Source organism: Leopardus geoffroyi, chromosome D3 (genome assembly GCF_018350155.1).
Source record: "Leopardus geoffroyi isolate Oge1 chromosome D3, O.geoffroyi_Oge1_pat1.0, whole genome shotgun sequence".
Classification (NCBI taxonomy): domain Eukaryota; kingdom Metazoa; phylum Chordata; class Mammalia; order Carnivora; family Felidae; genus Leopardus; species Leopardus geoffroyi.
The window spans coordinates 38,401,990-38,690,347 of NC_059339.1; the positions used below are offsets into that span (position 1 = coordinate 38,401,990).

A 288,358-nucleotide genomic window follows, 5' to 3' on the forward strand; every position below is an offset into this window, starting at 1 on the left:
CTGAAGTCGGACGCCCAACCGACTGCGCCACCCAGGCACCCCCGTGGCTCTGATTTTAAAGAAAAAAAGTAGAAATCAGGTTAATACTCGGTCTAGTTATCAGCATTGGCTTAAGGTGATACAGATGTTAACAGCCAACTTTAAATCAGTCTTATGTTGCATTTTGAAAACTTCTTGCCTTGTAAAATTTGGCAAAGAATTCACTTTTCAGATAATTAACTTCCACTTATTGCTGACTTTGCATGCTTTGCCTCAGATCAGAAAATAACCTAAACAGTTTCTGCATCCAGAGTGTTCTTTTCACGGGTGGGCATGCCTCAAGCAAAGGAATAAAGAAACCTCAAGCCCTAAATCTTTACAATGAGTTTATGATCTGCGGTTATGTGGAAGGTTTATTGATCAGTCACTGTTGTTTGATATTTTGCTGCAAAGGGCAGAGCTTACTCTGGAACTTTCTGCTCTTGGCAACTTGGTTAAAATTTTATTACAATTAAGAGATACTTAAAAAAGAAAAAAAGAAAGAAAGAAAAATCATTCTGGGGCTAGTTCATGCCATGCCAACCCTAACAAATTCTGGAGCACTGAGGAGTCACTGAGAGGCGATAGTTTTAAGTATTGGCACATGACTTCACTTAGGGGAAAACTGTTTAGTAGAAGTATAGGAGTATCTACTAGAAGAAGAAAGAAAAAGACAGGCTTCACATCAACAGCACTTTTAAACTTCTGTCATTATGCTACATAAATAGCTCAATAAGGAGATGGATGGTGGCAAGTCATTCATACGGCCCTTTATAGTTTTTAAAGCCCTTCCACCAAATTATTTCCTTTAGCCCTATGTAGTTGATGAGGAAATACAAGGAAATTGAGATTCAGAGAGATTAATCCTGAGATCACACTGCTAGTAAAGAAACAGCACTGGGAGAGGAACTTGGAACGCGTTTCAAGAAATCATAACTTTGTTTGACTTTTTGCTTAACATTTCAAAGTTTGAGGAGCAGAACAGCAGCATCAGGAAGAAAAGATTTATGTTGCAAAGATAGGTCTCCAGGTCGTGCATCAGTAGACACGGGATGCCAGCGATGGGTTTTGCCAGCCATTGTGTTAGCAATGATGGCTCCTTCGAGAAAACATGGAAAGGTCTTCCTTTCAAAAGAAGCTTAATGCATAAACCAGATAGCTATTTTTGCAGAGTCCAAAAATTCATTTTGAGGGCTTCACACTAATGAGATAAATTTAAGAGAAATAACGCTTCCTTCCAACTTTCTCATTATTCCATTAAGGATGCGCCGAAAACTGTTAAAAGTTCGAATGCCTAAAACGTCTATTAGAGCTACATATTTCATTCAACTCACTGAGTTTTATAGAAACATCTACCTAGAAATTTGGGGAGATTTATGGAAAATGAAAATAATTATTTCTGCAATTCCAAATCTAAACCACTATGTCTTATGTGTTGTCTCCAAGCTCAGTCATTAAATAATTGTAGGATTGGCCCCAGTGAAACTTGCTTTCTAAACAGTTCTTGAATGTGCACTGAGCCTTCTAAAACATGCAGAATAAGGTACATTAAAAATTTGATGACCAATCAATGCTGAAAGTTTGTCCGATGTGTATGAGTTTCCATTTCATTTTACATAAATGTTTTCTAAGGACTTTTGGCTTACAAAGGACTAAGCTGGACACAGGGCTTCAATAATACAAGAAGGGGATTTATTTCCCTTGTGAGCCGAATTGCCACCTAAAAAAAGAAGGTGCTAAATTTGAACTATTGTGAATTCTTTTTTTTTAAGTTTTTTTTTTTTTTTTACATTTATGCATTATTTGAGAGACAGAGCACAAGTGGGGAAGGAGCAGAGACAGAAGGAGACACAGAATCCGAAGCAGGCTCCAGGCTCTGAGCTGTCAGCACACAGACCGACGCGGGGCTCGAACCCACGAACTGTGAGAACATGACCTGGGCCTAAGTTGGACGCTTAACCGACTGAGCCACCCAGGCGCCCCTGAACTATTGTGAATTCTTTTAATTAGTCCTTTTTGCTCCAAGAGGCTTCTGTTTCACAAAAGGGAAGTGTCTAAAATTCTTTTAATAGACCACACGATTTTAAAGAATAGGTTTGGAAATATTTGTAGAACTTTGAATTGTAAGGCCTGGTGATAGGTCATCTAGTCATTTGGTCAACAAACATTCAGTTCAAACCTGACAACACTTTTCTCCAGATTGCCTACTTTACCTTATATTCATCAAACACAGTCTTTTTTTTTCTGTCTTTATGTTTTTTTTTTTTTTCAACGTTTATTTATTTTTGGGACAGAGAGAGACAGAGCATGAACGGGGGAGGGGCAGAGAGAGAGGGAAAGACAGAATCGGAAACAGGCTCCAGGCTCTGAGCCATCAGCCCAGAGCCCGACGCGGGGCTCGAACTCACGGACTGCGAGATCGTGACCTGGCTGAAGTTGGACGCTTAACTGACTGCACCACCCAGGCGCCCCTGTCTTTATGTTTTTGATAACCTCTTACTACACTCTGCCTTTAGTGTCTATGAGACCTTTTAAGTTAAACTACTTGGCTTCAATCTTTTCAGTGGCATTGGCAACCCTTAGCATGTGGGTGTATCTATAGTTAGTCGTAAATGTATTTATGTGCTTTTGTAATTTCATCCATTCATTTAACAAATATTTATTGAGGGTTTATCGCATACCACCTTCTGATATAGGCACTGGGGACGTAGCAGTAAACAAAAGAGGCTAAAATCCCCCTTTCCCTGGAGCTTACAGTCAAGGCAGCTGGAAGGGGCAGACTGTATATAAATAAACACAACATCTACTATGTAGGGTTGTACCACATGCTATAGAGAAAAATCAAGCAGTGAGAGAGGGGATGTGGGTGGGAAGAAGGAAGAGCAATTTTAAATATGGTACCCAAAGAAGTCTTCATGGAGGTAGACACATTTGAGCAAAGACCTAGAGGTGGTGGGAGTTACAGGGATACTCAAAGAGTGTCTCCGGTACAGGGAGGAAGATGCCTGGAGTGTTCCAGGAGCAGCATGGAAGCCAGTGTGCCTAGAGTTGGGTGCGGAAGGTGGAGAGCAGCAGGAGATGGGAGACACTGTGGCCAAAGAGGCAGCTCTGTTAGGATTGGGGCTTTGTATTTCTACAAGGTAGAAGCAGACGAGCAAGGCAGCAAAATATGACTTATATTTTTTAAAGTTCTTATTTAGGCTGCTGGGCTGGCTGATGGTAGTCTTTAGGAGAGCAAGGACCAACACAGGGGACACATTAGGAAGGTATTACGATAATCAAGACAAGAGATAACGTTGACCTGAACCAGGGTCGCAATGGCAGAGGTGGTGTAAAAAAGTTGGATTTTGGACCTAGCTAAAGGTAGAACAAATAGAATTTATGACAGATTAGATAGAGGATGTGAGAGAAAGGGTGTTATTAAGGCTGACTTCGAGGTTTTGACCCGAACACCTGCAAGGACAGAAATTGTACTGGTGAGGTATGGTCAGGGGTTGACAGCAGCAGCAGGGACCCAGGAGACTGGAAAAAGAAGAGGCTGGGGAGGGAGGGGGAGCCAGGAGCCCAGGAGGCAGCAAGTGCAATGGGCAGCAGCTAGGGCAGGGGGCCGGAGGCGACTGATGCGGTCAGAAGATAAGGGAGCTGGAGCAAATCAGTCAATACACTGAGGGTAATGGGAGTCAGGTTTCCTTCTATCAGAGAAGAGATTTATAAATATAGAAAAGTCAGAGGCTATAAAGAATCCTGATACGTAGGATTAGAATTGGAGGCATTGGCATGAACACCCGATATAGATGTAGATACAGGTATAGACACAGATACAGAGAGAGAGAAATGTTTACATGGATATGCATTTATAGGTGGATACATAGAGAAAGAGATACATAGATATACACATAGAAATAGACATACATGTGTGTGTTTGTGCTTGTGTGTGCACATGTATTATTTATCTTCTTGTTCTATCCACTGAGAGAGCTTAGAGGTTATGACAGGCTGGTAGTGGTGAGCATGTTGGGTGCCCAGATCTTGTTTCTAAATGTCATCCTCCATTAAAAGGAACCAGAGCTTCTTGGAGAGCTGACTGATTGCAGGGCTGGGGCAGGGAAAGTACAAAATGAGCTGGAACATTTTGATATGCCAGAACGTAAGAAGATGCCCAAGAATAATGGGGACAGAGGGACCTAAGAGGCAGCTTGAAGAGACACCCTCCGGCCAAATCTGGGACCATTTGAGCATCCAAATAAATAATGAAAGTAGCAGAATAAAGCTCACTGAATAAAATAGGAATGAACGAGGCTACACTGACATAAATCAATACATTCAGGGAAGGGCAAGATTTTTTACAGAAGAATGCCAATTCATAAATGCGGATGCAATGATGCACACGGAAGACTGTCTTTTGAAAATCATCATCGTGGTGGTTGATTCAGGTGAGCGTCATCAATGTCTCTCATAAGATTCGTTGAGTACAGATTCAATGAGGAACAGAATATTGGTGTAACCTCAGAGTATATTCTTACAAATACCAAGGGGATTGATTACCAATGGGGAAATGGTGACATCATACAGGAGAATTCCAGTACCTAACAATGCAGGTGACCAAGGTGAACATCACAATGGTGGGACGGTTCAAAATCTTGTGCCTTTTAATGGAAATGTATGGTGAACACAGAGTCCTTTCTTTGATATTCCCAACAAGAATGCACGACCTGGTTTGGATATGAAGAAACATCAGATGGATCCAGACTGAAATCTATGAAATCTAGAGGAGGAAATTCATCTGGTTTTTTAAAGCTGTCAAGGAAGAGCAAGAAAGACTTGGAAAGACTAAAAAACTGTAGCAGATTAAAGGAGAACAAAGAGACATGTCAGCGAAATGTAGTGTGTGATCTTGGATTGGATTCTGAACCAGAAATGGAAAAGAAACGTTGTGGGGAAAGTTGGTGAAATTTGAGTGGGTTCCATGGATTGGTTGTACACGTGGTGCTTACGTGGGAGAGAATCCTGGCTTGGGAGAGATATATACACTGGAGTATTTAAGGACGATGGGAATCATGTCTACACTTGTTCCTAAATGGTTCAGAGGGAGAATACAGATCATGAGTCGCTATCTGTCTGTCTGTCTAGAGAAAGTGCAAGAGAGATCGAATGCAATATGATAATAATCGGGAAAGCCAGGAGAGAAGGACAAAGGAGTTCTCTGTGCTATTTTTCCATGTTTTTGTTAAGTTCGGGGTTATTTCAAAATAAATCGTTAAAAAGTGATTTCATTGGTCACGGAGCCTAATCCTATCCTACAGAAAGGAAAAAGTGAATGATGACACTCTGAGCCCCCAAAGTTCTGAACCAACAGTACCCTCTAAAGATTTATGGGTTTTACTCAACAGGCAACTCAGTAGTATCCAGAGTTAATTGCTCATTCAAAACATGTATCTGGGGGCGCCTGGGTGGCGCAGTCGGTTAAGCGTCCGACTTCAGCCAGGTCACGATCTCGCGGTCCGTGAGTTCGAGCCCCGCATCAGGCTCTGGGCTGATGGCTCAGAGCCTGGAGCCTGTTTCCGATTCTGTGTCTCCCTCTCTCTCTGCCCCTCCCCCGTTCATGCTCTGTCTCTCTCTGTCCCAAAAATAAATAAACGTTGAAAAAAAAAAATTTAAAAAAAAAAAACAAAAAAAAAACATGTATCTAGAAGTGCAGGCTGCACCACCAGCAGCACTTGGAAAAAAGGGTGTGTTTTGTTTGTTGGAAGGACTGGGCTGGAGAGCTACATTCTCCTGTTAAAGAGGTCAGAGGCAATTTGGAAGGTTAGATGGCGAAACATTGTGAAACCACAGCATTGTGTGGAGAGCCTGAAGGGGCAGGGCATGGTTAGCCCCGGCAAAAGGAGTCACATGGGGGCACTGTTATTTGTCTTAAGCAATCTGGAGGGCTTCCTTGTGAAATGGGTGGCAGACATGTGTATGACAACCATGGATAAAAACAGAACCAACCAGAGGAAAAACACGTAGCGCCACTCACCTCGTCTTCAAGTAAGGAAGGCGAAAGGGGTTCGGGTGTTAGTGAGGTTTCTTATCGCAGGGAATGCACGGGCAGCAGGAGCGCTTGATAGAAATGTTCCATCAGAAACAAATAGCAAAAGTGTTAGGGGATCATGGAGCTCCTTTTGAGCACTGCTTACCATAAGAGCTACTCCTTAGTGAATGCTTACTACATGCAAAACGTCACAGTGCCAAGTGGTACCGGTGCATTCCCTCAGTTCACCCTTAACGACAGCTCTATCGGGAAGGCGCCCTTCTGCCCTGTTCACAGATGAGGAAAATAAAGCTCACATGCAAATCAAGCATGTCACACACCGAAGTGTTGGAACCAAGATTCAGCCCTCTGTCTGCTGAAACCATAAGCCGCTCCGGGATTCTCAGCCTCTACGTCCCAGCAATTCTCTTTTGTCTCCTCCCTCAGAATCTTGAGTCATTGGTACGTCCAATGGACCAGAGTCCCTGGATTTCTGTCACTGTCAAAAGACTCTGCAATGTTCACTTTTTTTTCCAGGTAATTTATTTTTTGAGAGAGAGAGAGAGAGAGTGCACATGAACAGGGGAGGGGCAGAGGGAGAGAGAGAGAGACAGAGAGACAGAGAGACAGAGAGAGAGAATCTTAAGCAGGCTCCACACTTGCTTAGCTTGGGGCTCAATACCGCGACCCTGAAGTCGTGACCTGAGCCAAAATCAAGAGTCAGATGCTCAACCGACTGAGCCACCCAGGTGCCCCCGGTAACTTTCTCTTTCAAGTCTTTCTCACTCCTCTTCCTACATGATGTTTTCTCACTTGAGTCCCAGCTCCTTCTATTAGGAAAATGTACCTTTTCCAGTTGTTCATGCCTCACCTGACTGTCAGCACATCAGATACGTATCTGGGTTAAGGACAATTACTACCCCCATCTCCACCCCTACCCCCAATTTTTATCAGGTAATCCCCCTGTTATTGAGGCAACTTACACTCAAATCTGAACAAGCCACACCTTCAGTCTACTCATTGTTTCACCCAGTCCAGGTCAAAGTGCAATTCATTAAGCAAGCACTTTATCTGGAGTATTGAAATACCTCTGTGAATGTTTTGCCTCTGAACCATGCTACCTGGTTGGGGGGGGGGGGGGGGCGTAGTTTGCTACTAGTCCCCAAAGTGGACCCAAGGTGTTAGGATCTGGACAGGGGCTATAAAGCAGCTTTCCAAGTTGCTTAGCAACAGTTGACAGATTATGGCTTCTTGACTGGTTCCAACCGTCCCAAACACGCCCTATGAAGAGCCACGTCTGTCTTCCTTTTCCTCCTGCCTCACCCTGCTGAGGATTCTACAAGGCGCCGTTAGACAAGAGTGTGCACGTGCATGCTTTATCGCAGGTAACAGTGCCACCCCCTGCACTCACAAAACATAGATGTTTCCCCAATGGGCTATAAAATGTGCTATTTGGGAAGTTAATTTTGAAATGTTGTTCAACTAATAGGTACTTGGCAATGTACCTCTTTCACATAGATACTCCAGGAGTGCGACGTTTCTGGTTGATGGCATGGCTTTCCAGAGAAGTACTTTTCATATTTTTATAGTTTTTCTCCTCTGTAAGACTTTACCAAGTGAGCTTCCCAGAAAGCATGATTTCAGGTCCTACTGAAGAGGCAGAATGGAGCGCACTTGGATGAGAGGAAGAAGAAAGAACAGTAACGTTCCTTTCGTTTACTTAAAAGGCCCAAGAGTTGTGCAAAAACACAGGCTTCCCATGTGCTCCGGCGTGAGTTTTCGTGGCCTGGACTGGAGGCCCCAGGATCAAGCAAGCTGGCACACAGGCACGCTGGCTCTTCAGGACTGCTGCCTCCATAGGCCACAGGAGGGATAGGTGGCTTTCTGGATGCTGGAACCCGAGGTTCCTCCAGGGCAGTCGCGCAAATTGGGTGAGAAAAGACAGGATCCCAGGACTTAAGTCCACATTTTGGCTACTTCGAGTGAACTTTAAGCAAACACAACGCCCAAACCGCTTTCTAGCTCACATCGCAGCACACAGATTGCGTGCGCTGTGACGTTAACTCTTTTCAGAGATTGCATACCAGCAAAAACAAAAAACAAACAAACAAAAAACCCCCACAAGTATCCAGGTCCCTCTAACGCACACGGAGGGCATTTCTCATATCCTCTCTCTTTCCTCCAGTCCCCAACCTACAGGAAATTGGGTGTGTGCGTGTTCATGTGCGTGACGGATTCTTCCCCTGCTTGCAAAGCCTAAACCTAAGCTTCCAGTCCTCGCTGCTTCTAAAGCCCAGGGAGGCCTGGAAGGAGACCCGCTCTCAGCGAACCGGCCGCACGGAGGCGGGGAGCGGGGCGGGGCCGAGCGCCGGGACCGCCCAGGCGCGGGGCACAGCCAACCAACGCACGGGGAGGGCCGGCCGGCGCGGGCTGAGCGGCGCGGGCTGTCACAGGCGCCCGACGCGCGCTGCAGGTGGCAAGTTGGAGGTGCCGCCGCCACCGCTGCAGGAGCAGCCTGGGTCTGGCGGCCCCTTCCAGCCTCCGACAGCCCTTTCCCGCCGCCGAGCCCGACACTGGACCCGGGAGAATCCGGAGGAAGAAGCCTCTGCGCAGGGACCTGTAAGCAGCCCTACCTCTCTTTTGCCCTTGCGCTACTTTTTTTCTTCGAGGAAGGTTGTGCCTGGGGGCTGCGAACAGGCTCCAGGAGAGGCTGGAGAGGAAGGCTTCGGGTGACTCAGGTGAGCGCCTCTTCTTTCCGGTGCCCCATCCCTGTTCGCAGCCGGGCGCTGGCCGGGACATCGGCTCGCCCAGTGGGCAGGGGACGGGGCGCGGGCGCCTGCCCTTGGCTCGAGGTCGATGAGGGAGAAAGCGAGGAAGGGGCGAGGCTGGTCCGGCCGGGGCTGTCTGCCCGGGCCCGCCCAGAATCGGCAGGGACTCTCGGGCGGGCACCCCAAGGCGGGTGGACAGGCAGAGAGATGCTCTGAGATGGCCAGAGGGCTTGCACCCTGGTTCAAGCTGGCGGGGATCGCCCCCGTGCGCGCCGTTCGGGAGCCGCAGCGGAGCCGGGCGCGGCGCCTTTGCGAAGCCCTGGAGAGAGCGCGTTGGGCCGGGCGAGCGCAGGAATCTTCAATCCCCGCGAGCCAGAGGCGCTGGAGGACGTCATCCCTCTCGGCCCCGGCAACTCCTCCTCCGCCCCTTTCGCCTCCACCCCTCCGCCCCGGCGGTTCAGCCTATTCGGAGATTCCGTGCCTTTGCCAACGCGCGAAGTGGCTGCTGCTGTCACTACCCTCCCTGCCCTCGCTGGAATTGGAACGCCCCGGGGTCCGGCTCTCCGGCCTTGGCCGCCTAGTTGTGCTCCAGAGACGAGTGGGGCTGGCCAGTTCTCCGCGCGGAGGGCGGAGGTGAGCGCGGACTCGCTTTCCAGTGCTCCCGCTAGCCATCCCGCCCCCTCCCCCCCCCCCCCCCCCACTCCCCTGCAGCTTGAAGGGCTAGCTCAGGGAGCAGAATCTCAGAAGCAAGACCTTTCTTGCTCTGGGAAATTGGGGAGTGCTGGTGGTGAAGGTGGAGGGGAGCTCCTAGGATGGTGCAAGCTTGGAGGAGAGCCGAGAGCCTCTGCCTCCATCTGGGCGTTTCAGCCCCTGCCTTAAAGTGGCCGGGGGCTCCGACCTCCGCGTCCCGGCTCGCGGGGTGAGGGTGCTGGTGGCAGTGTGTGTGTGTGTGTGTGTGTGTGTGTGTGTGTGTGTGTGCGCGCGCGCGCCAGGGTGAGCGTGTGCGATCCTCCGCGAGGCAGAGGCACAGGAGCCCGCTCCCCCTGCTCAGAGGAGCCGAGCCGCAGGGCCCTTCAGCCCCTCACCGCAAGTGGCGCGCAACTGCATCCCAGCAACTCAGCGCTGCTGCCTCCTTTCCTCCCGCTCCAGTTCCCAGGCCCCTCCACCTGGGTGCGTCCCAGGGTGGAAATCATCTGGCCAGAGGTTGCGGGTAGAGAGGATCGAGGCGTCCTCCCAGGCCAATGAAGCGGTTTCTCAAAACCCAGGGGAGCGCCCCGCGCAGGGCATTTCATTTTCCCGCGGCGGGGCTGTAAGGACCTCGCGTGGAGGCTGGTGGAGGCTGGCAGAGGCAGGCGCGCGCTCGAGGGAGGGCGTCGTGTCACTTGGGAAGCCGAAGTTGGGGCCGCTGAGCAGCCGAACGCCCCTGGGCGCATCTTGCTCCGAGGCCAGGGAGCTAGGCCCGCGCGGGCAGGCTGGAGGCGTGCTGCTCCGGAGGTGGGGTGGCCGGGGACCCGCTGCCGGAGGGCGCCACTGGGTCGCGTTGCCGGGGAGAAGGGGGCGGGGGGTGGGCGGGTCTGGGCAGGCCGGCGAGGGCTCGTCGGGGCTGCGGCAGTGTCGGCGGCACCGGAGTTGCGCTGAAAGTTGAGGACGGGGGTCTTCACTGTGTGGTTAACAGCCCTCGCGGCCACTGCGGATTCAGGAGCAGCAGCCGCGCGGCGTGTTGGGCCTCCCCTTTGGCCCGCGGGCCACGGCTTTCGCTTTTCTTTCTGTCTCTGAGCCGGGAAAGCCTGGGTGCAGGTGGCGAAATCCTGTCGGGAACGGGAGGCGGCGTCCAATAAACGCGGAAAGGGGAAACGCCGGGATCCGTCGCTTAGTGCAGTCTCTGTAGGGCGGCGGTGAGCGCCGAAATCCCGGGGCAAGGCAAGGCCGACCCAGTCGAGAGGTCTCCGGAGGGGCCCCAGCGTTAGCGCCCCCTTCACCCCCACCCCCAGGCTCGGCGACAACTCCTGTGTAATTCCTTCCGAAGTGCATTGGATTAAGACTAGGCCGATAGAGAGAGCTGGAATCCACGAAATGAATGAAAGTAGAAATGACTGTTAAGTCCCAAATCTGATTCCGGTTTAAACCTAAATTCCATTTGATTAGAAACAGACTCTAATCTGGTACAGCAGGGTCTACGTGGAGGCCCCTATATTGCATTTCTCCGAATGACAGTTACTAAGGGGCCCAGCAAGGTTTGCTCTTCCCACGTTGCAATTGTGTTGCCTTTGGAGGTGGGAGTGGATGTGGGGTGAGGGTGAAGGTGTACACATCTCTACCCTTAATTTATAGCCAGGAGGGGTTCGAGTTCAGGTTGGTTTTGAAATGACCTTGCAGGCCTCCTTCCTCCCCTTCCTTTTTCTGCCATAGGCATTTCCCAGCTGGATCATTCACAGTAGAGACTTGAGTCACCTCAGGGGTTAAAGATCCTCTCTCCTAACGTTAGTTTCCGAAGAGGACTTTTAAACAGGCTTCTGTTAAAGGGTAGTAACCCAAAGAAAACATTCTCTGTGCTGAGGAGCAGAGGCACAAAATAAAATTATATAACTAGATTGTGACCTCTCAATCCCAATAATGGAGATAACCCTTCACTAGAATGTAAATGATTGAAGGCAGGGCTCCGTGTTCCTTATCCTTTTATCCCTAGGGTCTGAGATATATAGTAGGTGCGGTGTTCAATTAACATTGATACACCCGCGCTTGTGATTAAAAACTTTAGCCTGAAGACATTTAATAATTTCTATGATCCATCATTATTACAATCAGAATATTAAACTAATTGTAATAGTCACTTTGAGGACTAGTATGTATTGTTTAGTTGTATATATTTGTAAACTTTAAACTTATTTTTACATATACTGTTAAATTTGGGGTTGGTGCCACCACTTTAAATAAGAATGCCCTGGGTGCCTGGATGGCCTAGTCAGTTAAGCATCTTGATTTTGGCTCAGGTCATGATCTCATGATTCATGGGTTCCGGCCCCGAATTGGGCTCTGTGCTAACAGGGTGGAGCCTGCTTGGAATTCTCTCTCTCCCTCTCTCTCTTCCCCTTCCTCACTCGTGCACTCTCTCTCTCTGTCTCTCTCTCTCTCTCTGTCTCTCTCTCTCTCTCTCTCTCTCACACACACACACACACACACACACGAATGCCCTTAAGATATTAGGGATTTTATAAATGACAGAATGACAGCGGCATGGCTGAAGTCCCTCTATAATAGTCTGGTTGAATACTTCTAGAAACGGGGATCTCACTACTTTCACAAGTATTCTATTTTAGATATATTCATTATTCAAAGGCTAGGATGACAAAGGTAAGCATGACACGGCGTCTGCCTACATATTCTAGTTGGTGAGCTAAAAAGGAGTCATAATTTTGTTGCTATTGTATAGGCAGGTGAGAAAGGTAATAGGTCTTAGCAAAGTGAGCCCCAGCTTAGCGCAGCAACAGGAAAGGAAACTTCACTCAGGAGGGGTCTTGTGGTTTGGATTTGAAGAAGTTCACCCCTAGGACCATATGTAAACAGACTAAAAAGAAGTTCCCTGAAGGTCAGCCTGCCTAGTTATTGATTCTTTCCTGCTCTCTCTTTTGACCTGTAACACTCCACGTCCTCTCTCCTCTGTGCCCACCATTTTATTCAAGAAGTCTCCATGTCTGTTTCTTCTCTACTCGAGGCCGGGGCGGTTGACTGTGAACGGTTCATTAAAAAGACCCAGGGAGCCGAATGAGTCACAGTCCACTCCGAGCAGCCACTTCCTCCTCTAGAAGGAGAATAATAATTTTCACCTGCCACCCTGTGAGAATCCCTTTATGACTTCAGAGTTATCCGAGGTACAGGGAAGGAAAGTATGAGACCTAGCACAGAGAACATAGAATTTTCTGATTCAGAGCAAGTTAACCAAGAATCACGAGACACACAACTGATTAGAAAATATAACTTTCAGTGTAGAGCTGGGGGCTAGAGATTTGAAAGCCACTTTAGCATGACCTCTGCAGTACAGATGGAGAAATACAGAGAGCTGTTAGAAAGTTTAGGCTTTGTCATTTCGCCAGGGCGAAAAAGAAATCAAAGGTAGCTACCAAGTTGCTGGGGAGAAGGAAATTATTTATATTTGGTTGAGTAGCATGTGAAACTTTCGATTGGGAGCAGCTGATGCCGTAATGACATGTCCCATTAAAAAAAAAAAAAGCAGCTCTGAGGGATGTCTAGCATGTGTTCTGAAGTTCATGTGTTCTGGGACGGGGTCCCTGGCTGGCTCAGCTGGTGGAGTGTCTGACTCTTGATCTCAGGTCATGAGTTCAAGTCCCACGTTAGGTACAGAGATTACTTTAATAAAATCTTCAAAGAAAAAATAAGATCTTAAGAAAAAGAAAGAAAGAATGGGCAGCAAACGTTGAGGAGCTGTGGGTTACATAGCCCAAAGTTTATCCAGGGGGTCGTACCCTGGTGGGAATGTGGACAGAGCTCAAGGCACAGGAGCCCAAAGTATGGTATCTTGGAATCCTCTATAATGAGCAAGTTTGAGCAGCTAACTAGGTTAAGAACAGTGATGGGATGGGGAGTGGCTCGATATAATTGGGGCTGATCAGGAGAGAGCAGGAAAATAGATATTAGTGGGCAAAGGAGTGCGTGCTAGTCCTTACATTGGGAGCCCTGAAATAAAAGGAGGAAGAGGCAATCATTTCTTAGTGTGGACGTGGAACATGCAAACAAAGATGTGAATCAGAACTCGGCTCCCTTACTGCTGACTCCAGCACATGATGTAAAGTCTCTGAGCTGCAGCGTCCCCACCAGTAAAATGGAGTTAGGAATGCAACCTGGGGAGGGATCCGGAACGGGTAAAACCCATGGCACCCATCTTGCATTATAGGTCAGCTGCCCTGGCAACCAGCTTCTGGTTTTCTAGAAGCAGGAGTGGAGGTTGGCTGGGCGGGGTATTTGCAGATTTTAAGTCTTCAGCCTCCATTAGAAACCTATGCATTTCTTGCATTTCCATCTGCCACGTGGATATCTTTACCCAGCTGTTCCATGGTCACCTCAATCTGAATATGTCTAAAACTCATTCGTCAGTTTTATGCTTTCCTTCTTTATCCCGGGGCAACGGTGAATCACCAGGGGGGAACTAATTTATGGTTTCCTCTTCTCACATGGCTCCCCCACAGACACACACCTCAGAAATGTCAGTGGCCATGTTGTGGTAGCTCCTGGACTTCTAGCCCTTCAGATTTGCCACCTGTTCTGCCCCAGGCCCTTGTCACTTCCTGCTTGGATTTTTGTGCTAATAAGCTTAGCCCTGTCTCCTCCCTCCTCCCCTAACTTCTGCTTGCACTTCAATCCTTTCACAGTAGCATTTTAACTACATCACTCCCCAGCTCCAAACCTCAAGTCCCTCCTGTTTTCCTAAAATCCTTAGATCTGTATTCAGAACACTGAGTTCTGTCTCCTAGCTCTCCAACGTTATATCCCACTGGTCCCAACAGGAGACCTCGCACCTGTCACCGTTTCTGATGCATCTTTTTAGCTCTGTGTGTGTGTGTGTGTGTGTGTGTGTGTGTGTGTGTGTGTGTGTGTTTTATCACCCAATTCCTTCAACCGAAATGGAAATGCGTCTCCTCACCCTAGATCTTGAAATCCTACCGGTTTTTCAAGGCTCAGCCCAAACAGTACCGTCCTCGGGAAGTTTTTCTCGGTCGCGCTCGGAAGGTCCCTCTCCCTTATCTTTTCTTCTGTAGCTCTTTGCTTTTTCTTCTCACATGGCACATCCCTTGTATTCATTCTCCAGTGTGCTCCTGTTGATTGAGAGCTTATTCATCTCTGAATTCACCACCAAGGGGTGCCCAGAGTGGGGGCTCAAGGACTTTTCATTGTGTGAACAATCATACGGAACCTGAGAAGGGGCGACACAGGAGAAAGATGTTCTAAACCCAAGGCAAGGCAGTATGAGGAGGAAGCAGCCAATGCTTGATCAGGTCTTTATAGGCAAGGTGGAGAAGAGACGGTCACCTGGAACCTTCACAAACCACCCTTTACCTCATTTGTGTTTAATTAAACAAATAGTTTAAGCTTTGGTAGCTGGGAGGATCCATATAATTTTTAATATTCTTCATAGTAGAGAGGCGAAACAGCAGACTTGAATGTGGAGAGCCAAGCCGGTAGTAACCGGGCTGAAAGAAAAATGAGGCACGCTTGCTTGGCAAGATGCCTATGAACTGCTGGAGCATCTGGAAATATGTGAGAGAGTTCTTGGTTTGGGGCTTATGGCTTCATCGGCTCTAGAATCTCTTTTACAGAGCCTTTTGTCTGATTCCTAGCACGGCTCCCTGATTCACAAGATAGCATCATGGCGCGTTAATTAGCATGGGTAGTCGTTCCAATGTTTCTGATCCAGAAGAACGAAAAGACAGCCCTGCCTCTGGTGCATACGACATGTTTGAGGACAGGTGGAGAAACAAATTATCGTAAAAGGCTTGCCAGCTTCCATATTCCGGGAATGGAAATGCTTCCAAACAGTCTTAAATATACCACCTTCACACTTGAGAGTATAAACCCATCCTCATCAAATAGTTAGAAAGTGCCCATTGCTCATGAAATGAGTCAGTAGAACAAAACAGGTCATGATCAGGTACTGAGGTTTTGAATAGTTGGGAATTACACACCTTGTTGTAATGTTAGAATTATATACTCAGATCTCTTCTGGAATATGAGAAAGTGGATGATCTGTGTTATGTAGATTTTGACACATCGTGTTCATAAAGCTTACAGACATATGTTTCAAACTGGAAAATACGTTGGTCAGCCACTATATGAAAACATTTGGCCCATACATGTGATTTCTATCAGGACACTCTTCCAAACTCCCTTCCTCTGACAGCTTGTTCAGCCTTTCTCTGCTGCAGCTTTCTCACTGGTAAGTGGAAGTATTGGAGGATTAGTATCTCTACATTCCACGGGGGAGGAAAAAGAACTTAATAATGTGATAAAGTGAGATATAGTATTTTAATTACTAGCCCGATAGTTTTTTAAAAATCGGCAAATCTCCCCATCTCTGTCACCTCTTCCATATAAAAGCAGATCGTGGAAACTTCACAAGAACAAGTTCAAATGCAAGCAAATATTTAACCAGAGACTCATATTCACCTTTACCTGGAGAACTTATTTTTTTCCCCAATAGCCACAAAGCTCTGCAGAGCTGAATCATCAAACCAGGAGTCCCTGTGGCCAAAGACCATTTGGATAAGCTAGTGGTCTCATTTAAAACAGATTAAGATACAGGGTGCTGGGTGGCTCAGTCGGTTAAGGGTCCAACTTTGGCTCAGGTCACCATCTCACAGTTAGTGTGTTCGAGCCCTGAGTCGGGCTCTGTGCTGACAGCTCAGAGCTTGGAGCCTGCTTGGGATTGTGTGTCTCCCTCTCTCTCTGTTCCTCCCCTGATCGCGCGCTCTCTCTCTCTCCCTCTCTCTCTCAAAAATAAATAGAGATTTTAAAAAGTGTTTAAACAGATTAAGATACATTTGCATTCCACCTGAAATCCTTGTCTCTTTGAATGCTGGGTGCCCTTTTTCATTTGCATGATAAATAAGAAAATACCAACACAATGTGAGAATGTTTAAAGAGATGTAGGGGTGGCTGGGTGGTTTAGTTGGTTAAGCTTTTGACTCTTGGTTTCCACTCAGGTGACGATCTCATGGTTTGTGAGATCGAGCCCTGCAAGTGGCTCTGCCCTGACAGTTCAGAGCTTGGTGAGGTTTCTCTCTCTCTCTGCCCCAACCTCCCCCGCCAAATAAATAAACAGACGTTAAAAAAATTAAAAAGACGTAGCTACAAACCCTAAAAAATAGAATAAACATGGTGATCTGATACACAATGAGCAAATAGCCTGATATTATATTCAGAACCCATCCCAATGTGTAAGGAGTCGAAGTGAAGTAACTTTTTGAGTAAAGAGGAAGATGTTCATATGTGGGTGGATGCTGGCGTGGGGGCAAAGAAAAGATGCCACCTTTTGCCTCTTTCTTTCTCTGTATCTCAGTGTTTTGCTTCCATGCCAATTTCACAAATTCCCTTTTATCATGGTCTTAACTATGACTTTTAGCATAGATCCTTAAGAATTGTTTAAATATGGTCGATTTTGGACAATGTTCTCCCTTCCTTCACCTACCTTTACACTTCTGTGAGCTAAGCTTCTGTCCCCCAGACACACACACACACCTCAGTGTCTGTGTCGTTTTAGTCTGGATTCTCTTGGAAACAGACCTTGAGATAAAGATTTGGGTGCAGGAGTGAGACAGTCAAGCTGCCGTAATTATCCAACTGCTCCAGTACAAGTGGGTTCTAGCAGAGTGTCTGGGGACGGACAAATCACCTAAGTTTTCTGAGTCTTTCTTTCTTCTTCTGCGGAACTGGTTCAGTAATGCTCCCCTAGCAGAATTGTTATAAGAAATGGAAATAACAGTTATAAAATGTCTGGCACATGGTAAGTGCTCCAACAAATACACCCATTCGTTTGTGTCATATGATGCACATTTTGTAACAGTTAATTCAAATGTGACAATGTATATTTAACCAATCAACTTTTACTCTCAATATTTGTGTTTCAAGCTTTTGGTCCTGACGATGTTTGTTTATTTTTTAGTCATTTAAAAAAAAAAATAACCTTTAGGGGCGCCTGGGTGACTCAGCCAGTTAAGCCTCCGACTTCAGCTCAGGTCATGATCTCACAGTTCGTGGGTTCGAGCCCCATGTCGGGCTCTGGGCTGACCACTCAGAGCCTGGAGCCTGCTTCGGATTCTGTGTCTCCCTCTCTCTCTGCCCCTCACGCTCTGCCTCTCTCTGTCTCTCGAAAAATGTATACACATTAAAAAATAACCTTTAATCCTGAGTATATTTAGATGTAATCTCTTTGCCACTTTTCAAGTTGTTTTTTTTTTTTTTAAATAGTAACCAAAGCAAAACGCAATTAGGAAGATAAACCTGATAATCCTACTGCAAAATGTTTCTGCATTTCAAAATCAAATAGAAATTACTATTTTTAGTCTACCCCCTCTGTATCTGCATCATGCGTGTTGGAAAAATGATGAGCATCAGGGACATTTATCTCTGCCTACACTAAAATAATATGTGGCAGATTTATTTAGGCTCCTTGATCTTGAAGGGATCTACACTGATGGTTTAATTACCAAGATAACTAGGTAAAACTGCTGTACCTCATTTTTTTTTCAAATGGACAGAGCTGATCTGTTTTTTTGTTTTGTTTGTTTGTTTTGAAAGAGCTCTCTAATTGATAGTGGATGTAAGAGTAACCCATGTTTCCAAGGCCAAACAGCTTAATAAACTGTGGCACAACTGTACCTCTTGGCCTTTGTCACCACCTTGCAACAGTGGTAATTCTAACCATAGTCCCCTTTCTCCCGACTGGCCTTTAGGAAGCCCGGAGGATCCCCTGCTTGCAAAACCAAGCCTTCTCTGTGCTGGGTGCCCCCCACCATTTTTATTTGTTCTTATTCTGGCCACCGTGCTGACATTTCACCTCAAAGATCCCCAAGGCACCACGGATGCTCCTAAACTCGCTGTGGCCCGAACCTAACACGGAGCCACCAGGACTGCCAGCCTGTGATGCGTTCCTCGGCCTGCCTCAAGTCTGGACCGGGTGCAGGTCGTGGGTCGCTGCTCAGGGCACCGTTACCCCTGTGGCCCCATGAGGTCCAGTAGTCACCCCTTGCCTTGGCGACACCGCCACATAGCAATGCCATTCAGTGGACTCTGTGATTGCACAGACGCGGCTCTTACCCCTGGGACTCAGGCGCAAGCGTCTGGGTTCTAGAATGGAGGACGGAGCAAGACATAGTCTGTATCGCACTCCGAGTCTGTTACAACTTCTGTGTTTTCATGTACAATGCTTGGTACATGGTAAATCTGAGCGAGTATACCCAACTTGTAAGCTTATGAAATTGTGGAATTTATTTGATAGGCACTGGGGAAGCAAGGCAGGATTTTATGCCAAAGCGTGATATGAGGGGGTTAGATATAGAAAGATTACCACGACTGTGAGTGGGGAAGCCTAATGGCACAAGAGGACGGGAAGTTAGAGGGGCAGCTGGGAAGGTTTTGCATTTCCCGTCGCATCCACACTGGCCTCGGGCCGAGATTTGCCCCTTGGTTATTTTCTCCCTTGACCTGGGTCCTCTCTCAGGAGGCTCTTTGCTTTTTCTCTTATGGTTAGATATTGGAAACACAGAAGATCTTATTTTTTTTTTTTTTTAATTTTTTTTCAACGTTTATTTATTTTGGGGACAGAGAGAGACAGAGCATGAACGGGGGAGGGGCAGAGAGAGAGGGAGACACAGAATCGGAAACAGGCTCCAGGCTCTGAGCCATCAGCCCAGAGCCCGACGCGGGGCTCGAACTCACGGACCGCGAGATCGTGACCTGGCTGAAGTCGGACGCTTAACCGACTGCGCCACCCAGGCGCCCCAAGATCTTATTTTTTAAAAGGCGGGATGACTTAGATACTTTTCTGCCACAAAATTTATGAATTCCGGGGAATATTATCATGTTGCAACATCATCTGCATTGTATTTACAAGGGATGAGTAATTTGTGCTATTCTTAGCCGTTTGAAAAGCATATGAAAGATGAAAATTAATTAGGTAATGCACCAATGAGTAATGCTGTACACGTGACCCGGTTGTCAGACCTTTTCCCTGAGTAAAAAAGTATCATGATGTTTTGTTTTATGTCCTGTACTTTTCGCACACGAATATACTCTTGCGTTTCAGCGTACTTCATGTCCTATTTTGTCTTAAGTGTAGCTTTGCTCTCCCTACGATACGGTTAGGAGATAACTAAATGTGTTTCAGGAAAAATAAGCATTGGTGTAATTTTCCAGATTGTGGGTTCATCGTCACTTAATTTCCCTGGATGACAGTTTACTCATCTTTATGATGGAGTTACAGCTGCTTCAGCTTTCAAATCTACGATCCTAAAGCATCATGATAGATTAAAAACCTTTTGTTTTTTAAACCTGATAACACAGCAGAAGCACCGTGACAGTTTTTACGGGTCAGTGTTACTGAGACAGTTTGACACGAGGAAATGGAAATAGCACTTTGCTATATAAAAGTCCTAAAGAATTCTTTAACAAGAATGGTATTATTATTATCAGCCCAAGTAATCTCACTTTAAGTCTCTGGATAATTGGTAATGTTAGCCTGATGACAGTTAATCTACTGTTTTTCTGAACCAGCTCAGCATTTCCCCTGCTTGACCATGTTACCCGGAATCTCATTTTAGTTCCCTCTTCTTCTAACTCTCCTCACAAATTTGGGTGATTTTAAAGATATTCTGGGTAGGTTTTTGTCTCCGCTATGCCGGAGAATCCCAGGGCTGGGAACACGAGGCCAAGGAGTGTGAGGTGGGCTGGAGGGAAGCTGTAATTTGGGGAGTCAAGAGTGGGCTGCGGGAAGCATCGATGGCCAAGGAATGAGAACAGGATCACTCCCTCCTTCCGGTTTTCTCCTCTGAACATTAGTTAGCCTCTGCCATTTGCTTGGCCACATTTTTCAGATAACTGGCTGTCAGCAGACGGAGCATGTGCAGAAAAGATAGAGCTCCCTGGGGGAGCCGCTCCAGGGGCGGGGGATCAACTCCAGGCATAGGAGGGGCTGGGCAGGTGGTTTTTAACTAAAGGAGTGAGCGAATGAATGAATAAATAAATTACTCTGAGTACAATCTTTCCAAAGCCTAGCAAGATGCTTTCTCCGTGTAGTTTCCATTGAAATCTACTGATAGGATAAACACAAGCTAACGTGTAGCCCATCTTTCAAAATGCTTTCTCCTGACTCCGTGGAAAGGCAGTGTCGGTTACATCTGACTAGCTGTTAGTCTAGTGGAAGATGAAAGTCCACCAGGCAGGGCTGGAAAGTAGCAAGTGGCCTTTACTGTGAGCTGCTCATATGATACTCTCTGGAACAGCTGGGCTGAACCCCCAGTGACTTTCCATGGGAATGCAGTTAACTTCCTACTTGGAAATGAGTTGATTTGAGAGAAAGTGCCTGACCCATCAAGTTATTCCTCCGACCGGAAGTATAATTTCAGCAAGATTGCAGAAAAAGAGTTGAGAATTGGAAAACACATGTCAGAGGGAAAAAGCATCATTTCCTCACGTTACACCTCACGGTGCTGGACGTGGAGGAGAGTGAATGCTGCGTATCAAATTGTGCTGTGTTCACAGAAAATTAACCCGAGTCAACCCCTGAACATCATCCTAGCACTTCCCACCACCCCCCCACCCAAATCCAAACTCTTTTAATAGCCAAGAGCCAGATTTTGTGACATAGGAGGTGTTCAATAAATGCAAATCGCTACAGTGCCTCAGCATTGTGAACTAGGATGAAAATTAAAGCGCAGCGGTTCATGGATTTTCGGAAACAGTTGAGGTGTCAGAGTTAATCAGAGTAATATTTTAAAGACCTCTATTAAACCTTTCCCTGTAACTTCAGCAAGCATTGGCTATCCCCTTGACGCCAAATAGAGTGCGGCGAGCATGTGCATTCTACCAGGGCTGAAAACACTGAGTTCTGTTCCAAATGCATTTCTTTTTTGATGGTTGGATGGTTTTGTTGTTGTAGAGACAGGCGGAATTGCGCCTGTGTGGGGTTGCTGGCTTGAGATTTATGGTGTAGTTCTTACCCACTTTTTATTGACTCATCTCTGTTCACAAATAGACCTACTGAATTCAGGAATTTGTTTTTAGGCATTGACCTACTAAAGTATCAGTTTGCACATGATGTGAAAGCCAGCATTAAAGATGTGAGCAGGACAAGGTCAATGACCTCTGGATGTTTTGAAGCCTTTTATTGTCAATTGCCTTCATGTGAGGGTTTCAGGAGTGTCTTGTGCCCTTTAGACACAGGTTGAGTAATGCTGCTGACATAGTCTTCCTCTTTTTTGAGCCAGTGGCTTCTTTTCAATTTCTTACATTTCCCCCATAAGGAATGCCTGCCTATCTCCTACTTGGGGAGGTTTGGGTACTCCTTTTCTGAGTGATTTTTCAAAGCGGAAGACAAGCAGTGATCAAAGTGTAGTTTAATGGATGTTGTGCGTTTTGTTTTTAAGAGCACAGAAATGCTTCTTTTCTTTAGCCTCTGGCTTCTTTGGCCCTCGGGGTGAAGAGATTGGAGTGATAAAAGGCAGAGACCTACTTTCTGAATATAGGCATTCCCCATTTTACAGATGAGTCATTTTTCCAAAAGTGTATTTGTCAGTAGTTGTTCAGAATTTTTGAGTTCTTTACCCCGAGAGAAAATGTTAAAAGTTATGGTTAGGTTTCCAGGCTAGCCCAGACGACCACATTCAATCTATATTATAAAAAAATTTTGAAGTTCAAGCCCTGCGCTGGGCTGTGTGCTGACAGCTCAGAGCCTGGAGCCTGCTTCCGATTCTGTGTCTCCCTCTCTCTCTGCCCCTCCCCTGCTCGTGCCCTGCCCCTCTCTGTCTCTTGAAAAATAAAAACGTTAAAAAAAATTTCTTTTGGAAATATTAGCATCAGTTGTGAGAGTTTGGGTCAGGAAGCCACATGGAGAACCTCAGGTGAAAATCTTTGGCTGAGTATGAAGTGTTTTGTGATTCCCTTCCCGAACCCCTTATTTATATCCTAGTGCTCATCTCTCTGGGCTCTAGTGTCCACATCCTGAGTCACACTCTTTAGGCTCTTCTTTCCAAAATGTATTTCTTGCTTCAAATGTAGTACCTTCTCTCTTTCTCAAACGAAACTATCATTTTCTTAGTTCTGCTGAGCTAATAGGAAAGCAATCTGATTGAATTAATCATTTTGTGCAAACGATTGATAATACCATAACCTTTCCATGGTGTTTGCATTAAAAAGCAGAAAGTCGGGGCACCCGGGTGGCTCAGTGGGTTAAGTGTACGACATTGATTTCAGCTCAGGTCGTGATCTCATGGTTCATGAGTGTGAGCCCCACGTGGGGCTCTGCTGGCAAAGATGTGAGGATTCTCTCTCTTCCTCTCTCTCTGTCCCCCCGCCCCCTGACTCATGCTTTCTTTCTCTCTCTCAAAATAAGTAAATATACTTTAAAAAAAAAAAAAGCAAAAGTCTTGTAACTCAAATCAAATACAGGTTGTTGTATTTATTCCAGTTTGGTATTCATTTATCATTTTTAGAAGTATTTTTTAAAACTGATGCAGGCCATGGGGATAAACAAGAATAAAATATGATATTTATCATCTCATAGGGAGATGAGTATTTATATACCACCAAGCATGGTATAAAGTATAATAGTGATGAGTTTCAAAAGACAATTTTATGAAAATATCAAATCTTATACATTGCGGGGAGTGGGTAATCTGACGCAACAATATGGGAAAACAATTATGCATTATGTTGTAAAGATATATACACTGCCAATGTAGTATTTCTGCATATCATCTTATTAATTTAATATTGAATGAATAAGATATTGACTATCTCAAGAAACCATTGAAAAATTGTCACACGTACACAGTATAAAATGTTTCAAAATATCCATATTAGCAAGAAATTGGAAACGACACAAATGTCTATGCACAGGAGACTAGATAAGTAAATTATGGCATAGTCACAAAATGAGATATTATACGGCCACAAAAGCGAATGAACTACAGTTGTCAACCAACCACGTGGAAGAATCTTTAACACAGTTGATGAAAAAAAAAAGTTGCAGAAGGTTGAATGATATAATACCATTTTTCTAAGGCTCAAGTTTTCCATGGAAAACTGAACAGCATCCTTTAGGAAAACCTATGTGGGGGGGTGGGGGTGGGCAGGAGGATTGAATTGTAGATGCAATGATATTGATAATATTCTTCTTATTAAGATAGGTGCTAGGCTCACAGATGTGCATTTTATTATTATGCCTCATAGCTTACACTAGGTATGAAATTATTGCACAATAAAACATTTTATGCGCATTTTTAAGTGGCCGCCCCAGTTATGGGGAAACACCAAAGAGGAGTGGTTAATTCTGACAGGGAGAGCAGGAAGGTTTCCCAGGAGAGGTGATGTTCACCTTGGACTTGAAGGGAAAGTAAGGCTTTGGGGGTCAGGCAAACGTTGAGCGGTGGAAAGTGATGAGAGAGAGGGAGGAGGAGACACATACACAGAGGACTTGAGGCAGAGCCGCATCGGCGGGCTGCATGGGAGCTGTAGGTATAAAAACTGATGTGAGGAGAGGATGGGGTGAGCAAAGGGATCTGTCATAGTATTTCTATGCAAGGCAACCAAGTGACCACGATGCCTATAACCCTCCTCAAAGACCTATGAGCTTACCCATGCCTGGAAGGAAGAAAGAAGCCACATATAGATCAGAGGATAGGGCAGGGTAGTGTGGGGAAGGCAAGAAACCCAGGTAAAGAAAACCAGAGGGACCCCCTCAAAGGAACGGGTGAGACGCTGGAGGAGAACTGGAGGTCACAGAACCAGGACATCCCAGGCAGAAATGGATTTTGTCCCATGGAGGAAGGGATTCCGTAGCACAGAAAAGGGGTTGCCTTGGCAAAAATGGAGTAAGGAGAAGCCTTCAGAAGAGGAGGGTAAATGAAATCTCAGAAAGATTCTAGACAAACGTTAATGTTAAAGGAGTTATAGGATCTACACCTATTCAGTTACCACATCCAGTGTCAGATATCCACGGATGCAGGATTGTATTTTTAATATATTCATTACCAGCATCTGTCTTCACCATATATACACATTTGCTCTCTTTCTATTTTTTTGTCTGTTAAAAAACATCTATGTGTATACATATGCATCATAGCTATCTGGGATGCCAGCTGAAAAAGTAAGAAAAAGGGGAAAGAGCCAGAGAAAAAGAGCTGCCCTTTGCTGAGCGCCTACTATGTGCCGAGCATTCTGCTCTAAGAGCTGGTGGTGTCTTTATTCCTGGCCTTTGCCACACCTCTGCAGTGTGTGATGTTAAGAGAGAGCAAAATCAAGGCTTACGCAGGCCGAGTGACTCACCCAAACCAAAGTCGATTCAAAAAAGACAGACTGTGTCTGTGAAATCATAGGTTCCCTCCTTCTTTACAACCCCTCCAAAAAAAGAAAAAAAAAATGAAAACAAAAAAAGAGGCGCCTTTAAATATTTTTTGTAACTAGATACCCTGCAAAGTTTAATCCCATGCATGTTGTGCTTAGATGGCTAGCAACTTTAAAGATCTGCCCCCCGGTCTTGGTGCTTTACTGCCCCACTCTTCAAAAAAAAAAAAAAAAGTTTATTTATTTCTTTTGAGAGAGAGAAAGCATGGGTGGGGGAGGGGCAGAGAGAGAGAGAGAGAGAGAGAGAGAGAAAATCCCAAGCATGCCTGCACCGTCAGTGCCCAGAGCTTCATGCCAGGTTCGAACTCACAAACCATGAGATCATGACCTGAGCCAAAGTCAGACGCTCAACCCACTGAGCCACTCCCAAAGTCAGAGCTCAACCCACTGAGCCACTCCCAAAGTCAGATGCTCAACCCACTGAGCCACTCAGGCACCCTTCTATTGCCCTAGTCTTGATGGAGGTTCCAACGCCTTATCAGTTGCTCCCTTTAAGGTACAGGCTGTCTCCTTAGTCATGCTGTTCTAACAGACGTCCCTGGGGAATGTACTTTGATAAAATTTTTTGCTGTAACAAGCCTTGTCTCCTGGCTACGTTCCATAGTCCCTCTTCACACACATTCCCTTGCCTTGACATGGCTTAGATCTGTCTTTTCTCACTGACTTCACTAATATACAATTATTTTCTTGTTATTGAAAATCATAATCATGCTTTTAGTTGCTATTTATTCCTGGAAACTGCATGTTAAGATAATTATTTTTATCCTGCCGACACTCAAGTTACAACTCATAAATTTTATAGTCATGGCGCATGGCTAATAACTCCATAGCTTCCTGCCTGTAGCTTCTCAGTGAAGAGAGAAGTGAGGTTATTTCCTAAGAGTGGAGGGAATGCAGAAGGGACTTGACATGGATACAGTTCACAACCGCTTCGGAGGGGAGAGGGGTAAAAGAGCCCAGGAGGCTGAGCAGAGATGGTTGCAAGTCGAACAAGAGGGCCTCCCCATGTTAGGAAGGGCCATTTCCTTCCACCCCAGGGCACATGGCCAGAATGGAAGTTCTGCCCCAGAGTCTGGCTCCACTGGAATGTGGGCTACCTACTGATTATTGGGAGATAAAAGTAAGCTCATCTATAAACATTTCCCACCTCCAGATTAACCATACAGTTGGTTTTAAGTGGTGAGCATGGTGAAGACACTGCTTCGGACCGTGTAGGGGAAGTTATTCCTTTAGAAAGCAGCCCCAGGCCGCCTGGGTGGCTCAGTGGGTTAAGCATCTGACTCTTGATTTCGGCTCAGGTCATGATCTCACTGTTAATGGGTTCAAGCCCTCCGTCGGGCTCCACACCAATAGCGTGGAGTCGGCTTGGGAACCCCTCTCTCTGCCCCTCCCCTGCTTGTACTCTCTCTCTCTCTGTCTCTCAAAATAAATAAATTAACTTAAAGAAAAAAGACGTTAGAAAGCAACCTGGAGATTGATTATAGGGTGATGGAACTTTCTTTAAAAAAATTTTTTGTTAACGTTTATTTACTTTTGAGAGAAAGAGAGAGAGAGAGACAGAGCACGAGTCAGAAAGGAGCAGAGAGAGAGGGAGCCACAGAATTGGAAGCGGGCTCCAGGCTCCGAGCTATCAGCACAGAGCCCGATGTGGGGCCAGAACTCACGGGCAGTGAGATCATGACCTGAGCCAAAGTCGGACGCCCAACCTACCGAGCCACCCAAGTGCCCCTAGGGTGATGTAGCTTTCTGATGGAGCTTTATGAATTCATTTTTTATAGCGAACCGTTATACGGTGGAAAAGTAAATTGAACCATGAGTAATTCTGTACAACTATCACATACAGAGAAAGGGACATTAATTGCCACCTCCTACATGTATGGAATAGCCTGACTTTGCTCTGACGTGAAGAACAGAATCCGTCACGTGGCCACTGGAGTATGTTCCTGCTTCTTGATCTGCTCCTGTATCCTTCTTCAGCCCGCCTTATATTATTCGCCCTCCTGCTGTCTGCTCTAGACACAGCGGTTCTCAAATATTTCCATCTCAGGACCTCTGTACATCCTTTAAAGTAATTGACAAATGCAATGAACTTCTATTTATACGTGTTGTATCTATAGGCATGTATTGCATTAGAAATGAAAACTGAGGGGCACCTGGCTGGCTCAGTCGGAGGAGAATGCCACTCTTGATCTTAGGGTTGCGAGTTTGAGCCCCATGTGAGGTGCAGAGATTACTGAACATGAATGAATGAATGAATGGACTTTAAAAATAATAAAGTGTGTAAGAAACGACAACGAAGACATTTTTAAATACTTTTAATTCACTTAAAAATAACAATAAAAGTCCATTCCATGTTAACATAAATATTTTCATGACAGTGAACTATATTTTCCAAAACAAAAATAATTTAGGGTTAAGAGTGCCACGGCAATCTCTTTAATGTCTGGCTTAAGAGAAGAGAATGGATTCTTATGTTTGTTCCGGTATGAGAAACTGAGGGTGTGATATACATCATGTAGCTTCTGGAAACTTCCACTGTTCACTCCTGAGAGATTGAGAGTGAAAAGACCAATAATATCTTGGTATGAGTAGGAAAAAGGTTTTGATCTCATCAGCCTCCTAAAAAAGTCTTAGGGGGGCGCCTGGGTGGCGCAGTCGGTTAAGCGTCCGACTTCAGCCAGGTCACGATCTCGCGGTCCGTGAGTTCGAGCCCCGCGTCGGCCTCTGGGCTGATGGCTCAGAGCCTGGAGCCTGCTTCCGATTCTGTGTCTCTCTCTCTCTCTCTGCCCCTCCCCCGTTCATGCTCTGTCTCGCTCTGTCCCAAAAATAAAATAAACGTTGAAAAAAAAAAATTAAAAAAAAAAAAAAAAAAAAAGTCTTAGGGAACTCCCAGGGATCCTGGACTATAAGAACCATGACTCTAGACTCATGGGCCTTCGTTTGGTTGGAAATAAGTCAATAGGGTGACTGCCAGATAATGGAAAATAAGGTTGAAAAGTTAAGTTGAGACTGAAGCCTATGCTGTCTTATGTGGACATTCCTTGCCTTCTGGGAAAGAACTGAGCTTTCCTGCCAAGAGGCAGACCACAAGTAGGGACATCCCAAAGCCTCCCCGCCCCCCACTCCCACCACTGCCAAATTTCCACAGATTTGCATTTCCCAAAGGTCTTTTTCAATCATCATTTTGTTTGATCTGTACCATAACTATGAGAAAATCATCACAACTGTGATTTCCACTCAAGGAGAAAGGTGTTTAGTGGCTTTCTCAAGATCATCCAGTTCCTTCAAAGACCGTACCGTACTTCGACTCCCTAAGGACTTCCCTATGCAAGTTGTCTTCCCTCATTGCAAGGTCAACCCATGTTCACGGGAGGGCCGGTGACAGAAATCATGGGCAGAAAGTGATGCAAAGCAGATATTTAAGCTTACTTCTGTTGTAGTGACTCGGGGATGCACCATTATATTCTCTTTTCTGATTCTTTAGCAAACAAAAATGGTTAATGTATGCAAGAGGATCCGTTAGACCCTTTTGGTCGGTACTATTAAAGTGCGCATGTCTACAACGAGAAGAAAATTCACCATTCATTACCAGGACCAGTGAGAGGAGATTAAACAAACACTACCCATGAGCCAATTACTAAACTTTTAAAATATATTAAGAATGCTAGGAAGACCTTGCATGGACTCTTTTCAAAGTATCTTAGACTTGCATAGGAAGGGAGGGGGCTACGTGCTGACGGGCTGGCTCATCTCTGTTCTTCGCAGGCCTATCTGTCATGATTTCTGCTATAACTCTGAGAAGACCACAGCCCTTTACGTGACAACTGTCATCCTATCATCTGCTGAGAGGAAGACCAAATTTCTTGAATTCATGCTAGGCCGCCTTTGTTCTATTACAGATTACAGTCTTTTTAACACTCTACACTGAGTGTTGACTTACACGCTTGTCTTCCTTCTTTCCTTTGGAGACTGGATCTAGAAAGAGCGGCCAAGTAGTTCCAAAGTACCATTCTAACACTGGCTTTTTTGTTTTGAATTGTAGTAAATTACATATCACCTAAAATTTACCCTCTTAACCTTTAAAATTTTTTTTTTAATGTTTATTTTTGGGAGATAGTATGAGCAGGCGGTGGGGGGGGGGGGGGCGGCGGGGCAGAGAAAGAGGGAGACCCAGAATCTGAAGCAGGCTCTAGGCCCTGAGCTCTCAGCACAGAGCCCTATGTGGTGAGGCTTGAACATCACGGACCGCGAGATCATGACCTGAGCTGATGTTGGCCGCTTAACCGACCAAACTACCCAGGTGCTCCTGCCATCTTAACCATTTTTAAGTGTGCAATTCAGTAGTATTACACACATTCACATTGGCATACAACCAACCTGCAAAACACTCTTTGTCTTCTCATTAAACAACAACCCTCAACTTCTCCATCACCCCCCGCCCCCCGTGCCTGGTACTTTCTTTCTGTCTCTACGAACTTCCCTCCTCTAAGTACCTCGTGTAAGTGGAATCATGCAATATTTGTCTTCTTATGTCTGGCCTGTTTTATTTAGCATGATGTCCTCAAGGGTCCTCCAGGTTGTGACACGTGTTGGAATTTCCTTCTTTAAAGGTTCTGTCACATGCGGTATATCGCGTCTTGTGTATCCGTTCGTGGTTGCTTCCACTCTTTGGCTATTGCGTACAGTATTTCTGTGAATGTGGGTGTACAAATAACGCTCTGAGTCCTTGCTTTCAATTCTTTTGAGTTAACAGTAGCTGGTGATGGAATGGATTAGTAGTGTAAGGCCCCAGCATACCCCAGGATCACAGAATTCCTCTAGCATGACCTTGGCCCAGCCTGGTTTTCCAAAGTGACTGCTCATGTGGAGAGCCTGTGCCACATGAGCTGTTTTCAATGAAGACTCAGCATCGGGGGGCTCCATCTACTTGAAAATACATTTTATGTGATTTAATACCGTAAAATTTCTTCCCTAATAAAACAACCATCATGGCTTGTAGGGTTGAAAAACAATGCGTACTAGAAGTTTTTATGCCACGTACAAATTTTTTCTGCGCCTTTATAAAAGGAAATAAATAACTTACTTCCTTGGTCCTTTCTTTGCAAAATTCAAATTCTATTCTCTGACTCTGACCTGTAGCACATCTGAAACGGGTTATAATTGATATTCCTTGAGAATACAGAATTAGAATGATTTTAGTCAAGGGCTTGTTGGGATGTGTAAATAATTTTACTGGGTTTTCTGATGGTGATTTTGAGTCTGCCGAGTCTTTGCCTTGCAGCCATCCTCCCCTCCCCATCCTAGTTCAGGCTTGCTTTCATTATTTTTATGTCCCTGTATGTTCATACGGCTCTTTTCATAGTCTCCTTCTGGAAACATCTATTACATATTCAAAAGTGGCTTGCATGTGTTTTCTCTTATTTGCAACTGCTAAATGAAAATGTTAATGAGAGATCCCTTTGGCTCTCTCATGAATTATCTACCTTGTTTTTCTACAGCAACTTTCCCCTTAATCCGCAGTATCTTGGCAGTGGGCAGTTTTCAGGAAAGGAGAGAACTCTAATTATCATGCTTAGTATGGGGGTAAGTTGCCGCCAGCTTTTGAATTATTCCTAATTTTTCTTCTCTTTTCTGCCCACCCTTCCTGTCTCGCTGCCTCTCGGAACGTGGAACGTGGATCTGCCCATCGTCTGGAAAAATGTCCTCTCTGCGCAACGGGACGTCGATTATGTGGGTGAGTCCCTGAAATTAATGTTTAAGTTCTTGGTTTTTCCCTTTGTGTGTGGAAGAAGAAAACTGCCGAATGAGATTGTTTGATGGGAAAATACCGTCAGCATCTCAGTGCCCATGTACGTGCGCCCCATGTGCCTTCAGTTCGACTTAATCTGCCTGCAGTAAAGATGGAAAAATCTTGATGTGTCTTATTAGGAGTACCCAAATTCAAATGAAACAAGGATGAATCATATTCAGTGACAAAAGTTGGTATTTAAAATTTTGCTCTTGGTATTCTGTTTGGGGAGGTTAATACAATCTTGAATAATAGTTTTTTCAACGTTTATTTTTGGGACAGAGAGAGACAGAGCATGAACGGGGGAGGGGCAGAGAGAGAGGGAGACACAGAATCAGAAACAGGCTCCAGGCGCTGAGCCATCAGCCCAGAGCCCGACGCGGGGCTCGAACTCACGGACTGCGAGATCGTGACCTGGCTGAAGTCGGACGCTTAACCGACTGCACCACCCAGGCGCCCCGAATAATAGTTTTTTATAACAAAGCAATTCAAAAATATCTCATATAGTTTGAAATGGACTTTTCTAAGGCTCTTGTTCAGTCGTCTCCGTTAATCACACACCTCAAATATTCATTGGTACCAATTATGGCAAATACAAATGTATTTATTTTTGTGGTGCTGGCATCGTTTCCGATATAAATGCATTGGAAAACAACACAGTGGAAATTTTCATTGTCGATGTATTTACGTTAAATGAGTCATGAATCTTGACGTGAAAACTTCCCACTTCAGTCGGTCCTTAAGTAGATGGACAAAGTCAAAGTCGCAAAACTGTTAAATATCAAACTCTAATTTCGTTGTTCCGAAGCTGGGTGATAAGGGTATATAACAGGCACTCGGCCATTCTGCACGCAGGACCATGACTGGGGGAGAGGGTGTAAGTCTGTTGGTGGAGTTCTTGCTATGGAATGGAGACTAGAAAGCAGTCAGATTTTAAATACAAAAAATAAACTTTTAAGTACATTTTTTTTTCTAGTTTTGAAGCATGTGGGAAGCGGGATTCCGAGAAAAGTCTTTGGTTAGCAAGATATTAGAGAAGTGGCTGGTCTCATAGCTCCTATACCTTTCTTAAAGTGCTCGGCATGGCTGATTCCTGGGGAAAAAAAGAAATCAGTTGAGGTATACCTCTGTAGGAAAATCATTGTCTTGCTTATCAATTCCACTTTAATCCTGAGTCTCCCACTAAGCAAATTTCAAACTGCCATGTCACTGTCTTAGCCAGTTGAAGTAACAGGATTTCACTTGCTGGGAGCGAACACGTTTGTTGTTGCAATCTGTTATTTCTGAAATTTCTAAAATTATATTGAGTGTGAGCATGAAATTTGGCATCAAGGTTTGTAAGATTTTCTATTCTGGTGTAAGCAATTTGTGAATCTTTCTCTTAGATGATTTGGTTGTCCATAAATAGCCTTAGGAATATGTGTCATTTGAGTTTAATCTGTGAGCTGTGAGTAGTTAATTTGACACAATTAGCACCTAATCAGCTGTTTTGCCTGTTGGGTTATGTTATGACTCTTTGCTCCGTATTAAAATTTCCTTCTGGCATTCACATTGCTTGTTTTCCTCTCTGTATCTCTCCAGGTCTTTTCATCTCCCTCCTTCTCAGAAACAATAACCAGCTAGACAATCATCCTTAAAATCTCATTTTCTCTTCCAGTAATGATCAGTAGCCAGAACCATGAGCTAAATCTTGTGAATTCTTTTGTCTGAGACCTTGAATGCCTTCTGAAGATAATGCTTTATTTGTGAGAGGCTCAGAAAATCTTCAGAAATCTCTGATCCTAAAAGTAGCAAGGTGTAAGCAAGGCTGTTTTCCTATTATTTTTCAACTGCCTCTGTAACCATCCTTGCGTGTTCTCCCCACCAGCATCTCCCTCTCCTCTTCCTAAGGCCCCCTTCTACCGAGGGACTCTTTTGTTTTTGTTTTTGTTTTTGTTTTTCTTCAATATATGAAATTTATTGTCAAATTGGTTTCCATACAACACCCAGTGCTCATCCCAAAAGGTGCCCTCCTCAATACCCATCACCCACCCTCCCCTCCCTCCCACCCCCCATCAACCCTCGGTTTGTTCTCAGTTTTTAAGAGTCTCTTATGCTTTGGCTCTCTCCCACTCTAACCTCTTTGTTTTTTTTTTTTTTCCTTCCCCTCTGCCATGGGTTTCTGTTAAGTTTCTCAGGATCCACATACGAGTGAACACATATGGTATCTGTCTTTCTCCGAGGGACTCTTTTGAATTGGGGGTCGTTTGGGGTTTTTAATCGGTTTTTGGTGTACTTACTGGGAGATAGGCTAACTCTGCAGCCTAAAGAATTATTGGTTTGGCCAATTAGGGACCATTTTCTTCAACGTTTATTTATTTTTTTGGGGGAACAGAGAGAGACAGAGCATGAACGGGGGAGGGGCAGAGAGAGAGGGAGACACAGAATCGGAAACAGGCTCCAGGCTCCGAGCCATCAGCCCAGAGCCCGACGCGGGGCTCGAACTCCCGGACCGCGAGATCGTGACCTGGCTGAAGTCGGACGCTCAACCGACTGCACCACCCAGGCGCCCCAGGGACCATTTTCTAAAACAAAACAAAACAAAAACAAAAACAAAACACACACACAAAGAAACAGGTGGTAGATTTGCACCCTGACCGTGATGTGCACGATCACCTGTCATTACCACCTTCACATTCAGCGGCGCATCCTCGCTTCCTCTCCCCCAGGCGCTGGGTTATGGATTTTACGTGAATCCCGTTTCATTTCATAGCAACTTTATGATACAGGAACACTCTATCACCTAATTCTATGGGTTGCGCAAGCTGAGGTACTACTTAACCTGCCCAGTGCCACCAGGGTCATTGATTCATAAAGTGTTTTCCCTAGACGTGTTATCTTTTAACCAGTTTAATATACTGTTTGATTCTTCTGTGCCCCCAAAGATGGAATTTTGGTGCATCTCAGGCAATAATATGTCATGTACAACTAAATGTGTCTTTCATCTGGCAGTTCTATAAAGCTCGTTCATGAGTCAAAAGTGACAATCCTGTGGTGGCAGGGCCTTGGGGCAAGAGCGATTATAGTAAAAAGACATCTTAGGGTGATTTGCCCTGTGTAAGTGATTTCTGTTTCTAGAAAATTTGATGTTTTTCCATCTAACAGTATGATCGTATTTTAATAGAACTAAGTAGTTTTGGTGGAAAATCAGAGGCTAACTTTTTTCCAGATGCACATAAACCTCGTACCTACAAATTCCATTTGGATTTCCAATTCTTGTTTTTGAGGGTGATCGAACTCCTTAATCTAACTATGACTACATCTCGGATAGCTGATTTTCTGTTTTATCAGGCGGGGTAATAAGGCCTTCTCAAAATCAGAGAGACATGAAAAGCAAAAAGTTATCTTGGTCAGCTAGCTTACCTTGCTTGAATCTTTCAAGGTACTCCATTGACAGTGTGGGAGTTAATGGAGCCAAACTATGGAAGTGTTTGGCCGGAATGCTCATACTTCTGTTGCTGAAGGTGTGCTAAAGGTGTGCATCCGCTATGTTGCTTGAGTTTTACAACAGCTTGCTCAGCCCTTCTTTTCACCTTTATTCTATCTTCCATCTGGCTTCAGAGAGACCTACCCAAACTATAAATCTAATCGTGTTTCACCTTTGCTTTAACCACCCCAGTGGTTCCATATTGCTTCTTGTGGTGCTTCTCCATAGGATTACAGGGCCTGCTGGCTGTTGGTCACTTGTGCGGGTGACACAGGTAAGGTGTTACTCATAAATCAAGTATTAACGTTTAAAAGGCGTATATGTTCTAAAGCATTGTTTTAACGCTTATTTATTTTGAGAGAGAAAGAGAGACAGAGTGCATGCGACTGCACAAGCAGGGTAGGGATGGGGTGGGGGCCGGGGGGAGAATCCTAAGCAGGTTCTGTGTGGTCTGTGTGGAGCCCCAACACAGGCCTCAATCCCACCAACCACAAGATGATGACCTGAACCAAAATCAAGAGTCTGACACTCAACTGACTGAGCCTCCCGGATGCCCCTAAAAGGTGTATATTTTTTTTTAAAGGAAAATAGACTGGATTCAAGTTTACCTCTATGGAAAGATTGTTTACACTTGCTATTATTCTGTATTATTTTTTCGTGGGAGAGAGAGAGAGAGAGAGAGAGAGAGAGAGAGAGAGAGAGGATGCCATGGCTGGCCAGGTACTAGGGGTTGTATAAAATCATCAGCCTTGCTTATCGGTCCCATCACTCAATTGTACCCAGTGTCCAGGTAATCATTCTGTTTATCAAGAGTTTCAGTAGCACCTGTAAGTTGTGATTTTGTAGTTATGGACTTTGTCTATGTAATTTTGCTCATAGATGATTTGTAGGTAAGAAGGAAGGCAAGGGCAGATGACCAAAGCTCCAACAATTGCGTTGGATGTAATGATGTTGTGAACATTCTCACCCCAAGAAACAATGGTTTATGATTGCCAAATAAGCAGCACAATGATGATAAATGTAAAACTTGCAATGGGATGTCATATAAATAAAACGTTCATTTGTTTCAATAATAATAAATAACATTTATTCTCCAATAGCCCATATTTATTTACCTTTTTAATATTAGCCATATAATGGAGGTCTGAAAAAAAAGTCTTTTTTGCAAAATGAAGCAAGATATTTTGACACATTTTATGCGTTGAACGTTTTTCTTATAAAATGACAGATTTTGTGTATAACAGATAATGTTGTCACTTATGCGTTGACACCCGTGTTATTGGCACTGTGCTTAGTCACCCAAAGTGTCTCTTTGCTTTAGTAGAGGGCAAGAGTTGGAAAAATCTAGAAGTACAGGTTGCATGGAAATGTCTTCCGTCTTGTGTTTCGGTCTGAAAAGGGGAAGTCACAACAAAAGTTCATTAGGATTACTGGCAAGGTTTTCCCTGATCTGATTACGGCTGCATTTTGCCATTTCACTCGTGAGCCCCCCCTGGTCTCCCACTGCTATGCCTTTAGTATCCCAGAACCCTCATATGTCTGTGAGTTTTCTCGTATCTTCTTTCTGACTCCAACTCCTTGCCTCACCTTTCTCTAGCACATCTTGCTTCTTTTGTACACACAGCTCTTACAGGAAGTCTATCTTGATAACTTCCTCCCCGCTTCTCTGGGATGTAAGAACCCTTTGACCTCGTATAGCAGCCTGCATGTGCCTCTGTCACACCTTTGCGCGTTGGGCGGGAGTGAGGGACTTACCTGCATATCTCCCCCCATGTTTTCTACAATGAGAAAGAACTGGACTGCATTCTCTTAATATTTCTTTATGCCCAACACCTAAAATTTGGTAGGCTGTCACAGGTTGAGTCTCCTGAGAAGTAGGCTATGAAATGGCCATTGGTTGGCCAGTGCGTTTCTTAGGAAGTACTCCTGGGATCAACACCAGGCAAGAAAGCAGGACGGGGCTGAGGGAGAAGTGGAGTTTGCTTATGTTCCCCACAAAGGCATTACCCACCCCCCATGGGAGCTCTGGAGTTAGGGTGACCTTCGAGTTGTTTCTAGCTAGAGCAAGAGTGCCCTGGCATTTTTACTCGCGCATAGACTGGACATTTGGGGTATTGGCTGCTCTTGACAGGAGGTGTGACTGGAGCAAGGCAATTGTCTTCAGTCGAGACGGCCCACAAAGAGGACTGACAGCTGAGGGCTGCCCTCTGGCAGCACTTCCAGCGGCTGGAGGATTATAAATTCTTCCTTCCTGTCAGGGGATCTGGACCATACGTTATACCATAAGGTCCACCATAATGCAAAAAAAAAAAAGCAAAAAAAAAAAAAAAAAAAAAAAAAAGTCCTAATATCAGGTCCTAATAATAGGACTCTGTACCTATTTTTGTGATATTAACTGAAGAACAGAATACCTATGAATTAGAGGAACCGGGAGAGAGAAGGAAATGAAACAGTGGACAACTCCTATCAGCTCTATTGATAGAAATGGTTTTAATCACATGGATTTCTTTCTGGATGGTAGTTAATAACAATGTATCATCATTGGTTCATTAATTATAATAATACTGTAATAATAAGAGATGGTATGAAGGTTGGAAACTGATCTGGTCTACTTGTGGAATCCTGTACCATCTTGGCAATTTACGAAACATCTGGAGCTATTTCAAAATAAAAATCTATGAAGGGGCGCCTGGGTGGCGCAGTCGGTTAAGCGTCCGACTTCAGCCAGGTCACCATCTCGCGGTCTGTGAGTTCGAGCCCCGCGTCGGGCTCTGGGCTGATGGCTCAGAGCCTGGAGCCTGTTTCCGATTCTGTGTCTCCCTCTCTCTCTGCCCCTCCCCCGTTCATGCTCTGTCTCTCTCTGTCCCAAAAATAAAAATAAACGTTGAAAAAAAAAATTAAAAAAAAATAAAAATAAAACTCTATGAAACCCCACTTTATATTTTTAATACGTGTTATTTTTAAATTATTTTAAAATTATTTTAATACAAATTATTTTTAAAAAATTTTAATGTTTTTATTTATTTTTGAGACAGAGAGAGACAGAGCATAAGCAGGGGAGGGGCACAGAGGGCGGGAGACACAGAATCCGAAGCAGGCTCCAGGCTCTGAGCTGCCAGCACAGAGCCCGACGCGGAGCTCGAACTTACGGACTGTGAGTTCATGACCTGAGCCGAAGTCGGACACTCAACTGACTGAGCCACCCAGGCGCCCCTATACAAATTATTTTTAAATTGTAGTATTATTTTTAAATACTAGATATTACTGTTAATTTCCCCACCACCTAGTTCTATTTCTGTTTTAAAGCTAGGATTTATGACCCGGAGAGGTAAATAACTCAGGATAATACATAAGTTCCAATAACACCTACTCTACATATCTCATATAAAATTAATGCACGTGCATATTTATTTATTACATATTATGTTTTTTGAGAGTATTTTTTAGTTGTTATCACTTTATTGATCTGGCTATGACCTGGGTTCATTCTCTAAAAAGTTTGTCACCATAGATGTAGGTCAAGATTAAGACTAGTGGGTCTATTATTTCACCCCATGGGTAAACATATTCAGAAGGTTGGTTTGTAAAAAATAGTAGTAATAATAATAATAATAATAATAATGATAATGATAAAAAGATGAGTAATTCAAAACAATGGATTTCTTTCTGAATAAGGAGATACGATTTTCAAAGACCCCTTACGCTTTAAGCCTTCCAACTGTAAAAGCAGCAAATGCATTGTTTGTGACAATTCCAAGTATTTAAACATCTGCTACTCTTTCCGTAAACATTTATTGACTGCCCCAAAGGCACACAGCACTGTAGTAGTTGGCGTGGGACCAGAATAAAAGAAGTCAGATATCAAGGAGATTTCAGACCATCGGTGGATGAGGACATTGAGACAAATTGATCAGAATACAGAGTAGAAGGAAACTTTGGAACGCGATGTCATATGAGCTAAACCTTGAAACCTCCGGAGACCTGAGTCTGATTCTTCCAGGAAATGTTAGCTTTTACTTTTCTGCCCGAAATAATATCTCATTCAACTTTTATCGCTCCCCGACTGCTGACCTCTATGTAGTGGAAGGAGGAACACTCTTACCAGAACCTACGGTGGCCACCGAAATGACTCATGGCTGTTGCTTCTCCATTTCACTCCCAGACTCCAAATAAAAAGACCCTCATGCCTCTCAGGTTTGGTTCCTGGAGGGGAACAAGGTCCCCAAACATGGAGCTGTATTTCAATTCCAAGATCGGGCCTGCAGTCTCACAGGTCTGCCTTCTGACATTATCTTGTAATCACTTCCCCAAGTCCACTGTGGCCCTTGTCCCCTGGGTGACTGGGAGCCCTGTACAGGTCGGAGATGTGTCTCAGCTCATTTCCACTGTATCTGGAAGAAAGGGCCTTTGTTCACTCTCGTTTCCCTTAAGGAGGCCTCCTTCCTTTTCGTGGCTTCTGTGCATATGCAGTTCCTTTGTTTTCTCTACCTTATCTTTAATTGCCAGGATGATGAAGGTGCTGATGAATAAGACATTATATGTCTCTCTCCCATAGGTTTACTAAAAAGGGGAAAAAAGGAGAAGCGTACGGAATTCCAATAGCAAAGTTCTAAATAATGCTTATGAGGCAGTGTCGATGATAAGGAAGTGGTTAAACATTACTTTGCTCAGAAAGAAATTGTTCTCAGGACCAATACCGAGTGTCAGCAAAATGAAAAACAATTGATTCATCAATTTCTTCCCTCCTTGGCATATAGAGAATGAGATTATTAGCTAGACAAAGTTATTCCTACATCTATTTTAGTCTGTAGCTTTCTTAATCATCCATTTTCCCTGTCAGTCCTGAAGTCCTATTTTTAAAAATTTTAAAACATCACTTACCCATTCTGTTCTGCTAACTCTTCTGAAGAGATTATTCTGGAGCTAAAGAGGGGAGGGCAGAAGGACTGTAAATCTGTCAGGTCCGTACTGAACCTTCCCGCTAGTTTTGACATCACCTCTCTTGCATCATGCCGGGAGTAGATATGAGGTATCTGGCTCCCCTTTATCTTTTAGAGAACAATTTGAATACAAGCTTTACTCTGGAAGTCTCCATTACCGTATTATTGATGCTGGCTACAAGGCTGGCAGGAAGGACGGAGAGACAGTGCAGTGTTGGGGGGAAAACACGTAGGTGTGTGTTTTCTAGTCTCCAGGATAGGTGCCAGCCCCCACCACACTACCTCCCACCCACCTTCCTCCCCATTTGAAAAACGAAGTGGAAAACTCCATTATATTGTAGCAGAAGGACAAACTGCTTTGCCCTCAACATGAGAACTTGGAATGAAAATCTATTTAGTGACTAATTTTCCGTGGAGACCTCTGTCATTTTTAAAGGTATTGAATAAAGCTCTCTTTCAAATATAGTTTGTTCCAGGGGCGCCTGGGTGGCTCAGTCTGTTAAGCGTCCAACTTGAGCTCAGGTGACGATCTCACGGTTTGTGAGTTCGAGCCCCGCGTGGGGCTCTGCGCTGACAGCTCAGAGCCTGGAGCCCATCTCCCCCTCTCTCTGACTCTCCTCCACTCACGTTCTGTGTCTCTTTCCTTCAAAAATAAATAAACATTAAAAAATAAAAATGAAATAAACATAGTTTGTCCAATTCATCTCATCTTTATTTTAGCCAAATGGCTTGGGAACCCAAAGCTCACTTTCTTTTCTTTATTAAAAAAAAAGCACCCCTGTCATCAAAGAAGATGATCCACTCCTAAGTGCTGTTCTCTGTTCCTACTAGTTTTGTTTCTATAAATCATTTCCGGTAGCAGAACAATAATTTGAATTTAGTAAAAAGCTCCCAAAGGGGGAAAAATCAGCTTGCCAATGGGAAATATGAGGCAAACATCAAAGAATACTTGTTTTTTGTAAGTGTTCTGGTTAAACAGGTATAAATCCCACTATGTTAGGACTGGATTCTTGCCATAACGTTAACTGCCTCCGTGTCTATCTGACCCTGATTCAACCAGTTTCTTGGACTTTCTGGAGAAGAATTTATGTGCGGTCAATGATTTGTACTTGTTCAAAGGTTACTCTGCCACATAATTCAGCTGTCAGCAGAACTATGTCTTGCCTGCTCCAAGATTTTGTATAAATCTGAAGAGAAAAAAAAAGAGTCCACAAAATTTATTGTCCAGGAAACTGACAGCTCCCCGTTGGCTATGTCAGCACAAGGGTTTGGGAATTGGGCAAGGGTTCTCCTTGCTGCTGATCTCAACTTTGCATTTCAAGCACGTTGGGTTGGAAGGCCAGCCCTGAGACAGCACAGAGGGAGCCAACCTAGCAACGGTGGACGGAGATAGCTGTAGGGAGATAGTGATGCTTTTATCCTGCAGCAATGAGCGATCACTAAGTTTGGCCGGTTATCTCACAAGGCTTATCTCCTCCAGCGAGAGTCCACTGTGAGGCCCCAGAGTCCTGTTAGAGACTATTTTTAACTGCAAGTCCTAGGAACCCATAATTAAACATTGGTTGGTTCAGTTCAGAAGCCCCTCCCTCCGCAGACACCCTGAGATATCTGATTAGGGCTTTCTGGATTTCTGCATCATGGAACGCTGGAAGTATTTTGGATGTTCAGCCTTTTGCTTCGGGTCTGGCGTTTTCAAGTCTCTTGTTTGCTTTTAATGACAATGTATCTCCAATTGGAATGTCGTGAAACGTCTGAGTACCATGCTGGCTCTAGACACAGGAGAACATTAACCTTGTTAAAAATATCTTTACGAGCATCCAGAAAAGATTTGATGCCCCCATACCCTGGATAGATACCTCCCTTCCAAATGAAATTTAATGGTTTCATTGAATTCAGAATCTTATGGCTGTTGACTCTGTGGCAGCTGCTTTGCAATTATTAACTAGTGCCTCTCTGTAGCAAATGTTAGCGGTCCTATCAGTGTCAAGGTCTTAATTATTAGAAAGCAAAATTCTTTTCTGGTGGTGCTGTAAGTTTTGAGGATACGTTTAATTTTTTTTTTAATTTTTTAAGTTTTATGTAAGTAATCTCTATATCCAACATGGGGCTCAAACTCATGACCCAGAGTCACATGTTCTTCCGACTGAGTCGACCAGGCACCCCAAATTTTGAGGAAACATTTTAAAAATGAAAGAATAAAAGTGCTTTTTTGGTTTGGCTTCAGTTGTTAATTTTTTTCTTTCCTTTTTAAAAAAAAATCACTCGAAATCTTGGACAAGGGGCTCCACCTAGTGTAAGTTCAAGGATAAAAAAATAAAACAAAAAAAAAAAAAATGAAAAACCAGTATAGACATAAAGAAAGGGCAAAACTTCCTCCTTTTAAAAAGAATAGAGCCCTTTATGATAAGTATGCAAAACACAAGAGTGATATATTTCATAAAAAGCTTTTGGGGTTCAGATGCTTCCTGTAACTTAGCGAGATAGAAACATTCTTTCTCATTGCCTCATTTTCTGCAAATTCTTACTTTTATACTTATTTTTAAAAGGCAAAATTACATTATATATGTGTGTAAATGCAGTTTTAAATTATAAACATTTGCTTGGCCTACGGTAAATGGATTCAGATTCAACTGTCTTGTGTTGTAACAAAACAAGAATCTTAAATGAAAGTTTGGGATGTCTTCACGGTCAGTAAACTCAAGAGTTACTGCCCGAAATCGCATTTTTTTGGTTGTTTTCTTGTCTTTTTGTTTTGCTAAACAGGAGCTTGAATTTTAGGTTGACATTTTTATTTAATACTTTTCAGAACATCATCTAGTTACATTTTTTTTTAAAATGTTTATATTGCTTCCAACGTGAAGGTTCGGATTTTCCACTCAGCAACCACTAAGTGGAGTTGTACTACTGTTGATAATGTAATCTTTTTATAACATTGAAAATAGCACCATAGTGTGGTATTCAGTGTCTTTTTTTTTTTTTCTCATAGAGGGGTATTTCCAGTTTTTATATCTATTGCCAGTGAGTTCCAAGAACAGAAAGTATATGTATCCCTAAAGGAGTAAACCCTAGACTGAAGGGACACATACAGGAAAATGACCAAACTTAATGATGACATCAATAGCCAAGAAATGGAGAGGGTTGAGAAATTCACCTGAGAAAAATGTCCTCTCAAGCGTTTGGACTTTTGGATACGCAGTCTTTGCCCTGGAACTGACCCATCATTTTCTAACTGGAGTAGTATTTCTTGTATGCCTACTGGATGACAGATGTTGTATGCATATGATACATTTACTCCTCCTAACACCCTGTGAATTCAGGACTGAGATAAGGAAACTGAGGCTCAGGGGCGCCTGGGTGGCCTAGTCGGTGGAGCATCCGACTTCTTCGGCTCAGGTCATGATCTCGCGGTTTGTGAGTTCAAGCCCCGCGTCGGGCTCTGTGCTGACAGCTCGGAGCCTGGAGCCTGCTTCTTGTTCTGTGTCTCCTTTGCCCCTCCCCTGCTCGTGCTCTGCCTCTCTCTCTCTCTCAAAAATAAATAAACATAAAAAAAAAAAAAAAAGGAAACTGAGGCTTAGAGAAATCCAATAGCTGCTCAAAAGTGTGTCTGGATTTGAACTAAATCTGTCTCTCCATCGTATGTGCTTTTTCCTCTGCACCATATTTCTCACGGACACAAGACTCACAAAGTCCTTCGTGATACCAACTCTTTATGTTTCCAATTAATCACTATCTTTTTAAGTTTATTTGTTTATTTCCGAGAGAAAGAGTGCAAAAGGGGGAGGGTGAGAGAGAGACAGAGAGACAGAGAGAGAGACAGAGAATCCCAAGTAGGCTCCACACTGCCCACGCAGAGCTGGATATGGGTTCGAACTCACGATCCATGACATCGTGACCTGAGCCGAAAGCAAGAGGCCGACGTTTAACTGAGCCACCCAGGCGCCGCCGATTAATCATTATTTGTGTTCAAGACTCCATCTGTGCTGGACTCCAAGGGAGTTAATACTATTCATGTCCTCGAGAAGCGTTCAGTTTAACCGAAGAGACTGAGTACGGGTGTGTTTCCGAGGATTACGTAGTCGCTTGTACATTTAGCTAAGTGCCAGATGTATGGTATTAATAATGGGTGCAATAAGAGTTCTGATTTCTAAAAGCAGGGGTGTTTCTTTTCCACCTACCCATCCCCAGCAATGAGAACTTTTCTTCTGGAATGGAGGTGATACAATGAATGAAAGTTGTATTACCTGAGAACAGTGTTCTCAAACTTTTTGAAATCGGTACCCCTTTGTGCTCTTAAAAATCATTGAGGATCTGCAAAAAGCTTTTGTTTAGATAAGCTATACTGTTGGTAGTTACTATTTTAGAAATCAAAACCAGTAACATGTAAACATGTGTGTTAATCCATTTAAAAATAACATTAGTAGAGGTGCCTGGGTGGCTCAGTCAGTTGGGCGTCTGACTTGGGGTCAGGTCATGATCTCGCGGTTTGTGGGTTCGAGCCCCGCGTCGGGCTCTGTGCTGACAGCTCAGAGCCTGGAGCCTGTTTCACATCCTGTGCCTCCCTCTCAGTCTGGCCCTCCCCTGTTCATGCTATGTCTCTCTCTCTCAAAAATGAATAAACATTAAAAAAAAATTTTAATACCAACATTAGTCAACACATTATATATTAACATAAGGGACGTATTTTTTTATGAAAAAAAAAAACCCATATTTTCCAAAAGAAAAAAAATTTAGTGAGAAGCATACCATTGCTTTACATTTTTTTTTCAAACCTCCTTAATGTCTGATGGAATTGAAGACATTCTCATCTGTGTCTGCTTTCAGTTTGTGGCCATATGTTGTTTTGGTTGGAATATAGTCAGAAAATCCAGCTCTACGCCAAAATATTGTTGGAAACAGAGGGAGCATTTCAGTAGCCTTTCCAGATAATTCTTTGACCTTGCTGACCCATGAAAGGGGGTTGAGGAATCTCAAGGGGTTCCTGGACCTCACTGTGAGAACTGCTGGACGAAGTCGTCTGAGACCTAGTTTCAGATCTCAGCCCTTTCATATCCCACGTGTGAAGCCCTGGGGAGAACTGTCGCAAAAATTAGAAAGAATGCACGTACAGGATCTGGCGCACAGAAGTCCCTCAAAGAAACGTTTACGATGCCGATGTGATATCGGTGGTAAAGTGCTGCTGTTCTGCTGGTCTGGGGTGGTGTTCAGGCCAAGTCAGAAAATGAAGCCCCATATCCAGTTTGGGGGTGTCTATGAGCAAAACCATGGACAAGTGACAGGGAAGGACTCATCTCCTTCCTAGGTATATGGCTTTAGTCTGTCCGATCTTCAAATGAGGCTGATAGGTAGCAGCTGCACGGCCTTCCTCTATTTTGACTACACTACACTAGAGAGCCAATTATGATGGTGATTGTTGGAAGAAATGTAATGGGGTTTCTATGGGGTTCGGTATTATGTATTTCTATTTAATATGAAATGTGTCGTTTAATGCATAATTAATAACGGCAATGTTTCATTAAAGAAACGGTAGAAACTGATGTCCACGGTATTGAAAAGAGTAAAAAAACACACACAAATTCTGGGATGTCTTTATAAATGCTTTTAAGTCGTTTAATGCAATGTGATGTTGGATGAAGCCCATGTCATCTATGACATACGTTGCGCTCACTTTTCCCATAACACTTTGGAAACCATTCGGTCACTCTGACATGTGAGGTGAAAGGGCTGTCGTCAGGATGAAGTAGGAAAATGGCGGCCATTTCTAAGGGAGGGTCCTGAACCAAGTCATATTACAGGGGGATGGATTTTTGTGTTCCGAGTCAGAAAGGGGGTTCTGAGACAAGTCCAGAATATAGGTCAGAGATCTGAGAAGCAGGGAAGACCAACACGTGAAAACCCGATGGGGCTTGGGGAGGGTCTGATGCCATTGGAGGGAAGGTCAGAAACAAATATGAGCCTGAAGCTAGAGACCGGAACAGTCTGGGATGGGGCAAGGCAAGAGTATGAAAAGTTTTGGTTGAAACCAAATCTTGTAGAGTGTGCTTTTACCTAGGGTCTTGCTTAGTTGTGGAGCTAGCTGGGAGAGAGATTTCAAAATGCTGGAAAATATACTCTGTAAAGAGAACTTTTAAAAACTTACCAAAATATTTATGAAAGAATATGATATTATTAGGACACCACGGACATGGCCCCCTGACAGGAATCTTGTTATTGCATTGTCGGAAGGATGACATAATGTTTTTGCTTCAAAAGAACATTTTAGGCACAACAATAAAACGGCCATAAGAGATTCATCATTTAGATGAAAAAGGTCCTCTTTCTCAACTCTTGTCTTGGGATGAACAGAATGAGAGATTCCTTTCTCTTCATATCCTCAGTGGTTTCGGGTAAAACGTATTGCTAAGTAGTTTGAATGTCTCTAACTGAGATACATTTTTGAGTCTGTTGTGGTCACCTACAAGGTTCGGAGACTCAAATGTGACTCCCTTTTGAGGACCCTGCTGATCATAGAGTGTGGTTAGAACCCAGGGCTCTGACTTAGCTATGTTGCTTTGGGTAGGCCACACCTAGCTGCTGAAGGTCTCAGTCTACTCACTTAACACATGAGGAAATAATATTAGAGCGGTGATTCTCAAAGTGTGGTCCGTGGATCAGCACCATCAACGTCACCTAGAATTGCTTCGGAATATGTTCCTAGGCCCCATCCCGGACCTACTGAAGCCTAAGCTGTAGGAGCGGGACCTGGCAGTCGGGGTCCTGACATGCTGTCCTCATGATTCTGTGCATTCCGCAGTCTGAGAGCCACTGGACGAGGTGATCTCTGATCACCCTCTCGTTCAAATGCTACCATATTCTAAGAGTCCTGTGGCTCAGTCTCCCCTTCAGGCACGTTGTTGTCTGGAGCAATCAGAATGGAGAATCGTTCTTTTCTCAATACCCAGAGGAGGGAGGCTGACTTAGGTGGCTCATTTCATTGTTCAATCATTGCAGGAAGCTCTCATACCTTATTGTTTATACAAAAACATATTCAGGGCAGTGATGTTTTTCAAATTGAGTTTTGGATTACAGTTACCTTGAAGACTGAAAAAGAGCTGTAAAGATTCTCAAAGCTCTGTGTGGTAGTGGGTCGGGGGGACATACTTTATATATAATTTCAAGAGGTTCATTGATTCTGTAATGGTCCTTATGGGCTTGGTTAAGAAGAAGTAAGAAATTTGTTGGTAAATTGTTAAAGTGAGCACATTTCCAGGGGAGTCTAAAGCATCCTAAACATTTTCTCCAGTTTCCATTTGTTCAGACACTCAGTGTTGGGGCAAGTGCTGTTTTAGGCTCCTACTTCCTATGAGCGTTCACACAGTTATCTGCGAAAGTGGACCAAACAAGTACCAAATGAGCCAGAGGATTGCTTCTGCCAGAAAATATTTTGGGGAACATTCTCAAAAGAGATGGCACCTGAGTTGGTCTTTGGGGATGAGCTAGAGGAGCATTTGAAGCTAAGAGGATGGTTGTGAGGAAAGGCCAGAGATGAAGAACTGTTCCGGAGGCCCAAGTGATGGAGGAGCTCCCCATGAGGAAGCTGTGTCTCCCTTCCAGAGCCACATAGAAGTCTTTAAAAGAAGGGGCGCCCAGGTGGCTCAGTGGGTTGAGCATCTGACTCTTGATTTGGCTCACGTCTTGATCCTGGGGTCATGGGATCGAGCCCAGCATCAGGCTCCACGCTCAGTGTGGAACCTGCTTAAGATTCTCTCTCTCCTCCTCCGCCTCCTCCTCCTCCTCCTCCTCTCCCCCACTTGTACTCTCTCTCTCTTAAAATAAAATAAATCTTAAAAAAAAGAATTTTGAAGGAGGTGAAGTGGGTCCCTTTCTTCCCACACATACAGAGTTCTCAGGTGTATGCTCTAACTCCAAGGATTCTCTTGGAAACAAAAAATTTCTTCCAACTAAGGGTATTGGATCTTAAACAATTAGGTCGTTCTTACAGAGAAGGTTATAATCTTATGCCCACAAGATGTTTCCTAGTGTTCAAGCTATTCCTTTTCTTCAACTGTAAAGAAGCCAAAAATGGGTCATTTTGGAGAGCTAGTAATGAGGCTGCTTGCTCTCAATGTGCCTAGCGTGAATTGATTAATTCCATACACTTAATAGGCGATCGTAAGACATTGCCTGTTAGTGTTTTAACAAGATTTTAATTAATTCTTATAGAAGAGATAATTTTCTACTTATTTGCTAGACCTTTCCAATTATAATTACAATAGTTCTGTCTTCACCTCATGTAGCCCAACATTTGGTCTTGGTTGTTTAATTTCAGAAGAAAGAAGGCGGTCTAAAGGCATTTTCTGATTCAGTAGAATCTTTTTTTTTTTTTTTTTTTTTTGGTATTTAGGATGTCACTACTGATAGAGGCTGCTTCTGTTCACCAGGAGGGGAATCAGCAATTCACAGGCTGGCTTTCGAGGCTACCTCCTGGCAAGTTGGGTAAAGGAAAATGAAGCTACTGCCTAGTCTGAAGGTGAAAGATACAGAGTCCGCGGTCAGCATTTAGGATGTCATCATTAAAAGTTAAATAGCCCGTGTTAAAGTCATCTGTGAACTGAACTTTTACGAAAAACACAAATTATATCGTTTTGTACGTTTTGTGACAGTGTAAGGCCCCGAGACAAAGCCTTTTCCTCTCTGCTTGATAGTGATACTAGATCAGACAGAATGCACGCGGACGGTCCAACACCCTCACTCTGGGCGCATCGCAAGTAAGCGAAAGGTCTCCCCTGGTGAAGAATTAGCACCGACTGGGAAAAGTAGGCACCAGATGTGGAGGGTGTAGTGGGGGTCAATGATGCATTGGAGCCATATCTATACAACGCTGAAACGTCGAACGGTATTGCTCCCCAACCCCCTCCACGAAGTCCGTACCGCTGGAGAATGGGCCCAGGTGTTGGTGTTTGAACGCTCCCAGGTGATTCTCAAGTGCAGTTAGCATCGAGGCGCCCTGGCCTTCATGACACCTGCGTGGTCGTGACATTTGGCAGTGATGTGATTGAGGAGAAGATGCCAACGGGTACAGCTAGAAAAATATACATACACTGTATCTTCCCAGAGACGTGACTTTTCAGGCCCCCCGAGTTCCCCGTGGCGATTTACAGCTGTGGTTGATGAAGCCTGTGTGGAACGAGGGTCTCCCGGGGACAGGTAGCATCGCTGGCCACTCTGAGCTCTTGCCTCCCCATCCCTCCGGCGCCCCCCCTTCTGCCTCTGTTCTGAGGAACCTGGTTACCTGTTTGCCACTTACAGGGTGCAAAGTAGCCTTTGTGACACCCACCCCCGGACATCCCGGAGTATATAGTGCAAGATTGAGGGAAGGACTTCTGGAGGCATCCAGCCAGGACCCCCAACCGGCTAAGGACCATTTCCACAAAGGCCAGTTAGTGGTTGGGGCGCCTGGGTGGCGCAGTCGGTTGAGCCTCCGACTTCAGCCAGGTCACGATCTCGCGGTCCGTGAGTTCGAGCCCCGCGTCAGGCTCTGGGCTGATGGCTCAGAGCCTGGAGCCTGTTTCCGATTCTGTGTCTCCCTCTCTCTCTCTGCCCCTCCCCCGTTCATGCTCTGTCTCTCTCTGTCCCAAAAATAAATAAACGTTGAAAAAAAAAGGCCAGTTAGTGGTTAATCTAACTTCTATGCTAAGGATCGGGACCATTTTTCTAATTAGTTTTGCTGCGGCATGACTTTTGAGGTAATAGTTGATGAGCTCCTCATTTCCTATTTTTCCGAAGATGAGAGACACTAAGAAAGTTCACCGTTGTCTAAAGCATTTGTGTTTAAGTCTAGAGCGTGCTTAGCTCGGTATTCTTCCATAGGAAAGAAATCTGGAGTGCCCTCCCGACGGCAGGTGGCCTGGTGGTGACTTGGCAATTATTTCATTTTTCTGGGAACGGTGTGGCTGTAAAGGATTACATCACACATCAATTTTGTGATGTTCTCCCTTTCCTGTAAACCATATATTGAAATACTTGGAGAGCTTTTGCTTGATTTCCCTCTTCTTTCCCTCCTGACGTTTCTTTTTTTTTTTTTTTTTTTTTTTTTTACCCTATACTCAGGGGTCAGAATAAAGGTGACATTCCCACACATGTTCTATGAAAGAACGACGCACCCAAAATTTTGGCAGTCATTGCCATGCCATTGGAAATTTTATTTTCCTAATATTTTCCTGCCTTCCCTCCCTCCCAGAAAATGATATTTTCCCTTCCTAAGTCTGAAAAGTAAGGCATCAGAGTGTATAGATTCCATGAATATTTATGAAACGGTAAAGGAGAGAGAAAATGATGGATGGACAGTGTTTTCATGTTTGATTTTTTGTTTACTGATTCCAGGCTTGGGATTCTGTGTGTGTGTGTGTGTGTGTGTGTGTGTCTTTAAAGCTTTATTTATTTATTTATTTATTTATTTATTTATTTATTTTAAATTGTCATACAACCAATTTGAATTTTGGTTTGTATCCGTTTCGTATGTTTAGACTCATGTAACCAACACCACAATCAGGAGATGGAACGCTCCACCACCATAAAAAAACTCCCTTGTGCTGCCCCTTGGAAATCACTTTCTTCCCCCGCACATCACCCTGACAACCTCTGATCTTTTCCCCATCACTGTATTTTTTGTGTTTTCTAGAATGTCATATAAATGGAGTCATTTACATGACATCATACGTAACCATGCGGGAGTGGCTTCTTTCACTCAGCCTAATGCCTTTGAAATCCATGCAAGTAGTTGCCTGCATTCATTATTTGTTCCCATTTATTGCTGAGTGAGTATTATTTCGTTGTATGGATACACCTTATACAATTTCATTATACGGACAAACCACACTGTGTTTATCCATTTTCCCCTTAAAGGACATTTAAATTGTTTCTAGCTTTTGGTGATTATGAATAGAGCTGCTATAAACGTTTGTGTACAACTTTGTGTGTGTGTGTGAACCTAAATTTTTCATCCCTGAGGGCAAACACCCAGGAGTATAAGATTGCTGGGCCATTTGGTAAGAACTTCATAAGGAACTGTCCGACTTCCCAGAGTGGCTCTGCCATTTTGCATCCCCACCAGCAATGCATGAGGCTGTCCGGTGCTCCGCATCCTTGTCAGCCTTGGTATGGTGGGTACTTTGGATTTAGCCATTCTAATAGACATGGGGTGGCCCAGCTGTGGATTTTATGGGGGAGGGGAGGAGCGGGCCCTTGGTACTCCCTGAGCTCTGCATCACTCTGCAGAATCAGAAATGCATTGGTCTTGGGGAATTGCTCTGCTGGTCACTCCATCAGGGATGCCCGCCCTGGTCTCCTCCTGGCCAAGCTTTGTAAGCCCAGGAAGAATGGGAAAGGAAAAGGGAGGGACAGTGGGAGAGGCAACTTCAAAGGAACGGAGCAGTTGGTGTTAGCCCTCTTCCTTCTCTGTTCTTTGGTGCCTTCTTTCTGCCATGTCCCCACCCCCTTTCCCCCCGCCGTGGAAAATAAATGGCTGTTGCAAGTTGCTCCTTTTAATTCAAATTGATGCCTACCCTGAGGAAGACAAAACGCATTTTACTTCAGTGAACAGCGACGGAAGAAAAAAAATTCTAGCAAAAATAAGTTGAAATAATCAAAGGATCTCTGTGTTTTCGTCTTGCTCACGGTGCCACCAGCTGTGAATCTGATTAATGTCCTTGAAGCATCAGAGAGTGACTGTCCTGGCAGGAATCCTCATTTAGAACAGCAGCAGCCCCTCAAAAGCCCCCAAACCAAACAAAGTGTGTATAGAATTGAGGAGAGATATACCTATTTGGGGAAACTTTTTTTTCCCCAAAGCATTGGAAGAAAACATCGGCAAAATTTAGGACTTGGGAAGTCGGAAATTAAAACACAGAGAAACTGGGGAATATACAAACTATAGAAAGGTTTTTGTGCTTGTTGTTCAAATACATTTCCTTTTTATAACGACTTTGGATGAGACTATGCAGAGCTAAGGAATCATCTAAACATAATTAAATGTGCCTAATGGAGCTCCGTGTCTTTGTATCTTTTACGGCCACATGATCCAAAACGATATATTACATTACTTGCTATATAGCTATATTTTATACCGTCAAGTCATGATCACCTTGAATAAGAGATAAAATAACAATATTATTATAAACCAAACACCATCCTTACTAACCTTTTACAAGAGACTCAAGTATGTTTACAGTAAGTTTTTTTATGGGTGGGGTAGGCTGGGAGGGTTTGACAGGGAAGGAAGTCTGATGTGGATTGCTGAAGATTTTAATGGTTTCCCAGAATCATTAGCATTTATAAGAGTACACTGTGTAATGAGTTGACATCATAAAGTCAGCTTTGAATTCTCCTCAATGGATATAGGGATATATTCTTTTTATGTCTTTACCTATAGTAAATCCCTAGTATCACCTGTCTACTCATTTAATTATTTATGGGAACACAGTGTGCCTACATCCCTCTAAGTGCAATATAAGACAAGTATTTAAATACCCATCTCTCAGGGTGCCTGGGTGGCTCAGTTGGTTGGGCGGCCGACTTCGGCTCAGGTCATGATCTCGCAGTCCGTGAGTTCGAGCCCCGCGTCAGGCTCTGTGCTGACCGCTCAGAGCCTGGAGCCTGTTTTGGATTCTGTGTCTCCCTCTCCCTGACCCTCCCCCATTCATGCTCTGTCTCTCTCTGTCTCAAAAATAAATAAACGTTTAAAAAAAAGATTTGAATACCCATCTCTCAAATTAAATACACTTTCTCGTCTACAAAGAAACTTTTTATTGAACAAAGAACCCATAAACACTTGGGTGCCTAGAAGCACATCTTGTAATGACTTTCCTACCCTTCATTTTCTTCAAAAAATAAAGTCATCAGATTTGTTGATGAATTCCACTTTGCAAGTTTCAAGATTTTATTTAGCTATCCATTCTTTTCCAACCCATCACAAAGCCTATGGAAATAGGAACCTATTGCTTTAATTCTAGTGCAGAGATAATACTTTGCTGTAGGAAGCTGAGTATCAGTAACAGCCTCCTGACATTTGCTCACCCCTGAAACCTGTGTGACCTTGGCCAATGTGCTTAACTTGGAAATGTTCATGACACATGAACGTGAGACGAGTGCTTAAATCTCAGGGATGTGAGAAAGTAGTAGGCATTTAACAAATACTTATAGAAAAAGTGAGTGGTTGGGGCGCCTGGGTGGTGCAGTCGGTTAAGCGTCCGACTTCAGCCAGGTCACGATCTCACGGTCCGTGAGTTCGAGCCCCGCGTCGGGCTCTGGGCTGATGGCTCAGAGCCTGGAGCCTGTTTCCGATTCTGTGTCTCCCTCTCTCTCTGCCCCTCCCCCGTTCATGCTCTGTCTCTCTCTGTCCCAAAAATAAATAAACGTTGAAAAAAAAAAAAAAAAAAGAATAAGTGAGTGGTTCTATCTTACTTCAACTGTTTTGACTCAAGATTGCTTTACAGATAATGTGTATAGTTACAGAGTATGTGTGTAGTTTGTGTATTTCAAGTGTATCATTATTTGATCATAGCAACATATCATTCTTAACTTACTTATAACTGGGAAAAGGCCATTCCCACACTATTGAAGTCTTGTTAAAAACATACATACAATTCCCACATACAACTTTGTGTCCTTTTGAGGTGCCTCTGAGGGTACTGATTCTAAAGTTGGAGTTATTAGGTCCCAGGCCGTGGTCAGTGTTTGACCCTTGTTGACTGTGGTTGTTTTCCAAGTTCATTGCACTCGTTTGCAGGAATCTGTATGAATCCTTGTAACTCCTGCCAACGTTAGATTTATTATTTTCATTTGTGTTTCTTAGTTCTGTAGGTATGAGATGGTACTTTATATTTATTTAAACATGTGTTCCGTTCATTCTCTGTAAAGCTGAATATTGTTTCAACGTGTGTTATGTTAGTGCTCCTTTGTGCGAACTGCATTTTACTCTTGTCAGGTTGAGGATGGGAATTGCCTTATGGTATTTCTTAGAGGCAGGTATTTCTAACAGGCTTGCATTCATAATATGGGAGGAATTACTGTGAGAATTGTAGCTATTTTTATTTTCATCTTTGTTGGCTGCTTTTACATCATATGGAAATTTCTATGGATGGCATGTGAGGAAACAGACGCAGAAAGGGAAAAAAGGAAGACTGTGGCTGTCTGGGTCTGCTTCACCAGTGACCCTTCTCCAGGAGGATAGTCTTTTTCCAATTATAAGGCCCACAGTCACGTAATTAATTTCTACCCTTCCCTGCTTCTTCCTGATTATCGCTGTTTCCTCAAAGTTGCATGAAATTATTCTCCTTGCTAATTAATTTCTGACAGGGATAGTGACTTATGTGGGTTAAATTTCATTTCTAAGATACATATCGAAACCGATTTTAATGAACTTTTAAGTGTTCTAAGCCAAAATGTATAATTCATTCATATTTACTTGAGGATATTTTGATGAGTTAAGGTCTTACTTCTGCTCCTCGTGCAGGTAAAGGACAAAATAATTGTGAGGGTTCTGAACAGATGAAGAAATGATGGCCAAAACGACCTGTGACACCAAAAGTTCGAATATCGGCTCTGTTTTTCCAACACCTGCCTATAAATGTGTCCTGTTGTCAGGCTTCATGGAGCACATTGAACACACTGAATAGCCAGGCTGCCAAATAATTATCTTTGGAAATAAGTTAAATTACCATACACAGAACCCTGTTTATCTTAAAGAGTGCCATGGCACCACACGCAGAAAAACATAATGCAATAAAATTCACTGATATTTTTAAAATATTTAGACTACTTGCCTATACCATATGATCCCTCAGTCTTTTAGCTTCTCTGTCTAGTGTGGCTTGGCCAAATAAATGAATCTTTTTTTTAAAAAGGGCATATGCTAAAATACAGAATGTTGCTCTAACTGAATTATTGAGTGGAAGGAACAAATTTTGGTGTCCGTTAGCTTGATTTGTGGGCATATCAGCCAGGAGCATCACAGGGAAGCAGGAGGCACAGCCAGCTGTGAGCTTTAGAGACTGTTAAGCAAGGAATTTTACAGAAACCAACAAGGGACGTTGAGTCACCAGGACCAGAATAGTGGGAAGCCATTACCACCCCTCGGCTGAAATGGTAAGGAGAGGAAAGTGTGAACAGAGCCCACTGGGAGCTGAAATTGTAAGAGGGAGACCATCTAACGAGAATTGTACTGGGGACAGACTCAGCCACTGGCAGCCACTGAAATAGAGAGGAAGCCTGGGGAAAATACCCCCATCTCTCTTTCCTCTGCTGCTTCCCTCCCGATGGCAAAAGCCAACCCAAGTAAGAGGGTCAGGCGGCCTGAATGATGCGGTTCATAGGGGTAGACCCTCCTGACCAGCTCCCTGGTACCGAGCAGAGCAAAAACCAAATGGAAAATGGATCTGGGTCCTTAACAGAGAAGAGCTAGCATGGTAGAATTTTGAGGTTCCCTTCGAGGAAATCTATGGATAAACACAGTCAGAAGAGAGTGTACAGCAGAATCATTTTTAATTTAAATAAATCTATGTTTGCAATCCCTTGTTTCAAGGATCTTGGTTCGAGATCTTTCTGTGTGGTTTGAGTAGCGGGGACAAGCAGTAGAGATACTTCCACCACAACTAACTGGCAGAGTCTACTCTCCGTAAATGACAGTTGCAGACTCCAATCAGGAGAAATTACCAGCGCCGGAAAAGAATAAAAGCTAAAATGTAACCGCTGCATCTAGCATATCTATTTATTTTCCTCGTTCCAATTGCCGTTCGTGAGTCTTCTTTCTTGAAAAGTCACACACAATTCCTGAAGGCATGAAAGGATCATTCTATTAATTTGGGGAAATCTCACCCTTCCCCACACAAGGCAACCATTGACTGGTACAGTAAGTCACACGGGCCTGGAGTCCAATTTTCTGAGTCATCGTCTCATGCTGGACTTAGTGTTGCATTCATTTTTTTTTTTTTTTTTTCATTCAAGTCAGCCTTGTCTTTGAAGCTGTATACCTTTTGTGTGGATTTGCTACAGATTTTCGCTTGACAGATTTTGAAGCAAATTGAAAGACTTTGGTATTTCGGGGGTGTCTCACCATTGATGCTTGCGGGATATTTTCAGATATTTGTCGATTTGGGTGGTGACATTTTCCTCTTTATGTTAGGAAGAAGCCTAAAAGATTACTCGGGGAAGGCAGCTAACATTTATTGAACATCTATTACGTGCCACAATCTTTCTACTTTTTGTTCCTCATTTTATTTCACCAAGAGGTTTGGAATAATGTTTTATTAACAGGCAACAATCTTTACAGTGGCTATTAATTCCACTTAACAGATGGGGAAAAGAAGATCAAGAGAGCTGAAGTAATTTCGTAAAACTATGAAGTGAACCAAATATTTAAGTTAGACTTTGATGTCTCCCTGGTGAAAATTAGCTTATCTGCTAGTCTTAAATTCAATACCACTGACAACAAAATATGCCTTACACCACATATTCAATGCCTTCCGATCACGCCTGTATCAAATGCAGTGACATTGTCCTGTGGCAGAGCCACTAGAGGAACTTTGGGTTTGCCACACGTAGGCCCTAGCTGATCCTTAGTGACTGAATCTAGGTAATAAAGGCCCCAGAGCTTCACCACTTTCTGTCGTACTGTCATTTCCGGTTGCCTTATGGAGAGAAAGCCTATGTAGGAAAGGTCAGAAACATGTTAGGTAAGCATTTAAGAATTATGGTCTAGGACCCCATACTTTAAAATGGTTCATCTGAAATTTTCAAAGGCATTTATCGCTAACAACAAAGAACACAGCTCTTTGAATTCTCAGTTGCTGTATGATCACCCCACCAATTTTTTTTTTTTCAACGTTTATTTATTTTTGGGACAGAGAGAGACAGAGCATGAACGGGGGAGGGGCAGAGAGAGAGGGAGACACAGAATCGGAAACAGGCTCCAGGCTCTGAGCCATCAGCCCAGAGCCTGACGCGGGGCTCGAACTCACGGACGGCGAGATCGTGACCTGGCTGAAGTCGGACGCTTAACCGACTGCACCACCCAGGCGCCCCAATCACCCCACCAATTTAAATGTTTGTTTGTTTATTTCGAGAGACAGGGAGAGAGCAGAGCCCTGCGCGGGGCTTGATCTCACAACCCTGCGATCATGACCTGAGATGAAATCAAGAGACAGTGGCTTAACCGACTGGACCACCCGGGCACCCCTACCCCACCCATTGAATAACAGCTTTTCAGGGGAGAAAACACGATCACATCGAATATATGAATCAGTTTCACATCCTGATTTCAGAAATGTTGAAACGTTCAGAGAAAAGCACAGTTAGAAATGAAGGAAATAAGGAGTTACTTGGGACATAATTTTCTTAAAGTAAACTTTTTCTCCTATGGTCGGCTGTATCCAGATGATATTCTGAAAGGAGGAAGGAAAATGCGTGTTGATTCTGAATTGTGCTATTCTGGATGACCCATTTAGATAGAGATTCGGGAAAATGGGTCAGGACGGAGCAGTGCCCCTCCCCTCTAGGTGGCTCCCGAGTTAGTAGACTCAGGACAAAACTGTAACTCTGCCAAGAGTCTCAAAACTTCTCCAGGCTTCACTGATTCAGTGGGCAGTCGAAAGCCTGTCTGGTGAGGCTGGTGGAAGCCGGGCAGAGCTAATGTGTGCCGGCTGCCTTGCTCAGCATCAGGGGCGTGGTCGGAACTGTTGCTATGTGTTTGCTACAATGCTTCTGTCGTCTGTTGGTGTCAGCCATCCTGCCTGGAGTGAAACAATAAACTAAAACACAGCAGAAAGTATTACTCCCCTGAGCCTTCTCTCTGGCTGAATCTCAGGAATTAAGAAGCCTTTCAGGTTCTCCCTTCTCTATTCACCAGCTTATGCCTGGAGTATGTCAGGTGCGGCTCATTGTCATGGTGTTCTTCGTTACCTTATGGTGTCTGCACCTTCCTCTCTGCTGCTCTCTCTCCCAGCCAGGGTGTCTGCAGGGGCTCCCCATTCCTGGGAGATGCCAGCAACTTCCCCAGCGAAGTCTTCACTGGCCCTGCTGAAATCCCAGCGTCAGTGCTGCTCAAGCTCATGTCCCTCGGAGATCCCTGGGAAATGCTTTTAGTTTGCACTTACACTTTCTTAACAGCTCCTGCAATGCCACGGGACATTTAAGTTTTTATGAGGTTAAAATATTTAAAGTGAAAATCTCCATCCAGGGCCTACTTCCCGCTCAGTTGCAGACTATGTGTGTCCAATTGATAAGTTGCTTACCTGTCTGGCACTCAGTTTCCTCTTTCCCAAAATGAGGGCTGGAAGAGCTCGTGTCTTTGGTCCTTTTCAGCACTAATACTCTGTTAGAACCGTGTTGGCCATTGTGAAAAAAAAAAAATACCAAGCTGCACTTGTTGTGTTTAGAAAATGTTAGTTTTAGAGTATATTCAAGCAAATACTGTTTAGCATCTAAAAAGTAAGCATCTGTTTAGCGTTGGGAGAAATTAAGTGGTGGGTTCCAGATGTGTTTCAGTTCTCTGTGGAAATATGTGCTTAAATCATAGCTCTCACAGCTGCCTGGAGGCAGCTGCCAAGACTTCCGTCCTCCCCACCTGTTTCCCTCTACCTGCCTTCTACTCTTTGTGGGATGAAGATCTGTAAAGTTCTGGCTCCGTTGACTTCTCTGTCTCTTCTGTGTTTGACACTTTTTGTAGCCTGGTTTCCTATTACAGCCTCCCACTGCCTCCCCTCTCTGATGTCTGAGCAAATTGTAATGACTCTGGAGCCCCACTGCCTTGGGATTCAATTTGAGAGCCAACCCGGTGGCCCTTGGATTTGAAATCCCTGGGGGGAGAGGGGGGGTCGGCGGGGGGAGGGGTTTCCACGGAGACACCAGAAAGCAAATTTTTCTAGTTTGATATAAAACCCAGCATTCTGAATCTTTATTCTCCTTTTCTTTTCCTTTTCTCCCTTTTGCGTGAAAGGTACAGGTGAAGCCGCAGTGTCTTTGTCTTTTCAAAAGTTAAATTTTTGTGCTTGGAAGACCTGAGTGGAGTTTGATGGAAGGTGGAGGAACTCAGTCAGGGAACGTGGGTGTAAAGTGGGGGAGAGGGAGCCTTGTTCGCTTTTCCCCTGGTAACAAGCATCCCCGGGTCTCACATATATGAGAGGTTCAGAGTTTGTAGAGGGTGGGTTTCTTTTTTTATTTCTATATCCCACTTTCAACTCCTATACCCATTTCACTTACTCACATCAATAGAAAACACCGAAAGTTGGGACCCATTTCCCGTTTCATAATTCTCCAGGGTCCCTAGCCTCTTAAAATGCAATTTGTGCTTGTCACTGAACTTAAAATCACTGGAGAACTTCATATCTAGACACTAGACAACCCCAGAATTCAGATATCCGAAACCAAACAAGGGAAACTGGATTCTTTGTAAGTAATAATAGCGAGTGTTATTTTTTTATGATGACAGTTGCTATCATTTGTTAAGCACTGGTAACTTTCCAGACTCCGTCCTCTGAGATGTCAATCTAAGTAAAACTAGATTTTATGTTCCATTGGGTTGTATCACACCAGGAAGGCTTGATGGGTTTTCCCCAATTTTGAGGCACGGATTACAAATATTGATTAGTTCCCCCCCACTTGGTTTTCGCTGAGGTCAGTCATAGATATGGGCCTTTCCCTCCGGAGGAGCAGAGTGAGGTCTGACCCGAGACTCCTGTGCCCACTAACATGGAGGGAGAGACCATGCTGGGAAGCATATGCTGAAAATGTGAACGACGGCTCCCCCTAGGAGCCCCTGGATGACAGTCACGAGACCAGGTGCCCCAAGGGAAATACATCTATGTTGAGTCAAGTCGCTTCTCACGTGGATGACTGTGTGTGATACGTGCTGGAGGGAGGAGGAACAGGGAGTCTTTAACATCAGTTCATCTCGCGAGCAGTGCAAGGAAGGCTAGGCAACATTGTGTGTGTGCACACATACGTGTGCATGAGTGTGTGTCTACACATACGTGTGCATGAGTGTGTATATATTATGTGTGCACATACATATATGCGTCTGTACCTGTGTGTTGGAGTACGTATGTCTGTATAGAGCATGTATGTGTGCGTGACTGTGTGTCTATACTTACGTGTAAGGAATGTGTCTATACGTGTATGTTACATGTGTGTATACACGTATCTATGTACATGTGGGTCTATCCATATGAGTATGTATGTGTATTAAGCATACTTATTCATGTACGAGTGTTTGTGTCTATATATATGTGGCGTCTATACAGATACATATGTGTGTATACCTTAGCTGTTAGGAGCTGAGGCGACTGAACCATCAGAGCTGAGTTCATTAGTCTTGCATCATAGTTGCATGACCTTGGGGACATTTCTTATTTTTTTTTAGTTGAGATATAATGGCTGTATATATATATATATGAGGGAGTTTCTTAACCTCTTTTTCTTTCAATCACTTCATCTTTATATTGGGAATAATAATTCATGCCTCGTAGACCATAGTGAGGGTCATAATAAACAATGTTGGCCAAACTGTGGCTTATAAGCAACAGAAAGGATTAGTCGCTATAATCATCACCTTTGCCGTCATCCCCAATCCTCATATCCCGAGGAAACTGAGGCTGGGCAAATGAAGCATTTCCCTCCGGTGACCCTGGCAGTACCGAGTAGGTCCGGGATTCCAGCCGAGGAGAGTCTGTATATTGCCCAGAAGTATCTGGAAGATTGATAATATCTTTCCTGCCTTTCTATCCTGTCTGTTTCTATCCTGATCAGTTCTTGTTATGATCCATAGACAAGGTTATTCCATCACTGTGGGCGAATGGGAGGAACTCACTCTATTTTTGTGCCTTTGGTTGAGAAAGAAAGAGTGGCCCCTTGGGTCGCCTGGGTGGCTCTCTCTCTGCCCCTCCCCTGCTCACCCTCTGTCTGTCTCTCTCTCTCTCAAAAATAAACATTAAAAAAAAAATTAAGGAGTGGCCCCTTCCTGGTGGCAGCACAGGCTCTGGAGTCTGACAGACCTGAATTTGAGCCTTTCATAGATTCGCTGTATGATCTGGGCCTAGTGTTTGTTTATTTGTTGTTGTTTTTCTTGGTTCTTCGGGTGCTTTGGGAAGTCAGATATACAAAGCTGGACTACGAATAATCCTTAGCTAATGAGACATTCTCATCAGTGTTCCTTCTTTATTTATTTGGTTATTAGTCAGACACTTTAAATAATGCAATAAGTCCCCATGTGACCACCTCCCAAACAAAATCTAGGATTTTGGTAATCACTTGGGTCTTCCCTCATTTCATCCTGTCTCCACCTACATTGACCTCATCCTGAGTCTCATGTTTGTTGTTGCTTTATCTTCCTTTATATGCTATCTTATTCCACTCATTAGCATTCTGAAAAGGAAACTTTCGATGATAATTATTTTTCCTAAAAGGACCTAATGTTGCATGTACTCCTTTGAGACTTTTTATTGAGAAGATTCATCTCTGCTGTGATATGCTGCACTACATTTGTTCTGTTCTATCTAACATTCTAATGTGTAAAATATACTTTATGCATATCCTCTCTTGTCGATGGGCACGTGGGTATTTTTTAGGATTTTACTGTTGCAGAAAGAGCTGTTTTGGCATTATTGAGCGTAACTCTTCATGTACATGTGCAAGAATCTCTCTTGGGGTAGGAGCAGAACTACTGGCTCATAGGGCGTTCGAGTGCTCACTATTAGGAGATGGTTCCCAATTGTTCTCCAATTTTTAACTCTTTAACTGTCACCGGAATGTGGATTCACCGTCTTTCAACGCTTAGAGTTGTTTGATTTTTCATTTTTCCTAGTTGAATGGGCATGAAATGGTCATGTCCGTGGGGTTTTAATTTGCATTGCTCTGACCACTAATGATGCCGAACACCAGTTCTCACTCACGCGCTGTCCGGCCATGGAATGCGTCTTCATGTCTTTCGATCTGTTCTCCGTGAGGTCGCTTGTGGTTTTCTTATGGGTTTTTAGGAGATGTCAGGCAAATTACTTGATCGTTTTGGGGACATTCCTGAATCTGTAAAAGTGGGGATGATAATACAGCGTTCACGGGGTCAGTGTGTTAATGTGTTTCTGTAAATATGGCACATGACGTGATAGATGATCCAAAACTGTTAGTTCTCATTCCCTTCTCGGTCTCCCTTGCTCTGAAGCTTCCGTTTGGCTTTGTCAGACTTTGTCCGGTTTGCTCAGTGGAGAATCTTTGCTTATTGGTGTGGCCAGCGTGGTCCTGCTCATGCTGTACTCGAGGGAATAAAGCAGGTTAGATGAACTCAGAAAGTGGAAGGGAAGTGGTTCAGTGGGGCCCTTGGCAAAATGAAGGGGAACACGTCAGGATAATCATCACGTTCCTCTCAACAGCTCTGTCTGTAGGTGTGTGAAGTGTGTATTAGTAGGGCAATTGGGAAAACGAAGGATTTTAAAAATACCCACGTGCATCCCTGAACTGAAAACTCTCACCAAGCAAAAGATCCTATGACGGTGCTTGGGAGCCAGTGGTCAAGGAGTCCTATGCCGCTTTCTGCCTGCCTGCTGCTGGGAGCTGCTTCCATAGCACTTTCGAGACTGCTGCACAGTCATGCGGAGAAGCCACGCTGGGAACCGGGGAAAATACCGGGAGAGGAATCTGAAGGGCAGCGTAAAATGCCGTGCAGTTACTGCTTCCTGTCCCCAGCTCGTCTTTCTGAGTGTTGAATTCAAGGAGAGTGCCTGGCTGTGATAGTAAAACAATTGCTTTTACCCCCGCCCTGGATCTTGGCGTGCCTCACGGAGAATATTCCTGGAGGCACAGAAGCCCGAATGTCAGCGCCCCTGTAACTTCGGAATTTGCTGCAATGCCATCTTTCATCTGTCTCTATCTGTGTTCAAAGTCCCTCCTAGGATTTGGAGGTAAAGTTTTTGTATTCCTAACATGAAGTAGACTTAGGAGAAGTGACCGCTTTTAGTGGTTATAGCTCTGAATTTGATAAATATTTAAGCAATACCACGTGTAAATTCAACCAGGGAGATGTGGAAATTATTCTTTGTGCAGGAGGCTTCTTAAAATGTTTGCTCATTCAATGCTATGCTAATGGTTCTTTGGGTTTTGTTTTGTTTTTTTTTTTTCTTTTCCGGCTTGAATGCTCTGCTTTTCAGTGTTTAGTAGGAAAATCTGGAATTGAGAACAGGTGGACGTTAGCTACAATGTCATCTCACCTTTCCCTGTGTCCTTGGTACACGCCAGTCTGACCGATTCATCTGAAACGCTTTGCTTTTTAAGGCCTCACACTTAAGAGTTTGGGAACACCATTTAGCTTGATGGCAACTTCAATTTAGGAAGTGGTTAAGGGAAAAGTTTGAATGCTCTCCAAAGACAAGAATGCCCTGTACTTATGCTTAGCCTTTGCAGTTCACAAATGATCACGTCTTTTCCTTTGTGCCAAAAATTACACAGAAGAATAATGAAATAGAATTTAAATTTCTTGGGGCGCCTGGGTGGCTCAGTCGGTTGAGCGTCCGACTCCGGCTCAGGTCACGATCTCGCGGTCCGTGGGTTCGAGCCCCGTGTCGGGCTCTGTGCTGACAGCTCAGAGCCTGGAGCCTGTTTCGGATTCTGCGTCTCCCTCTCTCTCTGACCCTCCCCTGTTCATGCTCTCTCTCTGTCTCAAAAATAAATAAATGTTAAAAAAAATTTAAAAAAAAGAATTTAAATTTCTTCTGTAAGTAATTATAAAAACAACTTCAATAAAACATGAACAGGGAGCAGGGAGGATACGTTGGAAGAATGGAACCACTCATTTGACTAACCTGGGAACCTATTTCAGGCTTGAGTTCTTTTTCAAGTTTGTTTGTTTTTTTTTTTTCGTGTTTTTATTTTTGAGATAGACAGAGACAGAGACAGAGACAGAGCATGAGTGGGGGAAGGGCAGAGAGAGAGGGAGACACAGAATCTGAAGCACGCCTCAGGCTCTGAGCTGTCAGCGCAGAGCCTGATGCGGAGCTTGAACTCATGAACTAGGAGACCATGACCTGAGCCGAAGTCAGACACTTAACCGACTGAGCCGCCCAGGCGCCCCGGGATTTGAGATTCTTTTGTATGGCCCCCTCCATGGCTTCTGTAAGCCGTTTGTTGATCACTGGGAAATGAATTTCAATAATTGGTATTAGAAGTGAGTAATGAGCAAGGGGTATATGCAAACATACCAGTTAATGCGGAGAGATTTTTCAGTGGGCTCTTGTTGAAGCCTTCTGATCTGGATGGTTTTCACAAAGGGAGTCCTTAATGTTTACGAAAGAGCTGTTTCTTATCTGTCGACTGCCTCAGCCTGAGGGACACGGGCCCTGGCTGAACAAAAATCCGCCCCTTTCCTGCCAGCTACTGGCTTGCTAATTTCTCTTAATTCTTTTCTTTTCTGATAGTAACAATCAAAAACAATACCATTACCCAGGAGATTATGGCCTGATATTTTGAATATCATTCCTATTTTTGTAGTATGTTATGTTTTCCTTTAAAGGTCTAATTCTGAATTGTTTCTCACATTTTTGCCAGCGCATCCAGAAATTTTTGCAGAACTGCACAAAAACGGCTTTGCATAGTGGAAGGTACAGAGAAAACAGGCCTGCCTTCGCAGTGCAGTTTTGTTTTACAATACACTCTGATCGAATGTACCTTTAGCTGCAAATCAATAAGAAATCATTTATACAGAGAGCCAAAATCTTGCACCTGGATATTATATGTATCTGTAGTTTTATTCATATTGTATGTGTAAGGATATGAAGACCTAGAGAGGTTGTGAATTACTCCCAATTGAATAGGAAATAGTAGGACAAACCAAGGGAACTTAGAACGGAAACCAGGTACCTTCACACCTGAGAACTTGCCTTACACACTTCCATCTCTCCTGCGCCGATGATGGTCTACCTGAAGCACAGGGTCCACCTTGGAATCCGGCGGAAGCTTCTGGAGAAGTCACGGCAGGTTCTGAAGGGCTCAGAAGAGGCTAGACGTGATGGAGCAGGCCATACGAGTTGTGTCGCGAGTCCTAGGTGCGGTGGTTTGCTAAGAGGACGCGCAGGATTCAACCTACAACGGTACTCACAGCGAAGGTTTCTTGCACTGAATTGATACAAGGCCAAATCAGCAAAGGGAAAAGGCACAGGGGGCAAAGGCCAATGTAGGACACAACTCATATGGCTACGGAGGGAACTGCAAACTTCCAAGAGTCCTTTCCCAGGACAGTCACCTAGGATGTGCTTCCTTCCTCCGGCAACAAACTGTGACAACACATAGAAAATACTGTCCACCCAGGAAGCTTATTATAGACTCAGTGCCCAGGATTTTTCCTGGGGGCTGGTCACATAGATAGCCTCTGCCTCGCACCTATCAAAATTCCAGACTTCCAGAGAAAAGCATGTGTTTGGCATAAACCGCATTGTTTTGTACTACCAGTTTGGGCACAGTGAGCCACCCTGATTAGTTGGGGAGTAAGTTTCCAGACTCCAGACGAGGGTCAACCTTGCAAGGAGGCCTTTCTAAGGACAACATCTCAGGCTTGCTATGGTAACTCTGTTGCACAGGGTCTAGGGTGGTTTACTGAACAGCTACAGTAACCTTGAAAACAATTATTTCAAAGATTTTATCAGATCCCATCAGAGAGAGTTGACAGGAAGAATAAGCAGATTGGAGGTAAGTAATGAAGGAATAAGAAGATATTTTCAAGTCTGGGAGATGAAATACATGGAAAGGTGTGTGTGTGTGTGTGTGTGTGTGTGTGTGTGTGTGCACGTGTGCACACGTATGCATTTCCCCTGGCAGAAGACGATTATTTAGGAGTGGCTGGATGGGAGAGGGAAACAGTCTACATTCTGGATATATTAACTTTGAGATGACAGAAGAATCAAATTAGAATTTTTTTTTTTTTTACCACAAATGAAATACATTCAAGATATTGGTAGATTACTTAAAAAAAAAAAAAAAACTGATTCTAATATGAAGTTGATGTCCATGGTACATTCCCGTGTCATGTTTACAGACACATCCCATCATTAAAGAATTTGGGACTCCTGGGTAGCTCAGTTGGTTAAACATCCGACTTTGACTCAGGTCATGATCTCATGGTTCGTGGGTTCAAGCCCTGCATCAGGCTTTGTGCTGGCAGCTCAGAGCCTGGAGCCTGCTTCAGATTCTGTACCTCCCTCTGTCTCTGCCCCTACCCTGCTTGTGCTCTGTCTCTTTGTCTCTCTCTCAAAGATAAATAAACATTAAAAAAAAAAGAATTGGTAATAAGAGGGAATGTTGACCTTGTATTACCTGTGAGGAACACACTGTTAACAGACGTAATTTTAACATGAAAATACTATTTTTAAAAAAAAATTTTTTTAACGTTTATTTATTTTTTTGAGACAGAGAGAGACAGAGCATGAACAGGGGAGGGTCAGAGGGAGGGAGACACAGAATCTGAAACAGGCTCCAGGCTCTGAGCTGTCAGCACAGAGCCCGACGCGGGGCTCAAACTCACGGACCGCGAGATCATGACCTGAGCCGAAGTCGGCCACTTAACTGACTGAGCCACCCAGGCGCCCCAACATGAAAATACTATTAATGTTATTAAAAGTATGTATGTTAGGCATTTTTTTCTAAGGACCTGAATTAGCTTCCACTTACTACTCATTGAAATTAAGTAATTCTTTCCCTGAGCTGTCTAACCTGACCTTGATATAAAACAAAACAAAACAAAAAACCACACAAGTAGCTAATTTTTCCTTATTTGTTTATGAGGACTATGTGAATCATAAGAATTATAATAAGAATTCCCTAGAGGGTTGTGGTTTTTTTTTTTTTCCTCTTGGAGAAAGGTCCTGATGGGTGTAGATTTAGCACAAGAACATAGGAACTGACACCCTGAAGGGTAATGTGAAATACTGTGGAACCTGCTAGTTTGCACCAAACTGGTGAAACAGTGTGTGTGTGTGTGTGTGTGTGTGTGTGTGTGTGTGTGTGCAGGCTTCTGAACATTCTAACATAAAATCTCTTTCTCGCTGATTCACCATACAATCTGGGCAAGTTTCAGCCCCGTAGGAGTATCCACGCCGTACCCCATAGTGCCTTCCGAGACTCCCATCGTTATATTTCCTTCCTCTAGTTCTTCAATTAAATATTCAAATCCTGTTTTTTTGCTCTTGATCAGAACTGGCACAGTTTTCTTTAGCCACGACAACTCCTCTACATACCTCTTATGTGTGTGTGTTTTAAATGAAGCTTGTCTCTTATTTGTGGGGGTGGACAAGCTCGTAACAGGTTTGGGGTAATTTTTAAAATTGCATATGCGTGTGGGACAAATCAGGATGTGATGGTTGTACAGCAATAGGAACATAACCGCTTCATAAATATGTATTGTGGAGATGACATTCTTATGTTATACAAATTGGATGCATCAGGACTTTAAATGTCACCTTTGGATTTAATGCACCAAGTTCCTGACTGGCATTTTCTTGACTTTCCTTGGAAGGGACCCTGTAGCCACAGAAACTTCTTTTCGGTTCCTTGCTGCCAAAGAGGGAGGTTTCTCTCCCTCCCTCTTCTGTGCCCTCCCAGCTCCCACCTGCTCCTGTTCCCCTGAACTCACGCCTTCTCTCTGGATGTCAGGACTCACGGCCACAACAAGCCGGGGATGGCATGAGAGAAACCCGTCATTCTGCTTGGAGTCACAAAATGGGAGACCAAAGACATAGTAAGAGGACTGTCTTCTCTCTCTTCCATTGACTACCTTATTTGTGGTTAGTTTTTAAAAGTCATACACTGCATTGCTCTAAAGGACACTTGAGGTAGGCATCCCCGTCATTAAAATAGGATAAATGAGGGGCGCCTGGGTGGCTCAGTCGGGTAAGCGTCCACCTCTTGATTTCTGCCCAGGTCATGATCTCATGGTTCGTGAATTCGAGCCCTGTGTTGGGCTCTGCACTGATATCATGGAGTCTGCTTGGGATTCTTTCTCTCTCTCCCTCTCTCCCTGCCCCTCCCCTGCCCCTCTCTCTCACAAAATAACCAAATAACTATTTTTTTAAAAAAATAGAATAAACGGTTGGAGAAGTCAGGGTTAAAAGACAATATAAGAGAGAAAAGTAAAGGCAGGGCAAGATGTGTGTGACCGATGCCTGCCTCCGTGCCTGTTGCAGTGGAGACAGGTGGGTTGCAGATTCGATTCTCAGGTCGTGAGCGGTGAAAGTGAAGAGGGAAACATGGTCAGTTACAGATCTGAAACATCTGTAAGATACAACCCAAGTTTTTCTAATGCTAAAACGTAAGCGGACCTTCTTCCGTGGGTACTCTCACAGGGTGACGGAAAGGACAAGGACTTCACCAACACCCTTTTAACAGAGATAGGGAGGCTCCCATGGCTATGACAATGATGCCACAAGCAGGGATAGAAATCTTCCTCCAGAAATAATTCTGGATCCACTTCAGTCCAACATGGATTGTGATTCTGATTCAGGTTGTCTCACCTTTATAGCAGTAATTTGGAAAAAATTAAAAATGCAGGCTAGGAGTCATGGAACAACCACATTGCCTAGAAAGGAAATGTCATTAAAGCATATGTTAGGCCCACTGGAAAAGAAATCTTAAAATGCATCATGCTGAAATGTAATCAACTATCCGAGAGCTACGAATCCTTAGGGGCCTAGCATTTGCTACACAACGGACTGAAAAAAAATACACCCCAGAGATGATGCTTAAATTTTGATCACATTCTTTCTCATTTCAGAATAGACGCACGAACCTATAGAACATTTTGCATTCCATTCTCTAAAGAACAATTTTTTTGAGAGAGAGAGAGAACAAGCAGGGGAGAGGAGCAGGGGGAGAAAGAGAGAGAATCTTAAGCAGGCTCCGCACTCAGTGCAGAGCCTGATGTGGGGCTCAATCTCATGACCCTGGGATCATGTCCTGAGCCGATCGGATACTCAGAGCCATCGAGGCGCTCCCAAAGAGTATTTTTTACTAGGCAGGCTAATGGGGTTGAAAATGGCATATTATTTAACATTAACTAGTGGTTCAAACTGAGTAAATGTAGAGCCTATTTATATTTCTCTCTTTTTAAATTTTTTTAACGTTTATTTATTTTTTGAGTGAGAGAGAGAGACAGAGAGAGACAGAGCATTAGCAGGGAAGGGGCAGAGAGAGAGGGAGACATAGAATCCGAAGCAGGGTCCAGGCTCCAAGCTGTCAGTACAGAGCCTGACACGAGGCTTGAACTCATGAACTGCAAGATCACTACCTGCGCCAAAGTCGGACGCTTAACCGACTAAGCCACCCAGGCACCCCGAGCCAATGTATATTTCTGATACCTCTTGGAATGCTTCCGAACGTGTCCGCAACCACTTTGCGCACAGTACACGACTTCAGAAAGCCAGAAGTTTTTCACTTTAACCTTTGAAGTGTGCTAGGGTCATACAGAAGCCCATTACAGAGCAGTGTGCATATTAAAATTCTGCCTGGGACTGGACTTATATTCAGAAAGAAAAGTCTCTAAAAGACTTGGCATTTGATAAGAAACAAAATGCAGACTCCTCAATACAATGAAACCTATTGAATTTCAAGGGTTACAAAGCTAGATGGAAAAGGCTGATAAGGCTCGCTTTCCATAATGACTTTAGCCTGCTCTTTAACCTCTGACATCTTTTGCCACATCACTGTTGCCAGGCAACGGCACAGCAATAAAACCTGTGTGAGTAAAGAAAGTTCCCGACATAAGAATGAAGTTGTATTCTAGAAGCCGGTAAGCCACTTATTTAGAATTTTAAATACATTGTTTTCATGTTGAACATATCATACATGGTGGTTGAGTACCCAAAGCAGCCACTGGAAGCCTATCTAACTCCCAATGCTCTTCACGTATTGAAAGGCAGCACCTTTCCTATCCAGATGAATCATTTTTTGATTCTCTTTCTCCAAAATGCCAAATTCCAGGAAATGAGAAAATGCCACTGAACAGCTAAAATAGATGTTACAAAGCCCTTGTATTAGAGCATATTCTTAGAGGAACATTTCGATGAATCTGTAGCCATGTACAAGAATGTCATGTATTCTTACTTCCAATGTAATTTTAACAGATCTTTCTCTTTGATTTGAAGAGTGAAAAAGGATGGTATAAGGCAGAACAGAGACAAAAGTAAGAAGCGATTGCTGGGGCGCCTGGGTGGCTCATTCAGTTGGGCGTTCGACTTTGGCTCAGGTCATGATCTCGTGGTTCGTGGGTTCGAGTCCCGCGTCGGGCTCTGTGCTGACAGCTTGGAGCCTGGAGCCTGCTTCAGATTCTGTCTCCATTGCTCTCTGCCCCTCCCCGTTCACGCTCTGTCTCTCTCTCTCCACTATAAATAAACATTAAAAAAAAAAAAAAAGAACCGATTGCCGACAACCTGAATGCAGAGGAAGATACAGAAAATCTTAGATAACTCAAAGCATAGCTTTCGACTGCCTTGTACAAGAAGGGGGCAAGCTGCATCTACCAGCAGACATCTTGCACTGTGTTCTACCTCCTTATAAGAATTATAATAACCATCCCACAACCAACAAAATAATGCTCCTTTTAAAGAGGAATCTGTGCATTTTAGAAAGTTTGAATCATAAATAGCTAACGTTTGGAAGAAAGCACCACAGACTACAAGTTTTGAGGGGGTACGTCTTTAGCTCTTAAACAAAGCTCATTTAGAGTAACAAAAACCTGAGATTTCTGTACATCCGACTTTACTATAGAAATGCAGCGATGTAATTAGACATCTGATTTATGAGATGTTGCCATGGGGAAACATATTATGAATTCCAACTAGGGACACCAGATAAACATCCCCCATTCAGAGGCACTGAAATTTAGCTATAGAAAACTATCTGCTCTTGGGAAATACACAGAAAAGAGAAGAAATGTTCTCACCTTTCTGTAAGGGAAATACATGTCTCCAGGTTAGTCACCGGGGTGTTGTGAACTATGTAGAAAACGCATTTGCCCCTGAAGACTCCAGGAGCCTGCTATCCCCGTCATCTCTCAGCTGGGCTGCTCATTCACAATGGGAATATCCCCAATCTGAGGACTAATTTATATATTACACCTCAGCGACTTTTTAATCTAATTGTTCAGGAGCCCTGCTGATTCTTAATTGTTGTTTTGGTCATGCACACAGCAGTGACAGTAATTCCGAATTAAAAGGTGAGTGATTGGTATTAAACGTTGGGTTAACTTCCCAGAGTAAGCCCCGATACCTGCTAAAAATATCTGGAGGCAGCCCACTACCTCTTTAAGACGCAACCATCTAACTAAAAATGTTCGGCTTACCAAAATGGAGCCCGCTGTTACTGTTCTGTTTCATTCTTGCTTCTTCTAGTGGACTGCTATAGCTGGAGGACTAATTTTGAGTTATTCCCATTCCAGATTACTGAAAATTGTTCCAAAATGCCGTGCAGCCTTGTTGAAAGGCAATGTTGCCCAATCAAATCTACAGATTATAATCAAGATACATTTTGTAAAACTGCATTTATGGAAATGTTCCCTTAGGAGATTCCATAGCCCGCGCTGAATTTAATCTTTACACAGTTCCTCCCGTTTAGATAACTGCACGTCTTGATTTCCTTTCCCGATTTTTCAGTTTGAGTTTCTTATAGAATTCCTTAAGTTCAAAGCATGTTGGGGCTACGCCAGGGCTCTTGGAAGTACCTGATAAGAAGTGGGCAGTGCACAACATTTTCAGTAACAGCTTCTTAATTTGGAAATTGAGGGGTCTGAAAGTGTGGACACCGAGAGTAGAATATTTACCATGCTTCCTCCATTGTGGAGCCAGGGAGTGGTTTGAATACGCGCGGCCAGAAGATGCCTTGGGGGAAATTAACTGCAACTAAATCAGCCCCTCCTGTTGTCACTATCACCCAAGGATGTTTTGCCTTTAATCAAGGCTTGGGTGTGGGGGCAGCTCCAGTTGTGGAGATACCTCTGGGAAATCTGCATCCATATTTCACATTTAGTGTTTCAGAAACATTCTTTGATACCTCAACAAAGCCTTTCTTTTCTCATACCTGATTTTTTTTTTTTTTTTTTCTTTTTAACGATTCGGAGGAATTGATAGAAGCCATAGTGGAGACAGAAGGGAAGCTCCTGGATGTGGATTGGGATGGTGCTCCACTGAGGACCGGTGGCCTTTACACTTTTTGCTTCGTACCACTTAAAAAAGTGAAAAACTATGTATCTCTTGCACATTTTCAAGCTCACATCTAAAATCATTATCTTGGGGCGCCTGGGTGGCGCAGTCGGTTAAGCGTCCGACTTCGGCCAGGTCACGATCTCACGGTCCGTGAGTTCGAGCCCCGCGTCGGGCTCTGTGCTGACAGCTCAGAGCCTGGAGCCTGTTTCCGATTCTGTGTCTCCCTCTCTCTCTGCCCCTCCCCCGTTCATGCTCTGTCTCTCTCTGTCCCAAAAATAAATAAACGTTGAAAAAAAAATTTTTTTTAATTGTTATCTTAAACGGCTTCAGATAAAATTTCAGATCTCATGCACATATTGGGCTTTTTATAATCCAATAAATACATCACTTCTTCATAGATACCTTTTAAATATCACAGCAACTGGCTCTCCATCATCATCTATTTCACAAGCACAGGAACAGACTTTTCTTTTACAGACATTTTGCATCATTTCTTTTCCTCCTTAAACTTTTATTTCCATTCTACTTCCTGCACAGAGTACTATCCTAATGCAATATTTTTATGCTTGAAAGTATCTTATTGATTACCTATCAAAATTCCCTGCAATAAAATGGGTGTACAAATTGAAATTTGAGCTTCATTTTTCATTTTATGTGGCCATAATGTTCTAAGTCTTAGAACTATTTTCTGGATTAAGTGATGATTATAATTATTAACAGTAGACACTTTAGTGCGAACAACACACATATATTACAAACTATGATAAATATTACACATAAAAAGTAATCTGTTATTGGAAATTAATCTCTTAGTAAAACAAAGAGAGCATTTTTTTCCATTAGTTCATGCATCTGTGGGTAAATATTATGGGTCGCTAAAGTGAGCCATGGCTCAGCGTCCTCTTCTTTCCTTCCCCCTCCCTTCTTTCCTGTCTTCCTCCTTGCCTCTCTCCAACCCATGTTTGTTTGTTTCTCTCTCTCTCTCTCTCTTTCTTTTCTTTTCTTTTTTTTTTCTTTTCTTTTCTTTCTTTCTTTCTTTCTTTCTTTCTTTCTTTCTTTCTTTCTTCTTAGATAAGTACAAACAAAAGTATTGATGCAAAAAGGGGCAACTGGGTGGCTCAGTCGGTTAAGTGTCCAACTTCATCTCAGGTCATAATCTCGCAGTCTGTGGGTTGAGCCCTGCGTCAGGCTCTGTGCTGACAGCTCAGAGCCTGGAGCCTGCTTTGGATTCTGTGTCTCCCTCTCTCTCTCTCTGCCCCTTCCCTACTCATGCTCTGTCTCTCTCTGTCTCTCAAAAATAAATAAACATTGAAAAAAAAAATTGAAAAAAAGGTGGATGCACAGGGAAGAAGAACTATATTACTTACAGCAAATATCCCCTAATTCTTGGAGCTAATCTATTAGCTACTTCATTTTGTCCTTCAGTTTGGTTGAAAGGAAAAAAATAGAGTTTACTTGAGCTGGGAAATATGTGGGAATCAGTTACCAAAGCAATTCCAGTCCCAGAAGAAATTTTTATCCGTCTTCTAGCTCTCTGTTTCTTGCCTTGCAAATGTTTGCTGTCCTGGGACAATGCATTGTGGAGAATGGGCCTGGGGATTGGTTTGCCTTTTGCGTTGCCTAGTGGGAGGAAGGGCCTGCTAAATGCGAGGGAAGAAAGGAGAACCTCAGTTGACTGTTGCTTTTTCAGGCAGATCAGTTTTAGGATCTAGAAATTGAGAATCTGGAAACCGAGTCCCTTAAAACTAGACAAGTGCCAGCATATTCCTTAAAAAAAAAAAGTGTGCTCCCAGAGGTAGCCATATTCCAGTCTGAACACCATTGTGGCAGATAATGAGTATTTTGCTATGTGATGGTTGGTTTGAGGGAAAAGTTCGGATTATCAATTTAGCTGCCCTGTAGATGTTACCATTATTGGGGAAAAAAAGAAAAGCCCTATGTCTGTGTCCCACCCCACATTGTGTGATGTCTCCCCTCTTCCCTTACGACACAAGCTCTGATAGAGGCTGTGGGTGGCTACAGGGGATGGGGCGCCGCTGGTGGCAGGAAATTCAGTAGGCGTGGAGCAGCTAAGGAAAGACGGGAGAATTTTTATTTCCTTGGGGACTTAGGTGAAGCACAGAGGTGATAAAGGTGAGCTAGCTGCACACCCCGACCCGTCGCTCCCAAGCTTATTTGTAACTAAGCTCATCTTCCGGTCCTTCCTTCTCCTTTCCAAGAGTGGGAGGTCCTTCCTGTGCCACTTGTGCTCACGACCCCACCTCCTCCAGTGCTTCGCCCAGAGACCCACCATCTGTTCCACATTCCCTCCTCCCCTCTTTCCGCTTTAGGTATGATTACACTCAAAACTAGATCCATTGCAGACCCTTTCATAGTGAGTTAATTCGGTCAAAATTTGGACGTTGCGTGCAAACTGGGTCAAGAAACGGGACATCAAGTCCTGCTGGGTTTTTCTCTGCCTCTTTCTAAATCCATCTCACTTTTTCCCACCCCTACTATTAGTGCCCTACTGACAACTTAATGTCCTGGTAATAATAATCATAATTGATTTGTTAGTATCGGTCATTATTTCTTGTTTAAAGGATAGCAGAAGTCTTCTACCTGGTGTCTTTCTAATCCATCCTGTGTCTTTCTAATCCTTTCTCCTGAATGCTGTAGAACAATAGCCCTAAAATACAAATCTAACTGTGTTGCCCCCCTCGCTACAAACCATCACCCACAGGTTAAAATTCAAGGACTTACCTTGATATACATAGTCACCAATCAATGAGACCTTACCTACCTCTGTTCAATTTTTTCCCATCTTCTGTTTTCACAGTGCTTCCCATTCCCTTGGCTATTTCAAGGATCCTGTGCCTTTTATGATTTAGCTGTTTCTCGGGCCTGGAATGCCCTTTCCCCACCCTCCTCTCCTCCTTCCTTGCTGTCGAAACTCCTGTTCATCCAGAAAGCCTCCACTCAGGCTGTGTAAGGTGCTCTTGCAATAGTACCTTGGCCCACCTCCAGCAGAACGCTCCCTGCATTCAGTGAAATGATTTGTTCACATCTGTTCTCCCATCAGACAAGTAGCGTGTCTATTTTTTCCCTCCAAAGCAAGAGATCAGCTCTCTTTTATCTATTTCTGCTCTTCTAACGTAGTCCTAAGTCACACAGTGAGTGTTCAACAAACATCTGAACAAAACTGGGTAGGAACAGGGCCAGGAGGGTTTCAGGGGGTCTCTGAGAGAATCCAAATTGGTGGTATCCAGACCAGAGCTTTGGCGACTTCTGTGGCTGAGGGGTGTGGATGGGAGATCCTCAGGGGCTTTATGGAGGGAGAAGATGTGTGCCAGTGGCCGGTCATGGGTGTTCATCCGATGTTGTTGCCATCATCTCCAGCAGTATGGCTAACACCGATTGGATTTATGCAATGTGCTGGGGATGCTACTCTCCTTATATGGTGATTTCATTTAGTCATTATTTCTAGCTCCATGAGATAGGTATCCGGCCTTGTCCCTTACTTATTGATGAAGAAACTGAGCTTTAGAGAAATTGAGTAACTTGCCCAAGGTCACACAGCTCATAGTTGGTTGCATGAGAAGTGGAACCAGGTCATATGATTAATTCTTATCTTATCTAAGGTAGTTATGATTCCCATTTTAGTTACCGAACCCCAAGTTTGGCTGTCCATCACTTGAAAGGTCGATACTCAAGAGACGAGTGTTGACTGGAAAGGAATATAAGCTTTATTCAGGAGGCTGGTCACCTGGGGGGAAGGAGGACTCTTGTCCAAAAGCCAACTCCGTGGTTTCTGACTAGACAAGAGGACTTTAATAGGTCAGGGTGTCATTGATCAGTGAGGGTATGTAGTGACCTACAACATCTCCAGATTCTGTGTAGATTTTGTGGTGCCTGTTTACAGCTTTCAGTGCTTGAGGGTTTTGCAAGAAGTCAAATTCCTGTTCTAATTCCTGCAGGGGCTTTCTATTCTCCTCCTCGAAAGGAATGTAAGATTTCTAGATATGCAAGGAGGGTTAGGAACTCAGTGAACTTAAGAACACCTATTAAAGATCACCATTGCTAGTTAGGAAGATCAAGGTGGCCTCATTTTCATTGTTTAATTCCTGTTCATCCCTCAAGATACAACTCAGTTTAGATGCAGAGGAAGCAGTGAAGCAGTTTTTCAATCATTTATTTCAGTTTTAACTTTTTATTTTGAAATGACTTTCAGCTTAACAGAGGAGTTGTAAAAGTAATAGAGTATAGCCCTCACCCAGCTACCCCTAGTTTTAACAACTTACAGAGACATAGGACAATGATCAAAACCAAGAAGTTGACATTGGCACAATACTATAAACTACAGACTTTGTTTATATTTAGCAATTTTCCCACTAATGTTGTTTTTCTGTTCCAAGATCTATTCTGGAATCGCTTGCATGTTAGTTGGCTTCCTGGAATCTCCTTAGTGTCTTCTAATCTTGTTTTTCATGGTGCCGACCCTCTGAAAGAGTGAGGCATCTAGGTATTATGCAGAATGTTCCTCGCTTTGGATTTGTCTCATGTTTCTGTATGATTGGATTGAGGTGATGTGTGTTGGGGAGGAATCCACATAGGCGATGTCCCCTCTCTGTGTCCATCACGACAGCTAATGACTTGGTTGTGATGATATTAACTACCTTGGTTAAGGTGGTTCTGCTGGGCTTCTCTGCTAGAGGGTTGACATTTTTTTTTTGTTTTAATTAAGAAATATTTGGGGGGAGATATTTTGAAACTATGCAACTTAAACTTTCACCAACTAACTTGAACATTCTCCAGTGAATCTTGGCTGAAGCAATTATTCCTGCGGTTTCCTAATACTGATTTTTCCGTTTCCTTCATTCATCCTACAATCATTAGTTGGAATCCTTCTGTAAGGAACAGTTGTTCCTTTTCCTCCTTGTATTTATTTATTCAGTCATGTATTTATAGAATATGGTCTCATGGATATTTACTTTATTCTTTGGGTTATAATCCAATATTATCCTTATTGAATTTTTTGCTCAAATCGTTCCATCCCTGGCCATTAGGAGCTCTTTCAGATTGGCTCCTGTGTTCTTTCTATATGCCCTTCTGCCCTCTTTAGCACTTCTTTACGTTATGGCACCACAGGATGCACTGGGCTTACCAAGTTGAGCAAAGTTTAAAAATTAATTACAACTGTATTTGAAAAATAGTATTTCTCATTGGACATTCCATTCGATGTGTCACTGGCCTTTTAGAAGTTTGGCACTTCTCATGAAGGATTTGCCTTGTATGGCCATAAGAAAACCACAGAAGATAGTAAGCTCTTTGTTTTCCTTTTCCCCCAATGTAAAGTCTTGAAAATTACTATGTAAAGTATGGAATGTAACATTCAAGTCACATAACAACGCCTGCCATTTAATTTCCTTTCAATAAATGTGCAAATGTTCCTTTTCCTGATCAATGTACCCGAACAAATGTAGATTTTTGGAATGGTGCAGCGGGGCATCCTGCAGTGTTCTCTAGAACTTTTAGGATCTGTGTGCTTAATTCCCCTATTTAGATGAATTTGTACTTTACCTGAGGCTTTGCCTTAGTTCGGTAACTGGCTGTCTCTTCCTACAAAGTGAATTAAATTTGAAAAAGTTAAAATTACAAAGTTGCTTTTAGCAGGTAGATTGTGCTGCCGAAATTGTTTAGCCTTTCTAAATGTTTCTCTGGGGGAGCTTTTTCTGAGAAATTAATTTTAAGGTAGGGATGAGAATTCTTCACTCTCAAAGCTCCGGAAATCTAGATTGGTGTGGATTGGGACGTTCTCCACCTGTCACTCATCATCGTTGCTATGCCATTAATCAAGGGAACCCATCTAATTTTAAATTTAGCTTTAATCAGCTCTTGTGCTATTTCCATTTTTATATCACCCATTTATACAAACACCTTAGATTACTTTCAGCATCTCTTTAAATCAGAATTCCAGAAAAACCTAGTCCAGCACACCGATTCTGGGAGGATTTATAGGGAAAGGAGCATTTGGCGGAAGCTCAATGGAGTTACATCTGTTTTTACACTGGGATGGTATCAGTGTTTGAGCCAAAGATCACAATAAGATGAAAAGAAAAATCAATAAAAAGTTAGGCTAAATAACATATTCATGCTTTAGAACACATGAAGGCAAAATTTTATTTTATTTTTCGTTTTATTTTTTAGTTTTTGTAAGTAGGCTTCACGCCCAGCATGGAGCCTAACACAGGGCTTGAACACACAACCCTGAGACCAAGACTGGAGCTGCAATCAAGAGTTGGGTGCTTAACCAACTGAGCCATCCCCACACCCTGCCAAATTTTAAATATGATAACCATTGTCATGATAGAGATGCCATATAATGAATTTTCTCTGGTCTTAATAGAAAAATATGTCAATTATGTAGGCGAAAAACATTTTATTTAGATCGCATATAAAGAATCTGAGATAGTAATTAAACTGTTAGGGATTCTCTTTAGTCTTCCCAGACTTTCCTAGCGAGGTAACCAAGTAAATGTCGCATGATTCGCATGAACCGCATGAGGGTTTCAAATGAAAGCCAGTAACTGTGAATTTATGAACATTTACATCCATGAATTCATTTGTAGATTGGTTATTTGGAACTCAGCAGACATTTTCCCACAGAAAGACTATCTTAGTGGTTGTCTTCCCAGGTAATTGGACAAAAGCCTCTTTCGTCCACGATACATTTAACGTCTGGATGAACTGTAGTATGTTAATTATACCAAATTGCCATTTTTTGTATTGCTGCTATGAAGCTTTGCCGTTAGGGTCCTACCTCCGGTGACTGTTGAGTAAGCTAGGAGTTCACAGAAAGCCCCAATGTAACATTCTCTCTCGTTCTCATTGTAAGGTGGGGGAAAAGCAGGGCTCTGATGGCAAAAGTAGAGGCTTCCTATAGTTAGGGTACATAATCCAGAATACCCATCACTCCGTCTCTCTCATTTGGTATAAAATCGGCATTCTAAATTAGGAAACCAGGGAAAATTTCCCTCTGCATTACTTTGTAAATAGGGGGAGTTAATACGTCCAGATCTAATGATATGAGAACATTCCATGGTAGAAAACACTATCTATCATCCACTCTATTGATCTGCAGCTTTAGACCGACTGTCGCTGCCTCCACTTCATAAAAATGAAACTGTAGTAGGCAAATATTTTGAAGATCACAAAGTTCTCTACAGGGAAAAGAAAGTGTTTATTCATCTTCCTAAGGAGTATATGCCAAATTATTGTTTTTTTGAAGGATTCTACAGAAATGGTCCTGGAAACGTTCCACTTTAGCAACTATCATTTAATGAATTTCAGACACTGTGTAATGTTGGCAAGGAAAATCCTCCTAAAGCTCAAAAAACTCATACCTGATGTAGGGTAATTGAATTAAAGCACTATTGTGAAAGACTAAGTACACTTATAGAATATGAATGTCTGTCCTGCTGTACCCTCTCCCAGATGATGATGCTTAGAAAATTAATGTATTTTTACATAAATATGAGTAATAATAGCTAACATTTATTATGTGCTAGGCACAACCGGAAGAGCTTAACATGTTTGATTCTCATGCAACCCCACGAAAAGGGTGATGTGGTCATCCCCACTTTGCAACTAAGATACGGAAGCCCTGAAGAATAACTTACTCCAGAGCCAGCAGATTCCAGAGCCAGGTTTCAACTCAGCTCTGAAACACCTCGGCTGTGCAGTTTCTATATAATTAAATATAATACATAATTATTCTATTTACTACCAGCTTAAAGTTTCCATATAAGCATAACGGTATCTGGATACGAATGCCATTATTCGTTGCTCATTTCGAGGTTTTTATTAGGCTCATTTCTGCTTCCTCTTGGACAGGGTCTCATAATGGTTCCCCTAGGCATTGGGGATTTCTGTACATTTGCAAAGCCCTCTTCCTAGTGGTTTAGGCCCTAGGCTCCATTAATCTTGCATACTTGTTTGTGGTGTTTTTGTATCAATTAAAGGAAGCATGAGCATTACATGATAAATTAAAAAAAAAAAAAACAAATATATCAGAGTGCATTCATTCAAAGGATTGGTGACTTCTTGGAAAGGAGAGATATTCAAGTAAATACCTCTATGCAGGTCAGTACAGTTCTACTGTTTACCTGGTTATGACCATGAGCAGTTACCTAACCTCTCATCTGTAAGATGGGTATAATAGACTTAAGGGTTTTTTGTTTTTGTTTTTGTTTTTTGAATCTGGAGTGATAGAATGTGTGTAAAAGGGCTTAAGAGTGCCTGGCAGATAGTAAGCACTCAATAAATGATAGTTATTTTTGCAGGTGAAGATGACTGTGTTGTTCAAGATCTTTTTGGAACTACTCTTTGAACCTCCTTCCAAGTTGGCCCGTTAAACTATTCCAAGAATTCTGTTGAGTGTGCTTACGGTTAAAACTCAGGGTTTTGGTTTCATTTGGTTTGGGTCCGACGTCCGATGACCCTGACTCTAGCTGACCTCCTCATTCATTAGCTTGGTGCGAAATCATTTTGTCTCCCTCAAAAAAAAAAAACAAAAACAAAAACAAAAACAACAATAATCCATTTCACCAACATGAGTACTCGCAGTTTTTGAAGCGATTGCCCCATAATGAGGCATATGCTCTTAAAAGAACTTCTCAAATAAGTGCCTTAAAAATGCTTCTCACCATGGCTGCAAGACTGGAAAGAGAAAACAAGAGAGTAGGACCCGCACACGTGTTACTGTGTAAGTTCTTTATTTGGACCCATGAGTCTGTTCCCTGCAAGCAGATGTGGTTTCCTGCACTCACCCCATTTCCATCGGGCAGTGTGACCAAGTCAGCAGCCCCAGCGGATTAGCTCTTAAGGGCTCTCACTGCTTCTTTCCCAGCTCATCTGTGGAGTTACAGGTTCAACACCCGCTTCTCCCCACCACCCTGAGGGTTGAGGGCCATCCTCCTTCACTTTGTCAAGTGGGCTGGTTCTCCAAGGGCCCCGCGGCTCTGCTTCTGCATCCTGAAGTCCCCTGAGGTGCCACGAAGGGAGGCGGGGACCCCAGGGCCCTCTGGGCCTCGGGGGGGGGGGGGCTGAGGAGGGTGGCCAACAGGTATTATTGTGAGCTGCCCTCATAACTGCAATACCATTGTATGACACTTCCGTTTACTAAGTGCTTTTTAAATCAATTAGTTCATTTAATCCTCTCAATAGTCCTTGAAGCAGGTTTAGTCATTCAGTTTAGAAATGAGAAAGGAGATACACGGAGATGAAGCAACACGCTCCAAGCCGAGGTTAGGGCGCTGGCGTGCGGGAGAGCCCGCAGGCTGACTCCAGGCCCCGTGCTCCGTCCCCCACGTGGGGCCATGGGCGGACGCAGAGACTCAGGGTCTGCCCAGCTTTCCCTCAGCCCATCCCTGAGGTCTGATGTATAAATGTCTCATTTTCCTGCCCTTCAGGTTAACAGAATTAATCGCTGACATCCAGAGAGCCAATGGGATTCAGTAGTGAAGTCCAGAGGCCGACGATCTCCTCTGAGGGAGAGTTGGGTCACCCTCCCTCCTAGACAGGCAACATTTCAGGTGTCAAATGTTCCTACTTCAGCCACACTGCTAGGTGTGTCTCTCCATTGCAAGGTTTTTGTTTCTCCTCAGTCCCTGTTTGCAAATGATACAGATAAATATTTGAGTGCCCCCTATGAACCTTACTGAAGTGTCCAAGATCTGAAAAGCCTTGTTGATTTGGGGTCTATGCTTCCCTTTTTCCTTTGTGTCACGCAGAAGTAGAGGGCCCCTCGCAACCACCTGCACAGGCAGCCACCTAAGTATATGGATTGTAGTGTTTCCAATAATGACAGTCCACTGGTGTTGATTTCTCATAGACGGTCACGGACTGTCTCCTACGTGCCAGGAGGTGTGCTAGTTGGGGACATACTGGTAAGCAGAAGCAATGCCATCCTCAATCTCATGAAGGGAGACTGTAGTTCCCTCGGAAATCACACACACACACACACACACACACACACACACACACACACATACACACACACACACACACATACACACGTACAATGTATTGTTGCAATGGAGGCAATGCTGGAAAACAGAGGGACTGGTGCTATCAGAGCCCCTAGTGGGGATATGTGACCTAGTTAGGGAATGGAAAAGGGGAATGGAAAAGTGGCCAGTTGGCTCAGAGCAGAGTTAAGGGTATGGTTCAGGAGTCTGGAGAGAATTCAAGGCATTGAAGCTGCATTCGTGGGTGTTGTCCTCACCCTAGAACAGTGGAATGGGAATGTTCAAAGCAGGGGGCCACAGCATTGGCCTTACAGCTCTGAGAGTTTAAGCATGTTGGGGTGGGTGGGGGGAGGCTGGATTAGAAATCTGAAAAGAGATTATTATAGAACAGAGGGCAAGGATGGGGCGATATGGACAGATCCAGGAGATGAAGGTAAAACGCAAAGGAGTTGGTAATAGATCTGATAAAGGGGTTGAAAGACAGCAGGTGCCAGGAAGAGACCAGAGTTTCTAACTTTCGTGACTGAAGATTGGTGGTGTCATTCACTAAGCTCTCTACTACCTAGCGCTAGGAGTTTTTTCAGGTTTTTTTTTTTTTAATTTTTTTTTCAACGTTTATTTATTTTTTGGGGGACAGAGAGAGACAGAGCATGAACGGGGGAGGGGCAGAGAGAGAGGGAGACACAGAATCGGAAACAGGCTCCAGGCTCTGAGCCATCAGCCCAGAGCCTGACGCGGGGCTCGAACTCCCGGACTGCGAGATCGTGACCTGGCTGAAGTCGGACGCTTAACCGACTGCGCCACCCAGGCGCCCCCAGGTTTTTTTTTAAAGGGTTAATGTGTCATGCTGTGCATTCTGGAAAATACAAATATGAGTAAGAGATACTCGCTGCCCCCCCCCCCCAGAGCTTGCAGTATAGCACTGGGGGGCAGGGAGAGTGGTTGAGATACTCTGTCTCCTAAAATTTATTTAAATTATGGCTGTTTCATAAAGTTGGCAATGGTCACACACACAGATCTTCCTTCCAAGGGGGGTGGAGGCCTTAGAACTTGGGTGCCCTGGTAGACGAAGAGCCTGGGAATGAGGAGACATTCTTGGCGGAGGAAGGAATGGCCTGATGACCTTGGAAAGGCACCATGAATCACTGAATAAAACCTTAATGCAGACCAAATGGAAAAACACAGTACAGGCTTCAAGCTTGAAATTACAGAATTGAGAACTCATCTTTCATGGGCATGCCAAGTACAATCAAAAGAAGTGAGCCATTTATTGGGCACAAGTGGGATGAGAGTGATTTGTGAAGACAGAGGGTACGTTGCAACTTCTTTTCCTCCAGCAGCCTCTTAAAAGTATTCACTGCCGGATCGTTGCTAAATCTTTATAAGTATCACCATGGCAACCATTGATATGAAAAATAATATTAGCCTGGACACTTCCCCTTCGGTTGATCTGACATTTTCCGCCACGATGGTCAATTTCATTGTTTGTGCAGATGAGTAAGGAGGATCCTGCTTGGATCCTGTCAGATTTTCTTTTGTCCTGGGAAGATGAATGCTGGTTAAATCCACCCGGATGTTAAGTAATGACCCAGCGCCATTTTGGGGAGGGGTGGCTTTACCATCTTTTCATCTCTAGGGACGTGGTGGGAGGTGCACCCGACTGCTGTCATCTGTGTTGGTTCAGGGGTGAGGATGGAGAGTGCTTTAGGGTGGTTGGGAGATTTTGCCGAAATCACTTCCACCAGTGGGCGTGGAGGAGGGACGCTGCATAGAACGATGCACACACTTCTATCATAGGCCCACTTCTTTCTTGTATTTAGTTTCTTCCTTCTGAAGCTCTTCCTTCTAGGGTCTAAAACCAATCTGGGGCACCTGACTCCTCAATTCTGTATTTTCTATTCCTCTAATCACTCTTCTCCCCAGAGTCTCACATTTTATAATCCCTACTGCTTTCTTCATTCCTTCATCCAACAAATGCACGTTGAATGCCTTCCCTACACCAGGCACTGTTCTAGGTAGCTGGGACACCAGTGAAAAGGGGCCCAGAACCCGTCTTTGTGGGACTTAAGCTGAATGGTGGGAGACAGGCAATAAATATAATAAATAAGGAAATGGTGAGTATGTTTGGTGATGAGGGGAACCAAGTGGATAAGGGGTAGGAGTGCTGGGGTAGCCCAGGCCGAGATTTAATAAGGTTATCGGGGCAGGCCCTTTCGAGAAAGTGATACATGAGCAGGCACGAAGGAGGTGAGGATGTTAGCGCAGGATGGAGAGAAGCCTGCTCATCTGAAGAGCTGCAAGGCCAGGGTGAGACAGGCAGTGTGGATGGGAGATGTGCTCAGACGGTAGTGTGAGATAGCATGCAGTGGGATGATGCAGGTCCGGGGGCCTTTGGGGCCTTTGTACGTGTGTGTATGACTGACACGATCCGGTTTGTTCTACTGGGATCACAACACCTCTTTGGAGAATGACGAGAAAGGACCCAGGTGCAGAAGAGAGAAATGCGGCGAGGCTGTTGCAAGAACCAGGCGAGGGACAATGGTGGCTTGCGTCACAGTGCTGGTGGTGGGGGTGAAGAGAAGTGGTTAGATTCTGGATAAATTTTGAAGGTAGGGCCACTAGGATTTACCGAGGGATTGGAGAATTCCCCTTTGGTCTTTTTCTCAAGCTGTAAGGAGTAGGACAATGCTCTTGCTTAGTAAAATCGATACAAATCTATATAGGAATTCCACTCATGCTACCACTTTTTAAATTTATTATTTCCCTTCCTGTAGAGGAAATCCCAACTGAACATATATGGAATTCTGTAAGAACAATTTAGCATCATGGTTAAGAGCACAATTTGCAGGATAAAATTGACTGGTCCCAGATGTGTGACTAAAGGCAAGTTAGTTAGCTGCTCAGTGGCCTCAGTTTTATCCTTCCTAAAATATGGACCATAAGAGCTCCTGCCTCATAAAACGGTGAGGAATGAAGAGAAAATACACATATGAAGTGCTTAAAATCGTGTGGCGTATACTGCATTAAAGAAAAGTTCATAGTAATGGTTATTATTTTATTAGCATTTGCCTTATGTTCTTTCTTCTTAAACTATAAACGACCTGATTATTTTTTTTTATATTAGCGTTCTCAGAGACCTTTCAGAGAACTTTTCTGTTCTCTAAAATGTCCCTGGTAGTAGAAAGTCATTCCTTAACTCAGTGCTTCTCTGCATTCATAGTGAATGCAATGTTTCTCATTGAAGTGCATTATTGTACTGTAAACTTCCCATTCTTGAAAGTCAAAAAGCACAGTTGAGTATTGGCGATTTCATGAAATCTAACTAAATATGTATGTATGTGTGTGTATTTGGTTCTCTAGTTAGAGACCTTACAGGTCCAGCTAAGGAGTCAGATCACCCAAGACCATCCTGGTCCTACTGGCCATTGTGTAACCCTGAACACGTTGAACCTGCTTCTGCTTCATTTCCCCATTCTCTAAAATAGGGGGGATCAGAGAATCTAACTCCCAAGGTTCTTGTGATGGTGAAAGGTAGTCTCATAGAACAAGAGCTTGTAAAACAGCTCTCGCACAAAAAAAAAAAAAAATGATCAAAACATTTTGACTCTTAGTACAAATAATGATCCCTGGGCTGGGTGCCATGATGTACGACTATCCCAGTGCCTGCCTGAACCCTCCTGGGGAAAATGGCTAGCTCCCATTCATAAAACATTAGAATTATATTTATTTAGACATGATTTCCTATAGACCCCTCTAATTTTTTCAAATATTTTTTATGTGTTTCATCAGAAAGTACATGCTGGAAACATCTATTAATTTATCACTTAAGATAATCATAAGTGCTCATGTGTATTTTCTCTGTCTCACACAAGAACTTGGAATAAAACCATAAATGATAATTTTTTCTTTGGAGTGTTTGAAGAGCTGTTGAAATCTTCGTCATGATATTTAGTGTGTTAGGAGTTCTTTATGCCTGTTGTTAAATATGCCATCACTTTACTGACACATTACAATGAAGTGGGCAGCCAGCTATAGTAATGGGTTTCCCCTGAAAAGTGTGAGTACCAACAAATCTGATGGTAGGCATGACCAGGAAACCAAATGTGTTCAAAAAACCAGCTCGTTTTATAGAGGATAATGGGTACATGCATGTGTAATCCAATGGTTTTTATCAAGTACTTCAGGTAGTTTTTCAAAGGACATGAATAGGTAGCCAATATCTGCTAATTAATTAATTAATTATTAATAATTTATATTAATTCTATTAACATTTCCTTTTATGGCACCTTTCTTTTAAAGAATTATTAATATTCAATTTTGTGAATTTTACTCCCGTTCTTCCACTCTGACTACACATAAAATTCATTTGGAAAAGGTTAAAAAAAATACTGATACCTGGGTGTTACTTTCTAAAGGTTCTGATCTAATTGGTTTAGGGTAGATCTCAGGCATCAGTATTTTAAAATTATATATTTTTTTAAATTTTTTTTTCAACGTTTATTTATTTTTTTGGGGACAGAGAGAGACAGAGCATGAACGGGGTGGGGCAGAGAAAGAGAGGGAGACACAGAATCGGAAACAGGCTCCAGGCTCTGAGCCATCAGCCCAGAGCCTGACGTGGGGCTCGAACTCACGGACCGCGAGATCGTGACCTGGCTGAAGTCGGACGCTCAACCGACTGCGCCACCCAGGCGCCCCTAAAATTATATTTTTAATTTAAGCTTTTTATTATAAAATATGTCAAATGTACACAAAGTAAAGAGAATTGTAATAATAAGCCCATATGTATCTACCACCCAGGCATGATAATGAACTTCAGTTGCTATCTTTTTTGGGTGCCTATGTGGCTCAGTTAGTTGAGCATGGAACTCTTGATTTTCAGCTTAGGTCATGATCCCAGGGTCATGGGCTCAGGCCCCATGTCAGACTCCGCACTGAGTGTGGACAGTACTTGGGATTTTCTCTCTCTCTCTCTCAGAAGATAAGGAAAGGAATACATGAAGCTTAGTTGCTGTTTTTTAAGTGTTCCTGTAAGTGATTCTTCTAATGTATAGGCATGGTTGAGAACTATCACATGATTCTGTTTTTTTAATGTTGATTTATTTTGAGAGAGGATAGGGACAGAGAGAGGGAGAGAGAGAGTCCCAAGCAGGCTCTGCACTGTCAGTGCAGAGCCCAACGCATGGTTCCATCTCCCAACCCCTGAGACTACGAACTGAGCTGACATCAAGAGTCGGTCACTTTGGGCCACCCAGGCGCCACCCCCCCCCATCACATTCTTCTAATAAAATAGAAAATGGAAGGAATAATTTCAATGCATATTGATAACAAGAAAAGCTGATATTTGCCCAAGGCCACATCATGATTTTAATGTATCATCTAGTACTCTGTTCATTGAGCCCTAATGGTGTTCATGGACATATATGTAATATGGTAGGTGTATGCCTGATTTTGTTAAACAGTGGAATAATTTGGGAATGGGCACTGAAACACCTGGACAAAATTCAGGAAAAGGCTTGAAATATAATGGTTTCCTAGGTAGAATTTTTATACCTTGACTCAGTATCATCCTCGGCCACCTAAGGTCACTCTGCAAAACCTGGCTCAGAGATAAGAAGGGTCTCATGAGTAAGTGTAGGACAAGTAGATTAAATTTATTAATCACAGCAAACATGTGGAAGGGGAATGGATGGTGGATACTATCATCAGATTCACAGAGAAAAAGCCCTAAGCCAATGGCAAATGAATCTCAACCTATAGCAGAGAAGTTTTGTCGGAAATGCCATAACATGGAAATATATATCAATCTGTGTGTTTTAATGAAGTCAACGTTTGAGGTTCTACCTCAATAGTGAGGCATTGTGGACAATTCCTGGTTTCTGAGTGGCAAACACTTGGAAAACAATTTGATCTCAGAGTTGGACATAACTTTAAATATGACACTGCCAAAGTGCCCACCTGACGGAGGACTCTATTCTGGGGCAATACTGACATTATGGTATCTCTTTGAACATTCTAGGCGGAGAGCCTACTGCTCATAAGATAGCCTGATGCACATTTCAATAGCAACCCTCTTTTATTGAGCTGAAATCTCCTCATTCTTTAACATCTCTTTTCCTGAAAGAAAATATTTCTGATGCCCCCAATGCTGTCTTGTTACCTAAATATATGTAGATGTAGTGCTAGAATACAATTTTTCATGCTTCTAAGTCTCATCGACTATAAAATTAAAAGAACCTTATGAAGCCATATGAAAAATGTAAGACCCTTACAGTAAACCATTAATTTAATGGGATTAATGATACTGTTTTTCTGAAACAAAATTCTTCAGGTTGTACTTAAGGGTAGAAAGATATAGCCTCTGGTCAATTTCTTTATTTATTGTTCATTAGTTTCCACTCATCAGTGCAGGGGGTGTCTGTTTGCATATGTATGTTATACCAGAATGTATTCATAATTGAAAGTCTCCCTTTGCAGGGTTTGAGATCGTCAAGTCTCACACTTAACCAAAACTGCCAGCAATTAGTTCTCCATTTCCTGTTTTAATGAGACATCCCTTGGCAACTTTGTAAAGATGTTTTGTGCACTTGGAAATTAAGGTCAGAGTTGTAGTTTTACTGCAATCTTCAATAAATGGGCATCTAATCCAATTATTGCTGGAATTGGGTACAGAACAATCTTTCATTGTTATTTATTACTATACTTACTGCTAATGAACTGCTGTTGCAAATTGATGCATACGACAGGATCCAAGCAATAACTCTTGCAAAGTGCGTGCTGACTTGTAGTGTAGACTCCCTTTAGTTCTGCTCACCTCTATGCCTGAATGAGGCTAACCTCCCACCGCTTGTCTCTGTTCCAACTTCTAGGAAACATCTGGCCTAATACTACACTAACTTTGTCACCTGCGGGATTATTGTTGTGTGCTGGTCTCCTGGGTCCTGGGACCTTGTTAAAAGTGCCTGCTCTCTGGACTCCAGAGGTCCTTTTTTTTTTTTTTACTTTTATTTTTGAGAGAGAGAAAGAGACAGAGCACGAGGTGGGGAGGGGCTAGAGAGAGAGGAAGGAGACGGGAGACACAGATCCAAAGCAGGCTCCAGGCTCTGAGCTGTCAGCACAGAGCCCGACGTAGGGCTCGAACTCACGAACCCCAAGATCATGATCTGAACCAAAGTTGGATGCTTAACTGATTAAGCCACTCAGGCACCTCCAAAGATTCTGCTTTGCTTAGTCTAAGGCTGGACCCAAGAATGGGTGGTATTAACAAGCACTCTGAGTGATTCTAATGTAATTAGTGTGAATACTTTTATGACTCTCCAAGATTATTGTTGACATGAAAAGTATACAATTTCAGCTCTTTCCAAACAACCTGGATTCAGAAACTCTGGCATCCTTCTCAGATTTGCTATCAGCTGCAAATAAGCCCACCTTGCATGTTCCAAGTTCACCTTGAACAGGAAAGAGTCAATAGCAGAAGCTTTTTAAAAAATGGCTTTGACCTATTAAACACCAGATTTATTTCAAGGGACACAGATATTCTAGATGATATTTTCCTTGATTCCCAGAATATTCTAGATGCTGTGGACTAGAGTGGAATCACATTTTCAGGTTGTACCCATGCAGTTAAAGTATGTAAGTACAGTGAGGTAATTGGAAAGGGGAAAAAAAAAAAGTGCCAGAAAGCAGGAATCAAATTAAAAAGCAAAGCTGACATTTTTCTTGGTGCAGTTCTAGCTGTGTACCTCTTAATTTATAAAGTTAATTATGGCATGTTTGCCTGAAGAGGGTAACATAAAGCTGGAGACAAAGTTAAGTTAATAAACCAGACATATGAATGTGTCTTATTACCCGGTTTTTTTTTTTTCTTCTTCAGCTAATTCTTGTTGATTGCTGTTAGGAAAAAAATATAATAGCTGGTTAGGATTATTTACAACTTTATAGGAGACTGAGAGGCTTGCTGGCATTTATTTTACGTCCTTTGGGGCAAAGTGATTGAAATGTTAAGTGTCTTAGTATATAACCCAATATCGATCATGTTTGATATATCACAGTAGTCTCAGATGGTGATAGTTTGGGAGTTGAATTTAGCAATTTTATAGGTTACCAACTTCCATTCTTTATATTTTGCCATTATATATAAACTGGCCAAATACAGTCTTCATGGATTTTTATTTTTACTTAAGGGAAGAAGAGAATTGAGCATTTAAACCTTATAAAGAACCAAGGATTAGAATAACCTTAAATTTTTTTTTAATTATTCTATTTAAAAGTGCTGAGATTTCTAAAATTTACTTGAAATGGAAAAAGTAAAAAAAAAAAAAACTTAGTAAGTTTTTGTATATTTTAATACAGTGGAATTTACACAATATGGATTGGCCCTACCTTTATGACTAATATTTTTACAAGAGTATAACATAAAGACAGAAAGGAGGCAAATATGAAATTCTGATGAATAGGAGTGATTTTTTAAAGTGATGTGTAGGCATGTCTAAACTTGCTTCTTCGCATGTGTACATATTTTTGTACATTTTATGCTGCATTTATAATTATTGGTGGTTTTTTTACTTCATTTGGCATCTGTGCTCTGCATGTATACAGACCCCAGAAATGATGTATACAAACCCTGAATGAAGACAGCATCTGGAAGCTTTAACGAGCTATAAACTTGACACTATTCTGAAACCCCAGAAATTCCTAAACAAATTTTTATTTCATTAGAATAAGCTTGTTGCTTTTGAATGAGGCATTAATCCCCATACTTCCCTTATTTGTTGTCCCTGGTAAGGCTGTGGCTGAAGACTTTGTATCCTGATTTCAAGGACTTGATATGCAATTCAGGCGCCTGACATTATCCTGAGCATACAACACGCCTTAACTAGTTACTGCAAATGTGGCTAACATTTTACTAAAGCATTCTAGGTTGAAAAACAGTCAACTTGAAGTGCTGGAGAATACGGAAATTTTAAAAAGTATCACAGTGCTTTATGTGATGGTAGTCTGAGGTTGTCAAAGAAGGCAAATGAGTGTTGCATGTCTATTAGAGTGGCCACCTTTGTAGGGTTTGGTTAGCCTTTGATACTCTTCTAAGCCTCATGCTGGAGGGCAAAGTTGTGATGTATTCACTGGACAGATTCTTTACCATTTCTTTCTGGGGTCTTGTTGAGGAGGCTGACCGTAGGGCCGTGATACAATCTGCAAATTCTGCCCTTGCCGTGGCTATCAGGTTGGAGTTCTCTTTGCTCAACAGATAGCAGAGCAGAATACGGATACCAATGAGTCAGTATGCTGATGACACCCGTGGTTGGGTAGAGGTTTTGGGACATCCTGTTTCTATAGTTTGGGGTGAAGTTTCACACACGTCTTTTACCAGAAGTTAGCTATACCCCTTTTCTCTGTACCATGGCTAGATATCTAGATGGCTTGTTGGCCTTCAGTAATATATTCTGTGTGGAGTAGAATAATTTATTCTACTAGATGGATGTGGCAGGGTAAGCCTTAGTAAGGTGCTTGAGACCAGAACAGGCATCCTGAGACTTGGGCTGGAGTCATGGAATCCTTGCCCATGTTTCTTGGATTATTTCGGTGGATAGAGTAAACTGGGAATCTGATGGACTGGGTTTGCAGGACAAATCTGCACTAACTCTGGGACTGTGTGAAAGGTATTCCCTCAACCTAAGAGCTGCATTTCTGTAACTTACTGGAAAAGCACCAGAAGGGGTTTCATACTGGTAAGAATAAGGGCTTCTCTAGGGTTACAGGTGGCTTCATTTTTGGTAGTAAGAGGGATGCAGGGAGAAGTTAGTCTTTACAAAAGAAAGCAAATCCAACTGTAATGGGATCACCACCCTGCTTTCTACTTAATTTTGTTACTTTCCTTCTCTTTTCCATGTAGAAAAGCGCATAACTAAATTTCCCGATAAGAGTTAAAAAAGGTTTTTCATTATTGCTTTTGCTCAGCAGGTATTGACAAGTGATCGTGTCTTTTTATTTTATAGACCCCTAGTATTTTTGAAGCATAAGGAACGTTGGAGACAGTCTCTTATATCATACATAAGGAAACGCAGCCCTCAAATATAGTGACAATTGAGCCCATTGGTCAGCATCCATTTATTTAGCAAAAATGTTCAGGGCTTGGCTTGCAATGTGCTCAGTGAGGCACTGTGGGGAGACAGAGAGGACTATGAGGGGCTCCTGCATGATATTAGTAAGGTAGAAGTAAACATTTATTACAGAGATGGGAGCATGTTACCGGTAGAGCTGAATGCTGTACGTGAGTTTTTGTTTGGTATTTTTCTATCTGTGCTAGGAAAAACAAAAAAGACAAGCTGAGAGCCAAAGATTTGCATAGCAGTTGTTTCCCAGATTTACTGTTTAACTATGAAGCAGTATGGTTTTTACTCCAAAATTTGACTTCGTGGGATATTAGGATAATTAGCTAGGTACTTCTAACTTTTAAAAAATAGTATTTAGTATTCTCACATTTTCTCCCAAGAAAATAGACATCTGTACGTTTTTGCTGATTTTCTCCATCACCAGAAAGAATACGATTTGTGAATCAAGGAGAAAACAGTTTGCTTTCGATTTAAAAAAAAAAAAACACAGCAGAAATATGGCAATAAAGTGAATGAAAATATGAAGCCATCTGTGTCTGAAATGATAATGTCAACTTGGTTTTTGTTGTAAACAATACAATTTGTTCAAGTCCACTTCTAAAGGAGAGCATTTCACACAACATGGAAGAAAAGCCTTTCTTCATTCACAGATCTGACATGCCACAAAGCCATATACGTACAAATCTGGTATGTGCCCTCCTGTAGCCCAGACAGAAAATTAATACAGGTAGTCCCCAGATATATCTTCCAGGATTTGAACTATCACCTTTATCTGTCACTTGACACTTCAGGTCCTTGTTACCCGTGACACTTGAGGCAATGCCAACATCGCTTCCTATCAGCGTCTTGTATTTGCCTATGCATTCTCCAGGTCACCAGCTTCTTTTTCCTTTGACAGAACTTAAGCCACATTCTCTTGCTTCGAATTTCCCAAAGCTGCACATCTCCCACAGGATACAGGTTCAGACACTCCATAGCAACATAGCAACCGTGATTTTCCAACCTTCTCTCCCACGCCACCTGAAAAATGCCCCCCTCCCCTTTTCTAGAGCTTTTGCCCTGTCCAAGAAACCCAGGCCAAGTCTCCCCACCTCCAGAGGCTTCACTGACAGACCAAGCCTGTTAATCTCTGCCACAGGCTTTGATTCTGCACCACATCTTTGGCACCCAATAGTAAATGCCATAGTTTCGTGAATCCATCACCCGCCTCTCTCCCCTTAAGTGAGAGGGTGCGTTCCAGAAAGGGTGACCAGGAATATTTAAAGAGGGCCGTAAACACTTTAGTAAATATGCCTTGGCTGCTTGGCTGGAGCTTAGGTGTTGTGACCCTACTCAGAATAATTTCTTTCACTTGTAAATCAGAGCATCCGCCCCCTCCTCTCCCTTGCTGCTGAAAGCCTGGCCGATAATGACTTACTTCCCTGAAAGACTTGGAAGCTTGGGAGACCACCTGTAACTTATAGACTTCTATGGTGGGAGGTGGGAGTCAGGAGGCGGGAGCTACCAAAAGACAGAAAACCTCTCCCGTCCCCCTTTTAATTCAAGTGTTCCCTATTAGCTTAATATTTCTTGAACACCCACCTGAGCAAGAGGCCACCAATTTGAATTTTATCTTTAAAAAAAAAAAAAAAAAAAAGGAACATTACTGCAGTCCCTGAGCCTATAAATTACTCACCTGCTGGTCGGAACACCCTCCCCCCGCTCTCACAGGGACTGTCTGGGAGGCGTGAGGAGGGGACAGAGAGCCGGGGCAGTAATCTCAAGTGGAGACCCAAAGGCTAACGCTATTGGCGACTGTCTCGAGGCGCTGTCCCCGCGTCTGCTACCCCTGCGCCAGGATGGAGGGGCCAGTTACGACCTAACTGTCCTAAAGTGCCGCGGTGGCCCCCGCCCCCGCAGCTGGGAGGCGAAGGCAGGACGCCGCTGGCTTGCTCTGCGCCGGCTCTGGGCGTGTGCCCCCGCCGCAGCTCCGCGGAGCCTCCGAGCCGCCTGCAAAGGGGGGCGGGGAGCGGCGGCGAGCAGCCCGCGTCTGCGGCTTCCTCCCCACGCCCGAGCCTCTTGCGCACAGCCGGGAGGACGCGAGCCCGAGCCTCGTCCCCACGCCGCGGCGCGCGGGCTCCCTGCCCAGCCGAGGTAACTTTTCTGGCCGCCGGAGCGGGGGGATCCGAGGGGGGTCTCCGGTTTGAGAGGCGCGGAGGACGAGCCGGAGGCCGGGGGCGAGGCGCGCGGGGTGCGCGGCTGACGCGTGGCTCCGGCGCCGCACGGCCGCCCGAACTGCGGGAGCCCGGCCCCGGAACCCGCCTGCCCTCCGGCCGGGACCCCCGCGGGGCCGGGTCGAGCCGGTGCGCTGCGCGCCGCGCCGGGGACGTGCCCGCTCCGCCCGCCGCTCTGCAGCATCGGCTGGGCCGGCGCGCGGAGCCTGAGCACCGGCCTCCGGCCTGGGGGCCTCCCCCCGGAGCCTTGGCCGGGAGGGGCGCTCGGTCCCCGCGTCCCTTCTGTACCAATTTGCCCAGATCCCCCGTTTGGGGCGCCATGTTTTAAGTTACCCCTCGGGCCGGGGGCGAGAGAGAGGCGGGCTGCGCGGGGAGGGGCGGGGGACCGGGGGCGACACTGCGGCGCCGCCCGGGGCGGGCGGCCGGCCGGCGGGAGGGGCCCTGCGCTCAGCGCGCCGCGGCTTGCGGGCTCGTCCGGGTTGCCTGGCGCGGGCGCGGCGCGGGGCCGGTAAGGTGCGCTCGGCACAAAGCATCCCCGCTCGGGAGCGGGCCGGCCGCTTTTATGTAACTTGTCGCCTTCCTGGAACTGGGGCGGCGTCCCCCGGACGACGGCGGGGGCTGCAACCGGCCCCCTGGGGGAGGAGGAGGGAGCGTCCTAGAGAGGTTGCTTCTGGCCCGGCACCTGCGGCGCCCCCAGCCCCGGCCTGAGCTCCCCTTGCCCCCTGCGTTGGAGCCGGAGCGCGGGGAGGCCGAGGGGCGGGGAGCCGCACTGCTCACCTGGCGCTCGAGGGACTGTGAGCGGCCTCGGGAGGTGTCTGCGAGGGCGGCTTTGCGGCGCGTGGGGGTGGGGAGGCCGGGGCTTCGGACCGCGCGAGTCGTGGTCTCAGCCAGTTCCGGGCGGGTGTTTCCCGGCTCCTGCCGTGGGGGCTCGCTCTCTCGGCTTTCGCCTCTCATCTCGCCCTACTTCTTCCCCTCCCCCTTGTCCCTCTCGGCTCCATCCCCCGCCAAGTTCATGGCTTCTGCAATGCGGTGGGTGTGGTTACCTAGTAAATTGTAACTGGTCCTTTGCAGTGCGAGCAGTCTGTTCTTTCGGGGGGTTTTATACCTACGAATCCAAAGTTTTCTAGGGTTTTCTCCTCCAGTTGCAGCCAGGGTTAAAGTTGGAAAGAGATTGTTGCAGAACAAACAGAATGATAAAGAAAACATGTGGTATTAATTACGTGTGGAGGCTGGGCTGGGAAATCCTGAGAGGGCCAGGCAGTCCAGCTAATGCACTGCTTCCATTACGTGTTTAAGTTGGTGTTTCAGTGTTTTTACATTAGTCTTGCAGTCCTGCAGAATTGCTTTTGCAGATATCCTGCCTGACCTTTTTGGGGGCTCCTTTTAGGCTCTCTGAGGTGGCTAGGTGTACTGGAGGTTCCCTTCGTTAACATTAACATCCCTGGTGGCAGAGTCTTCACTCTTAGTCCTAAAAGCATTCTTTTTAAGTTTTACTCTGATACTGAAAGTCTCAAGGGATCAAACATTATAAAATTACGCTTATACCTGGGAGCCCCGGACCCAGGGCCAATTGCTGCAAATTAAGCAGAGAAGCCCCATTAAGAAACGGGAGCACATCAAGCTTGAGTGAACTCTGGGGAATAGGAGGTGATTTATATCTTGACTGAGAGTTTTTAAGAAATGCATCTTAATTTTGGTTTCAAACTTTAAAAAAAAAAACTTTAGTTGGCGTAACAAAGTTGTGAAAGGAAATAAAGGCTAGATTGAGAAACCCAACTGTAATTGGTTAATTTCACAAAGCACTGATAAAAATGTCTGAATACCAAAGACTTTTATTTGCATTATAATTTTCTGATGGTTTTGAAAAGCAAAATATATCAGATGCACAAGTTACTGCATCAAGTTTCGCTAATCCACTTCAGGCAAAAAATTTTTTGCAAAAAAGGACGTTTTGTGAATGATTTATCAGTAACAAAAAAAAGTAGCCACTTTATTTAATTTGTAATACCCCTTTTAGGTGAAGGATTGAGAAGATACAGGTCAAAAATCAGTGTCTCAGCAAACTGTTTACATTTAATTTTCAAGCCATTTCTTCGTGAATGTGATTTAGGTTAAAGGCAGTTTTTGTCAATTCCTTACAGTGCTTGGACTTTGGCCAGCTTTGAGTTGTGTTGAAACAGAAGACCAGGGATATGGATATATATATATATGTATATGTATATATTTTTTTTTTACTTGATCAGAAGCTAATTTATACATACGTTGGTTTTTTAAAATTGTTTGGTCAAATGCACTAGGGGCTGCCCCGATGGAAGAGGGGCAAGGCTTTGTATATCGAGAGATGTGATATTGTCATTATCTTGTGAATCTTTTCTGGATTTACTATATGTGGGGTTAAAATATGAGAGGAACTTTTTGTCCAGGGTATTGTCTTACATGTTGTAATATACATATTCATCTTCTGCTTTAAAAAAGTCTTAAAATTCACAAATTAGAATTCATGTCCTCTCCATGAAGAGAGAGGCTGAAAAATATACATGTTTCTCTTCTGTGAGAATTTGACTCTAATGAAGAGAGAGGCTTCTGATTTCGACTGCCCTGATCCTCTTTAATTCCCATAGTGTCTTCCAAGTTTCCAACTACAGTTTCCCCCGCTGAATGTCAGCTTTATTATGGAAGATAGACTTACTATTGAAAACCACGAATCAAATTCATCTTTAGCACGACTTCCTTTTAGAGAGATCTTGGGTGGTACAGTTGCTACATCTTTCAAAAGGCGGGCTAGCTGCTAATTTGTTGGGAATTCATCAGACACTCCTGAGGGTTCTGCTGTCATTTGCCTTGGCTGCAAAGAATTGTGTGCTCAGAAGGGAGAACTGGAGCAGTGAAGTCATTGCCCTGCCTGGTGTTGTGACATCACTATGGCTCAAAGGAAACAAGGGTGGGGCAGGCAAAACCAGACGGTCTGAAGCATCTTGCTGCCTTTAACTTTGCCTGATAAATGAATGAGACTCCTTTCTCAAGTTGAACTGCGCCATAAGGTATTGTGAATTCAAGGCTGTGTAGGAAAGTATGTTCCATAGATCAAAGAAGAAGAGGTTTTTTTGTGAAATAGTAGAACCCATTGAGTATTCCTTTTATGGGGGAAAGTACTGTAATCTTTAAAAAGGGTCATTTCAAAAATTATCTAGAGAGCAAGAATAATGAGTCTATATAATTATGTTTATGCACAGAGCCAATATATCTATTTTTTTTTTTTTTTTGCTATTCTTTGTACTAAAAGAGCATTCTTATTCTTGCTAAATTTTTGGTTTAGGTAATTAGCGTTGTGTTTTAAAAGTAGCTGTGGTCTATAAAGATAGTGTATTTTCTGGGTAGGCAGTATTCTGATTTATTTTTAAGTGATGTGATTGCAATTGGCAACTGGCAACGATGGAAAAAGCTAGAGATTTCACAAGCTTGCAAGATATCTGCAGTGATTTGGGGTAGTTGATTTCCATTTAAAGTTTTGTTTGGCAAATTATTTTATAATTTAACATTTTAATTCTAACTTAGATTTCTGGTGCACAGATGATCACAGACACATTTCACCCAAATTAGTATTGAATAAATTATAAGCAGAAGTCTGAAATTCTGAAGCTGTAAAGTACATTTCGTGTTTTGATTGCTGAATGCAGTGTGGCGTGAGCATGAAGAAGTGAAGACCTATAGAATGGCTGCAGACCTTCATTGTCTTTTTTTCTGCCTCCCTGGTTGACTGTCGTGTTTTTCATGTGAGTGTATTATGCCTGTGGAGGCCCTGGGCAGTTCTTAACTGGGTAGCTATTCCAGAGCACATTTCCAAAGCAAGGGGTGGGGGTGGGGGGGGGGGAGGGAAGCTGGAAATGGGAAGAATAACACAAGTAGAGAAGTTGAAATTAGATACCAGGACTGCAGATCACTTGGTGGAAATGTCTTTGGTATTGCATTTTTAGACCCCGTGGTGATTGGTTAAATTGCACACTTTAGAATGGTAAGCTTCTATTAGCACCAAACCTCTAATTCTTTTGTAATTTGCAGTAGGGAGAAAAAGCTGACAACTTAATTTTTAGATTGCTGACATTTTGATATGCTGTTCTTGTAGCCCTTCCTTACAGACTTAAAAAAAGGAAAGAAGCAGCAGAAAGGTCTGAATTGGACCTAGGAAAAAATGCAGTATGTAACCTGCTTCGTGCGTTTGTTTTTTCTCTCCAGTTTTACTTGAGTGAGCGAGTGCCTGATGTGAGTAGGATCTTCTTTTTCTTGGAGCTTCCTCCCCAAACCAAGTACAGGTCTAAACACTTATAGCATTGAGTAAATACTCTTGGACTTAAATGAAAAATGAGGCCACTTGTGACTTCTGCCTCCCTAGAAAAAACATTTGAAAAGGCTTCAAAAGCACTGCTGCTTTATTTAAAAATGAGAATTATCGGGCCTGTGTGTGCAGTCATTATTTTTCGTGGCATGATCCTTTTCATAACAAGCTTGCTATTCTGCCCATAGCTTGAATGAGGTAGGATCTGGAGGTTTTCCCCTATCAGAGAAGAGAATACTGCAGGTACCAAGAGAAAAAAAGAATGGCTTCTTTAAACGGAAGATCTGCAGGCGGCCTGCTTCCTCTCCTGCCAGCTCTAATTGGTGTCATGCAGGACATCAGTATGGAGGGAATTCTCAGAAGACAAGGAGAGGGATCTCTCTGAGTGAAGTGTGGCAAAAGCTGAAAATGGATTAGGGCTGGGGGACGATCTTGATCCTGACGTCGGACTAAAACAGAGAAACGATTTTTCTGTTGTAGATCTCTCCTCTGCGGTCATTTTTGTACATAGCGTTTACATTGTCAAACAGGGAGTTTCTGTGTATTTCTGCGAGCCCCAAACTTCGTCATTTCTGGGACAAACTTCTATTTTGGCGTTTTGATGTGTCTGAAATGGGGATGTGACTTAACAGTTATCCTCAGCCATGTGGCAACTTACTTCAGTGATTGGAGCCTGCATCAGAAATTGGAGATTGGAGGTCAGCTGATTGGAAGAAAATCTCGGAGGAGTAATGGCCCTGGGAAGAAATAGTGCCTCACCAATGATACGTAGGAGATGGCTGTGGAAAAGCACAGACCACAGTAACTGAGCCGGCCTGCCATTCAAAGGAGTTGGAAATCTGACCCAGTAAAGAATTTGTAGGAATACCTTGGCCAGATGATTCTGTTTCTATGTACTTATTTATGCAAAGAATACCTAAATATTCTAAGAGTTCTTATTTAAATAACTTAAATGAGAATTCCAACGTGTGAGTCACAGCTCGATTGGTGGAGTGCTGTATAATGTGATCTCTTGCAACGAAGGAGCTCCTGAATTTTACAGAAGCTGGTTTGTCACTTCGCTATGCAAAATTTTTTAAATGCTTTATAGTGCTCAGTGCTTATTGATGTGGCTCATTCTGTGGTATTAGCATTATGTTTCTTATGTGTATCCCTTTATAGGAAACCTCTATCGAATGATCTTCATCTTCTGTTTCGGTCCTTGGAAGATGGTCGGACGTTGATTGAGATTTGTCATTGCGAAGACATTCCTGATTAGGACACTCCAGAAGTCAACAGGCCTAAATTTAGCTGGAGTGTGGCTTTTACACTAGGGAGTAGTAGGAGACAAGTTGAAGGAGGAAGAGTGGGGCCTGATCGTGGAAGGTTTTTAGATACGCGGCTAAAGAATATTTTGGGCTTTACTGGATAGTGGGGAGCCCATGAGGGAAGTTGAGTAGGGAAGAAGAGTGTTTGGCTGGTGATGAATGTAAGGATATATTGGAAGAATAGGAGTCTGGAGATAAATGGTCTTGTGTTAATGGCCTGATCCAGAATTTTTCCGAAATGCATGGTAAGGATTTCTCTCCTCAGTGATTGATATTTTGGCAACTCCATATATTTTTTTGTGGTCACATTTAATCGAAGATCAGTGGCCCACTTTGGGGCTGTTTAGAGTGGAAATTAGATCTATGGAAGATGGGAAGATTTTCATGCTGCTTATTTATCCTTCCAATTAAAATACCTTTGTTATTTTAAAGGTTTTGTTATTGAGATTTTAAAAATAGTGCTTAAAATGGCTTCGAATATATTCTAAAATCCTGAAAAAGAGAAAAAAAAATCTCATCCTCTAAAGACAGCTGCTTTTAATATTTTGGGCAAACACGCTTCTGAAGCTATCTCTTGGAATGAATAATATGCTGTAGTGGGTCCCGGAATTGGACAGACTTGAGTTGGGTTCCCAGTCTCGCCGTTTGATGGTTCTGTGACCCGGGTCAGGTCTCCCCTTGGAGTCTGTTTCCTAATTTCTAAAATGGTCTTAATGCTTACATCTCCAGGATATGAGTATTAACTGATAGAACACATGCTAAGCACGACTCATAGTCACTGATACATAAGTGCTTAGTAAATAGCAGTAGCTTTATTTTGTGTATGTATGGATTCAGATGGGTACATGATATTTTACAAGAATAGATTTCTAGCTTACACATTAATATGTAACCATTTTCTTTTTTATGTAACAGTATGTCCTGGGAAGCTCTCTCCTGTATACAAATCTATATCTATGTCGTTATTTTTAATGGGAGATAATAATTTTCTTTGGGTCCTATGCAGTAAGGTGAAGGATCATTACCTTAATGATAGTGGTTATTTGAAGTCTTGTCATCCAGCCCCTCCTCCTCCTGCTGTTGCCTGTACTTTTCATCATTTGTCTTGTAGCACACACATCAGAGGGCTGCAGTAAAAACAGGACACTTAAGCAAAATTAAAATCTCGAATGGCAGTTGTGTACATCTCAGGGTTGTGTGTGCATATTTAGTTCTACTAAAACAGTCGGACTTTAGCCATATGTTTCTTTGTCACAGACGGGGAGTCTGGAGTTCTCTCTTGTCCAGCAAGAGAGTGGATGCGGAAGTGAATACGAGAGAGGCAAATGTCCGGGAGGAGACAAGAGCCCCAAACGGGTTTCATTTCTGTATTTATTGACTGCTCAAGATCTTACACACGTGGTGAACGTGAAGGAAACAATCAGACCGTAATCGTTCACTTGTGTATAAGAAGCGAAGGGTCTCGGGGGCAAATGGAGTTTGCGATCAAGGCACGTTGGCACCAGATGGAAAGTTAATTCCTGCAGGTGGTAGAACAAGTTAACTTGTGATCCCACTTCAGTATCTCACTAGCCAACCGGGGGCCCTCTCGCCCTGTGGCGGCGGCTTTCCATCCTAAGCTTTTTTCTAACCCATCTATGTAAGCAGGGCCCATTTCCCCACATTTCTTGATTTCTTTTCACCTGTAATGTGTAGTCTGTTCACAGCGATCTCCCACCAGCACAGCTTAACCTTTAGGTCCCAGGGACCCACGGTCTCCCCACATGCATTCTGGCACATTCCAACAGGCAGCAGACACCACAGCCTGTAACTGAACTAGACTCTGAGTTCAGAGTCTAGACACTTGAGAGTCTGGGAGAGTCTAGGAGGTGTGGTGGGGGCATTGGGCTTCCAGAGACAGCCTTGTTCTGACGTCTGAACCCTCCCTTTGTCTTCAGCATTGAGGGTTAACAAATGTCAGACTCGGTTCACGGATTTCATGCAGGTGCTCCAGGGATGTGGGCCACTCTGTTGTTTTATAGACTAGCCCATGTTTTTGACCCATCTTAGGTTTACTTGAAATCCATCTGGTTTTCCCTACATTCATGTGGCTGAGGCAAATAGCTTTATGGTCTCAAGATGGCGCTAACTGGAAGGGTGCCCCTAGACTTCTACTAGGTTGCCATTGTGGAGTCTGAGCTTGAGGATGGCCTGGAAGTTGCTTTGTGATTTGTATCTGGAGTTACATCGTGGAGGGAGAATTCTAGATTTTTGTTTACTTCATGCCATTATTTTGTGCTAATAGGTGCTGACTTTTATGAACTTGAGCTTAAAAGGAATACTGTTAGTGGACAGAGCATGGGGTTGGAAAAAGTATAGAACTGACTGGTTTGCTCAAGGCATTTGGAAAGCTCTTCCCCTTAAATCCTGAAATCGAGGTAGCAGTAATTCATGGGGAGGAGCTATGTTGTAGAATAAAATACAGTGAGCTGGAGTAGATATGGGTCGAAACATCTGCTCACCTTCAGTTAAGTAACTTTGAGCAGGTTACTTCATTTCTCTGGACAATGTTTCCCAGCTGTGAAATGGCAGTGATCATGCCAACCAGAAGGTTGAAATGAGATCTATATATCCCAAGACCTCTAGAGCCATGTGCCATGAGAGTAGGCACATAGTAAACATTTTGCCATTTAAGCTACTTTGTTGTTTGCCTACTTTGCTTGTTCCTAGAGACCTGTTAGGAATTGTGAGCCTCCAAAGCGAAATCTGCAAGAGGAGTATGGAATTTGGGGAACATTCCACCTCAAACTCCATAATCCTAAAAGATGACCCTCAATGAGGCTATAGACTTTTGTCAAATTTGCAACTCCAAATGACAGCTGTAGGGGTTTGCAAGGAATTAGCCACGGTGGCTTTCAAATTTTCATGTGTAACAGAACTAGTGGGGGATTTGTTAAAAAGCAATTTCTAGGGATCTGTCCATAGTTCTCACTCAGTAGATCTGGAGCTGGGTCCAGGCATCTGTATGTCCCAACGGGTGCTTCAGTGGATATTAATTCTGTGACCCCTGGACTGCATTTTGTGATTGCTATCTTACAGAATCTTTCTCGACAACTTTCTAGTTTATTGGCTTTTTTTCTAAATTTTTTTTTTCAACGTTTATTTTATTTTTTTTGGGACAGAGAGAGACAGAGCATGAACGGGGGGGGGGGGGGGCAGAGAGAGAGGGAGACACAGAATCGGAAACAGGCTCCAGGCTCTGAGCCATCAGCCCAGAGCCCGACGCGGGGCTCGAACTCACGGACCGCGAGATCGTGACCTGGCTGAAGTCGGACGCCCAACCGACTGCGCCACCCAGGCGCCCCTATTGGCTTTTTTTCTAGTGAATATGTAATCTGGAAAGGGAATGCACTAAATAGTACTAACGTTTGAGAGAATGCTCTGCATAGAGAGCCCTGCCTCGTTTTCACTGTGGCTGGTCTACCGCTTAATCCCTCTTGTGGCCCTAGGAAATTAATTTACAAGACTAAGGAAGTTAGGATTAAAGGTTAGTTTTCTTATCTGTTCAAACAGGATGATGGTAGTTCTGTAGCATAAATGTCGGGAATATTAACTGAGTAAGTAAAAATACGTGGCTCAGTATGTCTTCGGTTGGGTTAATTTTCTTTCTTTTAAAATAGAGTATAATCAGTGGAGAAGATTGCTTCCATGAGTAAAGGTGATTCTATTGATCCAAATCATACTTAGCTATTTGGGTTTTATAGATATTTTTAAGCTGCTATGAAGTTCTTCTATATGTGAAAATTAAAAGCTTTGTGTGTGCAAATGTTACGATTTTTAGTGGTATCATATAAATGGTAAATGGCCCGATTACATAATGATGCATGTTAATTAGCACTATTTTTCTATATTCCTGTCCAAGAAGGACATACTTTTCACTTCTCTATGTACAGAGGCAAGCAACAAAAGGCAGTTGTGTTTCATACTTAAGTTACCTCAGTTTCTCAGGATCTAAAGATGAATTCCAGAGGGAGTTTCCAGACCTTGGAGCTATAGTTACAGTGCAGCTTGAAGGGTCTTAAGGAGCTTTCCTGACAGCATGGCTCTTGGTATAGAGAGGCAGCAAGTGAGATGAGTTGTTTAACCATCTTCAGACATTGACTTTTCTCCCTCTCATCGCTATGTCTCCAGATGTCACCAAACTTGCATCTTGGAACCACCTGTAAGAGTGCCTGAACAATGAGATCACATATGGGAAGGGTAAAGGCTGGCATATACAGATATCAGTAAATTAAATTTCATAATCTCTTTTTCTGCTTAATTTCCAGTGAACTGTTCCTCTGAAACATTTACTAGTTTTACCAGCTCACCATCATACCTGTTATTTCCACATGCTCTTATTTAAGAGTTGGCTTTCAACCTCGTGATCTCCTTGCCCGCGACTGCCTCTGGCTAGACTCGTAAACCACCTTCTGTGGACTTCTAGCGTACCAAAGAGTCCGTGTTGCTGGTCAGATCAAACACAGCCCCCTGAACGAGCCCCTCCACTCTGCCCTCGGCAGCTTTCCACGCTCTCTGTCCCAATGAATATTTTAACTGTCCTCCACGGTGAATCCAGGTCTTCTCCACCCGGGCCAGCTTCTGTCCCAACTATTCCTTCTCCAGATGACTCTGGTTCCAGTGTCTGGCAGCCTAAAGAAAGAAGCAAAACAAACCAGCCCCGTCTTTTGACTCCGCTTCCTCCTCCAGCTTATTGCCCGTGTTTCTTTTCAGCTGCTTGGCGGTGAGCCAGACTTCTTTGAAATTATGATTTGTCCAAGCAGGATGCTCATTTGGCAACAGTGGTAGTTAATTTTAAGACTCCCTCTAACGTATACCAAAATACACATCTAGACTCCAAAGACCGGTGATAGGCGCCAAAACGTGGCACTTTGAGCCTTTGTAAAGTTTTGCTCCTTTATTCGTTTGTTTACTCCACAGATACTTACGGAAGGCTCCTTATGAACCTGGTACCTTGCCTGGTGCTAGGATTACAGCACTGAACAGGACAGAGCAGACCTATGCTTTCCTGTTCGCCCTGGATTTTAAGCAGGGGGACAGGCAATCAGCAAATAAGTGTGGTTACAGAGAATGATGAATGCTCTGAAGCAGGACCAGATCACAGACTGTGGGTGTAGAGGACTACTTGAGATACTATCATGTGGGGACTTTTAACATTATACAAAGTCCTTTCTGTTCGCATCCCTTCTCTGTGGGTGCGACGCCAATTCTTCGTTGTTAGGTGGCCCGGGGGCAGGAACCGCATCTGTAATCATCCTGTGTCATTTCATTCAGCCATGTCAGTGCTGAATTAATAGCTTTCACTCTTGTCACGCCTTTCCTGTGCCTACCTTTCCGGTGCTGTTATTTTGACTTTGAATGCACATTCTCTTCTTTCTCGTTTAGTTTCTTCTCGTGTCCCACTCAGGTGTCGACCAACTGAAACTAATGATGCTTGTTACTTAAGTTTGAGTTCGACATTTTATAATCTTAAAGAACGACCCCCAAATCGTAAAAGCTTTTGCGCGTACAAAACCTACATCTGCCTCTGAGCCTAACCCACTTTCAGCTGCCCCTTTGCTGAGTTCTGACTGCAACTCTGGTTAACGGGATCCAGAACCTTGGCCGTGTCCCAACTCATTCATGTTCTGAAGTATCTCACGGGTATACACGGCAGACATTCCAAAGGCTTGTGTTTATGTGCAACTTGGCTAAAAGAAGCCCCTGAACCTCTCTGAGCAAGAGCTCTAAATTTACAGTAACCTCTTCCTTCTTCCCATAGAATTATGATGACGAGGTGTGTAATTGATGTGAAAGCACTCTTCCAGCTGCGAGGATGCATACGATAATAATCAACAGTCTTGGTAGGGAGTTAGGATGGCAAACGTTAGGGGAAGGAACACGTTTGACTTCTTTCCTGCTCTGCTCCCACAGTTCTGTGCCTTCACTTGCTCTGCTCACAGTGGAATGTATGCCGAGTACTCACTAAAGGCCAGCACCGTGCAGGTGTCAGCAATAGAGCAGGAGGAAAACGAACAGCAGTACTGACTCTCCTGGGGCTGCCTGTCCCCCAGGGCACAGAGATAAGTAATTGCCTGCTTGGCAGTTCCCATCCGCCATGACTGGTGCGTAGTAGGGGAATTGGGGCACTAAATGAGACAAAGGAACCTCACCTATGCAGACTTGGGTGTGTGGTCCTGGAAGGAGAGGACAAGATGTCAGACCTAAGACCTGAGCACCGTGACCTAGCGTGGGCGTGTGACAGAAACAAGGGAGGGCTGTCAGGGTCTAGGGTAGGCTAGGAGGGGGTGTTTGAGGTGACTGGGAATCCTGTACAAAAGCCGAGAGGAAAGAGGGAGCTGAGTCACTTCAGGGAATTGAAGGAACTTGCCTCTGGCTAAGAAGCAGGATGGGATCCAGGGATAGTAGGGAGAAGATAAGATGAGCTTTGGAGGCCGCTAGGGTCAGCGTTCAGGGCCCCATGAGCCATCACCTGGTGGCTGGTATGGAGGCAGTTGCCCTGTTGGAGGATGTGGTCAAATGTGATTTTCAGAAAAGTTACTTTGGCTCTCGTAGTAACCTGGGGAATTTACTTTTTAGGGGACGACGTATCAGTTGTAGTTAAAATTACTGTTTTTGAGGGGCGCCTGGGTGGCGCAGTCGGTTAAGGGTCCGACTTCAGCCAGGTCACGATCTCGCGGTCAGTGAGTTCAAGCCCCGCGTCAGGCTCTAGGCTGATGGCTCAGAGCCTGGAGCCTGTTTCCGATTCTGTGTCTCCCTCTCTCTCTGCCCCTCCCCCGTTCATGCTCTGTCTCTCTCTGTCCCAAAAATGAATGAACGTTGAAAAAAAAAAATTAAAAAAAAAAATTACTGTTTTTGAGTCATTTGAGTGAACAAATGAATCAATAAACTTAAGTCCTGACTGCACAGCAGTCTAGATTCATAACTTTGGGAAATACTTAGCCTTAAAAATTTCACTTCGGTTTTCTATAAACTAGGAATAATCACACTTCACAATAAATCAGCCCTTCCAGGAACCCTGTAAGTCCTTTACACGTAGTAAGTACTCACCGCCCAGGGAAGAATTCAGGGTAGTTTGAAGTAAGGACATGGTCCTGGAAATGGAGGGAGGTGAGTCACTCGGGGAAAGTGTTGAGGAGGTGGGACTTAGGAGGTGGAATTGGGACGCTAGGTGATGCATCAGATTGGGGAGGTGGGGGAGAGGGGAGTGGCCCCACTTACTGCTCCTGAGCTTACATCCACCAGGGGGAGCCCTGGGGTGATGGTGGGGTAGGTGACGGTGGCACAGTCGTCAGGAGTTGGGCCCAAGGGTCCTGTGGGACCTCCAGGAAGAGATGTCCAGGAGCCTTTACACAGGAGTCTGCCCACTGGAGAGGTCCAGCTTCAGGGTCAAGACTCGGAGTCATTAAAATAGGAAGGTCATTAAAGCTGGGGAAGATGAGTGCAGTATCCTACAGAGAGGACGTCGGGGAAATGTGTTTCAGGAAGGAGTGGTGTCCCGGGCTCCTGAGTACCCAGGAGATCCTGTTCCAGAAACAATTTTGCATTTAGTGGCCTCGAGGCTGGCCAGCTCTCAGTCAGGAGCCCAGAGAGGTGCCCATTTCCCTGCTCTCATTTCTCTCCCCGTCCCAGGGCGTCCAAGGGGTGGGGTGGACTGCAGTGGGTTCAGGAGAAGAGAAAAGTAAGGAAGTAGGAGAAGCACACACAGTTGCAGGGCTGGGTTAGCTGGGTGCTCATAGAAAGACTGGAAGCATGGGCTATGAGGTATGAGACACCCTATGAATTTCTGTCCACAGTGTTTTATTATTCTTTTTAAAGAAGTATATTGAGAAGCAAAGGTGACATTGCTAAAAATACCACCTATGTAGAGAAGGGGCTGTATTTAAAATTGTGACAGGCAGCTTACTTTAAAGCACTGAGCATAGATTTGCCGTATTTTCTTTTATACAGCCCTATTCTGTAGACCGTGAAAGGTTCTAATTTGAGAAAAGTGCCAGAAAAGTGATGACGGCCTTTTCATTCCCTTCATTCGCCCCCTTTTCTCCTCGTGATAACAAATGATTCTACGAGGGGTAAAATATTCTTGATCCTAGCTGAACAGAAGTGCTGCCTTTTACTCAAAGGTGAATGATGGGGCGCCTGGGTGGCGCAGTCGGTTGAGCATCCGACTTCAGCCAGGTCACGATCTCGCGGTCCGTGAGTTCGAGCCCCGCGTCAGGCTCTGGGCTGATGGCTCAGAGCCTGGAGCCTGTTTCCGATTCTGTGTCTCCCTCTCTCTCTGCCCCTCCCCCGTTCATGCTCTGTCTCTCTCTGTCCCAAAAATAAATAAACATTGGAAAAAAAAAAAAATTTAAAGGTGAATGTCAAGACGACCCACAGATGGTGAAGGAACCCGAGGATGCTGGGGTAGGGTTGAGGACTCTTTTCTGAAAACAGTGCAAAATATTTCGGATCCGCAGAAAGGTTGAGGAATAATATGGTGACCCCCTGTGTACCCACCGTGCAGCTTAAGAAGTAGAACAGAAGTGCTGGATCTTGCCAAGCTCTCCTTCACAGTTGTGCCTTCCTCCCTCCCCTGAGAGGCCATTTTTCTGGATCTGTGTTTAGCCTAATGCTAACCGTTCTTTAGTCCTTTCCACTTATGATTTATAGTATCACCAAATTACTTGTGGTACTGTTTTTAATGTTTAAGAAACAAATGATGTGCTGTATATATCCTTTAGCAGCTTGCTTTTGTCAGTCAGCGTTGCGTTGTGTTCGTGCACCTTGACATCTGTCGTATTCTACGGTGTATTTCTTGGTGGGGATCAGATGCGTTAGCCAGTGTTCGTGGCTTCCTTACTCATCCTGGAACAGGGTCATGCTTCCACCTCAGAGATGTGGTACTTGCTGTCCCCTCAGCCTGGAACATTCTCCAGCAGCATAGTTACCCAGCTTGCTTCTGGCACGTAAGCCCCCCACCACCTCGTGTTCCATCCAACACTACCTGTTCCCTTCCTTGCTGACATTTCTTTATATTAAACATATTTTACTTATTTATGTTTCTCGTGCATCTGCCCCACCCAGAGAATATCAGCTTCGTGAGGACAGGCCTCCTAGCTGTCTTGTTCACTGACATAAACCCCAGCTCTTAGAACAGTGCTGAGCACGTAACACGTGCCCAGGACATATTTAAATGAAGGAGTTGTTTAAAATATGATGTGAGACCATCTCATGAATTTATGAAGGAGAAGTCAAAGTCAATCTTTAACATTTAGCGGCTCTGGTTTAGTTACAAGTGATTTTAACTTTAAATTGTAAGTATAACCTTAAAAAAGTGAGATCGTCTGATGAGAAAACATGCCCGTATGGCCTGCGGGATGATTCTTGGGATGTAAAAGAATTGGTATGTGTGCCAGATCAAGACATACGTCACTGAGCAGTGTCATGCTTCCAGAGTGACAGTTGGGTTCCAGTCATTTTCGATTAACTTGGACTTGGTATTCTTGATGCTCGTTAGAATGTCGTAATTTACCCCCTCCTTAAGAATTAGCACTTGCGCGTTGTCAGTACCTTCCCAGACATACCATCTGGCCTGCCCCCTTTTTCCCCTTCCAATTTTAGCACAGTCTAAGGTAAACAGCTTTTTTTTTTTCCTTGTCAATGAATATTCCATTGTCTTGTAATTTAGAAAATCATTTGTACATCTCTCATGTTCCCTCTTTGTGCTGGGAAAATCAAGGTGCAGTTGGTTTTTAATTCTGAGCTCTTCCAGGAAATATCAAGTAGATAAGTGAGGTTTTGATTAGGCATGCATTCTAATGAAAGCAAACTGAATGATAATTTTTCATTTGGAATACAGTAGGAGGTAGAAAGGTATAAAGCTATTTGTATTTTCACAGCTGGCAAAATCAGCCACAACGTAAAGAATTTCTTATCCAAAAGAAAGTTCTCATTACTGCCTGATTTCTGTTTCTTTATAGGAAATTTAATTGTTCTCTAAATCTAAGTATCGTGTCTAGAGCACAGGAGGGCGGCAATCCGGAATTTCTTTCTGTCTAGGTCCAGATACTCGGCATCAGTGAAGTGGAATGGGCTCTCTTCGTTCTTCAGTTTGTTTTCAATTACAGTTGACCTTTGAACAACACCGGTGTGAACGCAGGTCTACTTCGTGTGGATTTTTTTTCGGATAAATATAGTACAGTGTGTTCTGATTTTCTTAATATTTTCTTCTCTCTAGCTTTATTATAGGAATACAGTGCATAATATGTATTACAGAATCGTGTTAAATCACTGTTTGTTATTGGTAGGGCTTCAGTCAACAGTAGGCTATTAGAACCAAAAGTTATTCACAGATATCCAGCTGTAGGGGGTGGATAACCCTCATGTTGTTCAAGGACAAACTGCATATTCCTTTCTTCTTGATGCCAAGAGTGACTTATTCCTTCACGAGGCTCTGAGATTAGTGTGAGTTGAGCATATCCGGTTGATAAAGGACGGCTGACTGACAAGATGCCAAATTAGATATTCTGACAACTGATGATGTGGGAGTCCCACACCCCCCATAACCGTTCCTCATGAAGTTCTTCAGCTGATGGCCCACAGGATTAGGTTTGCCCAAGACATCCAAGTGTTCCACCCCTTAGGGTCCATCTGCGGTTGGCTTCACAGAGTCTAGGATGCCTGATGGCCACCGCGACTCCATTTGAAGCCATTATTCTTCAGTGTGGGCGTTAGTCAGGATTCCGTCTCAGGCCCGGGTCAGCAAAGCTGGTGTTTTGAATTCTCTTTAAAGAGACTGTGCGGACATAGATCATTGCTTTTCTGGCTTTCTCGTGAAATGGAATTGTCTGGTGAAACAGTCCTGTTTCTTGGTGTTCTTTTATCTGATACTGAAAGGAAGATGAAGTTGAAAACATAATACTAGCATCATTATGATCCTCATAAGCCTTAAATATGCATCGACCATTTCTCCTATAGAAAGTATCTTTTTTGGAAGAGGTAACTAGAGACACTGACTGCAACGATTTTAATGCATCTGCCTGATAGAGAAGTTGATTGAGTGGTAAAGATGTCAATTTAGGTATTCCTTAATCATGCAAGATTGAGAAGGCCTGTGTGCTTGCAGATCATTCTCACACTTTGAAGTTCTGAGAAAATGTGAATCTTCGTGTTTTGTATTGTATATGTAATACCTATATAATAATCGTACATAAGTATTGTGGCTATAATATATTTATATGTGTTATAATTAGTGCGGGAGTTTGGGATCAGATTTGTGACAGGCAGTTCATTGTCTCTATATATCATACAACGTGTATGTTTAGTCCCAGCTCAGTCACTTGTTTCTAACAGTGCAGTCAGGAGCAAGTTCTTGAGTTTCTTTAACTATTTATTTATTTATTTAATTTTTGAGAGAGAGAGAGAGCGAGCGAGCACATGATCAGGGGAGCGACAGAAGAGAGAAAGGGAAACAGGATCCGAAGTAGGCTCTGGCTGACAGCAGAGAGCCCGATGCGGGGCTTGAATTCACAAACAGTAAGATCATGACCTGAGCAGAAGTCGGATGCTCAACTGACTGAGCCACCCAGGCGCCCTCTTGAGAGTTTCTTTACCACGGTTTCTTCACCTGCAAAGTGTGAATGGTAATACTAGCCTTGGGTTTATGTGACATTTATGCGCATGTGCATATCCAAAACGGGAATTGTAGTAAAGCTGGCCTGATTGTGTTGTTATATGGGTTATTGATATTACTAATACTTCATAGAGCTGGATTCAAAATGTGAGTTCATGGAACAGCGCTGATCCACGTGAAAGCTTTCCTAGGCCATGCTGTTGCTCTCAGACAGACTCCTCATTGCTTTGGTTGTCTGGCTCCTACTCTGACCACCCAGGCCTCTGGGCTGTCCAGCCCTGCTCTCCTTGGGCCCAGCAAGGAGCAAATGTTGAAAGGGCATCAAAGAAGGGGAACTTATGTCACTTGGCTGCTCTCATTATTTCATTTCATTTTGAATGGAATACAATGAAGTGTGGCATATCAGTGCTAAAACTGCATTCCCTGCAATGCATGATTAAAAGTGAAGAATTGAAATAAACCAGACAGGTGATCTCACCGTGTTAACATTTGTCGTGTGCATCTTTCAGTCTGACCAGCACCTGCTCCCTTTTGCTCCAGAGAATTGCTCCTGACTCCTTTGTTGTGATTATCTGGGACTGCCAATCCAGGCTGCCTGCTCCCTGGCTACAGCGGTAGGCTGGGTACCCAGGCCTTGTCTGTCACGCTCCTCCGTTCCAGCCATGTGATCGGGCCAGCTCAGCAGATCCTCCCAGGACGTGTCCACAGATAGAGTGAAGGGGCCTTAATTTTCCGAGCGGTGGAGATAGAACAATGTGGCCTCCTTGCATGGCCCAAAGGGCATCGAGTCAAAAGGAGACATGAGATTATATTTTAGCAACATAGAATCCCTGATCTGCCCTGTTTCCTGAAAATGACCGATGGAAGTAGTTTGTTTATATTTGTTAATTAAGGATGGCAGGAAAGCAGCTGTCAGCAGTATAATATTGTAGTTAAGAGCCCAGCCAATTACTGTCTGTATGACCAGAGGAAAGTTAAATAACCTCTCTGTGCTTCAGTTTCTTCATTTGAGAATAGTGATGATACCCACTCCATAGGTTTGTTGTAAGAATTAAGTAAGCAAATATATTTAGAGATATCTGTATATATACACATATACGTATGTATTTGTAGGGCATTATAAAAATATATACATATTTTTAAGATCCTTTTTATTTTAATCCAAAAGCTTTTAAAACAAAAAAACCTAGTAAGGGCATGATCTTGGACAGCCTTTCTCAAAGAAGACAAACTGATAACTAACAGGTATTAAACTTTAAAAATTGAATATATCTTGAAAATTAAAATTTTTTTTTTCAATGTTTATTTATTTTTGGGACAGAGAGAGACAGAGCATGAACGGGGGAGGGGCAGAGAGAGAGGGAGACACAGAATCGGAAACAGGCTCCAGGCTCTGAGCCATCAGCCCAGAGCCTGACGCGGGGCTCGAACTCCCGGACCGCGAGATCGTGACCTGGCTGAAGTCGGACGCTTAACCGACTGCGCCACCCAGGCGCCCCAAATATATCTTGAAAATTAAATGGGGAAGAATTGCATTTTACTTTGCAAAAAGATTGTACCTGACCCTTTTAGGTGCAAATTTATGTATACATTTATCTATAGCAGTTTGAGAGTATCAGTATGTTTGACTTGGAGTGTTGGTTTATTGTTTCGATTGACAAAAAACCTGACTCAAATAGTTTGAGGAAGGAAAAAGAGAATTCATCAGGAGGAGGCTGTGGTGGTCTAGAATCAGAGGAAGGCATGGGGGCAAAACGGAACTTGGAGAGATCCACTTTAAATAGCTTCTGTCCAGAAACCATTGTGGGTGATGTTTGGCTCAGTAGCCACATCCAGCGCCGTTTCATGTTCTGTGATGTCCGTTTACCAGTTTGTGAAATTGGAATGTATGGAAACCGTTGCCTTCGTGGTAATTGTGGCCCGTGTAGAACGTACACAGACCTGGCCTCGTGGAAATTTTAGTGGGTATCACTCCTTCTGTATACCCCTGCTTGCTTGACCTGTGATGCTTTTGAGATTGGGTCCTTGTTCTTTCAGTCTTGAAATACAGTCTGTGTAATGTGATTTGTGGTGCACTGAAGTAAAATGGAAAACTTGTCTATTGTGTCTACTGCTTTGCTTTGTTACGTTTCATTGTTTACTATTTGGCTCCTCGTGGGATGACTTTTAGGAGCGATGTTAGTTTTTCATGGTTTCAAATCACTGAATGTAGACATGGGTCAGAAACCAGGGGAATAGATGTGTTCTAAAGGCTTTGAACTCTAATGACATTTTATGGTGAGCAGGCTGATGAAAGCACTTACGTGTTTTTGAAGTCGAGCACAAAACAATGAAACCTACAGCCTCGAAAAGAAAGTCTATCGAGTATGACTTGCATGAAAAATACCTTTTATCCAGATCACCATTTATGTCCACAGATATTACATTGTTTGTGTTATTATACTGTAACTATAAACTTCTGTTTGGTATTGAAAGGAGGAGTAAATGTTTCTGTTCTACAAAGATAACCCTTTTAGTTACGGTCAACAACCTCCTGAGATGCATTGTTTGATAATGTTTCATTGTGTTCTTGCTACAAGTTAAATTTTTGTTTATATTGTATATTATGATTAAGGCTTTTAATGGCTGATGTTGAGACTAGTTGTCAATATTTCAACATCTTGTGACTAAGGTAATCACAGTGATATTGCCAGCTAAATTATTTATACTCATGCACTTATTCACCAGATTTTTTCATTAGAACCTATTATATGCCATGCACTTTACTACCTAGTGGTGAGCAGAAACCAGAAAATTTCTGCCCACATGAAGCTGACATTCTAGTCAGATTTTCTGCTATCTCCTCTTAGCCTGCAAAATCCTTGTTAGGTAGGTATTATGCCCAGTCTCTAAGTTCTGAGTGCAGGTTTGAGCTTTAAACTCTTTGAACCTGGGAGGTGAGGGAGGGAGGCATGGGTGACATTACCTGGAAGAGAAATAATACAAAAGCTAATCAGTGTCGCATTTTCTCATTGTGTTCCCCTAAGTGATGAATGTCAATAAGAGTGTTATTCTGTGTAACACAGATGGGGAGAAACTAGTTTAAAGTGTTACTGTTTTATTATTTAAAAAAAAATTTTAATGTTTATTTTTGAGAGAGCGAGAGAGAGAAGGAGGGAGGAAGAGGAAGAGAGGAGGGACAGAGAGAGAGGGAGACACAGAATCCGAAACAGGCTCCAGGCTCCGAGCTGTCAGCACAGAGCCTGTTACGGGGCTCGAACTCACAAACCGTGAGATCATGACCTGAGCTGAAGCCAGACGCTTAACCGGCTGAGCCACCCAGGCGCCCCTCTGTTTTATTATTAATCAGATTTCACATATTAGTTTTTAGATATTTTTTCTTCAAATAGGATTTTTACCATGGAAACGTTGGGTTTAAATTCCTGGAAAATATTTGAAGTGAATTTATCTTTTTTTATTTGATTGGCAGTGACCTTCATAACTAATATTCATACAGAAGATAGATGATTATACTTTGGCCTTTCCTAGCCAGGAGATTTTTAACTCCTGGGGAGTTGCTTAACCATCCCGACCTCTCTCCCTTCCTTTCTCATAAGAGGCAGGCAGCTTGATTGTCTCTCCTAGATTAATAGTCTGTGACTCAGAAACATGTCCAACTGACACAACTCAGAGATAAATCTGTCAACCTAGTTGATTTGACCTTGATTATTCTTTCCATGACTTGAAGCCTGTTTCTTCTGGGGGCATGTCTGGTTTGACACCCTTGAAATGTTGTCAGTTACCGTGTCTTGCCGTTAGTTGGTATGTCGTGAAGCCCAAACAGTGAAGGCGGAGATGCGGCCACAGGTCGTGGCAAAGACCCTTGACTCGCCTCGGAAGACCGAGCAGTCTCCTTGCGGAGCAGCACTCGCTGCTTTGATCCACGAGGATGTTCTGGGTTTTGGTTGTCCTCACCAGCGTTTGCATTGCTGTGGACGAGGAGGATATTCGTCATTCTAGTGATTTCCATGAAAATTGACCAGTGTACAGCTTGTGGGGTGACCAGCTACTGGAGGAAAAGTTATTCCTCAGCTAAATCCACCTCAAAGATAGAGGGAAGGCGTAAAGGCTTTCTATGGGGAAACAAAGCCTGTGTGTTGGATGGACCTCCCAGCTGAAAACGAAGAAGATCCTACCTTCACCTCTGGCAGAGGTCCTACGGTGACTCAGTGAGGAGACCTTGCAAAGGTGTCTTCAGAGCCCAGTTCATGACTCCAGGGGTGGGGGACACCGAGCTGGTGTCTTCAGCACTGTCTTTTAGGAAAGGCATCCAACAATTCCATAGGAACCGACCTTTGCTATTAAAACCTACTTGGGGGCGCCTGGGTGGCTCAGTGGGTTAAGCATCCGACTTTGGCTCAGGTCATGATCTCACAACAGTTCGTGAGTTCGAGCCCCGCGTCAGGCTCTGTGCCCACAGCTCGGAGCCTGGAGCCTGCTTCGGATTCAGTGTCTCCCTCTCTCCTGCCCCTCGTCTGCTTGCACGTGCTCTCTTTGTCTCGAAGATAAATAAATATTGGGAAAAGAAACGCATAAAACCTATTTGGCACTTTGTTTGTTGAGGCCTAGCAGTTCTTGGTTACAGGTGATGGCTAAGTGACTATTTGCCTGAGGAGTTTGGAAAAGGAGAAAAATGGGAGACGAGATGGACACGTCAGAAGTATTTGAGGGGTTGGGTGGGCAGAAAAACAAGAGGGTTTCGTCGTCATCGATCTCCCCCTTCCTTTACTGGAAGTGGCACGGAGCAGTTTGACAGGCTGGGAGGACGTCCTCGCACGTGTCTGCACCTGTACGGGGCGGACGAGCAGGCCCGCGCCGCGTGGACCGTGTTCGCTGGGAACGTGATGTGTGCTTTCACCGCAGAACAACTGTTGAGGATTTGTTGTTGTTTCGGTCATGTTTTCTTCTCCTCAGAGCTTCGCGTGGGTCGTTTTCCCTGCAATTTTTCTCTCTTATCAACCCTATAATTTTATTGTAATAATTCACTGTGGGATGTCACTTGACACACAGCCGAGCCGACGTCTTTGCGGAGCATAACAGATTGCCTGCTAATTTGCCAAACAGACGGGTTCAGACACTTTTTCGTGAGCCGCCGTTTATTCTTTGAAACTTCTGAGATCCTCGTACCAAAAGAAAAAGTTGGAGTCGTCCCATTCGAATACTCCTTTTTGTCTTCAAATACATGTCCACGTAGAAGGACGTTTGTTGTGCCATCATCCCTCAGTTGAGAGCACGGGTAAACCCTAAACGACAGGGGGAAGCCAGTTGCCTGAGTGTCTACATACCTACAGTGGCCACTGGTCACTGTTAAACATTAGGGGATAGTCTCATCCATCTAGTACGGAAACTGTTAAGAAATCGTATTCACACTACGCTGCTATTCGTTAGTGCATTCAGCAAATATTTCCCGAGTGCCCGCCGTTGAGTGCCAGGCATCATTCTGAGAACCGAAGAGAGCAGCGAACGAGCCAACAAAAGTCCTCGCTGTCCCGGCGGTTGCACTGTAGCGGCGAGAAACCGTACGTAAACGATACATTAATACAGAATGTGCGAGGTCTGAGAAGGGTCACGGAGCCAACAAAGCTGGGAAGAGGAATCGGAAGGGCAGGTTGAAATTCTGGAGAGCTTTAGGGGAGGCGCTGCATGGGAGCCGAGCCCTGGAGGGGGCGGCGGGGAGGCCATGGGTGTCTGTCTGCCGGAGGAGCACTCCAGCCTAGGGTGTGAGGTGGCGATGGGCCTGGCGGCTTTAGTTGCTCCAAGGACGCAAATATGGCCAGAACGGAGAGAGGGAGAGTAATAAGGTGGGAGGTCAGGGAAGAAATGGGGCCGCGCGCGGCACAGCTTTGGCTTCCCCCTAGTGCGATGAGAAATGTCTGGGGGCTTCTGAGCAGAGCAGTCCCCTGACCTGAGCTTCGACCCGACCTTCTGTCTTAAGACATGAACTCTAGGGGCGGGCGCCTGGGTGGCTCAGTCGGTTAAGCGTCCGACTTCGGCTCGGGTCATGATCTCACGGTTCGTGGGTTCGAGCCCCGCATCAGGCTCTGTGCTGACAGCTCAGAGCCTGGAGCTTGTTTCATATTCTGTGTCTCCCTTTCTCTCTCTCTGACCCACCCCTGTTCATGCTCTGTTTCTCTCTGTCTCAAAAATCAATAAACGTTAGAAAAAAAAATTTAAAGACATGAACTCTAAAAGATGTGTAAAGAATAGATTCTGTGGGGAGGAGAAAGGAAGGCCAGAGAGAACAGTTAGCTCAGTACAGTGATCCAGGGGAAGGAGACATGGCTGTCTAGAGCCATGAGACTGGTTAAGCTCTTCGAAGACTGAGTGTAGGTAGAGAAGAGCAGAGCTTTAAGGATTGAGTACTGTCGTACTCCAGTGTCTACAGACCCAAGAGCAGTTAGGGAGGGGGAAAACCAGGAGCCTGGTGTCGGGAGTCCTAAAGGAAAAAGCGTTTGAAGGGGGAGATAATGCCTGTGCCCTGTGTTGCTGATAGAAAAAGCAGGGTGTGGAGCCGTGTCTAGAAGATGTTTGCCTTTTGTTTAAAACAGGGGAGCTGGTAGACATCTTTGTGCTTGACAACTGAGTATCTGGTGAGGGGGGGGGATACTCAAAAACCTTGACCTTGTGTCCTCCATAGAGGCACAGTGGGGCTCCAGTAAGGTGAGAGGGAGACTTTGAGTTTAAAAATCACAGGAGGGGCGCCTGGGTGGCGCGGTCGGTTAAGCGTCCGACTTCAGCCAGGTCATGATCTCGCGGTCCGTGAGTTCGAGCCCCGCGTCGGGCTCTGTGCTGACAGCTCAGAGCCTGGAGCCTGTTTCAGATTCTGTGTCTCCCTCTCTCTGACCCTCCCCCGTTCATGGTCTGTCTCTCTCTGTCTCAAAAATAAACGTTAAAAAAAATTTTTTTTTTAAATCACAGGAAATTGGGTGATGGGCATTGAGGAGGGCATCTGCTGAGATGAGCTCTGGGTGTTGTATGGAGACTAATTTGACAATACATTTCATATTAAAGAAAGAAAAATCAGTTAATTTGGGGGTGCATATAAGCTGTTTCTAATTTCTAATTCTTCAAAACATTTAAGCTGAGAGCAACTACCACATGTCCCTTCTTTTTTCTTTCCTTGGCACTTTGAGTAGATCTTCCTGTGGGACCATGACAGGCTCTCACCCGGTCCGACTCTCAGATCGTACTTGGTGCATGTTCTTCATCCATTCACGCGCTCACAAACATTGAGCGCGTAATCGTGCCAGGCATTGCTTGAAATGTTGGGCGACGGAACCGTGAACCAAACAGACAAAATGATACTGCTGGTCTTTGATACCCAGCCCTCTTCCCTCACAACTAATCCCTGCTTGATTTATGGAGCCATATGGATCTTAGAGATTCTAGTAAAATATTGTTCATACGCATCTGGCTTAAGACTCTTCCAGCTCAAGGCTTCCTTGAAGACTGACTCTAATTTATGACACTGTTTCTGTGAAAAACAGGATTGTTGGCTCTCGACAACCATTTTACAAGTAGCATTTTAGAAATAATTAATTGGCAAGTGGGACCTCCCCTTTCCCTACTTTAGCCATTCCGATCAGCAGCTTTTGTGCAATAATCAACCTTTGGTTACGTCTGCTGATAGAAATATGTAGCAAATAGTATACATCTTGACTGCCGAGTTAAAAGAAATCAAATCTGTCTCACTAATTGTTTTGCTTAGGTCGGTCTTAAAATGAGTTTACGTTCGTCAAATCAGCTGATACCCAGGACAATAATCTAGCTATACGCAGTGAAGTGGAAACTTTGGAAGTTCACGGTGTTGAGCGTTTTTGGTTTAAGGAGTCCCGGGGGGGTGAAAGGAACAGTGACCCATTATTTCCATCAGAGATGGTTTTAAAGCCCTATTTTGATTCTGGAAGAAATAAGCCAGTTTATTGGGAAATTCACTGGGGAAATAACTGACAGTGTCAGGAACCAGCATGGACATGTTAGTCCCCTGTTGACCATGTGATTTCTGGCTGGAGAAATTCTCTCTCTCGTCAATAGAATGAGAGGAACAAGAATTCCCAGATGCTTGCTTCATATAACAGAGGGCGCAGGGAGTCCTCAGGCGGGAGAGCTGGTCTTCACATCCATTCCTTAAATATTTCCCTAAAGTATCCTCTTAATTTTGTATTAACCGTGGCATTTCAAAACCCACAAAACAGATGAGCCCTTGGTCTTCGTTGCTATCCTGTGCTTTCAAGTAGCAGAACGTGTTAGTTCCCAGAGGCAGCCCGGTGTCCGTTGCCTGGGAGGAACACGTGCGTAGGTTGTGTGAGCCTCCACCCCGGACTGGGGCGCTGAGTGTGGTCCGCAGACCAAAGGCATCTGTAGCTTCTGGAAGGTTTGTCAGTAAACACCATCTTACCATCCCAAGGAGCCTGTTCCAGTTATTAGCTCCGGGGGGATCCGACTTCTTATGGGCCCTTGAGGGTTGGTTGATTATAACAGTCATTGTTTTGGTCCGAGAAATGGGTTTCCTGAGGTTGAGGACGACCGCTCCCTGCAAACGCAGCAGGTTCTTCTCTGTAGAGAAAATCTGCTTCTGTACATTTGTTTCTTGTGAGTACCGAGACCAGAATCAGAGGGGCGGAGGACGGGGCTCTGTGTTTTGAAAATGGTTTCATTTTCTTAAAAATCAGACTCCTTTTTGTCTCACAGACTGACTCCAATTTGAAGCGTGCTGCTGCCTCTTTTACTTTTTCACTTGCCCCTGTCTCGGACTTGTACTCTCTTTGCGGGCACTGTTGGCCTTAAGGATTTTTGAAATGGTGAGACTTTTGATGCTCTCTCCTAGTTCCTTCTTGCCACACTGTTTTGGTTAATCCTGCTGATGGTGCCTGGAAAGGAGAATTACGTAAAAAGCTGGGCGAGCTGCTGTAACTGGTTCAGTACTGATGTTCTCTGCAGCTTTGCATTAGGAAGTTGCTAGTATCATTTTGAACTTCCCATTTTTTTATGCTTAGTCTCAATTTCCTACTCATGTAGTTGGCTCGAGAGTTCATTCTAAAGCAAACCTTGCCTGTAGAACAGACCTATTCGTTGCAAACAATTCACATTTGCTCCCCAAGCTGAATGCTGAACAGTGGTATTCCAGTGGTACCATCTCGAAGAGGACTTTTTAGGGAATGCTGTAAAGCAAAACATTCTCAGTTCCACCCAGCAGTGTATGCTGCGGCAGCTGGAAAGTCTAATTATAGGCTGGGAAGTCCCTTAGGAATTACAGAAAGTGTTAGCAGAAGGACTGCGTGTAAATGACAGCTGTTTGCCTTGGGCACCCGGGAGCCAGAGTGCATATAGAATAGATACAGTGTCCTGTCCAGCATCTGTTGGCTTTAGATACTTGCGAAAATCACCCTACTTAGTGTTAGTAATAATAAATTGATGGTCAATCACCGTAATCGTGTTGGCTTAAAAAGCCCTGTGAGGAAGAGAACGCACACCTTCCTTGTGTAGGTCAGAATTGTGTGTCTGAGAATCTGACTATTCGGTTCATGTGGACTTGAAGACAGCACAGAAATTAAATGTGATATACCTGTAATTTGGAATAGCAGACTATGTATGGGTGCAGCTGGGCCCTGTCTACACTAATGGATGCTAGGACCAAGGAAATCCCACCTCCCTGTCAGAAACATATGGCATGAGAAATATTCCGTCTGTTTAAAAAAAAAAAAAAAACAAACCCTCAAGCACCAAAGTAATACCAAGAAAGTGCTAATGATTCCTCTGAATATACTTCTCAGACAGCATTTTTTATAAGTTCATCTGAAAATCTATGCTTTCAAACTGAGGGTTGATGGGGGGATGGGGGGAGGGGAAAGTGGGTGATGGGCATTGAGGAGGGCACCTGTTAGGATGAGCACTGGGTGTTGTGTGGAAACCAGTTTGATAATACGTTTCATATAAAAAATGAAAATATATGGTTTCTTTATAACTTTCATTAATGTTTTGACATTTCTTGATAAAATACATTATGTATCTTATTACCACATACATTAATAGTATTCAATGCAAATAAACTAGCTTTGTGTACTTGTCTTTGAAAGAGAAGAAAATGACACTGAAAATGAAAAATAATTATTTACAGGTGGGCGGTAATGCTTATGTGTAAATGGAGGAAGAAAATGTATTTCAAGAGTTATCATATTACCTGTATTTTCACCACTCAGTACAATGTCTTATTTTGGTTGTATTTTCAAATTCCTCTTCTAAAGAGTGCAGGAACGTGTGTGCTATTTGTGATTGGCATCAGATACAAAAATGTATGTCAGCTTTTTTTGTTGTTGCTCTATCCTGTAAAGGGAAAATGAACCTCACACCATAATCAATGGTGAGGATTATACTATATTAACAGCTGTTCTGGCATTCTGTTTCAGTTAGGTTGGGGCCGGAAGGAAGAATTGCTCCATACTGAAATAATCATTGCATAAGGGTTGATGTCAGCTATGTTGCTGTTGAGAGTTGTAATTTAATACAGAAGATATACTAAGGAAAATGCTCATTTTCTTCTACTTTTGTAACCTTATAATTATGCTTTTGCCTCTGTATTAACCAAGCCAAAGTCTTACTGAAGTGAATTTCAAGTTGAAAATGCAACTTTAGCATTATCATTTTAATCATCAGCTTTCTGTTAGGAAATACATTGACATGATTTTCTACACTGGATAAGCCGTTATTCCTGTAAGTCACTATATCCTGTACACTTTGGGTTTAGGAATCTGAATATATGGTAAATAATGGCTAATGTTTGAGTACTTAATAAGTATTTATATGTGTCAGACTGTAAATTAAATGAATTCTCTCATTTGATCTTCAGCCTGGTAAGAGGCCTCAGAAGTTAAGTAACTTACACAAAGCTACACAGCTCATTAACTGTGGAGCCAGTTGAACTCAAGCTCTGATTCCTACGTAGGGTTTATGCTCTTACTGTCTCTGTTGTACCATGCCTCTAGTAGAGGGAGACCAGTGAACGGTGTGAGCAGTTTCCTGACAAGGCCACAGGAGAGATACCCCATAAATATCTAAATGAGAGAAAAGTCTGTCCAGTTTTTAGGTTGCCACCTTCAATTTAATCTGGTCATCCTCCCCTTTTCGTTTTTCTAGGTCTTTCAAATGCAGCACAAACATACTGGGCTCTCTCTTCTCATTAAACTAGATATGTGGCCTTCTCCAGTTCGGCCCATTAGGATAGGTGAGATGATGCTGCCATAACCACCCCAGATCTCTGTGGCTTAAAATAGCAGAGATTCACTTCTTGCTTGAGCTTTATGTGCCTAGGACAAGGAGAACCCAGAAATACTTGGGAGAGACCGCTGTTAACTACCTCAATCACTAGGCATGTTTCCTGACCAGGAGAACTTCCTACACCATCCTACAATGCCCAGGCACCCTGCTTAGTGCCCTTTACCCTGACCCACTGCCTTCAGTGGATCCCCTCTCTGTGGAATGCACTCTTGTCCCCTTGCTGGTGGCTCCAGCATTCTTATATAGATGGGACTTAGCCAGGTAAGCTATTGGGACTGGGAACCCGGAGGATCTGTCTGGCACCTGCATTTGCCCTTTTTAACTATGTTTTTGGCATGGGGGGAGGCGGTTTATGGTTTAAGTTATAACTGACGGAGATAATGGGGAGCGCTACAGTCCCCGTTCTCCCTGTCTTTCAGTCCCAGGTCTGCTCTCTAACTCATTGTCTCCCTTCCAGCCAGCCCCATGTGTATAAACTACCAGTCCGACCTCACCACTCCAAGTCCTAACCCCCCTGAATTGTCCTCCAGTGTTCCCACTGTGCATGGGGTTCCTTTTGTGATTAGATTCCTGCTTGCCTCATTAGCCTCAGCTCTATCTGACCATCCCCAGCCCCCTCCCCAAACTCGGACACTCTCTCTCCACCTTGCTATCTTCTTTGGGCCTCAGATCTTTCTTTCTCTTGAAAGGAATTCCTGGTCTGCCAAGTCGAGGCTGAGTGCCTGGTCCCTATGTCTCCTAGCATCCAGGGCTTCCCCATGCCGTGGCATTTCTCAACTCTGTTTCAGAACTATTTGCTTGTCTGTTCTCTCTAGATTATGAGATCTTTGAGGGTGGGAATGCATATTCATGTCTTTTTGTGCATCTTTCCATCCCTAGCATTAACACGTGGTGCTGGGTTGGTTGAAGGAGCAACCAACATGGCTGTTGATGATAAAATCCACACTAATGGCTGTCTCATTCTTCTTCCAACCTGTACCTATTTTCTTATGTTGCTGAATTTGGCCATAAAGGAAGTTCGAACTCTAGCTGACCTTGTCTTCTTGAAAGCTATTTTCATATATTGCTTTGTTCCTAAAACTTTCGGAATGATGTGGGTACAGATTGTTGTTTATACATTTTTAATCTCTAGCAACGTGACCCTCCTGTGATTTTTCAGCCCCATCCCTGGCCTACATTTCTAGCCAGGAGGTGTTGTGTGTGTGTCTGGAAGGTCAGGATGTTGAGGACCCTTGGAAACCAAGCACTGGGAATCACCACTTTGATGATTACTCTAATCATACTCTAAAACATAACTCTAAATGTTTTATATGATAAATGTAGAAAAGAAACCAAAAAAAAAAAAAAAAAAACCCTGCCATTTAGCATCATGAAATAGAGATTACATATTTGACCAAAACTTCTCTTGTTTGAATCACTGTGGAGAAAACAAAACAAAACACGTAAATCTGGGCCAAAGCCTAGTCTCCTCTCTTCCCATCTTTGAAGGAGCCTTTGATCACCTTTGCAAATAAGGGAACGTTGTGTATATAGACAAAAAGCCATAGCTATTGAAAGAATGGGATTCAGATCCTTTTAACGTCTCTTTGTATCTTTTTTTCAGCTCTATTTTTCTAAGGAGATATTGGAAGGAAGTCAAAGTAATTCACTTGAATTTCACATATTCTTTTTCTCCTTCCTTATAATGGAAGTTCTAAAGCGTATCAAACTCAACAGTAGGTCCACGGCAGGCAAGGTGGAGGCACATGGTTAATAATCCATTGTCGGCCTCTCGGGGTTTATTGGGAATGTAGGTCTTTGATCAACATAGATTATTTCCATTCTTTGTACTTTCCTTGTGGAACAGGTACCCCCAAACTTCTGGAATGCTGACTGGTTTTTCTTGACTAAAGGAAAAACACACAAGTATGGTTACTTCAGACACTCTTTCTTTTTTGGGAAATTGATGCCTCCAATGAACTTTTGATTCCTGATGTATTTCTCTCCTAAATTAACAGGCAAATGGAACTAGCATTTAAGTAAAAAAAAATACTGTTATAAATTTAATAATTCTTAGATAAAATTTGAGGGTGATGGGGTAGACTTTAAATGAATCTATTAGTTCTATCTTATTCAGTATACATCTGTTGAAAAAATATGTGAACTATGTGCTAGGCACTGAAAAAGCTGAAAAGAACTGCTTGCTCCCTGCTGAAGGAGACCCTGTTGTCCGTTTGGGTCCTAGGTATCACCGGGGCAGCGTGGCCTGTGTCCAAGAATGTGAGCACTGCTCCTGAGCACAGATGCTCTGTTGGAGCCCCCCAAATGCCGAGCATTTGGTCTTGGCTTTAGTAAGGGATGCTCCACCTGGGTCCTTAAGAGAATTGCCACCTCCGGGCCCTCTTGTCCCCACGACTAAGTACGGTGTGTTGGACTACATGACATAAGGCAGGTTAGTAGACCAGCTATCCTACGGATGATAGAAGTTCTCTGGGTCCTCAATCCTAGCTTCATAACAAAATTATTCAGTACAGATATAGTCCTATCACATTAATGGCTTTCCGGATGTGCAGATGAGTTCTTTTTCAGAACTACAAGCCCTCAGGTATTATTTTAAAACTGATATTGCATTACTAGTTTTCCCTTTCTATGTCAAAATAACGCATCTGCAGAGTGGGGTGAATACTCGTGTTCTAGGAGTACACGTGCCTTCCGACCTGGGGCTAGGTTAGTGTTAGCTGTAAGTCACTCATTCCTGCGTACCCATTTATTTAAAGTTTTTATTCATTTTGAGAGAGTGTGCACGCCCATGCACAAGCAGGGGGAGGGGCAGAGAGAGAGGGAGAGAGAGACTCTCGAGCAGGATCTGCGCTGTTAGCACAGAGCCCCATGCAGGGCTCGATCCCATGAACCATGAGATCATGACCTGAGCCAAAATCAAGATCAGATGCCCAACCAACTGAACCACCCAGATAGCTTTGTATTTAGGTATTTTAATAATTACACTGTACAACACATTCAGTGGTTAAAAAAAAAAAAAAAAGCCAAGTCAAAAGTGAAATATCAGAGCCTCACATCCTTAGGACTCAGCATATAGCATATAAATCTTCTTTTTTTTTTTTTTTTTTAATTTTTTTTTTCAACGTTTTTTATTTATTTTTGGGACAGAGAGAGACAGAGCATGAACGGGGGAGGGGCAGAGAGAGAGGGAGACACAGAATCGGAAACAGGCTCCAGGCTCTGAGCCATCAGCCCATAGCCTGACGCGGGGCTCGAACTTACGGACCGCGAGATCGTGACCTGGCTGAAGTCGGACACCTAACCGACTATGCCACCCAGGCGCCCCTAGCATATAAATCTTCTTGAATGATGGGTTAAATAAGTGAATGTTTATGAATCAAGGGTGATTATAAAGAGAAAGATCGAACAATTATCTGACGTAACAAAACAGAATAATAGAAAACAACAAAAATCCTACAGGAGAAATTTACTTACAGTGCTTTGGAAAAGAAGGCAAAGCAGAACAATTTGAGGATGATTCCAGTGTTTTTATGTGAGCTGGTATCTTGGGCTTAAGCATATCCGGTCAGAGGCCTACAGACTTAACTTTTTGATCTCTTTCGATTTAACCTTTTAGATTAGTGTGATTCTAAGGTAACAAACCGTGAAATAGAAAGATTAATGTCTTCACTCTGGTTTAAATTTCCAACCGTTTCTTTCTTCCTACCACAGTTAAGTCTCTCCCCTCAGATCCCTGTTGTCCAAGGCAGCTGTCCCTGACTGATGGAGTCCCCAGGAATGGGTGCTTTGGTGTGGCCCTTTAAGACTCAGTCCTGAACCCAAGGAGGTGTCACCAGGGGGCTGGTTTGGACCAGAAGAGGAGCTGAGCCCACCAGTGCTGCGGAGGCCAGCCTCTTTGGGGGATGGTCCTAATTGCCCTCCGGTTTATCTTCTCCTCTCAGAGTTAAAGCATCCTCTCAGGCAAATGCAAAGCCAGTTTAAGTGTTCCTGAAGTGTTTCTCAGTATTATACAGCGTCTGATTATGAAAACTGTTGCTTTTATTACCTTCAAGTGCGTTTGCCTGACTGGCTCTGAAGTCTGGCCTCTTCTAGGTTGGTCTTTGTGACTCTTACAGGAGGGACTGCTCAGCACTCCAAGGCTGAGGGCATTGAGGAGAAGTCTCTAAATATCGTCTTTGTTCTCACAAGTAAACGCAGTATGCTTTTCTGTGTTCACATGTAATCTGTGCTTAACTGCCCTGGGTGTTGGCATCACAATTAAGTAATAAACAGATCAAGTAGCTCTGATTCGGATTAGATGCTGTTATGTATAAGAAGCAGATACGTGGTGATGGGGAATAAACAGATATGCGGAGAAAACAGAAAAATGGAAACAGAAATGAATACTTTGCAAAAGTTGCAGAAGAAATGGAAGATAGTCCAGCGGGAGGTAGATCTTCTGTGTTGGATAATGTTAATATAAAAATTATACTGCGGTTTTAATTGTGGTCTTTTTTCCCCCATCACCAGGGGAGAAAATAATTTAGAAAGTGGAGTATGTTGGGTTCTTTTTTTTTTTTTTTTTTCCATTCCTTTGTTTTAGCATGCCTTTTGGAAGCTAAATGAAGAAGAGGAAATATTTATAGGATCAGATAAGGATTCAGCTGTAGTAATTATGACTTTATAGTTGTGGCTCCTTGATGCCCAGAAAATTTATTTTCATCATCTTCCTGGCTAACCAAGGGCGTCATTGTTCCATGTAACCTTTGTCTGAACTCTTTTTCCTTATCTCCCTCTTGAGAGAGCCCTGGAATAAGATCATTATCACACAAGCTCTGATTTTCAACAGAGTTCACGGAAGCATGTTACTGGTAAGCAGCAAGTCCATGGACTTGATGGATGCTGCTGCGAGTTTTCTGACAGAGTGGCAGGAGGGTTCAACCTTCCCTTTAATTTGCTCTGTTAAATGTGATTATATTCACACTGGCAGCCCTTAAGGCCTATAGAGCTCTAAAGGAGGCGATAATATTTCATAAGCTTTAGGAACTTGGCCCAAGTCATCATTGGATTTTCACATAACGTTCATTTTTTCCCCCTCACTAACATTAGAATAAATTCTAGCCCGGAGATAGGAGACGACTTGCTCCACTGGTTTAAAATTAATCCTGGTCCATTTCTTGAAGGCCTCCGATGCGTGTTGTACTCTATTAAATGCTACCCTACGTGCGTGATTTTACTTAATTCTCAGCTATTGTAAGAGGTATTTTATCTGCACTTTACCCTTGATAAAAATTTATTTTCAGAGAATTTGAGTAACTTCAATTCACAAAGCTGCTACGTGGCAGTGAAAGTTTGAACATGGCCTGTTAGATTTTAACACTTTGTGGGAGATTGGTGACTTTTACCAGCTGGCAAAAGCGGTTGGTTAATGGCTCTTCTTAATGTCTCTTATAATGTCTTTTAAAAAAATGTCCTTTTGCCATTTACTGTTAATCCCCTTTGAAAGAGACCAGTCTTGGGCCAAACTGTCAATGCTAAATATTAGCTAGATAGGTTATCTTAGGCCGCTTGGAGCTTCCACCGATGTTTTCCATGTCCCTTGGTTGCTCTGTTACTTGACAAGCTTGGACAGGCCTTAGCAGAGCCTCCTCATCCGGGGGACACTGTAAGGGACGTCAGGGTCAGGACAGGGCATGGATGGGGCATTCTTTGAAGTGCCTTTCTGAGCAATAGACACTTGTGTCTTTTTGGCTTGACGCGGAATGGAGTGCTTCTCGTCTAGGTAAATGTGGAGCAGGTGTGTTGTACGTGAAATCAGGGGTAAGTTACTAGTGTATAAGTACTTCTAATTCTGGCCACTCCCAAGGTGTGCTTGAGGCTTGGCTTTATTCAGCCCACCAGCCAAACTGCCCTGCAGATCCCCTGCATTTGAGGGCCAGCCGTAGCCGTGGTTGTGAGGAGAATGGATTCCAGAAGTTCTTAAGGCCCAGGATCTGGAGACCCTAATGCTGTCCGCTTCATTCTGGAGAAGCCCTAAAGGAATCCACCCCAGTCAAGGAAACGTCTGTGACTGCGGTGTGTCTGGAGGATCGGGCACTAATGGGCTGATTTCCCAGGTATCAGCACTAGACATCACAGCGACTGCTTTCCCTGGTCAAGGACCTGGATGCGCCTTTCTCTCCTAGTGGACCGAGCCCTCTGGACTTTTGTCCTATCTCCTGTCCTATTGAAGAATAGTCCACATCGGGCAATGTCTCCAGAGCATTCCAGGAAATTAATAAGGGAAACAATAATAACAGTAATAATTAAGAGCTGTAGTTTATCAGGGGTCTGCTACGTGCCAGATGTTTTATATACATCATCTCCAGTCCTCAAAGCAGCCTTCTGGGGTAAGATGTTAACTCATTTAAAGACCAAAAAAAAAAAAAGCTTAGATTTGCAAGGTCGCACTGTTCATTTACTAGGCCGTAGAGCTAGAATTCCAGCCCATGCTTGTCTGACATCAGCACCCAAGCTCCTTTCACTAGGCCACAGTGTCTTTGTGTTAAAAATGATTCTAGGAATTTGAACAAACATGTTGATTGTAGTGCCATTTTGCCTGGAATAACTAACAGCACAATTTCAAATAGCGTTTCAGGAATTCAGCAGATGGGTGTCCTAATTCAGTAAGCATCATCTAACGAGTGCCCGTTAAGTGCCTGACATTCACTGTTCAAGGGCCTGCACACCCGACGCTGAGTCCATACATTCGGCAAATACGCACTGAGCACCTACTGTGTGCCAGCCACTCTTCTACACGATGGGGTTGCTGGGGCTTGGAGCTTCTAAGGAGGAGGCAGAGAAAAATAAATAAGTGAAATAGTTCATAGGTTAGAGATGTGTTGTAGGAGAAGAGCAGGGAAGGAGGGTGGGTAGTGGAGGAGGTTACCAGGGATGCCTCACTGAGGTGGGGGAATGAGCCAGGGGAGGACATTCCAGCTGGAATCGCAGGTCCTAGAGGGGAGGGTCCCGCTATTTCAGAGATGTGATGGAGAGGTGTACCCGCTCAGAGCAGGTAAGTGGGAGAGAAGGAGAAGATGAGTAGGCATTTGTGGATCATTTTTTAGGTGGGATAAAATGACTCTGCATGAAATGGGGAGTCCTGGAAGGATTTGGGGTGGAGAAGTGACACGATTTCCTTTATATTCCACAAGGATCAGCCTGGCTATTGTGTGGAAAACGCTACACAGAGTGCAAGGGCAGCGGTAGGGAGACTAGTTAGGAGGATAATGGAGTAACTGGCAAGCCAAGATGGTGGGCTGGATGGAGCGCCAGTGGTGGAGGTGAAGGTGAGGTGTGCCAGGAGGGGTGCAGTGGCCACACTTGGATCTATTTTGAAGGCAGAGCCACGTGATCTACTGAAAGGACTGAATGTGGGCATTGTTGTTAGTTTTTTTGTGATTGTATTTTCTTTGGCCTGAGACTTCTTGAAAGATGGTGGACTGGCCCGTGGGGTAAGAACGGGGGTACGACATGATTTGGGGGAGAAAACTCAGGAGTTTACTCCTGGACACCTTAGGTTTGAGATAGACTTCTAGTACAGAGAGTAAAAACCATTCCTTGCCTTAAAAAAAAAATGTGTCTGGTAGCAGAGACTCTCAGAAGAAGCAAATGTTGCTACAAATACGGTGAGATCCACATAATGGTAGGAACATGCACAAGCACAGTGGTCGCCCCGCCGAGACTGTTTCCAGGGAGGCGGGAACTCAGCATCCGAATTGGAGGTGGGGTCAGGGCCAAGTTTTGAAGCATAAGGTTCAGCAGTGCTCGGGGAAAGTGGGTGGGCTGGAAGCTTCTAGGGGGGCAACACATTCGGCCTGGAGCTCTTGAAGAACGACATGCTGTTTAGTAGGTCATGATTACTAAAGCTCATGTTGTGAGGATAAAAGTGAAGCTTGAGGGTCAGGAAGGCTTAGGATGTGGCTGCCCTGAGTGTTGAGTCAGGGAGAAGAAAGGGATGGGGAGCTATTGAAAATACTTTATTGCATAGAAAGAAATAGCTTCTCAATTCCAAACTTGTCAAGAATCCAGCTAGGGACAAATATCAGTAGAAAACAACAGCAAGTAGGTTATAATTTGCCTTTATTTTGTTACTCTGTTATACTGTTTTCTTTTCATAACTAGTGTTTCTCAATCTATGAAAATGCTAGGTTCCTAGTTCTTAGTTGGGATAACAGACTGAATTTGGTGAGAAGCGCTTGAAACGTCCTTGGACCCCCTGGCCGCTCCACTCCCACGCTGATACTCAGGGGAAAGCTCAACAGGGCTGCTAGGATGAAAAGAACATAATCAAGATGTTATCAGAAAAGGGTATGACAGGGGCACCTGGGTGGCTCAGTCACGTAGTTAAGCGTCTGACTTTGGCTCAGGGCACGGTCTCATGGTTCATGAGTTCGAGCCCTGCGTTGGGCTCTGTGCTGACCGCTCAGAGCCTGGAGCCTGCTTCAGATTCTGTGTCTCCCTCTCTCCCTACCCCTCCCCTACCTGCGCATGCGTGTGCTATCTCTCTCTCTCTGTTACTACTAAATATTCTGTTGGGAAAGAGACTGAGCATGACTGAGACACAAGAATATATCTATTTTGGAGTATAGCTTATAATGAGTATTACAGATTATTAAAATGAAGTTCTTAAAATGCAAAAACATACACTCTGCATGCACCTTTTGTATAAGCCAAAAAAAAAAAAATGATCTATACATCTGTGAAAGGCACAAAGCAGCAAGACTGCTGGCTCGATTTGGTGGCAATAATCAGAAGAAGGACAAATTGATATAGCCTTAACTGGGGCCAGTGATTTGTTATCTACTTGTCATTTCTGTCTCCAAATGCAGTGGATCCAAACAAAGCTTTGGGACTTGTAATTTCCTTATAGAGCAGTGGTTAGCAAACTTTAGTGTAAGAATCCCCTGGGTGTTCATTAAAAGTGTAGAAATGCTGTCCTGCTGTTCTCCATCCAGCCTGTATTCTAGAATCCCAGCGTAGCTTTTAAAAATTACCTACGCCTGCGACCTGCCACCTGGTTGAATTGGTGGGGGTGGAGCCCAAGGCATCTGAGGCCAGAGGTTGCCCACACCTGCAGCTAGGTCAGGAGAATATGCAGTTTTTCCAGAGCCCCAGGGGATCCGATCCGAGTGGCCTATGACTATCGTTCTCTGTAACCTTAAAGCTTCAACTGGTTTGCTCTATCTGCTGAATGGTGGCACCAAGTTATATGTAGAGGAATAATAGGAGTATTTCAGAAGTATGAAAACATTTTATTAGAATCCTTTTTTTCCCCCCTGTAAACAAATTAAGTTAAAACGTGGGAAATGCACCTAGCTGAAAGAGTATTTTAAAGAAGTGATAAATAGGTCTAGGTGCGCCCAGGTGGCTCAGTTGGTTGAGCATCTGACTTCAGCTCAGGTCATGATCCCACAATCTGTGAGTTCAAGCCCCTTTTTGGGCCCTGTGCTGACAGCTCAGAGCCTGGAACCTGCTTCAGAGTCTGTGTTTCTCTTTCTCTCTGCCCCTCCCCACCTGTGCTCCGTCTGTCTCTCTCTCTCTCAAAAAATAAACTTTAAAAAATTTCTTAAAAAATAAAGAAGTGATAAATATGCCTTTATGAAGAGAGATTTGGTAGATTTGTTTTCTTCTGCTTATGAAAGTCCTACTTTTATAGAAAATCTGAAAAAGACAGGGATTCAACCATCCATAAATGATCACTCTTACTATTTTGGTCTATCACGTAAATTTTGTCTTCTCGTGGGGAGTCTGGATGTTGAATCCACAGCCTCTCCAGAGTCCTTCCCTCTCCAACTGTACAGCCACGATTGGTTGTCACCCACCTCCTCCGTGAGGAAGAATGGCCTCCCTGCTCTCAGGGAGTAGTTTAATCTGTCCTCCTCTGTCCCTCCTAGATTAGAAACGCCAGTGGGAGTCCAGGAGACTCCTTTGCCCTGAATGTGTAGGACCCTTTCCATTAAAGATAGAGTTCCCCTGGTAAACGTGTCAGGACCTACATTGATCCTCTCTTCTTATTGGTCCCAATTTTGCTTTGCAACTTTTCCTTCTCTTCTGCAACTGACGAGTGTGAGGGAGCAGACCCTCTCTCCCTGGCCGTTTGAAGACCCCTCTCACCCTCTTTCCCTGGCCGTTTGAAGACCCCTCTCAACAAAAGAGTTTGAAGCATGGAATCTTTACAGATAAAGTTTTCACCTAGACAGATTTATTTTGCTTCCATTTTAAATGGACAGGTTAAAGGGTTTAAAATGAATTTCCTTGTGAAACGTTTAGTAATTAAAAAAAAATTATCAACATAGGAAGTGAAGCAGGTGTTACTATAATTAAACCTTAAAAAAAAAAAAAAAAACCTAGACCATGAAGAACCTATAAAACATTTCTTAAGATGAACTGCGTTTCAGCCTTTCAGTTTTTCTTCAAATTTATTTTTGTCTGTAGGGTTTTAAGTTAATCCCCATTGAGCTGGAAATATGTGGATTTAAAAATTGAAAGAGCTGTTTATTGGCTTAGTTGCCCATTAGAGGAAAAGAATATAAATGTATAAATGGAACATCACACCTGTAGCCGTTCCGTCATTTTTAGTACATTGTGTGGGAAATTCAAGCTCAGTAATCAGAATATCCGAAGGCGGCTCCAACCATGGCTGCATTTTTATCTACTGAGTCACCTCGGAGGCAGGAGGCAAGATGGTGGCTGAGCTGGGCCCCGAAAGCTTTAATTACAAATAATTTGAGCAGCCACTGAGGAACCCTTTCAGTGCTTCAGGCCCTGAGTGAACAGCCCTGGAGTAAGGAGTCCTGTCTTATCAGCACCTTCAGAGAACTCGGTGAGGCACTGTTCTCAGGCAGCTCACTTGTGTGCCAGGGAGATCTTTTAAGAACATTCTTTGTAGTCTTCATCCATTACCAGCAGAGAGATAAAAGCTGAGGCATTACAGTAAAAACAGAATAATTAAGTCCTGGGCCTCGCGTTTGAATTGAAGGATGAAAACATTCAGCGTTCTGTCAAAACGGGATCCGGACTGCCGGAGGGGCTCCCGTTTCCTCTCTCTGTGTGACTTGGGATAAGAGTCAGCGAATGCTTGGTTAATTAATTGTGGGATGGCAGAGGCACCCTGCTGTCTAACTTTGGGGAAAACCAAGTTCTGTTAATTTGGCTTTGGAGTACAGACAGGCCCTAGAAAATATCGGGGTTAAAAAAGGAAACTGATCAGGGCACCTGGGTGGCACAGTCGGTTAAGCATCCGACTTCAGCCAGGTCACCATCTCGCGGTCCGTGAGTTCGAGCCCCGCGTCGGGCTCTGGGCTGATGGCTCAGAGCCTGGAGCCTGTTTCCGATTCTGTGTCTCCCTCTCTCTCTGCCCCTCCCCCGTTCATGCTCTGTCTCTCTCTGTCCCAAAAATAAATAAACGTTGAAAAAAAAAAAAAAAGGAAACTGATCAAATTGAGCCTCGTCTCTGAGGAGAAGCTGAGAGGTAATAACTTCTATTCATTTCTGTTCGGTGCGGTATTCTAGGGTACCACAAAACAGCCAAGGGCTTTGGGGGTGAGAGTGAATCGGGTGTGATTTTGCAAGACTTCATTCGTAGACTTGTGACTCGGCACGTTTATGTTAAATGAGGCTGATGTATTCAACCATTCATTCGTTTATACATTTATACATTTAATGACCACTAGGCTGGCAATAATGGTGACTCTGTATGACTTTATAAGTATCAAATGGAAACTATAATAGAATGGCTAGAATTTCCCCATGTAATTGGTTTCTTTTTCTTAGCAATGGAAATGCCCTCCCTCCCCCATATTTCTTTATCGATTCGATCAAATGTTACTCCTGCTGTGTGACTCTCGTCTGGACTCCTCCGAAGACTCGGATTTGTAAAGATGCAAACACTTACAGGCAGCCCACCTTTCTGGGTTTTTTTCTTTCTTGTTTTCATCACATATCCTTCTGGTGACTAGTTTTGGGTGCATGCAGGCCGCTTGCTGTGAGGAGCGAACCACAGAGATAAAAGCCTTGAGACATGCATGCAGTGACCAAAAATGGGACAGGCCAGCTCGTGCACCTGAATTTACTGGGCTCCGGGATAGAAGTGAGACCTGCTGTTCTGTCTCGTATTCGTGAAACTCAGAGACGCAAACCGTTTGTTCCTTCACGATTTATTCACCGTCTGTTTGTATGCAGCATTTCTCCGGACAGACAGGGACTTCGAGGACAGGTTATTTGTTCTTCGGTCATTTTGAGACAGTCATTCTTCTTGCTCTGGCTGTCCTCGACACCCATAAAAAGAATCCTGAAGTGTGGATTCTCGGCCAGCTAGCCCCGGACGTCAGAGGGTATATTGCCCCTCACTAAGGTGCAAAGGTTGGAGGGTTTTGCCATAACCTTTCCCTTATTTTTAAAATGAATGGTTCCGTGGGAGAGAGACCCATTTCCGAAAAGAGTTGGAGAGCTGTTTGCTGGTAGATGACTGTATGGAATCTGACTCTGTTTTAATTTATTCACTGTCTATATGGTTCACACCTCATTTCTCACAGATGCAGAGTCAGATGTTGGGTAATAGGAAAATATGCTCCTGCATTAAGGTGCCAAAGATACTTTTTGCTAATACGTTCTTCCCGGAGATAGTGCATTTCTTCTGCACTGTTGGCCAATTCTATCTCCTTTTCTCTCCTCTTTTCATTTTAGCTGTGAAATTCTTGAAAATCCTAAACAGTGGCATTGGACGCTTATACACTTGAAACGTGTGTTCCTGGCTTCTTGTCAGTTTGAGGCCTTCCACCCACACACTTACAAAGTGGAAACTGATTAAAACTTAGGTTTGTCCGTTGGAAGCTTAAAATTAGCCACTTATCGGTGAAAATAGGAATCTTTACTTATCAGTAAATAGGAATCTAGAAGCAAAGTGGGTATCGTTCACGTTTTCTCTAGCCGTGACAATGATCATTTATTTTTTGGTTTTCCAGGAATAAAATGGCAACCTGGGACAGAATCCTGAAGGGTCATATGAGATTAGAAACCTTTTTCATGAAGGAAGAAACTAGTATTGTCATTTTCTATTATGTATATGTTATATATATTGTATATTATATATAATGTATATATAAATACATAATTTAAAATAGGGAAAAGAATATAATTTTATACTTTATTATTGTTTTGCTTACATTAAGTAGAAGAGTAAAATAGCATATTAGCAATATGGAATCATAGATGATCATATAAAACAATAACTTTGAGGGGTGCCTGGGTGGCTCAGTCGGTTGAGCGTCCAGCTTCAGCTCAGGTCATGATCTCACGGTCCGTGAGTTTGAGCCCCGCGTAGGGCTCTGTGCTGACAGCTCGGAGCCTGGAGCCTGCTTCAGATTCTGTGTCTCCCTCTCTCTCTGCCCCTCCCCTGCTCATGCTCTGTCTCTGTCTCAAAAAAAAAAAAAAAAAAATTAAAACAATAACTTTGAAAAGTTGTCCACTTCTATAAGAGCAGATTTTATTGGTGTACCCAATAAACTTGTGTGGAAGAAAGCTTTGCTCTTGGAGGCAGAAACTAGATTTAATGCTTGGCTCTGTGTTTATTGTTACATGACTCTGGGCAAGGTCTGCGCTAACATCACTGTGCCCACCTGTCCTGTGGGTGTAACGTCGCTTCCGGGTGGTCAAGGGTGAGCTTGTAGGGGAAAACGGAAGGGAGGAGCTTAGCACCATGCACCTGTGGGTGACCTGAGACCAACCTCTCTTACTTTCTCTAATACCATACCCTGTTAATTAAAAAAGTAAATGAGGGGCGCCTGGGTGGCTCAGTTGGTTGAGTGCCGACTTCGGCTCACGTGATGATCTCACGGTCTGTGAGTTCGAGCCCCGCGTCGGGCTCTGTGCTGTCAGCTCGGAGCCTGGAGCCTGCTTCTGATTCTGTGTCTCCCTCTCTCTCTGCCCCTTCCCTGCTCATGCTCTATCTGTCTGTCTCTCTCTCTCTCTCTCTCTCTCTGTCAAAAATAAATAAACATTAAAAAAAAAGTAAATGAAAGTACAAAAGAGTTATGAGAAATTATTTCAGCTGTTAATTCAACTCATGAAGGTCCTCTGCATTTGAGAAAGTGAACTTTGCTTTTCGGAAGCCATATAAAGCAGCACTTTATAATATTTGTAGAGTGTTTAGAAGCAAAAATGCTGTTTGAATTATGATATACATGTTGAGGACTTAATGACAGTTTCTGCCTAAGAAAGATTTATTTTTAACAGAAAGTGGAGAGAATAGTTGCTATGATTAGCATATTCTCTCCCACTTTCTAGGATTCACTTTGCCATAAGGGCTAAACACTCTGCTCTTTCTTTTGTATTTTTTTGGTGGCCTGAAATTTCCATTATGATTTAATTTTTTGCTTAAAAGATCAAGAATAGTATGGGAATGCCTTTGGCTAAGGGAAATGAAGTCCTCATCCAGTCTGAACTCTATTTCAGAGATAGGGAACGCTAATGAACTGCTATAAACATTAGCTATCAGGGAACTAAATTCAAATATTCATGTTAACTCCTGAAAATAGATAGATATGTGGCAATTTCCTATCCCTGGGAAAGCTCTGTAGAGTGTTTTTGCTGTATATCGAATACTACATTCAAATGCTTGTCCAAGTGACAAACATATAAACATGTTGTGGGGTAAAGCACTGCCCTGTGTTTTGAAAGGTGTTTTTTTTTTTTTGTTTGTTTGTTTTGTTCTGTTTTTCTGTGTCGGACCCAGAGCAAGATACAGTTCATATACGGACAGTTTAGGAATTTAAATAAAACCCTTTAATAGCGCCGGCAGGGCTCTTGTGTAAAGCTCATAGACTAGAAACTCTACTGACAGTTCCTGATAATTACAGCATCTTGGTGGTAATCACGTTAAAGCTTCATGGTGACTAAGATTCTCTGCCAGATTATGTGTGAAACAAGCGTATAGGTACAAATGCCATTTAGCCATTAGCTGGGTTCTCAGATGAAGTCTACAAAAGCCCCAGAGGGCCAAAGCTTTTCAAGTTAATGCTTTTTTTTTTTTTTTTTTTTTGAAACTGGAGCTGTCCCCTAGCCCACCAGAATACTTGCATTGTAAATAAAGGCAGGCATTGTTTCTCACCTGAATGAGATGTTTTTATTTTTTAACGTTTATTTATTTTTGAGACAGAGAGAGACAGAGCATGAACGGGGGAGGGTCAGAGAGAGGGAGACACAGAATCCGAAACAGGCTCCAGGCTCCGAGCTGTCAGCACAGAGCCCGACGCGGGGCTTGAACTCACAGACCGCGAGATCATGACCTGAGCTAAATTCGGCGGCTTAACCGACTGAGCCACCCAGGCGCCCCGAGATGTTTTTAAAAATGATCGCTGATGGTGTAGGGCTCAGCGATGAATTCCCTTGCTGAAGGTGATGGAGTGCCGCCTAGAAGAGTCCTGGCTGACCCCTGACCTGTGACGGTTGGGGGCTCCCTCCCTACCGGAGAATGCGTTCTTTGCCACCGTCTCATCTTGAGGGACCCCTGTGTTTCCGGGAGACCTAACGCTTGTAAGGGAGTTTGCCTGCCAGCGTAATCCATTCCCCCTCTCATCTCACAGCCCCAGAGTTTCAGCTGGCACTGGCAAGGTGCCCCTCCTCTCCGTCTCCTCTTCTACTGCCCTGCTCCTTGTCTGGACTGTCGCCACAGCTGCTAACTGCTCTCCCTGCTGTCACCCTTGCTCCTTCACTTGGAGGCCAGACTGGTCTTCTTAAAGTATCAGTAAGACCTCATCTTGAAATGTTCCATTTCCATGAAATGTTCCATGTAGGTGGGAAATACCCACCTACATAAAGTGGCTTACCAAGACCCTTACCGTCTGGCCCCGGGTCATGTTTTCTCCTACGTTGGGTACCATTCTTCCCCACACCTGCTGGGTCCCTGCTACCTCTGCCTTCCTTTCATTTCTTGACCACCCCAAGCTCATTTTGTCCTTAAGGGCCCCAGACACTAGTCTTTTCTGGAAGGTATTATCCCAGCCCCCGTATCCTCACAGGGCAGATTATTCTCGATATTGGAATACTGACTTAAATATCTTTTTCTTGGGGCACCTGGATGGCTCAGTCGGTTAAGTGTCCAACTTTGGCTCGGGTCATGGTCTCATGGGTCGTGGGTCTGAGCCCTACATCGGGCTCTCCAGCTCAGAGCCTGGAGCCTGCTTTGAATTCTGTGTCTCCCTCTCTCTCTGCCCCTCCCTAGCTCATGCTCTCTCAATAAATAAATGTTAAAAAATATATATATCCTCTCCTTGGAGAAGCCTCCCTTTCTACCAATGTAAGCAGCCATCCATCTGCTTTTTTTTTCTTTTTTCTTTTTTCTTTTTTTTTTAAGTTTATGTATTTTGAGATAGAGAAAGAGTGCTGGGGAGAGGGAAGAGAGCGTGAATCTCAAGCAAACTCTGAACTGTCAGTGCAGTGCCTGACTTGGGACTCAAACTCACGAACCACGAACCCAGTGATCATGACCTAAGTAGAAGTCTGGAGTCAAGAGTCGGATGCTTAAGGGACTGAGCCACTCAGGCGCCCCACCAGTCTACCCTAGATTGGATTATCTAATAACCTCTATCTGACTCTGACAGTTTTTCTTTTTTCCAGTCAGTTAGAACAAACACTCCACTAAAGGAGAGACCCATTTGTCTTTATCTGATGTATCCTCAGGCCCCAGAACAGCTATTCGGGAAATGTTTGTTGAGAGAGTGTATTAATGGATGAAGAAATGATGCAGCCAGTATTTCTAACCTTAACTGATACATTTCCAACCAAAGTAAAGAAACTTGGTTCGTGTGAGCAGCTCTGTCTGTCATTGCCGTGAATGTACACTTTCCTTTGCAGTCTCAGAACAGCCTCTCAGACCGAAGGTTCTCTTTCCCCGTCTCTGGGGTTCAGGAATCCCCGTTTGGGAACTTTCTTTTCATTTATCAGAGTGGTCATAAAGCAAGCGTCCTAGAAGGGAGCCTGAACGGGCTCCTCTACCTGTGTCTCTGTTGATTTTATTTGCAAGGGGCTTGTCCCCCCAGGAATCTGTGTCTCCTGTTTGTGCTGTCACTGAACTCTGTTCAAGGCTCTTCACTAACACGAGCCGCCATATAAATAGCATCAGCTGCTTCCTTGGCTTGTTGAAATGTATTCGGGCACTTCTGGGAACAATCAAATATTCTTGACACGTCAGAGATACGTGGGGTTTTGTACCCCGGCGTGTGGCACCAGTCGGATTAGCAAATATGAACCCATATCGATAAGGTGGTCACTTACATAATCGTAACCATCATCTCTGTCTGTCTGCGTTGGTTAATTTTTCTGCTCACACATAGTGCTGAACGTTTTTGAGCTTTTGAAAAGCTAAAAGCCTACCAAAAACGAACCGGGTTTTCCAACGTATTACGTAAACTCTGAGTAAGTTTCCTTCAGCTTTTCCAGATTATCTGGGTAAAGCGTTGCTTCGGTGAAATGAGACCTTAATTGCCTCAGTTAACGAAGCCTTCAGCTGACCGTGCGGTGGTGGGGAGGTGGGAGGTTGGCTTTCTCGCCAGTGCCTGAGATTACTTTGCCCTGTTTGCGTTATGGCCTTTGGGGCCAGTCGGTAAGCACAGTATCTGTCTTCTTTCCTTAGATTTCATTACCTTAGATTTCATGCTGTTACTACAACAGTATCTCCGGCCCTCAGGAATCCTAGAATTTCAGAATTTTGGAACACAAGAGAAGACACATCCCATCAAGGTCACAGAGCCTGTGGTGGACTTGAAGATGGTTTGTGCCCTTCTGCCCTGGCAGGGTGCCTCTCCTGCCGTTTGATTTATCGCTAATTTCCCTTTTATCTTCCTGAAGTAGCCTGTGATTTTTACAAAGCTTAAAACTAGTCCTTTCACTTGGGACAGGAGGTTAGTGATTATTTTCCATCAAATAGGATTATTTCCTGTGTAAACTCTCTCTGCCCCCTCAGACTTGTTGAAAGCCCTCTTATTGCATCCTGGGCGCCGTGGTTGGTTTGCTTCCTGGGGTCACCGTCAGAATGTACACTCCTTGAAACGGGACTGTGGCCTTATGGGCGGCGGGGTCGGGGTGGGGGTGGGGGTGGTCATGTTTTTTAAATTCCCAACTCTGAATTGTAGATGTACAGTCCTGTCAAAAATCGGTCTCCGTATTGATGGATCTGGGTAATCCTCTGCAGGCTTACACTGGTCATCGTGAAGTTAATTTTTGAATGATTGTGTCATCTTCATTAAAAAAAAAAAAAAAAATCCAGCTTTCTGTCTTTGATCTTAAAGTCAGCCAAAGCCATAGGAATTTCCATATCGGCTTATAAGAGTTGAGGTTCGTATGGCCAAAAAGCTTGTTTAAAGAAAAAATATATATATCCATCGCCCCTGCTGCTAGTCAGAAACACGTAGCATCTCAGTTCTCTGTTGTCAAGTTGTTGAAGATCTTTTGTAACGACCAGTCCTTGAATTCCACTCTTTGGTGCTTTGAGGAGTAACTGGTCCACTGCTGCCCCATCAAGGCCTCCTTGCTTTGTTAATTTGGTCTGATTTTGAGCTGAAATAATGAAAAAGTCCAGCTGGCCCCTTCTGCTGTTAGTTGTCCTTGTGGCTGCCAGAGTGGTCTCTGTGTGATGCCACAAGTCTCCTTAGCGGGATCAGACAGCCTCGCAGGACCTGACTTCCTCCCCGCGTGTCTCCTCCCCCCTCGCCACTCCCCACACACCCCTTATGTTCCAGCTGCAGCAGACTGCACACTCTCACACAAGTAAATGCACTTGACTTTTCACGCTGCTCTGCCCTCGACTGATGACCTCTGCATAGAACTCTCTGCCGTTTTCCTTCTTTGCACACGACTCAAGAGGTGCAGTAGCCTGCCGTGAAGCGGATTGCGTGGGGGGCAAGGAGAGGGGTGCTGGTCCAGTCCCTGGCTTGAGCAGCTGGACAGATGGAAGGAAGCCCACCTACTACTGAGATGGGGAAGACTGCTGTGGAAGAGATGGGGGGGTTGGGTGGGAATGTGGGGGCATCAGGGGTTTGGAGGGAGAAGTGCTCAGTTGGGCTGCCTCTGAGATATCCAGGGAAGGGAGGTGGGAAGTCAAGTTGTATATATGGGTCTGTAGCTCAGAGAGGTCCCAAACTGATGAACTTCTATTTGCGAGTTATCATTACATTTGAAATCAAGTAGACGAGCTTTCCAAGGAAGAGGGTTGGGAGAGTGTGGCGGACTCCTAGAGAGCTATCAAGTTGAGAAAGAGAAAATCAGAAACAGGCCATGAAGAGGCAAAGGGAGATGAGAAAGGGTAGCCAGAACAGGCAGAAGGAAAATGAAGAGAGTGTCCAAAACACAGAGAATTCAAAGAGAAGGGATGCCCCCTTCACCTGGGGTCTATTGGCTTGCGGGGAGGTCATTGGTAAGGTGTGATAGAATAGCGGGGGACTCTCTGAAGACTGGGTGGGAGGGAGGCTTTGGTGACAACATGAGAAGCCAGTTCCTTCCATAAGCATGGCTCTAAAGAATGATGAGGAGCTGGGACAATGCTGGAGGGGGGAAGATGGGGCCATAGTGGGGTGGAGTGTGCGTGAGCCCAAGAGCAGGCTGATTTGCTTTCCTTGTTGTCTTGGGTTTGTTTTTTGTTTCTGAAGATGGATGGTACTAGGGCTTTTTTTTTTTTTTTTCTCCTTTTCTAATGCAAATAGGAAGAATCCAGGAGAAGGGCCTGGAGATATTACTGTCTTGTACTCTGCTCACAGTTGATGGTGAATACTATTCCGTCATCACAAATGTTAACTTTTATACAGTTCTACTAGCTTCTCTTCTCCTATGAAGTGATACTTGAAATGTAAGAGGAAAAAAACCTTGCTTTTTAAAAAAAACAGTTTGTCCATTTTAGTCTTGTATCCCCGATAACAAGTAAATGGTCTGAAGGGTTTTTGTTGTTGTTGTTTTGTTGTTTTTTTGTTTTGTTTTGTTTTGTTAACAAAGTGCTCGGTTATTCAGTAGGAATCCTGCTTTGTGCAGGTAAATGACACTGCACATTTTCCTGTCCTAAGTCCTAGCTAGGTTGCTGTCTTTTAACATGATTGAATTTTCATATCAGCAAGAGAGGGAGGTAAATTAGAATAGAGAAGCTAATTAAGCAGTCAGGAGATGGAGATTTTAAAATGCTCCTTCTAAAAGTGGGAAAGATGAGGACAAACTGGCTTTTTTTTTTCTCCCCACAAATAGAAAATTAGAGCTGCAGAGGGAAGCCATGACCATTTTTTATAGATGAAATGGAACCATGACTTCATTTATACCTGCACGCCGTCTTCTTTGAAACTCCTCACCATTTCCTTTGGTAGTCATTTCCTAAATCTGTCCCTGAGAGAGGCATAACGAATACAATTCATGTTTTCATGAAAAGATAGAGGACCCTTCTTGCCATCCCACGGGAATACTTAATGAAAGTCCTTCCCCAACTTTTAGGATGCAGAGTTTCTAGCGATCCAGGCCTTTTTTATTTTTCCCCCTTAGCTTAAGTAAAACACAGCAGATCAGGTAAATTTGGTTTAAAGAAAGGGCGCAGTGTGTCCACCAAAGAATTTTGTATCTCTTTCAATTTGGAATTACAAGTGCTGGTGTTTACTTCCAGTAACTGAAGTAATTGACAGCTGCGTTTACCCCCAGGTGAATGCATCAGAAGGGAAGGGGACATTGGAAAATAGTGGCCTTTAGTGAGTTGGAAAGGGAAATGTTCAATTTTAAGTGGAAAGGGGCATCCAAGAAAGCAAGGAGTGAATATAAGAAACATCGAAGCAATGCAAACACCCTACAAATCTGCTTTAAGAAAATGCTTTGGCATTTTGGTACAAGACTAGAAGTGCACTCTGTAAAGTTACAAAAACAATGAGTTAAAGTTAAAAGTACTATATTTAGGGGCGCCTGGGTGGCTCGGTCAGTTGAGCATCCAACTTCGGCTCAGGTCATGATCTCGCGGTCCGTGAGTTCGAGCCCCGCGTTGGGCTCTCTGCTGACAGCTCAGAGCCTGGAGCCTGTTTCAGATTCTGTGTCTCCCCCTCTCTCTGCCCCTCCCCCGTTCATGCTCTGTCTCTCTCTCTCTCTCTCTCTCTCTCTCTCTCTCTGTCAAAAATAAACATTAAAAAAATTTTTAAAGTACTGTATTTAGATGCTTATGTTTTTAATTGTTTGCAATTTAAAAAGCAGTTTATCATTTGCTCATATGGGCAGGCAGGTCGGGAAGAAGACTTAAAAGTTTTGAAGCCAAATTGATTGATGTAGGGTGCCGATACTGTTTACTCATATATACGGTACGGACTTATGCCCTTTCAGATATGTGGAATTACATACTGACTCTAGTGAGATTCCAGAACTAAAATGCCTTGCTTTTTTTTTTTTTTTAATTTTTTTTTTTCAACGTTTATTTATTTTTGGGACAGAGAGAGACAGAGCATGAACGGGGGAGGGGCAGAGAGAGAGGGAGACACAGAATCGGAAACAGGCTCCAGGCTCTGAGCCATCAGCCCAGAGCCCGACGCGGGGCTCGAACTCACGGACCGCGAGATCGTGACCTGGCTGAAGTCGGACGCTTAACTGACTGCGCCACCCAGGCACCCCAATGCCTTGCATTTTTAAGGTTTATTACTTTACTATCTCTCAGCAGCAATGAAAATTTTATTACAATTAGTCAAGAAACAGCAATGATTTTCATTCATTATATTATGCATATAGTGCTGGCGAAAATCTTACACTTAAGAAATATTTGACAAGTGCCTAGAAGTTTATTCAAGGTTTGAGTTTCTGTGATTTGTGTGATGTATGGCAGGTAAAGTATGACATGGTAGGTAGGTAGAAAATAATGGTAGCTATTTTATAATTGAAATAGTTGATAAGTGGTTGCTGGGTTCTATCCATTTTGTATTTTTATTCAGCTTCTGTATAGCTGGCTCTCTGCCTTGGGGACGGGTCATGAAATCACAGAGAAAAGCAGGTCGCAAAATGGTTTCATGACCAGAATGATAAAACTGAAACTCAAAATTGGGATGTTTCTATACTAATTTTTCTCTTTTAGTTCGTGTATAGCAAGGAGCGAAGGCCATGTATTTGGAAAGATTCCAATTTTAACATTAGACAACTTTTAAAAAAAATGCTTTTTAATATTTATTTATTGAGAGAGAGCACGAGCGGGGGAGGGGCAGGGAGAGAGGGAGACACAGAATCCGAAGCAGGCTCCAGATTCCGAGCTGGCAGCACAGAGCCCCACGTGGGGCCAGAGCTCACGAACCGCGAGATCATGACCTGAGCCGAAGTCAGACGCTCAACTGACTGAGCCATCCAGGTGCCCCGTGGACCACTTTTTAAAGTTGAGAGTGCATTGATACAGCCACCCCAATGGAGGCTATACTACCAATACATTTTTGCAAAAACTCCTTACGTTTATAAAGACAAGGAAGCTGAAGGAAGAGATGGTGATAGAGGTGACAGACTTGTTGGCTTAAACTGTAAGAAGATCTGATGTTTGGGGCCTTTCACTTCCCTCCACTGCCCCTTCCCCATGCCCAGCGTCCTTGGTCATCACTAATTTCTAGGCTGAACCCTTTGTTTTATGGAAGAGGAAGCAAGAGACTAAAGACATTAAGTCAGTCACCCAGTTTCCCCACGTGAAAACTTACTTGCTCCTAATTATTTTCATGTATTAGATCTATAGATTATACATAGATTTATGAAATGAACATAGTTCGGGAAATGAACTAAAATGTTTATATTTTGAGATACGATTCTGGTTCTACTTCTGTAATCATTTTGACTTTTGATTATTAAGTTGTAGTTATTATCTGCTGAAACACACATAACAACAGAATCTGAAATATAATACTCATAGAAAATAGAAGAAGATACCGAAGGTATCTTTTTTTTTTTTTTTAACACGCGAGTTGGGGAGAGGGGCGGAGAGAGAGAGAGAATATTAAGCAGACTTTACGCTCAGCATGAAGCCCAACTCTGGGATTGATCCCGTGACCTTCAGATCATGACCTGAGCCGAAATCAAGAGTCGGACGCTCAACCAACGGAGCTACCCAGGCACCCCTCAACATATGATTTATGCGCAAAAACACCCTGTCTAGGAAGAAAATTAGGCATCTTTTTAAATGTACTTTTTCTAATAGTTGTTTGTATCTTTTTTAAAATGTTATGATCTAGTGACTCTTTGGTTACTCCTCTAGAGATTTTCTAAGCCACCTAAACGTTTTCTGTTTGAGTTTTTGAAAAACCCTTTGGTCTCCTGGTAAAAGCATTAGCGTGTGATCAGACCAATAGTGTCTATTACCTTGTAGGGAGATTTCAGTTCTGAAAGTTGTAACTGAGTTCTGTTTTCCATTAAACCTTGAAATACCTACTTTTTCATCACTTGAGAGATTTTACAATGGTTCAAGACTATAAGGAAGAGTTATTACACATTTACATAGGTAGATAGATATGATAATGGGGTTGGTTTTATTGTTCTCCAAAAAATTATTGAAATACCTACTCTGTCCTAAGGTACTATGTTGGAACTGGGTATATTGGGGTATAAATACACCTGTTTGCCACTCATGAGGATGTTGGAAGGAGGTCAGGGGAGGGTTTGAATAACCATTAAGTTTGATAGATAATAGGTAAGAAACCATGAGCACACGTACAGTAACTGTGTAAAAACAGAATGCCTCTCTCAGCTGACACTTGGGGAATGGGGAAGTTGGTCACTTGAAGGACAGGAAAGAACATTCTTGCAGAGAACAGCATACCTAAAAAATCTGGAGGCAAAAAACTTTGCTGGGCTTTGCAAATCAAAAGGCAGTCACTTGGCTGGATCATAGTGGGGGAGAGGGGTAGGCAAGTGCCTCTGGGCAGGGATAGGGTGTTGAGGCCGAGGCTTGTGCTTGAAACCCATGGCAGTTACGAGTTTGGATTTTTCTTTGTGCACATCGGGAAGCTATTAACAGGAGTGATAGGAGTACATTTATGTTTTATGAAGATTAGAATTAGAGGTGGGTAGGAATCGACAGGGAAGAAGAGGTTATTAGGGAATTCAGGAAAGAAATGATAGCTTGCATGGTGTCAGGGGGCCAATTCAAGATATATTTTGGAAACGTTTTTATGTAGCTATTTGAATATGTGCAAAATTACATATTTTGCCAAAGATAGGGAAGGTAAGGAAAAGGAAATGTCAAGGCTGACTTCTGGAATTGTGGCTTGAAGGAATGGCATTGCCATTTATTGGGGTGAGGAAGAAGAGTGAGGGGAGGAACAGATTTGGAAGAGGAAAATCGATAGATACTTGTGAGCTGTTAGGAATGTCAAGTGGGCAGCTGGGTTTGAAACCTCAGAGGTTCAGACCAGAGTTACAGATGCACGAGCAGTTGGCTTCTAGGAAGTATTTAAAGCCCCGGGAAAGCGTATCATTAGCTGGGGAGCAAGCGTAAAGCGAGGAGAGAGCCCGACGGAGTTTTCCAGGACATTCCCACATGTAGAGGTTGGATAAGAAGTTGCCCATAAAAGAGAATGAGAGGGTGTAGCCTGAGAGACTGGAGAAAGGCAGGAGGGTGTGGTGCGTTGTGAATCCCAAGAGAAGGAAACATGCTGACAAGAAAAGTCTTACCACCCTTGCTGGGGCTGCTAAGAGATCAAATGTGATGAGGACGACAAGAGCGGGTTGTCCATGGCATCGTCCACCCCAATGGAGTCAGACTGCTGTGGCTGTAGGGAAAGGGGAAGGGAGGAAGTAGACGACAATAAGGGTCAACGATATTTTTTTGAGAAGCTAGGAGTGGAAAGCAGAGAAATCCGGTCGTAGCCGGTGGAAGACGTGAGGTTGAGAAAAAGCTACTTTGTTTTACTGAAATGGGGACCACTGGAGTATGACTGTATTTTAGTAGAATTTTAGTCTGAAGAATACGTATCAGATTGGCTCTGGGCTAGCAAACTCACGTTCAAAGAAGACAAATGGATTTCTGCCTCGTGGCACAATACAGAGCAACTGAGCTGTGCTCCATGGGTTCATCCAGGGGCCCAGGTTGGAAGGGACAGCTCTGGCATCGTTCTGAATTTGAGGTCTCCGTGACTGAGTGTGTGGCAATCATGTCCACCATTTTTTTCTAGCCAATGAGAAAAGGAAACCTAGGGAAATGACCTAAACATTTTGAATACATATACTCTCTTTTCTCATTGGTCCACACTTCATCACATGGCCTCAATTAATTGTGGTCTGAAGCTGGGGGGGAAGGAATACCAGTTAAAATAAAGTTTAATTACTAAAAGATGGAGAACATGGATTCTGAGAAGAAGTCATTTGTGCCACTCCTTGGGGTGAGGAGGGGAGTTACAAACATGTTAATTTCCAAACCATGGACAGTACTTGACTTCTATTTGGTACTTAATAAGAGTTCAGTGAATTGAATTGACTGTTAAAATTAATCTTCCCCTTCTAAAAGGTAGACTTTGATTGTAGGCTCTGAAGTACACAATACCATCACCTTTCTTCCTCCTCCACCGTCTTTTCTGTAGACTTGATGCTTTCTAGTGAAAGCACACAACAGAGAATATACTGTTTACTCTCAGATTTGTTTAAAAATCTAGAAGGTAATGTTAGAGGCAGGAAGGAAATTCGATAGTTTTATTTGGATCACTATCTTGTTCTGTGTTTGGTCTTGATATTTACATATGCTTTGGGCAACTGCACGCTGCCAGGTTGATGTCTTTTGTGCAAGAGGGAGAATAGCTGCTGATTGTTAAAAATAAGTAAATAAACAAACAAACGAACGAACCCTAAATAGAAAGCATGGATGTTGAATTTCATTTATAACATAGACTGGCATTTGTGTGTTCCCTCTTCTTCTAATTATTAAACCTATTCCAGCGCATATTGTGAAGATCGGAACTCCATGGTGATTTTACTGGGGAGTAGTATTTTGTGTAATTCTGTATTTCACTAATGGGTGTGTCATTTGCTTACAATATTATACTAGCCCTTTGTTCCTGATATATTTTTTACCATGAAATTAGAATTAGGAAGGGAAATTCCAGGATAGGCTGGGATATTTGTTTTCGAGCTATTAACCACATACTCAAGAAATCACCTAAAACCACATGGTAGCCACTGACATAGCACGTCTCTTGCTGTTGAAAGCAGAAAACTGCTTTAAACACAGTGGTGTGCCCCTTAGTTAGGGGGAAGAAGTAACCACAGAAAATTAAGTTCTCTGGATATGGTCACGTTCGCTTCCCTCATTTGGTAGCTGTAGAAACGAAGGCACAAAATGCTTGACTCACAAGCCATTACGAGATGGTGATTATATCCTTTTTAACGTTTTTATTTATTTTGAGAGAGAGAACACGGACAAGCAGGGGAGGGGCAAAGAGAGAGAGCAAGGACAGAAGATCTGAAGCCGGCTCTGTGCTGACAACAGAGAGCCCGACGCGGGGCTCAAATACACGAACTGTGAGATCATGAACTGAGTTGAAGTTGGGTGCTTAACCCACTGAGCCACCCAAGCGCCCTGATGGTGGTTATATTTTAGTAGGGGTCTTTAGATGTAAGAGCAGATTACGATATGATAAGATCTGTTGTTTGAGTCCCCTAAAGAGCTGAGACAGACTCCTTTTTCAACGCTCAGGGGAAGGAGGAAGCCAGGAAGAAGCAGTGAATTTTCGCTCATGAAGGAGGGAGAGGTGAGACTGCCCAGCCTCCCTCCAGCCCCAATCAGGGCTTGTGCAGGATGGGACACCTTCCACGTCACCGAGGAAGCCTCTGGTGTAGTTGTCATTGTTCATTCACACGGGGATAACAGGGTTCTGAGAAATCGGAGAAAAGGCATTTGCTCATGGAAGTAATGGATAGATTCAGGGGTTCCGGAGGCAGAGCAAGGGGCCCTGTGTAGGGACAGAAAGGGAGAGGGAATGAGAAAGGATATCCACTTCCATTATTAGATCATCCTTCCCAGAGATTAAAATATAGACCCAGCTGATGCGGCAGATTCATTTTCCGAAATTAAATGTATCTCAGTTATGTAATTATTGTGACGTTACCTTAATGACATTGTACGGCCATCTGTGGCAAAAGTCTAATAGGAATAAAACCTGTGATCATTACGAATACATTTTGACTTCTAGTTAAGTGTTAATTCTGAACCATTCACAGGCACCCATCTTTGCGGTGAATTTAGGTCGTCTGCTAGGTGCGTGCAATAGGATTGTGTTCCGATTGCAGGCCTGTTTCGCTCCTTTTGCAAAAGTGGCTCCGCGCAGCCCCTCAGGGGAGCATCCTGGCTCTCTTGCCTAGGGAAGGTAATCGCACCAAGTGATGGGACCGTGCCATTTTCTGTTTGCAGAACAATCAACCATGACGACCGAATCCGGCTCAGACTCAGAATCCAAGCCAGAGCAGGAGGCCGAGCCCCAGGAGGCAGCGGGGGCGCAGGGGCAAGCCGGGGCGCAGCGGGGGCCTGAGCCCAGCGGTGAGGACCAGCAGCAGGCTCTGGAACAGTTCGAGGGCGCGGCACACAGCACCCCCGTGAGGAAGGAGGTGAGCCCCGGGGCACAGGACGCAGGCGGCCACTGACTCCCCCGCACCTGCTAGCATCACCCAGAAAGCCAATTAAGGAATGTTTACTGACCTTTTCTGGGGTCTGGGGGCCGACCTTGGTCTCTTAGCACTAGAGGCAACTATGAGGGGTCATCTGTTTCCCCCTTCTGGTCCCAGGCAGATGGAGAGTTTTTGCTATTTTGAGACTTTCAATGAATGACATTCCACAGTCTTGCTTGGTAACTCCTTCATTTGATTAAAGCTCTTAAACCCACTGAAATCTGCACTGCATGTTGTTGGTCTTATCTGGATTTCCAGGAAGGACAGACCCCACACCTTCTGATTTGGCTCCTGAGTTTTATTCAGGCCTAAGGGTTGGAGCTAATTTGATTCTTCCCAGGGGTCACTCTGAACCTAATGTTGCCAGCTACTTTTAACGGGTGTTCAGGTGGATCTCTTTCCCTCTCCTATGTGCACGTATGTTCAATTCTGTTACCAAAATAGACATACTTAAGTTGCCACATGTGGTGTGAATATTTCTTTTAAAAGCTTTCATACAAAATATAAAGCATGGTTTATACTGGGCTTTGAATGAATCCATTTTTAAGTTATTTTGGCTTAAAACTTCAAACCTGAAATCAGCATGTGTTAGAATACTGTCTCGTGTGGTAAGCAAACCCAGGAGTTCCTGCAAACAGTTGGCCTTTTCTAGGTTGGAAGTATATGTATCAAGCTAGAAATTCGAGATATTGAGGGAAGAGACACGAAATTCTTTGCAAGGTGCAACACATTATTACTACCTTAAACTGTGTTTGCATCCTGATTATGTTTTTTCCCATGCTATTTAAGTTCTGCCTTTAAACAGTATTAAAAATAACGTGTATTGGAGCACCGGGGTGGCTCAGCCGGTTGAGTGTCTGACTTCAGCTCAGGTCGTGATCTCACAGTTCGTGGGTTCAAGCCCCACATTGGGCTCTGTGCTAACAGCTTAGAGCCTGGAGCCTGCTTCAGATTCTGTGTCTCCCTCCCTCTCTGCCCCTCCTCAGCTCACACTCTGTCTCTATCTGTCTCAAAAATAAATAAACATTAAAAAGAAGTTTAAAAAACATTTATTTTCATGCTCTGTAAGTAGATGCTATGTCTAATCTAAGCTGTTTCATGATGGGGAGCTGAGGGATATCCTTCCAACTTAAGGAGCTTTGCTTGCCCTCATGGTTTTTCTTTAATGTTTCTCTCTCTCTCTCTCTCTCTCTCTCTCTCTCTCCCTCCCTCCCTCCCCCCCCCCTTTGGAGATGTGATGGTGTTTTGCTTGTTTTTAAAACTTCAGAAATGTCAAATTATTAAGACTGGATTTTTTTCCCCATTCTTTTCCTCCTAACTCTGAAACGAAATAAACATGAGAGTGGGAAATAATTGTAGAGAAGGAAGAGTTTCTGTGCCAGGACGTGATACATGTACTTGATCTTCTGGAAGTCAGATGTTGGAAACAAACTAAGAGAGATGATACTAAGCCCTTCGAGGGAAAGGTAACTGGCGGTGGAGTCCAGAGAACTAGTAAACTCCTGCCTCTTCCCTATTTGAATCATCTCCGAGAACTTGTCTAGCCTCTGCCCCTCGGCTTCCTCGTTCACAAAGTGAAGAGATCAGAAAAGATGGTTTCCTTGGGTTCTTCTCCCCTCGGTTTCTGTGATTCATACTAGGAGCCCAGTTACACTAGAGGTGAAATGAAGCACATTTTGGTTATCATTGATGATTAAATCATGGGCTTGGTGGGATTTGAATTCCAGGCTATTAGTTTTATGACCTGGAGGAAGTTTGTTGAGGTTGTGCCCTGCACCCCTTTCTGTCCTCAAGTGTAAATGAGGGTAAGGATACCTAGACACCTACCTCCCAGAGCTGTCATGAGAATTAAGTGAAACAGGATTTGCCTAAAGGGTTTTACTGATATTTTTAAATCGTAATGAATTATATGTGACTACAGTGGACGTTTCATTTGAGGTCCTTGGTCTGCTCGTCTGAAGTTAACGTTGTTGAAAAAATGGGCGTGAGAGACTCAATGATGGGTGCGTGGAAACGACCCCTGGAAACACCTCCCTTTGCACACTGGTGGTTTCAGGTGCGTCTGGCGTTGACTGATGAATAGCCCAGAAAGCTTTTTCTCATACAGATACTTTTATTTTATTAGAGGAAAAATGAAATTTCACCTTCCCTAATACATCGAAAAAGTTGATTCCAGGTAGTAAAATTTAAATAAAAATGTAGCTTCTGGTGACTTTGCCTGTGATGAGATGAAAATGTAAATTAAAAGTGCAAAAGTCTCACGTAAGTTATACAGGCACTTAGCAAATGGGTGGTATAATATTCCAAGGTTACCAGACTTCTTCAGCTGGCCTAAGGCCAAAATTAATGTTTGACTTTTCTGTGGCACTATTTTAATGTTTTGGTACGGAAAGACTAACAGTCAAAAAAAAAAAAAAAAAAAAGTTGGACAAAGTCGCCAGACCTGCAGGTTTTCTTATATTTACTTGTTTTAGCTACAGCTAGCCTTCTCAACTCTTTGGGCCTTTGAAGTTGGTGTTTCCATTTTTCTTGGTTTCTTCACTCAGCAAATGGGTGTCTTTTTATCCCGAAGAACTTCTCACAACTTTGCCCTGAATTCCTGTGCAAGATAGTGGAGGAAAAGACTGTATTTACAATATTCTGGATGGAAAACCAGATGGAAGATGCCACTTTAAAAGCAGAAATCCGGGGGTGCCTGGGTAGCTCAGTCGGTTAAGCTTCGGACTCTTGATTTCAGCTCGGGTCACGAACTCATGGTTGGTGAGTTCGAGTCTCCCACATCAGGCTCTGCACTGACAGTGTGGAGCCTGCTTGGGGTTCTCACTCCCCCTCTCTCTCTGCCCCACTCCCTGCGCTCTCTCTCTCTCAAAAAATAAACTAAAAAAAGAAATTTTTTTAAGCAGAAATCCATACCTAAAATCCAAAATAAATACATTGAAAGAGAACTTTGTGATTCGAGTGTCGCAAAATGGTAGCCACTGAATAAAAAGACAAGTTGAAGTGATAAGCTGTCAAGACTGCCTTCCTGCCAAGGCCATGTGCTTTCAGCTACTAGTATAATAGTATGTTCATGAGAGAAGAAATTTCATGCTTACTCAAGGGGCCTAACCTGAACTTTAGAACACGTCTTTCTTTGCGTTGTCAGTGTGTATTTGCACACTAGTGGAAATGATAGTCTGGCCCGTGAGTTGGATCTGCACTAATACCGTTGGTAGTGTTTTCCTAGATAGAAGAGGGCATTGGATGGTGACAGACGGCAGCTATCCTGTGAGCACAGCATAACGTATAGAAGTGTTTAATCACTGTTGTGTGCACATAAAACTATTGCAACGTTGTATGTCAACTATACTTCAGTAAAACATACGTATATAAACACACGCCCACACACATCAAGAAGAAGGCCGTAACTAGAAGAGTCGCACAGAAAGATTTCCACGGGGATTCACGGGAGAATTTCACTGTTCCGTAGGATGTCCTCTGCAGTTTTGAGTCTAGCCTGGGCTACACTGTTGTGCTTTGAAAGCAGATTAAAGCTTTTGGACAGATTTGATCTGCTCTTACAGTGGCTTATTACAGTGTGTGGGGGGGGAGGGGTGGGAACAGACTAAGGGGATTACTTTGTGATGAATTTCAGTGCCGCTGGCTTCATTGAATTGATTTAGAGCTAAATCAAATATTTTAACAATTGTAAAATTACTGAGAAGGTTAATACTTGAAGCTCTCTAGGCCTTACCTTGTATGCATATGAGGTGTCGTGGGTCGTGGAATATAGAAGGACCCAGTGAATGAAGACAATAGAGTACAGTTAGATAAACCCTAAATGACTTAATTTTTTTAAGAGAGACAGAGACAAAGTGTGAGTGGGGGAGGGGCAGAGACGGAGACACAGAATCCGAAGCAGACTCCATCCAGGCTGTCGGCACAGAGCCCGAACCCACGAACCGTGAGACGAGGCCGGACGCTTAATGGGTTGAGTCACCCAGGCACCCTTAAAAGATTTATTTTAAAGACCGGTACTATCTAATGCGTTTTGAAAAAGTCAGGAGTCCATTTGTATCGTCCTTTACTTAGTGAAGTCTTGATGCCATTTGCAAAACTCAGTGTTTCTAAACTAAATCCTCGAGTCAAACTGAAATGAAGCCCTATTGGTACATTTAAATGGCAAAGTTACGTAGGTGAAACTCTTAGCAGTTTAAGCATCTGTATACATACGTGTGTCCATTCACAATATCCTCATCCAGACATCTCTCCTGCTCTTGGAAATAGGAAAACCAATGTCTGAAGGGTTCTGCTATTGCCTGAGCCATGCAATATTTATTTCCTGTCTTGCAGTGAAAACTGTTCATTGTTTGCTCTTCACAGGTCACTGACAAGGAACAGGAGTTCGCTGCTGGGGCTGCAAAACAGCTCGAATATCAGCAATTGGAAGACGATAAACTTTCTCAGAAATCATCTAGCAGTAAACTGTCTCGATCTCCATTAAAGATTGTCAAAAAGCCTAAAAGCATGCAGTGCAAAGTGATACTTCTGGATGGATCAGAATATATCTGTGACGTGGAGGTGAGTGCACGTTTTAAAACTTTTTTTGTCCCAGATATTGAGACCTGGAGAATGTTGGTATAAAGCATCCAAGGCACTTTCTTGTGTTCAGAACTCTGGAAAATTATTCAGACTGGTTTCTAAATACAAAATTATTTCCAAAGTCCCTAACAGATCATATTACTAAAAATACTTATAATGTCTCCAAAATGTTACAATCAAGAGAAAAATGTGATCTTAATTAAAAAAAATATATTTTTCTAACACTTCCCATGGTAGGAAAAAAAAATGGAGGCCTTAAATCAAGTTTTCATTAATATCTTGTGAGTTATCATTTAAATGAATTTACTTGTTCTGTTTGAATAGTTATACTTTTTAATTTGAATGATTTTATTTTTTTCTATTTTAAATTATTTAATATTTTTGGTATTTGAATAATTTCAACCGTTCATCGGTATAAACTTGTAAATTTCTGTACACAGCACTGTAGGGTAGTGTGAACTGAATATGTCCTCTTAGAGTAACTTTTTTTAATGTACATCGTGGTGGGCATTGCAGTTTGCGTGTGAAAAGGTATAGTGGCTTTTGTTTGTAAAGAAAAACTAAAATTCCTCTCAGAGAAGGAGCAGTGAGATGACTTTTGTCAGAGATATTTAGCAAGATCGAGTTAACCGATGGGAACAACACTACCTGTCCCTAGCGGTGGAGACAGATGATTTGTTGCATTCTCTGTGTAGCACAGAGGACACACAGAGGGTGTGAACTCGGGCCACGGGAGTGGGAGTGCGTGTGCACCGGCCACAGTGCCTTCCCCCCACAGCTGGGAGGGAGCAGCTTGTTCTTTCCGCAGGTGATTCAATTTCAGATTTAACATTTTCTTTCGTTTGCCTATTTATTTATTATTTTTTTAAGTTTATTTATATTGAGATAGCGTGAGTGGGGGAGGGGCAGAGCAAGAGGGAAAGAGAGAGAATCTTAGGCAGGCCGGGCACTGACAGTGTGGGCAGTGACGACGTGGGGCTCGAACTCATGAACTGTGAGATCGTGACCTGAACTGAAATCAAGAGTCAGACGCCCCACCGACTGAGCCACCCAGGCACCCCAGATTTAACGTTTTCATTCAAAGAGCTTATTCCTCCCACCTCAGCCCCCCTTGGTCATACAGGGACCTCGCACATCCGTCTACACCAGCTCCTCCCACCGCATGCTTATGGAGTTCACGTCTTCTGCTGGGTGTGCTATAAGTCTGCCCTGAGTCCCCCTTAAGACACAGCCAGTACCAATCCCACCTGATTTGCTGTGTCCCTCATTCACTCATCTCTGCTTCCTCTGTCCACAACACCACATCATTCCTACTTTAAATTTTTTTTTTTTCAACGTTTATTTATTTTTGGGACAGAGAGAGACAGAGCATGAATGGGGGAGGGGCAGAGAGAGAGGGAGACACAGAATCGGAAACAGGCTCCAGGCTCCGAGCCATCAGCCCAGAGCCTGACGTGGGGCTCGAACTCCCAGACCGTGAGATCGTGACCTGGCTGAAGTCGGACGCCTAACCGACTGCGCCACCCAGGCGCCCCCACATCATTCCTACTTTATTTTGCATACTGCACTGCTGTACCCAGTCTTTTTCTTCGATCAGAAGATTCAAATCCATTTCATGTTGATAATGTCATTTGTGGTGGGGATGGGGTTGGGTTACTTTGTAGGAACGTAGAGGAAAAAAGATCTTTCGAAAATAAACTCTTAGATCAAAAGTTACTTGATCACATATTAACTGATAGAATTTTTGTCATCCCTGTGACCTCAGAAATATTGATGGGTTGCTGGAGGGAGTGAAATACATGCTCCAAGGATCCTGCCTAAAGTTTGCCATGCACAGACCCTTTTTTTTTTTTTTTTTTTTTTTACATTTTTATGGCTTTCATTTTGGCTAATGTCTTAGTTCGAAGTGTTATTGAGTTATTGAGTTAGATGTTTATTCTGGGAATTGGGAGATTCAGTAACGTACTCCTCCCTGGGTTTTACTCTGAAGTGTAAAGGACTTCTGTACATGAGAGAGATTGTGTTTTTCCAGTGTGGATCCACTTTCTGGAGAAATTGACCTAAGAGAAACTTTTTTCTTAGTTTTGAGGAGAGTCTTTCTATTGACTGTATTATTAATGAAATAAATAGGGTTACCCTGCAGCCCTCTCCTCCTAGCTACCAGAGCTTTCTAAAGAAGAGTCTAGAAGGAAGTTTACTGAGTTTTGTGTGGGGGTGGCAGATAAATGCTGCAGGGCTGACTGAGGTACATGTAAGTGTTAACCATTCTGCTAAACTTAATTTATAGCCCATGCTTCCAATGTGTTACAGATAACCTGTGGTTTTGAGTTCAAAATTTTTATTTTGTGATTAACTTTGGACATAATTCAGTGTTACTGTTAATGCCCCTGTGAGCATTTTGAGTGACGTGGTCTTGTTGGTCAGTTATTTCTCTTTTATAATTCTTTTTATCAATTTGACAGGTTCTTAAGAATAATTCTTTTTTTCTGGGGCACAAAATCCTTTGCCAACAGGATATTTTCAGTTTTTCAATGGACGTTGGTAGTAGAGAAGAATGTGGCCACTGTGGACTGACCGCCTTGTCGAGAAAATAGAGAGATTTGGGCATATGGCCGAGTGAAGTGGACTTATTTGTAGTTGACTGGTTGAAGGAGAAAGACGGATTGTGAGTCAGTGACGTGGTTCTCAAGGTGGCAACAGGATTCTAGTTGAAAAAGCACGTTCAAAATGCCTCTTGGTTTTAGATACGACGGCACATAAAACTTGGCTGGCAAGGTGCGTGGGATATAATAGGTAAACGGTGCTGAAAAACCTTGCCCTAAGGAAGTGTCCTTCAGTCTTGCTCTCCTCTAAACTGAGTTTTTATCCATGTCTTGGTTCAAGACACTCATGCACACACACACACACACACAGCTGAACTATTCTTTCCTTTTCTTTTTTTTTTTTTATTTTTTTTTAACGTTTATTTATTTTTTGAGACAGAGACAGAGCATGAACAGGGGAGGGTCAGAGAGAGGGAGACACAGAATCGGAAACAGGCTCCAGGCTCTGAGCGGTCAGCACAGAGCCCGACGCAGGGCTCGAACTCACAGACCGCGAGATCATGACCTGAGCCGACGTCGGCCGCGTAACCGACTGAGCCACCCAGGCGCCCCTGAACTATTCTTTTCAAGTGACGCAGACCTTTAAAAGTGACTAATGGCCTGTGTGTCAGAATGCAGGCTTCTCATGTAACAGTGTGTGACACTAAAGCAAAGTAACAGGTCAAACTTTGCTCTGTTTTGAGGGATCAGATGCAAAATGGAAATGTGTTGGAGGAAGGGGGTGGTCAGACTTTGTAACAGTTTGGGTGAAACTTATCTTTGGGTTTAAGTCGATTACAAACTCCGCATTAACCAGTTGCGTGGTGTGGCTGTCAGAAACATCCGTGCAGTCATGGTTGTTTCTGTTGTGCAGAAAAGTGCAGTGTGTGGTTTGCCAAATGTGGCTGGCAGCCCCCTCTTCCTGGGCGGGAGATATTCTGTCCGCAGTGTCCTGTCGATTAGCTCGTGCAGGATAGCACTTGTTGGAGCCACCAGACCCGGGTGTGAAAATAGATTTGTCTACTTGTAACCTGTGTGATTTCAAGGAACTCAAGCTTTCTGCGCTTCAGTTGACCGGAAAAAAAAAAGGAGGTGAAAATACTTGCCTCAAAAAGCCATTATTGAGGGGCGCCTGGGTGGCGCAGTCGGTTGAGCGTCCGACTTCAGCCAGGTCACGATCTCGCGGTCCGTGAGTTCGAGCCCCGCGTCGGGCTCTGGGCTGATGGCTCAGAGCCTGGAGCCTGCTTCCAATTCTGTGTCTCCCTCTCTCTCTGCCCCTCCCCCGTTCATGCTCTGTCTCTCTCTGTCTCAAAAATGAATAAAACATTTAAAAAAAATTTTTTTTAAAAAGCCATTATTGAGAAGATTAAGGTAGATACTTAGTTTGAACACTTTCTGCAACGTGGCATATTCTTGAGAGAAACCGTGAACTCTGAACTGAGCTTATTCATCAGAGAGTTACAGGATGGTGAGGGATCTGGAAACCTCTTCTCATGAAGAATGATCAGAGAAATAGAATGCTTTGAAGAAACAAAACATTTCCACGTGTCTCCTTCTAGATTTGGAGGGGACAGGATAGCGACTTTCAGTTACTCGGAAAAGTTGGCATTGAATGTCTGTCATAACACACAGATATTTTTTAAAGTATAGAGAGCAGAACTAAATTAGAAGTTACAGGAAGTCCAAGTTTTAAGTAAACAGAAAACGCATGTTTTAAATTATTGTTGTCAACTTTGTGATCTATGTTCTGCAGTAGGATTCCAGCAGAAACTGTAGGTGCCTTTATGGAAACCATCAGCTCCTCAGATGTGGTCTCAGACTAGATAACTCCCAGTACCTCTTACTACTCTCAGACTCCTGGAGAGAAGAGACACACAGAAATCTGAATCGAAAAAGCAGAATTGCTTCTTTAAATCCCTGTACCTAACACATAGAGTTTCAGGTGAATTAAGAACAGGACGCAGGAGACAATAACAGGCATAAGTTTTTTTTTGTTTTGCATTTAATACGGCATCAAGAGAAGCATTTTATTTTACTGAAATCTCGATGCCTAAGTGTTTTCCCCCATGGCTTATTTAAAGCCTTCATTACTTTACCATCAAACTCAATAAGGCTCACCTCTGCCATGACTTGATCACGAGACTATATAGTCACATATAAAGGACTCCCGTGAGTACACTCACATGCACACACATACACACTCCCATCTTAGAATACCCTGGCCCTGTTCTCTTTTCCTTCGAAACCACAAGGTAGCATTTCCCCTCTCCCCCCAGTGCTGTAGTGGTCTTCAACTCCTGCCTCCTTGTGGTCAGATGGAAACCTTTTTCAGTTTTGCTGGCTTTCTCCTATTTTCCTAAAGAGTAGTCTTAGGTCGGGGCGCCTGGGTGGCTCAGTCGGTTAAGCGTCCAACTTCAGCTCAGGTCACGATCTCGCGGTCCGTGAGTTCGAGCCCCGTGTCAGGCTCCGTGCTGACCACTCAGAGCCTGGAGTCTGCTTCAGATTCTGTGTCTCCCTCTCTCTCTGACCCTCCCCCATTCATGCTCTGTCTCCCTCTGTCTCAAAAATAAATAAACGTTAAAAAAAAAAAGTTTAAAAAAAAAAAAGAGTAGTCTTAGGTCATTGCAGCATTCGGTGTTTTTCCGTTTGACTATTAATAATTTTTTCGGGGGCGCCTGGGTGGCGCAGTCGGTTAAGCATCCAACTTCAGCCAGGTCACGATCTCGCGGTCCGTGAGTTCGAGCCCCGCGTCAGGCTCTGGGCTGATGGCTCAGAGCCTGGAGCCTGTTTCCGATTCTGTGTCTCCCTCTCTCTCTGCCCCTCCCCCGTTCATGGTCTGTCTCTCTCTGTCCCAAAAATAAATAAACGTTGAAGAAAAAAAAATTAAAAAAAATAATAATAATAATTTTTTCGAACTCTTAAATCTTCATTATCTAAAATATATAAAAAAAATTACTCCTAGTAAAATATAAAAACAGATCTTATCATAATAAAAGGCCTTTTAAGCAACTTGGTATATATGTTAGGAAATGTTTACATGCTAACCCTATTTTCATGTACACCAACAGAATAATACTAATAGCCATTCCCTTCCCATTTTTCTTGGACCATCAGAGAACACAAGCAACTTCCTGTAGCCAGTTTACTCTCACAACGGCTGTTTACTTCCCAGACATAAATTTTAAAAGAGAAAATAAAAATACCCCCGTCACATGCGGTGAAGGAAATAGCGCTCACCCCGCTTTCGTCCCATTGCTTCTGTGTCACGCAGACTCATCTGAGTCTGACTGACGGGCCCACGATGTATTTCCCAGTGACCATCCAGTTAGAAATGTTTTCTCTTGTTTGGGCGCCATTCTGATAGAGTCTGACTTGGTTTTAGGAAAGTCAGACATGATCTGAAATTTGAGTCCGTATTTCATAATACGAGTTTGCCATCGCATGTGTAAGACATTGACGCCATTTTATGGTGTAGTTTGGTTCTCTACAAGAAAGCCGATGGCTGGAGGAGTCTAGTGCATCACTGCAGAAGCTCCACGGGGTTTACCTTGCAGGTGTGACTTACAAGGACCCTGCTGTCTATGCATGGGAAACCGCAGCTTAGTCCACTTCAGCCGTAAACGCTGCTGGCCCGACGGTAAGGGGACACCTAGTGCTTCTGGGCCCAGTTAAATCCACACAGGGCTGGCACCTCCAGGGGAAACTGCCAGGGAATCGACCACACCGGAGGGAGAGATTTCTATCCAGATTGGGGCAGATCAAAGAGGGCTACTTAGGCGCGACGCTGAAACTGTAAAGCCTGCCCCCCAGGTTTGACCCTGTCTAGAGGGCCACTGGTTGAATGGGCTCCATGCCTGAGTATCACTCGGGTCACGCCAGGATGGTGCAGAATCCCAAGCAAACACAGAAATGGGGCGGTTTGCTCCAACAAGCATTTCTTGCTGCCATCCAGAGATGCTTCTAAGGAGCCAGAGAGGGTAAGACTATGGCTCCGTATCCTAAATGTGCTTTCTGTTACCTTCTAACTATTGGTCAGGAAAGGAATGTGTGAAAAACTTTCAAATGCTCTGTCTTGCCCATGATTCAGTTAACTGTCCAAGCCATTCTTCTGTTTCGTATTTTCACTTACTGGGATTTGGTTGGAAAAACAATCAGCGTGTGAATCTTCTAGTTGCTGTAGGTTATGCGTCTAAAATACCTGACAGTACCTTTGGGGGTCCTCGACTGGAGGGCACATAGAATTGTCATAATCCAAAAGAGTCGATTAGGGCACCTGTTGCTTTTCATGGATTGTAAGAAGTAATTAACTGTAAAAAGTAGAAAGGAAGGATGTTTGCCAAACCAGCGCGAGTACTGTTCATTCGCTGCTGCATAAGTCACAGGGTGTTTGAGTCTGTGTAGTTGCATAAATTCCGATTTAACCTCTCAGTGGGTCTCTGCTCAGCTGAATGCCTGACCACATCATGCCATCTGTCATGTGCTGTCACTGTGTCCTGTACAGCACGGCAGCTCCCCTGCTTGAAGATCGATGCCCCTGGGGACTCCCAGGGATGGAAGGACTTTAATTAACTTGGTTTTCTCATGTGACGACTCTTTGGTGCAGCTATGGGAACACTTACCTACAAGGCTCGTTACCACACACCTTCTCGTTCACCAGACAGAGCCAGTACTGAGTGTTTCCAAGGTGTTCAGATTTGTCCTCATTAAGGCGTGGCTAAGAAAAATGAACGCTTTTTACTCAAGTTGTTAAATCTTTTCTCCTGGTTTTCATTAAAGAAAAAAATAATGAACTCTCATAGTCTGTCATGAGTGTAGACAGTGATCTGTTCAACATTTTATTAAGTTTAAAATTAGGAGTATAGGGGCGCCTGGGTGGCTCAGTCGGTTAAGTGTCTGACTTCAGCTCAGGTCATGATCTCACAGTTCGTGGGTCCAAACTGCGCGTCGGGCTCTGTGCTGATGGCTCAGAGCCTGGAGCCTGCCTCGGATTCTGTGTCTCCCTCTCTCTGTTCCTCCCCCGCTTGAGCTCTGTCTCTCTTTCTCTCTAAACAAGTAAATAAAAGCATTAAAAAAAAATAAGGAGTATAAATGTGAAAACGTAGAACCGGTCCCCGGACCAGGTGGTGGTGATTTGGAAGCTGCGTGAATTTTGGAACCTGAGCGTCTGTGCACGTTGGGTGGTCGAAGCCATAGCAAAGGTACAATCACTGAGGATTCTTGTTGCTTTGCTGCCGATGGTCACGTGGAGTTAAGGCCTGGCAGGCGATTTGTTCTGCAGATGTCAGGAGTCTGACCATGTGCTGCGGGAACACTAGGTTTGCCCTTTCCCCTTACCGTCCCCCGTGCCCTTCATGTCCCCACGGTGTTGTCCGGCCGCTTCCTGTTGCTGAGTTGTTGACGTGAACTTGCCTGTTCTGCTGGCAGGCAGGTGGGAGTCGCACTTTTCACGGGCACGTGGTCCCCTGCTCCGGAGAGCGGTCTTGTTTATTTCTTGCTGCTTACTTACCATAGGGTGCTTGATTTTCAGAGATGGTCATTACCCGATTGCTTAGTGAAGGGCGTGCGTGATCTTTCAGGTTGAAAACTAATCCTCGGTTTTCTACCTCTCACCGTCCTGTGATTCAAACTTCAGGTTATATTTCATGCTGTTTGTATCTGGTTTACTTGCTTAGATGTCACCTCCTTCAGAATCTTCCCCACTTTTATCTCTGAGAGTTGTCATGTGTGCTCTGGACAAAATCTTTTAAATTCCTTTACCCTTTGTGTGACCTTCTTGTCGCAGACCCTTCTGAGATGGCAGGTTGGCCGCGGACCCCTTTCTTTGGGCTCAGGGGAGGGGTTGCTCTCTCTGCTGCTGCTTCAGAAATAATTCCCCATAGCACCCTGGCCTTTAGGCTTAACTTGAGGTTTAGGGAAAGACCACATAAAAGAAGGAATACCTGTGAGTGTAAGTGCCATTCTTGGGTGTGACAGACCCGCAGCCATCCCACCTGGTACCCATTCTGCTTCCACCTATTAGGTGCCAGTTTAGGCCCCCCATAACTCAGTCCTGGCCCTGAAAGCCAAGGAATTGCTTCCCTATGTTAGACCAAGACAGTCCCCGTTTCCCTCCTCAGGAAGAGTCTCCCAGCATGGCGGTAGCTTGTGTGGTGACCACAGCCTCCCATTCATACGGGCTGAGCTGGCGCTGTGGCCCCAGCACACCAGGCTCCTTCCTAGCAGTGGACCTATGTCACAGCTTCAAAACATCGCTTAAGACATTGTCTCCACCAGACACCCTGTTAAAATCCTTGCATCTTCCAGAATATGTTGATCAGATTGTACAGAGTAGGCCCAACGAGAAAGTTAATCATTTGAGTTGTAATTAGCATTTGCCTTAATGCAAATTCTTTTTTTGTGTTTACAACGATTTCAATCTGTAGAACTAACGTCACACTGTGTGCACAATCTTCCCCAGGGAGTTTTACTAATTTTGCAGAGGCTTTCCTATGAAGTATTTCTTTTTTTTTTTTTTTTTTTTTTAATTTTTTTGTAACGTTTATTTATTTTTGAGACAGAGAGAGACAGAGCATGAACAGGGGAGGAGCAGAGAGAGAGGGAGACACAGAATCAGAAGCAGGCTCCAGGCTCTGGGCCATCCGCCCAGAGCCCGATGCGGGGCTCAAACTCACGGACCGTGAGATCGTGACCTGAGCTGAAGTCGGATGCTTAACCGACTGAGCCACCCAGGCGCCCCAGTATGAAGTATTTCTTGAGGACCTATTATATTCTAGGCACTGAAAACTAAGTAAGACTTGAGGCTTCGACAGAGGACTGTCTTACTCATAGAGTCCCACAGTCTTAAGTCTGGAAGGGACATTGGAAATGACTTTGTCTTCTGTCTCCTCTCACTGATGAGGAAATAGACCCAGAGCAGTTAATGTGAGGAAACACAGCCTGGAACCAGTAGGGAAGGACTAGAACCCAGATCTCCTGCCCTCTGCTTCAGAGGTCTCATTACTATAGCTCCAGAAACATTCCAAGTCTTTGCAGAAGGAGCAAACCGAAACAGAGTATTTATGTCCAGCTTGGGTTTGTGAAATAGTGCGATGAAAAGAGAAGGAGGAGGAAGATCCACTTTTCAAATTAATAATATATTAGATTCTTGAATATCTCCTTTACTGGTAATTCTGTATGCCTTTGACATCAAAATTGATCACTTTTTCTAAATTTTGTAGTTTATGTATGTAATTTGGGGGTAAGTAAGACCACCAGAGTGGCTCTTCCTTCTCTCTCTCCTTCCCTCCCCTCTGCTGGTGGCTGGAGAGCTTTGAAAGCTCCTTGAAGCACATCTGCCGTAGACGCTCTAAAAAGTGTCTCCTTTTAATAAACCGGCAGCTTGACTCTAAGCCTGGAGTGGGTTAATCAGGCCTCCCTGGGAACAAAAGGGCTCTGAGGTTGTAAGCGGATCCTGTCCAAGAGGGACAGGTTAAGCCAATGGAAAGAATGCCATTCTTTTAAAACTTCTTAAACCTAATTTCTAAAAGTGGTTGTCAAGTCTTTGCTTCTGGTTATACTAATCTGGTCATAGGGATCACGAGATAAGATACTATGTGAAGAGTAGAACTTAAGAAGCAACATTGTTTCATTTTGAATAAGAAGAGGAAACTAATACAGAAGCTCTTGAAACTGGTACATGGAACAGGGTTCAGGCTTGGCTCAGCTCTTTGCCTTCATACAGAATAATTTTAGGCAAGTTCTACAGCTACCATGGCCCAGCTCCAAGTGGAAAGGCCAGTTTAAACTGAAGACCCTAGCCATCCCCCAGAGAGCAGCAGTTTTCATTATCCTGTGATTTTTTTTTTTGTTTCAACTTTCCTGATCAATTTCCAGTTCATTTTATAATTACAGCATTTCCCCCATGAAAGACAGGTTATAATTTTCAAGATTATAGCTCATCTCCCCTTAGTTAGCACTTAAATTGATGCCTTTCTTTTCATAGAAATACTCTCGGCCCTAAAGGAAGTTTAGGAGGGAGACTTCTGGTATCAGCCATAAGATTAGAAAATCTTTTCATTAGATGGGTAATAACCTGGGACCGTTTCTGCGTGGGGTGATAGTCTCTTGATTTTGATACCACTTTTTTTTTCATTAGCTTGTTTCATCAGGTGTCTTTTGACTTTGTCTCCAAGGTCAGAGATCTAAGAACAGCACCTGTGACCTCTTTTTCAATCCAGAAGTGAAGTCCAGTAGAATCCCAATTTCTTCTAGTAAGAGGAGAACGTGAACTCTAGTTCAGTCCCGCCTCCAGTATGGATGGGTGTGTGTGTGTGTGCGTGTGTGTGCGCGCGCGCACCCATGCAGATGTCCAGCAAAATATAGAAGTGGGGTCAGGGAAGACTGGAGTACAGTATGGTAATGAAGGCCTTACTGTAGGGACAGGATAAAATATTCACGAAGAACTAGTTTTCACTTGACTCCTGGCATCTACTCACTGATCCAGTCAGTATGACATATAGTCGAAAAAGGAAGCACCTGCTCAGGCAGCACTTGGTTTCAGGTTTTGGCTGGCACACAGGCGTTGTGGTCCTGTGTCCAATTTGCATGTGAAGGGAGGTCGACATGCTTCCATGTTACTTGGAAGAATATTTTTAACCCAAAAGGAAAATTAAGTTGTATTTGTAAGTAAACGCCTTTTTGTCGTTTATTATGACTATGATCTTGTTAATTTTTGTAGCAGTGGGAAAGGGGACAAATCTCATAGTACGTCAGCTCATTCACATTTGCTGTTTGGGTATGGCGATTAAATAATTCCGCAGGAGACAGGAAGCATGATGAAAGAGGGGCGAAAGCTCTGCTAAAACGTTTCATAGTGATATTGAACAACTGCATATTTTTGTTAGTGACATATCCTGTGGCTAATATTTATGGCAGCCACAATTAATAAATTACAGCAGCCAAGTTTGGCACCTCTTTCAAGGCCAGTAGTGCATTCAGCTTTGAGTGTGAGCCTCATTTGGGGCTATCAGTACATGAAGAATAAATTGTTCATCATTCTTGCCAGAGTTTTATATTTTTGCTTACATTTACGCCTTCTCTCAAGTTTCCAGATCAGATAGACACGCTCAGTCCAGTGCAAGTCGCACCAATAATAAAATTCTTATGTGAATTGAAAACTTAGATTCAGCTTTACCTATTTTTTAATTTTTGTAAATAGCCAGGGACTTTGGCTAAGAAACTTGGCCTCTCAGCGTTGATGCTGTGCTACTCAAAATATTCAGGTTCTTTACAGACAGACTAGTAGAAATGTTGAACTGTAGTTGTACTTTCAATGCATGCACTGAGTAGCAGAACTAGCATTTAATACTTCAGTTAAAAGGATCACTTGCAGGCAGGCTTTTAAAAGTGCGTTTATGGGGGCGCCTGGCTGGCTCAGTCAGTTGAGCAACTGACTTTGGCTCAGGTCGTGATCTGATGGCTCGTGATTTCAAGCCCCACGTCGGGCTCTGTGCTGACAGCTCAGAGCCTGGAGCCTGCTTCGGATTCTGTGTCTCCCTCTCTGTCTCTGCCCGTCCCCTGCTCGTGCTCTCTCTCTCTCAAATAAACATTACATTAAAAAAATTTTTTTAATAAAAATAAAAAATAGGAGTGTGTTTCTGAAACTCATAACGTGGAGGCACCTGGGTGGCTCATTCGGTTAAGCATCTGACTTTGGCTCAGGTCGCGATCTCATGGTTCGAGAGTTCAAGTCCCACATCGGGCTTTGGACTGACAGTGCAGAGCCTGCTTGGGATTCTCTCTCCTTCTCTCTCTGCCTCTTTCCCACTTGTGCATGGTCTCTCCCTCTGTCCCTCTCTCCCTCTCTCTCTCTCTCTCTGAATAAACACACTTAAAAATTTAAAAAAAAACCAATAACTCATAATATGTAGATGTCCTAAAAATTGCACACATGAATATCTGTGGAAGTACCATGAAACAGTCAAATCAGACCTCAGGATTGTTGTACAGTAGGATAAGCTTTCACAATTGACTCTGTAAAGAATTGAATTTGGAGCCTAAGGGGATTAAACTTTGGGAAGCAACCTGTAATAGCGACAGCCTGTGACATCTTGGCTTTGCCATTTGTTTGCACATCCCCTAAGTGTTCTCAGTTTTCTCGTTTGCAAACCAGAGCTCAGGGGGTGACTGCGAATGGCCAGGGGTGGATGTTAAATGCTTACAGGTACCAGGGACCCTGTTGGACCTATAGTGGCTAGCAGATTTAAAAGCTTCCCTAACTTGATACACTTCCACCCCATAAAGTATAAAGTGTATACTTCTAGGCTTTGCCTAGAAGAATTTAAATAAAAACACTCTGTAGAGTGGAGACTTTTTAATATAAAAATGAGATCGTAGCCTTTACACTGCTTAGAGATTTGCTTGTATCCTTCAGTAGGTGAATGGGTAAGTAAACTGTGTTGTAATCCAGACAATGGAATCTTACTCAGTGCTATGGAAAGAGACATGGAGACTTGGAGAAGCCTTAAATGCATGTTTCTAAGTGAAAGGAGCCAGTCTGAAGGGCTACGTACAGTATGGTTCTGATGATATGAGATTCTGGAAAAGGCAAAATTATGGGATAATAAAAGACTAGTGGTTGCCAGAGGATGGGGTGGGGTGAGGGGCACATAGAGAGATGAACAGGCAGAGAGCACACAGGATTTTTAGGGCAGCGAAAGTACTCTGCTGGGCACCGTAACGATGGATACATGTCACTACACATTTGTCCAAACCCATAGGAAGTACAACACCAAGAGTGAAACCCAGTGTAATCTACGGACGGGGTGATAATAACGAATCCGTGTAGGTTCATTGATTATAACAACCATGCCATTCTTGTGGGGGCTATCGATAGTGGGGGGCGGCTGTGCGTGTGTGGGGCAGGAAGGACGTGGGAAAACATTTCCCTCGACTTTGCTGTGTACCTAAAACCGCCCTAAAACGAAGTTCAGTCTTAAATAACAACAGCGACAAAACCACTCACCTAGAAGCTTGTCAGGATTGAGAAATGACCTGGAAATTTGCTTGTTCTCATACTGCACAGCTTGAACCTGCCGAGAGGAGACAGAAGATGTAGCTAAGGTGCTATTACTATGGTGTCAGAAATCAGGAGGTGTTTAACAAGCCTGAGTGTGTTCTAAAATAATTATACGCACTCCATTTCTGGCTTTCGGTGCCAGTCTCTTATCCTGCACTGACTCACATTTTACGGCAAGCAAGGAGGTAGTGTTCCTTGGCCTCGGTAATGAACTCTCTCAAATTATGCAGGAGAGTCCATTATGGAAGCGGCCTGACGACATCGCTCTGTTCTTCCTTCATGTCTAGTCCCTTTGGAAGTTGGCGTGGAACATTCTTTCTAGTTCTACTGAGCCTCGACTCACTATGTTTTCTGATTTCTTTTTTTTTTTTTTTAACATTTATTTATTTTTGAGACAGAGAGAGAGCATGAACAGGGAAGGGTCAGAGAAAGAGGGAGACACAGAATCTGAAACAGGCTCCAGACTCTGAGCCGTCAGCCCAGAGCCCGACGCGGGGCTCGAACCCATGGACCGCGAGATCGTGACCTGAGCCGAAGTCGGACGCTCAACCGACTGAGCCACTCAGGCGCCCCTGTGTTTTCTGATTTCTTACCTGGCGACTCTGAGCGATGTATTTGAAGAGGCTTCTTTATGTTCAGTTTTATTTTAAGTGTCCTTACAAATTCAGATCATCCTTTATTTGTCCTTCGGTAGCAAGTATAGGCTATGGGACGGGGTTGCTCTGTTTTGGTTTTTTGTTTTTTGTTTTTTTGTTGTTGTTTTGTTTTTTTGTTTTGGTTTGGTTGCCTCTTACCATATTAGGAATTCTGTGTGGTATGCTGGGTGTTCATGAAATAGCTAGGGACACAAGAGAAGTAGCCAGGAAAAAGGAGAGAAATGGGAACCTACCCAGCTCACTTCCTTTTCGTGTTGGGACAGGTCTTCTACTATCGGTGAGAACTTCTCTCTTGCCTAAAGAAATTGGGAGCGGCTCTTTGAGGTGTGTTTCCTGGACTTTTCTTTCTCTTTTCGGACCTAAGTTTTGAAACCGGGCTATTGACAGAAAAGCAAAAGTTCACATCTTCAACTGGTTGTAAATACCTGCTTTGGAGTAGAGGCGTTCTCGGCCCCGGTTCATCGTGTTAAAAATGGTACGCATGTGTGTCACTATTTGGCAGGTAGACACGAATTACTAGAAAATGTCGGCTGACTCTCCCTGAGGTGGTGTGTAAGGCCCCCTAAGGTCCGGCGGCATTCATGTATTTTATTTTATTTTGTTTTTGAATTTCCAGAGTGATTCTACTTAGGCTCGGGATATTTACATCATTCTGCTTAGAGCTTGGGCAGGGAAGGAGACATGAAGAGCGGGCATCGAACACATTTGAAACATCAGGGGTACTTGAGGCAGACGAGGCTGGAAAGGAAGGCCAAGGACTCATCCGAGGGGATGGGTTTGATGTGCTAACAAGGTTGGGTATTGTTTAGATACTTTGACTTTCTATCGCTGAGCCCGTTGCAAACTACTATAAACTTAGCAACGTGAAACCACATGTTTGTCATCACATTTTTCGGCCGGTCCTCTGCGTGGGTCTCCTACAGCAGAAATCAGGTTATTCACTGATTGAATCTTCATCTGGAGGCCGAATGAGGGAAAGAGCCACCTTCCTGCTCCTTTGAGCTCTTGGCAGAATTCGTGTTCTCCTGGTTGTAAGCCTGGGGACCTGGCTGTCGGCTGGGGACCAGTCTTTGCTACACTCTGCTCTCGGGGCCTTGCCACGAGGCCCCCCTCAGTCTCAGCAGCACAGAACCTCCCTCACTTTGAGTCTGGTTACCTTCAAATCTTTCTGCCTCCCCTGATGTTACCAGCCTGAAAAAAACTCTGCCTTTAAGGGCTCACACAGTCAGGTCACGCCCACCCAGATTATGTCCCGATCTTAAGGTCAGCTGTGCCATCAGAGCATAACCTGACCACTGGAGTGAGACCCACTCTATTCACAGCTCCAAGGATTGGGATTGTGCAGGAAATCTTAGGGCCATCTTAGAGTTCTGCCCCTCACAAGAGGTGATGGGGTTTCTGGGGCTTTACCTAGGGGAGCTCTTGGGCCATTTGTGTTGTTAAAACATACTTCTGTTAAATAGTCATCGAAGAGGAAGAGACTCGAAACAGGGTCGTTAGTCAGCTCTGGCAGTGAATGCGGCAAGACATGCTAAGGACCAGAACTGAGGCAGCAGCAGTGGCATAGAGGGGAGAGAATGGGTTTTCAAGAACTGTCCTGAAAAGGAGCAGAGTTGATTAATTAGATGTAGGGTGGGGATATGGGTACGTGATAAGAGACAGTAACTTATAATGACTTCCTAATTTCTGGATCAAGTGGAGTGGCTGCATAGACAGATGTAGACTACAAGGAGAAAAGTTGATAGGGGAAGATAATGAATTTAATTCAGAACGATCGAGTTTAAAGTGCCTGGAATATGAAAGTAGCAATCTGCTACTGTAAATGGATGTGTCGTTCAGCATTTGGTAGAGAGGCCAGATTGGCAGGCTTCGTGGGAGCCATTATCTTCCATACTAATTCACACTTGGGAGTGGAGGAGATTGCGAGGATAGTCAATGAATGAATAAGAAGAAGGAGGCTAGCAGAGCCCTGGGGGAACATTAGCATTTAAAGTTGGGAATGGAGCGAGCTTGGTCAAAGCTCCTCCCCACGCCTCCTGTTCTTCCCTACACCCACTCCCCGTCCCTTTTTGCCATTAGCTTGTGCACTGGGTGTGCCTGACCCCATGGGGACATTATAAGAGTGACTGTGGTTGGCTGAGTATCCTTCAAATAGTTCAAAGAGAGAGCCTACGTAGAAAAGCATCCCGGATATCATTTTATAAATGCCATTAAAGCATTGGTTACACTATTGGGTATAGAAGACAGGAAGCCGAAGATTGTGTAAGGTACCATCCCCTGAGAAAAAATGAAGTGTTGGGCACAAGTCTTGTGCCCCCCTCCAGTTTGTTGTCCGTTCTCCTTTTATTTCTGTAATTTGGTTTTTTGCCATCCTTTGGGCTTTAGGCTTTCCATTACACAAAGCGGTAAGAACCGTAACATTACTCTCCTTACAAGGAATGACTGATCCCTGATTTCTTTGAACTACTTAACAACTGTTAGGAGTAGTTTCACGTCGGCATACTGTATAGTTGTGATTTTTAAGGCACCATAATTATACTTTAAGCTGTGAAGGAGTGGTCTCGTTCAGAAAGCTTTCTTCAAATGTTTATCTCAAAGTTGAAAAAATAAACCCTTTATGCGTAGCGTCCCGGAGCTTTCCAGTTTGGACTATGGTGAGGACCTGCTTCTCTTTCAGGTATTTACCCCCTGCCCCACCCCTGTCTCACCTTCTCCCTGGTCCAGGGAAGAAGGCATCTCATACTGAACTCTTGGTTTGCTTCCCTCTCTCTACAGCAAAGAAGCAAAGGATTCTTTTTCTCTCCAATCTCTGGGCTGTGTGGACCAGCCAATGCACTTTAGGCTTTTTATTTGTTTTTCCTAGGAGAGGTCATGGATTCCAAGCTGTGGGAGCTCTCTGTTGGAACGCATAACATTTCCATCCATAAAGCTAGCTTCCTATAGCTTGTTGGTATGGTCTCCCTTACGTGACGACTAGTAGGGATATCGTATTTCTAGATAAGTGAAATTTAGGTCTTTGTCTTGCTTCTCCTGCCAAGGCTGCTCTGTTTTGTTGGCGTTGCCTGGTGACTGTTTCCTGCGGTCTTGGTCCAGGATATCTCTACAAATGGCAAATTAAAATGGCCAGATTAGATATTAATTCATGAATTGCTTTGATCAGTGGAGGTTTCCTTCTTGTCAACAAATAACACCTCCTTGCTGTGTGGGAATGTATTGTTTTCAGTGTGACAGACAGCTGTGTTGAACTGGTATGTACATTTGGTGTCATTTTCTAGCAGGAGTGAAAGAAAATCCTATCTCTAAGTCCCGTTCCCACTTCGGAATGCCCCGCGTTTTCCCTGCTGCCGCTTATGGGAATGAGTGATGGTGTCCAGATGTACACAGCCAGTACAAGGAACTGGTTCTTATGATGGTGTTTGGAAAACTGGAAAGAATAAAGAGACTTGTTATTTCTTATGGAATGCCATGGTGACAGCAAATAAAGTCACTAAAGAGCCACCACATTCTTCAGGGAAATGCCATTAGACTGAGCATGTCAAGCTCATGAATGGTTTTAAATGGTTACCCCAAGCAAAATGCTTCAGTTTAATGTGCCCGGTTATTCCTTTGGGGGGAAAAAAAAAAGCTATCTAAAATGCCATGATCTGCAGACCTTCTTTAATAGTACACTGGCCAAGAATTGATCAGGAGAAAGAAACCCACCAAAATCACATTTGGAAATGCGATGCATTTCAGAAATACATATTATTTGACTTGGGGCTTCTATTCATCCCCTGCCATGTTCTAACAAGGGCTTCAGGTGTTTTTATGTAAGTGCACATGATGGCATGAGAAGAAAATAAATTGATAGAGAACAGCACCAAAAGAAAATGGAAGAAGCCAGGAAGGAGGTCAGTCCCAAAACACACGTCCTGAGCTCTTTACCAGACCCTGGGGAGGAAACCTCGACTCTCAGTGTCTGCACTACAAAAACACATCAGTTTCAAAAGTTTCCATAGAAGCACGTTTTTTCCAAGTCCAGTTGTTGGAGAAAACACTCCGATGCAGCTCTCTGCTAGCTGCTGCTGCTTCCCTGAATAGCCGTCCGGAAACTCTCCATGGCTGTTACTTCTCAGTCTAACCTTCAGTAAGCAGCGAGTAATGATTTGTCAGTTGGAGATTACGTTCCTCGTTAATTATCTGAGATGCAATGCCTTTTATGTTGTCCGTTTATTGCAGAACTGTGTTTTTTAGTAGCAAAACTAGAGGGGATGTAGACATCTCTCAGGAGAGGTGAGAGCTTCACAGAGACATGTTCCCAAAGAGTATATCACCCTCCTTCTGGAAGGACTTGGGCCAGGATGTACTTGAGGTCAGGCAAATAGCTGGGGTTAATATTTGGATCTAGGCCATTGTAGAGACAAAAAGATGCTCCAGGTCCCAACTCTGTACTCTACAGAGCATGACTTCAGTGATTTCAGCTCAGAGAAACCTGAAAGCTTCAGGAGTTTCTTGTACACTCTTCAGGATAACCTCAAAGCAAACTCTCTGCCCAGGTGTGTAAATATAAACCATCTCCTTTATACAGGATTATTAAAACTGTAAGCCCATTAAATGTTGTGATTGCCACAAAAATGCTGAGTTCAGTTTTAGGACAGCTTTCAGGGGGTGGGCCGGTTGCATATTTGAGGGTGAACTCCCCAATCTGCTGTTGACATTGATTTTGTATTGCCCTCAATTAGATGAGGGAGAAGAGACCGTTCTTCCTACTTTGCCAGAGAATCCAGAGAACTTCCCTGTATTGCGTATGGGTTGCCATCCACTCTCATCGCAAGACCCTACCTACACTGTGTGGTGTGAAAGCGCGGGTCTGTTGATCCTGGAAGATCAGGCTGATCTCATACAGTGGAGTCCAGAGAGGTCCCTGGAAACCATGATCCTCCTTACATTTTTCTGTTTCAGAGTGAGGGGTAAAGGGTGTATCAGATGGTAGTAATGGAGTGGAACCATAGCTCCTGGAGGAAAACTTGAGAAATTTATTAACAAGTTAACCTGCAACATTGGAACGAGAATTTTATTTTATTTTATTTTATTTTATTTTATTTTATTTTATTTTACTTTACTTTACTTTACTTTACTTTACTTTACTTTACTTTACTTTACTTCACTTCACTTCACTTCACTTCACTTCACTTCATTTTTTGTTAAATAGAATTTATTGTCAAATTGGTTTCCATACAACACCCAGTGCTCATCCCACCAGGTGCCCTCCTCAATGCCCATCACCCCCCCTCCCCTCCCTCCCCCCCCCCCATCAACCCTCAGTTTGTTCTCAGTTTTTAAGAGTCTCTTATGTTTTGGCTCCCTCCCTCTCTAACTTACTTACTTACTTACTTACTTACTTACTTACTTATTTATTTTTCCTTCCCCTCCCCCATGGTCTTCTGTTAAGTTTCTCAGGATCCACATATGAGTGAAAACATATGGTATCTCTCTTTCTCTGCCTGACTTATTTCACTTAGCATAATATCTTCCAGTTCCATACACGTTGCTGCAAATGGCCAGATTTCATTCTTTCTCATTGCCAAGTAGTATTCCATTGTATATATAAACCACATCTTCTTTATCCATTCATCAGTTGATGGACATTTTGGCTTTTTCCATAATTTGGCTATTGTTGAAAGCGCTGCTATAAACATTGGGGTACAAGTGCCCCTATGCATCAGCACTCCTGTGTCCCTTGGGTAAATTCCTAGCAGTGCTGTTGCTGGGTCATAAGGTAGGTTTATTTTTAATCTCTTGAGGAACCTCCACACTGTTTTCCAGAGTGGCTGCACCAGTTTGCATTCCCACCAACAGTGCAAGAGGTGAACAGGAATTTTAAAAACTAGCAGGTTTTTCATTTGTGGGAATACGGTGTTGCCTTCATGCAAAACATGGGAGGAAAAAAAAATTTGCAACATTCTAAGATCTGGCTAGAGCAGATGATACCCACGTGGTAGGAAAATACAAGTAAATTGGTCATGAACAAATCACAGAGATCAGAGCAGTTTTTGAAGAGTTTTGAAACAAGACATCAACCCCAGATGCATGCATTTATTTAGCTTGGTGTTCTTTACTAAAAAAAAAAAAATCATAATTCTGCTCTATGCCAGGCCCTGTGCTAGGTGTGGGAATCCAGTCATGAGTAAAAGCTGCTTTCCTGAGCCTCAGCTGTTAGTAACACTATAGAGATCATATAGAAACCAGTGTAAAAGTGCCACCCTGACCACTGCAGTGCAGGGGCTGTGTAAGCACGTCCTCTGGGATTTGAGCCGAGTCCTGGTGCTGGAAGAGAGATCTGAAAGATGGGCACGTAGAACGTTCCAGGATGCAAAGATGGCTTGTGCAGATTTTTTTTTTTTTTTTTTTTTTTTTTGGCAGGGGGAGGCCTGGGAGGAGAAGGGGCTGAGAGAAGGCTGTCTATAGAATGTGGAAACAAGAGAGGGGCTTTGTGGTAGAAAAGCCAGAGAGGCAGGCAGGGCCTCCCAGGCTGCAGTGGTCCAACCTTTACACTTGGGCTAGCTGTGTCCCAGAGCGTCTCTTGCTACTGAATCTGACAGTGAAACACTGGTCTTCTCACATGGACCTATTCTCCCTGAGGTTTTTAACGTAAAAACAGAAGTTAAAAGAAATATGGTAACATCCCAGAGGGGACCTCCCTGGAATTTGACTTCACATCCCACAGTGCATCCAGGATCACAGGCATTTTGCTGCCTGGCCATCCTTGGGAGACGTGGATGGGGCTAGTTTATAGAACCAACAGTAAAAGAAGGGGAAAAGGCATCGCCTGAGCCCCTGGGAACGTCTGTAAGTCTCTCAGGCCCAGACCTCCCAGTTTAACCGTGAATGCAGGTAAGCTCCAGAAAAGATAGTTGCTTTCTCTTGAGGGCAAGATAAAGCAGACTAATCTGGACGAGCATGTGATACTTTGCTCTTTGCTTGAAGAGAATATTTTTAATTTTCTTGTCATAAAAAAAAAAAACGTTAGGGTTGTTTCTTCAGGCAAAAGCCTGGGCCTGCTTGAAAAGCAAGTTTTCTTGATTTAATTTGCTGGATCAGTTTTTATGTGATTGTTATTTACTACCATTTGCTAATGCTACTTACCGCTTTTTTTTTTTTTAACCACAAAACTTAAATAATCATCTTAGATTCAGTTAAGAGCAGTGACTAACATTCTTTTCAGGTTAAATGAGTACTTAGAGCTGTTGGAGTAAGGGCGACCTTCTGCCCTTCTAACTTTTCCTAACACTGCAGACCTGAGGAAGAGACGGGGCCTGTCTGGTCTGATTCTAGAATTAGGACCAGGCCTCCCTTTTCCTTAGCTGGGATGAGCAGCCTCCTCCCCACCCCCATTCACAGGAGTGGGGACTGACAAGCAAAGAGGATTAGTGCTGGCTTTCCAGGATTGTGAGCTCAGGCAGCATTAAGGCGGGATGCCCCCGATACAGTGGTGTCAGAAAACAATACTGACCTTTGACACGTAGAGCCAACTGTACCCCAGAGTGGCCCATATGAGGCATTAAACACGTCAGAAAAAGTTGAAGTGTATATAAAATCAAGATATTTAATGACCGAAAAGGCTTTTTCTCTCTCTCTCTACTGGATTTTAAATACTAATCTAAATTATAATATGCTCACATGAAGGCTGATAGAAGTAGCACATAGAGTGAGACCATCTATCCTACTTTTTCCAGAGGTTTGTGTTTCATTCTAGGTCTTTCGTACACTGTAATATCACTTAAATTTAAAATGGTAAAATGATACAATTACATCTTAAAATTATGTGAGTTGTTGATACCATAGCCCTGATTTCCTTCCTCTTCCTGCTCTCAGCCTTGCCCTATGAATAGGCTAACATAGTTGATGGAAAGAACACAGGTTCACTTGTTACCTATTTGTTTAAAGTAGTGACAATATTATTCTTACATTTTTTGATCATCGATGCCTTATAGACTTGAAAAGTGACCATGCTGCAAATTGATACTCATGAAATTGATATTAACAGAACTCATGTTTTCATTGTCTACATTGCCCACAGCTCTTTATTTGACCAAATGAATTATACATCACGATTTGAGTTTGTGTGTGCGTGCGTGCATGTGTGTGTTTGAGAATTGTCTTAAGAAAGAGATTAAGTACTTCCTCTGACAGGAAAGAATTCTCCAAGTTCCACGTCATTCAGAATTAGAGCCTGTGGTTATTTTACATTATTCAAGTTTGTTTCTCTTGCAAACATTCTGCTTCCCTAGGCCTCCTTTTCTGCATTCATTTTGCACACTTTGCCTTAGTGACCTGAATCCTTAGCAGATTAACAACAGGAAATGTTGTCTGATAGTTCACTGCCAACATCTCATATGTGTGATGTGAAACTCTTTGTAAAAAAACCGAGCCCAATGTTTTTTGCTGTCCAAGAAGAAGCATGCTTCACTGGAAAGCTATTATCTACCACAGTGCCTGTCTCTGAGCACAAAAGTCTGATTTCAAATAGAGACTGAAATTGCTTCAACAAATGAAGGCAGAAACAGATTGTGGCTGAGTGAAAAAGGCCTCTTTTTAAAAAAGTGGAGAGGCTTCCCGTTCAGGAAGGGACTCTTGTCGCCAATGTGCTAAAAGTAACTGTGCACTGAGTCTGAGTCAAAACATAGGACAACTCTATTGCGTTTGAACAATTCATTCTTGTTTTGCCAGGACTATATGCCATATGGATGATTCTGTAACCATTTTCTGTTTTGGCCTAGAATGTACCAAAACAAGCCAGTGCACCCAATGTATATTAACCAGTGCGTGTGTGTGTGTGTGTGTGTGTGTGTGTGTGTAAATGATAATTGAATGTACCCTCGGCTTATGGATATAATACTATTTTTCAGCAATTTCCCAGCTTTACCTACACGGTGGCATTTGTTTTTCACAAGAGAAATGGGATGATTCCATTGCTGCACTATATGCTAACTACCTTGGATATAAATTAAAAAAATAAATAATTTTTAAAAAGAAAGAAATGGGATGATTTCACTGCAGAAGGAATAGGCTTCCCACAGTATGCTGTTCTGCACCAAATTTCAGCATTAGAAACCCCAAATTTATTGGGGTCCCTATTGAAAGGGCCTACTTGGAGTCAGCAGCATTGATTGCCTGTTTCTTTCCATGAGCTAGGCAGTGTGCCTTCCTGTTTTATCTCAAGTGTTGGTATTATTTCCATTTGATAATGAAGGCAGTGAAGCTCAGAAAGGTTGAATAACTAGTCCAGCCTCACAGAGCCAGCTAGTTATAGAACCAGGGTCCATCCTCAGGGCCGTCTTCTATTCCTCATATAGAGCATGGAATGTGGAGAAAACAAACCTGAGTAGGTAATGATGCCCATTTTAAAGATGTTTCAGTAATGCTAGATGAATCATAATCTCTGAGTAACTGAGACATGGACTGGAATCACTATTTTGTTTAAAAACTTACCAAGACCAGGGTCGCCTGGGTGGCTCAGTTGGTTAAGCATCTGACTTTGGCTCAGGTCGTAATCTCGTGTTCCATAGGTTCGAGCCCCGTGTCGGGCTCTGTGCGGACAGCTCAGAACCTGGAGCCTGCTTCGGATTCTGTGTCTCCCTCTCACTGCCCCTCCCCTGCTCGTGCTCTGTCTCTGTCTCTTTCAAGTTTTAAAAGAAACATTTAAAAATTAAAAAACTTACCAAGACCAGAAAAGAGTTTCATATTCATATTGTAACAGAACACTCCAGATCATCACTGCTAACTTAACTGTGCAAGAAGTGTGGCAGAATAATTCCTAATGGGCCGATTGTGGTAGAGTCGTTTAGAAACATTGATTTGAAAGAGGTAACCACCAAGACTTTCTGAAAAGCTGGTGGCTCATGGATTTAAAGGAAGGACATGTAGACAGAGGAAATGTCATGTCTGCCTCTCTTGTCAGCCCTGTCTAAATATACTGTCTGGATTACATGTGGGATCAGCACAAAGGCTGGAAGGTCCCGTTAAATCCCGTCCCTGCAGGAACGGATTCTAGCAGTGGCGATGTGGATGATGCTGTACTAATTACTGAACTGGGTGTTGAACTACATGTAAGCCAGGAAACCCAAAACGGAGGTAGGTCCACATAAGGCAGCTGGAGCCATTTCTTGCTTCTTAGACCTTTCCAGGCCTCAGATCTCTCAAAAGGGTTTTGTGGACTGTTGTCTCCGATCAGACACCATAAGCTTTTGTTTCTGGGTTGACCAAGGCCCCTTGGTATTTTCCAGATATGGATTAAAAAAAAAAAAAATCCACTTAAATCTTAGGGCAGACAGTAGAATGTTTTTCTATCATGAGTCCAAAAGAGAAAATGGTAAACTTGGGAAAAGCTGACTGACATAGAGTCAGGGTGTCTGATTTGGGCTGAAGATCTGGCCTAGTTTGCCAAGCGTTTCAGATGTTCCTAAACTCCAGGTACGCTGTGATGCAATCATTTAGAAATAGAATTCTGATTGACCTTTGGAAATAAGGAAAATAGAAAAAGCATTCAGTGCAGAAAAATGCTATCAGGGCAGGAAGCATGAAGAAAAATGATGGCATTTTGCTTGAAGGTAATGTGAGGGAAAATGATTCAGATTCATGCCATTAGTATTTATTAGGCACATATGTTGAATGCCTGCTGTATCAGGGAACACTGTATCAGGAGCATTAAAAAGATGGACAGATGGGGCGCCTGGATGGCTCAGTTGGCTAAGCGTCTGACTTTGGCTCAGGTCACGATCTCACGATTTGTGAGTTCAAGTCCCACCTCAGGCTCTGTTGAGCACAGAACCCACTTTGGGTCCTCTGTCCCCTGCCCCCCCCCCACCGCCCCTCCCCCACTTGCACTGTCTCTCTCTCTCTCAAATATTTAAAAAAAAATTTTTTTTTAGACTTTATTATTTTTTTTAACGTTTATTTATTTTTGAGACAGAGACAGAGCATGAACAGGGGAGGGTCAGAGAGAGAGGGAGACACAGAATCCGAAACAGGCTCCAGGCTCTGAGCTGTCAGCACAGAGCCCGACGTGGGGCTCGAACTCATGGACCGCAAGATCATGACCTGAGCCAAAGTCGGACACTTAACCGACTGAGCCACCCAGCTGCCACTAAAAAAATTTTTTTTTTAAAAATAGTTTGCTGTCTCTGGGGAACAGAAATACAAGTTCACAACAAACAGCAGTACATAGAAGAATTTAATCTCCGGAAGAAAATCCGTGGTCTGTTCAAGGAAGATACATGACAGAATAAACTACCTATATTGACACACCCTCAGATTTCAAAATAGCTAAAATAAGGTACAAAAGTGTCAGTTTTCCTAAAATGTCATACATTTTCCCTTGTATTCACACAAGTGGTTTTAAATCGAAGCCAGTGTCACAAGAGGGATTTTCCCCCCATTTTTCAGTTTGATAGTTGAAAGAAATGCATACGTGAATAGCGAGACTTAAAACACACGCATACCCGGTGCCGGTTTGGTCCCCGTGCCCTTCCTGAAAGAGCGAGAACTGACGGTTAGCTCCTGTTCTCAGGCAAAGCAGCTTGCTCTGCCTCATTTTCCTCGTGATTGTGAAGCTTCAGGTAGATAGGAACCATAACCAGCTTCCAGAGCTAGGAGATGATATTTGGCTTTTGCAGATTTCTCTAATTTCTCCTCTTCTTTGGAGGAGAGCTTTGCTCTGGCCAAGTTCTAGCTCTGTGAGCCTGAAGGAAAAAAAAACACAATCTACGGTTAAGTCTTGTGTCGAGACTTAGGACAGTCTGTGCTCCCTGCTTGGGCACACGTGGTCTTAAGCACAGGTTAAGAACTGATTTCCGGAGACGTGAGCATCAGGGCAGTGCACCTTTGGGGGACCCCATGCAGGGGTAGTTGTTTCCAGGTCAGCTGAAGGCCATGTACAACCAGCCCCTCACTGGGCCCTTCTCTGTGTTTGCTCCTCCCAGTCACCACCTTAACCTGCTAAGGAAGCCGTTAATGCTTCTGTGCTATTAAAAAAGGGGAAGCCAGGACATTTATTAACCTACCCGGGCTTATTCTTTAGTAATGTAGCAGGTTGTAGAGGACAAGTCCATATTTAGCTCTGCAAAGGCAAAACGTCATCCCTTGGAAAAGAAAAATCTCAAACTCACAAACATTTGTTTTGCATATCCATGGCTTAAAATTTAGCAAGTTTTTTTTTTTTTTTTATCATGGTTTATCATTTCTCATTTGTACCATTTTATTCCGGCACTGGGCTTGTTTGTCGTTTCTTGAGAACTTATATTTCTTAAGAAAACTTGTTGGATAAGAGGCCTCTGGGTGGCTCAGTCGGTTAAGCATCCGACTTTGGCTCAGGTCATGATTTCATGGTTTTTGGGTCTTGAGTCCCGTATCGGGCTCTGTGCTGACAGCTCGGAGCCTGGATTCTGTTCAGATTCTGTGTCTCCCTCTCTCTCTGCCCCTCCCCTGCTCATGCTCTGTCCCTCTCAAAAATGAATAAACATTAAATATTTTAAAGGCTCGTTGGATTACATTTTAATTATGTGTGTGCATGTACATAAATTGTATCATAATGTAGCTATGAGTGTGGTTACAAGAGTCTCAAAGGAAACTAGGTCTAAACTCATTCTGAAAAGTTACACATTTTCTTTAAAAAATGGCTTTAGAGTCCTCATATTTAAGATTTTAAGTCATAAACATAATTTAAAGTGACCCTTTCAACCGTGCCTACATGAATCACCTAGGAATCTTGAAAAACGTGTAAACACCTTGGGGCCAGCTTCAGAAATTCTGGTTCGATGAGATGGGTTTCCGGGCATTGGCATTTTTAAAATATGCCCAGGATCCATGGTTGCAAACCATGGCTTTAAAATAGTGCTTTTACAACATTGGTTATGATATGCTAATGAGTAAAATTTTACATGAAGTTTTATTGCGTCACCTTTTTTTTTTTTTTTAATTTTTTTTTCAACGTTTATTTATTTTTGGGACAGAGAGAGACAGAGCATGAACGGGGGAGGGGCAGAGAGAGAGGGAGACACAGAATCAGAAACAGGCTCCAGGCTCTGAGCCATCAGCCCAGAGCCTGACGCGGGGCTCGAACTCCCGGACTGCGAGATCGTGACCTGGCTGAAGTCGGAACGCGTCACCTTTTTGATCTCTTAACGGTGTTTGACCGAAACGAGACTCCATAAAAGATGAATGTAGGATGCTGCTGCCGGTAGGCTCATCTCTGTGGTCAGTAGGGATATAAGTTGCGTACACAGATAGGCAGCTGTGATATAAGGCAGAATATGGCAGGTGCCTTCTTGGTGCTATATAGTGCCATAATATACAGAGGAGAGAGAGAGTGGCTGGGAGGACAGGAAATGCTTTAACGAAGTACAGTAGAGAAGCATCATGACAATGAGAGAGACTTGACATGCAGTGGGCAGAGTAAGTGGGGGACATTTAGAATGTCAGTATGGATAGTGCCTGATACGATTGAAACACATCAAACCCGATTCAATCCATGAGTTCATAGTGGTCATTTAATTGATGGTTTGGGATGATGCAGCAAGGAGCTCATTATCTTGAAACTGGATAAAGGAGCAAAGGAGTGAGCATTGATCCTAACCTACCTTTCATCATGAAACTGTGTTTATGCAGCAAATAATACTGACAGAGAAGTAGCTCCTCATAGACATACTCCAACTAATAAATGCAGGAGGAATCATTAGGATTCATATATGCTCATCTTGCAACTTCAAATTAATGGATCTAGGGCAATGATCATCAGGGACTGCTAATATCACAAAAAAGGCAAGTGTCACTTTTTTGCCTCCTGATGAAATTGCATAGAATCGCTTGATGGAAAATAGTCAAACCAGAATCAGATCAAGCTTCTAGATTTAACTGCCAAGTTACAGGAAATACAGGAGACAGAGGAACACGTGAAGTTATACCATGGAGATGCAAACAGTAAGGTCTAGACTGAGGGAACTCTACGACCTGGTCTCTTACATTAATTCCAAGGGCGAAGCCAAGATAAATGGAGAACTTGCAGATTGAGGCTAAAGAGATATGTCAGCCAATTGCAGTGTATAGACTACTCAAACTGAAAAAGAGATAAAAATGTTTGAAACAATAGGGGAAATTAAAACACAGGCAGTCTCTGACTTACAGTGGTTAATGTAACTGACTGTTTTTTGACTTTATGATGGTGTGAAAGTGACGCTCGTTCAGTAGAAACAGTATTTCAAATTTTGAATGTGGATCTTCTTCTAGGCTAGTGATATGTGATAGATAACAGGCTATAGTAGCCGCTCCCAGGCAGGTGGGCCACCAACGGGGGTAAATAACCCATACACTTTACACCCATTCTCTGCCCTTGCAGCCCTTCTGTTGTTCCCTAAACCACCTGAGATACTCGATGCTTGATTACAGAATGGACTTTGTGTCAGATGACTTTGCCCAACGATAGACCATTGTAAGCGTTCTGAGCACGTTTGAGTGAGACTAGGCTGAGCTATGATGTTTGGTAGGTTAGGTACATTAAATGCATTTTTTAACTTAGGGTATTTTCAACTTACCATCAGTTTGTGGAGCATAAGCCATTGTAAACTGAGAAAGAAAGGTCTGTACTGACTACATATTTGATGATACCCATGACTGCCAATTTTGTTTAAATGTGACAAAGGTATTGAGATTACTTTTTTAAAAAGAATAGAGGTGCCTGGGTGGCTCAGTTGGGCATCTGACTCTTGGTTTTGGTTCAGGTCATGATCTCATGGTTTGTGAATTCAAGCCCTATGTCAGGCTCTGGACTGACAGTGTGGAACCTGCTTGGGATTCTTTCTCTCCCTCTGTCGCTCTACCCCTCCCCTGCTTGCTCCCTCTCTCTCTCTCTCTCTCTCTCTCAAAATAAATAAATTTTTAAAAATAAATAAAAGAATAGGGTTACATACTAAGACATAGAGATAAAATTATTTGCTGACATGCTTCAGAATAACCAGGGGAAGGATGAAGCGAGTGGAACTCAAGGTGACCCAAGCTCGTGGTCCTCAGAAGGCATTTGTTGAGGTTGGGTGACAAGTTTACAGGGCTTCATTATATGTCTGCTCTACTTTTGTATGTGTTTGAAATTCCCCACACTAAAACATTTGCAAGTAATTTTTTTTAATGTTTATTTTATTATTTTTGAGACAGAGAGAGACAGAGCATGAACGGGGGAGGGGCAGAGAGAGAGGGAGACACAGAATCGGAAACAGGCTCCAGGCTCTGAGCCATCAGCCAGAGCCCGACGCGGGGCTCGAACTCACGGACCGCGAGATCGTGACCTGAGCCGAAGTCGGACGCTTAACCGACTGAGCCACCCAGGCGCCCCTGCAAGTAATTTTTAAAAATTACTCTTCTAGGGGCACCTGGGTGGCTCAGTCGGTTAAGCGGCCGGCTTTGGCTCAGGTCCTGATCTCATGCTTCATGAGTTCCAGCCCTGCCTAGGGCTCTCTATCAGCACAGAGCCCACTTTGGATCCTCTGTCCCCCCTTCTGTCTGCTTCTCCCTCTCCCCCTCCCCATGCACATGTGCGCACACGCTTTCTGTCTCAAAAATACTTAAATGGCTCTTCTCATGGACGAATAAAAATAATAAATTTTATCACGGACTTGCCAGAGGATGCTGGTTGATGAGCAGTACAATTGAAAACTAATGTTTTACAGGCATTATTGTTAAAGATACTGAATGACCTTTGACTTGGGGGAAGTTTCATTGATGCTGCCGAAAATCTTATTTTGTTTGCTTGTGTTTGAGTAGTGATGGCAGCTGTGTCCTCTCGAATTTAGCACTCAAAGAAAGCAAAGCCTCTGAACCTCAGCTAATCTGCCGTTTTGTTGTTTGTAGTTTGGATTTCCTAGTTGTGCAGGGTAGCTCCTGAGCAGTCACTTCGCTCCATCGCCCAGCCTGTGTTTGTTACCAGATCACGGTGGGTTTTCTTGCAGGCATTTTATTTAGACTTGGGGTTCCTGTGTGTGCGCACAGAATACAAGGTGCATGGCAGCTTTTCCTAGGATGATTTAATTTTACCATTGGCATGTGTTGTGATTAAAGTTTTTGATTTCTCTAAAATGTTTGGTCTTAATAAAAATTTCAAGTTTTCCAGTATGGAGTTTCATCAAAAACTTAAAAACAGAACTACACTACGACCCAGCAGTTGCACTGCTAGGTATTTATCCAGGGGATACAGGCGTGCCATTTCAAAGGGACACATGCACCCCAATAGCAATGCTATCGACAAAAGCCAAAATGTGGAGAGAGCCCAAATGTCCATCCACAGGTGAATGGATAAAGAAGATGTGGTGTATATATGCATATACACACACATACACAACGGGGTATTACTCGGGACTCCAAAAGAATGAAATCTTGCCATTTGCAACTACGTGGATGGAACTGGAGGGTATTATGCTAAGTGAAATTAGTCAGACAAAGACAAATATCATATGACTTCACTCACACGAGGACTTACACAGAACAGATGAACATAAGGGAAGGGAAGCAAAAATAATATAAAAACAGGGAGAGGGACAAAACATAAGAGACTCTTAAATATAGAGAACAAACAGGGTTACTGGAGAGGTTGTCAGAGGGGGATGGTCTAAATGGGTAGGGGGCATTAAGGAATCAGCTCCTGAAATCATTGTTGCACTCTATGCTAACTAACTTGGATGTAAATTTAAAAATAAAAGTAAATTAAGTTTTCGTTTACTCGTGATAAAAATAAAATCATTTGGAGCTCAACTTTGTTAACCTTTTTAAGTGTTTAATGAATCATTAACCATTTAAAATAAGGCATTAAGTATTTTTGTCCCTGTTCTTCTCCTTTTAATGAATAGAACTTTTTTGAGCAGTTTTATGTTTACAGAAAAATGAAGCAGAAAGTAAAGAGACTTTTCATATAACCCCCTCAAACTCTCTTCTCCCTGTTCCCCTCTTTCCCTGGTTTTAACATTTTATATTAGTGTGCTACATCTGTTGTAATTGATGACCAACGTTGATACACAATTATACCTAAAGTCCATAGTTTACATTAAGGTTCACTCTGTGTGGTATAGCCTCTGGGTTTGGACAAATGGGTAATGACATGTAGCCACCAACATAGTATCATCCAGTGTAGTTTTACTGCCCTGACGATCCTCTGTGTTCCACCCGTTCACCCCTCCCTCCTCCCTAACCCCTGGCAACTGCTGATCTTTTTATGGTCTCCATAGTTTCGTGTTTTCCAAAATGTCATATAGCTGGAATCATACATACAACCATTTCAGATTGGTGTCTTTCACTTAGTAGTAGGCATTCGCGGTTCCTCCGTGTCTTTTCATGGCTTGATTGCTCGTTTCTTTTTAGTGCTAAATAATATTCCGATGTCTGGATCGTAACAGAATTTATCCACTCGCCCGCTGAAGGACATCTTGGTTGCTTCCAAGTTTTGACGGTTTTAAATAAAGCTTCTATAAGAATCGATGTGCAGGCTTCTGTATATACATAAATACATGAGTATGATAGCTGGATCATATATTAAGAGTCTGTTTAGTTTTGTAGAAACTGCTAGACTATCTTCCAAAGTGGCTGTGCCATTTTGCATTCCCACCAGCAAGGAATAAGAATTGCCGTTGCCCCACACCCTTGAAAACATTTAGCGTTGTCTGTGTTTTGAATTTTAGCCATTCTCATAGACATGTAGTGGTATCTTGTTTTAATCTGCAATTCTCTAATGGCATATGATGATGAACATCTCTCCACATGCTTTTCTTGACATCTGGATACCTTTGGTGAAGCATCTGTTCAGATCTTTTGCCCGGCTTTTAATTTAGTTGTTTTCTTATTGTTGAATTTTAAGAGTTCTTTGTGTCTTTTGGATACCAGTCCTTTATCAGATATGACTTTGCAGATATGTTCTCCCAGTCTTTGGCTTGTCTTCATTCTCTTAAAGTTTTTCTCTTTTGACGCATTTCTCCTAATGTTCAACACTTTCATGAGTCAATTTAGAAAAAATTTAAATTAAAATAGTTAAGAAGGAAAACTGTTCATATTGCTTGGGGAATTTACCATTCTTTAGATATTTAGAGTATTTGACTCCTGGGGTGTAATATCCCCATTTACTTTATCAGAAACAGAAACCTCACTTTTTAGTGGTGAAAAGAGGACAGAAAGAAGGCAATCCACCATTGGTTTGTTACTCTAGGAGAGCAAAATCGACTTTTCTGGATGTTCAGGGGTTAATACTCAACGGTCTGAGCTATGAATGCCCTTGAGTCAGAGACATGACTTAACTCATAGGAAACAGCAAACAAGACTAAAAAACTATTATCGTCTCTGGTTAGGTAAATTATCCATTAATTTAGAAAAACCTCTGTCAACATTTATTTAACCTACTCAATTCTGACTCATTATGGCTATATATAAACACACCTAATGACAGCAAAGTACCTAGATTAGATTTGATCACTTAATGAATATCATGTCTTCAGTAACTAAATATTTAATGTAAATTATTTTAAAGTTTCAGTCTGATTGTTGAGCTTTAGTTGTATTTTAGGTGTTGTTACCTAAAGATACACACAAGTATCGTTAAGTAGAAATAATTGCCTTGCAAAGTTGAACAGTGTACAAAAATAATAATAATCTGAATTAGAAGAGTCAAGAATTTGGGAGAGTTGGGCGTAATCCTATCGAGGGCTGGAAAATAATCCAACTCCGTCCACTGGCAGTCTTTCTGCTCCCACATGCGGGAGGGTGCTGAAGCCACATCTGGGCTCCATGGGAAAGAGCCTCGTACCCCTTAGTAATGTTTGCCACGACACAGGGGACCCAGTCATAGCCTCGAGCCCATGGCACCCTTGCTTCACAGACCCTTGTATCCTCACTCAGGGATGAGGAAATGAGGACCCAAGTAACTTAAAATGCTCTTCCAACGTCACCTAGCTAGCTGGTGGGTTGTGGTGATATTTAGGAGGTAGGAATTTTAGGGTTTACGATAGCCATCTCCAGTAGACCCCAGACAACTAATCTTGCTTCTTAGGGGGGACAGACAAACAAACGCCAGCGTAAAGAATGGGCCACTTATGTAATTGTCTTAAGAACTGTTTGTAATGTTCAAAATAGGTTCAAAATATTCGGTGAGAAAAAAATCCGGTCGATTCAAGAGAGAGCTATGAATCATTAATAGAAATCAAATTGTGAGGAGCCAGAAAAGTAAGATCCAGTTAGTACAGTGGTCTGTCCTTCGGCTAATCCCCGCCACCTGCTAGACAAAAGGAAGACCACAGCAGCCAGAAGACCGCTAACTAAGACAATGCCCAAGGCAGCCTGCGGCATATCCAGAAATGATTCCACCATTGAAGGGCTGCTGGGTCAGAGAATATAGGAGGCTCTGTAGAGAAGAGTTTCTTTATTTGTTTTTGCTTTGTTTTATTTCTACTTATTGAGAAAGTACTGGGGCCAGACTCTGGTGTATCGGGTGGTGGGGGGAGAGCGCGTGTGTGTAAATATTGTGGTCTGGGTAGTAAGCAGGCAGTTAACTATCTAAAGAAAGCGCAGGACACGTTAATACTGAACTGCCTGTTGGCACCACAAGGAGTTGTCTATGTGTTCCGTCAGCAAAAATGCATACACAGTAAGTTCCACGTTATGTACCCTGCCCCGTGTCAGTCACTTGGGCTGGAAGAGCTAATGTTTATGGAATGCTTGATATGTGCCATCACTGGCCCAAGTTTGAATTCTTTGTGTTATTTGAATGTCAGCCATCCCAAAGAAGAGGGTGGTACCACACACATTTGACAGAGGGAAAAACAGAGAGGCTCACATAGCTGCAAAGGGCCTGATGAGGAGTCAAACCCAGGTTGATCTGCTAAAGCCACCACTCGGCCATTACATAATGCTGCCTCTCTCAGCTGACTTTCCTGAACTTGGGTTCTTGTCTGTAAACTGAAGATAATACCAGTAGAGGCATTGGAAGAAACGAATTTTTATGAAAACTTTATAATTTGTTCGACGTTCAGAGATGATATGCTGTTTATTAAATAAAAGATTCAAACCAGTGAACAGCATTTCATTGTCATACCATTTATTCATATCCATGCAACAATGTAGTTTTGCTATTTTCATGCATTATTAAACTTTTTTCAAATACATCATTGAGTATTTAGATACAATTTAGGCTTTACTTTTGTATCATAGATTTATCTTTTTTTCCTAAATAGTCCTGCTTCAGGGGGCTGAGCAATTTACTTCCAACATCATTATAGTTGCTTAGTAATAAACAGCACTTACAGGTTTCTGAATTTTTACTATTTTGGCATACGCAGTGTTTATCAATTTTCCTATCTCTCATTGTTACTGTATTAAATCTTAGAGGTAAATGTGCTTAATATATTGGGGGGAAATGTTGGCACTATCCAAACAAAACATAATTTAATTGTTGCCAGTTAATCCATCTCTGTCTCCAAGACCAGGTTGAGAGACCTTTGAAGGATCCCATGAAAATATGATACTGGGTATCACAGTAAATTAAGCTAATAGATAGTTTTGGGTTTTTTTTCCCCTCAGATGACTACCTTTTTCTCTTCTCCAAATGACTGTGTTATGGTTAAAATATATAAGTGTATAAATGATAACTAATATATATGTATAATGATACACATTTATCATGTATATGGTAATGTACATGATTATATGTATAAATGATATGTATATGTATAAATGATAACTATATCGATGTATAACATATACACATGTATATATGTATAAATGATAACTAAAATGTTTATGTGTATGTATGTATAAATGATATGTATATGTACCTTATATGTATAATGATACCTTATATGTATAAATATATACATTTACATCTTATATGTATAAATGATCTATGTACATCATTTATACCTTATATGTATAAACGATAACTAAAATGTTTAAACTTCATGAACATTTAATGTTTAATAGGAAGGATTTCTCAGAAAGAAATTCAGAGAAAATTGAACACTGTAATACAAAACTGAAATTTGTGGCCAAAAAAAAAAAAAAAAACTGTAAAAATAAACCAATGAAGTTAATGGGCTTTAGAAGGCAATCGGTAGCTAGAATTTCTAAGTAAGCATTGGAATAGGAAGTCTTAAAGGGAAGTCTGCCTAAGATAAGGGATGGGTTCGATTCTTCAAATGTGGTCGTGTGGGGACTGAGTTAGGGCATTCTGAAACACGGCTTTTGTTGGCCCTTTGTACTCTTTCACTCTCAAGATTTTTCTATTTCACAAGATATTTGAGGCTTCTAAGCCCCACATCATTTCCCCAGCTACTTCTATTTCGAAATCATCAGCAGGTTGCCTGAACTCACTGAGCGGTACCAGTGAGTTTTGGTTTCATTAGTTGGTTGTCAGGGCAGATTTTTGTAGGCGTGGGCCCATGTTATTGAACCTTTTCACTAGGTAGGAGATGGTGAAGTGGTCAGACTTCAGTGTCACATACTGAACAGTTACAGCAAGCAATATTTCAAATTTTATTGATTCTTATCCGTGGCAATTGAGAGAACTTTGTGTGTTGACTTGTTTTTGTTTTATTTTCCATAGAAACGCTCCAGAGGCCAAGTGCTCTTTGATAAAGTATGTGAACATCTGAACTTGCTAGAAAAGGACTATTTTGGGCTTACGTATCGAGATGCCGAAAACCAGAAGGTGAGTCATTAAAAGCAATACAAAACGTATGTCTTGAGTATTGCTGCAAGAAAGGGAATGAGAACTGAACTGGTAGATCATTTTCTCCATCTCCCTCATCCTCCCACATTTACACCTTTGAGTCCCAAAATGCTGTTAATCACCTCATTTCTTTATTAAAGGTATTATTGATAACTTCCTTTAATCTTGAGTATTCCAGAAACAGTAAGTCGGTATTTCACACGAGTTATTTATGGTTCCAGGAAAGCATCTTATGTGGTTCTTGTCTTGGATGATGTTTTTCAGTGGATTTGAGCCCATGAAAATCAAATATATTGATACTAACTAACATAGAAAACGTATTCCCTGACTGATGTCCTGCACTTAATTCATCTTTGTATGCTTTCATAGCCTTACAAAATCAAACTATGACACGGGTCGTTTGCTGACCAGACCCCTGTCTGATGTATTCAGCAGGTATTTAACGTAATACTCCTATAGACTCTTACACCTGAGTAATACAGTCTATTCAGGGCTTTGTCTCACTGATTCCCACAACTACCTGAAAAATAAAGAAGAAGAAATTGTTTCTGTTGTATTCGTGCTTGAAACTAAGTCACAGAAATTTTGCTCATAGATGTTACTTTGTTTTGACGTTGTGCATTGAATCATACTTAATACCTACCCAATTCACTGAACATTGTCTAACTTCGTTACTAAACATCTGAGTTTTCTGATGAGGAAAATAATAAATCTCAAGTGAGTGTTCATTTGTTAGAACACTGTGGCTAAGAATCTATAACCACAGAAGTCACTCTGTGGGCAAAGGCATCAGTATGTCAACCTACATGTGTCTTTAATTTATTCTAGTAACTTCTTTGAACATAGAATCCACTATTGTATTTCTCCTCTGTTTCTGCACTGGCTCGAATCTTTGAAGGTAGTGTTGTAAAAGAAAATTATCTTGTCATGCATGAATTGTGCATACACACACATTGTCTCGTCACACTGGTGCCTGAGCCCTCGCAGGGCCTGGGGAAGGGGCACCAGAGGTGGGGGAAGGTCATAAGTCCAAGGGCCTGCCAGCAACCGTTCCCTCTCAGATAGACTTAGTGCATGTCTCTACCTGAGCATCGTGAAGTTATTTTTATTTTTCTCTGGTTCAAATTCAAACTGTCATTTCCTTTTCAGAATTGGCTGGACCCTGCTAAGGAAATAAAAAAACAGATTCGAAGTAAGTTCTTTTGGATTATTTTACATGGAGATGCGAAATGAGATGTTCAGAGAGCATGGTTGTCTGACTTGGTGGCCCGTACCCACATAGCTAGTGAGAACACTGATTTTTTAAAAGATTAAGATCTCAAATTTTATCTTTGACAGGTTGGTCTGGCTTAAATACCCATTTTTAATCATCACAGCTCAGGAATAAAATGACTATGACATTTGACCTATTTCCCTGCTTGTGCACAGTGTGAGATGTGATTTAATTAGGTGATGCTGCAGTTGACAATTAACCATTTAAAAGTTACAAACTTAATGTTAATTAAGCCTAACTGCCACAAAAGTATAAAAGTCAAGTTAAAGGTAATAGTCACTGACTAGTTGAGAAATAGAGTAACAAGTCAGACTGAAGTTTACTATCTGGTAACAGCCTCTATTCTTTTTTTTTTAATGTTTATTTTTGAGAGCGAGAGCCAGAGCGAGAGAGAGAGAGAGAGAGAGAGAGGAGGGGAGGGGCAGAGATTAAGGGAGGCACAGAACCCAAAACAGGCTCCAGGCTCTGAGCTGTCAGCACAGAGCCCGATGCGGGGCTCGAACCCACAGATTGAGATCATGACCTGAGCCGAAGTCGAACGTTTAACTGACTGAGCCACCCAGGTGCCCCAACAACCTCTGTTCTTGGTCCCTAAAGGCAAGTTAAGAAATGCATATTTCCTAACAGACAAAACAATTGCAGGAACAGCCCACGAAACTGAAATACAGGTAGCTAGAAAGTATGAGACAAGTTGCTACATCTTACTAATAGTTAAATGCAATTTAGACATCCTTTTTCACTTACGCAGGTTAACAAAGATTGTACAAGTTTACTAACGCACTGCACTAGCAGCTACGTGCACAGCTAGTAGAGTGTGAATTGGTACAACCCTTTAAAGAGGGTACTGGGTCAGTATTTATTAAAATTTAAAATGCCCTTGTTCTTTGAGCCCGAATTTTACTTGTAGAAATTTATCAAGGATTTCCGGTGCCTTTGAATGTGCTGAGATATCAGAACACACCGTGTTCTAATAAAAAGTAATGAGTAGTGAAATGGCTTAATAGTAGATATCTCAAAAAAAGTCACTGTAATGTAGATATTAGAGAGACTAATGATTATGTATACAGCTAAACATGTTTATCATATTTTTAGGAGAAATTTGATATATTTACTAATAAGAAACTTGGTAATCAAGTTTTTCATGGAGTTTCTAAAAGCAGATGTGTTGATGGGGCCCCTGGGTGGCTCAGTCGGTTAAGCGTCCGGCTTCGGCTCAGGTCATGATCTTGTGGTCTGTGAGTTCGAGCCCCGCGTCGGGCTCTGTGCTGACAGCTCAGAGCCTGGAGCCTGTTTCAGATTCTGCGTCTCCCTCTCTCTGACCCTCCCCCATTCATGCTCTGTCTCTCTCTGTCTCAAAAATAAATAAACGTTAAAAAAATGTAAAAAAAAAAAATAAAAGCAGATGTGTTGAATATGTGTCCTAATATGTTGTCCATAAAGTCTTCTATATTCATCTAATTAATGAAATGCTATTTCTTTCTTGGGTGATTTGCTATCACAAAAAGCCCTTTGAAAATATTTGGTAGAAATAAATTGGGATTGGGGTGCCTGGGTGGCTTAGGTGGTTAAAGTGCCCAACTCTTGATCTCGACTCGGGTCATCATCTCACAGTTTGAGTTTGAGCCCCGCGTCGGCTCTGTGCTGACAGCCTAGAGCCTGCTTAGGATTCTGTCTTTCCCTCTCGGGGCCCCTTCACTGCTTGCTCTCTCTCAAAATAAATAAACTTAAAAAAAAAAAAAAAGGAACAAGAAGAAGAAATCGGGATTGAAACCAGGGATAGCTCCAGTTGTGAAAACACTCCTTTTCATTCCGAGTCCTAATAAAAAATGTATGATGATGAGTGTGTCCTAGGAATTTTTTCATGGAGTTACTAAAAGCAGATGTGTTGAAGATGTATCCTAATATGTTGTGCATAAAGTCTTTTATATTCATCTAATTAATGAAATGCTATTTCTTTCTTGGGTGATTTGTAATCACAAAAAGCCCTTTGAAAATATATTAAATGTCAGGGATAAGTCACAATATTGGTAGAAGAAAAGCTGTGTAAACATCTATTTTCTTCTCTCTTGCTAATGGAATTCTTTTCTTTTTCCTTAACTTCCCATTTATCCTGTCCTCCTACCTTTCTTTCTGAGAGAAGAAACAGGGCAATCAGAACTGAGATGTAAAGGATATTTTCATCATGCAGCTTAGGCGATACTTGTGACTGCAACATAAAGAAAACTAAGTGATAATCCTGCAGATAGAGGAGGAAACAAGGAAAATTGGAATTTTTTTAAATTGAGTCTGGTATTTTTATCTGTATTCCTTATTGTTTCCCATGCACCAACATGCCCTCTTTCCACAAAAATTACATGCTATCAACGCAAAGAACTGTTAAATCAAACGGAATTATTGTACCATCATCTCCTTTTCATAAATAGAAATGAAAGCCAGGAAATACAGATCAAAACCACAAGGAGATATGTATCACCTTATCCCTGTCAGAAAGGCTAATACCTGGGGCACCTGGGTGGCTCAGTGGGTTGGGCATCTGACCCTTGATTTCGGCTCTGGTCATGATCTCATGGTTGTGAGATCGAGCCCTGTGTTGGGCTCTGTGCTGAGCACGGAGCCTGCTTAGGAGTCTCTCTCCTCCCCTGGTCCTCTCCCCTGCTCACGCCCTCATGCTTGCTTGCCAGCTCACTCGCTCTCGAAAATAAAAAAAAAAAAAAACAACAACAATAAAATTTTAAAAAGGATAACGTCAGAAAGACAAACAACAAGTGTTGGCAAGGATGCAGAGAAAAGACACCGGTGTGCACTGTTGGTGGGAATATAAATCAGTGCCACCACTGTGGAAAACAGTACGGAGGTTCCTCAAAAAACTAAAAATAGGACTAACATATAACGCAGCAATTTTACTTCGGGGCATTTAGCCAAAGAAAACCAAAACACTAATTTAAAAAGACATACCCCTATGTTTTATCGCAGCATTATTTATTTATTTTTTATTTCTTTTAAATTTTTTTTAATGTTTATTATTTTTGAGAGAGAGAGACAGAGTATGAGGGGGACAAGGGCAGAGGGAGAGGGAGACACAGAATCTGAAGCAGGCTTCAGGCTCTGAGCTATGATCACAGAGCCTGACGCAGGGCTTGAACTCATGAGCCACGAGGTCATGACCTAAGCTGAAGTCGGACGCTCAACCGACTGAGCCACCCAGGTGCCCCTATTGCAGCATTATTTATAATAGCCAAGATATGGAAGCAGCCCGTGTCCATGGACTAATGAATGAATAAAGAAGAGGTGGTGTGTGTGTGTGTGTGTGTGTGTGTGTGTAAAATAAAAATATTACTCAGCCATAAAAAAGAATGAGATTTGCTATTTGCAACAGCATGGATGGACCTCGAGTATATTATGCTAAGTGAAATAAGTCAGAAAAAGACAAATATCGTATGGTTTCACTTCTGTGTGGAATCTGAAAAACAAAATAAACAAAGCAGAAACAGATCTACAAATATAGAGAACTGATGGTGGTCAGAGGGGAGGTGGGGTTGGGGGGGGGTGGTCATGGGCAAAAATGGGTGAAGGGGAGTGGGAGATCGGGGCTGCCGGGTGTGGAATGAATAAGTCACAGGGATGAAAGATACTATGTAAGGAATATAGTAAGTGGATTGTAATGATGATGTGTGGTGATAGATGGTAGCTGCATTTGTGAGCACAGCATAGCATAATGTCTGGAGTTGTCCAAGCACCATGTTATACATCTGAAACTAATGTAACATTGAGTGTCAAATATACTTCAGTTAAAATGCATATACATGCATATTTTAGAATACATATACATTTATTTATTTATTTATTTATTTATTTAAATGATTGAAGGAAGTTTTCTTTTCATGCTATAGCTCCACAGTATGTCTGTAGAATTAGGTGTTCTCAGAGAAGGGCAATCAACCTGATATGTTAAGTTATTTAAGAATTTAAGTTACAGGGGTGCCTGGGTGGCCCAGTTGGTTGGGGGACCAACTTCAGCTCAGGTCATGATCTCAAGGTCTGTGGGTTCAAGCCCCGCGTCAGGCTCTGTGCTGACAGCTCAGAGCCCGGAGCCTCCTCCAGATTCTGGGTCTCCTCTCTGTCTTCTCTTACCCCCTCCCTTGTGTTCTCTCTATGAAAAATAAACATTTAAACATTTTTTTAAAAAGATTTTAGGGGCGCCTGGGTGGCGCAGTCGGTTAAGCGTCCGACTTCAGCCAGGTCACGATCTCGCGGTCCGTGAGTTCGAGCCCCGCATCAGGCTCTGGGCTGATGGCTCAGAGCCTGGAGCCTGTTTCCGATTCTGTGTCTCCCTCTCTCTCTGCCCCTCCCCCGTTCATGCTCTGTCTCTCTCTGTCCCAAAAATAAATAAACGTTGAAAAAAAATAAAAATAAATAAAAATAAAAAATAAAAAGACTTTAAGTTACTAATTGATGAGAAATAGAAAATTCTGAAACTGAAGAGTTTGTTCTTATGAAAAAATTATAATTCTAGTGATTTTAATGCAGACCAGATGTTAAAATTTCTAAAAATACTGTATTTTGTGATGTAAATATATTTATAATATAATCATTTCATGCTATACAGTATATGGTCTATATAGTGTATATAGTAATTTATAGTAATTTTATGCCATGAATGCAGCATACTTAAAAATTCAAGATTTGGTAGCCATACAATACTAAGTTAGAATTTTCTATAAGAATGAACTCTTCAGTTTCATAGTTTTCTATCATAAATTTGTGATGAAATCCTGTGTTAACATTTTAGGAATATCATTTTAACACATTCAAGTGGTTTCTTGTTTCTAACCAGGGCCATCATCTGAGCAGATTCAGGCTTGTGAGCCCATCATTACATAATCATAGTTTCCCAGTTGATTGGTTTCTATAAGATTCTTTATGGGAATATATATTCGAGCCGTAATCTGCCTCTCTTGTTAATTTCAAATCTTATGCCTCATTTAACTAGATTTTTTTTTCTTGATGGGGGATAGATTGTAGTTTCCTTAAACATCCCACTTCAAAGTATGGTCCCCAAGCCCACCTGTCTTGAAACCACAAGGGGGTTTATTAAAACCACAAGTTCCAGAACACCTGGGTGGCTCAGTTGGTTAAGTGTCCAACTCTTGATTTAGGTTCGGGTCATGATCTCACCGTTTCGTGAGTTTAAGCCCCATGTCGGGCTCTGCGCTGACAGTGTGGGGCCAGCTTGGGATTCTCTCTCCCCCTCTCCTCATGCTGTCTCTCACTCTCTCTCAAGATAACTAAACATTAAAAAAAAAAGAAAAAAAAAAAACCACACACACACAAGTTCCTGGGCGCGTTCACCAAATCTCTTGAATAAAAGTCTCTGGGTAGACAAAGGGATACAGGAGTACTGATGCAGAGGGGCACTTGTACTCCAATGTTTATAGCAGCACTCTCAACAATAGCCAAATTATGGAAAGAGCCTAAATGTCCATCAACTGATGAATGGATAAAGAAATTGTGGTTTATATACACAATGGAGTACTACGTGGCAATGAAAAAGAATGAAATATGGCCCTTTGTAGCAACGTGGATGGAACTGGAGAGTGTGATGCTAAGTGAAATAAGCCATACAGAGAAAGACAGATACCACATGGTTTCACTCTTATGTGGATCCTGAGAAACTAACAGAAACCCATGGGGGAGGGGAAGGAAAAAAAAAAAAAGAGGTTAGAGTGGGAGAGAGCCAAAGCATAAGAGACTCTTAAAAACTGAGAACAAACTGAGGGTTGATGGGGGTGGGAGGGAAGGGAGGGTGGGTGATGGGTATTGAGGAGGGCACCTTTTGGGATGAGCACTGGGTGTTGTATGGAAACCAATTTGACAATAAACTTCATATATTGAAAAAGAAATAATAAAGGCACATTTAAAAAAAAAATCTCTGGGTAGAGCCTAGGAATTGCCATTTTTAGCAAGCACCTCAGGCCAACTATAGTTTGAAATTTATTTTCCCACTGTGAGGATTTTTGCATTGAAATATCTTTCTTCTACTTTTATTATGTCTTAGTTTCCAACCTAGAATGTTTATCTTAAATTTATCATGAGATTGTTTAATTACATTGCTAAACTATTCATTGGATTCGAGGCATACTTTGAAATGGATAAAAATTATAAAAGAGCAATAAATCCATTTCTCATAACTAATCCGTTAACTTTCCTTCCAGTTGCTTGGGGGGAAGCCAGCTCTCATTTATGAACCTCACCATTGGCAAGCAGTGAGGAGATCCATCATAGCAGAAAATGAATAGGAATCAATAGGAAAGTAAAACCAGATCAGACCATTTTTCAAGTAACAAAAGGACTTGGAAGAATAATCACTAGAAATATATTGGATTGACCCATAACTTATAATTCTTACTGCCCATGTTTCAGTAATATTTTCTGAGTGATTTAAAAATGATATTAAGTAGCCAGCGATACCTGGCCTTATGCCACTTCTTTAAAAGACAACTCAGGGAGTGATCCTACCGTGTGGAATTTTAAGTATAATATGAATGGTAGCATCAAGAATATGCTAGAACTAATAAATGTACCTGTGCCGTTAAGATAGAATATAGGTATCCTCTGCAGCTAAGAGTGTTTGCCTCCTTTGCAAGAGAGTGACCCAAAGAAAGCAGCTAGCACTTAAAATACTACCCCTTTCTTCTGAATGTTTGCAAAGGACTTGTGGAGAAAATGGAAGTTTCCAGAAGTCAATTAATGGGGAGAAGAGGGTGTTAGGGCATCTTTGGGGAATATCTGAAACATAAGGGCTGGACTGTGAGGTCACAGAATCACAGAGTGAAAAGAGTGGCTACAGCTTGTGGTGTAGAGGAAAGGCTTCCAGCATGGAAGCCAGGGAGACTGGGAGGAATTTTTCAGGAGCACATTCAGAATATAAGCAAGGTCTACACTGTGGCACTTCTGTGGTTACTACACGGAGGGAACAAATGTCTGGTGAAGGAACAGCCAGACTTTAATAAGTTCCTGCCTTAAAAGGCCAGAAGAGAAAAACGAAGTGAATGTGAATTAAAGGAGTGATCCATTAGAGAGAAAGTCCATGGAGAAAAGAAAAGGCTGTTTTTCCTTGTTTATAATGATAAACCACACAATTAGAGATGGTATTAATAAAACGGAGAGTTGAGTAGAGCTTAATAACGTTTCAAGCAGAAGTGTGGACAGTACAGAGAATACGTGACTGTAAGCTGACACCTGGTTGATTCTTTTCCTTGCTGGAGAGGCCGAAAGTCGATGCCATAGGATAAAGAAAGGCAAGACGTTAAGAGCATCAGCCCAAGTCGTGGCCTCATAAGGAGGTGTGGAACTTAGTACAGTTAATACATTCAGGCCTCTCTTGAACCAGACATTTCCCCAAGTGAGAAAAAAATCTTCAGCAGCCTAGAGAGCAGCTCACGTAAATATTGATTACAGTAAACCTTCCGTTAAAAAATATCTTGAACGGTTCCTTGACGTGTATTGTAATGGGATTTGACCTGCAATGACAAAGCAGGAAGGACAAAGGAAATGGGATTGTGCCTGTACTCTTGGTCTGTGAGCTATCCAGAATGTCATAGCAATAGAACCAGTCAATTCCGGACTTGTCTGATTGAGGATTATCCGTACCATTCCTGTTTTGTCCCTCTTCCAAAGGCTTACCCTCGTCCCTGAGAAAGGGAGGAAGCCTAGTCAATTTCCAAGCTAGTTAGAAACACCAGTACAGGATTTGGGCAAAAGACTAAAAACTAGATGAAGTTTCAGACCTATCTGGACTTCATTGGATGGAGACTTTCCGGTTTTCCACTTGGGAGCAAATGTTGCCTGGGTGTTAGTACTTGGAGTTGAGGCAGTTCTAACTATCAGAATAAGAAATACAAAGGGCTTTTCTAAGGTTCCATTCTAATGTCTCCTCTCTGCAGGTGGTGCTTGGCACTTTTCATTTAATGTGAAATTTTACCCACCAGACCCCGCCCAGCTCTCTGAAGACATCACCAGGTATTTGAAAGTTGGCTCTGAAAAAAGGCAGGCATGTCGGGAAAGCTGCTTCTCTTTATTCTCCCGAGAAAAGCGTGCTTACGTCTGGTAACCTCACAGTCATCCCCACAGAAATGGCAAACCAAAGGCAACAGAGTGAGAACAAACATCTGATGAGAAGATTTGCCAAATCCTGTCTGTTCACAGTGAATCTTTGGTGCTAAGCTGATAGTTCCCGCTGCCTGACCGTGGCGGGAAAACACACAGCCCTGAGAAACGGTCATCCACCTGCCACGATCACAGTGGATGGGATTCAGCATTAAATGATACAGCAATTTCTAGCAGTCCTGCTCTCAAACACAGAGTCAAAAAAGTGTTCACGTGTGTATCGTTTTTTAAATAGCTGCCGTGTATCAGATTGGTTACATAAAAGGCATAAGCATCTAAGCAGCGATTTAAAAAATGATACATACATGCACACGTATGATACACATAAACGTGTACATTTAAGGGTTTATTTTCCATGACCTGTCTAGACAAAATGATTAATTCATTTTGGGGAAAGAAGACCCAGAGAAAGGAATCGAATGTAAAACTATTCTTGTGCGATGACTGAGCTCTGGGTGTGAGAGGAGTTTCCTTTATGAGGCTGGCCTGGGTTTGCTGTGTGTTCTGGGCTTTTCTGCATCCTGCCTTGGAACCCCTGGCTCTCGCACCCTGGTTGGCAGTCAGTTTGCAGCCAGTCAGGGTGACGTTGTGCCATGTGTGCTGGGTTTTCTGTGTAAGCCTCACATCCTCCTTGGAGGGCTTTTCAGAAAAGGGAAAGGACTCAAAAAAAGCTCTGGTGCCTTGCTATGAGTAAAAATAATTTCAGCAGGCATGTTAGGAGAAGGGCAAAAAATAGTTACAGAGGATTTCTTTTACATGTGCATGAAATCGAAGAAAATGTAGGATTTTTTATTTAAAGATAGCTTTTTAATAATATTGAGGAACCACTTAATTGTGGCTAATTGATTGGTTACAGAGCCAAATACACCTGGATTTGAAATGCAGTGCACGCACGGTTCCCATCTATTTGTGCAATGTTTACAGAGTGAGTCTGTATTACGTGGAGTTTCCCTCACATTTAGAGGGGACCTTAAGACTTTAATCATAGTCTTCAGCTTCAACCGATTAACAGTTTATCTCTTATATGAAAGGTATTTGTATATTTTATTATACCTCTATGCTGGGCCTTGAAGAGTATTTTTAAACATCATCAATGTTAACACTTACCTTGGGGTCTTCTGCAGTTAGTATTAGATCTGTAGATCTTGAAAAGCAGAGTAACAGGGGAGATAAGTCTGCTATTAATGGAGATACTTGCATGATTTCTCGGCCAAATTAGGTGGAACATGTTTTGTATTCCGTGAATAGAAAGCTGTTTACTTTTAATGAGGAGGTTCTCAGATTTTAAAGTAGTAAGTCTTCAGAGTTAATCTTCGTATCAATTGGATTCTAGAAAGTCCGCTAAATAAAAAAAAAAAAAAGAGAGAGAGAACTTGAAACAGGAGAAATTGTTCTCATAAAGAGACCACTGCATGAGGAATGCAGGAGGTTGAGAGCAGAGTTTATGATGGTGTAGCTGTTGAGTTACCTGAAATCTGTCTCGGTCGTACGGCAGGACCTTTAACCAAGACTTTAAAATGGTACTTCCTTAAGGCTAGTAGAGACCTAATAACTGCATTTAACAGCACCATTTTTGTATGATAATTCCCCCAACCAGAGATTTCAGTGAGTGTGTTGAGGGCTCATTTATTTGATTTTAAATGTTAGTTCTTGTAAAAGATGTTAAAGGAACAGGTCTTGAGGTTTCTTTTACTCTGTGCTTTAGTTATAAAAGCTTGTTTTATTATGAACATTGGCTTGCCTCTAGATGCCCTTAAATATTGTATTGTGTAGCCAAGCATTTTCCCCTGACATCCCAATCAAAATATAGATGAAGAAAAATTCTAGTGAGATTTTTCAACAGGAAGAAATCTCTTACAATACAATGTGTATCAAGTGGCCTGCTTTTCACATGTCCTAATGCTGGCTTTTTGCCTTGTCTTTTGGTTCCTGGAAGGTACTACCTCTGCCTACAGTTGCGAGATGACATCGTGTCCGGAAGGCTGCCCTGCTCCTTTGTCACCCTGGCCCTGTTGGGCTCCTACACTGTCCAGTCAGAACTTGGAGACTATGACCCAGATGAATGCGGGAATGATTACATTAGTGAGTTCCGCTTCGCCCCAAACCACACGAAAGAACTGGAAGACAAAGTGATCGAGCTGCACAAGAGCCACAGGTCAGTGCGGAAACCCTGAAGACATGCGACTTAGCTTGTGCCTGGGTGGGTGAGCCTCACTGGTACCACCTGCTTTTCCCAGGACTGATTTCAGTGGCATGCAGGTTGGGACCGCAGCAGAGTGAGGTTCTGTACTTGGTACAATTCTGGGTAGTTACATTGTGGCTCCGATGCTCTTTTTTTTTTTTTTTTTTTTTTTTTAACATTTATTTATTTTGGGGACAGAGAGAGACAGAGCATGAACGGGGGAGGGACAGAGAGAGAGGGAGACACAGAATCGGAAACAGGCTCCAGGCTCTGAACCATCAGCCCAGAGCCTGATGCGGGGCTCGAACTCCCAGACCACGAGATCGTGACCTGGCTGAAGTCGGACGCTTAACCGACTGCGCCACCCAGGCGCCCCAGCTCCGATGCTCTTTGAGAGCCTTTTGTCTTGTTATTCTCCCCCACCCCCTGCCGACCACAAACCTGCTAGTGCCTCTTCGGGGACTGGCTTAGTATATAGCCAGGGGCTAAGTGGGAAATATTACAGAGAGCAAAGCAGCATTGTAACACATTTTTTTTTTCTTATCAGAGGAATGACGCCAGCAGAAGCAGAGATGCATTTCTTGGAAAATGCCAAAAAGCTGTCCATGTATGGGGTCGATTTACATCATGCCAAGGTACGCATTTTTCAAACCCCAACCTTCCTATTCAGTTGTATTAAATTCAAGGTTATTATTAATACAGGCCGGTGATTTTTACTACAGGCATTATAAACAAAAACTGGGGGATTCCAATCCGTGCTTGCTTTTAAGGCCTACTCAATGATAAAGCACATTCTGCTCTCTGATACTTGGACTGAAGGGTTTGCTCTGCATGGCTCAAACCCCCATTGCTCCTGGCCTCGGCTCCTGAAAGGTCACAGTAGGCAAAGCCTCCGATTGCCTGTTGGTTCAGTTATAAATGTATCTTCACGTCGCAAGCTCCTAACTCAGCCCCCTTCCCTGTCACAGTTTTATCTCCCACTTTGTGCCAACACGTGCCCTTTGCTTCTGCCAGATCCTGTCTCTGCCTTTTCCCTGAATATGCCTATCTTTCTCTGGGCTGTCCTCCTTCCTGTCTACCTGTCCAACCTTGGCCAACTGTCCAAGACCCAATCGTCACATCTCTTATGTGCCAAGTGCTCTTTATGCCTCTGTCCTGGATGATCACCCGGCACATAGCAAATACCTGTTAAATTGAAATAACTCTCTAGAATTTGGGTTCTCTGACAGACAATCAGTGCTTTGAAATAAGGTTATAATTTTGATGTTCAACTAAAATTAATCCCCCAAGCTAAGGCTTGCCTAGTTGATTGGTGGTCGGCGAAATGTTAAAATTCTGTCTTGGCTACGGAGTCTTTTGAAGAAGTTGGGACCAGGCTGTAGGAGGGTTGAGGTGGCGAAGATGCGTAAAGCTGTTTACTTTGGGTCACACTTTTCCCAGAATCTCTGTATTTTTCAGCAGTGAGAGAATGACTGTAGGGGCTATTAGTCTATTATTTGAGCAGCTATGAACAAAAGTACTGGAGAAGCACAGGAAGCCTTACGAAAACTTTCATCCAAAACATAGGAAGTTTGTTAGGATCGTGGGGATAGATTCTGGAACTTTTAGTAGCCTTAAAAAGATGAGTGTTTGAAGTTCAGAGGCAGTTTCTTCTGACTTGGGCTGTCAGGACACTATCACTCCCGTATGGGAACGTGCCTTTAGTACTAACAGACTGCATAGTCACCAGTTTTGGGACCCAAGGAACACGCAGTTAACGGGCTTCCAGGCATTCAAGTATCTTACACCGTCAAGGAAATGAAGAGAGTTTCAGCTGGCTCGCGACAACCCAGGGGACCCATCTATGATCTGCAGGCTCTGTTGATGCTGGAAGTAGGGCTCCTCCCTGGTTGGCTCTCAGTGAGCAGACTGATCCCCACTGAGTTTGGACAAGGAAATGGTGGCCATCCGATAAACACAGGTTTGATTGCTTATGTCTGCAGACCATGCTGTAGATCATACAGGACAGGCACTTCCAAGGCCTGAAGGCCTGAACACTAGCAAAATCTCATAGACTCGGCTGGGGCATACCTATCTGAGGGATGTGTCCGTACATGGAATGCCGAGCTCTTTGACATTGGTGTGTAATTACAACAGCAGCTGTAGCTCTATTTACTTGCCAGTTTGTTATTCTGTTTTTTCACTTCTTTCTCACTCAGATAAGAAAATGTCGTGTATTTTATGCTATAGAAGGCAGGATGAGGATTTAAAAAAAGATAGGGACATACGCTAAGATTGCTTTTCTCTTCGAGCTTTTCCCTAGGTGGCTAACAGATAAGGAAACAAGAAGGAAATGAAGGTAGCCTGAAAATTCGAGCAAATTGAAAGCTTGTTTTTTGAGTTACGTTACTCATGATGATTCACTTACTGCCCAGGAAAAATAAATAAGTAAAAGATTAGGGCATACATTTGGGGCAGTACAGCTCTAGATTTATCAGTGTTCCTATCAGTACAAATAAAAATCACTTAACATTGCTATAGCTACTAAATTAAAATAGATCACTGCTTTTTCATTCACTAATATGATTTGAAATCACGCCAATTAAAAAGAAAGAGTTAAGGAAGCACCAATGCAGCCTATTACAGGATTTCATCTGAATATTAAGTATAACGAATGTTCAGCTGCGGACTCCCATTTTCTGGCACAGCCACACTCCATCATTTCAAGGAGGAAATTTACTGAATTAAATTAGAACTGATTTCCGGTTATAAGTGAGATGCTTCTCTCCTGTGGATGGTATAAAGCCCTGGGCTTTAGGGCCTATTTAGAATTTCTGAATTGTGATTTTGGACTCCATGGCTCTATAAAGAATACATAACATATTATTAGATGTGGGTCCCTTGTTTTGGAAAACCTATTCTAAATGCTTTGTCCTTTTTTCTTAGGAAGACCGCCTCTGCTTGTTTGTCATTTAATGTCAGTCTGAGTAGGTGCTGTCAGAGTCATTTATTCCATATAAGATTCTGAAATACAGATAAAACTCCTTATTGGGTATCCCATGGACCGAGTGATCAGTGAAGGATGCAGAGTTTGAGCAGTGATTTTAAATTAAGGGAATAGTACACTCATTTGTTTTAATTATGATAGACTGAGACCATCCAGATCTCCCTTCAGCGCTCCCTGCTAAAGGGAGCATCTAATGTGTTTATTGGTAGGGAAACACCCACGTCCCCAGTAAAGACCACTGTGACAGCTTTCAGTACAAAAAAATTACCAAGCTCACATCAGGACTACGGGCTGTGGCAGAACACTTGATAATCAAACGTGTTACTGTGTTGTTACTTCGGAGTAACGACATGGAAATGTTGGTTCAGTTTAAAACCCCACCTATTCCTGACGTTTTCTTTCTTCCCTTGCCCTCTCTTTCAACAAACATGTGATGGCTTAATGCCTGCTAGGGAGGTGCTGTATGACCCCTGATTGGACAAAGGTAAAACAGAGCTCCTGCCCTCAAGCAGCTTCCAGTCTTGAGGAGAGCAAGATGTGGGAGGGAGCTGATTGGAGCGCCACTTGCTTGGGGTGTGCTGGCGACGACTGAATGATACAGGGACGCGGGAGGCCTGTGTGGTGGAGAGGAGGGGTCAGAGGAGGCTTCCTCATCTTCCCCAGGAAGGATTCTGGCTTCTCGTTACTCAAAGACACTGATGGGTGATTTAAAAATAATAATAACAACGAAAGAGCTTTTAAGTGTCCTTTCTTCTGTAGGTCAAAGGCCTAGTTCCCCAACTAAGCTCTGTATTTATCACCCAGAAAGCGAATCAAGGACCTTTAATCAAACAGTCCTCCCCTCGCGCCTGCATTTCTGCTCCGGGCGCGAGGAGTCACCTCTGAGCGGCCCTGTGAGCACATTGGCTGGTTCTGAGGGATCAATAGTGCCAGCTATTTGTCAGTATCAGGCTCTAGCTCTTCCAATTGCTCGTTCAGATGAAAGCCCCTGATAAATGGTGGACAGTTTCTGGTCTTGGAGCTCTCCTCAGAATTTAATTATGTTGTAATATCCTGCCATCAAGTATTTCCACTTGTGTAGAGTAATTTTGTACCTTAATGGAGCGATCTGTTTCCAGGGTAAAATATTTCATTTTAATCCAGTTAGATGGTATTTGTAGACTTAAATTTCCTAGAGATGGACCAAAATATTTATTTTTGATTCTGGAAATGTTCATTTTCTGCCTTGCACTGGCAAGATTGAGGAAGTAAATGCCCACAGTGGGGATGAGTCAGACTCTCCTGTTTGGATTCTTCCATATCCCCCTCCCCTCTTCACCGCTGCAGAGTGACTCGGTTCCAGGGACAGTCCTGCTGATTAATATGTGGCAGAAGACCTCAGCTTCACCTCCTATGTGCCCCCTGCTTCCAACATCCAGTGTGACAAGGAGATGGGGACGGAGCCTCACACACAGTCCTGCCTTCTGTCCTTTGTGTCTCCCCCACTCAGGGCCACCACATGTGTTGATTTTACCCCGTTTCACCCAAATACAACATGTGGGGGCATAGGCTGGACACACTCGGTCTCCTGAGCTTTATATGACCTCCCTGATGACCTCTGATCTCTGAGACTTCTCATCCCACATCCCTAGGAAGTGACCTAAAGGTGAAGTAAATGTGCCAAGTAGCAGAACAACAAGCTATAAATATAGCATGCTCCCACTTAAAAAAAAGAAAACTATATACCTATAGAAAATGTGCTGATATTCATGTATGTGAACCGGTTTTCAAATGTGACTGCAACTGGGCAGTGTGTGTGTTCCAGGCACGTTGGGGAAGTACGCTCGTAATTTAAAAAATGATTTTATATTTAAATTTCACTCTGACACTAATGGTATGTAAAAAAGATTTTTTTCTAAGGCTCTCTTTTAATGGAACAAACTCCAAAACACTCTTGAGAAGGGGCAGAGCCTCTCTGTTAGTATACATATCAGCTGAACGTTCTATCTCTGCAGCCAGGCTGCTCATATTCAACTGGGAAGGACCCTTCACCTCTCCATGCCTGAAAAGTGTCCTCCTCTGTAAACTAGGAACAGTCATAGCAACTCTCTCAAAATATCACCGTGAAAATGAAAGGAGTTAATACACATTAAATGGCTGTAACCATTTTAGAAGGGCAGCGATGATTTCTTCCTGCTATTAACACATCATCTGGTCGACCTTCTCTGTGTGCGGTATTTACGTTGTAAGATACCTGAGCGTGAGCCAGTTTAACTCTGACATATCTCCATAATGATTAATATCTTCATTAGGAGCCTATTACTTAGTGGCAGTGTTTAAAAAAAAAATGGCTGCAGTGTTCTTTGTATTTAAATTAGAGCTATAGGTAGTCAATTATAGCTTCTTTCATGGAAGCTTAAATCCCCTACTCAGCTGTCAGTGGAAAAAAGTGAAATACTGATCCATTGTTTCTTGGTGCTTTTTTCCAGGATTCTGAAGGAGTAGAAATTATGCTAGGAGTTTGTGCGAGTGGTCTGTTGATATATCGTGACCGACTGAGAATAAACAGATTTGCCTGGCCTAAGGTTCTAAAAATTTCATACAAACGGAACAACTTTTACATTAAGATCCGGCCAGGAGAGGTAAGTAGCCCCGCATTTGCATGTACCTTGAACAAAAAGGTACCTGATGGCAAACAAAAATTTAAATTGCCTGCGCCCAAGTTCTGAACATCATAGGACACGGTGATTTCTGTCTCAGTGCCGAGGAGAATTTATCGTAGACTTGTCCGATAAACAGCAATAAATAAAACATTTTCTTCTTTTCAGTGGTTTGATTCTAATTTTGTCCCAGTGCATGGATTGAAAAAGTTTTATTTTTGAAGCTTTTAATGTAAAATCGGGATTTGTGAACAGTGTTTTGTACATTTCCAACTGCGGTATAAAAGAAACTCTTAGGTGCTAAACGTTTTGTGAATAAAAAAATAGATTTCTTCCTGTTTGTCTCTGTTTTACATGTCCATGACCTGTCTTTGTACTCCAAATCTGTTGGCACCCTAACATGTATAGCTTAGCAATAATGTGATCAAAGCACAAGAAAGATCATAGCAAGAGACACCAAGGGTAAATTACATAAGTGTCTCATAGCCTCGTACATTTCTGCCTTTTTCTTTCAATCAGGTAGACTGATGAAAAAATCAAAATCGTTAACTTATCGTTGCTCCTCAGGTACAACCATCCTGAACTACTTATATCCTCCAAAGTGATTTACACATAACAGGAGATATTTACCACCTATGATCTGTTTAATAGATGATGAATAAACATCCAGTTTCTAACGAGCATGCATAATCTAATGGAGGCAGGCAGAGTTCTAAGATGGCAGCTCATCCGTGTCTCTGAACTTTTTCTGGTACAATACAGAATGATCTCCTGTCTTCCAAGTCAGCCTCTCCATTGGTGGAAAATGTAATTTAAAAATCAGGTTATATGTGATGTAATGTGATGCATGGTGACTACAGTTATAATGCTGTACAGTATATGTGAAAGTTGCTAAGAAAACAGATCTTAAAAGTTCTCATCACAAGAAAAAAGATCTATAACTGTGTGGTGATAATACACATAAACATTGAATCATGTTATACACCCAAAACTAATATAATGTTATATGTCCGTTGTACCTCACTTTAAACATTTTTTAAAATCATACTATGAAGGAAGGAATCCTGTTTAAATACAAAGTCAAACTTGTCTGTGAAGACTGAAATAATCTGGAAGCTTTTCATGTAAATACCTGAAATTAGTTTTTTATAATTCCCTAAAATTGCATATTAAACTTCTAACCGATAATATGTTCGGTTCATCCAACATTTACTAAGCGAGCACCTGTTTATCGTCAAGCACGATGTTGGTCCCTATCCTTAAGGGACTTTCTGTTTGGCAAAGAATCAGTCTCGTGCACTTAGAATTCTGTCGTCATGATACATATCACACATAGGAGAAAACTCTACATACGTGGAACAAACAGGCTGGGGTAAGGGCCCAGATGGGAACGCTGGAGAAATGCATCAGGAGACAGTAGTGAGCCATGGGAGGTTTTCAAGAGGACGTGATAACGCTAGACGAATAATTTGGAATGAAACTCTGCAGGTTAGCAATGAGATGTGGTAAGACCTAAACTAGGGCAGAGGCTGTGGGAATAGAACAGAAGCAGCAACTGTGAGGGAGGTTTCAGAAACAGAACCAGTAGGTCTTGGACACAGGGTGGAGGAGGGTGCTAAAGAGGGGAAGGAGTCCATGATGATCAGAGGCCTTCCCTTGGCATGCGTGAAGTTGATGGACGTGATATTATTAGACAAGAGGGGAAAACAGAGAATTTCAGAAAAAAAAAATTAAATTCCTCTGAGACATTTTCAGGGGGTGATTCTTGCATAGTAAGAAATACAGGTTTGAAGGAGTCGTCCACTGCATCCATTCTATTCGAGGCCTCAGGCAGGAAATAAGTTGCCCAGAGAACAAGGGAAGTTAGAGAAGAAGAGACCCTCAAACAGAAACGCTGGGTGACATCACTTTTTGAAAGGGAAGAGTAGGCAGAAGAGGACCATAGGGGGATGAAGAAAAGCAACCAGAGAAAGAAAAGGGGCAGGAAACAGTCCCAAGTGACAAGGAGACGAGATTCTGGGCACACGATGAACCAGCGGGGCCAGATGCTATTGACAAGACGTGTGGGCTAAGAACTAAGTGCGTCGACTTGACAAAGCCTGGTGTGACACTGAAGAGTTCGAGAAGATGGTGGGAGGACCCTGCAGGTGGCAGTGAGGTAAGGGGTGCAGTAGCCAAGGCTTCTCCTTCTTGACCTTTGTCAAGGAGCGAGATGGGGTTGTGTTTCAGGCAGAAGCAGGCTCCAAGAAAGTTGCCCCCCCCCCCGCCACTTTTTTACAATCATGTAAATAGGCTGAGAAGAATGAGTGAGGGAGAAAATGAGTGGTGGCACAAAGGCTCTGAAGAGGTTGAGAAATTGGTACAAAGCACAGAGAGAGAGAGAAACATTCAAACAGCATGAGGATAGCAGGAAAGAAAACCTTCCCGGCTTCTTGGCAGCCGCGAGCACGAGTATGGTGCATATTAGATGTGGGATGAATAACTGAAGGATGGTTTAGTCACGATCCAGAATGCTCTGGTTTGCTGATTGGCTGCAGCTGTTGGCCAATAGCGGTTTTTTACAACTTACCCCTCCGTGTGAACGTCCAGAGTGAGTGAAAAATTGGGAAAGGCAGTTGTAGTTGGAATAGCTTGTGATGTATTTCCCAGCCTCCCCACCCCCAACCCCAGCTCGTCCCTCTCAAATAAGAAATCGAAGTCAAGCATAGTTCTATCTCCTATGCCACACATAAGGCCCCTCTTCTTGGTTCTTTGCTATGTAAATTACTTTTTTTCTGTTGACTGTGTCAACAGTCCAGTTGTTTAATGCTCTTTTGGAAAGCTTTTACTGTTTAAAATGATTGCCCTCTGGTGGCCTGATGCATACTGTCGGCAGAAAATAAAAAAATATTGAACATCTGCAATAATAATATTAAAATACATTAGGAAGTCAGATATTTTGCCTTGAGAAATCAAATGGCTGATAGATTATCATCTGAACTATACATGCTGAAAGATAGGAAATCGTGTTCTCCTGATCTATGTTCGTATATATAATATCAAATAATCCATAGATTAGAATGCATAAACAAAATCAGTAATATCTGATACCAAGTCATCAAATACCTAGGACATATGCATATATTCCGACCAGATCCTGGGAGAAAATGTCTTCCTGAAAATGCTGTCGACTCTAAACATTGTGTTTATTCCTGTATGTATATTCCAGTTGAAGTCATGGTGTCATAGAGACACCATGAAAATAAGGCTTAAAAATGAGATCAGGACAAATTGGCCTCTGGAAGAAATCCAGATGCTGTCTTTTTTTGCATTCCGTTTTCATAAAATCCATACTCGGACATAAAACACGCGCATAATGCGGTTATCTATGTCTGCAGCATTTTAAGGAGAATAAATACAAGATTGTTTTTTTAATGAACAATATGTATAGCATGAATTCTGCAAATAGCGCTTTGATTTTGTGAGTAAAGGAAAAAACTTGTGGGGGGCATGGTTTGTAAATGATTTTCTTTTATTTGTAATTGCAAACCTGACTTTACTCCTCAATATGTGTGTGTGTGTTTTTTTTACTTTAGTTTGAACAATTTGAAAGCACCATCGGGTTCAAGCTGCCAAACCATCGAGCTGCCAAACGTTTATGGAAAGTATGTGTTGAACATCACACATTTTTCAGGTAGGTCAAGATGATTTCATTTCTTCCTCAGGAAGAATTAGAACAATTGATTGGAATCACTTCTACTGAAAAAGTTTGCAGGGAAGAATGTGGAAGAATATCCTTTCTATTCCTTCAAGTTCACTGTCACCAGGTTTCTTGACAAGAAATCTTTATCTGCCCTGCTTCCCCTTTCTTTATTACCTTTAGTAATAATGAAAGGTCCTTTCATTATTTTTATAAGATGCCCACTTCAAGGATTCAATCCCTTCCTTAACATTTCAGTCATTTCTTAGTACGCTGGGCTCCTTTGTTTACTCAGACTATCAGATTTGTTTCTACAAAATAGCAAACTTTATCACCGTCTTCTTCACCAAGATCACCTATTTAATTGTTCTTTGGGTTTATAGAACCATAAACTCTTCAGTTGCATGAGATGTTAAAGTTCATGGAGTCCAGGCCAACTCCCATTGCATTTATAGCCTCTCTACAACTCCCTGGTTGACATGTACTGTGGGAATTGATTTTTTTTCCTATAAAATCACATTTGGGGCGCCTGGGTGGCTCCGTCAGTTAAGCACCCGACTCTGGCTCAGGTCATGATCTCATGGCTAGTGGGTTTGAGCCCCACATCGGGCTCTGTGCTGACAGCTCAGAGCCTGGAGCCTGCTTCGGATTCTGTGTCTCCCTCTCTGTCTGCCCCTCCCCGTTTGTGCTTTGTCTGTCCGTCTGTCTGTCTGTCTCTCCCTGTCTCTCAAAAATAAATACTTAAAAAATTTTTAAACCACATTCATTTAACATGTTATATGTTAAACGCACAAAGCACTTTACCTTTGACTGAAAAAGTTGAGATAGCATTCTTAATGTTTGACTCAACAGTCTCTCTGGCATTTTTTCTTTAATATCTTTAGACTGTTGTTACCAGAAGCACCTCCAAAGAAATTCCTTACCTTGGGCTCCAAGTTTCGTTACAGTGGCAGGACGCAAGCCCAAACGAGAAGAGCCAGCGCGTTGATAGATCGTCCTGCCCCTTACTTCGAACGCTCATCCAGCAAACGCTATACCATGTCTCGCAGCTTGGATGGAGGTAGGCATCACTTCCTAACCTTTAGTAATAATAATCACGAATGGCCGCCCAGAAATAGTATGAAACCATCCCAAGCTTTCAGTGAACGTAGGTCCTCTTGAGAAGAGAGTGAAATAAAAAGCACTCGGTCCGTGGCCCAGTGACAAGTTGTAACCCCCACCCTTGGGGACAAAAAAAAAAAAAAAAAAAAAAAAAAAGTGCCTCGGTGAGTCTAAGGTCTGTTATTGGTAGATGTATATAAAATTACTCCATAAAAGAATGGTGCTTAGGGAATGAAGAGCGTAGCTTTCATCAGCCAGCACCCCAAATTTGGAGAAAGATGATCTCATTCTAAATACAGTTGTCACGTACTCTGTAAGTAACTTGGTTCTCTTATTGGCAGATCTTAAATGATTACCGGGTTTGTTTCAGTCAGTTTGTTTCAGAAGGAAGACCATAAGTTAAATTTATCTCTGTTTCTGCAAAATTTGCAGGGATAAAATGTGACTGTTTCCAGTCAGTGCATGATAGCTGATAGAAAGGATGACATTTAAATGGTAGAGCCAGAGGCTGCAAGTTAAGTCCTCCTGTTAATATTAATTACTGCACCAGATGGACTGGGGGAGCATTGCCGTGTAAATGTTCTCCACCGTTAAGTCAAATGCGGAAGTTAAACAGGGAGAGGATCACGTAAATAACATTTCTAAGGAATGACATAGTAGTGAGTTTTTACCAGGTTTTTGTCTTGTGTGACAGTTTTGTGTTGCTGTCCATAGTTTGGCACAAATGTGCTTCCTTCAACAACACATGGCAGCTGGAATAATACTTAGAAAGTGATTCATGGCTAGGGTGCCTGGGTGGCTCAGTTGGGTAAGCCTCTGACTTCGACTCAGGTCATGATCTCGTGGTTCACGAGTTTAAGCCCCGCATGGGGCTCTGTGCTGACAGCTCAGAGCCTGGAGCCTGCTTCCGATTCTGTCTCCCTCTCTCTTTGCTCCTCCCCCACTTACTCTCTCTCTCTCTCTCTCTCAAAAATAAGTAAACATTTAAAAAAATTAAAAAAAGAAAGTGACGCATGGCCAAGTCTCTGCTTCTAATTCCACCTGGAGATTAGTGGTTTTATAGAAAACGTATCTCTGTATATAAAAACAGTAAGTTTCTAGCATGTGTGTACAACTTTAATAAGCAAAAACATAAAATTAAAATAGTAAAAATAGAGTAAAAACAAGTAAAAATAACGAAGTTACAAGTGCCTGGGCTCCCCTTCCTACTTACATTTTTGGCCACCGCCCACCACAGTCCCCGCTCTCTCTTCCCTTTCCCTGTAGCCCAATGTGGCTGGTTGGGTTACCACCTGAATCCTCTGATTTAGAGGATTGTATTTTGCTAATGGAATACTTTATAAACAGTTGGTAGAGGAAGTCAAAATTGTGTCAGTTGTGCTATATTATGTATGTTACTGGTGAAGAAGAAAAGCACTCACCTGGTAGGTAAACCCAGACTGAAGTCCATCCGAGTAGCACCTGGCAAGTGTTTTAAACTTGCCAGGTCTCAAGTTTTTGTCACCATCTCTAAAATGGGGGTAAGGCTGTTTGCAAAGAAAGAGTGAATGAGACGTGCGGAAGTGTTCTTCTTTCAGGTGTGATAATAATTACATTCATGATTATTCTTATAGGCTTTTGTGAGCTGGCCTATGACGTTAATTAACCATTCTGTATTTTCTAATAGTTGCCTGTTTTTCAAATCTCTAACGTGGAGCTAAACCTTGGGAATAAAGCGTTTATTGGGGCCATTTCGGGTTGAACTCAGATACTGAAATATTCACGTTAACACTGAAGCTTTTCTTACTGCTTTGTTCCATTTATCCTTTCTCCTTTAAAGAATCTCTGTAAACTCTTTGTGTATTCCATAAGTCAGTGTCGAAGGAACTTTCGTAGAATCACACCTTTTTTCCCAGGCTCTCATCCACTTTGTTCAGTGATGTGTACCCAAGGGAACACATTTGTTGTGTACGTGGTTTTCCTCATGGCCTTTGGTGTGATAATGATTGTTGACAAGCAAAAGACAATTGTGAAACAAATGTACTAATAGCATACTGTCTCTTCCTCCCTGCCCGAAAGTGATGTTAGTATGTGTTGTCTCTCACTCTTTGGGGTCCTGCCAATTACCGTATGTTTCCTGTGCTGTTGAGCGGGGTGCCGTGGCTGCATGTTGGAACACAAGTGGCTTTTTGCAAGTTTGCATCCTATGTACAACAGCCTAACTGACCCATTGGGAAATTGCGTCTCATAGGAGCTTTCTCTCATCAGTATGAGGAAATATAAAATATCTTAGTGAAGATACCTTAACAAAATGGTTTAGCTTTTATGAAAGGATTTCAGAATATTTTCTTACGTTTACATTTTAAACTTCCTAAACTATGAAGCTGGTTACATTTTTCCCACGATCAGCTACTGTGTATTAAAAAGCATCATTTGTAAGTTTAAATAAGTTATATACACCTACAACCTAAACTAATGAGTACCAGACTTTAAAAATGTCACTGAATTAAGCATCTTTCACTAAGACATTTCAGCAGGGCTGAAAGGCTGTGTCTTCTACCTTTTATGTTTGCATGTCTTACATCTGCATGGATTTCATTAGCAGCATTTGTCTTGTCTTCCCAAAATATCCGAGATGAAGGAGTGTATGCATATCACGGTAATCTTTTTAACGTGCGGTAGAAATTAAATCGTTTCTGCACTCCAGCTGAACAGAGTTGCCGTCCAGATTCTATAATCTCTCCAAATTTTATAATCCCACGAAGATAGTTAATTTCCATTATCCGCCATGGGACTTTTGATACAGTAGGAGTGATGGACTCTTGTAACCATTGCTAACGACTAATTAAAGCACCCAATTCGGTGCTCCTTGTTGAATGGCACTTCCCAAGATGCGTTCAGAGTCAAGTGTATGAGAGCGGTTGTCCGCTGCAGATACCGCTCTTAGCTGTGGGACTCACCACCGGCGCCTGGTGCTGGAGCCAGCCAGTTACTCTGTGGGGTAACGGGCTCGCAGCAGCCCAGCCTCCCGCCCCTCCGCTGCCGCCACGCTCGCGCTTGTCCTCACCGCAGAGCCTGAGACTCACTCTGGTGGCTTCGCGACATGAGCGTTTAAGTCATTTTAAAACACTGGTATAGAAGACACACAAAGCTGTGTCTCGGAGAGCGCTTAGGTGCGGGTGCCCGCAGCGCTGACTGGAGTTTTCAGACAGACGTGGGGAGGGGTACTTTTCGCCATAACGGGGCAATCGGTGGTGCTCTTCAGCCTTCTGACTTAACTATTTCAGACTTTTTTTCTTCGGTTGTATTTGCTTTTAGCGTCAGTGAATGAAAACCATGAAATATACATGAAGGATTCTGTGTCTGCTGCAGAGGTTGGTACTGGCCAGTACGCCACAACAAAGGGCATCTCTCAGACCAACTTGATCACCACTGTGACTCCGGAGAAAAAGGCCGAGGAGGAACGGGACGAGGAAGAGGAGAGACGGAAGAAGGCAGAGGAAGCCACGCCGGTGGCCGCAGTACGGCACGAGGGAAAGGTACATCTCCCAAGCTCCCTCCGAGAGCTTGCTTAGACTTTCACGAGCTACTTAATAATTCTGAGGCTAGAAACCAGGAATGTGTTAATCAGTCAGACTTAGGGTAGTTCCAATTCCAGCAGTAGTCACGTTCATAGGGTCAATTTCTAAATTATGGTTTCCTCTGTCAACATTTGTCTTCTGGAAGATTTCCTTCTTAACGTTTTGAAAATTTTTATTTGAACTGATATGCTATGTAAGACTTTCAACAGCCGTCCTGTCTGTGTATCTTAAAAATACATTTAGGGCCATATGACACTTTTCTGTTTGGGCTTACGTTTCAGAACTGTCACTAAAATTATTTTCTTTGTTTCTGGCCCCATTCTCCTACCCAAGTACTGTATATTCTTCTAGATATACAGTAATCACATTGCCATTCTTCTGAGCGCAAGTTACTGAGTGACCGTAGCCTCTGTATTTATACACCATTTCCCCTCTTACCTTGTGACCATAATCATCAGAGCAGCGAGCAGACCTGTTTTGAAAAGAGCTATTAAGGCAGAACTTTGCAAGGGAAGATGAAAGGTGAATTTGGCAGCAATTTCTCCAAGGTGTTCTATTCATCAGATTTTTAAACTTCATTTCACCCAGTATTTCTTACGGTATGTTTATTTTTGGTCATCTGGCATTATAAAGCAACTTTTTAGAAAAATAAAAGTCAGGAGACCTGTAGACAATCTGCTTCTGGTTCAGGATCCTGTAGGTAGCAGAGCAGCTCTCTGAAAGTAGAAGAAAAAGAAGCTATATTGGGAGGCTTGTGGGTAATGATGATGGTAAAACAGAGTGGCTCCTGGAATGTACAGAGTGAAAAGAAATAGAATAAAAATGTTGTGCAACTCACAAGAATAAAAATGTTGTGCAACTCACAGGTATGCTAAAACTTGCCCAGATGTGACTCAAAAGTGTTCGTTTGAACTGGGGGTCTTCAAATATAGATTTCTGTCGCTGGGACTCACCTGGGTCTCTAAAGAAAAATGCTTCTTTGGACAAGAGTTACACAGGGGTGGGTAGATCCACAACATATTGTAGTTATGTCAGATATTCCACGTGAAACCCTATCCATTTTTTTCAAGGTAAGATCATTTATTTACCAAACACAAAGATAAAAACGGGATAGGAGATGACAGTAAGGATATTGGATCACTCTTGCTGTTAAAACAGGCATGCTTTGTTCTGAGTTTTGTTTCTACACTCTTACCCTCCAATTAAGTCAAGGCAGCTTGTAAATAGGACGTGAGAAAAAGGTAGTATGCCTGAAAAGCAAACGATTTCCGTGATTTCCCGAAATCACCCACAGCAGCCGACAATTCTCGTGGATGTATAACCGTGATTAAGTGGCACATTAAAGGAAATGACTTTTAATTTGCTCCCAAAATAGACCCAGGCCGTGTCTCTTTATCGAATTTGAAAAGACCACCAATTTGTTTATATAAAATATAGCACTGAACTATCCTCCCTCTTGCCATTTATGCTAAGGGGAAACAAAAAGACAAAAGATTGTGACTCTCCTAGTCTGAATCTCTGAGAAGCCAGCACTTTGACCCAAATGCCTTCAGAAAGGCAGTGGCCCCAACCTTGTGCTTAGGTAGGCAGATGGCAGTCTTCATTTTCCACAGTGCAAAGCTGTCCTTGAAAAACCACTTAAATAAGTGGCACGGAAAATTAAACCTTCATTTTATTCTTCTCCCTCCTCAAAAAGTAACAAAGAGGGAACTCATTGTTTAACCAAAATGAAAGTATATTACTGAAAATAGTTCTTAAAAGGCTGGTCCCCTAGATTGCTTTGAGAGGAGGGATGTTTCCCAGGCTAATGATCACCCCAGGTGCCTGGGCAGCTGTCCGCCACCAGGGGAACAATGGTCTGCAGGCAGAAGTCAGCTTGTATCTTTTATACATTGTTCTCGCTTGAATGAGATATGTGCAGGGTCATGTTTATTTCAAACACAGCGCTTCACGTCAGATGGGAGTTTTGAGAAAAGACCTACTTGTCTAACACCTAAAAGGAGACGCTAATAGATCCGTGATACAATTTTATTTGTGCACGTTCTTACCCTCTTTTTATTTACCAAGTCAGGATTAGGATTTACAAGCCAGGGTGACTAATTTCCATGCTCTCAAGTCTCTAGGCAAAACACACGTGTACATGCAGACACACGTGCACACTCACACAGAGTGTCACAGAGAGCAGTAGAAGTCTAGCTTCAGGCTCTGCGTGACCTTGAATTGAACTCCTGGGGCCCAGCAGCTTCTGAGCTGTGCCAGGTCCTATATGGAGCTTGCTGGCTTCCCTCCACGCACACCCACCCCCACCCGGCTCAGCAGCCTTCCGCCACCTGCAGAGGAAGCCGGCTGTGGTCCTAGAGGCTGCTGGGGCCAAAGAGAGTGGAAAGGGCCTCTCTTTGCCCTGCAGAAGCCTGAACTCCCCGGGGACACTTTTGTGGGGATGCCTGCCTTTATCATTCATTCTGTTAAGGACTCAAACCAGGGGAGTTACATCTAGTGATCACTCGCTTAAGAACAACCTGAAGGCTGGGACATTGTACCTTTCTGTTATTTATGGACCACAAATAATACAAAGGGAAAGGCTGATGGGCCACATCACATGAAAACACATTGTTTTTGCTAGTTACCTTATTGAAGCCCTCCTTTGAGTTTTAAGTTCTGTTTACATCCTGGAGAAAGGAGCCCAAATAGAAGTTTTCAAAGGAACCTCAATTCTGCATGGAGCATGAGCTCCTTAAAATGCTAATTGTTGAGCTCCCTGAGTGGCACTACTGATCAGATGGGAGTGGGGCCAGAAACTTCTTGATTTGGAAACCCACCTGTTTGGGATGGAATTGACTCAGTGAGGAAAGGTAACGCTAAAGATTTTTTTCTTTAATCAAACCTTGGATTCATTTTCATTTCTTAATTCAACCAAACTTTTAGTAACAGATCTATTAGCTGGAGATCAGGAGACGTTATTGAAAGTCTTGATTTTAAGTTATCTGAGAGTTATGTTTGCTTTCAAAACCCTAAAGCTTTCTAGAATTGTTGGTCTAAACAGACTTTGTGGATGGTGTGAAACATGTAGACTTTGAGATTACCCACCAATATCTTCGGTGCTGACTTAAAAAAAAAAAAAAAAAAACGCAGCCTGTAATCGACAGTCTGATGGGGGAACAGTAGCCATTCGTGGTATCTTTGGCATGTGGCTTGAATACTTTAAATACATGAACAACCATAGTGCTAAAATTCTTGTTTTACAATTTTATATTGATACCCATAAGAAAAGTAACTAATTGCAGTTTTCTTTTTGTCCTTTTGCACCTCTGTTTGCTGCTTTCTGTCTCTCTCTGTCTCTTTCACATCAGTCACCTGGGCTTGGCACTGACTCATGCCTTCCGTCCCCCCCATCAGCCCATCGTCCCCCTGCACCCCCCCCAGAGCTCCGTAGGAGGTGTAAGGAGAATGACCGCCAACCCCCGGGTGTCGAGCCGGCCCAAGGCGCCGTGCCCGTGCGCGGAGAGCCCGCCCTGGACTCTGACCACAAAGGGAGGCCGTCCTTAGGGGACCAAGATGTGGCTTTTAGCTACAAACAGCAAACCGGCAAAGGGACCACCCTGTTTTCCTTCTCCTTGCAGCTCCCAGAGTCGTTCCCTTCTCTTCTAGATGACGATGGGTACCTCTCTTTCCCCAACCTGTCGGAAACCAACCTCCTCCCCCAAAGCCTGCAGCATTACCTCCCGATTCGCTCGCCCTCCCTTGTGCCCTGTTTCCTCTTCATTTTTTTCTTTCTGCTCTCCGCCTCCTTCTCAGTGCCATATGCCCTCACTCTCTCCTTCCCTCTGGCTATGTGCCTCTGCTACCTGGAGCCCAAGGCGGCCTCCTTGAGTGCCTCACTAGACAATGACCCGAGTGACAGTTCAGAGGAAGAGGTGTGTACCTCGGCACAGAGCACACTTCCCTGTCGTGGTCGGGGCTTCGGGCCGAAACAGTGTTAGGCGCCTACCGCACTAGCGGCCCTACTTTCAGAGCCTCATTTATTGTCTGTGCCGACACGTGAGAGGTTTTTGTGTGTCGGGGCGTGCGACCCGGCCCCAGGGTTAGGCACAACGCCATGTGGATGGAGCAGCCTGCACCCAGCCCGGATTCGTTCCGCTACCCGCTGACTTCTCCGGATGCTGAAGGACTCAGACGTCCGTTTCAAATAACCTGTCAGCCATGTTAAAAAATCAGGGTTAGGTTCAAGTTCTGGTCAGTTCTCGTGTCGTAAAGGAAACGACCCAGGAGACCGAGAGATAAGTTTAACCCAGGTTTACGGAGCGTTACCAGAATGCGTCCTGGGATAATCACACATAGTGGTGATACCAGGAGGTACGTGATACTCAAGGTGAATCTGGGTGGGTGGCTTCCCCAAACTGGCAGTGCCTCTCCTCCCTGGGGATTCTGAAGTGTCCCCACTCTGCCCTTCGGTTGTCATTGCCAGGCTGTCACTGTGACTCACGGAGGTGAGCCAGACCCCAAGGGTGTGTTGGGCCACAGAAAATGCTTGGGTAGCTTCAAAGGCCCACGTGACCTCCGTGGCCGGTAGGAACGCAAAGAGGGCCGGAAGTAACTGCGGTTTTCACACTTAGGAAGAGATTCCTTTAAGATGTCCGCATGCCGTAAAAATGGGCTGAAACTTCGTCAGCACTAACAGTGCCAATGGATAGATTGGGTAGCAGCGATTCTTTCAACCCCAGCAGAGGCCAAAAGATCCACACACACCGGACAGTCCGGGAAGGTCAGGGAGGCTGGATAGGCCCCTGTGGCTCTCAGCCCGGCGTGTGCTCAGTGGAGAAAGGACGGGGCCTGCAGCCTCTGTCTGAGAAAACATGCCGCCTGTCTGTCTCCTGTCCCTTACCCGAGCCAGTGGGTGAGTTGACATGGCAGCCATTAGCTTTGCCTCTTAACTGCTCTCCTGTCAAACGACTCCACAGCTGTATGAACAGCCCAGCAGTTCCCTTCAAACAGAGCGCAGGGGAAAAGAACAGAAGTTGCCAACAGAGGGCCTGGCTGCCACCCACCCCCCTGCCCACACCTTCCCCAGGCCCCTCCAGCTCTTCTGTTCTCACAAAGCAAGCCTTTTTGTGGCAGGAGACAAGCCCAGCACTCCCAGCATTAAAAAAAAAAAAAAAAAAAAAAAAAAAAAAAAAGTCACAAAGTCAAAGCAACACTAAAAAAAAAAAATCTGTTCAGTTTTCAGCTCAGCTAGAAATCATAATTTGAGGTACACCTGTGAGTATATAGAATTGCGAGGTGTGTATCTATATTTAGTGATATTATGACCATTTCTTAGCAGCAGAAGGGAAAAAATGGAAATGGCCTCATAGATGTTTAAATAAAAGTTTGGCCTTTTCAACCATTTTCATGGTTCTTAGGTCGTATGGCTCCAAATCTATTTAATACAGAATTAAATTTTCAGGCATGGAAAATATTTTAAGAGAATGAATCCTAGCTTTCAATAGCGCTATTTCTCATAGTGGCAATATTATCAAATAATGGAGGACTAGAACAGACAACATTGAGAACGCAAGATTATCTCCAAAGACTGTAATATTAGCTGGATTCCAACCTGGACATATATTTTTCCTTTAGCAATGGAGTTAGTCGTCAAGCTAACACAAAACAAAAAAGATGGCCATTTTGTGCTTTTCTGAATTCTCAAGAACTGAACTTTCCCGTAGCAAACCACACAGATCTTGTGCCTAATCCAGGGTGTACATCTTGTTGTAATCAGTGCATGAAAATTAATGTTAAATTTGGGCATGTCTGCATTACATCAGCAAAACAAATCACAGCAGTTTCCCCGGCGCAAACCAGTGACCACGTGACTGGAGCCTTCCAGCAGATAACTGTCCCTGTTCTTGCAAATCTCTGAGACTGCGAGCCAGCTCTGGCTGGTGCGGTCCTTGTAGCCCTCCTCTCCGGCCTGGGTCAACCATTACAGCCCTCCTGACACAAGACTTCGCGTGTGGCCATCTGTTCAATGTCGTCTCTTAACCCTAAGTGTTAAGAGCTGTGCCCTCCGGGTCGGGCTGAGCCGGAGGGCTCCTATGTAGGTCATTCCATTTAAGAAGAAGAAAAAAAAAATTTTGTTTACATGGCCTGTTTTAGTCGCTAGGCCTCAAGCACTTTGGCAACTAAACGATGATTTCATGTAGCATACGCTTCAGCTATGTCACGTTCATTTTGCAAAATCACTAATGACTATAATTCTTTTCAAACATTTTATCATCCCTGCTTCAAGTTTTCACGTCTTGCAGTGTGGCTTAATTAGTTCCAGCCTTTCTCAAGAGTGAAACCCAGTGGAGAAAGGCATAATCATTTCAACTATAACGCTTGTTGACCAATCATTTTTTTCTTTTGTACCTTCAAGAATGGTCACAGAAGAAAGGGAACAGAATATTAAATCATCGGTCAAGAAACATGAGCTGAATTGAGCTCACTATACTGTAGATTGTAATTATGTGTTAATTTGTGAGGAATTTTTTTCATAATATAAAAAAGATTCAAATTTGGAGGAAAAAATTAATAGATCAGCTGATTTTTAACATTTTAAGTTATGTAAACAGAATTATATGATAGTTTGCAATATGTTATACATTTCATAGTTTTGTTCAGTCATATAAAGAACGGTTGCTGTAAAAGCTGCTTTATTCAGCCTTCTTTTATGGACTATTTATTGATCATGCGCTGTATTTGTTGAATAACCAATTACGTGCTCAGTAGGAATTTAAGGGACTTTAGATATGGCCTAAGCTATTTTTTTTTTTTTTGGTATAGCTAGAAAAAATAGCAGTAATAATTATGTAGTATTATAATGTAACTAACATTATATTAATATCATTACAATTAGCATAGGCACTTTTATGTCTGTGTATGTCAGACATTATATAAGGCACTTAGTCTCCATTACCTGATACAGTTAGGGCTGTTACTTTCTCCACTTTACCGGAAGGAAATCGGGATTAAAATGTGAAACATGCCCAGTGTGTCACAAATTTAAATGGCAAGGATTTGAGCCTATGTCAGTCTGACATCAGAGCCCCCGCTCTTGACCATGACTGTAGTCTAAAGCCAAGATGCTTTAGTAAATTTTAAAGCCACGAGGGAAAGTATGTAGGAGGAGAAATACTTTCAAGCCCTTTGGAAGCGTTTCACAAAACTGGGCAGCGCAGGAAGCACAGGTCATGCTTATTTGTCCTTGAAAGCCTAAGGTTTCTTTGAGCTACTCTGTGCACTTGTACAATAACCCGTGTCTCTCCCCCTAAGTCAAATCGGCCTTTCCTTAGACTGGCAGTTGGTGATGCCATGCTACTGCCATAGCAGTGATCCCCCTTAAGAGAAGACCAGTAGTCCCCCCCCCCCCCCCGCACCAGGTGTTGCCAAGGCAGCCAGGTCATGAAAAGGTGTCTGCACACATTCTTTACCAAACTCCTGGAAACTGTGTTCCACTGAAGTCATGGTAGCTGGCCGCCTCAGGCGCACATGCCAAACATGAATTTTTAACGTATTTTCTTTTAGGAATATATACAACGAAAGCTTGGGATAGTGCCAAGAAGCCAGCCTAGCCAGAGTCAGGTTGGTGTGAACATCGCACTGCCCCTGTCGTCTTTCTTGCCAGTCCTTATTGTCAGGATTGAAAGATTACTTGAAGAGGCAGGTTCACAGGTGTACAGCCCCCAGTTTTGATTTTTGTTTTCAAAATATTAATCGTTCATCTTTGCTGCAGGGAATTTTATTAATGATCAGTTGACATTCGTGGAGGGAAAGTCAGCTGATATTGTATTATGGCATTTAGGCGTCCCATTTTCAATGGCGATGGTTCTATACTCCAGAGAAAATAGTTTGTTTTCGATCATAAACCTCTATGAAGCAGCTTCAAAACTGATCCTGAAATTGCTATTCTCATTCTCCCTTAAAAACTTAGGCTCTGTCAAATGCTGTGCTTTGTTTTATTTGTTTACAAGTAGATGTCTCTCTTTCTCTGTTTTTTTTTTTAATTATTATAATTTGCTTCATTTGAATGGTTGTTTTGGAAAGAGATGTTTACATATCTCGATACACATCTTTATATTGGAGGGTGGGGCAAAATAAACACCCCATTTAGTCTATAAAAAAAAAAGCGAACGCTGCTACTTGAAAATTGAGTTCTATTTTTCACATATAAAACATATGCCTGTGAGTCACTGGCATGTGCTTTTTATAATTAATAGGTAATGCAGACAGCCTGATGGCCATAAGTGGGTGTACATTACCAACATGATATAAATGAGGGGCTGAAAGTCCAGTGACTGTTATAGTAGCTTTTTATTTAAATTTACATCGTAATTTATCATTGAAATGTGACCCATTACAAGAATAGAAAAATATATATAAACGTCAATTTTATTTGCATTAAACATTTTTAAGAGATCTTTCTCGGGGGTTTAGTTGAAAGGGGGGGAAAGAATGACAATTTGGTTTTCCTGAGACATGAAACCAGACAAGTCAGCTCGGCTAATGCAGTTCCTGCGGCTCCCGCAGGCTGTGCGCCTCTGGTCTTCCTCTGAGTGGCTCTGCTGAGAAAACCTAGCTCTGGCCTTTCTTTTGCTTTTGCTTGAACCTGCATCCTTGTGGGAAGGTAGTAGGATACTGATCACGTAGAAAGAGAGTGAACTGTTTGACCCGTGCCATACCTTATTTGACCAAACGGGTTTGTTTTCTATTCCTGCCTTCCTCCCGGACCCTGGTCACTTCTGTGATCAATAGACCGACAGTGAGCGCACGGACACCGCGGCCGATGGGGAAACCACCGCCACTGAGGTTGGTATCATCACTGCAGGTGTCTGATAGTCGCCTAACAAAAGTGCCTTGTGAAGGGGTCTCTGCATTCGGGAACTCGGCATATTAGCTTTTTGAGTGGAGCTAAGTTCTAACTTGGAAAGTAGGAGTTAAATACACTCTACTGCCTAGACCAGTGGTACTCAGACTCTGGCCTGCATCGGGATAGTCCTCTGCAGGGCCCCATCTTCACATTTCTCAGTCAAGGAGAAGGTCTAGGGTGGGACTCGAGAATTTGCATTTCAGACAAGTTCCCGGGGATGTTGACTCTGCCCATTTTAGAATCACATTTTGAGAACCCTTGGATAAACCAATAATACTTAAAAAAAAAAAAAAATATATATATATATATATATATATATATATATATATATATATATATTCCCCTGTCCCAAATGAGAGGCTGTTTATGTGTGATAGCCATGATGAGGGAGGAGGAGAGTTCACAATTAATTAGCTTATTTACTAGCTACAGACCTATTTTTGAAATCCCTTAAATCCCAGATGGTCAAATAATAATTATTAAAATACGCAGTTTTGTAGATTGGATGGATACAACCTAGGTCCCTTAAAAGAAATGGATTCTCAAAGAAAAAATTGGCAAATTACTGTTTGTATTTGATTTAAAAAAAAAAAAGTGATCACATCAAACAGTGATAGGAAGGTACTGTGCTATCATTTATCCATTATAAATTCTTTAGGATACATTTAATATGTGCACTTGTGTTTTTTTAATTTTCTCTACCAGTAATGAAAATTTCCATAAAAACAGTATCTATGGTAATGGAAGCCAAGACATTCCTTTCCTAAAGTGCTAGCAGATTTTTTTTTTTTTTTTTTTACTTTGTGATATGTTCACTCTGTTTTTTTTTTGTTCGTTTGTTTGTTTTTGTTTTTTTTCCCATTATCCAGGTAGAATGGTCTTTTCTAGTTAGATATTCAGGAACTAAAAATGTGAATAGCATCTGTATAGTACTTAATTGAAAATATCTTCAGAAAAACTTTTTAAAAAGGAGTTTTGTTAAATTGCATCTTTGGGAAATGCCAGAGTTCAATTCAAAGTTTGGAAATCATAATTTTTTAAGTTAAAAAAACAGCACTGGCATTGAAAAAAAAAATCATCATCATCACCATATTGTAGGGGCACCTAGCTGGTAAAGCATGTGACTCTTGATCTTGAGGTCATGAGTTCGAGCCCTGCTTAGTCATAGAGCCTGCTTAAAAAAAAAATTTTTTTTAAATAATACTGTAAAACCACTATCCAGATTCTTTTAAGCAATCACATATAAATTTATTACAAGTTAATAATTTTCAGTGCTGAATATAGCAAAATTACATCTTGATTTTATAAGAATTATTAGTTACATGTTAATACATTCAGTAAACTTCACTGTAATCTTAATGTGTGCCCTAAATGGAAAATATTTTGATAATACTCTTTTATAGCAGTTTTGTAGGTTGTTAGGTAATAAATATTTCAAGCATGCAAACCCTTGCCTGCGCCATAGGTGACTGTGAAGCATAAAGATAAAATAAAGATCTGTGAATGCAGGATACCCTCAAGAATTAGTGTGTTGCCAGCACCGTGTTGGTTACCTGTGCACTCTCACGCTTTTTAAACACTTTCCCCTCCCTCCTCTCCGGAGCCAGGACAACAGAGAGCAGGCAATTTTATTTCCTTAGAAACAAAACTGCCAGGCAGGCAGTCTTGCCCCATTAGGAGCTAAGGAGATGGAGACCATGATGGACTGATTTGTGGCAGGGGTCTCCCTCTTCTCACCTGTAATTACACTGGGGACAACTCCCGTAGCACAGAGCCCAGGCCCTGGGTCAGGTGCCCCCCCCCCCCGCCCCGCCCGGGGAGAGACACAGGCTTACTACTGCCTGCCCTTGTGGTGAGGCCTAGTTACCGGCACTCAGACGCCAGTCCGAAGATTAAGCAGGTCCTTGAGATGAGAAATATAAGGATAATGAAGTGGCTTTTAGACAAATGTTGTATTTTTTAGGAACATTTTAAATGCTGGTAATGTTGATGGTAGGTGATTTTTTTTTTTTTTAACTTGTTGACTTCCACAGTATCAGTTTTCTCCCTTCCCAAATGTGTTTTTTAAGTACATGGGTTTAAGAAATTCAAGGTTCCAAGAAATTCTTTCTTATTGTGTTTTATTTTTTAGTATCATTTTTTATTTTTTTAATTTCAAAAAATTTTTTTATTTTTTTTTATTTTTTTTTAGGGTTCCAAGAAGCTCTTAAGTGTGGGGACCTCTATGTTAAAGTCTTTGAGCTTCTGTTCTCTGGCCTACAAGTTGGGGAAAATAATAGCTAACCCCATGGGATTATAAAGATTCATACATTCCCAGGGAGCTCTCATTACTGGGTGATCATAACCATCCTTGTGAATTTTAGTTGTAGTGTGGCTCCCCACCCTTCCTGAACCATTTCCTAGTGTTCATTAAGGATAACAGGGCAGGCCCTAGCTGTCAACCTCCCACTTATGTGTGTGTGCTGATCTCACTTAAAAGTCTCCGGGTTAAAGTGTCAAAGACCCACTAGGCAAGGAATCTTTTGCTCCTGTCTTCCATTACATGTGAGAACGTCGTGGCTTGCATATAAGAAATAACTCTCCGTATACGAGAACAAACTAGTGCCCCCTTCTAGCAAGTTGATATAGACCATAGTTCTGCAATCCTAGAGTCAATTACATGGTAAGACTTTATTTCCCACTCTTTCTTGATGCTGGCAGTCGGACCAGGAGGAAGATGCAGAGCTCAAGGCACAGGTAGAAAATTAAAAAGAAAACAAAAGCAAAAACCAGTGTGTGATAAGTCATTGTCTGTCTACGGTGTTCCAGTCTTCCAGCATGCTCCGTAGCCGGTTACCGTGTTGTCGGTGCAATGTGGAGGATGGCATTGGTTCTCGTGACTACCGTGTCCCTTACTTTTCCCTTTCTTCTCCACTTTTTTCAGAATAGTCTGATTAAGCGAATAAAGGGTGAAAATGTGTATGTCAAACATAGTAATCTTATGTTAGAGGTTGGTATTGGTATATACCAGTGCATGTTTGTGCGTGTTGACATTTCTTTTAGTGGCATACCCGTGGGCTCATACAATGATGCATGAACTGTGTGCTCTCACCTGTGAATAAGTGGGGATACCTTCTCAGCCTACTCTGATTCCTTCCTCTCTCCTAGATATAGATCCCTTGTTCTGTGTGTATTCATTTTAATTTTTTCTGGTTACATGTGAATTACACTCTACGGTTTGCCTTTCAAAAACGCTTTTGATTTTTATGCTTGTGTGAACTGGATTTTTTTTTTTTCTTCTCTTTTCCTTAGAAATATCACATTTTCACCAAAGTGCTTGTGGTAGTGTCATGAGCCCTGATCAGAATTCTTTTATTTTGACTACTAATGAGATTGACATTACTTAAAAACCACACACACACACACACACACACACGCAGATAGGAAGGCAAATGTAAAACGTTGACTGTTGGATTCTCTATGTTCTGAATATAGGAGCTAGATAAAACTCAAGATGACCTGATGAAACATCAAACCAATATTAGTGAGCTGAAAAGAACCTTTTTAGAAACCTCCACAGACACTGCCATCACAAACGAATGGGAGAAGAGGCTCTCCACCTCCCCAGTGAGACTAGCCGCCAGGCAGGAGGACGCGCCCATGATCGAACCGCTTGTACCCGAAGAGGTCGGTATTCAGGCGCTGCGTCGCCATTGTCTTCTGTTCACTCACTAGCCTTGCCTCTCTGCAGGGTGTGCGCCTGGGGACCCGAGTTGGCAGGCTTCTGAGTAGACAGTCTCACCACCTGTCTGTGTATACCCTGAACTGACATAGTCAGGGCTGCGAAAGTAAAAGGATGTGGTGGCTGAGGAGTGAGTAGTCGCGCCACAGGGTGCTTGGAGTGAACAGGGAGGCTCCGGGGAACCACGGTGCATGCAAATGGGTTTATTCTGACTGTAAACCTAGATTTCACAGCTGGGAGAAATTGAGATACTGTCTTAATGAACTGACGCTTTTTCTGAAAATGCTTTTTCTGCTGCACTAAGAAATGCCCCGAAACCTCACGAATGTTTCTCGTCAGTTGCGAGACGAGGTGTTACGGAGATTATCTAATGTTTGAACGCTCATCTGAAGTTGACAGAATCTCAGGACCTCTTTTACTCTGGGGATACCACACCAGGCTTCTACTGATGCAGTCGGTGTTCGACTGGATTTTGATTCTTAACTGATTTTTAAAAATATGCCTGATTGGTTATTTTAACTGATTTATAGTCAGTTTGCATTTGACTTTTAGTAGAGAGCATAGAGCCCACAATGTCTTTTCACATAACAGCCTTCCATATTGGAAAGCTGTCTTTAAATGTACAGCCAGACTGGGAGGATCCAGCCGACACTACGTCTCGGCCTCCTCCGTGGGACCCACACATGACAGTGGTGCCACTGTCAGCTGTTAGACGTCATCGTGCTTGTCTGTCAAAAGAAGTGGTTTTGTAAAACTACCTTTCTAGCATTGTATCGATTACCTTCTTTCTTCTCAAGACTCCTTGACTGTAAGAGACTTGTCCAGAAACCTGAGACAGAAGAAGATGAAAACTTAGGCCTTTAGGGGAGAAAAATTCTTTAAATGGTAGTCTGTATGCAACGCTCAGGTCCTTGCAGTGAGAAGAGGAATATCATTACACTCATTTTCATCATTTTCCAAGCTTCCCTTGAAAGCTGTTTATCAAAAGTGACCACAGTCACCATGTTCACGACAATTCCAATCCCAGCTAAAAAGTGACAAGGTATATGTCCATTTGAATTACATTGAAAAGGGCCCTTTTATGCAGAATAAATGAACTGTTGCCGGAGTATTCCTGTAGCATTACACATCAGTTTCATTCAGATTACTTGAGTAATCTATAGTGAGCTAGTAGTGGTGATTATATTCTAAGAATATTATGTATGTTTGCTATAAAATGGGAATGTTATTGCCAGTGGCTTCAACTTTCCAGTATTGAGTTAAGAGCAGAGAAGTAGCAAGGATGCGCCAAAGCAGCTCCTCGTTAACGCTGGAAAGTAGACAAGCCCATATACAGGGCCCAGCACACATAGGAAAGATAGAGGTGTGGTACGTGAGGGGTTCCAGGTACGTCTTCTGTCCTCGGATCTCTCCCTTTACAGCCTTTTATGATGCACCTAGGCTTCGTCCCTGCTACAGGTTCATTTCATTTAATCCAGCACCAACATGTAGACTGATCCCAGTCACTGGAATACTAAATGTTTCCAAATCCCAACCAAAATGCAATACCCGTTAGCACCAGTGCAGCATCAGTACATTTTTTAGTGTAGATGGTAGTTTTATAGGTATTTCAGCTTAGCGCGGCCGATCCTCCTTATTCACGGATTCTATATTTGCACATTTGCCTACTTGCTGAAATTCATCGTAACCCTAAAATCAGTGTTAATGGCACTTTCACAGCCCTCGGCAGACAGCCACAGAGTAGTGAAAACTTTGAGTCACTCACCGTGCGCATTCCCAGCGTGGGTTGAACAAGGCAGTGTTCGGCCTTCTTGTTTCCATTCTCATACTGTAAACAAATGTGCTTTTTACGGCCTATTTAGTGCTTCATTTTCGAGGGTGATTTTGCTGTGTAATATGACCCCCAAACCTAGTGCTGAAGTGCTAGCAGGTGTTCCTAAGCACAAGAAGGCTGTGATGTGCCTTTTTGGAAAATACACGTGTTAGAGAAGTTTCACTCAGGAATATGCTATAGTGCTGTTGACGGTGAGTTCAACGTCAATGGATCAGTAATAAGCATTAAATAACGAGTCTTGAAACAAAAGCACATATAAGACGAGGTTATATATGGAGCAGTCGATGACAGTATCGTGACCAGAGGCTCACAGAAGTCTTAACCGTGTATTTCCCACAAAATCAGTGGTTCACTAATTCACTGTTCATGGTGATTTCATTGAACATAATTACCGGAAATAACTAGAATCGGCTCTATTTGTGCGTTTGCTTGCTTTCTAGTCTACCCTTGCTACTCAGGTCTTGCATGGGCTTCGATTTGGGCCAAAAAAAACAACCATACACCATGACATCTATTTACAGATAGGGGAGAGTTCTCTTCATTCTCTGAATCTGACTTCAGTGACCCAGGCCTTGGGGGTAACTCTAAGTGCATATTAAAATTGCCCACAGGAAAATTTTAAAATACTGATGCCCAGGATCTATTAAATCAGAGTCTGGGGGCACCTGGTTGGCTCAGTTGGTGGAGCATCCTACTCTTGATCTCGAGGTCATGAGTTCAAACCCTGCTCGGGGCGTGGAGCCTACTTTAAAACAAAGGGAGGAGGGATCAGAGTCTGATTTAGTCTGAGCTGCACCCTTTATCATTTGAAACCTCTCCACAAAATTCTAACGGAAAGCCCGGTTTGAACAACCCTGGCCCAGGGAGAAATGAGGGTTGTGGCTCTACAGAAATCCCTAATCCCGTCAAAGTGAGTAACACCTCTGTACGTTTTGCACGCCAGTAAACGCCTTATTTCCCAATTATGATGTAGCGATGAATGTTTAAGTAGCGAAACAAAATGTTTGGGGTACACAGCTGTGACTCTATTCTGACCCATATTAAAAGTAAACATTTTGATTCTTTTTTTATGGGCATCTCTTCACTTGTCTTTAGCCGAACTAACTGAATTGGGGTTGACCGTATATATAGGATTTTATTTTAAGGTTTATCCCCTTCATGTTACCCTTTTCTCTCAGTGGACATACACAGTCCCGAACACAGATACTGTTGATATATTCAATTAAAGACAAAGACATTTTTGAAATTAGTTGATGTCAGATAACAGGATATGCTGAAAACCACTGTTTTCCTGCTATTATTGGGTTTTTTCAGGCTTTCATCTTAGGAAAACAATCTTTAGTTCAGTGACTATAATTAGAGGCCTAGCAGTGGTATCCTGAAAAGTACCTATAATTTTGACCTTTCCTTCCTGTTTCTTATTTCTCTATGAAAAAGAGGCTACAATTGAAAGTGAAACAAGCCAGAAATCCATATTTTATGATTCCACATAGTACATTTTGTCTTTTCCAATACCTTTCTCCAAAATGGGACAGGATAGGGACTTTTTTTCCCTTTGAAAAATCTCTTACTTGTTCCTCATCGAAAAAGGGGCAAAGGAGTACGATGCTATCAAAATCTGTCAGTAGGTCCTCCAGGAGAATATTCCAGATGCTCCCTTACAATCTCTTATAGGCAAACTTAAATGCAATACTGACAGATTGGTACAGACGTGGACATACTAAATAGCTCTCACTAAATTATATTGTTTACAACAATAGGATTTACTTTAAAAGTTCCGTTCTCCTAAAAACTTTGAGCTTTCTGTTACTATTTTTTATATTACTCTTACTAAATACCTTTCTCTCACTGCTGCATGGGGTAGTATAGCTATGCATAGAGATAGGCTCAGTGGCTAATACATTGCCCCTTGAATTATTCCTGTCTAATAGTAAAGAAAGGGACAAAAAGTAGGTGAAAGGAAAAAGCTAGTGGCTAACATAGCATATCTACTTGAACGTTTCTTAATGTTGTTATAGGTTAAAGAAAGCAAGATCTAAAGTACTTGCTTTTTACCGAGATCTTTTGAAGTGGACTATTTAAAGTCACTCACCATCTTACAGAAGTTCCAGTCAACTTTTGAGTTCACTTTGTTTATTCGTGGAATAGTCAAGAAAGCCATGTAGGTCTGACAGGGTTTGCTCAGAGTAGTCGCTGATGCGGTGACCCATGCGCATTATTTTGCCTGGGATTAAGCAGCACTTAAATGGGGAATACAGTCCAGGATTTGTCCGATGTAAGAGTGAGGATTTTTGTTCCTCAGTTAATTTTTTTTTTTAATCTTAATACTTCCTCTCACTCCTCGCTGGTGCAGTTTTGCAGAGGACTGACCTAGACACTGTTCAGATGCCAAGGAGCTCTTTCTATTGCTTGCGCGTGTTTTGTGTTTCTAGAACTAGAAAACGTGTGAGCCCTACGCTAGTGTTTCAGAAAAGAATCTGTTACTTTTTGGAAATAATTCTTAGACTTGGAGATGGTTTCAGACCGTTTTTCAGATTCATAAACAATGATTCGCTTCTTCAGAAAGAGATGAATATTATATGTACAACACAATCAAAGAACTCTCTTCCTAACTTGCCTTTTTTGGAAACTGTCTACTTCCTCTTCTCCAACCCAACCCCCTTTATTCAAACAGACCGAAGAAGAAAGAGAAATTTCTGAGAAAGTTATATTTTTGCAGCAAGAAAGCTCTCCATTCCTTGAGTCTCAGGTAAAAAACAAACATAAAGGGATTTCCCAGGAGGGAATTGCTCTTCAGATTTCAGTGTCATTAAAGTGTTTTTAGTTTTTATTTTCCTTTTTAAATTGACCTTAAAACTAAGGTAGGTGTATCATTTTTGCTTAGATTCTGGGGAGGGGACAAAGGAATTTTCTTGCCATTTTCGTTACCAGCCATCATTTCTTTATGGCTTTTGTGCCTAGGTGATTATATCTGTGTATGGCCAGTGAAGCATTATAATTCTGCTTTCTAATGATATTATTGGGGCTTCTTACTGTCTGCTTTACCCATAGAGTGATACTAATTTAGATGACCTTGACTGATTTTGAAAGTTCTGAACTTTTATTGGTTTTCCCACTAGCCGAGTATGATAAAGAAAATGCAGGAAGGAGACTCCGCGGTTACCTCTCGTCAAATCATTTTCCAGAAAACTGTCCCATCGACCCTAGAGGTTATTTTTCAATTCATTTCCTTTAATCCAGCACCAACATGTAGACTGATCTGTAATTGTTTTTTTCCTAAGGCACACACATTTCCAGATACAAGTTTTCAGAGTAAGGCAGACCAGAAAGTAGAAAACACTGTAGTTTAAAATGTAAACCAAGGCGCTCAGCTGCCCCTGGTGTGATTTTGCTTCCCTCTGTGATCTGTAAGACTAGTCAACTGCCCGGCCTCATCCTTGTAGCCTTCTCTCTTAATTTTCATTTCTTCTGTCGTATTGGAACTAAGACTAAGGAGAGTGGCAAAGAAACTATTCACACCATGAGCTTCAGTTGTAAATAAGATTGGACCACCATGACCTATTTATAAGAGGCTCCAACAATGCTCCCAACTATAGTCCCTTGACAACCGGCACACTCAGTATTTATTGGATAGTAAGTGCTATGGTAGATTTGATCTCCTATATATATAAGGAACTATAATTTACAAACATGAAAAATGATAATCACAGAAATTTGTGGAATGCTGGCAAGTTCTTTGTGAAAACAGCAGATACGACGCACAGTGTTCTAATTACCATGGAAAACTGTCTTTTTGTGTCCACACAAGCTAAATAACTTGTACAACACCTTCAGTAACGTCATTCAATTTTGAAATCTAAAATGATGAGACGCTTAGCATAAGGCCCGGTATATTCTTGCAAAAATTTACCACCAAGTTATGTTCCTATTTAAAGAAACCTGAAATTGCAAGTCTACGTGCAGACTGTATTCCAAGCTGAAGGTTAGAGTTTGTAAGTTTCAGATAAGAAGAGATTTGCAACCAGAATTATTAGATAATAACACCAGCCCTGTGCAGTCACATCACAATGTAGCTTTTGCCCTGGTTTCTTAAAGGATTCTTATTTTAGAAATGAGACCATCAGCATTTCTAATTTAGCTTTTATATTTCAAATATAGGGCACAGAGGATTGGGTTATTGTAGACAAAGTACCCACTGAGGTAGTTGATGGTGATTCGAAAAAGATTGTGACTTACAAGGTGGTGACCGTGAGCAGTAGAACCGGAGACATCCCAGCCGATCTGTTAAGATCTGGTGCCATTGAAATGCAGAGCTTCGAGGACTTGGCCCGGGAAATGCAATTGAAAGGAGAAAGCAAACAGAAAATATACACTCTAGGAAAATCCTACGACACCGTATCCGGCAAGATCGTAACCATGACTGGAAAGGCCAAGGAGGGGGAGAAGGCAGTACAGCCCTGCGGTCTGGAAGCCCTTCAGAAAGCGGACAGAGCATTGTCGGAGTCGGTGAAGATCATCCCGGTCACGGCCGATTACGAGGTCCTGGACGTCGCCCCTGATGAGAAATCCAGGAGAGGACCCGAGGTGCACACCCCCAAGCGGAAACTGTCCGAATCGCTGGCTCCCATCAAAGAAGCCGATTCCCGGCGGCCGAGCCCCGAAGAGGACGAGCTCCAGAGAGCCCCGGGGCCGGGCCGGGACGCAGCGCCCCACGCCGGCCCGGAGGGCGCGCGCCCGGGCAGGACGGAGCCAGCGCCGGAGGGCGAGGTCTTGAAAGTGGGGCTCTTTGGTCCCAGGAGGAAGAGCCTGTCCGAGTGGAGATACTCACAGGAACCGGCCTTCACCGTGGCCACTGCTCATTACGTTACCGAGTCCTCCTCATCTCGAGTTGTGGTAACCAGTGCCTTTCCCTTGGACCACCGTTTCAGATTCCAGCATGACGTTTTTTTTTTTGAGGCAGTGCCCTTCCACCCTAAACTTTTCTGTTCTCGCTGTTTGGCTTTTTGTTGAGAGCAGCCAACCCAAGCTTTTTAAGTTTTGTCATGGTTAGATCAACACTGCAGTCCAACGTAGGCGTTAAAACACTTGCCGTTTTATTTCCAGCTCCCCGATCCCGAGATGTGATAGTGCTGCTGTGGCTTGCAATGAAGGGAAAATGGTCTGCTTAAACCAGCACCGCCCATGTCCTAATAACTCTCTCTGCTTTACCAAACAAGAGCTCATGGTCACCTCAATTTGCTATTTTATTTCCCATCCTTTTCTGTTTCCCAACTTTGTCTGGTAGATTCCCTCCTCCCTCCTCCCCCCTTCCTCCCTTACAGTTTTGTCTAACCGGCTGTGAATGTGAATGTGCCCACCTATGTTCCTGTCTCTGTGCTTGACTGTCCGTTTCTTTGTTCACCCAGACTAAACAGTCTTCTGCCGAAAAGCTCATGGATGGCTCTGAAATCTTCAGTTTATTAGACTCTGCGAGAAAACCAACGGAATTCATAGGAGGGGTTACTTCTACTTCTCAAAGCTGGGTTCAGGTGGCCAGTTGCTTCCTCCTTGGTGTTCCTGACTCTGCCCATTTGCCTTTCTTTATGCCTCTTGGCTGTGTGCGTGCGTGTGTGTGTTTTGCATCCCAGGGGCTTTGCCTTAAACGCCTCAGAGGTGTCGTCGGTTATTTTCCTTTGTGTCTGCCTGGCATAGCTGTCGTGGGCCTTTAGCCCCACCAGTAGAACATGCTTCAGGTATTCCAAAGGCAATCGTGTTGAGAAATCGTAATTTGCATTTACCTTTTTAAGCATTTTATGCTCTCTGTTAGGTCTAAGAAAGCTGCCAGAATCTATGGGAGTGTGCTACAATGCTTTCATTTTGTTTTATTTTAATTGCATTTTATACTGCGTCCCGTTTCTTTTGCGGCTATCCGGACATAGCACAGGCTTGAGGGCGTGTGTGTATGTGTCGGGGGCAGGGGGCACGCATCAAAGATTCTGGCAGGAGGAATGAAAGCTAATTTATGTTTTGTATAAGGGTTTCTGCTCATAAGCACTTGACACTGGCTTTAGGTGTCCTGGCGAGTGGCTGCGTTTGTTTTTATTTTGGTTTTTTGACCCTCGGTTTATGGAAAGTCACACTGACCCTGCCATCTTTTCCCGTGCAGAAAACGGAAACCAAGACGGGGCCCAGCAAAACAGAGCCGGAAACAAGCCAGCACCCCCAGTCACTTAGCACCGAGAAGGTTGTGCAGGAAACCGTGTTGGTGGAGGAAAGACATGTCATGAATGTGCATGCGAGTGGGGATGCTTCTTACGCAGCTGGAGAGGATGTGGATGCTGCGGCACAGGCAGCATCTGCTGATGCTTCTGGCTTGAAAGGGAAGGAGGGCTCTGCCCTGACAGAGGGGGCTAAAGAGGAAAAGGGGGAGGTGGCTGGCAAAGCTGTCCTCGAACAGGAAGGAACGGCCACTGCTTCCCATGAGTCAGAGGAGGAGCAGAGTGCAGCAACCCACGTTTCTGAAACTTGGGAACAAAAACCTCATTTCGAGGTAACTAGTAGTTGATGTTCCTTTCAGCACTAACGTAAAACTGATAGGTGTGGGAGTCCCCGAAATTTAGTTAAGCGTCAAGATGGAGCTACGTTGAATTTTCGACCTTTTCCAAATGCAGTTTGTTTCTCCTCTTATATCCCTCTTGCATGGCAATCTCAGGAGTCTCCATGCTGGTTTCCATCTTTGGGGTCACGTGCATACACATTTAATGATTATTAATAAGGTGTGGTTCCAGGAAATGGTTTCTACCTTTGCTGTAATCACTGTAATTGGCAGTAAACCTGGGGACTGCGTGGCCAACAAGAGCATAGAACATTTGATCAATCTTCTTTTTTTGATCAGTGTACTTACCCAGAAACTGTGCTTGCCCAGGTACCAAATGCCAGAACTTTGTTCTTTATCTCTCCGAGATTCCTGAATTCTGTGCTGTTGGAGGTTCTTAATGTCTTAGCATCCATTCCTTTTTTCTAAGACGTTATTAAACAGAAGGCTGATTGATTACTTTTGATCTATCTATGCAGTAGAGGAGGGGGAGCACAAAAACAGTTTTTTAAACATTTCCTTCAAAATGCCTTCCTTTACCTGGAACATCCCATGTTTTAAAAAAAAGAAAACTAATCCTGAAAGACTGACATCTATTTGGTGTCTGCCTCATTCCTCAACTTACTCTCCCCATGTAATACATAAACATTTATTTCATACTAACCTGTGCTTATACATATCCACGGGGAGGTGGGGAGGGGGGAGGGGGAAAAACCCAAAAGCGTGCCTTTGTGCAAACTGTAATAGCCACTGCCTACTTCTCATTGGTACAGTCATCGACTGTGAAGACAGAAACCATCAGCTTTGGCAGCGTTTCACCAGGAGGAGTAAAGCTAGAAATTTCTACCAAGGAAGTGCCGGTAGTTCACACAGAAACGAAAACCATAACATACGAATCCTCACAGGTAAGACCGTCTGTCGAGGCCGGAGCCCTGGCACCTTGTTTTGCCGCATTTACTGGCTCGCTGCATTTAAGTATAAGTACGTGATACTTAATGTGCCGGACTTAGAGGGTCCAGTAGCCAAGCTGTGTCTATCAGGAGCGATCATGGTGATAAGCATAACTTTATTACCGAGCAAAAAAAAAACATCAGGTGACTTTAAGCAGGTCTTCCTGTGTCTCAAAATGTAGGACAAGGCTCAGGAGCCTATCGCCTTAGCCACAGGTCAGGGAAAATAGCAGCTCAGGCAGACACGACTCACCTTTCTGAAGTCCCGGTGTTTTAAGGATGGTTCCCTCTGGCTGCCTTGGGTTGCGTCGTACCCATAGCCAGAGCTCCTGTGTGCTGACTGAACAGCGCGGTGGTCGTGAGAGAGAACTCGGTCGTCCTAATGCCCTGAGCTAACACAGGAGACCTCTGGAGAGGTCAGTGTTTGAGTGTGGTGTCTGTTCCTCTGCTCGCACAGGTCGATCCGGGTGCCGATTTGGAGCCGGGTGTGCTGATGAGCGCACAGACGATCACATCTGAAACCACCAGTACCACAACCACCACCCACATCACCAAAGTAAGTGGGGCGGGAACAGGTAAAAGGAAGGCATTCACACAGAACTTCTTCCTGGTTGAGCTGCACAGGCCCAGGGTTCTGTGAACATCAGGAGCCCGCGTTGCGCTCTCTTCACCCAGTCTCTGGGGCATTTGTCCTTAGGTGCTAGTTTCTGTTTAGGAATATGCATCCCAATGCCTTTTGCTTAACACAGAACTCCAGCAAGCGCTTAGCACGTGGTAGGTGTTCCAGAAGCAGCGGCCAGCCTCACCCCCAGAACTGCATTCCAGGCTCACTTCTGAAATTAACCATTTTAAGTAATTGCCAAAGAATTGTTTCCGTTCTTAATGATGTTATTGAAAACGCTGTTAGCGTTTTCTCCCAATTCCCCCATTGAACAATGACTGTTCCTCCAGTGAGTGAATTTCTGAAACTTGCCTGTGCCTTGCAGACTGTGAAAGGAGGCATTTCAGAGACGAGGATTGAGAAGCGCATCGTCATCACAGGAGATGCGGACATTGACCACGATCAGGTAGTGTGCGCCAGATGGTAGATTCCCTGGCAGAGAAACAGAGGGGGGTCAGCCTTACTCTTCCCAGCGTTGTTCTTTTAGTCCATCAGGCGGTCTAAACCGTTTTCGGAATTAACTTTTCAGTGTGCAGCCTCCAATTCCTTTTGCAGTCATTGTACCTCATTTGTAAATGACGTATATAGATCTAGCTCCTAAGCCTCCACCTTGCTACTGATCATGCATGTTCCACCTCCTTTTTGTCTTTGCCCTTCTGTGATTTCCTGGGGATAGGCTCTGGCTCAGGCAATTAAAGAGGCCAAAGAGCAGCACCCTGACATGTCAGTGACCAAAGTAGTGGTCCATAAAGAGACCGAGATCACACCGGAAGACGGAGAGGATTGACCCCAGGTAAGAGGCGACGCTGATTTTCTAGACTTGGCCTTGGCTGGCATGTAGCATGGGACACTTCCCTCTCTCCTTCTCCTGCCTCCTCCTCTCTCTTTCTTCTCTCACTGGCATTTTGCAGGGCTGCTCACCAAGGGGATGGAGAATTGGTTTACAGGCGCTGGTTTGTTTCACATTTGGGGGGCTCCATACTCTGGACATTTTGCATATTCTGCCAGTTAGAGGATCAAGAAAGCAGTCTTTGCGTGCATGCCCTCACTGGTGTTTCCTTTTCATCCATGCCCTGGACTCTTCATTATCCAAATTCAAAAGGTCAAATTTGATTTCACTTGCCATGTGGCCTAATTAGCACTAAGGCCATTTTGTTCTGAGACGTATAATTTGTGTGTTCCAAATACTCGGAAAATGTACCCCTTTCTCCTTTGGACAGAAAACTTATCCCACTTATTGTAAGCTTTCTCTGCAGCTATGTTTGCTTATGCTCCTATTTATGCTCTCGTTTTTGCTTTGTTTCTTACCTTGAAACCCAGGCATTCACTTCCATGTTGGATGTCTTGTATTTTCTGTATTCTTTGGGGTGCTTTTTTGCTTCTTAGTATAGCATCGGGCCTCAGGAGGAGGCAAAAATGCAGTCTTGTTTCCTGCTTTTCTGCAGAAACCGTGTGCATGCCTTTTCAATGGCCGTTTGGCTCGTATCGTGAGCAGATAGCATCTTGTGCTTGCGCACAGACGTGTTATACACACTAACCCGCCGTGCAAGGACTCCCAGGCCCCGACCATCCCCAGAGGGCTTTGAATGCCGAATGCAACAGTTGTGCTATTTGCTCACTTGCTTACGTGATAGAAGTCTCTTGAACACTTCACGTGTATAAAGGAAATAAGGAGGTTCTCTACCACTGCTTTTAGGGCATAGAGATTGATGAGTGGCCTCTCAAAGAAGATAATGCAAAGGTCACTCATTACGTTCGAACGAGTCCTATGACTTGGAAGACAAAGAGCAGAAAAAGGTTTCTTCAGTGAGCTTCCGCCACGTGGGTGACGTTGTGGTTATTTCAGAGAATGCGTGTCAGTGACTTAGGCTGGTATTTTACAGTATCTTGACAAAAAGTGCATTTAGTAACCTGCCTGCAAGATAGGTGTTTTGTGGCCTTCATCTGAGGAAGACTCTCGGGTGTTTTCCAGGGAGTAACTGATCAAATCTCTTTCCTACAGGAATAACTTAGCCTGCACATGAATCCAGTCATGCAAACCATTAGGAAAACCAGAGCCTATATGGAGTCCCCTCTTCTAACCCAACTGACTTGTATCTGCCCGTGGAAAATTTCAATCCGGAAGAACTGACCTTGACTGTTAACAAAGACACTGGCAGAGAGATCTTCCCATAATAAAGCAATCCGAATCAGCATCACGAAACTGATATTGCATGAAGCAACGATAAAATTACAAAAAGAGTAGCATTTTTAATTTCCACCAAGTGTCTAAGTTTTCAGCTCTACCTGCACGTTCATAACCAACAATATAAACCGTGATCTCATGTAACCACATAAACAATCCATGCCTTTCATAGTTTATCCAAGTCTACACAAAACTGCAGTTTCTTAGGTGACAGATCTTTGGTTTACAGACAGACGAAGATGACCCTAAAATGCTAGAAGCTGTCTAGGTCCGATGTGTCAGGTTTATCCCAGATTAGATGTGCCAATAACCGAGTTTATTCAGTAAACAACTTGGATCTTGTACTTGTTTCACCTGGTTTTATTACTCCGCCCGTAAACAGCAACGACTCCCGATCGTCTGGAAATATTTAATGCTTACAATCCTGCTTTGTGTATCTGACTTAATCCGTTACCGGGTAGTACTGATTTTAGCATATTAATGTGAAATTTCTTCCTCGTTCGCTTTGGTCTGCGTCCAATCCGGAAAGCTTCCAAGAGTTCCCTGACAAGTCCTAAATATATGTGAATTGTCATTATTTGGGGAAGAAAATCTGTATTTTTGTTAGTTTACAATATTATGAAATTTCACCCCAGAAAAACCCGTGGGGCTTCTGATGCTTCGTTTTCTTTCTTCGTTCCTTCTTCCTTGTGTTTTTTTAAGTTGATTTTTTTTTCTTTTACTTGAAAAAAAGCGTTTTATTTCCAAATCTGGTCCATATTTACAATCTAGTTCAGAGCCAAGCCTTAAATTGTACAGAATTTCCACTGTAATTAAAGTATTTAGTGTTTAGTTATAAATAGCCTTCAAAAAGATATATTCTCCATTACACTGTCAACTGCATCACACAGCCCATGGTGAATGTATGTTTCTGCATAGCAAAATAAAAATGGTAAATGCATTTAAAGCTCTAATTCTCTGTGTGTAATACTTTCGGTACTGTATATATCTAGCCAAGAGGCAGCATTCGCATGACCTCAAAGGCTGCTTCATCTGCATGATAGAGAGCTTGTCTTTTTACAGGACAAAAGGTGTACAGGGTGACACGACGACGTGTGGACCCCTCCAGGTGTCAGAGATGGGAAACAAGAAACATACACATAAATGTTCGGTTGCCTACAAAGGCCTTAACGAGTACAACTGGTTACCACACAATCTCATTTTCAAAGTTTTAGGTTTTTTATAAGAGGTTCTCCTATAAACCCCAGTGTTTCTGGGTGCCGTTGATCTACCAGAGAGAGCGAGACCTCCCTCACGCCTGCGCCATAGCTGAACGGATGAGCTGGTGCGTTCTACAAGGGCCCACGCAGCGTGTTCCCACGGTTCATCCACATCAAACTCCTTCATGCCAGGGCCTGAGAGTAAGACTTTTATCACCAACTGCCAATCTGACGCCTGAATGCACTCGCTGGCTATATGCCATCGGGTCACACTTTACCTAACTTGCTGATTTTTTTAAAAACTTCAATTAAAAAGATTTTCTGCCCCTGAAAATTGTTAGACGTGACCACGCCCCTTAGTCTTCGTGAGGGGGTCAAATTCTTATCATTTATCTATGAAGAAGTTACCATTTGTCCTTATTGTCAATACTACCTACTCATTTTAGGAACTGAAGCATCATTTTGTGTTTGAAGCTAATCAAAAAATGTGTTGAGGACCATTCCACAAAAATACAGTGGAATGAAGACCTAAATGTGAGACCTGAAACCACAAAAGTCCAAAAGAGAACACAGGCAGTAATTTCTCTGACATGGGCTGTAGCAACATTTTTCTAGACACGCCTCCAAAGGCAAGGGAAACAAAAGCAAAAATGAACATTGGGACTACATCAAAATGCTTCTGCACATCAACAAAACTAAAAGACAGCCTACTGAATGGGAGAAGAATGACATATCTGATAAAGGGTTAGTATCCAAAATATATAAAGAACTTACACAAATCAACAGAAAAAAAAATCAGATAATCCAATTAAAAAATGGGCAGAAGACACGAACAGACATTTCTCCAAAGACATACAGATGGCCAAAGACACATGAAAAGTTCAATATCACTCCATCAGGGAAATGCAAATCAAAATTACAATGAAATATCACCTTACACCTGTGAGAATGGCTAAGCACAAGAAACAGGTGTCGGCGACAACGTGGAAAAAAAGGAACCGTCATGCACTGTTGGTGGGAATGCAAATTGGTGCAGCCATTGTGGAAGACAATATGGAGGTTCCTCCAAAAATTAAAAATAGAATTGCCCTATAGTCCAGTAATCACACTACTGGATATTTACCCAAAGAATACAGCAACACTAATTTGAAAGTATCTATGCACCCTTATGATTATTGCCAGATTATTTAAAATAGCCACATTATGGAAGCAGCCCAAGTACCCAGCAATAGATAAATGGGTAAAAATGTGTGTGTGTTCATGCATGTATGTATATATACATACATACATGACATCCATGCACACACACACACACACACAATGGAATATTACTCAGCCACACACAAAAAAATGAAATCTTGTCATTTGCAACATGGTTGGAGCTAGAGGGCATAATGCACATAATCATTTGACATTTGTATATATTGTGAAGTGATCATAATAAATCTCGTCAACATGCATCACCATACATAGTTACAAAATGTTTTTTCTGGTGATGAGACCTTTTAAGATTTACTGTCTTGGCCACTTTCAGATATTCAATACAGTTTTAACAATAGTCACCGTGCTGTCCGTGTTCACTGTTTAAAACCACGCCAAGGGGCGCCTGGGTGGCTCAGTCGGTTAAGCGTCCGACTTCGGCTCAGGTCATGATCTCACAGTCTGTGAGTTCAAGCCCCGCGTCGGGCTCTGTGCTGACAGCTCAGAGCCTGGAGCCTGTTTCAGATTCTGTGTCTCCCTCTCTCTCTGACCCTCCCCTGTTCGTGCTTTGCCTCTCTCTGTCTCAAAAATAAATAAACGTTAAAAAAAAAAAAAAAAAAATTTTAAAACCACGCCTAGTGTTTTCGTGTTCCTCTGTCCCCAGCAATAAGTGCTTATCCATTTTCATAAAATTATACATTATTAAGGTTTCTTTTCCTTTATTATGCTCATAGTTTTTCTAGCCCGCACCCACTATTATGTGGGGGTTCCAGAAACACTCCCACATTCTGGGATATTTATGACAGCAGTGCCCCACGGCTAGTACCAAAATCAGTATCTACTTATGTTGCTTGATAACAAATCACCACACAATGAGCAGCCTAAAATAATGCGTGTTTATTATCTCTCGGTTTCTGTGGTTCAGGGGTCTGGGCATGGTTTTACTGGCTCCTCTAAAAGGCTGCAGTCGAGGTGTCAGCCAGGGCCGGGGTCTTATCTGCTAGCTCAACTGGGGAAGGATCCACTTGCAAGCTCTCTGTAGTTGCTTGCAGAATTCATTTTCCTGTGGTTGTAGGACCCTCAGAAGCTTACTTTTTTCAAAGCCAGCAATGAAGGAGGAGACTCTCGAGTGTATGCTAGGAAGACAAATCTTCTATAACATAATCAAGGGAGTGATTTTTCATTACTTCTGCCGTATTCTGTTGATCAGAAGCAAATCGTGATGTTCTGTCGGCAGCACCAACAAATCTAATTTAGATTCAGAGGTTATTAATGACTCACATTCCTTAACTCAACAGTTTTAAAGGTAGATCCCAACTAAAATTGGCCTGTGCTCATTGCTCAACTCTCGGGTAATCTCAGAACATTTCTTAAACCGTTACCCCCAATACAGAAAAATGCAGCATCGCATTGGGTGCGGAAAAGACCCTGGAGATTGCCCTTCCTGAAACTGAAGAATTCCACCTAGTTAGCAATTTCCCCCACCAAAAAAGAAACACTTTGCTTCTCAGTTTGCTCTCAGATTCCGTTTGTAAGAAAACGAGCATCTGTGGTTCTCTCAAATGAGCGGAAAAACAAATCGCAAACCTAAAAGCAATATGGTGTCGCCATTGGTAACCTGCGTTCCCAGGCTGATCACACAGGGATCTGAAGAAACTTCACTTACAGAATTGCCAACCTTAGAACAAAGTATAGGATCCTTTCTCTGGAGTCACGGAGTGAATTGGGCCTAGTGGGTTAGATCACACACCTTGTAGGACTAGTCAGCCTTTTGTTTGTTTGTTTGTTTTACAATTACTGTAATCCATTTCCTCCGTTTTGCTGACTTCTTGCCAGCACATCTCTTAATTTAAAAACACTAACATGGACTCTGGAACATGGATCTGCAATTGCTGCTGAATTACAATGAGGGTTATACGTACCTTCCCTTAAAAGCTTTTTTATTGGTCTCACTCCTGTAGATTAACCAGTGTCAGAAGCCTCTGTCTTGGATTGCCATAGAGGTGGTCTTATGTTTTAATGAGCATTTACTCTTTGAGTGAAATTGGATTACTCCATTTAAAAAAAAAAAAAAAAAACTATATTTTGTGGCAGGCCATTGGTGCATGTAAAACTGTATTCTCAAAATGACATTTCATTTCAACAAATAGTTTTTATCAGAGCCGATTAACTCTAAGGAAGGGTAAGAAAAAGAGCTAATGCTTCCCGAGTGTGGTTATGAACACATGCACACACAGTGGCTTGTCATGTTTCTTTGAGATAACTGTAATCTTTTAAGAGATTGAGCAGGTTCTTGTAGCACAAGCTTAAAGAAGAGCTTATCAGCCAAGATAATATATGGATTTTTTTTTTAACGTTTTATTTATTTTTCAGACAGGGAGAGACAGAGCATGAACGGGGGAGGGTCAGAGAGAGGGAGACACAGAATCTGAAACAGGCTCCAGGCTCTGAGCTGTCAGCACAGAGCCCGACACGGGGCACAAACTCACGGACTGCGAGATCATGACCCGAGCTGAAGTCGGCCGCTTAACTGACTGAGCCACCCAGGCGCCCCCTGGATTTTTTTTTTTTTTTTTTTTTTTTTTTTTTTTTTTTTGAGACAGAGAGTGTGAGCAAGCAGGGGAGGAGCAGACAGTGAAGGGGGGAGAGAATCTTACCCAGGCTCCACGCCCAGATAGAGCTCCAACACGATCCTGAGATGGTGACCTGAGCCGAAATCAAGGGTCAGACACTTAACCAACTGAGCCACCCAGGCACCCCTATGTGGATTTTCGTAAGTGCCCTGTGCAACAGGAAGGAGCTAGAATGTTTTTTTGGCTGACTTTCAGGCTTACTCATTCCCCTTGAATAATACTGAAGTCAAGAAATGCACATTTTAACACAGTATAATTTTCCAACGATCGATTGGCCAAAGCATCCTTTTAATTCCATGCCTGGTGAGGATGCAAAGCAAAAGCCATTTCTGGTGGGAGTGTAAGTTGGTAATTTGTCTGGAGTAGGATCAATAAAACATATTCTTAAATTTTTTACAAAGATTTTGACCCAGCAAATCCACTTGTGGGGATTTTTCCTAAATAAGACACAAGAGTTGTACAGGATTTAAAAAAAAATTTTTTTTTTCCAACGTTTATTTATTTTTGGGACAGAGAGAGACAGAGCATGAACAGGGGAGGGGCAGAGAGAGAGGGAGACACAGAATCGGAAACAGGCTCCAGGCTCTGAGCCATCAGCCCAGAGCCCGACGCGGGGCTCGAACTCACAGACCGCGAGATCGTGACCTGGCTGAAGTCGGACGCTTAACCGACTGCGCCACCCAGGCGCCCCAGTTGTACAGGATTTAATGTACCAGGATGTTTATTTAGCTCAGTGTGGCTTCTAAACATGAAAAAGGTTTAACAGTAAATAGCAGGAGGAAATTTGTAAGTAAATAATGGAAACGACATGAGATAGAATACTGTGGAACCACCCAAAATTGTAAAATACTGACCTTATAGAGGAAATAATCCTAACATATTAATTAGTGTAAAACCAGATAAAACAGTTTATATGTTATGGTGTTAAGCAGGTAAAAATGTTTGCTCACAAAAAATGCATAGACCTATACCAAAATGATGGCAGTGACTTCCTGTCTCTGAGGGCAGAGTATGTAATGATTTTCTTTCTTCCCTGTGCTGTTCTATTTTTCTAGTCATTGAGAGTGTCTGTAACCATTATTATATATATATTTTTTAAGTTTATGAAAGAATACCAATAATTTTATTTAGAGCCTGAGAATAATGGAGAGTGAGAGATATGTAAATGAGTAGGAGGCTGGAAAAGTGACGTGTCCTTGGAACTTGAAAGCCATTATTACAGTCACCAAATGCTACAGATGCCTTTGTGAACTACTTACTTCTTTAGTCACGTACTAATTAGAATGGTGATAGATGAGTTTCTGTTATAGAGAATGAAGTTATTTATAGTAACACCCTATGCTGGATCTTTTCAAATGAATAAGCCTTGCCTTGAATGCACGTTAGCAGTTTAGGCAGCATATTTGCTTTTGAAGGGTAGTAGTTAGTAAACCATAAAAGCAATTTTCAGTGTTTCCACAGTGTAATCGAAAGATCATGCTTCTTTGGGTTTGCTTAACTTTTGCTTCCCTCTGCACAGAGCCGCCTGTCACTAGCCCCATATTTAAGTAAGTATGGTCTCAAAAAAAAAAAAAAAAAAAAAAGACGACTCTGGGCTCAGCAATCCTGTGCCCTGTCACTAATTTTGTCACCATCAGCCAGTGACTTAGACACTTTGAGCTGAGTTTACTCATAGTTAAATAGGGAATGATAGCCAGCTGTAAAGACTGTAAAGGTGAAAAGCCTTTAGACCCATGAGAAAGTACATGACCAAGCAGGAATGTAGGAGAACATTCTTCGTAGAATATAAAATGGAGTTTTATCCCATCTTTTCTCCCCTCAACACCGTGCATCACTTATTCTGTGCACGAGAACCCAAACTAGTTTATCGCAGAAATAGCTAATTGCCTCTGTTGGAGAAAAAAAAAATATCCCTCAGCTTGGGGAAAGAAGTCAGAAGCTGCAAAATCCCCTTTTCTTGTTACGATTCCTTGTGATGTGGGTGACCACAGCCAGGGTCCTTCCTGTATTGGGGCCAGTTTTCACTTTGTTCCCAGGCAAAACAACAACAACAAAAAACGTGTACAATGACCCTTATGTAGGTGGTTTGTGCTTTTCTATGGGGGAGGCTCTAGCTAATATTGTCAGCAATACAGTGAATATAGAGCAGCTAGCTCGCCTGATATCAAGCATAGAAGTGTGCATCGAATCCAGAACCTAAGCAGGCCGCTTCCTATGATCATTGCACTGCTCGTTGGGTAAGGTGTGTATCTGTACAGGCATGTACATATTTGTAGATTAGCTATATTTACTGTATTTGCTGGGACACTTACTGTCGGAATACAGAGTTAACAGGTTGATAGCATTGCACAATTCGAAAACCCATTTGTGTGCTTGACTATGTTCATGTCATACCTTTCCTACGAATGCTTCTTTATATATATTTTTAGGCATATATATATGTATATATATGTATATATACACACATATACATATATATGTATATATTTATATATATACACACACATATACATATATATGTATATATTTATATATATACACACATATACACATATATGTATATACACACATATACATATATATGTATATATATATAACACACATATACATATATACGTATATATTTATATATATACACACATATACATATATATGTATATATATACACACATATACATATATATGTATATATATATACGCACATATACATATATATGTATATATATATATGCACATATACATATATATATACGCACATATACATATATATATTTATGTATATACGCACATATACATATATATGTACATATTTATGTATATACGCACATATACATATATATGTACATATTTATGTATATACGCACATATACATATATATGTATATATTTATGTATATACGCACATATACATATATATGTATATATTTATGTATATACGCACATATACATATATATGTATATATTTATATATATGCACATATACATATATATGTATATATTTACATATATACACACATATACATATATATGTGTATATATTTAGGCAACCCTTTCTTTTTAAAACTTATTTTTGAAGAAGAGAGAGAGAGACCGAGCATGAGTGGGGGAGGGGCAGAGAGAGAGGGAGACACAGAATCCAAAGCAGGCTCCAGGCTCCGAACTGTCAGCACAGAGCCCGATGTGGGACTGGAACCCACAAACCACGAGATCATGACCTGAGCTGAAGTTGGATGCTAAACCGACTGAGCCACCCAGGTGCCCCACCTGGGGATGCTTCTTGAGGACCAAAGGAATTCGCAGTCAACATAGACTCTTCATCATCCAGAGCCAAGGATCTTACATCTAGTGGCACGTTACACTTGGAGATTTTTTTTTTATTAATGATACTGAAGGCCAAGCCTCTAAAGATTCTGAGCTAATTGGCCTGGAGGTGGGGCCCTGGCATTAAAGTTGTTGTTGTTTAACACTTCCCAGATGAATCTAATGTACAGCCAGTGTGGAGAATCACTGGTCTTGTGAAGTGACTCTCAGACCTAAGCTTGCATCAGAATACATGGAGGACACATTGAAACCCTGGGCCCCTGGGACACCTGAGTGGCTCAGTTGGTTAAGCATCTGACTTCGACTCAGGTCATGATCTCACAGTTCGTGAGTTTGAGCCCCCTGTCGGGCTCTGTGCAGACAGCTCAGAGCCTGGAGCCTGCTTCGGACAGTCTGTCTGTCTGTCTCCCAAAAATAAATAAACGTTAAAAAAAAAAAAATGAAACCTTGGGTCCCACTGCCAGTGTTTCTGATTCAGTAGGTCTGGGGCAAGGTCTGAGCATTAGCATTTCTGGCAAGTTCTCAGGTGCTGCTGCTGTCAAAGTGTGGAAACCGCACTTTGAGAACTACTGGCCTGGTAGAAAGAGCAATGACTTAGGATTGAGGATTGCCGGGCGGCAAGTCTCTTAACCTGTGATGCATCGTTGATAAAAGGAAATTAACTTATCCCTGGACAAATTATTGTGGGGATTTATTGAGACCATATTCTGAACGTCACACATGGAATGTTTCTAGTGCTAAATGTGCCCAGGGCAATACTGTTATCTGCCTCGCGTTGGGAGGCTGTGAGATAGAGTGGAGTGATTCCCGGGAACATTGAGAGAGACCAAGGATGGCCAAATGACAAAAGCAGCAACTGGCAATGCCACTGGTCACGATGAAAATAAGGGCGCCGGGACGAGAGTTGTGTCTTTTTTTTTTTTTTTTTAATTTTTTAAGTGTTTATTTTTGAGAGAGAGAGACAGAACATGATCAAGGGAGGGGCAGAGAGAAGGAGGCACAGAATCCGAAGCAGGCTGCAGGCTCCGAGCCGTCAGCACAGAGCCCAACACAGGGCTTGAACCCACAAACCATGACCTAAGCCAAAGTCAGAGGGCTTAACCGACTGAGCCACCCAGGCGCCCCAGGAGCTGCGTCGTAAAGGCACAGCTGGAATGGCCTTGCAAACACCAAGAAGAGTAACCAAAGTGGCAGAAAGTCACAAGTTTCCGAGGAGGCACCAATAATAAAAATTATTGCAGTGAGGCCCTCAAAGTGCTTCAGCGTTTGTTTGTTGTAATCACACAAGACTGGCTTTGCACGCAGGCTCTTCAAAAAGCCTTGAAGTAAACAGCACTGGAGAAGAAGCAATCGTGGCCACACAAAGCTGTTCATAAAGAGGCGTGAAGGCAGACAAAAGCAGCAACAACAACAACATGCAATAGAATGTGAGGGGAGATGCAATAGAATGTGGAGGGAAATTAGAAACCCAGATGAGAAAAATCTCCTAGGTGAGATATAGGAAGTGACCCTGGAATCGATCCTTGGAAAATGTATACTGTCCAGCAAACACCAGATAAAGAAGGTGGTGGGGGACGAGGAGCAGGACTCTCAGAAAACGGAAGCCTGCCCCCCAGGAATGGTTCATAGATCTGGCACCTTATGACTCCAAACAGCTGCCATCTGCCAGTGCCATCCCCTGCTCTGGTAACTGTGGGAGCGTTAACCTAACTGACAATTTAACGGAGACAAGCAGAGGTCTAAGGGGGAAGGTCCCAAGAGAAATGCTCCGGTGTTCATGACTGAGGGTCACCAAAGGGCGCCACCTGCCGGTTCTGATCGCAAATCCTGCTACCCGAGGAGCCGAGCCGAAGTCTCAAGACAGGACTGGAGGGGGGGTGGGGCGGGATGAGGGAAGGATGGGGGTGACTTGGAGCAGGGGATGTGGGTGGTGGGGAATCTCCTGTCTAGAGATGGTAGAGGAAAAACAAGATGGAGAGCACATGTCTGATTTCAGAACGGGCTTATGATATCCTGCAAGCGGTGGGGAAATGGGCTGGAGTTCTTATCAAGCAGTTCTTGCAGTTTTATCATGTAAGTGTATCATGGTTTGTATCATGTAAGTTTGTATCATGTAAGTGACACGTAAGGGAAGGTTAAAAATAGAGCAGGTGCTTCAAGCACGAGGATAACCTGAACCGTTGGAAAAGATAGAACTAAGAATTCAAAGGAGTTTCTTTTGTATGAAACCTGTCAATTCTCAGAAATAGTTGGGGAAAACTGGTCTGATCAGTTCATACTCTGTAGTTCATACGTGACTTGACGTTTAAAGACTGACAATACCAGGTCATATACTAATGCCGATGACGCCATGAGTTTCTGATTTGATGATTCAGAACACCGTTCCAGGATTTCTCCATGTATCAGAGTCTTCGTGTTAATATTTCTTCTCACTATACAGTGTTGTGGATACAGGGGGTGAGGGAAATGGACAGGAATGTGTACTGACCTCAGGACAGAGCCTGAAAGTTGCTTTTCGGAATAAATTCCTTGTAAAAGCCTGTTTGTTATGGGACTTTCGCATCAAAACGTGATATAAAACTCACTTCACGTGCAAACATTAGGTGCTTTGAACTTTTAAAAACTTAGACTTAAGGTGAAGAGGAGTTTCCTGTGACCAGAAATACAGACGATCCACTGGAAGCATGAAGCATGACATCACCTCTGACATTTAGCGATTGGAGAGCCCCAAATAGATTGTCAAATAGATTATGCAAATCTGGCCAACTTGGATATTTTGGGTATGATTGGGATGTTCTGACATTTCATTATTTTTTTAATGTTTATTTTCGAGAGAGAGAGCATGAGCAGGGGAGGGTAGGGAGAGAGGGGGACAGAGGATCTGAAGCAGGCTCCACGCTAACAGCAGATAGCCCGACGCGGGGCTGGAACTCACGAACTGAGGTCGTGACCTGAGCCGAAGTCAAACGTTCAACCAACTGAGCCACTCGGGCACCCCTCTGACATTTTTAAAATAGAAGGAATTATCCCTAAGATTGAAGACTTCCTCACACAGCCTGGCTTCCTTCTGGGAGAATAATTTCTCACGTTCCAGCTATTTCTGAGAAAGGCCAAGCTTCCTACATATCACTATCAGCAGATGGGAGTCGGTGGAGGACGGGGGCACATTGGGATCTGACGGCCATTGGGAACAGGAGGGACCAGCCGGCACATCCACGAGTTACCTGGGCCTGAACTTACCTGAATCACAGAGGCCAGAGTCAGGGGACAGTCACAGGTCGGAGCACATGAAGACTACAGGTTGGAACAGCAGCAAAGGTTGGCAACAGACAGGTAAGAAGACAGAGGATTGAGAGAGGAGTCCAGCATGGCTGGCAGAGTCCAGAAGCTTACCAAGGGCTTGCTCCTCTGGGTACAGATGGCTTTTTAAAACTCTGATATTAGCGTGTTGGCTTGTCACTGCCCCTTCCTCCTAAATGTGAGCTGGCAGGGAGCAGAAGATGAAGGGGACACAGAAGTCTAGTTGAGTGTCCTGGCCAGTTGGATACCTATTAATTAAGGCTTGACAATAAATGGATGTCTTTTAAGAACTAATGACTAATTTCTAGCTGTCGTGCCGTGGCCGTGGCCCATGAAATGCCCCTGCTGTGCCCAGAATGGCGCCTACGGAATTTTTTGACAGGGACTGCGTATTAAAAAGAATAAACACCTGACTCCAGGCCTTTTAGATACGAAAAAAGAAAAATGCTAATGCCATTTATAAGGCCATGCATGAGTCATGGTGACTTACAGCCCTCCCCTCCACACACACACACACACACACACACACGCACATCCCTTTAGTATTTTGTTCAACTCGACCCTTCTTCCAGCTCCAGCCATCTCCCAGTGCCCACTCTGTCCTGAGGTCCGTACCCACTCATGTCCGTTTCCTTTACCTCTCTAGGGTGGCTTTTCCAGGAGGTTCCCCCTCCTTCTTGATTTCTCTTAACCCCATTTGTAATCAATCTCTCATTACATTTCTTCCAGCATCCCCTTTCGAGTGTACCATTTGTCCCTGCAAGAACACTTGATCTGTAGCTACTCACTAGCTTTGTGACATTGGGCGAGTTTTTAGCAAGTCTTTCAAATCTGTCAGGTGGGAGAATGTGTGAAGCGATAGTTTAAAACCACGTCAAAATGGCGATATTGACCAGCCCGGACCGACAGAAATGGCAAGTTCATGTGCGCCGTGAGAACTAGTTAAGCGTTAAGCGCCTCAGGTAGCGCCCAGCATCTTGTAAGCAATGACTTCTTTCTGCTTGCGACACTCAGACCGGATGAATTCCGTGTTTGGCCAAGGAGAGCAACTCTATGCCGCCTTCTCTCCCCTCTCCCAAGTAGATGATGCTCATTTATCGTACGTCTGACTCCTCACCGAGCCCAGAGGCAAATTCAAACCCTTTGAAGGTAAGAGGCACTGCTTCCCAACCCCTCCTCGGCTGGTCTCGCCCCACAAAGGCATTTTCACTCCCACCGGCCGGCTCGTGTAGCTCCAGAACTTTCCGCTGCCATTCCCATGGGCACAGCCCACTCCCGGCATCTCTCAACGGGATTTTTTTTCACAGAAACGTCCTTCCGTGCGATGGTTTGTTCTGCCTGGCCCTGTTAATACTTGATCCCTACAGCAGTTACCCTCAGGCTTCTGTGGGCTCACCTACTTGCTCCAGAACTTTTGTGTGATTTTGTTTTTCTGGAACAGGTGTGTTCTGGATTTCAGACGTTTTATAAATAAGCGTGACTTGCAGGGCTCCGGGTGGGAGGCGGGGTGATGAGAAGCCACCTGATCGGCTGAATATGTCCCAAACAAGGCTGAAGCAGAGCTCAGGTTGTCTCTGGGCGTGTCTGGGGGTAATTTGCCGCAGGTAAGAATATTGCAAATAAATCAGAACACACATATGTGCCTATTTGCACGCCGCTGTCCCCGTACTAATGGCAGCCTTGTCTTTTCAGCTCAATTGAGCTTTACAGCTCAATTATCCCAGCTCTGCGCTCACCCTGTAATCTGTCCCTTCTAAATGATACCACAACATCTCAAAGGTCCTTCTTTACCTTGACGGTAAAGAGGTTTTTTGAGTTTACATGCATTTTATTTTTAAACAACCTACATGGCACGTTTTCTTAGAAACGATGCCTCCGCTCCAGATAAAGCAAGGTCAGAATAAATGAAGAGCTCAAGATGACGTCAGTCCCATCCGTCTTCAGTCCTGGTGTTGTGTGAATGAGCAGCAGCCAGCTATGACGACGGGTGATAATGTCCAAAGTTAATAGCCAAATTCGTCAACATTTTTCCATTTCTAAACCATCCTTAAAGAAGATCATATATGGGGTCACACCCTACTCGCAGTAGGCCAGCGGGGCAGCCATGCCTCCCGGATTCATGTTTTCACCAATAAAAGACTGGTAGTTTTTAAAAATAGCAAGGATGTGCTCGATTTGTCCTGCAGCCCCTGTCATAAAAGGTTTCACCCTTTCTGGCCTCTGTTCTTCAAGTCTGCCTTTGACTGATTTCACGTAATCTTTGATGTACTTCTCGTAGGCTTCCTTTGTGAAGCTGGTTTCCCGCAAGTGATGGTTCATGACAATACCCACGCCAGTGAGGACTCAAACTTTCTGAAATCCTGCTTCTCGGTCCTAGGTCCCAGCCAGGTCCAAGGTTCCTTCACCTTTGGATTGAATTTAGAACATGTTCATGCAAATAAAATACGAAGGAACCAAAGCATGCACAGAGATTTAAAGAATCAAGATAACAGGGGTAAAACATCTCCCTCCCTTCTGAAATAATATGCTCGAATACAAAGGAGGTACTAACGAGGCCAGACTTTCCTTACTTTTGTTAGGTGGATTGCCAAAGAAACCGTCCCCACCATGAACACCGTGCAGCCTTTGGTGTGTATGCAGCAAACATCGCTCAGAGGTCCTGCTGTTTCGGTGGAGTCAGTGGTTTCCCTGCCGCATCAGCAAACTCTATTTGACATTAACTCATACCAAGAGCAGCACCGGATTGATGTAGCATATTAATTAATTTAAAGCGGAAACACTCTTCCTGCACTGTTGCTAAGAGATGTAAAACCCACCCACTGCTGGGTGGGGTGGAAGGAGGCGGGAACAGGCACATACTTCAGACTGCAGACCAGGATTATCCGGCTGGTTCTGGGAATGAGATCAGGGCGGATAAGTCCGCTCACCCAAATGCAGCGGGGTTTTTTTTCCCCCCCCTTGTCTACTAAAATTTAAAAATTTAGTTGTCCTATCAACATCTTCATTTTGCATGCGGTTATTGTATATGCACAATTGTGATTCCTTTTTACACCGAGAGAGTCCGTGTGCATTTCCAAACTATATCCTGAATGCAAACACTTAGCATACTAGTATATTTTATGGATATGTAACTTTGCCTACGAAGAGTAATCCAAATAATGTTGTAATTCCTTTTCCTAACTCAGAGAAGAGAAAATACTAGTACTAGATTTTAGAGCCTCCTTAGGGTGTCTTCTGTCTGAGCCAGGTTTAGCCCATGCAAATATCACATGCGTTTTGTATTTAAATGTTGCCAGATTCGTATTTCACTTTCCAGTGTATTTGCTGCAACGTTGCAAGACATTGCTGTATTTCGGGGATCATTTTGCTCTGCTTTCAACGGTTTTGTCAGCCTTGAATTTATTTGGGGGAATGCTACCTAGTTTGATTTCAGAGGAGTTGTCCTTGAGGATGGAGAAGCCAACGGCCCAAGGCGGTTTTGGACACCGAGCTAGCTGCCTCCTGACTAGATGTCAGGTGCTGCCCAACTTCTCATCCACGTCTGGCCTTCCATAGAGCTCAGACTTTCCGAGTACCTCATGGTGACTTTAAGGTGAATTTTTTCATTAGCCTCAGCTATGGGGCTATATTTAAATAATTATCTCTGGAATACTACTCAGCAAGTGTGGCTCAACTCTGATGACATCTTGAAGAGCACAAACGGAAAGAATCTATTGATCAGCAAACCTCATGGTTCCAGTTGCCAGGGTTCAGCTTAAGTCTGCGGCCCTCAGCCTGGATATGAACAGTGACCATGGCTGTGCTTATAGGAAGCCTCAAATCCACGTCTTGGCAAGCTCACCCAAGTTAAGGTGGCCAAGATCCTGCTCAGAATACCTCTCTTCAAAGTGAAGCCCGAGTGAATTCCTTCCCAGGACTCCCCCAACTGCTACAACTCCCCTGGTGGGATCCACCATGGTTCCCTGTCAGCAGTCTATAATCCCAGCAGCCGGTGACTTTTCAAGCAAAGACAAACTACATTATGTTTTGTATTCCCAGCAGCTAGTACAATACCTGATACATATATGTTTAGTAAATCACTGAAATGAGTGCAGAAGTTGGATAAGATCTGATCCTGATTCCTAGACAGAAATAAGGGCCCACCTGAGCTGAATCAAGGGCATGGGGGCACTGTGGGGAGAATCCAACCAGCTCTATACCTGGTGGGACCCAGAGAACCATCACCCTCCTTCCAGATCTTTCTGTATGACCCAGGACCTGAATCTTCAGATCCATTTTCCAGGTCATTGTATGCTCTATCTACTCGAAATTGAGGTTTTGACTTAGATTTTATATATGCTCTGAGACCACCCTCCATGTTTCAGGGTTACTGTCGGTCAGCTTTTAATCAGCTTGATCACATGACCGCCAGCACCCCTGTGAGGCGTGCTGTCCGTCATCAGGAGTGCTCAGCCTAAACATCACCAGCTCCTACTCTTTTCTGGAAACTTTTCAAGTCTTTTAGATGGACAACAGGTCTGGTCATCCTCTATAGTAGGCCCTCGACAGTATGATGCCTGCAGACTCTTTGCACCCAGGGGTGATAACTCAAGTCACCCACAAGTGTTGGGAATCACAGAATATCTTCAGTGCTGCTGAGATTTATATAACTCTTTCTTTTCACCTCCTTTCCTTCACCGTGACTGGAACACCAACTAACGTCCTGACCCTGAAGGCATGGGCGCCACTCAGAAGAACCTCTTCTTTTCTGAAACAAAATAATCAGGAACGTTGACAGTCACAGCAGAATTTATATGAGCAGCTTCCTCCCCCAACCGAATCTTCTCACACTCTTATCAAGAAGAGCAGGTAGCTTTGGCCTTCTGTATACCTGACCCTCCAAATTAAAACAGGCTGTGGGGCGCCTGGGTGGCGCAGTCGGTTAAGCGTCCGACTTCAGCCAGGTCACGATCTCGCGGTCCGGGAGTTCGAGCCCCGTGTCAGGCTCTGGGCTGATGGCTCAGAGCCTGGAGCCTGTTTCCGATTCTGTGTCTCCCTCTCTCTCTGCCCCTCCCCCGTTCATGCTCTGTCTCTCTCTGTCCCAAAAATAAATAAAAACGTTGAAAAAAAAAATTAAAACAGGCTGTGATCAAGGCCTGCTTGACAAATTAAGGAGACCGTTATCTCCAGCGAGTTGATTTTTGTGCGGGAGGTGATGCAGTATAGAAAAGGGCAGAGAGTGGATCAGGGCTTGCATATGAAAGGGTGAGACCCATGAGTAAAAACTCGTATTCTAGCAAATCATGACCACTGTGAGTATGTGACTGTATCATTCGGCCTGTGAAATGCCATAGATGTGGTCTAATATTTCACGAACAAATTTGCCACTCCTTGCTCCATCCCGATAAAATAAAGGCCAAAAACTTCATTGTGACATTCAAGGCAACTCGCGCTGAGAACCTACCCACCTTTTCAGCATCAACAGTAGAGACTTCACAACTCACCCACAGCCTCAAGTGTAGACACATCGGGTCCCCATCCCTCAAGCCCACATTCACACTTTGGAATATTGGTTCATGGTGAGCCCTCTAGACCAGAACTTGCCACCCTTATTTACTTAATAACATACATAGTAAGTCATAATTTTGCATGGCAAATGGGATAAAGTGGAAGGATTTGGGGACGTGTGTTGGGCTGTGTGAGAAAAATAATGGTTTTCCCTTATATAATTATGAGTAAATATACAGACAGTACCTTAAGATAAATGTGATTTTTAAATAATTTTTTTCTAATTTTTTTTTTTAACGTTCATTTATTTTTGAGACAGAGAGAGACAGAGCATGAACGGGGGAGGGGCAGAGAGAGAGGGAGACACAGAATCGGAAACAGGCTCCAGGCTCTGAGCCATCAGCCCAGAGCCCGACGCGGGGCTCGAACTCACGGACTGTGAGATCGTGACCTGAGCTGAAGTCGGACGCTTAACCGACTGAGCCACCCAGGCGCCCCTTAAATAATATTTTTAATATATTTTCAATGTTTATGATAAGTTTCCCATGGTCTTTACATGAGCATATGTTTTCAGTATCTGCTTTTAATGCCTGAAATGTTTTCATATGATTCCTCCACAAGAAATTTTAATGATGACTTATTCAAATTCTGATGGTCTCTCTTGGTGTTATTTTTAAATAACAAGGTAATAAAACTATATAAGCCATTGATGTTATAATCATGCTAAATTTATAAGGCCTTGTTATATTTAAATACCACAACAGCTCTCCTACTGACAAATGTAATTTTTAAATTCTTCTGATAATGGATTTTAAATCCAGTTGAAGTTTTTATTCCATTATGTCAAAATTTATTTGCGTATTCATTCATACAAAAACACTGTTATCGAGCTCTTATTCTTTATCAAGTTCTCTAGGTAGTAGTGATTCAGCAATGAATAATAACAACAACAACAAAACATCCCTGCCATCGTGGAGTTCACATTCTGGTCAGGGGAGACAAACTATAAACAAACTAAAGTAAAACTTAGGGTTGTCTTTAGCAATGGTAGTGCTGGCCAATTTTGAATAGCGTGGTCAGGGAAGACCTCACCAAAAATATGATATCTGAACAAAGACCTGGAGAAGATGAGGGAATGAGTCAGGTGGCTCTGTGGGAGAAGAGCGCTCCAGGCGGGAGTCAGAAGCACATGCAAAGTGGAGATAAAGAATGTCACCGGCTGGTTTAAGAAACAAGATGGTGGCCGTGGTACACTGAGCAAAATAACCACGGCAGGCAATCGTGTGATATGAAATGGGACAAATAACAGAGGTCAGATGATAGGGAGCTCTACTGGCCACTGTGAGGACTTCCTCTAAGTGAGATTGAGAAGCCAAGGCAGGTTTGATAGCACAGGAGGGATAAAACATATATGATTGAAAAGATGACTTTATCCTCTGTGTTGAGGATAGACTCTGTAATAGTCAGGGTTCTCCAGAGAACCAGAACCAATAAGACATATGGAGATTTTATATATATATATATATATATATATATATATATATATATATAATCTCCATATATATATATACATATATATATATGAGGAAATTTATATATATATATATATATATATATGAGGAAATATATGGGAATTGGCTCACACAGTTATGGAGGCCTAGAAGTCCCACAACAGTCTGCCATCTGCAAGCTGAAAAACCAAAAAAGCTATGGTGTCCTTCTCTAAGTACCAAGGCCTGACAACTAGGGGAGTTGATGGTATAACTGAGGTCTGAGGTCAAGAGACTGAGAACCAGGAGCTCTGATGTCCAAAGGCAGGAGACGATGGATGTTTCAGCTCAAGAAAAGAGGGAAGTCACCTTTCCTTCACCTTTTTTTCTGTTCGGGACCCCCCTGCACTAGGGGATGCCCACCCCATTGGTGAGGGCAGACCTCCTCACTCAGTCCACTAAATCAGACGCTAATCTCTTCTAGAAGCACCTGTATAGACACGCCAGAAACTAATATTTTGCAAGCTATCTGGGCATCCCTTGGCCAGTCGAGATGACACAACGTTAATTGTCACAGACTACAGGGGGGCAAGGATCGCAACAGAGAGGACAGTTAGGGGTCTTTGCAATAATGCAGGCCACAGATGATAGATGAGAAGAATCAGCATTTCACAACACTCCTTTGGGCCCGTTTGTATTATTCCTCGGTGCCACAGTTCACCAACTGGGAAGCTGTGCTCTGCAGAATCCATAGACTGAGCCAAAGGAAGGTACGTAGGGACCTTAACTGTTTCCGTTCCAGATTTTAATTTTACATATATCCCAGGAATATTGAATCCAAGGTTAAACAACCCTAAGCCCTGAACCCAAGTTTAAACAATCAAACCATAATTCTTGAGCCTTGACATTGTTGAAATGAGATAATTTTCCTATGCCACAGCCTTAGCTTGATCTGTTAATTCTCAAGTACAGGTGAGAGCATTAGGCTCTGACATGGGTTCAGCCATGTCCTCATCCTGGGGACACACAGACTCAGGCAGTGCTCTCTGCATTTGCACTTATCCCACCTGCAGAAATCACTCCTGGGTCCTCCTCCGTGTGGTCCTTTCTGTGCGTACCATCAAGACCTTTAGTCTGCCTGGAGATGTGTGCCTAGGAGAAGGAGAGGTTAGGAGACCAAGAGTCCCCTGTCATCCTCCAAAGGCTTGCTTCTCTGGCCCTGCCCCAGATCCATGTCCAGTTCGACCCCCAGTTCCTCACTGACCCACTGCCCATGACCACCTATCCGCACAACAAGATTCAGACCTGGCCCCACCTTTTGCCTACCTTTATTCCAGAGTAAATAATTTATGTTCTCCACAGACTGATTGCCACCTCACAGCTCTGTGACTTTCTTCTCGTTACTCCCTCTGCATGGAGCCTCTGCCCACTTTCCTTATCAGGTTAACTTTTACTCATTCTTCAGAGCTTCATCCAGGCATCGTGGCCAACTGTTCATGGCTAACACTCCAAACAAATGCTCCTTTGCATTCCCCGGCTGTTAGAGGCACAGCATCGTATTGAAGGCATTGCTTTGTGTCTTTCTTTCCTACCAGACTCTTCAAGTTTTCAGGGGCCGGAGATGATAGCCTATCTACTTCCACATTGCCATGAATTTCTACATTGTTTGTGAAACTCAAACTCTCCTGTCTGTAAAGGTTACCCAACAATTTCAGTAGTCCAAACTGATTTCTTCCTTGTCTGAATTCTCACCAGAACCAAGTGACTTTGTAAGTTGTCTGTATTCTGTGATGCTGTGTTTTTCACCCACTGCTCAGCTTGATTCAGGTTTCATGCAGATTAGGATCATGTATTCAATACATACTCTAATGGCCAGCAAGACTTAGCACAGGGATACACACAGACCACAGATGGAAAGTCCTTACAGACTGTTCCACAAACTCTAGTTTCTAGTTCCACAAACTATGATTTAGGGAGTGATTGTGAACATTATTTAGTAAACATTCAAGGTGAGATTTGATTCTTTCGGTGAAATGTGGTTAAAAAACAGGTGAAGGAGATGAAGAGGCACAAACTTCCAAATGAAATAAATGCATCAGAGGAATGAAAGGGAAGTATAGGAAATACAGTCAAGAATATTATAATAACTTTATATGGCAAAAGGGGGTAACTACATTTGGAGTGAGCATTTTGTAATGTGTGCAATTGTCAAATCGTTAAACTGTATACCTGAAACTAATTATAATGTTGCATGTTAACGATACATCAATTAAAAATAAGAATTTTTTAAATATAAAATCTATGATAACCCTTTTTCCCTATTATATTCATGTCTTTCCAAAGACTAAAGAGAAACCCTCAAAAAAACGTAGACAAAATCCCAAAGGAAATGACATCAGTATAGTTGGTCATTCCTCTCCAAAGTCTGTGTCTCTTTGAAGCTTCCACGTTAGAATTGTCGTAAAAGCCGATATTTAGATACTTACACATTCCATGTTGACTTCATTCTGCTCACTCACGTGTAAATATAATTTGATGGCTATTACAGTCTCCCAAAGTTAACAGTCATCAACATAGGAAAACATCATTTATAATAAAGTTGATCAATCAGATCCATATTTCATTTTTTATCTTTCTGGTTTGGGGTACAAAAGATTAGTTTAATTAGTAATTCAAAGAACAGACATAGATGTAACTTTGGGTTGTAATTATATAGTGACATTTGGAAATCTCCAATATACATCTTGTCTAATAGTATTGGGTAATCCTTAAAATATTGTATAGTAAATTTAATGAAGTAGAATATCATTACTTTTAAAAAAAGAGAGAATGCTCACAAACCATTTGTAATCTGGGAGTAACTGCATACGCTTAGCAGCCTGCAGAGTTTGGAAGAAAGCTTACTGATGTAGTTCTTTTTAGACGCTTTGATTATTGTGGCTGACTTTATATTTAGCAACTGTCCTGTCAAATCGCTGTGCGTGTTGTTTCATGTCACATACTTACAAAGTGACAGGGACTTTTAAGTTTATTAAACTAAGCACCTACTATAAGTGGTAGAATAGAAGAGTTTATACAACAAGAAAGCTTACCCTTGAAACGCTTTTGTAGCAGCTAAAGAGCAATTAATGCCTCTGCTCATATAATTCCTTTTTGGTGTGTAAAAATTGTTCTTCTAAATGACTTAGCCTTTTAAACAAGATGTTCTTATGTTTTATTCATATTTATGAGGAATAAAACACTATCACATAATACGTGTCCTTCTGGCAGTTTATTTCAGATCATTTTAATGAGATATTTTAAATTTTAAAAATTTAATGTACTTTTAAGGAAGAGATCAAGAACAATAAACATTCCCTACGTTCAGCTCTGAAATATTTCTCTAAAACTCTCTGAAAAAAAAATTCATGGCCTGCAATGACTTAAGGTGTATAGAGTGAATACGTGGAATTCTGTAATTCTATGTACTGGACTTAGACCTTGGGTGTTTCTAGTGCTATTGGAATTGTCCATGGTGTTCAGTCAAATTCAGAGTTAGTCCTAAGCAAGTGGTTCTCAAATGTTTTGCTTTTATGGCTTCTTCATACTCTTCAAACTATTTAAGAACCCAACAAGAGGTGTTTTTTCAATTATATCTACCAGTATTTATGTTATCATATATTTAAAAGAAGTGTTAAAAATATTTCATTTAAAAATGATAAATATAGGGGCGCCTGGGTGGCGCAGTCGGTTAAGCGTCCGACTTCAGCCAGGTCACAATCTCGCGGTCCGTGAGTTCGAGCCCCGCGTCGGGCTCTGGGCTGATGGCTCAGAGCCTGGAGCCTGTTTCCGATTCTGTGTCTCCCTCTCTCTCTGCCCCTCCCCCGTTCATGCTCTGTCTCTCTCTGTCCCAAAAATAAATAAACGTTGAAAAAAAAAATGATAAATATATGTTAGCATAAATAGCATATTTTTTTAATAAAAATAGCTCTATTTTCCAAAACCAAAAAAATTCAGTAAGAATAGTGGGATTGTTTTACATTTTTAAAGCTGTCCTTAATGTCTAGATTAATGGGAAAACAGGTGAATTTTCTTATCTGCTTTTGCATTCAATCTGTCGCAGTATATTACTTTGGTTGAAGAATACGAAGAAAATCAAGCCTCATACAGATGTATTTTTGTGGTATTCTTATAAAATTTTGGACATTCTTTTTTTAATGTTTATTTATTTATTTTGAAAGAGAGCATGTACGTGAGCAAGAGAGGGGTAAAGAGAGAGGGAGGGAGAGAGTCCCAAGTAGGCTCCATGCTGTCAGGGCAGAGCCCAACGTGGGGCTCAACCCCATGAACCGTGAAATCATGACCTGAGCCAAAATCGAGAGTCAGACATTTTAACCGACTGAGCCACCCAGGCACCCCTGGACCTTCTTAATACGACACCAGAACTCCACAAGCGATATATGTAGAATCTAAAGCCGTATCATCATACTTCTTATGTTCTTTTATATCATAGTACATTGGCTTGTATCTTCCACTTCTGACTTAATTTATGATTGTAATATTATGCATTGGTCATTTGGAAAATATTGGTTCTCTGGGTTATGCAGATCTTTTAAGTGGATATATTTCATTATACAATACCAAAAAATCTCTTTCATCAGTGTAATCACTAATATTAGAATACTCAAAATCTTTAAGCTACAGAGCTGAAACGTTTACAGTGGCAAAGACAAGTTTTCTATGACTCTAATTTTAACTCGGAAGCCTAAATTTCATCACTGGCAAAAACAATTTCAGTTGAAGTAGTTTTCCTTGAAGTGGCCAGCTCTTTTCATTTGTTTTTGAGAAAATGTCTGCCAAAACCCAAGTCTGAATAAGTGTGGTTTGTCTCTTGATGAATCATATCCCAAAGCATAAGCCAGTTAGTTTGCTTTGCAACTCAAATGGCCACACAGGTGCTTTTCCTCAGGGCAAATAGCATACATTGGTAGGCAGCAAAAATGCTCTTATGTACTTCCAATCTCAGCATCAAACTACTAAAAGACGTATTAAGGGTTGAGATCAAATAAAATTAATAATTTTTATTGCTCTATAAAAGGCATCTTTCTTCATTACTCTTTCTTTCTCTCTTCCCTTCCTCCCTTCTTCCTTCCTCCCTTCTTCTCTTTCTTTCTTTCTTTCTTTCTTTCTTTCTTTCTTTCTTTCTTTCTTTCACTACAAGTGCATTGTGTTGAATAACATGACTTCTGGGAGAGTTTTCTCCCATTACCTGGACTTGCTCTAAACGGCCAACAGTTTCAGCCACCATTGTTTTTGCACCTTCAGTGCAAATGTCCACACTGTAAAAAGGGTAAATAACATCTCAGTATTATTAGGAGAACAGTTTGACTGAAAGTTCTTTGAGAATCATTGTCCTAAGAAATCACAAACTCATAGGCCACTGGAGATGCAATGGACACCCCAATAGAATCACAATTTTAGAAGAGGCATTGAGAGACCATGTAGTGAAATTTTACATCTGTCCAACATTTGCAAGTATTACAGAGCACGGAGTACTAATATGGGGTATAGCAGTCTGCATTCTATAAAAATAGAATACAGCTTCCATTTTACAATACTATAGAGGAGTATTTTCTTTTTTTTTTTTTTCAACGTTTATTTATTTTTGGGACAGAGAGAGACAGAGCATGAACGGGGGAGGGGCAGAGAGAGAGGGAGACACAGGATCGGAAACAGGCTCCAGGCTCTGAGCCATCAGCCCAGAGCCCGACACGGGGCTCGAACTTACGGACCGCGAGATCGTGACCTGGCTGAAGTCGGACGCTTAACCGACTGCGCCACCCAGGCGCCCCTATAGATGAGTATTTTCAACTAGGGATTTTTCATTCCTAAAACATCCTACCCTATACATAAATGAAATTCCTCATTCATAAATTTAATCCCATCACTTATTTTATTTTCAGTAGAGATGGAGGTTACTCTGCAGAAGATTATTTCTAAAAGCATGTGAAGTCAGTCCTCTCTGCCTTCTCAGCTTATTCAATCATAATACGATCCTTACACGTTTGCTTTTACAACCAATTGATATCCCCTTTTTGACGCACCAGTCTTTCCCAGGATGCTTTTTCACGTACATCTATTCTTTCCCGGTCCATCCCTTTATCACTGGCTTTGCTGATCTGAAATATAGCCCACATCTTCCTCCAGCACCATTCCTACGTGCTCTGCCGTAAGAATGTCTAGCTTGCAAATGCCCTTCCTCATGGAAAGCTTCTGAACAGTGGCCAGCACCATTGTCAGAGCATTTCTATGCATGCAGAGGCTGAAGGGAGGGGTATAAGGCTAGAATTTGGGCACACAAGGGAAAGGAGATCAACTGTATACTGGACCAGCCTTGTCCGATAGAGCTCTCTGCAGTGATGGAAATCTTTCACACCTGGGTTGTCCCACAGAGGAGGACATGTGGCTTCAGATCTTTGAAGTATGGCTTCTATGACTGACTTCAATTTTATTTTGTTCTAACGAATTTAAATTTAAATGGCCCTATATGTGCAGTAGTTACCCTATTATACAGGAAAGTAAAGACTCTGCTGTGGTAATGGGAGTGTTCCAGACAACGGAGCCCATGTGATCCTGAGGCCTGAACGACTGTGAAGCAGAGACCCTCTCTCCATTACAACCCACACGGGACACGTAACGTGAGGAAGAAATACACTTTTATGTGTTAAGACGTACGAAATTCGGAATCCTCTCGCTGCAGCAGAACTTCGGCCTTCCTGACTGAAAAGAATACATATCACAACCACCTGAGACCAAGACCCCCTCCCAAATTGGAACCTGGGTACCTGGGGTTTGGGTTCAAAACCTAAACTGAGGACCTCTCTGGGTGAGCTGGATGCATGCTCGTCTGATGAAGAACGACGATGTGAAAGGCAACATCGTTGTTACTCTGGATACTACAGAAGGGAGGCTTGGAAACACAAAGGTAAGTTTTGCAAGGTCACTTGGGTATTAAGTGAAGGAAATACAGTCTGAACTTGCCCTTTGCCTGCACCCTGCTTCCTTTCCTCTTGTTAGAACTGGTGGGGATGGTGGAAGAGAACAGAGTGATATGTCCTGGCTTCCCAATTGAATTTGTTAATGCTTTCATCCTTATTCTAATACTTTTAAAAAAATTAATGTTTATTTATTTTTAGGAGAGAGAGAGGGGTGGGGGGAGAGAATCCCAAGCAGGCTCTGCACTGCTAGCATTGAGCCCGATGCAGGGCTTGAACCCCCCAACCATGAGATCATGACCTGGGCTGAAACCAAGAGTAGGTTGCTTAGCCCACTGAGCCACTGAGGCGCCCCCCAAACCTATTATTTTTATGGAGATAATTCTGTAATACTATATACTAATAACGTTTACCTGGAAGAATAAAAGACGAACGCTAGCCAAGAGAAGGCGATGGGGTTGCAGCTGCGGATAAGGAGAATCAGCCTTAGGTGTCAGCGCGAATCCTTGAAAAGCAGCCGCTGAGCCAGAGCTGAGAGTTGAAGAGGTTAATTTGAGGAGGGGGAGGACGGCCTCTGAAGGGTAGGAAGCAGGACTGGACAGGAGAAGACTCAGGCGCCCAGTCAGATCTGACCCCCGTGAAAGGCAAGCGCCAGGAGGAGCCACCACTGCCATGCAGACGTGACAGAGTCCCGGCCAACCCAGTGGAGAGCTCTTGAGCAAAAAACGATGCCATTGGTAGAGTCCCTCCCCTGGGCAGAAAGGGCCGGGCCCTAGCAGTGCCTTCCGGTCAGCTCCTCACAGCTGAATGGCAAGCTCTTCGTGAGGGAGGCCTGAGGAGGCACCTGCCAGCTGCACCGGACCAGGTATTCACACACACAGTAAAGCTACTGCCACCAGGACAAGATGGCGTTGGTGTAAGAACGGAAAGGGGGTCGGTGCGACAGAGCGAGGAGGAAAAATTGCATCAGCAAATGAGAATCGCTATGTGCGAAAAGTTTAATTCAGCGGGAGAAATCGATTATTAACAAATGGCGTTGGCATACGTGGCTGGAAAATAAAAGGGGCTCCAACTTAGGCATAGACAAAAATTCATGCCAGAGGCATACAAGATGTACCTATAATTAATAAAATAATTAAAATACTGCAGGAAAATCTATGAAGTTGTACCCATACAATCCAGCAGTGAGGACGAACTTATTATTCAAGGCTGGAAACCTAGAAGGTAATACCAAAAAAACATATAGGGATATATAAAGCCTCTGTTGAGAAAAGATACTACAAACAAAGTCACTAGATCGATGATAGAACAGGAAAATCATTTTTAACTCAGATAAGAGAGCTGGCTTCTTATATGGTACAGCCGTAAGTGAAGAGGCTGATTTCTTTAAGCTAGGAATGAAAATCAGTTATGTATCTTGTAGCCAAAAGATATGCCTACTATTTACGGTTTCCGTGAGAGTTCAGTGAAGAAATACAGATGTAGGCACAAATTCTATGACCTGAAACTCTTAAGTGATGCCTAAGGAAGAGCCACGGTGACTTCCTCCAGTTCCCGATCCTGCTGAACAAATGGAAGTTGCGAGAAAATCTGACCCTCCTTGTAGGGAAAGGCACTCCCCACCACAGGCATGCCTGGCTGCATGACTCGTTTATGTAATTGTGGGGGGTTTGCACCCATATCCCTGTAGAATATAACGAATGCCCCTGCCTAGGAATATCCCCTAGCCCTGTGGGGAAGTCCTAATTCACCCTAGAAGGTATAGTCCTTTCCTAGATGTGGAACACATGAAAGAGGTTAGTCTTCAGGAAATGGAGTCTACCACACCTCGTAGAGGTAAAGATAGACTCAGTTGTCAGACCGGAGAGGGTCTCAACTCCTAAGCCACCTGTAACAGAAGACGCGTGAGGTAGATTAAGTGAGATATTTAAGCATCGAGGTTCCCTGCAGCAACTTCCCATTTGTTTTCCCAAGCCTCTGGTAAGCATCTCAGCCCTGTCCCTGCTTTACAAAGTTACTGGTGGACCACAGCATGAAAAGCCCAAGGATCTGGTGACACCATCATAACCTTCACCACCTGGGACAATGCAACCATAAGCTTACTATTCCTATGCGAAGTAGAATTACTTGCTTTCGTTCTTTGTTTCTTCAAGCTTCAAGCTATACCCCTTTATCCTAGGATGACAATATTTGTTGAATAATTCAAAGTTCTTCTCAATCTATATAAATTGTATTTTTATGTACAAACTCCAAGACCATCAATATGCATTTGAACTAAATTTGTTTGGAAATATTCGCGGGAATAAATCATCTTGGTATCACAACCACCGCACATCAATGTATAACAATAATTTTCATTAGATTTCCCTCCCTCTAAAATTTGAAAGAGAAATAAATCTTATCCATATCTTTGACGATTGCAATCACAATAGAAATGGTAATTTAATTTCAATATTTCCACGAATGCATGAATATTCCTGCATGTATCATTCACGTGATTTATGCACAGCACGTTCCATTGAAGCTAAAAGTATGCGAGGCCTAAAGGCACAATTATATTTTTAATCCTAACCTCTTTCCAGTAGTTTTCATTTACATGACAGGGAACTGTCTGGCTCTAATGTGACATTTTATAAATTATTGTAAGCCAACGTGGGACGGTGGAGAGAGAACGAGATCTGGAATTTCTAAAAACCTGTGCAATTGTCGCACAGGACAGGGACCTGAGGCTCTGAAGCCAGCTCTGATCCAAGGTCGGCCATTTAATAGACAATCCACTTTACTCACATCTCTGCACCTTACGATTCCTTGTTTGTAAAAGGAGGTCTGAGGTGAGGATTGAGGGAGTCAGTGCAGGGAAAGCACTTGCCCTGTGCATGGCCCACCGTAATACTGGTCTTGGCCTGGCCCCTGGCTGTGTGATGCGACACCAATCACAACCTGTGAGGGCCTCGGTTTCATTATGTAGAGCTAACAGGTTAGAAAGAGTAACCTGCAAATTCCCTTTCAACGTCGCATTCTATATTCTTATATCTGGAAATGGGGTTTTTGTTTTGTTTTGGGTTTTGTTTTTGTTTTGTTTTTGCCCAGAATCATCTACTCCCTCTTCAAGTTTCTTTCCTGCTAAGACTCCCATGACCAGCACCCTGCCATCTGCACGTGCCGCGGAGAGAGAGTCCCTCCTTTCTGCGTCCCCCAAGTTTCTTGTCTCCTGGGATTAAAAGCTCTTAGAACCAGAGATGGTTTCCTTCTCATCTTTGCTCCCTCGAAACTCCTGTGCAGTATACAGCGCCTAGTACACAGCAAGTGCTACATAAAAGTTGTTTGAATGAATAGGTCAATGAATGGATGGATGGAGGCAGGGATGAATGGATAGATGGGTGGTTTGTTAGTTTCCTAGGGCTGTGTTAACAAGGACCACAAACTGCATTGCTTAAAACAGCAGAAACGTACTATCTCACAGTTCTGGAGTCTGGACGTCAGACATTAAGGTGTTGGCAGGACCAGCTTGCAGCAGAGAATCTTTCATTTCTTCTAGCCTCTGGTGGTTTGCTGGCCACCCTTGGCATTCCTTGGCTAGCAGCCGCATGCTTCAATCTCTGCCTCGTATGGCGTTCTTCCCTTGTGTGGCTGTGTCTGTGTCTCTTTTCTTCTTACAAGGACACCAGCTTGCCCTGGTGTGGTATTACCTCACCTTAACTAATTACATCCGGTAACAGCCCTATTTCCAAATAAGGTCCCATCCATAGGTGCTGGCGGTTAGGATTTCAACATATCCTTTTTGAGGATACGATTTTTTTTTTTAATTTTTTTTTTTCAACGTTTATTTACTTTTGGGACAGAGAGAGACAGAGCATGAACGGGGGAGGGGCAGAGAGAGAGGAAGACACAGAATCGGAAACAGGCTCCAGGCTCTGAGCCATCAGCCCAGAGCCCGACGCGGGGCTCGAACTCACGGACCGCGAGATCGTGACCTGGCTGAAGTCGGACGCTTAACCGACTGCGCCACCCAGGCGCCCCTGAGGATATGATTTAATCCATACCAGATGGTTAGAGAGCAGAGAAGTGAATCCCCTTTAAAAGCAGCCTAAGTAGAATCTAATGGTCAAATATATTTAGTCTTCTTTGTAAGCAAAGAATAAAAACTAAGTGAGGGGAAAGAAAGAGGAGTGAGGTAAAAGCCACATTCCTAAATCTTAAAGATAGAGTATAATCAGGGAAAAAGAAAGTCGAAAATGCAATTGTAGACTATCCCTGTGATATGGATCTCTAGCAAAGCCTTCTGTGGAATGAGCTTCTAGCAAGAGTTGGAGGGTTCAATTACAAGCTTTCTCTCTGTCCCACCACTAGAACCTTAGAGTTACAGATCTTGTTTGTTGTGTCTTTGAAACTTCACCCCCCTCCATGAGACGTCACTGAAGTTATTGCCTCTAGCATTTCCTACTTCCTATGTAAGTACTATGCATACACATGAATATTATAAAATATAAAGTTGCCCTTGTTTTTAATTGCTGCATTGTTTTATACGCAGTAGGAACTATGCTAGGAATTTTTCTTTTCTTCTTGAATATCTTGCTCTTAAAACACACACACATACAATAGTAATTTTACTCACTTTACTTCAGTTTACCCTTGACCTTTATATCCATTCATAATCTAGGTCAACATACAATAGGAGAGTGCGTGATGCAAGAGAAAGGAACAAAGGCATACACAGCTTGTGATGCAGGTAAAACCCTCAAGGCATTTGCCTTCTCTACCTTTTATACTAATAGTTCAAAGACCTTCCAGTTTTCATTAAAACCTCTAGTGTGAAGCTTGATGTTATTTTTTTCTGTTAGCCCTTGAGAATTTACAGCACAATGAGAATTTGCCTATGGATCCATTCAGAAGTTTCTCCAGCTCAGCCCTGATCACCACAGCGTGTCATGTCACATACAAACGACAGATTTGGGAAGGCAGGTGTCTTCCCCTAACTTCTCAATGGCCCCTGAAACCAGGCCCTTCTAGAAACAGCATACCTTTCTCATTTTATGCCAATCTGAAACTGGAAACTCTGGCACTAGGAAGTCCATTATTTAAAAAATGAATTAATTAAATGTATAATATCTTCAGAAATATGGGAACCTTACTATTTCTGCCAACCCAAATAAACTTTAAGTCAAATATATGTTTTAAGACATAATGGAACGTTTCCTCATGTGTGCTATTGTTTAAACTTAGAATCAGAGGCATGTATCACTATAAGTCTTTGCCAAACGATTTTAAAGGATGGTTGGAAACAGTTTAATGCATCGCTAAATCCTATCCATGTTGCCACTACAGTATCTCCTGAATCTGTGTACTCCTTCCCCATCCACCCATCCTAGTCCAAGTTACCCGCATGGCTAACTGGGAAGTCTGCGGTAGCCCCCTGGCTGGGGCTCTGTGTCCTCTTTGGGACCCACCTGTCACTGCATACAAGGTGATCTTTAGAAGATAAATTTGATCAACATTCCTGCCAGTATCCCTTTATCCTTCCCTTCTGCTGTTTCTTCCTGTTTCCTTCTCACAATAAGAATGTGTGCTTGGAATCTGATCTTCTGCCTCAGCTCAAATGCTCCTTAAGCATAACTGGGTTTATATGGACCTTGATTTCATCCCCATCATTCTGTAAGTACGTATTTGCCTTAGTACGTATGAAAATGTAGACTAATGCCTGTTAAGGTCCTTTTCAGTTCAAGATTACCATGGAAAAACAACACATTAAAAGAGGTCTTTGGGAAAAGTCTGTGTTATATACTATATTTTTTACATTTTGAGAAGCACATTTTTCACATTCTTAAAATCTCCGTAATCAAGATGGATATATCACAATTAATGGTGGGTCACAACTTAATCAGCAAAATGTTTTCTTTCTTAAAACTTCCTAAACTAATTACTTATCTCACAATCACTGGTGTCCTAAGTAAAAAACAATACCTATTCCTTGAGGTCCCGGTGGGTTTTATTGTGCCATCCTAAACTTCTATCTCAACTAACGTCTGGTTTTTTGCATACGTAATCCGATCAACAACTACTGATTATTATTATCTATCACGCCTAAGGTACTGTGTTAGGTACTGTTAGATGCAAAAGTCAATTATTCATTCAGCAAGTATATATAGATACTTACTCTATGCTAGATTTTGTTGTATACACAGTGATGCATGGTGATTTTGGTAAGATCTGTATCTTCATGGAGCTCGTATTCTGGTGTGACAGTAAAGAGGTAAACAAAACATAACAATAGTAATGACAAATTGTAAATATTGCTATGAAGGAATTCTGTGTTACTTTTTAAAAATTGTTTTAATGTTTATTTGTATTTTTGAGAGAGAGACAGAGCGAGCAAGCACAAGCTGGAGAGGGGCAGAGAGAGGGGGAGACGGAGAATCTGAAACAGGCTGTGTGTTGAGAGCAGAGAGCCTGATGCGCGGGGCTCGAATTCATGAACCATGAGATCATGACCTGAGTGGCTCAACCTACTGAGCCACCCAGGTGCCCCCTATGTTACTTTTTGAGAAAAGTTTTATTCATCAATTATCTTTCTGCCTTTTCTGTCCCTGAACACATTTCCTCACCGGCCCACAGGCCTTTCCGGATAAATCTTTGAAGGCAACATTCCCAGAAATAGTTCAATACAATCTGAAGCTTAGAAATGTTTCTGAGAATTCTCTCTGGAAACAAATGTACTTCTTCCTGTTAATACATTTTCTTCTAGCTACTGATTATTCTGGAAAAAATATGTTTAATTCTGGGTATTTTGCCTTCATGTTTCTAATGCTTTCACAATATAAGTATGGGAATCAATAAGTCAATATTTTTTTAAATGTTTATTTAATTTTGAGAGAAGGAGAGAGAGAGAGAGGGAGAGAGAGAGAGAGAGAGAGAGGCGCGGGGGGGCGTGGTACAGAAGATCCAAGGCAGGCTCCGCATGCCAAGAGCAGCGAACCCGATATGGGGCTCAAACTCACAAACCACGAAACCATGTATGACCTGCGCCAAAGCCCGACGCTTAACCAACTGAGCCCCCCAGCCGCCACAATGAATCAATAATTTTTTTTTTAATTTTTTTTTCCAACGTTTATTTATTTTTGGGACAGAGAGAGACAGAGCATGAACGGGGGAGGGGCAGAGAGAGAGGGAGACACAGAATCAGAAGCAGGCTCCAGGCTCTGAGCCATCACCCCAGAGCCCGACGCGGGGCTCGAACTCACAGACCGCGAGATCGTGACCTGGCTGAAGTCGGACGCTTAACCGACTGCACCACCCAGGCGCCCCTGAATCAATAATTTTTAACTTTCCGTTTTTATTGCCCTAGGTTGCAATGTAGAAATCAGAACATATTTAGATTATATAATACCTCTCTCTGCATCTAATGTCAATGTGACACGTGTCATACTTACAGAGAACTTTTTGTGTTACTTTATCAGACAGGATACACAACAACCTCTGCTCTTTAAATGACTGTATCCTAAACCCTACTTATAAGATTACCTGCAATTTTTTTGTGCTGCAATAAACATAATAGAAGATATACCATTGTTAAATGTGTATTTCAGGGGCATTAAGTACATTCCCACTGTGCACAACCATCACTAGTATTTATCTCCAGAACTTTTACATCATTCCAGAGAGAAACACTTCCCGTTAAGCAATAATTTCGCATTCCCTCCGCTGCCCTCCAGCCCCTGGCAACCACCATTATCCTTTCTTCTTTATAAATTTGACTTCTACTATTTCAGATTCTGTGTCTCCCTCTCTCTCTCTCTCTCTCTCTCTCTCTCTCTCTCTGTCCCACTCATACTCTGTCTCTCTCTCTCTCAAAAATAAATAAACATTAAAAATATTTTTCAAAAAGGGGAGCCTGGGTGGCTCAGTCGGTTAAGCGTCCAACTTGGGCTCGGGTCATGATCTCGTGGTTCGTGAGTTCGAGTCCCACATCAGGCTCTGTGCTGACAGCTCAGAGCCTGGAGCCTGTTTCAGATTCTGTGTCTCCCTCTCTCTCTCTCTCTCTCTCTCTCTCTCTGCCCCTCTCCTACTCATACTCTGTCTCTCTCTCTCAAAAATAAATACACATTAAAACAAAAATTTATAAATTTGACTTCTGTAGGTACTCACGTAAGTGCAATCAGTGCTTACCCTTTTGTGACTGGCTTCTTACACTTAGCATAGTATCTTTAAGGTTCACCCATGTTGTAGCATGTGTTAAAATTTGCTTCCCGTATGGGGCATCTGGGTGGCTTAGTCGGTTAAACGTCCAACTTTGGCTCAGATCACGATCTCGCAGTTTGTGAGTTCGAGCCCTGCGTCGGGCTCTGTGCTGACAGCTCAGAGCCTGGAGCCTGCTTCGGATTCTGTGTCTCCTTCTCTCTCTGCCCCTCCCTGACTTGTGTCTCTCTCTATCAAAAATAAATAAATGTAAAAAAAAATTTTTTTTAATTTGCTTCCCTTTAAAGACTGAATAATATTCCATCATACCATATTTTTGTTTATCTGGTCATCTATTTTTTTTTAAACGTTTATTTATTTTTGACACAGAGACAGAGCATGAACAGGGGAGGGGCAGAGAGAGAGGGAGACACAGAATCTGAGATGGGCTCCAGGCTCTGAGCTGTCAGCACAGAGCCCGACGCGGGGCTCGAACTCACGGATCGTGAGATCATGACCTGAGCCGAAGTCGGACACTTAACTGACTGAGCCACCCAGGCGCCCCTATCTTGGTCATCTATTGATGTGCACTTGGGTTACTTTTGCCTTTTGGCTATTGTGAATAATGTCATTGTGAACCTCATTATACATATATCTCTTTGAGAGCCTGCTTTCAATTCTTTCGGGTCTATAACCGAAAATGGAAGTGGGGGGTCATATGATAATTTTGTTTTTAATTCTTTGAGGAACCACTATACTGTTTGCCATTGTAGAGACACCATTTTGCATTCCCACCAGTAATGCACATGAGTTCCAGTTTTTCCACATGCTCAACCACACTTGTTATTTTCTGTTTTTGTTGTTGTTGTCTTACATAATAGTCATCCTAATGGGTGTAAAGTAATATCTGATTGTAGTTTTGGCTTGCATTTCCCTAAAGATTAGTGAAGTGGAACATCTTTTCATGTGCTTATTGGCCACTTGTCTGCGTTTGGGAAAACGTCTATTCAAGTCCTTTCTCCATTTTTTTAAATCTGGTTGTTTGGTTTTCTGTTGTTGAGTTATATCCATTCTTTATATATTCTGGGTATTAACTCCTTATAAGATATGTGACTTGTAAATATTTTCTCCCATTCTGTGGGTTGCCTTTTCTCTGTGTTAATAGTATCCTTTAAAGCACAAAAGTCTTTGGTTTTGATGAATTCCCACTTACCTACTTTTTCTTTTGGTATTCATGCTTTTGATATTATATATCCAAGAAATCACGGCTAAATCCAATGTCATGTGACTTTTCCTTATGTCTTTTTTTCTAAGAGTTTTATAGTTACAGATCTTACATTTAGGTCTTTAATCTGTTTTGAGTTAATGTTTGCATATGTCACAAAATGAGAGACCACCTTGTTCTATTAAATATGGCTACCGTTTTCCCAACATTGTTTAGAAGACTGTCTTTTCCCCATTGAATGGTCTTGACACCTGTGTGGAAAATCATTTGACCAAATATGTGAGGGTTTATTTCTGGACTCTCCGATCTATTCCATTACATCTGTCTTTATGCCAGTGCTACACTGTTTTGATTACTGTAGTTTTGTGATAAGTTTTGAAATTAGGAAGGATGGGACCTCCACCTGTTATTTTTCAAGACTATTTGGCCTATTCAGAGTCCTTTGAGATTTCATACAAATGTGAGGATAGATTTTTCTCTTTCTGCAAAGAACATTAATGGGATTTTGATAGGGATGACATTGGATCCACAGATCACTTTGGGTAGTCGTAACACCTTAACAAGATTTAAGTTTCCAATTCATGAGTACAGACGTCCATCCATTTCTTTGTGTTTTGTTTAACTTATGTCAACAATGTTTCATGTTTTTCGGGTATAACACTTCTGCCTCCCTATTCCTAAGTGGTTTGTTTGTTTTTTGATGGATTGTAAATGGAATTACTTTCTTACTTTTCTTGTTTCTCATTGTCAGTATTTACAGATGCAACCAATGTGCCTGAAATGTTTTAAGGGATTTTATTCAATAGGTTAGTTCACCCTCTCCCCCTTGTCTTCTAAGCTGTCTGCCCTGCCACGCCATAGAGAGACCACATAGTTGAAAGCACCCTTACTATGGAAGCGGTTTCTAATGGGATCATGTCATGTTTCACAGACTGTTTCATTTTATCGCCCCATACTTCATGTTATGTTTTACTCTTATCCTATCAGAAGAAATGAAGACAAAGATAAAAATGTACCTCCGAGCCTCTGCGACCTCGTCATTGGACTACAGACAAATAACTATGTAACAGTATTTCTTATACAAATTTGGCCTCCACTAAATCATTTTCACTCCCTGTGTTGCGTTTTTCATCAGTCGTATTCTTACGCCTTTGGGTGAAGGGCAGGGGTCAAGGTGAGTGTGGTTTTTCACTTAACCAGAAACTTGAACGTGACATGACGTTTTTCATTTACATCTGTCATTGGAAACTACACATTGTTCTTCTGGCCGATACTTGAATGGAGTGGTTGTGCATCAGTCTGGCATGAAGCTAGAAGATACCATCTAGGAATGCTAACCTGAGTATCAAAAGCAGTTTGCCATTTTCAAGGGTCCAGAAAGACCCTCCAGCACCTTTGTTATCGCTTGAATATGGTTTACTTTTCAGCTTGACATATGTGCTACAGACAAAATCTTGCATAACCTGATATTTTCCTTTGAACTATAACATCTCGGTGACAGTCAGTAGTACTGAATAAATGATTCAATACAGGAATATTGCCCAACTCGTCTTGTGACATTTTGAGCATGAGTTGTCATTTTTCTGGGACCATTTGTTATTGAACAAATTAGATTTCCTGAGACCATGGCCATTCGTTTTTTGCTGAAGTGGTAATACACTTGCTTAACTTGCTTTAGGTAGCTTTGCAAATCTCTACTATGTTCTGAGAGCTTGAATGAGAATTGTCCAAAGTAAACATAAAGCTCCAAGGTCCTAAAGCAGTATTTCTCCAAGAGACCATAGGCCACATCTGCAGATGGCCCAGGTCCCTGCTGAGTGTCACAGTTCTTAAGACGTCCTGTGTCCTTTCCGCCGTGGGAAGGGGGCTTATAGGAGCTCCTGAGAAGTACATGCATTTTGGAAGTCACGGCTTTTACGTCAAGGTGCACTGCTGCCTCTCAGGAAGGAGTATAACCAACAAAAGTCATCTAGAAGCTACTGAATAATTCAGTAAATCACAACTTTGACCTGGCACCATGACTCTGCCAGAATCAGATTGGAATGTAGGTGAGAAGGGAGTGACAAGGCAGACTTATAGACCGGTAAATAGCAATTCACTCTGAGCCCTGCACTACACATGGGGTGAAATTGGCGAGGAAAATCAGCAGGTTGCCACCTTCTTTACATCATCAGAGTTTGAGTCTACCGCCATGTTTCTAATCTTCAACTACCACAGAAGGACAACCTCAGTTGCTAGGCACAGCGGGATGGAGAAGTATACTCCATTCTGGCTATTAGAGGAGAAGGGGTCTGGCCTTGGATGATTGTCCCCTCCCCGTCATTGGTGGCTGTTTGGGTTCTCCTACCCTCTTCTTCTAGGGTCTCATCTGCCTTCAAGGAGGAGAGGCACAAGGGTATGAAGTATACAACCCGTGGACCCATGTACATGGTTCTGCCTTATTCAAAAAGTGCAGTTTTGAAAAACCCACATCAAGGTGAAGGTAATTGGAGCCATTTTATAAGGCAAGTTATTGTCTTTGAAATAACTGATCTAGAGAAATGATCAAATTAGACCCTGTCAGATTAGTCCTTAAAATACATTTAAGAATTAAGTACTGTATTAATGGAGTGGAAAACCCTTTATAACAAGAACAATTATCACATGCTAGCCTGTTCAGAATGGTCTTCGGTGATTCATATTGGGACAAGTGAGTCGATGGGAATTCATCCATGCCTAACTTATCAAAAGGAGGATGCTTGCCTGGACTTATTTTCTTCTCTGCTATCAGAATTCAAGAATTAAAGTACACTAGCAAGAAATGGGGGCACTTTTAAGGCAACTTAGACCAGTTAAAACAGTGATGTATTTGATGTTGTGGCCAAGAAAGAAATTAAGTTTGTACCAGTTGTAAATCTGTCTAAAGCAAGTATGTACCGGACAGAAGCAGAAGAAGAATAATCAGATCGAAGAAAGAATGAAATATAGGTAAATTTGGAATAATTCTTGTTTTTGAGTTTTAGCTTGACTGGCCTTATTGGTGCTACAGAGATTTTGTTATTTCTAGCTTTTCGTATTTCCCAGATGCAATTATCTCATTTAGCCACTGAGTCCACAGTAGGGAGATGAATCAGGCAGTAGCAGTCTGGCATCCCCTTCACACCGACCCCATGGGTCTCCTTCTGTGTCTCCGGGGCAGAATGTTCAGGAAGCTGATGGGACCGAAAAGCCATGGAGTGTGGGCCAGTCTGCTTTGCAGTAAAGACTATATTCCTCAGGGAAATTTTGGTTGAGAATAAAACTACAGAGTCTTTATAATGGGAAGACGGGTATTTGAAATCCTGGGTGGACTTGAACAGAAGGACTGCTGCGGAAGGGGTCTGGAGTCAGCTGACAACACAGACTCCATCTTTGGCCCTCCATCTTGGTCATGCCCGCACCATGACCTCCCTCAGGGCTCTGTGTTCCAGGCCCTTTGGAGGTCCATGAGTGCCCTGGCTGAATGCGGAAAGGCTTGTTCTGATATTCCCTAAAGTGGTGACCAAAGGCACTACTTTAGATAACTAGTAGAGGTGACTGGCACACAAATGGCACCACTTTAGGTAGCTACCCTCTGACCTCACCGCTGTGCCCCTCGCTCTATTCCAGACGTGGATTAAAGTCCAGACGAGGTGGAGAATAGCTACCCAGCGCTCGGATCACCTGCCAGCCAGCCAGCCGGCCAACCCAGCTTGCCAGATGCCTCTTGCCAGTAAGTTACCCTGAATAAAACTGTGTAGACGGTGTGGAGGGGCTTGCTTTGTTTTTCAGTTTTAAAGTATCTTCTCGGTCTGGAGGATACTTACTGTCCCTCCTCCAGCTTCGAACAGGGTCCTTGCTCCCTGGAGTCCGGTCCACCCGTGGACTTCATGCGACCCCAGAGGTCTGTGTCCTTCCGCCTTTGATACTTACTGGTAAAGCAGTAACGCTGGTGTCAGAAATATCTGTAATGCTCCCCAAATTGCCACAGCAGCTTAAGATTCCCTCACCATGCCACGCGCTGTCATAAATATTAGAAATACAAAGATTAATGCCATATTGCTTGTGTTCCAGGAAGTCACAGTCTTCTGGAGAGCTAAGCACACAATACAATAAAGGATGTATTGGATGAAGGGTAAAATTAAGGAGGACACCTGTCGGGGTGAGCCCTGGGTGTTATATTTAAGTGATGAATCACTACATTATACTCCGGAAACATTCCAAAACAGAGCAAAGAGAGAAATAAGTAAGAATGAAGGACAAGAGTGATCATGGGGTAGATGCGAAGAGGAGGATGTGGAAGACTTGCTTGAGGTAGCTCCGGAAAGAGAACTAGAAACTATTCCAAACGCCTGGAAAAAGAAAAGCCACCACAGAGCATGGCTAGTGTGAAAAGGTCCGAGGAGCTATATGTTGGCGGTCACATAAGCTTGATTGGCCAAGAGGCGAGGGAGGGGCAGGAACCAGAACTTGGACAGCCTAGTAGATTGCGCTGGGCAAGTTGCATGCACTTACCTTGCATCAAAGGTTTTTAAGTGGCATCAAAGGGTTTTAAGCAGGGGGAAATAAGCATACGTGCGTTTTATTTTGTTATTTTCTTTCACATGCGCATTTTGAAACCTGCCGGTGATGGGGTGTGTGAAAGAAAAATTGGAAACACACCAGACCGGCCTTAAGGGGGCCGGTTGGGAGACCAGGGGCAATGACCCATTTGAGCCACCGGGAGGCTTAGGAATGCAGGGGTGCGAGTGAGGGGATACATGAGGAAAGATATCTACGAAGTATAACACCAAATGCCAGGATGTAAGAGGCCGTTGCCACAGATCATACTTTCAGTGGAATGTATGAACGTGCGCAGGGGGCGGAGGGGTTGGAAGGCAGTGGGCAGAGGAAGAACCCCAAAGTTAACTCAGGGGACTGGCCTTGACGTTCACACTTCCTCCTCTCACCCCAGCTACTCCACTACTGCCTCTCCTCTCGCGTCTCAGCCCACTGTCCCCCTGTGGGTCTCCAGGGGGGAGACCTGCTTTTGCCAAGGTCAGCGTTCCGCCAAACTGCTTTTGCCAAGGTCATCGAAGGCCTCCCTCGTGCTAAAGCAATCTCACTCACTCTCTATCGAGTGCCTCTCGGCAGCATTTCACACCACTGAAATCTCCCTCCGACTACAGCTCAGGTCACGATCTCACGGTTCGTGAGTTCGAGCCCCGCATCAGGCTCTGTGCCGACAGCTTATGGCCGGGAGCCTGCTTTGGATTCTGTGTCTGCCTCTCTCTTTGCCCCTCCACTACTCATGCTCTCTCTCTCGCTCTCTCTCTCAAAAATAAATAAACGTTAAAAAATTCAAAACAACTGAAGTACGCGGGGTGATGATTTGACACACATATGTTTTGTGAAATGATTACCCCGAGGTTAATTAACACCTCCATCATTGCACATAATTACCGTGTTGTGTGTGTGCTGAGAACATTTAAGATCTACTCTCTGTGCAACTGTCTAGGATGCAATACAGTATTAACTGTTGTCACCGTGCTGTACCTTCCATCCCCAGAACTGATTCATCTTGTACCTGGTTGTTGGCACAGTGTGATCACTACCTCCCCATTTCTCCCAGTCCCCAACCACCGGTAACCACCAGTCTACCCTCTGCTTCTCTGAGTTCTGCTTTTGTTAGATTCCCCAGATAGGCGAAATCACGTGATATTGGTCTGTTTCTGTTTCACTTACATCACTTAGCATAATGCTTTCAAGGCCCATCCACACTGTTACAAAAAGCAGGATTTCCTTGTTTCTATGTCTGAGAGCCATCCCATTGCATATACACTTAGCCCATTTTCTTCATCCGTCCATCTGTCGTTGGACACTTAGATTGTTTCCATGTGTTGGCTCTTGTAAATAATCCTGCGATAAACATGGGAGAGAAGGTATCGCTTTGGTGTCTTTTCATTTCATTTCCTTTCATTTCCTTCGTTACCTAGAAATGGGATTGCTGGATCTTCTGATGGTTCTATTTTGAAATTTTTTAAGAAACTTCATACTATTTTCCATAGTGACCGCACCAATTTAAATCCCCACAAGGAAATTCCTGATGGTTCTTTTTTTCCCCCACAACCTCACCGCCATTTGTTAGCTGTTATCTTTTTTTATAATATCCATTCTAACAGGCGTAAGGGAATATTTCATTGTGGCTTTAATTTGTATTTCTCTGGAAATTAGTGATGTTGAGCATTTGTTCATGTACCTTCTGGTCACTTGGATGTCTTCTTTGGAAAAAAATGTCTGTTTGGTTCCTCTGCCCTTTTCTAAATCAGATTGTTTGGTTTTTTTGCTATGGAGATGTAGAAGTTCTCTATGTTGGATATTTAACTCCTTATGAGATAAATGGTTTGCAAATATTTTCTCCATTCTGTAGGCTGGCTTTACATTTGGTAGAACCTGTGCAGAAGTTTTAGTTTGAGGTAGCCCCACTTAATAACTTTTGCTTTTTATTGCCTTTGTTTTTGGTGTCACATCCAAAAAATCATTGTCAATACCCTTGACAAGAGCTTTTTCCCTATGTTTTCTTCTAGGAGATTTTTTATTTATTTTATTTCATTTATTTTTCATGAATATAATTTATTGTCAAATTGGCTTACCTATGACACCCAGTGCTCATCCCAACAAGTGCCCTCCTCAGTGTGTGTCACCCATTTTCCCTCTCCACCCCACCATTCACTCTCAGTTTGTTCTCTGTACTTCATAGTCTCTTGTGGTTTGCCTCCCTCCCTCTCTGTTTGTATCTATTTTTTTTCCCCATCCCTTCCCCCATGGTCTTCTGTTCAGTTTCTCAAGATCCACATAGGAGTGAAAACATATGATATCTGTCCTTCTCTGACTGACTTATTTCACTCAGCATAATACCTTCCAGTTCCATCCACGTTGCTGCAAATGGCATGATTTCATTCTTTCTCATTGCCAACTAGTATTCCATTGTATATATAAACCACAATTTATTTATCTGTTCATCAGTTGGTGGACATTTAGGCTCTTTCTATAATTTGGCTATTGTTGAAAGTGGTGCTATAAACATTGGGGTACAAGTGCCCCTCTGCATCAGCACTCTTGTATCCCTTGGGTAAATTCCTAGCAGTGCTACTGCTGGGTCATAGGGTAGATCTGTTTTTAATTTTTTGAGGAACCTCCACACTGTTTTCCAGAGTGGCTGCACCAGTTTGCATTCCCACCAACAGTGCCAGTGGGTTCCCGTTTCTCCACATCCTCACCAGCATCTGTTGTTTCCTGACTTATTATTAATTGTAGCCACTCTGACTGGTGTGAGGTGGTATCTCAGTGTGGCTTTTATTTGTGTGTCCCTGATGATGAGTGACGTTGAACATTTTTTCATGTGTCTGTTGCCCATTTGGATGTCTACTTTGGAAAAGCGTCTATTGATGCCTTCTGCCCATTTCTTCACTGGATTATTTGTTTTTTGGGTGTTGAGTTTGGTAAGTTCTTTATACATTTTGAATACTAACCCTTGGTCAGATATGGAGCAAATATCTTTCCCCATTCCATCGGTTACCTTTAGTTTTGTTGATTGTTTCCTTTGCAGTGCAGAAGCTTTTTATCTTGATGAGGTCCCCAATAGTTATTTTTGCTTTTAATTTCCTTGCATCTCCTTTGGAGATGTATTGAATAAGAAATTGCTGTGGCTGAGGTCAAAGAAGTTGTTGCCTGCTTTCTCTTCTAGGGTTTTGATGGTCTCCTGTCTCACATTTAGCTCTTTTATCCATTTTGAGTTTATTTTTGTGTATTGTGTAAGAAGGGGTCTAGTTTCATTCTTCTGCATGTTGCTGCCCAGTTCTCCCAGCACCATTTGCTAAAGAGATTGTCTTTTTTCCAGTGGATGCTCTTTCCTGCTTTGTCAAAGATTAGTTGGCCATACATTTGTGGGTCTAGTTCTGGGGTTTCCATTCATTCCATTGGTCGATGTGTCTGTTTTTGTGCCAATACCATGCTGTCTTGATAATTACAGCTTTGTAGTAGAGGCTAAAGTCTGGGATTGTGATGCCTCCCACTTTGGTCTTCTTCTTCAATATTACTTTGGCTATTCAGGGTCTTTTGTGGTTCCATACAAATTCTAGGATTGTTTGTTCTAGCTTCAAGAAGAATGCTGGTGCAATTTTGATTGGGATTGCATTGAATGTGTAGATTGCTTTGGCAGTATTGATATTTTAACAATATTTTTCTTCCAATCCATGAGCATGGAATGTTTTTCCATTTCTTTGTGTCTTCTTCAATTTCCTTCATAAGCTTTCTATAGTTTTCAGCATACAGATCTTTTACATCTTTGGTTAGGTTTATTCCTAGGTATTTTATGGTTCTTGGTGCAATTGTAAATGGGATAAATTTCTTTATTCCTCTTTCTGTTGCTTCATTATTGGTGTATGAAAATGCAACTGATTTCTGTACATTGATTTTGTACCCTTGCAACTTTACTGAATTCATGTATCAGTTCTAAGAGTCTTTTGGTGGATTCTTTCGGGTTTTCCACGTAGAATATCATGTTACCTGCAAAAGTGAAAGTTTGACTCCTTCTTTGGCAGTTTTGATGCCTTTTATTTCATTTTGTTGTCTGATTGCTGCTGCTAGGACTTCCAACATTATGTTAAACAACAGTGGTGAGAGTGGACATCCCTGTCGTGTTCCTGATTTCAGGGGGAAGCTCTCAGTTTTTAGGGGGAAGCTCTCAGTTTTTCCCCATTGAGGATGATATTAGCTCTGGGTTTTCACATATGGCTTTTATGATGTTTAAGTATGATCCTTTTATCCTGACTTTCTTGAGGGTTTTTATTAAGAAAGGATGTTGTATTTTCTCAAATCCTTTTTTTCTAGGAGTTTATAATGTTTAAGTCTTGAATCCATTTGAACATTTTTATTTATTTTTGAGAGATAGATACAGAGTGTGAGTGGGGGAGGGTCAGAGAGAGAGACACACACAGAATCTGAAACAGGCTCCAGGCTCTAAGCTGTCAGCACAGAGGCGACCTGGGACTTGAACTCACAAACCGTGAGATCATGACCTGAGCCAAAGTCAGATGCTCAACCAACAGAGCCACCCAGGTGCCCCAGAGTCTTGAATCCATTTTGAATCAATTTATGTAAGTGGTGTAAAATAGGGGTCCAGTTTTATTCTTTTGCATATAATCATCCAACTTTTCCATTATCATTCATTGGAGAGACTATCCTTTCTCCACTGAATATTCTTCACTCCCTTGTAAATATTATTTGACCATATATACAAGGGTTTATTTCTGGATTCTTGATTCTGTTTCCTTAGTCTATGTGTCTGTTTTTATGCCAATACCATACTGTTTTGATTATTATAGATTTGTAATATATTTTAAAAGCAGACAGTGTGATGCTTTTGTTCTTTTTGCTCAAAATTGCTTTGGCTATTCTGGGTCTTTTGTGGTCCCATACAAATTTTAGGATTGTTTTTTCTACTTCTATGAAAAATGCCATTGGAATTTTAATAGAAATTACATTGAATCTGTATATGGCTTTGTGTGGTACAATAGGCCCCTCTTACCCATGATTTCACATTCTGCAGTTTCAGTTACCTACAGTCAACCATGGTCTGGAAACAGACAATCTTCCTGACACATCATCAGATGATCAATAGTAACCAAACGCTACATCACAATGCCTACGTCAGTCATCTCACTTCATCTCATCATACAGGCATTGTTTTATCTCACACCATCACAAGAAGGGTGAGTTATAGTACAATCAGATATTTTGAAAAAGAGAGACCACATTCACATGGCTTATATTACAGTATATTGTTAAAATTGTTCTATGCTATGACTAGTTATCATTGTTAATCTCTTACTGTGCTTAATTTATAAATTAAACTTTATCATAGGTTTGTATATACAGGAAAAACACAGCATATTTAGGGTTTGGTGCTATCCACAATTTCAGGCATCTACTAGGGGGGGTCTTAGAACATATTCCCCACAGATAAGGGGGTAATACCCATTCTACTGTACTGTTATTTAACACTATTAATTTTTCTGATCCATGAACATGAGATGTATTTTCCTTTATTTTGTATTTCTTTGATTTCTTTCATCAAAGTCATACAGTTTCAGTGTACAGATTTTTCACCCTTTGGTTAGATTTATTCCTAGGTATTTTATGTCTTCTTTCTTTTTCAGATAGTTTGTCATTAGTATATAGAAATGCAATTGATTTTTTTATGTTGATTTTGTATCTTTCATGCTTACTGAATTAGTTTATTAGTTCTACTAGGTTTTTGTTGTTGTTGGTGGTGGTGGTGGTGGTTTGGTGGGGTCCTTAGGGTTTTCTATATATAAGATCATACCGTCTGAAAACGGAGACAATTTTACTTCTTCCTTTCTGGTTTGGATACTTTTTTCTTTTTTTTTTTTTTTTTTTTTTTTTTTGCCTAATTTTTTCGGGTTAGGACTAGCATACTTGTTCCTGATCTTAGAGGAAAACTTTTTTTATGTGTTTATTTATTTTGAGAGAGATAGAGAGGGAGCACGAGTGGGGGAGGGGCAGAGAAAGGAGAGAGAATCACGGGCAGGCTCCACACTGTCAGCACAAAGCCCGATGCAGGGCATGACATCACAACCATGAGATCTTGACCTGAGCCAAAATCAAGAGTAGGACGTTTAACTGACTGAGCCACCCAGACACCCCAACACTTTTTAACCTTTCACCACTATGTATGATGTTGTTGTTGGCTTGTCCTATGTGGCCTTTATTATGTTGAGGTGTTTCCTTCTATAGCAATTTGTTAAGAATTTTCATTATGAAAATATGTTGAATTTTATCAAATGCTTTTTCTACATCTGTTGAGATGATCATGATTTTTGTCTTTCAGTCTAGTAATGTGGAGTATCACACAATTGATTTGCAGATGTTGAATCATCCTTGCATCCAATGGATAAATCCCACTTGACCATGGTCTGTGATCCTTTTAATGTGCTGTCGAATTCTGTTTGTTAATATTTTGTTGAGAATTTTTACAGGGATATTGGCTTATAGTTTTCTTTTCTTGCAGTATCCTTGTCTGGATATCAGTGTAATGCTGGCCTTGCAAAATGAGTTTGGTAATGTTTCCTTCTGTTCTATTTTTGGAAAGAGTTTGGAAAGGATTGGTGTTAATTTTTTAAATGTTCGGTAGAATTCACCAATGAAAAAATATGGTCCTGGGTTTTCTTTTTTGGGACGTTTTTGATTATGGATTTAATCTCCTTGTTATTGGTCTGTTCAGATTTTCCATTTCTTCATGACTCAGTCTCAGTAGGTAGTATATTTCTAGGAATTTATTCATTTCCTCAAGGTTATTCTTTAAGGTTTTCCAAGTCATTGGTGTGGAATTGTTCATAGTAGTCTGTTACAATCCTTTGTATTTCTCTGATATCACTTTAATGTCTCTTCTTTCATTTCTGATATTACTTATTTTCTTAGTCTTTAAAAGTTTGCCAATTTTGTTTATCTTTTGTTTTTAAACAACCAACTCTTACTTTCACTGATCCTTTCCATTATTTCTCTGGTCTCTATTTCCTTTATTTCTGCTCTGATCCTTATTTGCTTCCTTTTGCTAGTTTGGGGCTTTGTTTGTTCTTTTTCTACTTTCCTGAGGGGTGCATTTACATTGTTCATTTTTTCTTAATGTAAGCATTTATCACTACAAACTTCCCTCTTGTAGCTGCTTTTGCTGCATCCCAAAAGTTTTGGTGTGCTGGATTTCCATTTTCATTTCTTTCAAGATATTTTCAATTTCCCTTTTGATTACTTCTTTGACCCACTGGTTGATCAGGAGTGTGTTGTTTTATTTTCATATATTTGTATCGCTTCTCGGCCTTTTGGCTAAGATCAAGTGTATTTTCATATATTTGTGAATTTTCCAGTTTTCATTATTGATTTCTAGTTTCAACCATTATGGGAAGAAAAGATACTTAGTATAATTTTGATCTTCATATATCTGCTAAGACTGGTTTTAGACCTAACATATGGTCTTTCCTCAAGAATGTTGTGTGTGCACTGTTTTGCTGGTGGTGGTGAAATGTTTTGTAAATGTCTATTATATCCATTGGTCTAAAGTATAGTTCAAATCTACCATTTCCCTTAATGATTTTCTGTCTGAATGATCTATCCATTGCGAAAGTAGGGTCTTAAAGTCCCCTACTATCGTAATGTCTGTTTCTCCCTTAAAGATTTTTAGTATTTGCTTAATATATTTAGATGCTCCCATGTTGAATACATATATATTTTCAATTGTTATATCCTCTTGATAACTTGACCCCTTTAGCATTTATTATCTTCTTTATGTACATAAATATAATTTTTTCAAGTCATTTCTATGTCCAGTGTGGGGCCTGAACTCATAATCCCGAGATCAGTAGTCATATATTCTAAAATGGAGCTAGCCGGGTGCCCCTTTGTTGTCCTTTATTACAG

General features: G+C 42.9%; 1 protein-coding gene and 2 long non-coding RNA genes across 44 annotated transcripts in view; all 3 read left to right on the forward strand.

Annotated features, from left to right (window-relative positions):
- Positions 1–8,472: 8,472 nt before the first annotated feature.
- Positions 8,473–241,840, forward strand: EPB41L3 (erythrocyte membrane protein band 4.1 like 3). Of its 41 annotated transcripts, none has more exons than XM_045458840.1 (27): positions 8,473–8,650; positions 149,670–149,830; positions 154,253–154,450; positions 190,364–190,468; positions 191,639–191,681; positions 199,706–199,781; positions 201,865–202,083; positions 202,658–202,745; positions 207,565–207,717; positions 211,311–211,408; positions 212,299–212,474; positions 215,813–216,033; positions 219,426–219,989; positions 224,848–224,901; positions 227,663–227,698; positions 227,886–227,951; positions 228,437–228,628; positions 233,192–233,266; positions 233,637–233,726; positions 234,676–235,410; positions 235,923–236,045; positions 236,663–237,046; positions 237,865–237,996; positions 238,499–238,597; positions 239,028–239,108; positions 239,379–239,495; positions 240,705–241,840. In XM_045458840.1, exons 3-26 carry the CDS (start codon positions 154,397–154,399, stop codon positions 239,487–239,489), a joined length of 3,975 nt encoding a protein of 1,324 aa, XP_045314796.1. In that variant the 5' UTR covers positions 8,473–8,650; positions 149,670–149,830; positions 154,253–154,396; the 3' UTR covers positions 239,490–239,495; positions 240,705–241,840. The 41 variants fall into 41 exon arrangements, with proteins under 41 accessions (XP_045314796.1, XP_045314799.1, XP_045314787.1 ...); XM_045458843.1 differs by lacking the exon at positions 8,473–8,650 and adding an exon at positions 8,657–8,769; XM_045458831.1 differs by lacking the exon at positions 8,473–8,650 and adding an exon at positions 93,363–93,568 and having other exon boundaries at positions 149,637–149,830.
- Positions 241,841–254,352: 12,512 nt separating this feature from the next.
- Positions 254,353–269,352, forward strand: LOC123587262. 2 transcript variants are annotated; one of them, XR_006707201.1, is made up of 4 exons: positions 254,353–254,852; positions 257,457–257,459; positions 268,017–268,027; positions 269,342–269,352. It is a non-coding gene; the product is annotated as an uncharacterized LOC123587262 (long non-coding RNA). The 2 variants fall into 2 exon arrangements; XR_006707200.1 differs by lacking the exon at positions 257,457–257,459.
- A 6,429-nt stretch (positions 269,353–275,781) lies between these two features.
- The window catches only part of LOC123587263, a 23,290-nt gene continuing 10,713 nt past the window's right edge, over positions 275,782–288,358 (forward strand). Inside the window, exons 1-2 of the long non-coding RNA XR_006707202.1 lie at positions 275,782–278,369; positions 279,515–279,617. This is a non-coding gene — a long non-coding RNA (uncharacterized LOC123587263). The remainder of the gene's footprint in view (positions 278,370–279,514; positions 279,618–288,358) is intronic.

Bases quoted from the DNA above. Each gene is read 5' to 3' on its own strand.
- EPB41L3 (XM_045458829.1), top strand. From the start codon at position 151,283: ATGTACTTGATCTTCTGGAAGTCAGATGTTGGAAACAAACTAAGAGAG. The intron at 224,902-227,662 runs GTTGGTATCATC...TGATGCTGGCAG, and splicing joins GGGAAACCACCGCCACTGAG to TCGGACCAGGAGGAAGATGC. The intron at 237,047-237,864 runs GTAACTAGTAGT...TCATTGGTACAG, and splicing joins AACAAAAACCTCATTTCGAG to TCATCGACTGTGAAGACAGA.